The 288,358-nt window shown below is 41.6% G+C and overlaps 3 protein-coding genes across 5 annotated transcripts; 2 read left to right on the forward strand and 1 right to left on the reverse strand.

The window, feature by feature from the left end:
• Positions 1-21,642: 21,642 nt before the first annotated feature.
• Slc9a2 (solute carrier family 9 member A2) lies at positions 21,643-111,033 on the forward strand. 2 transcript variants are annotated; one of them, XM_048352467.1, is made up of 13 exons: positions 21,643-21,735; positions 22,803-23,019; positions 55,683-56,146; positions 65,993-66,243; positions 80,035-80,252; positions 80,834-81,036; positions 93,286-93,375; positions 93,805-93,875; positions 99,131-99,292; positions 102,626-102,722; positions 104,740-104,871; positions 106,652-106,742; positions 107,424-111,033. In XM_048352467.1, the coding sequence occupies exons 1-13, from the start codon at positions 21,721-21,723 to the stop codon at positions 107,792-107,794; spliced, it is 2,382 nt and encodes a 793-aa protein (XP_048208424.1). In that variant the 5' UTR covers positions 21,643-21,720; the 3' UTR covers positions 107,795-111,033. The 2 variants fall into 2 exon arrangements, with proteins under 2 accessions (XP_048208424.1, XP_048208423.1); XM_048352466.1 differs by lacking the exon at positions 21,643-21,735 and having other exon boundaries at positions 22,389-23,019.
• Positions 111,034-117,097: 6,064 nt separating this feature from the next.
• Mfsd9 (major facilitator superfamily domain containing 9) lies at positions 117,098-134,339 on the reverse strand. 2 transcript variants are annotated; one of them, XM_048352468.1, is made up of 6 exons: positions 134,203-134,339; positions 130,193-130,280; positions 128,716-128,759; positions 125,324-125,453; positions 123,774-123,983; positions 117,098-119,339 (listed from the first exon to the last, which is right to left on the reverse strand). In XM_048352468.1, exons 1-6 carry the CDS (start codon positions 134,323-134,325, stop codon positions 118,558-118,560), a joined length of 1,377 nt encoding a protein of 458 aa, XP_048208425.1. In that variant the 5' UTR covers positions 134,326-134,339; the 3' UTR covers positions 117,098-118,557. The 2 variants fall into 2 exon arrangements, with proteins under 2 accessions (XP_048208425.1, XP_048208426.1); XM_048352469.1 differs by lacking the exon at positions 123,774-123,983.
• Positions 134,340-148,436: 14,097 nt separating this feature from the next.
• Positions 148,437-193,281, forward strand: Tmem182 (transmembrane protein 182). The gene is made up of 5 exons (XM_048352470.1): positions 148,437-148,745; positions 148,989-149,088; positions 150,668-150,766; positions 175,508-175,645; positions 191,125-193,281. The coding sequence occupies exons 1-5, from the start codon at positions 148,614-148,616 to the stop codon at positions 191,343-191,345; spliced, it is 690 nt and encodes a 229-aa protein (XP_048208427.1). The 5' UTR covers positions 148,437-148,613; the 3' UTR covers positions 191,346-193,281.
• The last annotated feature ends 95,077 nt before the right edge of the window (positions 193,282-288,358 follow it).

Consider the following 288,358-nt stretch of genomic DNA (forward strand, 5'->3'; position numbering starts at 1 on the left):
CCAGTGGCACTTTTGCTAACATTCTGGCACATGTCCTTGTTTTCACATTGATTCTTTTTTTCATTTTCTGCTCGTATACTTTTCAGTGGCATCCAGACTGCCTACTTCAGACAGTACTATCAAGCCAAAAAATGGTTGCTGACTGACTGGCCATATTTTTCTATTGTTTCGTTAGCTTGATAGATTTAATAGTAATAGTGCTATAGTGACCTCTGTTGATGAAACCAGGAAGTTCAGTATGATTTTGATGACAGTTACATGGATGAATGCCCAACCTGAGAAGACCAGAGGAAGGCAGCGAGTGTGAATGAGTATAGAGCGTATAGCAGGGGATGCCTCATTGCTGGCTGTCTCTGTTGGAATCTAGCCCACCTTTTTCCTTCACAGCTTGCCTCCTTCTTTCACTCCATAAACAAGGTCAGGGACCTAAGATCCAATTACCTCCCTTAAATGATGTTATTACTTTGTCATCATTCAAAGAATTAAATATTTCATACTGTGCATTCATTTCTCATGAACTACTCCACATATTTTAATTATGCTAGTTTAAAAATACTCTATTCCGCATTTTAGCAGGACAAGTCCCTGTGCTTTAGAACAGAGTTTGAAAACTGTTCTTAGGTTGTGTTTGATGGACTCCTATTACTTGTACACTGATACACGGAGCCATTTACTTAGCACCTGTCTCCCCACTGCTCGCTAAACTCCCACATCGTTCCTAGGGCTTGGTGTAAAATCTATAAGGAAAGAGAAAGACTGCTTTGGATGAAGGTAATTATAAAAGAAATTAAGGGCAAGGTCTTAGGACCAAGTGAAAAAGGGGGAAAGTTGCCCCAAATTATAAGCTCCAATGCTATAGGACATCAGCCAACTAAGAGTTAACATAGAGAGTTCAGCTCTAAAACACATGTCCTAGTTTCAACCTCTGCACAGATGGAATCTATCTACTTGCTGCCTAACTTACTTGACTTTCAGATGGGACAACACATAAAATGTTTTATATGGGTTATCATCCTATTTATCCTAATAATTTGCCAACCGATAACTGCAAGTTGGATGAAATAAATGGCTGAGGGAGTTATTTATTTGAATAGAGATGCCATGTGAATACAAATGCTATCTGCCAAACAAACAAGTGTGATTGAAATGACAGTGTTGAAAGGGAAAAGTACATAAAATGCAAATGGAAGAATGAAAACATGTTTTTCTCTGAGTGAGGAATGAAAACACACTGGCTCCCATTCCATTCCCCTCGCTAAGCTTTAACCTGGAGACCACCCTCACAGTCGGCCTACGTTGTAGACGTCTAAACAACAAGAAACAAACTTGTACTCCAAAACCACTTTAGATGGAATTCAAAACAAAGCAAAAATTCCATATCAAATTATCAAACTATTTTTTTAGGACTGCAGGTTTAGTCTATTTATTTTTCTTTACACACCCTGTCCCCAAAACTTCTGAAGAGTACTAAAAGTGATAGAAAACCCAAGAAGATAACAATAATAAAGGTGAAGCAAAAAGAAGGGAGGAAAACAAAGATGGTACTATGGAATGAACCAGAAAAGAGATTAAGAATACATATAATGAAGTTAAACTGTGTACTCATACACTTTAGGCAATACCTACGACTTTAAACCTTCTAGTAACATTTCATTGAGGATAACCAGGTCTTCTGTTATTAAAAAACAGAGACCACATAAAATAAACAATGTTCTTAATATCTTCATGTAAAATTTCATAGGGCTTTTCCTGAATTTATTTCTCCTTACAGAGTGTCCAATGAAATTTGAATTTCAGATAAACACAGGAGATGTATTTGCAATAAACACTACTCATTGGTTTTACCTGTGATTCACCTCTAATAGGGCATCTGTATTTTGATTTGCTTAATCTGGCAATTTGGATGAACATTTCATATAAAAACACAAATTACTTTGCATTTTTAAAATGTAATTGCTTAGACATATAATCAAAATGAGGGCCTATGTTTCTATTTTCTCATATTCAACTCAATAAACATGTATTGATTTGTATTTTTTGTTGGTTCATGGGGTTGTATCTAGGATTTTGTACAAGATAAACACACAATCCATCACTAAGCTATCTCCCTCCCCCAGACCTCAATAAATGTTCCTAAAGATAGTTTTTAAAATCTGATCCTCAAATTTTGCATTCTTCATACAAAATTTTAGCTCAAATATGTTAGAACCCAAAATGAGTCATTTACTCAATATTCAAGAATTGATTGAACTTAACAAATGAAAAGGTTAAATATTAAGTACATAGATGAATCATAAACCTTGTCTATAATTTACTTGATGCCTCTGTTGGTGAATACTTGTTTATTTCTTGTTGTTTCATAAACAGTGTTGTCCACATAAACTTTGCAAACTGTTTTGCACATAGGTAATGGGTTAGCTTATATAGGATCACAGATGATCAATCGTGGCCTTTTGAAGTATTGTTTTGAATTTTGATTCCTCCTCCCAGTCTTCTCCACCCCTCTTCCCATATCTTTTCCTCCTCCATCTCTTCCTCTTTCCTCTGTCTCTATCTGGCTCTATGTATCGACTTCTCTGTGTCTTGCTGCCATATCTGTGAGTCCTTCTGCCTCTTTTTCTCATCTATCTCTATGTATCTCATATTTTTTAGCCAGAGCAAGATTATATTTATATGTAATGTACAAACAATAAAATTCATAGATTTTAAGATTTTTGGTACTTTTGTCTACTTTTATCAGTTGCTTGTACTCATTAAACAAATTTTCAGAGAAAGATAGAAAACATCTTTTAAACTATAGAGAATTCCTCTAATCAATTCCACACCCATTTCCCCAAGGAAAAAAAAAACAACTATAATTTTCTTAACAAAATTTTTTGATAACTTCATTGAATTTTTTCCTGTCTCTATTATTATTATATGTGTCATCTGCGAATTCTACACATATATGTATATATTATATATAAACATACATAAAATAATATATACTATTATATTTCAAAAAGTTCATGAGACTCTTATCTCTTATTAACTAGCAGAAAGGCTGAAAGTGGAGCTGTGGATCAAGTGATATCAGAGTGAAAAAGCGACCGTTCCGTGCCCAGGTTCTGAGTTCAAGCCCCACTAGTGGCCAACACAAAACAAACCAAAAACAGGTAGCTGAGTGGGAAATTGCAATCCCATAAGCAGCTTTAGAATAGCATTTCATTGCAAGGTTTCACTAAGAAACCCAGCTAAGCTATACACTAACAAAAGACAAGAGTTGAACACGTAGAGAGAGGAAAGTCATACGTTTGTGTATGAAAGAGAGGCAGGGAGCACGGATGCTTAGCAGTTAAAGTAGTCAGATGGAGTTTAGGGTCCAGGTGGAGAGAGCGGTGGTCCCAGGGTATTCAGTGGGTTCCAGAGTGAGGAGTGGCTCACAGAGTCAAGTGTGGATCCCAAACCCAAGAGTGAGTCAGAGGGTGGAGAAACAGGAGGCAGGAAGGCTACTGAAATAAGCCAGGCAATGATAATGTTACAACAAACAGGGGGAAGATGGTACAGGAAGGGAGAGGAATGGATGGAGTCTACGGATATTTGAGAGGCATACATGAGAGACTTTACAGTGGACCTTGATGTGGTATATAAAAAAACAGCGAGAAGCCAAATGGCATGTCAACGTTTCTTAAGAAATCGAATACATAGTCCTGCATTCAACAGCGTAATAAGGGTCAGAGGAAAGGTTCCATTTCATGTTATGTCCAATGGATCAGAAACTCCTCCTTTCCCTCCCACTCTTAGTCATTGGCACGCACCAGTCTACTCTCTTCAGGAACTCTTTTAGATGCCTCGGATAGGTGGAACCATGCAATGCTTTTCTGTGATTGATGCCTTTCACTTACATAATGTCCTCAGATTCATCCATGTTGTTGCCTGCTGCAGGCTTTCCTTCTTAAAGCAGAATAATATTTCAGTATGGATATTTACTACATTAAATAATATTTGGCACTGGTAGCTCAGGTCTGCAATGCTAACTACTCAGGCGGCTGAGATCTGAAGCTCAAGATTCCAAGCCAGCCCAGGCAGGAAAGTGTAGGAGACTCTCATCTCCAATGAACCACCAGAAAGCCAGGAGTTGTGCTGTGGCTCAAAGTGGTATAGCACAGGCCTTGAGTGAAAAGGGACAGTTCAAGCCCTGAGTTCAAGCCCTGCAACTGACCAAAAAAAAAAAATGATCTACAATAGATTTTCGTTGTTTCTACTTCTTAATGCTGTAAATAACACTATGTAGTTAGTACAAAAGGCTAGTATCAGGATCTTGATGCCCTTTCTTTTAGATAAATAGCCAAAGGTAGTATTTTTATTTTATGTTTGGAAATTCTTCATACTCTTTTCCATAGTAGCTGCACCATTTTGCTCTTACCCTAACGATGTAAAAATAGTTCCCTTTTCCACATCTTCACCAGCATGTCTTGCCTTTTGTTTGTGTTGCCCGTGTGTGTGTGTGTGTGTGTGTGTGTGTGTGTAATAATCATTCTAACAAGTGTAAGGTGAAATAGTTCCATGTGATTTTGAGTTGCCTTTCCCTGGTGATTAGTGATCTTTTCAGTATTTTTCCATTATCCTGTTGGCTACTTAAATGTTTTCTTCAGAGAAGTGTTCCTTCAGGCCTTTAGGAGGTACAGTTACAGCTGGTGTGGGAATGCAATGGGGAAATAGAGAAGTCAGTGGAGAGGGAGCCACCAAGAGCAAAGCTGGAGGGAATAATAAGAACCGTGACATTTTCTATGTGAGCCAAGAGGATGGGACTGGAGATGAACTGGAAGAAGAAATTGCTCTCCTATGAAGTCAAGAAGATGGGTGAGGAAGAAGATGGGAAAGGAATAAATGGTTAAGTCTGTGTACAGGAGGCAGCATTTGGTTGACTGCTTCTCTTTCCTTTTTATAAAAGGGAGGCTGAGGTAACACGGAGGAGATAGCGAGGGATGATGTTTAAGAAACTAGAGAAAGTTTGAAGAAACGATAAATGACAAAAACTGGGAGGAGAAACTAAGGAGACCTAGCTGCATTCCTGGCATTTCTGAAGGCTCCGATGTGGCAGGATATCAGGAATTTATCATGGCCGAAATCTTGCCATGTGGCTGAGAACACAGGTGGGAATATGGACATGTAGCTTCATCTGGACAAAAATCATTTTGTCCAGAGAGACAGAAGGATAATGGAACAAGGGATTTTGAAGCTACTGGATTTATTTTACTCAAAACTAGCACCTTAATGTGTACTTTTAACATTTTCATAAAATTGATGGGAGCCTTGGGAATTTAGTTATTTTTTGATGCTTTTAAGAGGAATCAACTCTTCAGCCAATGGAGAAGAAATAGATTTTCCATAACTGCATATCCAACTGCTCAGTCTCTGTTGACATCCTTATTTTTGTTTGTTTTCAGGTGACTTCAGTGCAAACCATCTGAAAAGACTGGTTTTTCTTATTTCCGATGTTCAGATGACTAGGAACACACCTATACTGTGATAGGCCAATTTATCTTTCTTTTTTCATGAGAATTTTAAATGCTTGCCCAGTGCAACATTTTATAGTGTTGAATCTAGCTAGAAAATCTGCCTAGAAATGGATATCATTTCAAGCATACATTTTGGAAGATGACACAAGGATGCAGGTTCCCATAGTCCAGAGTGTAAACACGTGTGAGGAAAGAGAAACACAGGTGCTGGTGGGAAAGATGAAGATGCCATTGGATGCCAGTAAGTCACCGGTCCTTTAAATGGGAACAATTTAGAGCTGTGAGGTGGATCCCAGGTACCAACAGAAGAATGTGGGTCTGTGAAGAGAGACAATTACATAATCTAATTAAAATATTTTTTATAGAGCTAAGCTCTTGTTTTCTTGTTACAGACTATTAGAGGAACTGGTTTTACAGCTTTCTTTGATGTCATTGAATTAAGCAACAGGTCCTAAGAACAGGTTCTTAAATAGCAAAAACTGGATTGTACTGTTGCATTTTTTTTTATGTAGACTGAATCTTACCTTGAGCTGAATATATACAAGATAAAAAAAACTATAGTGTATATTCTTGTTGTTTTTATATTAAATAAAGTCATGCTGTGAGCCACTTCAGTTGTTAAAAAGGACTTAGGTATGGCCAAATAAGTTATTACTGTGAACAGATCCTAGCTCCTACTTTGAAGTGCATGGCCGCTTTCTTTTTTCCCTCCTTTATTTCCTTTGCCTCTTTCTAAGCCCGAATCTGTAGCATTCCCTCCCTAAAGACATAGAAAATGGTAGAGTATTCTAAGAGAGATTTCAGACCAGCTGAAAATAGAGTTTTAAAAAAAAAGCCCTAGATCTAGATTGAGATTGGATTATAAAGAAAAGTCTATCTCCTTGTTTTGATGGGGGATGGTTTGGTATTGCAAACATTTGCCAATAGCTAAGACAAATAGAGTTAGGTATATATCAATATGAAGTGGAATACTTTAATTTTCTCTTTATGGCTTCTAACTAAAACTGTGTGTGTGAGCATGTTTGTGTATGTGTGTAGTGTTAGGAAAGAGAAAGTGTGAAAAGGAGTGTGAAAGAGAGAAGAAAAAGAAGAATAAAGTTTAAGCAAAGAGAAGGAAAGAGAGAGCTGGGAAGAGTAGATGGAGGCATTGTGCTATTAGTAAAACATAAGAGCACATGGAACAATTCCCCTCAAGAGACAATCCAGTTTCCTTGCTCTCTTCTGCAAACACTTAAATGAGAAAGGCTAGGAGTATCAGGTACTACTTAGTGACTTATTGGTAGATAACATGTTTAACATATGTGAAGCTTTATGTTCAATCCCCAGCACCGAAATAGAATAAAAACCACATAAACAGTGTTAATGAAAAATTAACTTAAAAATTTTTTATTATGCCTTTAAAAGCAACTCAATACACAGGGCATACACTAAAGCAGAGACTGCTAGGAACAGGATCGAGCCTGAATTTATGGCAGCCATATTAGCAGTCAGCTCTCCATAGGAACACCAAAGGGAAAAGTGAGACTATTTATAGGCAAATTAGGATTGAAAATGCATAATCGACTCAACCTTTTTGCTCATTTTACTTTTTGAATTTTCTTACATTCTTCGTATTGTTATATTTCTTGTATTTGCTTTGTTTCTTTTACTTCATGTATTCAGATAATTTAATTTTTTCACTCGTCAGAAACGGGTAGCTGACACTGAAAGATAAGGAGGAGGACATCATCCAGTCGTGCAATCAGGATAGGAAAGAAGTGTTGAGATTTTTTTTTTCCTAATCTTATTTCTCCTTATCAATCCAGTAGAGATGATCACAGCTGGCCTTTGCCCTTGGGAATTGTGCTTCATAGGTTTTCATGCTCCATCACTGTGGGTGTCTAGAAAACAGAATGAAAGACAGCGGGTGCTGGAGTGAGTAAAAGCCTGCCTGGCTTCTCAACTGAGAACCCAGGCTACGTGTGTGTCACATGTGTACATATCCTACACAGTATACTTTCCAGAGTCTAACGAGATTTTCTTGTGAGTTTCTATGTTATGGTTTCATAGAAAATGGCCAAGAAGCTTGCTTTAGTCTGCCTTTTCTGTAAGTCATGAGGCTAGATCAAGGGGATCTGACTGTTGTTTCATTCTTTGCGATCAGAAAGATAACTTGAGGTTTTCTTCTTTTCATTGTTCACTTTTCCTAAACGTCACTTGCCTTGACAAAAATAAAATAGAGGGGTCCCTAAATATATATACAGTCTTTTCCATGCATACCAAGGTCTGAAGATTTTTTTTTATTTCTTTATTGTCAAAGTGATGTACAGCGGGGTTACAGTTTCATACGTTAAGGCAGTGAGTTTTGAAGTATCTTACAGAAAACGGTTTGTAACATTTGTGCACATCCTGTACAACCTTTCATATACCTTAGATCCTCTCAAGATCACTTACAGTACTGAATGCAATGTGAATAAGCATTATAGAAAATTCTTTAGGAACAATTACAAGAAAAATACCTACAGATTGAGTACAGATGAAATTATTCTTAATGAATACTCTTCATTAGCAGTCTGTTGAATCCACAGATACATAATGTGGGCCATTGAGTTTCATAATGATATTTCTATAGTGCAGAATCTCTTTACGTCTTACCAACATCTGTGATTATTGGATTTTTATGTACTATTTTTACTTAGGCCACATAGGCTCATAGAAATTTTCCTAGTCAGTGCTGAACAGATATCCAGAAATGAGTAATGTATGTAAATCTGTTTAAACTGTTATTAAGACAAAATTTTAAAAACCCAACCGTGAGACAGGGGAGACATTTGTTGCCTGAGATTGAACTTGATCTTTGAGAGGATACATTTTATAAGATCTCCTTCTCTTTACTGCACATACACCTATTAGGATGGAAATGACTGGGGGTGCGTGTGTATAGGCCAGTGTGCATGTGTGTACTTGTACCCACAGGTGGTATAAACATTCTCTACAAAGGAAAGACTCAACTCTTTCTTCCATAGTCATTCTTTTTCCTTTCCAGTCAGTTACTCAGAGTTTAGTTTATTTAAAGAAGAAAGAGGAGGAGGGCAGTGGGGGGAAGAAGTTTGGTTGGGCACTGGTGGCTCCTGCCTGTAATTCTGGCTACTCAGGAGGATGAGATCTAAGAATAGCCAGCCATTCCTTCGAATAAGCAACTCAGAAAAAGCCAGCAGTAGGCGGTAGTGCTGTGGTAGATTGCTAGCCTTGAGCACAAAAAGTTTTGAGTTCAAGCCCCAGTGCTGACAAAGAGAGAGAGAGAGAGAGAGAGAGAGAGAGAGAGAGAGAGAGAGAGAGGGAGGGAGGACACTGCTTCTTAGAGTTGAGATATAGGTGTTCTATGTGGCTGTTAAATTCAGTTAAATGAGCGCTGCAATGGCTCTCACAGTTCCATGAGTGCTACTGCAAAAGATTCTGCTTGCTCCCTTTGCATTTCCGTGATTCCCTTGGCTCCAGTGCATAAGCCTGGATCACCTGGTTTGTACCCGTGATGTTACCACTAAACAAAAACATCTGGGAAAACAGTGTCCCAGGCATGGTGTGACTTCCCCAGGAGGCCCCTTTGATGGTTCTAGTGGTGTGTTCCTAATAAAGTGTTGTTGGAAGCCCTTTGTGCTGACCTTTAGCTTCAAGGACTGAGCAGGATTCCTAGTGAACTGAGACATTAACTCCTGAGCTTAGCAACTGGATTGTAGTTCTCGGGTTGCTGGAAATGAATCCAGTTGGGCATGAGTTTAATCTAGAACTTAAATCTGAATAGGCCTGTTTTTTTTTAAAAACTCAAATAGAACTGAAATTAATTGCAGTAGAACTGCAGTGAATTTCTTCTTTACATAACCAATAGGATTTAGCCCTTCTTATCCATGTATCTATAGACATTTGTATATCTGTATCTCTATATCTGTATGTTCTAGACAGTTGCATTTCCTCCTCCATTTTCCATATCCTTCTGATAGTTTCTGTAAGGGCCCACAAAAATTACAAACACAGAAGTATACAGGTTACATTAGAATCACTGACAGCTTACATCCTTTGAATGCATTTTCAAGAATTTGGAAGAATCGAATTTCTACACATCCAGGTGGACGGACATTCCTTGTGTAAGGAATCTGAGGCCCAGTGTAAATAGACATTCTTAGGATTTCTGGGGATTTATATATGACCCAAGTGTGGAAGACTGACATAGATGGTCATGAGCATTTTGTTGTGTGACATAGTGTATCATGGAAGTGGTAGGAACCTCTAAGGACCACACATGAGTATAGCTAATATTTGCTTAGTGGGTAGTTTTATTAGTAGCTTAATTCAAATTAATTGTATTAGTTGCTTAGATTATGCCTTCTCACAATCATTCATGACAGTAGCTGCCTAAAGTAGGGAGTTAATTTTGATTTTACAAATAAAAAATCAAGAGATGAAAGTCTGAGAAGTGTGCCCATATCGTATATTTTGGGGAGACTCCGACATACGCATTTGTGCTAACTTTTGTGTTTCACTTAGCATTCATGTCTTTGGACCAATTCCAGCAGAAAAAATAAATGCACAAAGAACAGTTCAAAACAAAACTACAATGAAAATAATTACAAAATTTACACTGAGTCATCAAAGGAGAGTAAAAGATAAGCATTAAGAAACAATCAAATCTAATGTTTTGTTGACTATCCCACAATAAGGGATATTTCTAGATAAATGAATTTGGCTTCTCAGTATAATTCACAGCAAGCCTCAGTGTAATGCAAAACTCATTTCCAGAGCAATGATTTTGACCTGTTTTGAGTGATTTGCTGAGAAATTAGTGAATCTGCTTACACATTATATTAAATCATACTTTATAATGTATGAAGACACTACTATTATCATTATTTTTAACATGTGAAAACATATGTGTTAATTTGGTGAAATTATTCTTTCTCTTGAAACTATTATACTATAGCCATAAAATTAACTCTATGCATTAGAACATTTCATATATTAAATACATGTTTTTAAGATACTCATTTAAAATTGGGCTTAGAAATCAAGCTCACATTTCTAATCCTAGCTACTCAGGAAGCTGAGACTTGGTGGACCAGAGTTCAAAACCATCTGGACAGAAAAGTTCGCTAGACTACATCTCCACCATACCCAAATAAAAACCTGGGTATTTTGGAGACATGGCTCAAGTGGCAGAGCACCAGCCAAGCAAATGCAAGGTCCTGAGTTCAAATCCCACTACTGCCAGGAAATAGTTTTAGAGAGTAAAACTTTCCTGATATTTGAAATATAATTCATGCCATATTTAAAAATAATTCAATAATCTGGATTGTGTTAATTCATAAAACCCCAAATAAGCAAAATTTTGTCTTCTGAGATCATGGTAAGAACTAAATATATGCACCTTAAAAAAAATTCTAGGCCAGGCGCTACTGGCTCACACCTGTAATCCTAACTACTGAGCAGGCTGAGATCTGAGATCACAGTTCAAAGTCAGTTGGACAGGAAAATCCACAAGACTCTCCAATTAAGCACCAAGAAGGACAGAAGTAGAGCTATGGTTCAAGTGGTAGAGCTCTAGCTTTGAGCACAAAAAGCTCAAGGAGAGCACCTACGCCCTGAGATCAATCTCCAGGTCAGGCATAACAACAACAACAACATCTAACAGTTGAAAATGTAAATAGTGTAGTTATGAAGTTAAAGTATTTAGTAGTATTGCTCTGCACTAACTTCCAATTTTTCTTTCCAAAGAAAATACATAGAACCCCTAGGTGGGATAGAAAATGTCTTCGCCTTGGTTTCCCCGATCCTGGTTTTATCTTTGTCCTATCCCTCCACTTTGTGCTTCCCTCCCATTGTTGGAATACATTTGAGCTCTGATTCTAACGTTTGTGAAACTTGCTGCTAAGGGACACTGATGAGGACTGGCCTGCTCCAAGCACAGTTTTATTTGCTGAGATCAACAAAGCACAAGTGTCTGGACTACCATTGGAACGCCACTCCCAGAAGGTTTGAAGTGGCTTCAGGTGGACAGTGTCTGCGGTGAAGGATGCTTTGCAGTAGCTCCTTTTGGAAGAGTCACACGTGAGGAAGGGTCAAGGCACTGTCACTGACATGACGGGGAGCGCCTAGCTGCTTGTCTACCTTATTCTGAGGTTCTCCCATAAAGAACTCCTTTCATTTTCCTTTAGATTAGTCAACTGATACCTTAAATCAAATCTCCTGAGGAGGCTAGAGCAGTTCTAAGATCAGGTGTCCAAAACACAGTGCTCAATTTCCTTCTCTTTGTCTGGGCACTTTTTAGAAATCAGAAAAAACAGGACAAAGGAGTGCTTAGCTATGTGACAGAATGAGAATGAAGGGACAAATGAGCAGAAAGCAAATCAATGTCTTGCATTGTTTTTTCGCTCATCCAAATACTTGCTGTCTATGTGCTGTGCTGGGCTTCCATCCACTTTCTGAGCTTAGGAGTGGGCCCTAATCTTCTCCATAGGAGCTCAGATTGTAGAGGGGAGGCAGAGATAGTGGGATGGGTACGTTTTGTTCAGGCATCATGAATTAAAATGGGAAAGTGACTTGAGGATTAACTTGTAAGCAATAAGTTAAGGCTATATAGAGCATCTTCAAGGATTTCTGTCTTCAGCATAATTTCTCAAGATTCTAGAATTATGTCTAATCAAAATACTCCTGAGCAATAGCTATATTGTGAAGAAGGTATGTTTTAAAGCAAAGTCACAGTTACTAAAAATAAATAAATAAATACGTAGAGATAAGTCAAGCTCATATTAAGCATCTAAAACTATTTGGAAATACTTTACTAAGTTCTGAACTTAAGATATTTAAATCTGGCTTGAATAGTTCTTTAGCTATATAATTTTTATAGTAAGGAATGTTACTATTTGTAACTGTCAAGGAAAAAATAAAAATGGAATAACTTTTGCTTTGTGTCCACGATATTGATGGAGAATAGATGATCAGATCTCAGGAATGTTGGTAGTTGAACATTTGCCCTGGGTTTCACACATACCTACTCCAGGATGTTTTCCTTTGAAATATTTTTTTTTAATTTTTTTTTTTTTTGGCCAGTCCTGGGCCTTGGACTCAGGGCCTGAGCACTGTCCCTGGCTTCTTCCCGCTCAAGGCTAGCTAGCACTCTGCCACTTGAGCCACAGCGCCGCTTCTGGCCGTTTTCTGTATATGTGGTGCTGGGGAATCGAACCTAGGGCCTCGTGTATCCGAGGCAGGCACTCTTGCCACTAGGCTATATCCCCAGCCCCACCTTTGAAATATTTTTGACCTTCATTGACCTCTGCATAAGGAATCCCTTTTTACAAACTACCCCCAAAGACTAAAAACGCACATAGTTCTTTGTCTACAAGACATTTCAACTTTTTCCAGCACCCATCATAATTTCTGAAATATCAGTGGTATAATTTTCTACCTCCTTGAAGTTCAAAGATATAAACACAGTCTCCATTTTGTAAAATGTCAAAGTACCTTTTTGAGGCTACTTAAATCAGTATTTTCCCAGATAGCAATCTTGGTTTTTGTTTGTTGGTTGTCATTGGTGGGATTTGAACTAAAGGCCTGGGCACTGCTTTTTTTTTTTTTTTTAAATCAAGACTAATGCTCCACCACTTTGAGCCACAGTACCATTTCCAGTTTTTGAGCTAACTGGAAATAAGAGTGCCACAGGGAATTTTCTGCCCAAGGTTGGCTTCAAACCATGAACCTGAGTTCTCAGCCTCCTAAGTAGCTCAGATTACAGGTGTGAGCCACTAGCACCCACCAAGTGACTGTTAACGTCCCTGGGTGGTCATGAACCAACAACCTTTTGGCTGAACCATATCACAATCTTAATCAGCATCAAATAAATGTAATTTTCTTAGCTTTTAACTAGATTGACTTTCCTCTACATATATTACATAAATAGTGCATTTTACTCAAATGCAGAATTCTGTAGAAATTCTAAGCCTCAGCTTTGTGCAAAGCTATTTGTAATCTATGTCTTTGTTTGATAAGTTTGAGTTAATGAATCAAGTATCTTACAGGCTGTTCACTTGCCACTAGGGTGACAATTATTTGAGGGCTTGTACTACCACATATGACTTATAGCAACCCATGAGAAAATGAACCTCAATATTTAGACTGATTTGATTTTAAGTGTCTGTACCTAACAAATTAATCACATTGGCTCTAAAGCCTTTATCTCACCAAGTGTACATTAAAGTAACCAGATTCATAAATAAATTCAGATATGAAGCATTCTACTTTGGAACCCTCTTCCTGTCTAGTTCACTTAATCTAAAGCACCAGTGTATCTGTATTTGCCTCCAGTGGCATCTGAAAGACTGATTCTCCTGGAAGATGCTGGAGGCTCTGCCCTATGTTCTATTCCTTCCTTGCCCGGTTTAATTTTCATGCTCTTCAAGGGTGCTCCATGCTAATACTCTGTTTCCTTCCTATTAGCTACTTAGTTCTCTTGTGGCTTCCATCAGTCTAGGTGTTATCTTATCTTTGTACAAACAGCCTACAGAAACAGAAACAGACCATCTGTTTGAGGGCCAGCTCTGTAACTTAGAAGCTAAACCACTTTTAATCAATTTTCTTAACTCTTTTTGAAGTGTTCCATTCCTTATTTCCTTAACTTGTGGAAATAACAGTCATCTTATAGTAGTGTTCTTTTATTGGCTTGCATTTCAGCCCATATACGTAAGGCTTGGTCACATTTTGGAGGTAAGGAGACATTTTAAGAGGCAGGGTCTAGTGGAAGGAAGTTAAGTTGTTGGGCATGGGGTTTTGAAGAGTATACTGAGGCCATGGCCCATCCTCTGCCTTTTCTCTTTCTTGTTCCCCCTTTTTCTCATTTGTTGTCTCCATCTCTCTCTTCCTGGCCACCATGTGTTGAGCAATTCATTTTACCACAAGCTCCCTGCCATGATGTACTTTCTTGCTGTAGGCTCAAAAGGTAAAAATCTAACCAACCACAGACTGAAATCTCTGGAACCATGAACTATAAGAAATCTTCCTTCCTTGTGAGTTGAATACCTCAGATATTCTATCCTAGCAATGGAAAGCTAGCTAACATAGCTGGCCACTAAGAAGTAACAAAACGTACTTGAAATTCAAAATTCATTATATCGAAGTCGCTATCATGATGATGAGCATCACTAGTGCCATTATCATCTTCATCACAGCCATTCACCATTATCACAATCATTTTCCTAGAATAGTGTTAAGAAATGTAAACCAGGAACTAGTGGCTTACATCTGTAATTCTAGCTACTCAGGAGGCTGAGGTCTGAGGATCATGGTTTGAAGCCAGCCTAGGCAGGGGAGTCCATGAGACTCTAGTCTCCAGTTAACCACCAGAAAACTGGAAGTGAAGCTACAGCTCAAAGTGGTAGAGGACTGTCCTTGAGACACTGCCTAGTCCCTGAGTTCTAGCACTAGGAACACACACACATACACAAAGAAGTGTAACTTCTGGTGTTAAATGACTTATTTCAAGTCTTGACCAGCTGTGTATTCTTGAGCAAAGTTTTAGTTTTTCACTTCCATGCTTATAAAGTGGGGCACTCATAATCTATAATTTTAAGATTTTAAATATTTATTGAAATGGTAGATTCAGCGTTTCTAAAAAAGTGTGCCTCGATGTATACACTCAATAAATGATAGCTATTGCAAAATTTTCTGGCTTTTCTGTCATGTTCTGAAATTCCTGAGGGCCAGATAACGTATCTTAACCTGTATAACCTATCTCTGTATCTCATACAAAAATGACTACTTAGCACGTACAATGTTCCAAAAAGAACTTAATTTCAGGTTATATGAATAAGCAAAGGATAGACAAGGGATATGAAAGGAGAGAGTGAAAAATTGCTAAACATGACCAAAGTGCTTTATATGAATGTATGAAATACATTAATGAAACTCATTAAACTTGTTCAAAAATGGGGTCAAGAGCATGAGAAAAAATGAATAGAGAACTGAGTTTGATTCAGATACATTGAGTTGTGTTTGGAATTATCACAATGAAACCCTTTTAGACAATTAATATGCACTAATAACAAAGCAAGATAAAGAAAGGGAAGGTACAATGTAATCCACACTATTCTTAAGTAAATGTTCCTTTTTCAGTATTTATGCTCACAATAAGAACACTAAGAGCTCAGGACTGTAGGCAGCACAGAAATTCAGAGGTATATTTGCAAACTTTTCCTCCAAGGAAGGTTGGTATTTGAAACTCTGCATTCTCTATCTCCAAGATTGGATTAAGCAGTGTCACAGTCCATTTCTGTTTCCACCGATGGGGACACTTAGAATGAATAGAAATTATTAGAAGTCCAAGTCTATGGCTCTGTTATCTAGAGACAACTCAGTTGTAACAGAGTTACTCCGGAGATAACCCATGAATCCTGAGTGCAGGCATAGATCTGTCCCTTCATGAGAAGAATCCTTATAACCATTGGCCTCCCAGGCCTCCTACCTCCACACACAAGGTTTTGAAACACAAACTCTGAAGGACATGATTAGGCCATCAAAAATCGATCTGACTTCCTCCTTTGATCACAATGGGTGAAATTCTAGAATAGTAAGCAACACATAACTTTGCAAAGTTCCGTGATGTTTTCCCATGTTGTTTCTAGAAGTTTCTCTATCATTAGCATTCTATCATGAAGCGTTCTCTCCTACTGAGTCCTTGAAGGTACAAAAGACATTAAGTATCGTTGCAGTTACCTAATAACTATAGAGGCTTGAAGAGTGTTTGTTGAGTTGGTGAGAGACTGTGCCTCATATTCAATAATGGGATGCTACCACAAGTTCCAGGGGGCTGCCCTTTTGCTCTCTGATTGCATTGTATGTCAGAGTTCAAGTGAGGAACAGCAGAGTTGAAAGGGGCAGGGAATCTCTCCTTCCAGTATGAGACATCATACTACCTGATGCAGGATGAGGCAGGATGCCTCATGTTATATTTGAACTGTGCATTTTGGGGTGGGGGGGGACTTTTACAAAATAAAACAGAAAATGTCTTATTCCATTTTTCTCATTTTATGGAGGAAAACTGAAACACCATAAAACCTAGTGGTTGAATTTTTAAATTGACTCATTCAAATACAGTACTAGGAAAATTCAGTGTTAAAAGTTATCATTCTTCTTTGTTTATTTTGTTGTTGTTTTCTATTTTTCTTGGTCATGGGGCTTGAACTCTGTGACTGGACACTGTCCCTGAGTTCTTCCCCTCAAGGCTAGCGCTCTACCACTTTGAGCTACCGCACCACTTCTGGTTTTCTGGTGGTTAGTTAGAGATAAGAGTCTCACAGACTTTGTTGCTCTGGCTGGCTTTGAATCGTGATCCTCAGATCTCAGCCTCCTGAGTAGCTAGAATTACCGGTATGAGCCACCACTGCCCAGTTTATCATTCTTTATAAACCTCAATTTGTAGAAAACATCTTCCCATTAAGAAAAACATTAATCTGTTGAAAAAAAAATACCCCTGCTCAAAAGGAAGGAGAAGGAATTATTTAATTTTATGCATATCAGTGAAACATGCATACCATTGTAGGATCATGAATAGGGTTTCTCTGTAAGAACAGGCTGCAAGATTTGCTGACAACTTTATTTGTTCATATAAACCCAATCTGGTTTAGACTTTAAGAACCTTTTAATAAAAACATAAAACCATTGTTAGTATCAACTTTTCATAGGCAAATATTTTTGCAACAGTCAGTGATGGTACGACTGGTTTCAAAGAAAGGATAATTTAAAAAATGAATATTAGGCGAGTCTGCAAAGAAGATTGTGACATATTGGATGCTAGCTATTATTAGATACTATTGAGAACATTGTGCTACAGGTTAATCAACGCTATTCTAAAAATCCAAAACATGAAATGATACAAAATTTGCAACTTCTTGACATGACACCACTTGTGTGAGGAAATTTCACCTGATTTCATGAGACGAATTGAAAAGTATTTATAAAATTGTGTGCCATGTGCATAAGGAGCATATGGAAAGAAATGAAGTTTACATTTTTAACTACTGTCCTATTTACAACATGTTCATGTAACTACATCCAAACCTGAAAGAAAATCTGAAATCTGCAACACTTCTGAACCCTAACATTTTTGGATGAAGGCTACTAAATTTGCAATCATTCAGGATGGAGCCAGCCTTGGGTCTGGCTAAGGGAGTGCTAGCTGAGCAAGCACAAAAGGAACTGCAGGAGCTACTAACCTCCTAGGGAGAATGCTGGCGCCCCACCGTGGCACAAGGGAGCCGCTGCGGCCTTTGAGGGGTTCACTTTTCCTTCAGCCTCCAGGCTACATCATTCAACCTCCTGGAATTGTGGTAAAGAAGTTTGCTGGAGGGCAACGTCCTCTGCTCTGTAATACAGAAGTCTGGGGAGGGGGGCAAGGGTTGGGGGCGGGGGAGCCGGAAGCACATTCAGCAACTCTTCCCCAAGCTCCAAGTTCTGTGTGGTGAGAGACACCAAGTTAATTGAGCTTGGCTTCCTCTGGAGTTTTCCAGAGCACAAGGAGGATATTTAAAACCAGTTTTGTGTCAGGTGCTGGTGGCTCACATCTGTAATCCTAGCTACTCAGGAGGCTTGAGACATGAGGCTAGCAGTTCAAAGAGCTCAAGCAGAAAAGTCTGTGAGACTCTCATCTCCAACTATCCAACACAAAACTGAAAATGAATGTGTGCTCAAGTGTTAGAACACCAGTGATAAAGCTAAGGGACAGTGCCCAGGCCTTGAGTTCAAGCTTCAGTACCAGCACCAGGAAAAGAAAGAGAGAAAGCAAAGGAGAAAGAGGGGGAAGGGAGGGAGGGAAAGAGGGAGGGAGGGAGGGAGAAAGGAAGGAAGAAGGAAGGAAGGAAGGAAGGAAGGAAGGAAGGAAGGAAGGAAGGAAGGAAGGAAGGAAGGAAGGAAGGAAGGAAAAGCAAACAAAAATAAGAACAAAATCTAGTCTTGTCAGGTGAGTACTTAGTTGTAATGTGAGTACATAGGTAAGTAAGTACTGTATTTATTGTGACCATACATACCCTGCTGTTGAAACTCAGCTTTATTTTCACAACCTCTTTTCTTGGTACCCTAAACTGATTCCAAAATTCATCGATTCCTAAAAGTTGTCAAAGATGCCCTCCTATGGCTCAGCAGTTGTTTCTGTCAACAAACCAGGGCAGATCAAAGAGCAAGCAGGAGTTACACATTTCCCTGAGAGAATTCCTAAGTCCTGAGTGCACACTTCCGTGTAGTTGAGGGTCAATCCCACAAAAGCTAATTATTATTTCTGAAACTATTCAGACATTAGCTAATACATTTATAGCACTCCTTTTTAGGTAGAAGAAGAAAAGGTGGCAGAGATGTGAGATCCTCAAATCTGAACCAAGGAACTCAGGACAGAAACATGACATGTAAAAGAGTCAGGGACTTCTCATCGAGTGATGTGTGGATTCACCTGGCTCACATTTGGTGGGCATTCATCATGTGCTAGGTTCTAAGGATAAAATAGTGTCTTGAACAGATAAGCAATCTTCTGTCATTTTCTAGAGCTCTTAAGTAAGGAAAAGGTGAAAATCGCTGAGTGCAGAGAAGGAAAGTTATATAATGAGCTCAAGGACCAGTCCTGTTATGAGAGAGAGAAGAGGGGAGGGGGGGAGAGAGACCCCACCGTGTGTGTGTGTGTGTGTGTGTGTGTGTGTGTGTGTGTGTGTGTTATTGAATGTTGAACACAGGGCCTCATGGTTTCTAGGAAACAGCCTACTTATTGGTATACACCACAGTCCTTTATGGTTTTAGTTTGTTTTCAGATTGAGTCTTACACTTGTGCCTGGATTAGCCTTGGAAAATGATCCTCCACCTCTGCCTCCAGAATAGCCAGGATTATAAGCATGATCACAACACCTAGCCTCAATATTCAATTCTAGACTTCTGGAATGATTCCTTTCTGGGATCAGCTTTCTACTCTGAAGACACAGTTCAGCCAAGAATATGCAAGCCAAGTGGCTATGGTAGTTAGCTTTTCATAACTGTGATGAAATGCCTAAAATAACCCACTTTTAAGAAGGAAAGGTTTGTTTTGGGTCTCAGTTTCAGTCCAATGGGGTTGCTTGGCCCCATTGCTTTTGTACCTGAGCTGAGGAGGCAGAATATTATGGGAGGAAGTTTCTTATTCAGAAAGAACTGCCCAGATGTGTCTTTAGCCTATGAACCTTGGGGGAATATTTAAGATTGTAATGGGGGGGTAATCCAACCCTATTTACTTTAGAAGACAGATGAAAAGAGAATTGTTTTAAACTAAATCTTTCACGTTCCATTTACATGTCTAAACCAGAGGGCAGTTTTCCAAATGTAAGTAAAAGTGGATAACCTTTAAATAATAAACATGGAGTTACAAAGTTAGAGTGATGGCAGAGCCTACAATCTCTAGTTACTATAGTGGTTTCAATCCCAGAAATGCAGACTTGCCGATCCTCTTGTTTATGATGCATCATCATTCTTAAAGAGTTTCTTCTGTCTCAAATTCCTACAAGCAACAGTCTCAATGTATGCAGCCCATCACTTTTTTCCACTCCACTTATATAACTAGCCTGATTTGTTGTCAGTAAAACTTGATGCCGCTATAACTTTTCTTGAACAACCCCTGACAGTGGAGAATACTCCACTGTTCTACTTTAAAAATAGGCTGTCATTTAAGGGCACCTGGTCCTGGGTGAGAGGGTGGGATAAAACTTCCCTGGCAAGGGCAGACCTGGGTGTGGTATTCCTTCCAGAGCCTGAGTTGATTTGCTGACTTGAGAAGTCTGTTTCAAGGATTCATGCATTTGCATTTCTTCACTTATAAAATGGATATAAAAATGGGCTGGGAATGTGCCTTAGTGGTAGACTGCTTGCCCTCCATGCATGAAGCCCTGGGTTCGATTCCTCAGCACCACATAAACAGAAAAGGCCGGAAGTGGAGCTGTGGCTCAAGTGGTAGAGTGCTAGCCTTGAGCAAAAGACACTCAGGGACAGAGCTCAGGCCCTGAGTTCAAGCCCCAGGACTGTGGGGGAAAAAAAGTCAAAACATAAAATGGATATAAAAATGTCTCTTTTGTTTAATCTTGTGATAAGCTTTACAAAATTAAAAATAATACAAGTAAAAGAAGAGTGACCTAATTTCCCATGCAGAGATATCCGAATAGGAAAGGAAAATAAATCCTTACTTATAGTTCATTTCTCACAAGAGACCCTTAAGCATATAGTTTTTATAAAAACTCCCAGTGAAAGAGGGCTGTGGGCTCTGAAGTTTAGATAGCTCACTGATTCTTTTTATGTGTGTGGGGGGCGGGGGAGGGTAGCAGGGCTTTAACTTAGGACCTAGGTGCTGGTCCCTTAGCATTTTTGCTCAAGAAGCTACCATTTGAACCATAGCTCCATCTTAGGCCTTTTGGCACTTAATCTGAGCTAAGAATCTCATGAACTTTTTTCTCTGGGCTGGCTTTGAACCATGATCCTCAGATCGCAGCCTCCATTGTAGCTATGATAACAGGTATGAGTCACTGGCAACCAGGCCAGTGGTCCTTTTTAAGTCAAAAATATCTTTAAAATGAATTCTATTCCACACTTGAAGAAAGCTGACTGTTTAAACAATATTAACGAACTTATTCTGTATCCTCTCTGAGTCTCATTCTCATTTCCTGCATGATTTTTAGGGCTCAGAGGCGATGGAGTTCCTTTTAAAAAAAATAATTCAGGAAGATTTTATTTTATTTTTTAAAAAATAACTATGTGCGCCCTTTCCTGCGGTCTTAACAGGTTCTCTGTTGGAAGGTTGAGAAAGTCTGTCCCCAAGGTGTACGACGGGGAAACAGAGAAGCGCGTTCTTCTGTCTCAGAGCTGTGAAAGGGGAAATTGTTTCAGCTAATTGAGGGGCATCGGGTCGGGGCTGGTGCGTTTCCTTCGTTTCTGGTGGCGAGGCCGCCGGGCCGGTGCGGTTCCAGCCAGTGAAGTGCGCGGCCCCCTGGGGAAGGTTCGGTGCGCAGGAGGGGAAGGCGGCGGGGACCGGGAGAATCCGCTCCCTTCCCTCCCCTCTGCAAGCCGCAGCCGGCCGGCCGGTCCTGTACTTGGCGGCGCGGAGCGAGTGACGGGGAGCTGGGCAAATCACTGGTTTCCCATGAACTAATTCCATTTCGGATGCCCTCGGACATGTTCACCTCTAAGCCGCCAAGGAGACGAGATGTTTTGCTTTTCGGTGAGCTGGGGCGGGCGGGCGGGCGGGCCCAGCGATCGGGGACCCCCGGGGGGCCGGGGAAGGCTGCCTTCGGACCCGGGGGGGGGGCGCGGGGGGGGGAGGTCCCCGCCGGGCATGGGCGCTGTCCGCCCAGGGGCGCGCGAGGCGGCCTCCCCTCAACTTTGGGAACAGCTCCGCAGCAGACTGTCTGGCCTGGGCCGGGTCCAGAATTGGGGTGACGGCACCCCGATATTCCACCTTGCCCGGGGCCGCCTGTGTTGGAGGGGGCCGCGGCGCCTGCCTGCGGGCGTCTCCTCGCAGGAACCTGCAGGGTGGCTGGGGGCAGGGCGCGACGCGTGGGTCGCGCCGGTCCCTTCCCTGGACGGACGCCCAGCGTGGCCTCCGGGGCGGGGACAGCTCCGGTCACCGTGCGCGCCGCGCCGCGATTCCACCACCGCCGCTCGGCTCCGGGGGCGGGAGGGGAGGGGAGGGGGGGCCAGGCCTTGGCACGCGGCGTGGGCGAGGAGGGAGCGCAGCGATCGCCCCCCCCCGCCCCCCCCTCCCCCGCCCGGTGGCCTCTCCGGCCCGGGGCGGCCCGCGGGCTCCGGCAGGTGCGCGGTGCCCAGGTCGTTTCCCGGTCCCCGCCCGCAGCCCCGGGCGCCGCGCCCGCCCCGCCCCCGCCGCCGTCCCCGCCCGCCCGCCCGCCCGCGGGCCGCCCCGGGCAGGGCCTGCAGCTTGCGGCCCGCGAGCCGCGGACCCGGCATGGGCGGGCGGCGGGCCGCGGAGGGCGGCTGAGCGCAGCGCGGGCTCCGCACCGGGGGGAGGGGGGGCCTCCCGGGGGCCGCGCGTGCCCTTCCCGACCGCAGCCCGGCGCGGCGGAGACCCAGCCCGCTGCCCGCGGAGATCCCGCCCCGGCCACTTGGGCTGTCCGTCCGTCCGGCTCCCCGCGATGCGCTGAGGACGCCCAGGGCCCAGCGCCCGGCTCCGCGTCCGCACCCAGCGCCGACCCCATGGCCCCCGCGGGCACCGGGCCGAGCCTGCGGGCGTCGCTCCCGCCGCTGATGCCGCTGCTGCTGCTGCTCCTGCAGGTGGCGGGGCCGCCGGGCACCCTGGCCGAGACCCTGCTGGACGCGCCCAGGGCCGGGGGCACCAGCTCCCACCCCCCGAGCCCCGCCAGCGTGGTGGCCCCGGGAACCACGCCGTTCGAGGAAAGTCGGCTGCCCGTGTTCACCCTGGACTACCCCCACGTGCAAATCCCCTTCGAGATCACGCTGTGGATCCTGCTGGCCTCGCTGGCCAAGATCGGTAAGCGAGCTGCACCCTCGGGGTTGGGGACGTCCGGTGGTGACCCAGGGGGTGACTTGATCTCCCGGGCGATGGTGCCCGCTTCACCCTGGCTGAAGACCCGGCGACCCAGCAGCTTCTGCCAGTCACTGAGAGTCCTGAGCAGACAGTGTTTCCTACTCTGACTCTAAGTGGACCATGGCCTTGAAATTCTCCCCCAAGGATGAGACAATAGAGACGTAGCATTTGCTCCTGACTTGTGCCCCGGACTCCAAGTTTGACAGTTCAGAGAGACCCATGCGCAGAGGAGAAAGTCTGGAGGCTGGGGAGTCCCGCACAGGGCAGGGACAAGCCAGCCAGGGCGGCTATGCTCCAAAGCCCCAGGCGCTGCCAGAAAGAGTTCCCGGGGTGTGACACGGCGCCTGGCGGGCCCCCGACGAATCGAGTGCGGGGTCCAGCCCCAGGACACCCCAGTGCCCGCACTGCAGCCGGAGCTGTGTCTCTCCCGCCTGCCTCCTGGGTTGTCACCCTTGAGCAAGTATTGTCTCTAGAGGTGACTGGGGCCAGCGAGGCCGATACCCATTTAAAAGTATTGGACCCACTTCTAACACCAGCATTTAAAAAAAAAAAGTGTGGGGGGGTTGGGGGTCTGTGCTGATTTTTTTTTCGAAATTAGCACATATCCATTGCACCGTTTTATTGTGATCTTTCTATATAGGGGTAGAATATCTTTTGATTATATTCACTCCCCACATACTCTTTCTTGTCTCCCGGCTTCCTCCTTGTTCTTTTGAAGGTGAATTCCACGATGCTGGTTTCATGTATGTAATCCAGCTATAGGAGAGAAGTTGATGGTCTTCACCCCAAAGCGTGCTTTCCTTTCTCCCTTCCCCCTCTCATTGGTCAACACCCACTATCCCCAGCAAGACATCTTTAACTCTTTGTCGGAAGGCACAAAACTTGGGTGCTGTTTTCCCCATCACTTTTCGGCCATCCCATTATGATCATGGAGCTGTATGTGACTTTTAGTTTGCAACTGTAAGGCTTTCCTTTTTGTAACGTGTCCACTGCTGTTGTAATGCTCAAGGAAAGTTACAAGGGTAAGCTCAAAAGCAGGCATGGTACCCCGTTGTTGCAGGCATTTCCCTCCTGAAGGGAGGCAGTTTTCAGTAAAGGAGGAAAAGACACACTGCCTGTCATCCTAGGGCGGGGGAGTATTGATCAGTGGGAGGGGCACCTGGGCTAAGCTCACCGGAAAGAACCAGATGGGCATGAAGTTCAAAAGGCTTGATAGGGTGTCCTGGAAAGGGGGGGGGGGGCAAGGATCACCTCCTGAAGAGAGGAAGTGTAGAAGCTGGCTTTTCAAGGATGACCAAGATCTGGCCAGTTGGAGATGACAGGGAACAATGTTCCAGAGAGGAATAAACAAAGACATAAATTAGAGGGGGATTGCAAAAAAGAAAAAAAGAAAAGAAAAGAGAAGGTGGAGATGATCATTTTCTAAGAGGGTGCAGGTTGGGGGAGGGAAGCATAAGGCACACTTCAATGTCTGATTAAATTAATTAGATTATATTGGAGAACAAAGGAGCACCATGCTATTTAATGACTTCAAAGGCTGTAATTGCCTTGCTTTGGCATGGTGCTGTCTGGTGAGTGTTTTAGTCCCTCCTAAATAGTCATCTATCAAGCATATGCATAAACCTGTGGCCTCCAACAACAAACTCAGATGCTGCATCTTCATGTGGTCTCCCAGCACACCTTCCCTGTAGGGAGTGTAAGCCTTTACATTCTCAGGTGGAAGCTGAAACATAAGACTGGGAGCTAAATACACTTAGTCTGTCTCCTGTCATGCTGTCTGTCCCTCCAAGGTCGCGTTGGTACCCACTTTCTATTATTGTATCTCTGTTGCTTTTTCTATTCCTACCCTTTCTTCTGTTCTTCACTCCTGATTATTTTAGCCAGATTAGTTACACTAATTACAGTCGCTAGTAGGCACTTAAGTTCATTATCCGTCATTTTCACAGCCTCCATCCCGGGTAGGGATGACTGGTTCTGTTTTGTATAGCAGGACATTGAGATCTGCCCAGGTGGTGAGCCAGAGCTTCCAGCCAGGCCTGTCTGAGGTCTCTCTTATCTTTGTGTCTGCCCTGGAGGCTTGTTCCCTTGTGAGAGTGAATGAGGATAGTTATGTCCAACATTCTAGGACACTGCAAGAAGGGAGCAGGACACAATTGTCATCGTTAGTGGCAATGGTCCTGGCGCAGGAGTGGCAGTGACTGCATAGCTGGACTTGGCATTCCAAACTCTTTTCCATGCCATGGGCCAACCCTGTGTTTCTCTTCCTTTCTGTCTCAGTCTCAGCCATTTTGAAGAGTTTTTAGTGGAAGGATGACCTTTGTACACCTGTTCTCTCTCTCTCCTGGTGATGTTCTAGTCATCTTTTAATTGTGTGGTATTTTGTTCAAGGATGTTCATACTTGTGTGCATCAGATACCACAGTTATATTTATCTACCTATTAGGAGCTTTCTTAGCCAAGATGTGTTTAATACCCTGGTCCCCTTTTTTCCTTGTTACAGTTCTTGTCTTACCACTGTTGTGTTTGACAGTGGATATCATTCCTACTGAACTCACATCCTTTCTTGAGTTCTATGTCTCTGGTTCCCCTCTCTCTGTCTTTTTCCTTCTTGATTCTGAGCAGTGCAGAAATGGTAACACAGATGTTCGTGCGTGCTATCCAGACAGCAGTCTGAGTAGCCAGTTGCAGATGCTCAGGGGTAATTTGAAGAGTATAGATCATGGGGCAAAAAGTGTAGCATTAGAATCTTAAAAGGATAGTCCTTGGCCATTCATTGTACTCTTCCTTTCCCTTTTTCTGTGGTAATAGAATTCGAACTCAGGACCCTGAGCTTGTCAGGCAAGTACTTCACCCCTGAAGCCATCACAACAGCTCTTTTGCTTTTAGTTTGTTTTGTTTCATTGGTCTCTTACTTTTGCTCGGGGTTGGTTTAAGACTGATCCTCCTACCACCACCCTAGTAGCTGGGATTACAAGCACAACATATCATACCTGGCTGTTTGATTCATAGTCCAACTCTTTCTTGATTCTTCACCTGGAGAAACCTGCACATGTCAGAAATTCCCAGCCCTTTATTCTAACTCCTCCCCCACCCAAGGGCCTCAGAGATCTTAGCTTTGAGCAAGACTGGCCTGGTGCTGTGTTCATGGATGATTAAGCAGAGATGGGGACCTTGACGTTCTAACTTTCGTCTTGGAAAAACTGACATATGGGGGTAACTTACATGTCCTAAGTTACTTACATTTGGGAAGGAGGATGACTGGAACTTTGTAGGGGAATGTGAAGCTATGAGGAAACCCAAATAAATGCCAAACCAAGTAGCATGCTACGAGTTCGTTGGGGGTGCTTTTATTCAAGTACCTCGTGTTCCTGAACTTACCTGTCCCAGAGAACATGGAGAAACTTGGCCAGTGATTAATCTATACAAGGATGAACAGGTTGCCCAAAGTGGAAGCTTCCAATAACATTTGTAGGAGGTTTAAATAATGGCTGACGGTGAAGTTATAACCAGTTTTATAGATTGCAACACATTGTAATCTTAGAAATATGATACGTAGAAGATAGGGAACACTTTTTTGGGAAAAACATTGAAAAATTCAGCTTTACTTGCCATTGTTTTATATGGTTATCAGAGGATATTAACTTATTAATTATTCTGTTTTTTTAAAGCAGTTTTGTAGTTATACAACTTCCTGAAGGGATGGTGATGATGGAAATGAAGATATGCATGTGTATGCGAAGTACTTAACAAAACAAATAATAGAGCATAGTAAATTTAGTCCATCTTGGAAAAGCTTTAAAGGTTTTGGCAAGAAACCTTCCTTAGTTTGTTTTTTCCTTGGGTCCCCACACATGTGAGTTCTTATTATTCTTTCACTTTGAATATTTATGTTTTGAGCAGCTACTAAGTTTTTTTTTTAATAGTTATAAAAGTACACATATTGCCTGATAAATACTGTCTGTGTTCAGGGATGGAATTTGACAGTCTGGAATTAAGAAGAGAATATTTTTCCTGGTATATTTGAAAACTACTTTGGGCTTCTTTTCCTGTGACCTTAGTCAGTGTGGTTGATTCTCAACTGAGTAAACTTGTCTGTGAATTCTAGCTCTGCTCAGGGTTCAAGGTTCACCTGGGGGGGGGGGGCTGCCCTTTGAAACCACAGCTTCCTCCATCCTGAGATTCCTCTTGTGCCCCTTTGACTACCTTGATGTCTTGTCAGCTGGTCTGTTTGCCTCTCTTAGGCATACTGATAACCCCATCCTGTTCATGTCCTGAAGCTGGGATTAGGGGGCAGAATTTTCCAGTTCTCCCCATCCTGCTCTCTGGGAATCAAACACATTGCATTCTTATTATTGTAAGGGAAAGGCAGGAAACCATTTGGCCATGAAGACGTCTCCTTTGGTCTCCAGATTGCCTTGAAATTGGAACATGAAACTCAAAAGAATTACATATCTCTCTGACTACAGAGATCGTGATCTCTGAAACTACTTTTCCTTGGGTTTTGTTTGTTTCTCTTGGTATGTTTCTATTTGATTTACCTGAAGCTTATGGACTACAGTGGGTTAGGGGATGAAACGCCTGCTCTTCACTCATTATTTGACTCTCATTCACTTTCAAAAGGCTTCCAACGTCAGGTGCTGTGGCAGCTTGTGCCAAGTGTTCATCAGACCGAAAGCTTGGATTCCTTTCTCTCCCAAAGACTCCATCCACCCACACCAAGGCACCTAGACATTGCCCATGTGCTTTCTGAAGGATGACTTTAAGGCCTTTCCCATTTCTTTTTAAATGTAACTCAGGCAGATTCTCAAATTTTGTCCCTATACTGCAGTGAAAAACTACCTTTATGCCTGTTAGAATAATGGTAGATATTTTTGATCAATTAAAAGTATTATGGTTTATCAGCTTTAATAAGGAGAACAGCATTTGTCATTATGGAATATTTGTCTTATGGAATTTTATGTGACTATCTTAAAGCTCTAAATCTTTAGGAAGTTTATAAAGATTATTTCATGTAAAATTGTCTATTCCTTGTAGGGTTGTAAACACTTGCCTATGAAACTGAGTACACTGGACGGTTTGGAATATATAGATAGATTCTGAACAATGATTTAATTTGTTTTATTAATTTACAGTTCTGTTGGACTTTTGTTTGTTTTCTTGAGTCATTTTGGTGATGGGCATCTTTATTCCAGAGTTTTTACATGTATCAGAAGAAATACATTTTTTATGATTTTGGAGATTTCCAACTTATCGGAATAATTGTCTTTGCTAATATTTGTATTCTTCAAATGTTGACAGTACTGGGCTTTGAACTCAGGGCCTTCCACTTGCTAGGCAGATACTCTCCTACATGAACCATACTCTCAGCTTTTTGACTGCGGTTGTTTTTCAGATAGTATCTTCCATGTTTCTACCTGGTGCTTGCCTTACACCAAATGCTCTACACATACCTCAACATCGCTGGAATGATAGCTGTGAATGACAACAGGCTGGCTTATTTGTTGAGATATGTCTCCATAACATTTTCTTCCCCGGCAAGCAAGCCTTGGACTCTGATCCTCATCTCTACCACCTGATTAGCTGTGACTATATACCAGATCCTGCTCCAGTATTTTGCTATTCTTTTTCTTTATTTTCTGGTGGGTCCTGGGTCTTGAAATCAGGGCCTGGTCCAATATTTTTATTCTTGTCCTTTTTTTTTTTTTTTCTCCAGTCCTGGGGTTTGAACTCAGGGTCTGGGAACTGAACCTGAGCCCCTTGTGTTCAAAGCTAGCCCTCTAACACTTGACCCCACAGTGATGCTTCTGGCTTTTTTTGAGTATTTTATAGGAGGTAACAGTCACACAGGGACTTTTCTGCCTGGGCTGGCTTCGAACTATGATCCTCAGATCTCAACCTCCTTAGTAGCTAGAATTACAGGCACAAGCCACCAGCACCCAGCCATTCTTGTGTTTCTTGATTAAATTTTTCAGAAGTTAATATATCTTACATCTAAAAAATAAATAGCTTTCAGCTGGGTGCTGGTAGCTTAGGCCTGTCATTCTATTTACTATGAAGGCTGAGATGGGAGGTTTGTGGTTCAAAGCCAGCCAATGCCAGAAAGGCCTTGAGCCTCTTACCTCAATTAACCACCAGAAAACCAGAAGTGGGGCTATGTCTTAAAGCGGTAGAGTGCCAGTCTTGAGCAAAAGGGCTCAGGGACAAGGCCCAGATCCCAAGTTCAAGTCCCATGACCGACAAACAAACAAATAAATAATCAAACAGCTTTCAGTTGACTTCTACTATTAATGGTATTTGTTCCTACTATTTTGATGTACTTAGTCATACTTTATTTGGGTTGGATCACTAATTGTTGAATTAATTTATTTTCTAAGTTGATTTCCTTTACACTTACAGGAGTAATTAGTCCCTTAAACCTACTAAAAGTAAATATAATTTCAACAGTTTTGTTTGGAAACCTGAGTTTCCAAAGTGGCATGTATTTATGCTAAAATGATATGTCTTGTTAAAATGTACAAAACTGCTTCAATAGTTTACTCATTATGGTTTCTAATAAGATATTTTATTTTCACATTTTCTCCAGGCTATGGGTGTTTTCTTGTGTTCGTTAATTTCAAAGCCAATGGTGTGCTCTACACTTAAGACAAAGTGACAACAAACACTTACTATGATACTAAAAGTTTAAGTGAATTAACCTTTATTGCATCTAACAATAATGAATATAGTAGAGAAAGAAAATTGCAAGAAAATGACTTTCCATATAAATTGCATATCCTATCATTTTGGCTATTCAGTAGCAAACTACAGCTGTTCAGAAAAAAGAACTCATTACAAAGCATCACTGAGAATTCCAGAATAACTGCTTGGTGAATCTCATCTGAACCACCAAATTAAAGTCCATAAAATCAGTTTGATCCTTATAAAATGAAAGAAATGAGTCATGAGCTAAAATGGGATTGCTAAGTAAAATTCTTAAAGGGAAATTCTCATGATACAAATGGATCTTTCCTGGAATAACAGCAGTATTGTATATTAACCCTTGATACTTAGGAGGCTGAGATCTGAGAATCTTGGTTCTAAGGAAGCTGGGCAGAAAGAGGTCATATGCTTATCTTCAATTAACTAGGAAAAAGCTGAAAGTTGAGATGTAACTCAGGTGGTAAAGTACCAACCTTAAGCAAAAACAATAAGGGACAGTGCGTAGGCAGGCCCTGAGCTCAAGCCCCCAAACTGGAACAAAAAATAAAAAATAAAATCTGGAAATATACCGTATTTTGTCCTCTATTTGTCCCATTATATAGATTTTTATATAGAAATTTCACTCTCATTTAGTTTTTAATATTTTTAATTTTTTCATAATTTTTTATTCTTTCTCAGTAATTATTTGGAATTTTATGTTTTGGTTAATGAGCATGAAGATTTCTGGCTATAAGTTTTATAAAAATTTTATTACATTTGGATTGGATAAGTATGATATTAACTGTTAGTATTAATTGGGAAATCCTTTGTAGCGTAATATGTGATTTCCTTTCTTTCTTTCTTTCTCTCTCTCTCTTTCTTTTTTTTTTTTTTACTTTTAGTGTAATTTTTATTGAAAAATATCATGACATATTTGCTACGCTAAAAAAACTCAATAAATAAGTCAGTCATCAATGACTAATGAGTATAATCCTGGCTACGCATGAAGTCGAGATCAAAGCACTGCAGTACAGAGCCAGCCCAGGCAGAAAAGTTCCCTTCAAAGATTCCCGGATAGATACTACCAAAATTTATTTAAATTTTCCCAGTATTCTAATATCTACATTCACAAAAATGTACATTTATTCACTATTGTTCTTTTTTTTGTTTGTTTGTTTTCTTAACTTTTTTTTTCTCAAATTTTTATTATCAAACTGACGTACAGAGAGGTTACAGTATCATACGTTGGGCATTGGATACATTTCTTGTACTGTTTGTTGCCTTGTCCCTCATGCCCCCCTCCCTTCCCCCCTTTCCCTCCCCCCCCCCCAGGTGTTCAGTTCACTTACACCAAACAGTTTTGCAAGTATTGCTTTTGTAGTTATTTCTCTTTTTTTACCCTGTGTCTCTCGAATTTGGTATTCCCTTTGAATTTCCTACTTCCAATACCAGTAAACACGGTTTCCAATATACTCAGATAAGATTACAGAGATAGTGTAGGTACAAACATAGGAAGGTGATACAAAACATTATCAATAATAGAAACTACACATACACATAGGACGTTGAAAGTAGTTACAACTGTGATATATCACTTGTTTCCATAACATGGAGTTCATTTCAATTAGCATCATCTTATGTGTTTCTAAGGGTATAGCTATTGGGCCTTGTGATGCTCTGCTATGGCTTGCCTAAACCTGTACTAATTATTCCTTTCTTTCTTTCTTTCTTTCCTTCCTTCCTTCCTTCATTCCTTCTCCAGTCCTGGGCCTTGAACTCAGGGCCTGAGCACTGTCCCTGGCTTCTTTTTGCTCAAGGCCAGCACTCTACCACTTGAGCCACAGCACCACTTCTGGCTTTTTCTGCTTATGTGGTGCTGAGGAATCGAATTCAGGGCTTATGTGGTGCTGAGGAATCGAATTCAGGGCTTCATGCATGCAAAGCAAGCACTCTACTTCTAAGCCATATTAGCCATAAACTACAGCTTTTACATTAGTTTGAAAGGAATGTACATTCCTTACATTAGTTTGAAAGGAATGTACATTCTCCACTGGATAAGGATTTTATGTGTGTACACATGCATTTTTATGAACATATACATGGAAATAAGTTTTTAATTATTGTGTTAAAATTTTCAGTAATATTCCTGAATTTGGAGACTTTAATCTGTCGGTTTCTGGGCTACATAGCATTAATCATTAGAATTGTGATAGTAATTATTTATGCTTTTATCAGTTTCTTTTGGACCTGACTTAATGCTGTGTTCTTCAGCCCATACTGACTTAATATTGCAATATCTTTGGAATGAGTTCTTCCTTTAATTCTATTCTTGTGCCTCCAGGTTGATATTTTTTATATCATTATTGCTGTAGATCTGGAGTTCGGCATAAATTCTCCTTATCTGTCTTTCCCACATTAGTGTTTTCCAGATCTGTCTTCCTACCTTTGCTAATAAATCAGTTGCATTATTTTTATTTAGATTTTCCATTAAATGGTGTATAATTGGATTTTTTAATGTTTGAATTTAATTTTTTATTATAATTTTATTGTTTTAAGTATTTGTACAAAGGGGTTTCAATTCAACACATCATCTTATGACAAGTTTTTCAATGTCACCTCTTTCATCATTCTTTCCCAACCCCACCCATCCCCTATTTTTAATTTTTTTAAATTGCTTCAGTTTATAAAACAGAAGTGCAGTTAACATGTATTGAGAGAAATGATTTACTTGGGCTATTTACTGTGCTTTGATGTATTTATTTTTCTTTCTTGCAGTATTCGACTAGGTTACTTTTTCTTATCTTTTAGGTTTCTACTCTTTTGGAGGTTATTCTTCAATTATTATGAATATCTGATATAGTAATAGCCAAGTCAGCATGCTCAGAGTCACTCCCCATGCATAGTTTTCTGTCTATTTTGTTTGGCATGATTCGAGGAACTCTCTGGTCTCAGTTGCGTTAGTGGTAAAACGAGGATAGTAAAAGTATAGATGTCATGCATAGGATATTGTGAAAAATAAACTGGTTAATACTTGTAAGGTATTAAAATAATTTCCTGGAGCATAACATTTGCTGTTTTTATTATTGTTATTATCCTCTTCTTGAGTCATATTTGAACTTCATTAATTTTAAATGCCTTTTTCAAAATTATAAGTGATTCTGCCTTATAATTTATACAAAGTTTGTATTTGCTTTCCTCAAAATTAAATGTTATTTACTGTAAATAATGTTTATATAGGTTTGAAAACATGTTTGCCAAGTTTTTCCTTCTAGATTGTTCCACTTTGGCTGAAGTATATTCTTTAGAAGGTACTTTAGGAAGAGCCTTAGTGTTTACTTTATTTGAAATGTCCTTAATTTGCTTATACTTCTTGAATAAAAATATAACTGGGGAATTATTGGTTGGAGCTCATTATAATTCCATGTAGTTAGATTTTTTTGTGTCCTTTTCCCTCTCTGTTTCTTCCTCTATTTCTTACTTAATTCATTTTTTTACCCTACTTACTGCATACCTCTCAGTACATCTCTAATCTGTAAGAACCGTATTCATTAGATTTTTTTTTTATCCTAACTATATTGTGATTTAAGCTTTCTGGTACTTTTTCAAGTCTCTCTGCATTTTATTCATTCTGTTCTACTTAATTGCACTTACTACTAATGACTTAATTTTCACTCCTCTTTTCATTATTTCATTTAAATTATATTCATCTTGTAGTCATTTTTTGACTTCTAGGTTTCAGGGGGCTGATTCAGATCTATCTATCTATCTATCTATCTATCTATCTATCTATCTATTTATCTGTCTATCTATCTATCTATCTATCTATCTATCTATCTATCTATCTATCTATCTATCTTTATCCCCTCTCTGACCACGTTCCCTGTTGGCTCTTTTTCTCTCACATTGAATGTAATTGTATGGTAAGCATAGTCTCACACCAGGGGACATTTATTTGGTTGAGTCTGTTTCCTTGGGTTAAAAATTGTTCTCATAACATTTTTGAATGCATCCATACCTGGAATCTACAGCTTCAGTGATCCATTTTTAGTACTAGTTTCTTAGCTTAACTTTAAGTATTTACTTTACTTTAAGTATTTACTTTACTTTACGTTAAGTATTATTATACACCTTAAACCAGTGTGTAGCATGAACCTGGATTTTTATACTTCATAAGTGAGTTTCTCCCTGGCCCAAAGCCATAAAGATTTGGCTTGTTTCCTTTCCTTTCTCCCTGGCTACAGACATCTCTTTTTTCCCCCTATTTATTTATTTAGGACAAAGTAATTCTTTGAGACTTGGGAATTTATGCAAGGGTTCTTCCTTTTGTAGTCTGAAACCAGATTTCTTGTTCTCATGTAGGTGTTAAAATGCCTAATCCTAAAACACAAGAGTTACAATTGTATGGGGAGCTACCTGGCTCGTGGTGGTTTGAAATCCTACTGATTTCACTCACTTTTATTTCTTTATTTCTGGCCTACTAGACATGATCCTTTATTTTGAATTTGGCTGATATTAATGTGTATATTTGCATTGAGAAGAGACTCTGTATGTCTACATTATTGACTATCTCAGTAACCCCTTTCATGACACTTTTTAAAGGGATGCTTTCTTTATACAGTTTAAAACTTATATTTTGCTCATAGACTATCACAATGGCTTCTCTTTAATGTAAATGAAAAGAATTGTACTTTCCACATTTTTTGCACCATCCCTTGGGTTTAAACTCAGGGCCTTATGGCTAGTATTCTACCACTGGTATCAGACTTTTCATCTGGCTATTATTATTGTTGTTGTTATTATTATTATTTGATAGTGATTGAAGATACAATCTGGTAGATTTTTCTGTTTGGCTGGCTTTGAATCTTGACCCCCAGATCTCAGCCTTCTGAGTAGCTAGAATTGCAAGTGTGAACTACTAGGGCCTTGCTCCTTTCCTCACCTAAAAAAATACCCAAAGATATAAAAAATATGACTATACTACCTTTATTTAAGCTTCTATATCTTCACATTTGGAGAGATGAATAGCTCTGAAGTTGAGGAAATATTGGGCGTAAATTTTGGAAAAGATATTCCTAGATTAGAAACAGGAAGTCTGTGTTTTAATTCCAGCTATGCAATTAGCTTGGTCTTAGAGCCATGGCAAAGCTTTACCTACTTGGTTCTTAAAGTTAGGATGTATATTTGTCTTGTGCACTTGCCATTTCTACAAGAATACCTTGAGGTTTTTCTGTGGGAAAGACAATCATTTTTATTTTAAAAAGCTTTTTACTTTTATAGAAAAAGAATGTTAAGCCATGAGAAGCATGTGTTTATTATATTACAATGAACTGTAGACATGGGCGTTTTGTCGTTCTAAATGGTACCTGCACAATTACAGGTTACTCTCTCGCAATTACTTCTTTTAAGTGTAATGAATCATAATTGATGCACTTCCTGAGACAATATTATACATTGTTCTTTGCTGTTCATGGGCATTCTCATCTTAGGTTTTCAGGCTTATCCCCTGTTTGAAGATGTCTTGTCTTCCTCTTGTTCTCTAGTAATTCCAAGGAAAGAGAAATTCTATGACAAGCCATCCATGTGACCGTAACTGAATCATATTTACAGATGAGTTCCATGTTGTGTTGTCATGGAAAGGCTCATAGGGGGGAAAAAAGACGGGGGAAAATGAAACTCGTAATTGCATTTAGAAATTTTCAAGTAAAGGCTGTCATTGCGGCTCAGTGCTGAGTGCTTGTGTAGCATGAATGGGGGTTCAGTCTCCAACTTTGCCAAAAGGAACTCACTACTGAAAAAGAACCAGATTTGCCTGCAAGCTGTGTGTGGAGTAAGACTCTAAAAAAGCTTAAGGACTTTAGTATCCATACAGAGTTCCTTAGTGGGTCCTAGGCAGTAAAGTAATTCCATTGCTGTGTTTCTGCGACCCCCCTCACCCCCCCCCCCCCACTGCTACTTCTGCTGTTCCCAATTCCGGGAGTAGCAGGAGTTGTTTCCTAGGGATTCGCCCCATGGGAAACCTGAGCAGTGTAATGTGACCAGTGTCATCTTTTCTTGTGGCATGGGAGGGTGGAGACTGGTGAGTCCTTCACAGTTTCTTTCATAAAATAGTAATAGCTAACAAGAATGCAGCATTATCACCTGCTAGTTGTTTGGGCCAAGTGCTTTGCATTCATTATTTTATTTAAACCTCATAGTAGGTCTGGGCAGTAGGCATTATTTTTACTCTTCTTTAAAAAAAAAATACATAAAAGAACCGAGTTTCAGGGGCTTAGGTAACTTGTCCAAGGCACCACACTGGTGACACCAAGGGTTCACAGCTAGTGTATCATCCTTCTGTGTCTGGGTCTGTCACCCCACTTTTCATGGAAAAGAATATTAGATTCTATGCTGCCCTCTGTATGCATTCAACAGCAGATTGAGAACATTAGAGAAAAACTGGAAGGGGGTGGGCCAGAGGAGACGGGTAAATAATGAAGGGGGAAGGTGAGAAGAGTATAGTAAAGAATTCATTGTATGTACCATGAAATTAAGAAATATAAGGGAAAGAGTGGGTTCAAGGGAGGAAGAGATTATTGAAGGGGTGTAATAGCATTAACAAATTCATTGCATTCGTTAAATGACATCTCCCTTGTACAACTACTTAAAAGATAATAACAACGAATAACAAAAATGCACCCATACTGAATACCTGAACATATATCAGATTTTTTTCTTGCTGGTATTCACTAAGCAATGTAAAGCTATAGCTACTTAGATAGCAGGTGCCTTGTGTTAGTACTGCAAAATGTCTATAGATTTGAAAGCATATAGGAGGATGTGGGGTTGGAGAGGTGAGTACTATCCCATTGTATGTTAGAGATTTGAGCATGGCCAGATTTGGGTATCCAAGAGGGATTCTTGAACCAATGCCTGAGAATGTCAAAGATCAACCTTCCCATAAGTCCTCCCAAAACACCTTGATGTGTGTAATCTTATCTTCTCTCACTTGTAGACAGAGAACAGCACTATACATGTTTGACCCTTCTACCTCATTTTTACCATCTGTGTAAAGTTTAAATGCTTCTGACATTCAGTAATCTTCCCAATCTATGGTTTTGTTTTTCACAGTTTCATGTACCCATGATCTACAATAATCTGAAAATATTGAGGAGGATCATTTAACTTTTATTACAATGCATTGTGACAGTTGTTCTTATTTTGATAGTAGTTATTGTTGTTAATTTCTGACATAAGTTACACTTTGTCATAGCTACAGCTGTGTAGGCAATAGCATGTATAGATTTTTATTCTATTTGCAGGTTCAGTCATATATTGAGGGTCTTGCGAGTTGTTTCTTATGAGTGGAGGTTACTGTGTATTTTTAACATATTGATCATTCTTACATTAAAGAAAGGTTTAACCCATATAATTTGGGATACTTTATTAGATTCAAATAGGCCAAATCAAACAGATTTAAGGGAGAAAAGCTTTACATGGTTGCATCCATGTATACACATTTTGAATGGCACCTCAGTCACACACACACACTCTCTCTCTCTCTCTCTCTCTCTCTCTCTCTCTCTCTCTCTCTTTCTCTCTCTCTCATTCAGTTAATACCAAGCAGTCTGTAAGCTTAATAAGGGAAGGGACTGTATCATTTTGACTCAGTCTGGAACAGTACCTGACATGCAGTAGTGACTCAGTAAGTAATTACAAAGTAAACGATATTTCTTCCATAGTACTTTCACTGTGTGCCAATTAAGGTAACCACACATCTGCTTTGTGCATGGGACCCATGGTTTAGACCTGTTGTCCTGCATATACGTCACTAGTGTGCCCCTTTTGTCTCAAATATCCCAACTTGGATGATTATTGATTTAGTCTCTTCACTTAACATTATCCATGTGCTATTATCAGGCATACTTCGAGTGGTAACTTAAACGGTGTCCTCAAACCCAGTCCTGCCTACTACCTACTGGCTGTAGATTTGGTGTGAGTTAATTTGATATTTTGTCTTTAACATGGGAGAGCAATGATGGTAGAATCTGTGTTCTGCTGCTGTTCGCACAGAATTAACAGACTTAAAAAGTTGCTGTCTTGAAAGACCTCAGAAATGTGGGTAGCCTCAGTTGAGAATGAATCTCCTGCTTCCTTGTCCAAAGCATAACACCATTATACCATGAAGGTCGATTATGTCCAACTGTTCCATGACACATTGTTAGATTGTTTAGATGTTCTGGTTTCCTGCTGTTGGTGTTATGAATAGGTTTCTTTCCAAATCATACATATTTCAGTTTCCAATGTTGCACAAGTGAAAAAGAAAGAAAGAAAATCATCTTTCAGCTTTCACTCAGTCAGTTTGCCATGGAAAAGAAAGGCATTGCACACCTATTGTTTTATCCCAGATCCTCCTTGGAAAATGAAGGCTAAGTAGCCAGGCATAATAGGTGGAGGCCTGGAACAGGCTGGGCAGGCAGGGGGTAGGGTGCAGAGGGGAAGCTCAGGCAGTCAGGTGATTCCTGCCCTGCAGGAGGAGCAGACTTTCTCCTTGACTCGCCCCCTGCACTTCCTGGAAGGCCCAAAGTAAGCCATTGTGTCTCATCAGTGTCATCAGGGCCTACAGACACATCCATTCTTGTGCCTGTGGTAGAAATAACATTAGTTCAGCGAATGTTTTCCAAATCTTTGTATTAATAGGATTTCTTTAGGGCTCTAGATCAGAAGTGAATTCGAAACCCAAGTGCCTCCTAAGGTAATGGATGCTTTTGTTCATCTATCAAGCAGTTTACTTGGACTTCAGTGTCCTTAGGCAGAATCCTACACGGGCTGGGCTGGCTGCACATTGTCTCTTATCAAACGCTACTGGAAGGAGAGCCCATAATGAGAAGCCACCCCCTTCTTTTCTATCTGACATAAACTCGTGGACTTGAGAGTTCGGAAGGATATGCCGTGAATGTCAACAATCCTAGGCTGCTTTCGTGGCATCTTTCTTGTGAAGTATCTGGAAGGTTATAGAAGAGGATGACCCCAGATTGAGAAATTAATGACTTTACGGGAAATCAGAAAACATACGTGCAGGTGGACATAGCTCTGACCCAGTCTCTCTGTATCCTGTTGCCCAGGCTAACTTTCCTCTGAGCCTTTATCACCCTCTCATATGCTTATTTATTCATAAGGAAGCTGCTACTCGCGGTGCCTCTCCTTGGTAGAGGTTCAGACATAGTCCGTGTCTTGTTTTTCTTTTCTTACAAAGTATATCGCCAAAATGAATGATGTCCATGATCCCAGCAGCATTTTTATTTTATTCACTTGTTTCACCTCTACAATCGACTTGGACGCTCAGGAAAGCATTCATTTTGTTTTGTGTCACTGAGAGTATTCATTCATTCATGTGCAAACATTCTCAGGCCATTCATGGGTGCTAAGAGGTTGTGCTAAAGCGATTTGGTTGACACGACAGCTGATTTATGTGCTTAATGACTTCACTCCCTCGGCAGTGATTTTACTTGCTGTCGTTTGGTTTGGTCTTTGTGTTTTCATTTTTGCATTTTGACACCACTGGAACCTGCAGAGCCATGACCGGTCCTAAATCAGATGATGTGTACAATGGTCAGGAGTCCACCTCAGTGTCCCAATAAGTTTGATTGTTATTTTAATGGAACATAATAACTGTAATCGCCGAGAAGCCACAGATTCTCTGCCAGGGCTGAAATGGGTATGGCCACCCGGACGCGCACCCCGACGCACAGACCCTTTCAGTCAGTAACTGAAGCAAAGTAGGATAGCTCATGGACGGCCGACCACCAAGTTTGCCATCAGAAGTGAGCAGGAGGCACACTGAGTGAGAGGATTCTGATTCTAAGCAGTCTAGAAAATCGTGTAATTTACCAAATCTGGTAGTACCTTAGTTTAGCTTGGTCCACCACAGTATACATGTGACTGCCATGGAGTGTTAGCAACCACTTAATTGAAAAATGAAATTAGGTAGCAATTACTGGCAGTTGTGGGTTCCTCTCCTATACTTTCATCTATTTATTTTAAGTAACTGGTAGATTTGTTTTGCAGCCAGGCTCCCAAAGGATGGAATATAAAGCAAACAGAAAATAAAGCCCCCACACGATGTGTTTCAGTGGGTGGAGCAGACTCCCCGGGAAAAGCTTGTACAGTTTAATGACAGCAGCAGGCAAACAACTCAACCCAAAGTGGCATAAATCATTTACTAACACATGGGTTGAAAGAATGACAAATCCAAGGATTTAACATCTAGCCCGGGGCAACAGAGTAAAAAATGGCTTTCAGTTCTTGGCCTGCATGGAAAGTTTTGAATCGAGGTTACAGTATACCAGGGCTTTTGCTATCACCAGGACCATTCGCTCCTTCCCTTGGCTTAGCTATACACAAAAGAAGTCACCAGAACATAGTCGTCCCTGGAACACTGCAGTTCTCTCTAAAGACTTCCACCGTCCTCAAAAGTGTTATCTGTGTGCATAACTGCCTCTTGAAGTCTAACCATCTGTCAGCTTAACTCCTTTAAGAGATGGTATTTATAAAATGGGAGGGGATAAAATAAAAAGTGAGATCAGGAAAGATCTGTTGAATTTGCTTTGTAGCTGCAAAACCTAAGCTAGCTTCCCAACAGGTTTCATGCAAGCCGTGTGAACCTGACGCAGGGCCGCGCTTCCCCTGAAACATGAGCCCAGAACTTTTCCAAATTAGAGTAGGCAGCGCGTCCAAGGGCAGGGCTCAGTATTTTAACAGAAGGATCTTGTTTCCCACCTGGCTGGATTAGAGATTGCCCTGGGATCTGTAGATTGCTTTTCTCAACTGCTAGAAGCCCACATTTCACACCCAGAGGGAGTACGTAGAGAAAACTGCCCTGGGTCCTGATCAATTCCTGGGGCAGAATGTTTGTATGAGCACCACGGAGTGAATTTTAATTTCTGGTCTGTCTTGAAGCGGTCGCGTGTGTGCCGCTCTTCATTGTGCTGTGTTGAAGCAGCATTCTGCAGAGTTTATGTGTTCTTCCGCTGACTGCTGGGGAGTTTATGGGTGGAAAAAAATGGGTATCTTCCCAAGCAGAGGTGGCTCTAACCTCCTGCCCCTGGAAGATCTTATTTCTAGAATCAAAAAGGAAAAGGAGATTCTTTAATCATTTTCAATGGTGCTGTTCCTTTTACAGTATAAGCTGTGCTTTTGTATGGTAGGCAACTATTAGTATTGAGTACAGGGAATTCCCTGTAGGCACACTACGTAGAAAGGCTTATGGACAACGTGTGTGTGTGTGTGTGTGTATGTGTGTGTGTACGCGCACACGCGTGCACGCATGAGTACCCCACGTCTCCACACGTACTCAACAACAAGAACAACTTCCAAGCCCATGAAGAATAATTGCCAGGTTCTTGTTTAAAATGTTCGCTTTGAAATTTCTGGTGACTTCTACTGATAAAGATTGCAGGAATGCAATCAATTTCTAAAGATGAATTCAATATTTGGAAACACTAGAGAGGATAAACAAAGTAGATTTGCAGCACTTCATGAACTTTAAGTCTGAAGTACTCTGCCACTCCTTTTACTCCCAGTTTCCTCTATTTTTAGTATTATCTTGAAGCAATTTTTCTTTGACAAAGCAGTTTATGAATGCAGTAGCTCATCAGTGTCACCCATTTCTCCCTTGCAAGCATTGGTCTTTCTCTGCCTCATAATTACGAGCATGGGCCAACATGCTTGGCCTTCTTGCCTTTCTTAGCGCTTTCATTTTGCTTATTTTTTTTATAAAATGGATATGCAAATTTTAATACCCGCATATTAATTACAAAGGTGCTGTTCTCTTGCATGCTAATTTCTTTCAAAATTTCTGATCATCTACAACCAATAGTCTTCAACTTATGATGGGGTTATATTATAATAAACTTGTCCTAATCATAAATTTAAATGCATTTGGTAAAACTAGCATGTGAAATACTGCAGAATCTAGCACACTGTAGAATCTAGCTTGTTTCTCCTAACGATCCTGTGCCTTAATGTCAGCTATGGATTCTGGGATTACGAAAGAGGACTGATGTGTACCCTGAGTCTCAGGGAAACCCCAAAATTCAAACTTTGAAGACAGATTTTTTTCTGAGCACACACCACTTTCACACCATCGCAAAGTATACAGGAAGCGGAAGTGCAGGCTCAAGTGGTAGAGTGCCAGCCTTGGGCAAAAAAAATACTAAGCAAGAACATGAGCCCTTGAGTTTAAACTTCTGGCACAGCGTACATAAGGAAGGAGGGGAGAAGGACAAGAAGGAAAGAAGGAAAAAAGGAAGGAAGGGTAGAGAGAAGGAGGGAGAGAGGCAGGGAGAGAGAGAAAAATAAACCCTCATCAGTGGAAACTTTCTAAATGTGTGGTGCTGGCTATATTTATACCTGGTTCTATTTTGGGAAACCACATCTATCTATCATGTTGGATCCGTATACACTCAAGTCAACAGTCAGTCAGTACCCAGCGAATGAACACGCTCCACAAAGAGAAACTAATGCGTGACGTACTCTGACCACTAGTAAATGTTGCAAGATTGTTATGCAGGCTATAAGTGAAGGTGCTTATGTTTCACCCCTGAATAATGAGCACAGGGAAAAGGGAAGTTAAGCAGACAGAAAACTTGCATCCTCTGTGTGAAGTGAAGTCCCTGACTGAAGCAGTTGTCATCTTGGCCATTATTCATATCCTGAATAAAAATAGGACTCTCACTCATGAGAGGTAGATTCCTTTATATGTTAGTAGATAAAGGAATGTAACAGTTTTATTAGAATAATTAACTTATACTGTTTTACTGGACAGTGTTTCCAAGAAAGCGATCGGAGAGTAAATAACATAAATATGTGTAATGTGGTTGATGGAGACACTAAGTTAATGGGCAATAAGCTCTTCAACCACTTTCCTATTCCTTGATATTTTTTTCATAATTGTTCTTTAGAAATTAGGTACTTTAGCCCTTGAATTGCCAGATTTTCTCCTGTTTTGCTTATTTTGAACAGCACCTGTAGTGCATATTTCAAAGGACCTGGTTATCTTTAAAGGCCTTTCTAGGTCTATAGCATCTTTTTTCCCACTTGGTTTATTAGCAGTGTTTATGTAGTTATATCAATATTTCATTTTGCTTTGACATAATTATTTTTAACAATGCATAGGAAGGAGAAAAAGAAAAGTGTCTATTAGTTTCATTGCAATAAAATATACTTAATAACTTCACATATTAAGAATACAATTTTATGGCATTAAATATGTTCATACTGTCTTATATCCATCACCACCTTCTAAAGTGGAACAATAACTTCTCCATTTCTCATCCAGCTCACCATAACCTCTGTTCTTCCTATATCTGTTAATCAGTCTGTCTATTATAGGCACTTCAATAAATAGAGTCACCCAGGATTTGTTCTTTGTTGTCTGGCAAAAGCAAAGATAATAAGGAAATGTTGTGTAGATGTTTCAACCCTAATGAAGTTGAGAGAAAGATGGAGGTCACCAGAAGTCATCAAAGCATAAACCTCTAGTGTAATTCATATAGAAATCAGTTGGGGGGCTGGGAATATGGCCTAGTGGCAAGAGTGCTTCCCTCTTATCCATGAAGCCCTGGGTTTGATTCCTCAGCACCACATATGTAGAAAATGACCAGCAGTGGCGCTGTGGCTCAAGTGGCAGAGTGCTAGCCTTGAGCACAAAAAAGCCAGAACAGTGCTCAGACCCTGATTTCAAGGCCCAGGACAGGCAAAAAAACAAACAAACAAAAATCTATCAGAAATCAGTTAGCTGTACATTATGTTGGAAAAGAAGAACAGAACTAAAGATCAAAGAAAGCCGAAAAGTTGGAAGTAGGGATGTCAGACATGAGGTAAAAAGTGAGGGACAAAACCTTAAGCTTTTAGCTCTTTCTCTAATTGCCTTGACCACATGACAAGCTCTGCTTTTTTTTCCTGTTATTTTGGACACATATTCTTGAGAATTTATCTTTCCTGACTGACTTCAAACTGCATTCTTCCAGATCTCAGCCTCCTTTTTAGGGACGACTATAGGTGTGTGAGTCCTTGCATCAGCTGTAGGTATCTCTTTTGGCGTGGCATATAATTTCTAATGGATGCCAATAATACCAAAGGGCAGACTAAGGGATTAAAAATTTGTTATTGTAAAAGTGCTGTATGGAGGGATTAAAGTTAAATAAGTCATAGAATGAGCATATTTCTTTTTGAAAAATGTCACCTCTTCCCTTTATTTCCTCCAAGTTTGCTCCTCCCAACTCCCCTCCCCCACAAGTTGTGTAGTTCACTTTCAACATAGTGTCTAGTGAGTATCAGTGCTGCATTTGTTCACCGTTTCCCAACCATTTCTGTGTCCCCTTTATACTCTCCCAAACACATAAACTTACATATGAGACAAAATATACAAAAATAAAAAATAGTGACAAAGGAAGAAAAAAAGCAAAGTAACAAAAACCATCTTGTTTCCATTTGTTGGAGTTCATTTCAATAAACATCATTTTATATGATCATGGTCATATGCACACAACTATTGAGCCTTTGTGATCCTCTCCTAAGAATATCTCCTTTGGTCTCACTGTGTGCATGTCTAGAGTCTGTATAATTTATCATGTCCAAGTGTATTCTTTTTGGCTTTTACCATCCAGCATGCTTCAATTTTAGATTCATTAGCACATTCTAGTTGCAACAAATGAGGGAAAACAGACAACCAATGTTTCTTTGGGTCTGGCTTACTTTGCTTAATATAATTTTTCCAGGTCTTTTCACTTCCTTTAGAGTGGTACAATGTCATTCTTTCTGGTGGATGAAAAGAACTCCATTGTGTATATATACCACATTTTCTTGATCTATTCGCCTGCTGAGGGGCATTTGAGTTGATTGTGATGAATGTGGTTGTGCTGGTAGCTTTTGTGTAGCTATGTTTGTAGTCTAGTGGATGCCCAGGAGTGGAATTTCTGGGTCATAAGGAATCTCTATGCTTAGCTGTTTGAGGAACATCTATACTGCTTTCCAGAGTGGTCGAATATGTTGATATGCTCACCAACAGTGTAGTAGAGTTCTCTTTTGGCCATCTCTCTGCCAGCATCTCTTTACTAACTGTGAACCAGACAAGGGCATCATATCTAAAATGTACTTAGATATAAAAGAATTACCCCCCACCCCCAAAAATAAATTCTCAAAGAATCAACAGCCCAATTAATAAGTGAGCTAAAGACTTAAAGAAAGAGCAACTTCTCAGAAGAAATAAGAATGGCCAATAGACACATGAAAAAATGTTCAACATTTCTGGCCATAAAAGAATACAAATCAAAACAACACTGAGAGTTCACCTCACCCCAGTTAGAATGGCTATTATCAAGAAAACTACCAATAGCAGGTACTGGTGGGTTGTTTTTTTTCTTTATGGTCAATTTTGTCCACTAATACCAGGGGGAAATACTTATTTCTCTATGCTCTCACAATGCTGTTACCAAATATTTGAAGTTCAATTATTTGTTTTCTCATACCACAGTTAACTCTGGTTCTCTCTGGAGACCATCTAGATGACCTGTAATTCAGTTTTGACACTCACTACCTAGAAATTTCAAAAAGTCCATATGCTTATGCATACATCATATGCATAAATTATCTCTCAGTAGTTGCACACGATGGTTTAAGTTCAGCAGGTCCATTTGTGAATACAATGCATCTTGATTAAGGTTAGCCCTTCACTGTTCTCCCACATCTTCCAACCTCCCTCATCCACGTTTTCACCTACATCCACTGAATATTATGACTTGATTAGTCCACCCTTCCCCTCTCCATTACTCTATCCTCCTTCCCATGATCTTCCCCCCTCACAATAACACGTGTTCCAGCTTTCTGGTATTTATCTTGCTAAACCATAAGCTTGTTCTTTTCAGAAGTGACATCATGGTAATCTACCCCTGAGTACATGATGCTTTAGTCAATTTGCTTTTGTATATATACAAATGGTCCTGTATATGTCCCCACTTTTGATGTCTAATGTCTAACCACCTGGTTATACTTCTGAGGTTCTCATTACCTCCTCTCCAGGCTTCATAATTTGCTATAAGAGCTTACAGAACTCAGGGGAACACTGAAATTGTCTGGGTTATTGTAGAGAACACGCGTGAAGAGAGGGAGAGAGGGAGACACCTAGAGCAGGGTCTGGGGCATGGGGTCAGATATTCTCAATCGTTTTCTGCCTCAGTACCTTCATGGATGCACCAAGCCATGGTCTCACCCCAGTATTCAGGATTTTATGGAAGTTTCATTTAGCTGGATGAGTGATTTAATCATTAGTCATCAGTGCTTGAATTCCACCTCCAGCTCTACAGAGTTCAGGTGGCAGTCTCAAAGTCCCAATCCTATAATCATGCTTTGGTGTGGGAGGCAGTGAGCTCCTGTTGAAGATACCTCCATCCCTCCATACAACGGGCATTCCATTCACTCACACAAGACACTCAAACGACTCCAGGGATTCCTAGCATCTAGGAAACTGCCAGGAGCCCAAAACCAGAACCAAATATTGCCATAAAATGAACTCATTACTCTTATCTCTGAGATTACAAGGGTTTTAGGAGCTTCTGGGCAGGAAGTAGGAGACAGACCAAATACATCTCATTATGTCACAGTTATTGTGTCTCATATATCCTGAGACAATTGAGGGCCAGCGTGAGCATAACTTGCCCCCAGCCATGCGAATATGTGTTCTTGTGGGTGAAGAGACTCTCAGATGGACCTCTTTTTTTAAAAAAAATATATTTTATTGTCAAATTGATGTACAGAGGGGTTGCAGTTTCATATGTTAGGCCTTGGGTACATTTCTTGTACTGTTTGTTACCTCCTCCCTCATTCCCCCTTCCCCCTCCCCCTTTCCCTAGGTGGACCTCTTAATTTACCTCTGTCACCTTTTTAGACTATTAGAAGTTCAAGCCCCACAACAGACCGAAAAGGGAGGGGCAGGTACATTAGGTTATTTTGGAAGTAGAGCCAAGGCTCAAAGTGTTAGAGTGTTGATCTTGAGCAAAAGAGCTCAGGGATAGTGCCTAGGCCCTGAGTTCAAGCCCTATGACTGGTTGAAAAGAAATATTAGCGATAAGCAGGCTAACTTTCTATATGGTGATTAAAAGTTGGTGTTTAGACTCTTGTTTATTTTTTTGCCAGCACTAGAACTTTTTGCCAGCACTGGAACTCAGAGGCTGGTACTGGGCTTGTACTGGGCTTGTTGTTCACATTGCTTTACCACTTGAGGCACATCTTACTTTCAGCGTTTTGCTGGTTCTCTGGAGATAAGAGCCTCGTGAACTTTTCTGCCTAGGCATATCTCAGCCTCCTCAGTGTGACGAGATTACAAGTGTGAGCTACCAGTGCCCAGCGTCAGTCGTGTGTGTGTATGTGTGTGCGTGTGCAAACTACTAATCAAATTGAGGAAGCCTTTCTATTCTTCACTGCTGGGAGTTTTTAAATCACAAAGGGATGTTGAATTCTTTCACACATGCTTTCTCCATCAATTATATAACATATGGTTTCACTTCTTTAGTCTGTTGATATTATTTCCCGAATCATTGATTATTTCCTATATATTAAGCCCGTCTTGCATCCTGAAGGAAACTTCATTTGGTCATGGCTTATAAATCATTTTAAATAATGCTGAATTCCTTTCTAACACTCTGATGAGGATTTTTGCATGTATTCATAAAGGATATTGATCTGTTGTTTCTTTTTTGTGCTGCCTGGTTTTGGAAGCAGAGCAAGACCAGCTTCATGAAATAGAGAGATTGTGTAGAATTGATAATGTTTTGTAGGATTTACTAATAAAACCATCTGGGCCTGAAGATTTCTCTTGGAGGAATTTTAAAATTACAATTTCAATATTAAATCTTCTCACTTGTAAGAGATAGCCCAGTCATCTCCTATATTTTGTATGAGTTGTAGCAGTTTGCATTTTTTAGGAATTTATCCATTTCATTTAAGATGTGTGTGTGTGTGTGTGTGTGTGTGTGTGTGTGTGTGTGTGTGTGTAAAGTTGACCACCCATTCCTCTCATGTCTTTTGATGACAGCATCCATAGTGATTCTCCTGTTTCATTTTCAGTACTGGAGATTTATGTCTGCTTTGCTTTTCGATTTCAGGTTGCCTGATTATTGTAAGATGGTAGAACTCATGTTCCCTACATAGTCTTCACTGGTCCCATGTGGAGGGAAGACTCATTATCAGCCAGTAGAGAAAATCATTCTCCCTCTCTCTTTTTCCTTTTCTAACAGCTTCACCAATGTGGAGGCTGGGGTGTCTCCTACATGCTAACAAAAGTCAACTTCAGATGCCCCTCTCAGAACTGTCCAGGAGTGGACCACAGCTTCTTCTGTGGGGCTCAGTTACAATAGAGGAGCCATTGTCTAAAACTTTCCTTTCTTAATATTCAAACTCCCCAGGTTTCTTATTCTGGTTAAGCAAACCATAGTTGGGGTTTTTATTGTCCCTGTCTGTCGTGATATGCAGCCTGCTGGCTTGTTCAGCTCCAAGTCCGGGATATTAGAAGGAAAAAAACAACAACTCTGTTGTCATCCTTTAAATCTGGAGATTCCAGCAAGCCTTCTTTCTTCTCTCCACCTTCCAGAATCATCTTCTGCTTTCTTTGTATGTAATGTCGACAATGTCTAGGCCTTTTATGTGTGCTGGGTGAAATACACTCCAACTTCTCAGAAATAAAAATCAGGTTTTCTTTTTCATCTTCATTATTTTTATATTTTTTGCTCAGATTTTAAGGAAGTGGAATTCAAGCATAACTTTCTTCTTAGGATTCTTTGTTTTTGTCACTGATGGTACTCTATCATTTCACAAGTGTAGACTACCTGCTAGTTTTGTAATTCTTTTCTGTTTGTTTGTGTGCTTGTTTGATTCATGTCTGACCTTTTTTGAAAATTTCCACAGTTGTAGATGTGAAAAAGAAACTTGTACGCAGCTGTTGGTTTTATCTCCTTATCTACCTGCTCCAATCTATCCTGATTGGTATATGGCTTCTTACCTTACATGACCTTCTTGTATGTCTTTATAACATCATCTGGATTTATTGTTTCATCCCTATGAATCATGATGGGTGTAATAAAAATATACAACAGTGTGTGTGACAGTGGTGTTGGGCGAATCTCAAATCATAGCCTTAGGAAGTGATGACTTTTTTTTATAGTGTCCTATAGAAACTGGCTGCCATTTCTCCTGGTTACATCAATTATCAATTGCTTTCTTTTCACAGTATTGTCTTCAGAGTTTCTGATTGGCATTTGCCATCATTATTTTTCACATCTGAAATGGTCTATTTTGACTGTTCTCCGTCTTAGTAACTAAGTCTACACTATGTCCATTCTTTAGAGCTCGGCAGTACGGATTCATCCTTGACTATCTGTGTCCCTTATCCAGGTGGGTAACACAACTGTGACACGCCATCGCTCATCCACGCTCTTCTTGCACGCCTCACCACCTTCATGAGTAACCAGCCTCCCTCTCCTGGATTGCTCGCTTCCTAACTCTTTTGCTCCTCTCCTTTCTTGAAGAGCAGACATAGTCATTTTTAACCACATTTAAATCTAATCAGAAATCTCACATGGCTCCTGGCTCTCAGAACAGTACTCTATATTTATTGGCTGATTTATTTAACTTCTCTTTCCCACTGCTAGATTGCCACTCTCCGTGACAGAGGCTTTGTGTAAATCTCTGCTGTATCTACATTGCCTAGCATGGTACCCAACACATGAAAGGGTCTCTGTAAGTAATAAAAATGAATGAAACAAAAGTTGCCAAATAGTGTTGACCAATTCTGTTGCTTCGACTTTTCCACTATGACAAATAATGCCACAGTAAATATTCTCTGTACGTGAAGCTTTTCTTGAATTTTCTAGTCATATAAATGGATCACCTGCAGTTCTTTCTCTTTTTTCTTTAATATGTAGGTACTCACTTGCATTTCTAATTCATCACCTTCTGTCTTCAACCCCTTCTTTGTGCTGAATTTCCCTATCATTTATGAGATGGAGAGATACAGGTCTTTTTTTTGAGCATAGGGTGTTCCTAAACGTTTAGTCCCATGTTTATGGACAAATCCATTTGTATTTCCACGGGTGGTAAACCTATCTATCCATTCAGTTTTACTCTTCTGAAAAAACCTTGACCCCCCTGTACCTAAAGTCCAGTCTCTGGCCTCTTGTTTGTTGTAGGTGCCTTTCTCTGTCACCCAGAACTAGGTGGTTCTGACACTCCTTCCTCTGAGCCATACTGCAGACACAGGTCTTCAGCCTTTTGCTTTAGCACTTACATAGCCCAGCCCCTTGTTGTTGGATTGGCACCCTATTGATTGCTGCCTTGTGCTCCAGGTCAGTCACTCAGCTCTTCCTCACTGACCCCAGTCTTTCCTCAAGTCATCTCAGGTGCTACGGTCTGAATTCACATAGGTACTGTTTCCAGTAACTCTTCATTCTGGATATGAATACATCTGTACTCGGCAATTTTAACGCCACCTCCTCTCACGAAGTCTTCCCGTGTCTCCTCATCTGGAAACTTAGTGCATCGCCTCTTCCATAGCATTTGTCATTTTCCACCTAGTGTTATGATTATAGTCTTATCTTCCATATTAGATATATGCTTCCCAAAGTCAAGGTCCACTAATGATTCAATTCTGAGTCCCTCAGATTCTCGTCCACAGAAAGTATTTAATAATAGATGATTAAGGACTTAACTCAGGGCTTGTAGCTGTCCAAAGTCCATATGGATGGACAAATCATAGGTTTCCTTTTTCTTTTTCCTTTCTTTTTGTAAGTGGCCCAGTCATTTATGAAAATATCATCTAAATTCTTCTTTAGAATAACCCTAATAATTCTTAATGTTTCAGTTGGATCTTCAGTATTTAGTTCTTTAAGTCCCTTGCAAGCCTATTAAGGGAGACATTTTTAAAGGATGTATGTTTATACATGTATTACCTTGGCAGGATGATGATTAAATGAACATTTCAGTCCCAAGCTATGTCTAAATGTTATGATCAATCCATCCCTACATGTTAATACATTTCTGATGTAGATCAGTTAATTGCACTTATTTGCCGAACCGTATTTTGAGTATTATACATTTATTTATTTTCATTATTTTTGATTCAATGTGACTCTACCTTCAGAATTCAGTTCTTTTATTCAGCCTTTATCCACCTGAGTTAGCATGTATTGATAGGAATTTGTTGGCACATCTGATTAAAGTTTGCTTCTTACTGTTTTCTCCATGTCTGTATGTTTGTCTATGTATGTATTGACACCTTTTTAAGATACATATTTGTTGCTATATCATTTGAGATCCATAAAATGCATCCATTGCTAATTGTTTATTCCTTCGACTATTTAAAACCAAGTATAATATGATCCACAAGCATGACACATATACTTCTGCTAGACCATACTTCACTAAAGTCCATTTTTTCCCAGAGACAACTATGAGAATAAGTAGCCCTGAGACCTAGTTTTGGATCAGCCAGTCATGGTCACACACATGTGTATAGAGCACCCCTGGGTTATTGTCCTCTGCTTAACCTGAGCTTGGAAAATATTTGGTTATCTAGTAGATACTATGTTTGTTCAACAAGGCCTTTAAGGTATAGATGGAGACAGTAAATAAAACAAAACAGGACTGGGAATGTGGCTCAGTAGTAGAGTGCTTGCCTAGCATGCATGAAGCCCTGGGTTTGATTCCTCAGTACCACATCCACAGAAAAAGCCGGAAGTGGCGCTGTGGCTCAAGATGTAGAATGCTAGCCTTGAGCAAAAAGAAGCCAGGGACAGTGCCCAGGCCCTGAGTCCAAGGCCCAGGACTGGCAAAAAGAAAAAAAAAATAAAACCAAACATAAGCATTTATTAGAACCTTTGAATTTGTCATCACACAAAGCTAGTACAGTACATTTTTTCCTAAAAGTTTTATCTCTAGCATCCCTCCTCCCTACCCTCCCACCCCTGCCCCAGCTAAGTTTTTCTTCCCTTTTGTGCTAAGGACAACTTGTGGCTTGTTTGGTTTGAGTTTCTATTGTTGTTGTTAAAACTGATACTCTTAATGCTTTTTGTTGTGGATTATTTTCTTTCATTCTGACTTTTACATTGTTGCTTTTTTGTGAGTCCTGCTATCTGAAAGCTTCCTGTGTTGTTTCTCTCCTGCTCTTTTCTCAGAATTTGACAATTGGGTTATTGTACATATATTAATCTCATTGAAATCATTTATATGTAGATCTGTGGATTTTCTGCTCAGTGAATTTCAACACTTGTATGCAGAGAGTAATTATAGATTCACTCTAAATGAAGCATATCTTTATATTTATGTAGGAGACCTTTGATCCTGGTACCCTGCCCACTGAATTTCTATTGCAGTTAAAATAAAGCAATAAATATTACACCTGTCCTCACAGACATTTTTTTGTGTTGGTAATAAAAGTTGAATGACACAAGATCCAATGTCTCAAACACTATAAACAAAAGTTGGCAATAAATCAAACAATAGAAAAGAATAGGAGTAGACAGACTATAGGTTGATTTCAGAATATGGCATGGGCCTTGCTTTGGTAGGGCCTGAAGACTAAAAGTAATGTTCACATTTTTAAACGGTTAAAATAAAATCTAAGGGGCTGGGGATATAGCCTAGTGGCAAGAGTGCCTGCCTCGGATACACGAGGCCCTAGGTTCGATTCCCCAGCACCACATATACAGAAAACGGCCAGAAGTGGCTCTGTGGCTCAAGTGGCAGAGTGCTAGCCTTGAGCGGGAAGAAGCCAGGGACAGTGCTCAGGCCCTGAGTCCAAGGCCCACGACTGGCAAATAAATAAATAAAATCTAAGGAAGATTTTTTTGTGTGAAATAAACTTTAAAGGATCCTAGTTCCAATGTACTAAAGTTTTACTGAAACACAACCATACTCCTTCCTTTCATTATGATCTCATAGTGACTTTTCTGCCTGAGCTGGTTTCAAACCACCATCCTCAGATCTCAGTAGTCAGGAATACAGGCGTGAGCCACTGGCACCTGGCTAAACACTTCTTGATAGTAATAAAATATATATCATTCTGGGAAAGCAAATTATGTCACTTGAGTTGATTTCCCTTTAAAATACTTAGTGGTGGTGGAAGAAAGTTGTTGCTGCTTCTGATTTTACGACTACCAGATTTTCCTTCTCGCTTCCTCCACATCCCCTTAGCCTTCTGTCCCAATGGCCTTTCTTTCTAATTGCACCCTGCATTTTATTTGTCACTGTATTTTATTTGTTCCTCCATGACTGTCTCCCCCTGGCTGGGTTCTTGGTCGGGATCAAGCAAGTCGTGTGAATGTGAGACATGGAAAGAGTCTCTTTCTGATCCTAGCTTTCTCCCACCTCCTTAGTTTCCCCTCCTCAACTCTAAGGAATAAAAAAGTCTTTTCCATACAGTGGGAGGAGCCCCTGTGACCCTGCGGAAGTCTTGGGTCCCTAAGGCTCGGTTAGTGAAAAGAAAGGAAAAGCCAACAAGAGAAAGTGAGGGTCTCTAAAAACAAGCCTTCTTTACTCCTTTCTGCTTTGTCTCAGTGGACCCTTTTGATTCTGGACACTTTCGCTGGTACTGGGAATTGAACTAAAGGCCTGGACATAGGCCTTAGCTTTTGTGCTCAACGCTGGTGCTCCTACCACTTGAGCCACACCTTTACTGGTAAGTTGGAGAAAAGAGTCTCCTGAACGTCCTTGCTCAGGCTGGCTTTGAACTGTGATCCTCCTCAAATCTGAACCTCCTGAATAACTAGGATTACTAGAATATGAGCCACCATCGCCCAGCCCATTCACGGATGTTTATCTTCTTTCTCCTATGAAGTGGGGGAGGTACCTAAAGTTTGAGGGCTCTGGTGATTTTTGAGCCTCGCTAGTAAATGTTGAGCAGGAGATGACCCAGTGACCCTTACAGCATTACCTGGACAAGCATTTGTCCCTATTTTAGATGAATGACTAAATGGGGTTTAGTCATGCCCCAAACTAACAGACGCAGGCAGAGAGGGGCAGAGCTGGGTGGCGAGTTTGAGCTGTAGTCAGATGGCAGCCTGGGAAGAGCCATCCATGGCAGAAAACTTTGCTGCTGGGGCTCTGTTTCAGACAGAGGTGGTTGATGTTGAATACTGGGAGGACGGGAGGCGGCTGTTGGCATGTTCTTATCATACAGGAAGTGGTAGCTGTACAAGGAGGCAGCATGTGGGCAGATGACAAAGATTTGATTTTCAGAGGACTTTGGATGTCTCTATTGGACAGTGAGGCTAGCTAGAGGTCATGGGTAAAGAACAGCTGGAGCACTTGGGCACATTAATTCCCCCACCAATTTCTGCAGCCTGCTGTAGTATGAATACGAACATAATAAAAGCAATGGAGAGGTTGTTTAAATACTTCACAAACAGATGTTTACTATTTTGAAATTCGTTTTTAAAAATCTCTTCAAATGATGATGATTACACTGCCCCTGCTCATAAAATACTTCATGCTGTGGCTTTCGTTCTGTTTACAATCAGGATTTACTTATTAAAACTTCTGCAGTTATAAGTTCCTAAGGACCTATTTTACCATTTTGATATTATCACCCTATAATTCAGATACATTTTTTGCCTAAGGCCTTTGTGCTGCTGTCACTGAGTCTTCCAGATGGTGTAATTTATAAAGAAAAGAGGTTTGTTTTCTCAGTTCTGGAAGTTCTAAGTGCAATTTCAAGGTACATGGCTGCTTGCCGTGTACTCACGTAGCAAAAGGCAGAAGGGCAAGCAAGGGCAGAAGAGTAACCTAAGCAAGCAGACACTGTAGGAAGCTTCATTGAAAGTGGTTTAAGGCCACTCACGAGGAAGGAACCTTCATGACCAAACCACCTGACCTCTCCTTCTCTTCATACTATAGCACACTGGAATTCTGGAGGGACTCATTCTTTCCATAGCAGCATCCTCATCTTCTGCCTTAATTCTAAAATGTACTAAATGTCTCATGATGGCTTGTTGTTGCCTTGCACATATGAACTCTCTTCAAGCCTTGCCAAGTTACCTTTGTGGGTTACATCACTTTCCATGTTGCCTCCTACACTGGCCCAGCCTGCATGTCCCTCCGCTTTTCCAGCTGTAGCTGCCTCTGCTGTGTTCTCTTCTATTACAAAAGCTATACTGGCCTCCACGATGAATTGGAGGAAAGATAGCTCCTTTCCTGTCATGCATTCTGAGACTCATTCTTCTCTACTAATGTAATGCCTCTCCCATTGAGTCTTGGCTTCTTTCTCATGGCTCTTGTTTGGGGCTGTGATTCCACTTTGCTTCATATTGGAATAAGTGGCAAATGGATCTGTCCCTCCACTCCGCTGGGAACTCTGAGATTGGAGAGCATGCATTTTTATAACCGAATGAAGTAGTTACTTGGTTCATTTCGATGAATTCACTTTTCTGCCTCTGAAGGAGTACATCTCAAAATATGAACATATTCAGTATTCTATATGAAAGAATTTAAATGAAAAAATAAGTAAGGGACTGATCTTTGTTGACACCAGAACTAGCCGTTGTAATCCCAAAGTGGTCGTGGGCCCTGATGACCTTGGGGACACCCTAGAGATTTGGTTGCTGCTGAAATTTTAGGGCATGAAAATAACTGCTTTGCTTGCTAGTTAGATCCTTTCTGAGGATGAAATTCTGATTTAAAGCTTAAATTGGGTCTAAGTAAGCATTATGTACACCTAAATAAACGTGAATGGTTTTAAGAAGACCATCTGATGTATGTGTATTTATTTCGGTTTTATTTTGGAATGACAGTCTATAGCCAGTCTGTAGCCAATTACACTGACCTGGGTGATGTAAAATTAGACACATTGCTTCCATAATCTTCAGGACTCTCCCATAACCCGTACTGTATGTTTATAATTTTTCACAGGCTTTCATCTCTACCACAAGTTGCCCACAATCGTGCCTGAAAGCTGCCTTCTGATCATGGTTGGACTCCTACTGGGTGGGATTATTTTTGGTGTCGATGAGAAATCTCCCCCCGCGATGAAGACTGATGTGTTTTTCTTATATCTTTTGCCACCCATCGTGCTGGACGCTGGCTACTTCATGCCCACTCGCCCCTTCTTTGAGAACATTGGCACTATTTTCTGGTATGCAGTGGTTGGGACCCTTTGGAATTCCATTGGCATTGGGGTGTCTTTGTTCGCCATCTGCCAGATTGAAGCGTTTGGCCTCAGTGACATCACTCTGCTCCAGAACCTACTTTTTGGCAGCCTGATCTCAGCCGTGGATCCCGTGGCTGTCCTGGCTGTCTTTGAGAACATTCACGTCAACGAGCAGCTCTACATCCTGGTCTTTGGCGAGTCTCTGCTGAATGACGCGGTCACAGTGGTGAGTGAGAATAACCAACCAAACGCATTTTGTTTGCTGTTGTTCTCACGGCATGCTTCTCATGCCAGGGGTAGAGGGACCAAGTGGTTTCCTCACACAGCAGGCACGGAGAACGTTCTGGGTAGCGGACGCCGGCTGGCTTTCCTTTCGTTCGAATCAGCTCTGATGCTATCCACCTCGAGATCACCTGAGGTCCCATAGGCTGAAGGCGAGCATTCACCCCAGCCTGCTTCTGATGCCAAATGCAAGATGCAGGCTGGTTTACCTGTGTTTCTGACCCACAGACTACACATCGTGTCCATAGCTGGGCACGAGGGATATTACAAAGGATCCCATCCATAGGTGAACTAGAAAAGGCATAGGGGATGGGGCATGTCATTTCTCTGCATTTCCAGTGACACTGTATCCTCAAGGACTCCACATGTTTGGCCATCCAGATCCTCTATGAAGCCTGTTTTTGTGGTTCTTACGGAGGCTTCATTATGTAGGCATGACTGGCTAGCTTACTGACCATGGGCGATCAACTTAACCTTCAACTTGCCTCCCTCCCTGGAGGGGAAAGGTGAGGCAGAAAGTCCCAACCCTTGCATCCTGCCCTATCCTGTCCTGAAACTACACCAGGGCTGACAGCCACCAGCCGATTGCAAGCACCTAGACAGGAACTTGCCACTTTAGAGAGACCAAAGATTTTTAAGGTGTTTTGAGGAGAGAGAGACCAAATATGTACTTCACAATATCACAGGCCCTCCACTTGGATTAATGATTTGCTTTCATGTTTGATGTTCTTGACACATAGTTGATTCCTTACTTTTATTTTCTTCTTATTATAGATCATGTACCTTGTTTTCATTTTTCCCTAGGCCCCACCAAAAGTGTAGGAGATTCTTTTATACCAACCTTGGTTGTGCTAGGGAGTCATAGACATGACTTTTGACTTTGGGTATCTCTGATGATTTACCATTTTGACATTTCAAAAATGGTGATCTTTGAGCATAACTAAAAAGCCTTCAGATCCCGGAAGTTTGTGTGGGAAGTACTATGCCATCAATATATGATATGCATAATGAATGCATGTATGAAGTGATAATATCTGCTAAGTGCTGGTCTCTGTTTGGGGATGATTTGCTTATTATGTTAATGCTTTTAGGGAAATATTTAATCACATGTTCACTTTCTGCTCAACCACCATGTTTTTGATCCTCGTCATTTTCCCATGAGTAGATATTTATTCAGAAAACACAAATTATGTTTAATTCTCTTTTAATTGCCACATAATTAGACTCAGAAGCTGTTATGATCATAATGTTTGTGGAATTTACCTGCACCCTTCCTCCCAAACTCAGGCAAAGGGGTTGAGGAAGGACACGGGAAACCAGTACGTGTCTCCTCTCCCCTCATAAGGGCAGAGCGCGCTCTCTCTTGCTCTTTCTCTCTCTCTCTCTCTCTCTATCTCTCTCTCTCTCTCTCTCTGCTAGGAAAGATACTGAAGGGATTCTGGATTGATAAACCAATTAGTTAGTACTGGTGATGCTGAAGGAAAGGTGACAGAAAAGATAGCCATGAACCTTTTGTGAATGTTTCTCTTAGGCTGATCTCTAACCACCTATGTAGGAAGTATTCTTTCCCATTTGCTTAGAAAATTGAGTCAGGGACCCAATTAAGTATTCTGAAAGCTCTTAGCTGCAGTCTACTAAAGAGCAAATCTCTGAATTTAATAGAATGTCATCTCTATGGATGTCCATTAACCCCATGTGGACATTATTCCATGGAAAATAATTTATTGATAGTTTACTGATCACAATTTTTAAATGGCTGCTAAGCCAGGTATTTAAGGAAAGCTGACTTAACACACTCAAAGTGACCACATCTATGTCACATATTTGATTATTTATTAACAGTGATTAACATTAATATTCAACATTTAACTGGAAATGCACAGTAGTATTTACCTGGAAAAGCACAGTAATAAAGACATTTTAAAACTTATTCCCTTGTCCTCAGGCATCAATTTTCCATTGTGACTTAGATTTGATATGTAGACTTTTACCCTTGTTGAAGGAGATTAGGGCCATTTGAATATACAGTTTTGGGATTGAATCTACTTAGTGTAAAGAAGGCTATATAGGAAAACAATTCTTTGTTGCTTTCCTCATAGGATAGCTTAGCAAAGTCAAGCTGGTTTCAGAATGGCACACCATTTACACTTCCTTCCTGCCTCTAAGGAGCTTTCTCATCCAAACACCCCAATAGTCCATTCGTTGAATGTGTAAAGAGTCAGATTTCAAGAAAGGATCCAACTGCATCACTGTTCAGAATGTATCCAAGCAGAAGGACTTCCAGAGGCATGTCATGTGCTTCCTGTCAAGAGGCACACACCCATTTACTATGCCCAAAGAGGGAGGGCACTGGGCCAGGCTGGGAGCTTGACATTGATAGGACAGAGAGAAGGCATGGGTGGTGGTCCAGGTGGAGAGGTTGTTGACATGGGCAGAGGCTATACGTCAAAACAACTCTCGTGGTATCAAAGGAAAGGCATACCTTGGGTTTAAAGCTCACTCAAAACCCAGACTTGCAGAAGGTTTTGCTTATCTAATGCCAAAGAATATAACCTATTGTCACCAAAGTGGCTGAATTGAATGCATGTTAGGAATAATTAGAACCTTGCTTTCTAGGTAGATATCCTCAAACAATAAAGGTCGAGATGTTGGGTGAGAGTTTCTTTGATTTGTTCATCTTGTCTTACCCCCAAGAGAGATTCAGAACTTCCTAGCATAGGAAAAGGAATTGAAATATGGATGTCTTCAGCCACAATGATGTTAGACACTACAAGTTGTAGGTAGAAGGATATAGATAAGCCAGAGAAAATTGATATTAGAAATGTACAATTAACTTCCACCAGATGACGCTCAATCCAATATCGATCTCTAGAAACCTTAATGGGAAACAATGCTACCATAAAAGACTCAAAGCGAGAGAAACTTTTGACATATGAATTGTAGGTCTAGTCCTACATGTCCTTGTCCAATTTATGGTAGATTATTATTAACCTACCACTCACTTATTGGCAAACAGTTAGAAATAATAAAGCTGTGTTTTTGTTTCATTTGTTTTGTTTTTTGTGTGCATGGATGCCAGTCCTGGGGTTTGAACTCAGAGCCTGGGCACTGTCCCTGAGTTTCTTCACTCAAGGCTACTATCTTTGCTTTAGCACTTGAACCACAGCTCTACTTCCAGCTTTTGGGGAGTTAGTGGGAGATATTCGTGGACTGTCCTGCATGGGTTGGCTTTGAACTGTAGTCCTCAGATCTATCTCCTGAGTAGCTAGGATTACAGGCGTGAGGCACTGTCACCTAATGGAGCTTTAATTTTTTAAACAAGATTGTTGTATTTTTCTTTATAAATAAATATTTTATAAAAGCTTTTCAACCTCCAAAGATTGTTCTGGTTCTTTGTTATCTGAGAAGTCTTGCTGTTTCCATAGTAGCACATGACCAAATAAAAAATTCTCAGGGCAAATTCCAGTATCATTCTTAGAACCTGTTAATGAAGCTATTCTAATAAAGCTTCCAAGAAGACTTAAGGAGCTTCCTCCACTGTTTCCTAGTCATCTGTCCGTTACTGGGCTTGGTTAGGGAGGGCTGGCTCTGCAGACAGAAGCTAGCACTGAATTCCAGAAGGCAGACACTGTAGGTTATGCGTGGAGTGGAATTTCACTATAGGAAATTGGAGGGCAAGTAGCAAACACTTCAGAACTAACTCAGACTTTGCAACTCTCAGAAGAAACCTAAAATTCCTTACCTAAAAATGTTTATCCGTTATGTTTCATATGAAAAGATGACCTAGATATTATTTACCTGGAATAGAGCTATCTTTATTAACAACTGTATTTACACAGGCTATGTCTATGCTTTACATGATTTCAAATGATTAGATTTTAAAAAAGGGAAAGTGGGAAAAAATGAGGGAGGGGCTAACAATGTTCTACAAGAAATGTACTCACTACCTTATGTATGTAACTGTAACCTCTCTGTACATCACCTTGACGATAAAATTAAATTAGAAAAAGAAAAAAATCTTTCAAAGAATATACAAAAATACAGAATATGAATTTCCTAATTTATACATGATATATGCAAAATGAATATATGATATATAATATATACTACATAGTATGTATATTACAAGTAGTCAATAAACATCTGATTATGTGATAGGTTGAAGAGCAGTCAGGTTTCAAATTAGCCCATTGTACAAGTTAGCAAATAGACACCACTGGAATTTTAATCCAAAAATACAAGTGTCAAATTGAAGCCCCTTAAAAAAATCTCAGAGGGGTTACAGTTACATAATTAAGGTAATGAGTACACTTCAGTTTGAACAGTGTTATCCCCCTCCCTCATGTTCTCCAACTTTCCCCTCTAACTCCGCTCCTCCCCCAAGTTGTAAAATTCATTTCCAACATAGTGTCTAGTGAGTACCATTGTTACATTATTAGTTCACCCTTTATCCCACCATTTCTATCAATCCCTTTTCCCTTTCCCCTATCAGATAATTATATACAAGACAAAAGGTACAGAAATCAAAACAGTGACAACAGGGAATAAACCAAAGAGGGAAACAAAGGAAAGAAACAAAAAGGAAATAATTGTAAACAGCACACTAAATAAAACCTCTTATTTCTATAATCTTGGAGTTCATGTCTACTAGCCTCATTTGATATGGTCAGATGCACATAGCTATTGAGCTACTGTGATCCTCTACTATGAATATCTTAGACATATTCTAGTTATAACAAATGAGAGAAACCATGCAGCCTCTGTTTGTTTGGGGGTCTGGCCTACTTCACTTAATATAATTTTTCCCCAAGTCTTTCCATTTCCTTACGAATGGGGCAATATCATTCTTTCTGATGGAAGTGTAGAATTCCATTGTGCATATATACCATATTTTCTTGATCCATTCATCTACTGAGGGGCATCTGGGTTGGTTCCATATCTTAGCTATGGTAAATAATGAGGCAATGAACACAGTTGTGCCGGTAAATGCCCAGGAGTGGGATTGCTAGGTCATACGGGAACTCTGTTTAGTGCTTTGAGGAACCTCCATACTGCTTTCCAGAGTGGTTGAACAAGTTTATATTCTCACCAACTGTGCAGTAGTGTTCTCTTTTGGCCACATCTAAACCAGCACCTGTTGTTAATTAGTTTTCTTGATAATGGCCATTCTAACTAGGGTGAAGTGGAATCTCAATGTTGTTTTGATTTGCATTTCATTTATGGCCAGAGATGTTGAACATTTCTTCATGTGTCTATTGGCCATTCTTATTCCTTCTTGAGAGATGACTCTCTTAAAGTCTTTAGCCCACTTATAAATGGGGTTGTTGTTCCTTTGATGATTTGTTTCGGAGTGGGGGGCTTAAATTTTTGAGCTCTAAGTATATTTTAGATATAGGTCCTTGTCTGATATATAGCTAGTAAAGATCTTCTCCCAATCTGTGGGTTTTCTATTTATCTTGCTAGCTGTGTCCTTTTCCATGCAGAAACTCTGCAGTTTCACAAAACATCATTTATCTAGCCTTTCTTTGATTTGTTGTGCTTCTGGATCTTTACTTAGGAAGTTCTGATCTGTGCCAAGGATCTATAGAGTTTCCCCTATCCCTTCCTGTAGTATTTTCAGGATACCTGATCTGTCATTGAGGTCTGTGATCCATTTGGAATTGATTCTGGCTCAGGTTAGCACATAATGATCTAACCTCAGTTTTCTACACGTGTATAGCCCATTCTCCCAGAGAATCTGTCTTTCTTCTATCCTGTGCTTTTTGGCTCCCTTATTTAAGATTAGGTAGCCATAGGTCTGTGGGATCAATTCTGGGTCTTCAGTTCTAATGCATTGGACCTCAAGTCTCTTCATGCACCAATACCAAGCTGTTTTCATAACTATGTCTTTATAATAGAGTTTGAAGTTTGGTATTGATATTCCTTCAGTGCTGTTCTTCCTGCTTTTTTGCTATTCAGGGGTCTTCTATTATTCCATATGAGTTTTTGGATTGCTTCTTCTATATCAATGAAGAATATTGTTGTGATTTTGATGGGTATTGCATTGAATTTGTAGATAGCTTTTGGCACTGCTGCCATTTTCACAATGAGAATCCCCCCAATCCAGGAGGTTTTTCCATTTCCTTAAATCTGCTTTAATTTCCTTTCTCAGGCTTCAGAAGTTTTCATCGCAGAGGTCCTTCACATCTTTGGTTATAATTCCTAGGTATTTTTTGAGAATCATACAAAAGAATTCCTTTCCTGATTTCAGCCTCATCCTTCTCATGCTTGGCATATGGAAAAGATACTGATTTTGTGGGTTAATGTTATACCCTTTGAAGCCATTTTTGCACAGATTCATAGGAGATACGTTTAATCCTATGGACATAGTATATACATAATAAATATACATATATAAATTAAAATTCAAAACACTTTTCTGCATAGATTCACTTGGATAAAATCCAAAGATCTAGCATGAATGAACTAAGTATAGGATCATGGGTAATTTTAACTAAAATGATTTTATGACATTCATTCTGATTCCTTGGTATCGAGTTTGGTATAAAACAATATGGTCATTATGGAAGGCTTTCCAGTTGTCAGGGTAATGTATCTACCTAGGATTTGCCCCCAATACAGTGTGGGCATTTGGAGCTGTGGCCGGATCAAGTTGGAACTTTCTTCAGTAAGCTGAAAACAAAGTACTTGTGACTCTGCTTCACTCCTTACAACATCTAGAGAGAGAGATGAGAAGGTACTTTGAATAGAGTAGATGATGGAATTGTCAGGACAGTAGCTTTGTAAGGGTTATGAATGTATGGCCATCGGTAGGTTCTCCCTTTTCGGTGGGCCTAATCATCTGAGCTTCCTCCAGGGGCCTTATCAGCATCCTCCATGAGGTGAGATGAGGGATGGGAGATGAAAGAGAGGAAGAGGAGGCAGCATCACCAACCAACGATGGCATATCAGGAAGTGATGAATGCTTTAGGATCCGATTTGCATCGTGTACAAGGCCAGAGGAAAGGGTGAGTCACAAGGCTGTGGAAATCCAAAGGCGCATTTGGCAGGAGCAACAGCTTCAGCTGCTCTACTTTGAAGATAGAGTTAGCCTGGATTTAGACACTGGTTTCTGCTAAGGAAAATGGCAGGAAAGAAGACAAGGGCAATTCATATATATATATATATATATATGAAGATGTGTTCTGTGGAGTGGTGGTAAAATTCTGTCCCCGTTTTTCCAAAGTGTTGGACAGCAGTTTTAAAAAAAAATTACAGTGGCTTGGCACCAGTGGATTATACCTGTAAACCTCGGTCCACACAGACTGAGATCTTAGGATCGAAGTTTGAAGCCAGCCCAGGCAGGAAAGTTTGTGAGACTCTTATCGCCAGTGAACTACTCCGAAAAGGCTGGACGTGGCACTATGGCTCAAGTGGTAGAGAGCTATCCTTGAGCAATGAGGGAAGGTCAGGGACAGTGCCTAGCCCTGAGGTCAAGCCTCAGGACCTCCCCCCACGTCCTTCCCCAAATCAAAAATGAATGAATGAAAGAAGGAAGAAAGAAATGGGGAGGGAAGGAGAGAGGGACAGAGGGAGGGAGGAAGGAAGGAAGGAAGGAAGGAAGGAAGGAAGGAAGGAAGGAAGGAAGGAAGGAAGGAAACGTAAAAGGTGTGTCAGGTATATTGAGAGTGTTAAGCCTTTCCAAAGTAAGGTCACCAACAGTTTCAAACAGATTCCTTGTGCAGGCTGGAGGCAGGCAGAGGTGGGAGAGGCGAGGGACAGAAGTACAGTGCCCACATATCCTAGGAGAGAAGCTTTCGATTAAAAAGTAGACTCAGCCTATGAGAAAATGAATTGGAAATCCTGTCTCTGTGTTCTCTTTCTTCTGGAGCTGGTGACTGTCACCTTTGGCTTTGGCTGTCTTGAAGCACACTTCCGGCCTTCTCCCAGGAAGCCAGTGTGTCAGGTTGTTGCCATGGTAACCTGGTGCCTGGAGCTAGCCCCTGGCTGACAGCAGGAAGCGGCATCAAAGTCTACTTGAAATCAGTTTCTTCTAGGTCTAGTAATATTTTCAAATGTTTAATTCCTCAAGGTGTGGGTCTTGTTCATTTTTAATTTATTTCTTGTGGTAGGGAGCCAAATTTTCTTGAGAGTTACACCAAGGACTAGAGAAAGGAAAAGCTCACAGCTTGCATGATATCACTAGTTTTTGAAACCAAGTTATATATATTTACCTACATATGTGTATATGTATATATATATACACATATACATATGTGTTTATTTATCTACTTGTCTATATAGTTATCTATCTGTCTATTGCATCTACTAGAAAACATGAAAATCGTAGTAAGATGTTTATAATCAGGAAGAATAAAAAAAAAATCTATCAAATTTATAATGCGGTCAGTGGCCATAATGAGCCCTAACTGAGCTGGAAACGGTGAGGTGAGAAGCAAGCCTCAGGGAGAGTGAGTCACTCACCAGGGTCCAGCCTTGAACACCTTAACCAGGTCAGGAGACTTAGATTCTAATATTGCCTCTGACATCTTGTGTTGTTTGACCTTGGTCAAATGGGATCAACCTTTACCTTCTCAGAACACAAATGACGATGTCCCAGAGCCCTGATCTCCAACCTGCTTCTCCATTGGCTCTCCTCAACGCTGGATGCCTCCCCCCAGAGTTGAAAACATCATCATGAAAAGATGCAGGAAACTCGCTTGACTTGGACTTGTCTTGCTAGTTTTGTGAAAAAATAAATAAATAAAAGGGAAGTCTTCAGTCAGTTTTCCCCCATCCAGCTGGCTCAGGGCCCCCTCCAATGGTTGACAGTGCCTTGCTCAGCACTAGAAGTGCCTAGCATTCTTGAAATAAACCATGTCTGTAAGAGAAACCAGACAACAGGATAGCATCATTACTTAGCGACATAAACTATGTGTGAAATCACAGCACACACACCCCACCCCCCAAATACACTCCACACCCTACCACATGCTTGCTGCCCTATTGCTTTAAAAAAAAAAATTCCTTTGAGCTGGGGATCAGTGGTTCACACCTGTAATCCAGGCTACTCTGGAGGCTGAGATCTTGGGTCAAAGCCATACCAGGCAGACAAATCTGTGAGTCACTTATCTCTAATTAACCATCAAGACTTTCAGAAGTGGAAAGGTGGCTCAAGTGACAGAGAGCCAGCCTTAAGTGAAGGAGCCAATGAGAGCTTGAGGCCCTAAGTTCAAGCCCCAAGTCTGATACATGGAGATTCTTTTGACTCTCCTGTTGTACCTGGTATCTACATAGGTGGCACGAGGAGGTCGGATCTGTAGGGAAGACTTGGTGAGGCTGCAGGAGGACTCCCTTGGGTGACTCCATGCTGGCTCCCTATAAGGTAAACAATTTCACAGGTGCACTGATAACTTCCACTAATGACGCACAACTTCACAGACAATGGTGCGGAAAAAGAGCTGGGTGTACTTGAGGTTAAACACATAGTTTTCAAGAATCTTCGTTGGTGACTTGAAAATACGATGTTTTACGATGAAGTTAGGAATCAGCTTTGACATCCCCTTCCCTTTCACTCTTAGAAATCATTTCCCTGACAGCACACTTTTCATCTAAAACCATGTTTTTGTTTTAAAAAAAGCCACAACATTAAGATGTATTACAAATGACTACACAACAGTTCTCCCTTTCCAGCCACTTTGGGTTCACAGAGGACCTGTCCCTTGTAGAGGGGCAGGTAGGTCTCTATGGGTCCAGGAGGAGGGAGAAGAAACTAGACTGGATCTCACAACGTGTTTTCTCTCTTCCACAGGTCTTGTACAACCTTTTCAAGTCATTTTGCCAGATGAAAACCATCGAGACCATTGACGTGTTCGCAGGAATCGCTAACTTCTTTGTGGTGGGAATTGGTGGGGTGCTGATTGGCATCTTCCTGGGATTTATAGCAGCATTTACCACTCGCTTCACCCATAATATCAGAGTCATCGAGCCGCTTTTTGTCTTCCTGTACAGCTATTTATCCTACATAACGGCTGAGATGTTTCACCTGTCAGGCATCATGGCGTAAGTATTTCCCCCTTAAAAGCCCTGGTAGATAAATTTTATTGAACTCATGCATTCTAAATTAAGGTATCAAACTGACTAAATTTTTGCCAGGCCCTGGTGGTTCTTGCCTGAAATTCTAGCTACTAAGAAGGCTGAGATTTAGGGACTGAGGTTCAAAACTACAAGCACTAAATTGTGGTATCCTAAGAAAATTAAAAATACATTTTCTTACCTTCTGTGTTAAAAATGAAGTGAAAATAGATAAGCAATCAAATTCATGTTATTCTCTGAGACTAAGATGGAAAACTACCTAAAAGTTATCTCTTCCGTTTCCTATGAACTGTGATAAACAACCCATTGGAATTGATCTCAGTCAGATATTCCAGCATTATAAAATGCCAGAATCTGATTCCTGTTCAGTGTGGTCCACCGGGGAGATTGTAAAGTATTTCCACAGGATTCCATCACCCGTGGTTTCCAGGGAGCTTCACAATTACTTATGTCCATCCACTTGGACAATCTTAATGGTAGAAATGTGTTTTTTTTTAAATGACATGTGTGATTGGAGATAATAGCTTAAAGCTATTCAAAGAAGAATTTGGTGAATGCCGGGTAGGGGGAGGTGGTCATGGGATTTCCAATAGTATGATAAGATACTGAGCTCTGACTATAATGGATCAAACTCATTGCTAAGGTGTCTAGAACAGTTCCACAGATGGGCTGCAGAGTGGTAGTGCTTGGAATGTCACTCTGACATGCCAAACCATTATCACCATCATCACCATCACCATCATCACCATCATCACCATCATCATCATCCTGTCACACTGCAGTCATTCTCTCTAATGGGTCAGTGGGAAATACTTCACTAATGAATAATTAAATGTCTTTACATTTTTATTTTGGCATATATTTATTTGCTATCCTGTATACAGTAGACTACATGCCAAGACCCGATGAATGTATGTAGGGTTTTGCTCTTGTAGACATGGTCCTCATTGCTCCCGAAATATTCTCTTTCCTAGATTTTTGGTGATCCTCTGATTAAAGAGCATGTCGTTTTCTGTCTCAGCACTTTGGTATCAGAAGCAGAGGAGGTGTATGACAGAAGAGGGGAAAGGCCACTCTGAAAGGAGAGTGGAACACATTGTCATAAAAGAGCCATAAAAGAGCTAAAGGTTGAGTGAAACATTTCCCCACCAACTTCTCTTTTTCCATCTCTGCCTTCCTCCATCCTTTACTCCTTTGCCCTCTTCTTAATGCTTTTCAGACTGTATCTCTGTACATGAGCTTTGTTATGGATGAACACTTTGACAATCTGTCCTAGAATGAGACCCTATCATAAGCAGGGAGTTAATAAGGGAATGTGATTAAAAAGAAGCTTCATTTTGTATCACACAAGATTTGGCTTTGAGTTTAAAAATCCAATTCTTAGGTGGGAGAGCTGTACGCAGGATTTTTGTTTTTGTTTCTTTAGTGAGATGTCAGAAGGAATTCACATAGACAAACTCTGTTGTTCCTTCTTTTTATTGTTAAACAGAACACTGATTTATGCTTTTCGTTGACAACTAAATTATATAGTGTGCGATGGAGTTGTAGCTCCCTTTTACCCCCATTTTGTAACCTGTCTGGAGAGATGACCTGAGGATTCTGAGATGTGGTTTCATCTTTGTTTTCTGTTACTTCCTTCAAAATAAGTTGGATAGTAAGGGATCATTTTTGTTCAGGTTTTGCTGTGTGTTCATGAACAACTTGAATTCAAGAGTAAGAGGAAATATGAAAGGTCTTGTTTGAAATATTTTTCTTCTTATTTCTTTACTGGAAGAAATTTTTGCAGTAGAAAAAACTCTCATTGTCATTCTCTCTCTCTCTCTCTCTCTCTCTCTCTCTCTCTCTCTCTTTGTGTGTGTGTGTGTGTGTGTGTGTGTGTGTGTGTGTGTGTGTGTGTGGTAGGGTTTGCTTCCATAGCCCTAAACTTAAAGTTAAGGAAAAATGTCTAAAGAGGAACACTAACACATTAGCAGCATTGGACACCCTTCTTTATTAAATCACTAGCTCATGGGCCATACATGTGATCAATAGTTACCTAGTTATTGATTTTAGAAATTCCTGTCTCCATGCATGTGTTAATCACTTTTTCATCCAGGAATGTTCACAACACAATGATCACCCATTGACAATGAGAGATTTCTTTTTCTCTCATTTTTGCTTTCTTTACCCAAAGATGCCAGCAGGTGCTTTCTATAGTTTCTAAAGGGCAAATCCATATGGAAATAAACTTAAGGGAATGCTTTTTCTCCTTTTGGCCACCAGGCACGTCTGTGATCCTTACCTGCTGTCTCACACTGTCCCCAGAGCTCCCGGGTTAATGACACATTGGAAACACCCTGTCCTGCAGAGCCAGGTCTGGCCTCGGCTGCAGCGCAACCCACTGAGAAATGTTTCTCTTTGATATGCCCCATGAATTTCAAAAACGGCCCAGAGAGTCATTTCACAAATGACAGGCAAGTTAGTGCCTACTGTTTCTTAGTTTCATGTGGATGGTTAATAATTCCTTAGACTTTCTTCCCTCAAGGGTATTTTCTAAGTATTTTCTGTATATTGTGTCAATTAGTTTGATGGTGTTATTGCATTGAAAGTAGGAAGTGGTGCTTTCTTTTAGTCTCATTTTATGAATGTTTAATTGAGACCCAGACCAGAGAAACCTGGCTGCAAAGTGACGCAGTAGGTAGTATATTCCTGGACCCTCAGTGGGTCTCCAATGACTAAGCCAGTCCAGCCACGGAAATGGAAAAATGTAATACAATCCTCTTTTGATGATAACAGGGGATTTGAACTCAGGACTGAGAACTGTGTGCTGGTGTGCTGGTGCTTTCCCCTTGAGCAATACCTCTAGCCAAGCTTTTTGCTGGTTATTTTGGAGATGGTATCTCACAGACTTTTCTGCCATGGCTGGTTTTGAAACATGATCCTCTGAATTTCAGCCTTTTGAATGGGTAGGATTGCAGGAGTGAGCTACCAACATGTCCACATGGTGCATTTTTAAGAAAATTTAAAAGTAACATTTTAAAAAACTTTTTATTACCTTTACATAATTGTATAAAAGAGGTACCTTACAACAAAGGAGTTTATGAACACAATGTATCTTAATCAGTGTCACCCCTTCAACACTCACCTCTCCCTTGGAGCCACCTCTTCTCTTCTCTTTCTTAAGTTTGTGGTATACAATGAATTCTTGGCTACATTCTAACCCTCCTTCCCCCTTCATTCACCTACCCCTCTTCCCATGGCCCAACCCCCCCCCCCTTTGATGTACTCCTTTCCTGGTGTAGAATTTGTTGGGCTCTGACCTAGGAATTTGCATCAGCATTGATGACTAGAAACAGGTCTAACTTGCTGGGCTGAGGTACTCCTGGTTGAAGTTTGAGGATAGAATTTCTATTCTCTATGCTTTTCTTTGTAGAATTATCTTTTCCTTTAAAATTGGACAAAACAAGGGAGGGTTACCATTATTTGCCATATTGTAGCTTGGCATTGAGTCAAGTTGATATACTTGCCATTAAAAGGGACCCGTGAATTGAGGACAACTTGTTGGGACTAGGACTATGATTTACTTGGTAAGGCAACAAAATGGAGAGAATGGTGGTCTGGAGTCTTGAAAGTCCATCTCCATACAAGGTTTAATCTCCTTTAACCTTTAGGGAGGGATGATTGATGAAACCTATGCTGGTTTGCATCCATTTTGGAGGGCAGAAGAGAGATCAGGGAAGTTTCAGTAGATAGATAGATAGAAAGATAGATAGATAGAGATAAATAGATGGCTGATAGATAGACAGACATAGATTACTTTTAGCCACATATAGGCCAAAATGTAAAATAAAATGCTAATTTAGATTTATAATTTCCAATACTCTAAATTTTCATGTTACTGCTAACATGATTTCTTGTTTTTCAAAGAGTATTTTTCCAGAGAACCGACACTGAAGTATCTGGTCACCACCTTGCTTGTATTCATTGTTAGGTTTTAATTAGGGACATGGAGCTGCTTGCCCGGGTTTAACTGGGGGGTGAGGGAGGGGGTGTTGAAGAAGTGTGTCCAGGTAGGGGGAAGGCATGGCCATGCCAGAGGCCTGACTTCAGAGCATGGGACCCTCCCCCTGTCCAATGGGAGGTGACTGGGGGACAGTCCAGGATGTGACCTCAGAGAAGGGGGAGGTAACTGCCTCCAAGTGTGCCAGTCACCTAGGTAACCCAGGTACTGGGCGGAGACTTAGGCAGGAGTGGGCTTCTGCATGCAGCCTTCCCCTTATGAGAATGCCACATTCATACCCACAGCTTAACTTCCTAACCCCTTCATGACAAGGTAGAGCAGGGAATTCAGACAGGCATATTTGGGTTTCCATCTTCAGTGTCTTCTGAAAGCCTATAGGCTCAAGGCTTATTTGCCAACCTGCGGCACTTTGGGGAGGTGGTAGAACTTTGAAGAGGTGGGTGTAGCAGAAGGAAGTTAGGTCACTGGGGGCAAAACCTAGAAGGAGAAAGTGGAACCGCTGTCCCTTTCTCTTTCTTCTCTGCTGCCGTAAGGTGCCGTAAGGTCGGCAGCTTCTATGTCCTGGGATCCTGCTATGAAGTCCCAGGCCGCCACAGGCTCAAGGCCACAGGACCATGTGGCTGTGGACTGAAACCTCTGAAACCAGGAGGTAACAGTTTTAAGTCATTTACTTCTGGCATTTTTATCAATAGAAATCCGACTAATCCAAAGAGTCTACACTTGCTCTTCCAATGACCTGTTAGGCACCTGAAAGAGAATTTATTCCTTCTTCTCCTTAATTTAACAATCCTAATTTTACTTCTCAGCCATGTTCTACACAGAGAGGAAGTGGCCTGGGTGAGATCAGATCTCCTCTGCTGGTTTCTTCTCTGGATTTTTTTTTCTTTTTCTTTTTTGTTTGTTTTAATGTGCTTTTTCTTTCTTTCTGAGTGTTTTCCTACCCCATTCAAATGCAGGATTTGACTTTTTCATTATTCTTAAGGGATGTGGCCAAGTGTCCTGGATTCTGCCTTTCATGTGTGACATCAAAGTTAATCCCTAGCTATTTGAAGTAACTCGAGTCAGCTGACATCCTTATAGCCAGCAACCCAGCTCAAACAGTAGAGAGGTTGTGTTAGTGAGGGGAACAAGACTCATGCAGTTTTTGGTTTTAAAAGGAGGTTCTTTGGATTATGTAAATAAATTCTTGGTATGGACAGCTGTCTATACAACAAAAGAATTCACAGATCATACTACAGTTCAGGGTCTTGGAGGCATCAGAGCAATTCACTCAGAACCTTCTATTACACTTCTTCCTCTGGCAAGAATGTTCTTCTGTTTCTACTGAGGCTTCATGGCAAACATTTCCCTCACCATTCCACCATACCTTACTTTAGAGGATCAAGCTTTCCTTGACAAACGTACTCAACACAGATTGGGATGGACAGGATAGTGGGAGCTTAGTTCAAGTTCAAGCTAAGCCTTAAGCTGGCTGACTCTTTGCAGGGCTCAGAGATCCTCCCCTGCAGAGGAAATGCTGCTGGTAGCTGGGAAAAGGAACAGGTGGAAACTCACTCAGGAAGGGAGAATAATTGGCAAAGTGAAGTTAAAAGCTCAATAGTTACCAGACAGTGGTTGTTCATGCCTGTAATCCTAGCTACTCAGGAGGCTGAGATCAGAGGACTGTGATTTGAAGCCAGCTTGGGCAGGAAAGTCCTTGAGATTCTTTGTCTCCAATTAACAAACAAAATTGGGTAGTAGAGTTGTGGCCCCAGTGGTAGAACACTAGCCTTGAGTAAAGACACTCAAGGATAACACCAAGACCCTGAGTCCAAGCCACAGGACCAACACAACACAGAAAAACCAAACAAACAATTAGAAAACCAAGCCCTATGGTTTTTGTTTCTTTTTTTTGAGGTATCTCCAAACTGCCTTCCACAGTAATTTCATCAGTTTTTAACTCATCTGTCAGGAAAAAAACAATGCTAGATGTCATTTGCGTGAAAATGAATAGACCTGGAAAAAATGTTAAGTGAAGTAAGTAGATTCAGAGAGACAAAGGATGCATATTTTATCTCATATATGGAAGTTACATTTAAATTATAAGTATATATATATACATATATATATATACAAACATATACAGGGTCGTGCGCATATATACACACACATATCAACTAAAGGGTGGCATATGCCCGGCAGAATTTGAATGGTATACTTTCTTTGAACAACTAACTTACAGCTTAACCAAATGAATACCAAAGAGCTGGAAATTGTGGTATCAAGGGAGGTAGAGTTCATGGGGTGAAGGTAGACAAATGAAGAGAGTAAGGTTGGGAGAACGCAGACATAATATTCGACATTTCTGTGAAGACAATTAGGAAATTTGGGGGGATAGGTGAGGTTGGGAATGATGGAGGCGAATGATGAAATGGGTGACATTGGTTAAGACACATTGTACTCAGAAAAATGATATGTTGATATGAAACTCTTCTATACAAATACTTAAAGATAAGAAAATGAATTTTTAAACACCGTTATCCTTAAGTCTCGTATTAGCCCTTATGTTCACCCCTCAATAAAATTTAAGTAAACTGATGATGATTTTTAACACTTTTTCTCCTTTCTCTTTCCTCCATGGAGCGCACAGTATAAATCCCACTTTTTTTTTTTTTCAATTGCTGATGTACTTAGTAATCACTTGGAAATGCTAGGCCTGAAGCAATCCTGCATTTCCAAGATCTTGGATAGGGCCCAGGCTAGGCATTTACATTTCTTCAGTGAATTCTAGTAATGATGTGGTCCACAGCCCCCACTGTTTTCATATACATGCAAATTGCTTAAGAGCATCCAGAAAGCAACAACTCATGGTGATGTTTCCAGGATCCATGGAAAACCCTAAAATAATGTGTATGTGTATGTGTGTGTGTGTGTGTCTGTGTGTGTATGTGTATTTGGTACAGTGATGTGGCATGGTAATTTCTCATATCTAGGCCCTACCATATACCAGGAGTTTGATGTTCTCCAAGTCTTCCCACTTCTCTGGAGCCTTTCTCAATCCTCCCCAACTGCAGTCAGCTGACTCCGTGGCTCTTGTGCTGTCTTGCACGTGGTTACACGTTAGACAATGAGTTGTGACTCTTCTGTGATTCCACTGCACAAAATTGTGGTTGCTTTAGGTACCAAAAAGTGATATATAAACATTAGCTGAATTGAGACAGTTTCAAAAGGACAAAAATGAAGATGTGGGTTTCATGACATGACATCTGTCCAGAAATAAACCAGCGTTTGTAATACTTCGACTTTTCTTATTTCATTATTGATATTTTAAAGAAGGTATTTTCTCCCATTGTTATGCTTGGATCCTCCTTTGTAAACACTTTTGCTTGCATTTTCTCATATGTCAAACTCACTTTCTCTTGGTTGTCGGGTTTCCTGGAAGAATCAGTTCTCTATATAGTAAATTCATGCCCTGGAATAATTAATTTACTTCACATGAATGACTACTTTATTCTGAGAATATGCAGTATACCCTTACTCACCAAAAGACCTGGCTTTAATTAATACAGAGAAAACTTTGTCATTGGGCTTTGTGGTTGCAAATGTTTGGCACTTTGTGTCTCGCAAAGTTTTAATTGAAAATACATAAGTTTTATTTGAATTTAAATTTTCATGAATTTTGTCCATGCTCTTGAAAAACATGGGGGCAAATTAGGTTTGCAGCATTCTACCAACCAAACTCCCTCTGAGCTGTCCAGAGCCCAGGAAGAGTCTCCTAACACTAACGAGGAAAGAGAAATTAGAAATCTCACCATTCTTCCTTTTAAAAAAGCATCTATAAACTGAAATCATGATCATGGCCTCTTCACCCTATGCTTGTACATGCAGAAAGAATGTGTATGCATATACATTCTTCATAACCGAACCTCTTCCTTGACTACTCGCTTTCTACATTGATGCTTGGTCCCTTTGGCTCTAAAGGTCACAATCGTAGTACTCTGGATAAAAGAAAAACCAAAACTAACTGAGCATGAACATGGTAGCAATGATAGGGATAGAACCACGCTGAGCAGACATAAATTCTAGACCATGCTCTCCCAAGTATTCATTCTTACAAAGGGGAAATGAATATCTAGAGAAGGCTGGCTTCACTGAATGGTCTGATGGAGTACTATTTAAAAAATTATTTGTTGAAATTTCCTATTTGGAAGGTAGTCAAATAACAGATTATCAAAATAGAAAGTCTGTTGTTTGTCTCCTATGAAGAGTCTGAGGAGCTAGTATTAGCTGGCTTGATTTTTGTCTATGCTGTATTTTGAATGATATGGGGATGCAGGAAACCGCAATTGCTGGTGAGCACAAAAGCCACTAATTACAGGGCTTTCGCCTCACCATCTCTAAATTGGTGATAATCACTATACATTTATGTTAAAGGAGGGCATGATAATAACAAAGCAGAAGGAGTCAGTGGATTCTATACATGCCTGACCTCCATGTGGTCCACGGAAGGTAACCCAACACCTGTCAAAACATGGGCATGTTTTGATATGTAATATGTACCAGGTGCTAAGAGGGATTTTTGAAAACAATGTCAAAAACTATCAAAAGAAACAAATGATCTTTATCTTCCAGATTTATTTCCTTTCAATTCTGTCCTCTGCATGTCCTTCAGAATTATCTTCCTAAATTACAAATTTGTTCATATATTATGACCATTCCTATTAGCAATTCTTTATTGTGGTATCAAAACGATGTGTCAGACACTATACTACATATGGAAGATACTTTTGTTTTTCCTAATGAAGTTCCTGGTTGGGTTTGGAGGAGACAGAGAGAGCAAGATAATAGATAATTATATACCCAAAGATGTAATTTACCCTACAGATTCAACCAACCACAAACCAAAAATGTTTGGACAAAAAATTGACCTGTATTAAAGATGTGTAGACTTTTCTTGCCAAAATTCCCTAAGAAACTCAATATACAACTATTTTCCTTGTATTAGATAGTATGAGTCATTTAGAGATGGCTTAATGTCAGAAGGAGAATGAGCTGAGTTCATACATGAAGACTCTGCATCCCTGGATTTGGTACCTACTGAAGGACCAGAATGATAGCCCGGTGTCCCCATGGATCTGCAGGGGCACTTCTCTCTTCTTCTTCTTTTTTTTTTACTTGATGGGCCCTTCTTCTGGAGGAGGATTTAGTACAGATGTCCCCCGTTTTGTGGCAGAAGTAGCAGTTTCCTTCTGTGAAGTTCAAGGCAGCTTTTCCATTCCTTGTCACTACCAACGGTTACCTGTTAGGTGATAGCAGCTCTTCCTGGCCCTTTCTTCCCTTAGATTGAAAACTCTTCAGGGTTGAAATTGGGTCTTACTTGTTTTCATATTCCTATGTCTTGACACACAATTTGGTCAGAATAGATGCTCAGAAAACATGGGTTGTTATTAATTTGCCACCATCATCTCATATGGAGATTATGAAAGAGAGACTTGCATGGAAGGGGAAATGGAACAGTGACAACAGCTAACAAATGTAGGAAGATTATAGGCCAGTAGTTTTATTCTGAAGGGCACTTTAGAAAAATTTAACTGGAATTTTCCAAAACCTCTATAGAGGCCGTTTATAATGGTGTGGACAGTATTATGTTGATGTTATATAATAAGGATGAGAAGTTGAAGGCTTCAGATGTGAAATCTTTACATGTTCATGGGGTGTAGGATGAAGTTTCATTAGCTCATGGTGCCACTGTGATGTACTGTGACATGACACTACTCCTGGAAAGGTCAGGAGAGTCAGACACTGGCCTAAAACATTATAGAAGTGTCTTAGCTCTAGAAGTATCTTATGATTGTTCCAGAAAAATAAAGAGAAATAAAATTTACTGTGATGGTGAAGACTCTAATCTCTAGAAGAAAGGCTCCAAAGGGGACTGAGAAATTTGTATTGTTCTCTTTTCTTTGGGCACTGTTTTGCTTATACCTCCCTATAGAAAAAGATTAGATCATTTCTAATTTCATACTCATGACAGTGTTGAAGATGGAGTGATTTGACCTCTGCTTATAGTATACTACAACGAAATTTCTCTGCAGCGGCAATATCTCCAGGCCTTTGCCTGAGGGGCCATGTGCACCAAATTTACATGCTAGACAAACAGGCAAACATTTGAATATTTGTCTCCATTCCCTACCATGCACCGTGCTGTAAAAGCTCAGCAAACACTTGCCCTGTGTGGAGTGATTCTCATGTGCTGCATCTCTGGTATTCCCTGGTCCCAGGATGTCCCACCCCCATCCCATGAAGCGATGCAGGTAGGTAGCACTTGAGTGTCTAGCTAGCATTAGCATCTTCCACCATGTCATGTTCACAATAAAAAACAATGGAAGTCTGAACATTCACATAGAGTTAATTCAGGTATTATCCCTACCCCAAACATATGTCTTCAGTCATTTCCAAATGGATAAATTTGTTTAACTGATCATGAAGTGAAGTGAAGATTAATTTTTTGCCTGAATGGTCCCAATGAACCATCTGAACTTGGTTTCAGAGGGAAATGTTCAGCACATTTACAAAATCTTTATTCTCCGGGTATTTAAAACTCAGTTTACAAATCCGGAAGATGAGTGAAAGGGGAAGAGAGAGACAGATGGAGAGTGAGATATTAAGAGAGAGAGACATGAGGAGAGAGACTCAACTAGCGAGTGGGAGTATGACTGGAAAGGGTCTAGTCAGAAGAACTAACTGGAGAAAAGGCTGGCTAATTTGTTCTTTGGTTCCCATTATTCTCCATATTTGTCTATGGCTTAAATATTTCCAAATATAAACCTTTTAAAGTATACTTTGCAGCAGACTTCGAGAATTTCAAGAAGTGGTATGGACATTACAAATTGTGTTTGTTAAAAATTTTCTACACTCAACATTTAACGAAGTCCCCTTAGTTTTTGTTGCTGTGAATATCTTTCATTAATAAAACATGTAAGAATTCTGATTTGTAACTGACTTAATATAATGTTTAACTCTCATTATTTTGTACTGTGAGATATTACTTTCTAAAAATCCTGTTTTGAGTACCTTGTCCGCAGTGTGAAAGATTAACATTTTCTGAGATGTATTTAGCCAGGACCCATTAAAGATGTCTACATCCTAATTCACAGAACCTATAACTGTCATACATTATGGCGCAAAAAGCATTTTTCAGGTGATATTAAATCAGCCTTTTTGTTGTTGGGAGGTGCCATTATTGGGGCTTGAACTCAGGGCCTTGACACTGTCCTTTAGCTTTTTCACTCAAGGCTGGCAGCCAACCACTTGAGCCACAACTCCACTTCTGTCTTTGTAGTGGAGATGAGTCTCATGGACTTGCCTGCTGGTTTGGCTTTAAACCAAGATCCTCAGAGCTCAGCTTCCTGCATAGCTGAGGTTACAGGCTTGGGCCATAGTACCTGGCTTAATCAGGCTCTTAAGAGAGAAGATTGTACTGGATTATCCAGATGGACTTGATGTGATTCCATGATCCTTATGAGAGAGAGGGAGGAGGGGCTATGTTCCCAGGAGAGCAGAGTGACGCCCCCCACCCCTGGAATGTAAGCAATCTTTAGAAACTAGAATAGGTGAGGAACAATTCTCCCTGAGAGCTTCCAGAAGGGACACAGCCCCCTAGATACCTTGGTTTTAGCCTGTGGAAAATGCCTTCGAACTTCTGATTATCTAAGATGATTAATTGGAGTTGGAAGCCACTACATGTAGTGTATGCCATTTCTTTCAGCAGCCACAGGAAACAAATACTGACAGACTTATACTTGAGAATGGGTGGGTCTGGAGAGGAAGTTCCCTTTTCCATTAGAGACCACTGGGCTCACTGGGAAGTGCAAACAAGGGAGGGTTAGGTCTACAACACTGCAGGCTTTGAAGTAGACTCTATAGACCAACACCTGGCATTACTGTTTACTAGCTGTGTAAACTTGAGTAACTGAACCTCTGTCTGCCTTTGTCCTCCAATTTTAATGATGAGAATGATAATTGCACTTGCATCATATACTGGTTTAAGAGATGTAATCCATACAAAGTGTTCTAAGTCCATAGCAAAGGGACTGTAACATGCACTAGTATCGTATAAGCCCTCGGGAATTCAAAGGATTTACCACATGGTTAGGGCTGTTTAGTTTTATTAGCACACTTCATAAGGCCACTGGTTCTCTCAGAAACCACATAAATCATGAGTTCATCACGTGTTATAAATATAAAAGAAATACCTGCTTGCTTTGTGACTGTGCTAGCATGGCTGGGTTTCTCTTGCATCGGTGGAGTTCTGTTTGGTTTTAATAGGTGGCACAGAAATAAATATACAAATTTTCTATGTAGGAGACAAGTTCGTTCTTTGCAATAAGACTTGTTTCTGGTTACCTATGACGTCTTAACTCATAGGACATTGTTTGCATGGGTCTTCCTGTCCACTCTCCTTACAGTAGGAAGATTCCCTTAAGACAGCAGAAATCTCAGGGAAGAGGCAGGGACTGCGCGGGGAGTATGGGCTGGATGAGGGGTGGGGTACATGTTGTGTCATCACAGTTCTAGAGATGGAGAATGTGGGAGAGATCATGGATCAGTCATGCCTGGCTGTTGGTTTATGGCTTATCACTCTGTGGAAGGTAGAGTCACTCACTTTAATTCCCTGCTCCTGTGTCACCTGCTGATAATGAAGTTCTTCTGATCCTTTATAGGAGGCACACCTCTTCAGTTAGGAGCTAGTGAATTGTCATGTAACTCACACTAAAACTTGCCTGGGTGAGTGGCATTTGAGTTATTTGGGGATGACATTCAGGACAAAGGAGACCCTTTGTTCCCAGAGAAGCAGAATGTGTTAAAGACTGAGAGCACGCTGGGCAAATGACAGATAAGCGGAGCACGTGGAGCGTGCCAGGTGGAGAGAGGGCCACGTGTAAAACTGTGGTTATCCACTGAAGGGATGGTGTGAAGACCTTGCAGTGTCCAACTCATTGAGTGTGTGCTCCACGTTTCTCCAGGTGTGCAAAGGTTCCTTCTCAGAATATGATTGTGAGAGTGGGAATAAAGCACTCTTGAGTTCCCAAATTTTATAAATAAATGCTAGAGAAGACGAGCAAAGAGAGTTCTTTTAGGAATTTTTGGAGACTACTTGTGTATTTGGAATTCACTAAAATAAATATAATAGATAAAGAGGAATTAGACAACAGAAATAAGGAACTGGGACCAAAACAATAACAAAGAATAAGTAGGTCCAGGAGACACTTGACATGAAGAACTGAAATGATTGACGCCAAGACATAAGGAGAGGGACCTACTGATGGGATGTAACAGGGGAGAGAAACCCAAAGACATTCTGGTTTGGGCTTTAATATTTTATGCAGTAACTTAGGGTTTTTAAATAAGAAAAGAATCTAATATAGATAGGAGAAAAGATTAGTTTCCTAGGAGGAAAGAAGATTCAGTTTTATCTTGGACTTGTTTCATTTGGGTTCTATAAGCAGAGCTGATATTGAGAATATGGGTCTAGGAGAAAGATCTCTGAAGATGAGGGGCTGGAGGTAGAGTGGTCCAAGCCACGCATGAGGGAAGACCTGCAGATATACTGAGATCTACAGTGTTCACACACAAATCACATGGGTTTATCAAGTACAGTCAACTCCTTTGTAGTTGTAATTGGAAGGGCAGAGCGATGATTTGGGCTTTAGGGACTGAGTCTGCTCTTCAGATTAGGGCCATTGTCATGATTTAAGTGGAAGCTGTATCTTCCCTTTCAGAATCACAGCTTGTGCCATGACTATGAATAAGTATGTGGAAGAAAATGTATCTCAGAAGTCCTACACGACCATCAAGTACTTCATGAAGATGCTGAGCAGTGTCAGCGAGACCCTGATTTTCATCTTCATGGGGGTGTCCACTGTTGGGAAGAACCATGAGTGGAACTGGGCCTTCGTCTGTTTCACACTGGCTTTCTGTCTAATCTGGAGAGCACTGGGTAAGGAGCACTGGTTACTTAATGATCACTGAGTGGCCCTAAACAATGGAGCTTTCTGCTTTCTCTTGTTCTGCTGCAATGGTAGCTCCATCCTCTTTCTGTCTTCTTCTTTCTTTTCTGCTTCTCCCATCTTCCTTCTTTTCCTACTCATTTTCCTCTCCTTTCTCCTCCATTTTATCTATTCTTTCTCCCTTCTTCTTCCCTGTCCTCTTGCTCGTTTTCCTTCTCTTCTCTCCTTTTCCATTCATTCTCCTTCCTTATCTCCTCCATTTTCTCCCCCTCCTCCTTTTCTCATCCTTCCGTATACACTCTTTTCTTCCTTGATTTCTGCATACTTTTGCTGTAAATCAAACTGTCTCACTTAGGGTCTTTTGTTCCAATAGGTGAAACCTTGTTATTCTGGAACAGTCATAGTCAAGGCTGTAAGATGTAGCAGTGTGAACAACACATAGGAGAAGGGGAAAAGCCTTAGGGCATATTCTGAAACACTTATCCCCATTCAAGGCCCACAGAGCAGAACTCTTCACCTGTTCATATTCTGGCCTTACACAGTCTATTTTCTCTTGGGTTTGTCTTTGTAGGTGTCTTTGTCCTGACTCAGGTTATTAACTGGTTCCGGACCATCCCCCTGACCTTCAAGGACCAGTTCATCATTGCCTATGGAGGACTCCGGGGTGCCATCTGTTTCTCCCTTGTGTTTCTCCTTCCGGCCACTGTGTTTCCTCGGAAGAAGCTGTTCATTACGGCTGCCATTGTTGTCATATTCTTCACTGTCTTCATCCTGGTGAGTGGAGCTCTTTCTCCCAGAAAATAAATATTCTTTCCCAGAAGGAAAGACATCTCTCAGACTATCCTAATGGATACTGTTGACAGGATGCAACGTGGCCAAGATGTGTTTGGGCTGTAGTAGTCATGGCAGTAGGGAAAATGATATTTCCGGTCTGAGTTCATGTCATTGGATTGTCCTGGGTGCAATGCGAGTCCAATTTGGACACTTGGCCTGCACAGAGGAATTGTTATTTAAGGAAACTCAGCTGAGTGATCTAAGCTTACCATTGGAAACTTATGCACTGCACTTGCTAATCCTTGTCATTTGCCGTGCTCTCTGACCTAATAAGTGTACTTGTTAAATGCTGGTTGTGCATAGTGAACTTCTACCAGCCACCTGACAGGCATTGACTGATATGGTATACCCCCCTGGCTGAGAGGAACGGCTGAGTGGAGTTTACTATTGGGAAGCAGTAAGTGTGCTGGTGCACTTTTCAAGTCAATGAATATTTTAGCTCTCGGGAGATTATATTTGGTGGATATTCATTTAGTGAACATTTATCGGCCTTCTATTATATGTCATGCACTGCTTCTTAAATTATGAAAAGAACATTAAAGATCATTGTCTCCACACAGCTCACATTCTTAGCAGGGTGGCAAACTCTAGACAAGAAATATAATAAATAATACCATATGTACGGTACAGAATGTAAGATGCTGTGAAATACAGGACAGTTAGGTATCAAGCCTGGACATGACAGAGCATGGATTACAATTCTAAATAAATTCTCAAAGAAGGGAATAGTGAGAAAAATGGCATTTGAGTGAGGACTTGTAGGTGTGGAGGACTTAGCCTTGCTGAAGAATACAGACAAATGGTGTGTCATTGGCCAGGGTGATGGGAGAGGAGCATAGATGGTATATGATAGCAGGAGGACGAGGTGAAGAAGATTCTGGAATCCTGCTTTAGATGGGACCGAGCAGGTCTGTTCTAATCAGCTGGACTCTTCTCTAGGCTAAGAGGTTGCTATAGGAAGTTTTCTGCAGGAGCCTGATGTGTTCGGATGTACTTTGTAGATGGATCGTAGCGGGCTATGAGTTAAGAACAGATAGAGGGAAAGGAAAGAAATGAGCAACTATGGTGGGGGCCAGGACAGGCATCAGGCAGACCCTGGTGGCAGGAGGAGAGTGTGTGAGAACTGGGAAGCTAGAGGTCATTTGGAGGTGGAAGTGTAAGCATCCTCTGGGGTCAGATATGGATGTGAGGAAGGATGAGCCATGGGTGTTGGCAGGGGCTGTGGTGTAAGGACCAGGAGGGATAGACTTGCCCTCAAGTGAGATGGAGAATTCGGATATGGAGTAGGCAGAAGGGATCTGCTGGCGGGGAGCCCTGTCTGTGAGCCCTGCGAGGGGAAATGCTGAAGGGCAGAGATGAAGAGCCCGGAACTGAGGAGGCAGTGATCGGCACGGTATGTGAACTCATGAAGCGGGATGTGCTTGCCGGCTGCAAACACATATTAAAGATACTAAAATAACTAAATAACTCACAAGGATGGGTTTCCGAGACAGCCCCCAACCTTACAGAAGAGAAAAAGCAGCCCAGAATAAAAAATAAAAATAAAACAAACAAAATCAAGTAGTGTTCGTTTGAATAGTCACTGAATGCTTTCTTGGAACTTAACCCAGATTGGAATATTCTACATTTTAACTCACTTAAACCCTGAAAACAATTCTTTGACATCTATTTTCTTCTTGAGGAACACTGAAACTGAGGTTAAGTAATTTTTCCAAGTAAAAGGCAGACCAGGTTGGCTTTAAGCAGCCGAGAAGTGCTGGCTAGAGGTCCTGGGCTGTAGTGAGCGCCCAGTATTTGTAATATATTTCACGACGCTCCTCTTTCTAGTCAGGACCCCAAGACCACTCAGCCCTCCTTTGTTCAGCCATCCAGCAGAATGTGCAATATAAAAGGAAACACTGGGAGACTTTGGCCTACATTTAGATGATTACTTTCTCCTACTCTTTTTGTGAAAGAAAAAAATCACCTTTATAATGATAGTTCCCTTCTTGGCAGCTATAGCCGTGTGGTGTATCAGCTGCTCAGAGCTGGGCTTTCCTACATGCATTATTGCATTTCATCCTCAGAACAACCCTTTGAGTGGCGATTAGGGCTCCCTCCTTCAGAGCAAATCCACTCTCTGCTGACACCAGGACGCACGTTTATACCCGAGTACAGCAGAAGTTGAGCCCAGCATGGACTTCGCAGACCAAGCTCTTCACTCACCCCATACTCCTTAGTCACTTAAAGGAGATATATTTACCAGGTTGTAGTTAATAATGTAGTCAGGCATCACCCAATGGCCGGAATAATTTCTGAAAAATATATTGTTTTACTTTTCTGTTGTATGAACATGATAGAGTGTACCTGTACAAAGGTAAGTGGTATAGTCAGCTATGCATCTATACTATATGGCATAAACTAGTCTTAAGTTTTTCCTCCCTTCCTTCCTTCCTTCCTTCCTTCCTTCCTTCTTTTCTCTCATTCTTTCTTTCCTTTTTTTTCTGCTTAAGGATTTTGTGTTGCTGTTGTTAAACTAAGACACAAACACACACATTGGCCTAGGCCGATGAATGTCACAATCTTTCACTTTCCCATTTTGTCCATTTTTCCCTAGTGGCAAAAACTTATGAGAAAATGTTGCCTCTTATGATAAGTAGGCCTTTGTCTGCAATCTGTCCTATAGGACCTGCCCTGTCTTTATAGTTCACTTTTTAAGTAAAACAAGTAGAAGTGTACTTTAAAATAATAGTTAATCACACAGCATAGAAAAGAAGTGAAGGACAGCCAGAGACTGAGCTATTGTCTGTAATCCTAACTACTTAGAAGGCTGAGAACTGAGGACGCCAGGAAGACAAATCCAAGAGACTCTTACCTCCAGTTAACCAGGAAAAAGCTGAAAGTGGAGGAGTAGCTCAAATAGAAGAGTACTAACGTTAAAAAAAAATCTAAGGGAGAAACTGTGCCTTTTCTTTTTCTTTCATATTTCTTTCCCGTGATTTTACCCCTGATAGCACTATAACTGATGTAAAAAAAAAAAATCTAAGGGATAGAGTCCAGTTCCTGAAATCAAGCCCTAAATACAGCACGCGCGCACACACACACATACACACACACACACACACACACACACACACACACACACACCGAATGCATGAGTAATTGAGTTGTTTATTATTGTTATCAAGTGTCATGCGCTAGACATCGTGGTATGAGCTCTCTTTTTATGTGTCTGGCAGCACAGCAAGTTTGTTTATAATAGCAGCATCATAAACACATGAAGGTTGCCTTGAGCTATGGTGTTGTAACTGCTGGGACTGCATATCCAAGGTGGTAGGAATTTTCCAGCTCCTTTGTATTCTTATGAACCCTCTGTTGCCTTTTTTTGTTGTTTGTGTTTCTATGTTGAGATGGTTTAGGTTGAACTTCCCCGCGTGGATTTGAGTCCCTTCCTTAAACTCAGAGGACTCTTGTGGAGACTTCCAGGTTGAGGAGTGGTGGTACATTTCCTTGACTTCATCTTTTGTCTTCAGTGTCTAGGACTTTTATTTTTTAACAAGAAGTTCAAATCACCCCTTTTATACTTCGCCCGAGGCAAAGTTGTAAAGTGAATTCATTTTGTCTACAGTATTTCCATCTTCCCTAGGATTGAGGGCAGAGTGTTTGCAAAGAAAGGCCTGGGAACTGAATACTCTGCCTTCTCCTCCAGGCCTGCTTTCTCTCTCCTCACTCCTCTCAGTGAGTCCTGCCAAAGAATGCTGTGCTTCCGGCCTGAGGGACTGCTCTCCATCCTTCCACTATGGAGGCTATCAAATCTGAGAACTAAAGACAAAAATAGAGTCAGGTCAGCCTAGTGTGACTAGGAACTAGGTCACTGGGAGAGGACCGTAGCATCCATGCTCATCTCCACAAGGGTGTCTCAAACACCTGCAAAGGCAGGACCCTCCGCCAGACATCACATGCAGAATAACATCAGAGACAGATGGAATTCAAGACAGGACACAGTATATAAGCCCAGAGGTGTGTGTGTGTGTGTGTGTGTATGTGTGTGTGTGTGTGTGTGTGTGTGTGTGTGTGTACTCACCCCTGAGGCTTAATCTTAAGGCCTGGTCACTATCCCTGAGATTTTTTTGCTCAAGGCTAGCACTCTACCAATTGAGACACAGCTCTACTCTGGCTCTTTTGGTACTTAATTGGCCCTAAGAGTCTCATGGACTTTCCTGCCTGGGTTAGCTTTGAACATCATCAGATCTCAGCTCCCTGAGTAGCTAAGATTATAAGCATGAGCCCCTGGAGCCTGGCTTTCAGAGTTTTATAACTATTAGGTTTATCAGACATAAAATTACATTTCTCCAACCAAAACAAACATAGCATAGGCAAAAAAATAACACATTTCAAAAATATATAGCACTATATATAAGGATATATATGTATGCCAATTAAGATAAAGGGTCATTGTTATACTCATATGTCTTAGCTATTTTATCTCAAGATTCAACCAAGAAATATAATCAAACTGTTGATTGCTTGTGCTAAAGATCTATACACTCACTCTGACCAAACACAAATTCTATTTATATTTAACATTTGTAATGTTTCAAATAAGCTTGTTCTTTTAGTTTTTAACTCAACTAATAAAGGTGAATTTCTATATTTATCTCAATGTTGACTCGTAACACTTTGCAGTGATGGACAGCATTTATTAACGAAGACATAAGTTGTGTTTTATGCACCTTACTTAATTTAGAATTTCTTAAAGGATAAATTCTTCCAACCTGATGCTACTTAATTGGCACAATCTCCAAAACCAGATGTTTGTGGGAAATTATGGTTTGTTATTTTACATTGTAATGTGTCTTGAGAATTTAAGCATTGCCTGAATCAAGCTGATAATTTGAGTAACACCTTAACGTGTTGTCAGAATTTAGATCTGCTTTTGGAATATTGACTTACTTGAGTAAACAGGATTCCTTGGACATATTTGAGCATATTTTCAATATGATTAGTAACATTATGTAATAAAATATGAGCTGTTTCTCATGCTTGAAATTATATTCAGAGTTAGGAAAGATCAAATGAAGAATACAAAGTACAGGTTTTTGGAATTAGAGTAATTTGATCTGATCTTATGACCTTTCTCTCTGTAGTCTCTGAGGGCCTTAGTTTCCCTAGCTATAAACTCTGGGTCACCTCCCCCCTCAGAAAGTGTGGGCAAGCATGTACCAGACACAGACTTTTTAACTCCTGATTTACTATAGTGTAATATATTTAAATAAAATGGCAACAGAAGAGAGAAAAAAATCGTTTCTTTCAATATACTTGTATTTTGGTTGATTTCTCTAATCCTAGGAAGGTCTCCAGAATTCTTTTTTTTTTTTTTTTGGCCAGTCCTGGGGCTTGAACTCAGGGCCTGAGCACTGTCCCTGGCTTCTTTTTGCTCAAGGCTAGCACTCTGCCACTTGAGCCACAGTGCCACTTCTGGCCATTTTCTGCATATGTGGTGCTGGGGAATTGAACCCAGGGCCTCATGAATACGAGGCAGGCACTCTAGCCACTAGGCCATATCCCCATCCCCGAGGTCTCCAGAATTCTGTAAGTTTGTTCAGTGGCTGTCTAGAAGAGAATGCACTAAATGAATCAACAGGGATTGGTGATCTGAAATTCCAGACAGGGCAGTCTCTCTTTACCTACTGTTGCAGTTTGGTGGTATAATTTTGTGTAACTGCCGTGCAGACTGGAAAGCATGCAGGCCAGTGACCCAGCCTTTTGTTGCTTCAGGAGTACTAGAGACAGACGTGCGTCTCCTGGGTCTGAGACAAAAGACTATTACTCATAATAAAAGCATCAGTCAGGAATTTGTGTGGGGTTGTATCCATTTCTGTAGCCTCTGGTGCAATCGAGGTGACACAAAGGGCTCATGAAAGATGTCTGCACATGTAGACATGCTATATTACCAGGGGACAGAACAGAATATAGGGATCTATCCACTTTCTGCAGAGGGTGAGGTTACTATCTCCCTGTTCATAACCTACCACCCTGAGAAAGGCCTAGATATAAAGGAGTGTTCTAAGTATTAATGCAGGAACATGTAGGAACAGCTAAGGGCCATGATGTTCCAACAATTAAATAAGCATCAGGTGATTTACCCTCTCAAACTAAAGAAACGATGCTCATTATTTCACAGACAGTGTGAAGACCCCCAAACGTGCCTTCATTTTGTTGGTCACATGTATTGTTCAAAAATAATACTCCCCCTGAATGTAACTAAAATGCCATTGCTGAGTAAAATTCTATAGAATGGAGTCATACAATCAAATGATTAATCATTTAAGATGGAAAAATGAAGGTGAATAAGTCAACTCATAAGAAGAAAAGTAAGAGATATTTCCCAATGCTTTTGACTGAGCGACCAGGTAAGAGAGCTGAGTTTTCACTTAGAGAGAGTACTTGGGGAAATACTCGTTTTGAATGATAGAAAGTCAGTTGTTTAGTGTTAGGTGTGTGCTTTTGCTTACTATATAACTATATATCTGAGTGGGAATATTGGCTAGGCAAGGGCATGGATGAGACTGGAATTTATGGGAGAAGACTGTGGGAAATATACATTTAAAACTTAGCAATGATTTGGTATCTTTTAAAATATAAGTCTGCCTCCTGTATAGTTCCACATAGAGGTAAATGCTTGTGTGCGTGATTTAGTGAGCAAAGTATAGTATGTACATGAGTGAATCTTTTTGGAGTAAAGCTTTAGAACAATTAATAGACAGTTGTAACAAAATGAATACCAAAAGCTGAAATGAGATTGTAAGGAGGGCAAGCAGAGAGAGAGAAAGAGAGAGAGAGTGTGTGTATGTGTATGTGTGTGTATGTGTGTGTGTGTGTGTGTGAATGAATGTAAAAAGTAGCAGGAGACCAATGCAGCCTAAATATTCCATGTACAAATCTGATCAAGGAAATGGGAAATGAGTTTGGGGCTGGGAGGGATCAGTTGGGACAAGGAAGCCTGATGGTGAGGTTGACTGTGAACAATTTGGACATGATAGGCATGATGGACATGTTCAATTGTCACCCGTTGTTCAGAGAGAAATTAAAAATAAGCACCAGTCCAAGAGAATTATTCAAGGAAAAAATCTAGAAGCAGTAGAGAGAAAATGGGCATTTGAGAACTGAACTTCGGGAATTGAGGAACCTAGATAAGTCAGGTGAATCATGGGAGATTGAACACGGTGAAGAGTAGAAGGAAGATTGGGAGATAGTGTTCAGGAAGAGAACTTTGACAGTAGTTCGGGCAAGATGTGGACTGGAGAATGGACCATTGAAAATGGCTATGCCATGGGGGCGGACATCTTCACAGGGCCACTGAGGGTGAGAGGGTGGTCGTGAAATCCTCACTGACCGGCACCAAGGGAAGGAGAGAGACATGGGAGATAGGAACACAGGTGAGGGGAAGGTAGCGGGTAGGCAGATGAGAGGACCTGCTGGAAGAGTCGTTGTTTCAGATTTTCCTGATAGAAGCCATCACACCATATTTGCTCATGGATGACGCAGTAGAGAGGGAGTCCGTGACAGCAGAGGAAAGAGAAAGCCATATCTTAGGAGGTAACAGGTAATAACTGTGTACTGCTAAGGTTTAAAAGCCACACACAGCCCAGGGCCAGGAGTTGCTACTTGAATACTTGTGGAGTTCTCAATCCACTTGCCCAATTCTCAAATCCATCTTGTGCAACTGGGTTGACAACGTCTGTGATCAAGTTTGTAATGTGAGAAAGGCCACATATAACATAGCATGGCAATGACAGTGCTCTCTCTCTCTCTCTCTTAATAAATGAAAGTACTGTCTTCAAGTCTTGGGGTTAAGTGCTCACAAAGTCAGCAAAGAAATGAAAGGTAGTTTCTCCCCTTCCCTCTTCATTTGTAAGTACTAATTTTACAAACAGAGCTCATTTTTCCTCTAAAGGGCAGATCTTTGGACCAGCTCCAGACAACAGACTTATACTTTTTCTTATGCCCTTACATGAATGGCAACAGGAGCACGGGTGAGAAGAAAGGAGAGAAAAACACAAGAATGAATTTCACTGCCCTGTAATTCTCCTTGTTGTCAAATGATCCTCTCAGCCTGACCTGACCGTGAAGCATTGTATTTATTGTGCTAAAACTGAAGAACAAGTGAAAAGTTACTTGTGTTTTCCAAATACACTATTTAGTAGCTTACTGGTAGGTTTAGTAGTTTAGGGTTTATAGTGGGTAGTTGATGGTGAGCTCTAGTTTCAGTCTATTTGGAGAATAACAAGCTTATTTATATTTCTAAGCTTTCTCAACTCGCTTCCCAGGTGACCCAAGTCAGAAATATCCCAGTGAGATAAAATAAGTATCTTCACAAAGGTAGCACTTTTTTTTTCTCTCTTTCTCCCAACCCTGGGCTCCTAGAATACAAAACAACAACAACAACAACAAACAAACCCACCCAGCTTGCCAAGTGCCTGAGGATCACACTATAATCTTAGCTACTCAGGAAGCTGAAATCTGACTATCTCAGTTCGACGCTAGCCTGGACAGGAAAGTCTATGAGGCTCTGATCTACAGTAGTCAGAAGTATAGCTGTGCTCAAGTGGTAGAGCACCAGCCTTCAATGAAAGAGCTATGAGACAACTCAAGCTCTGAATTTGTCACCCCACTACTGGCCCACACACATATGCAAAAAACAATCCCAAAACAACAACAGAAAACCTCTAGCTTAAGTAGAAAAGGCAGATAGCCAATTCCATTCAGCCCTCCCCTCCAATAGATGGGTTAATGCGAGGAAAGGAAAATGGGAAAGTGATGGGGAGTATTCCATGCTTATTAAATAATTCCTATTGAACACAACAGAACAATTGCAAATAATTAAAGGAGGGGGCGTATTCTAAAATGAGCATGTTGCTTGAGTTTTATTAGTTGTGTACAATTGTGTGTTAGACTTTCACAAATTTAAGTTGATCTGACTGTTAGGCCACACTTGCTTCTTTTGGTTGTCCAGTTGTGATTTATTCATTTAGATCATTCACCTCTAGATTATCTGCGAATTGGAAGGAGGTAATTGCAGGATGGACCTGTCTCTAGATACTATTATTTATTTCTCTGACTTATCCTTCCAAATACTGGAGACTCCCTTGTTAATTACTAACAGAATCCTCCTAAGAAACAAATATGGGAAATGTAGTTAGTGTCTTTAGAGCACACTATATTTCTTTTAAAGGGGAAATTATTTTCCTTGCCCTACTTAATAAACTTGTGGCTTTGTAGAATTTGTAACTCAGTAAAGTCACTCATCTGTGAAAACTATGTTTGCACTCATTCGTATTAAAATTATGGAACATGTGTTGATTGGGAAGCTGTTTTTATCTCCTGTTACTTCAAAGTGATAGACTGAACGACAAATAGAAAACAAGATGTCTATTATACTAAATATGGTCAAAATCAGCTGATACTTTAGAATGTTAAAATAAAGTTTAAGCTAAGGGAAATGTCCAAAGTGGAATTGTTGGAACAACAACAACAAAAATCAATGATTTGCTCATAAAAATTTTGTCTTTGGATGGGATATTGAGTGTAGTGGATCAGAGTAGTAACCCTAGCCACTCTTGAAATGGAGATATGGAGGTTCACAGTTCCAAGGCAGCCTGGGGAAAAAGCCAGCAAAATCTCATCTCAATCAATACGCTGGGAGTGATCATGAGTTCCTGTCAGCTCAGCTATGCAGGCCTCATAAATAGAAGGGTTGCGTTTGGGGTCAGTGAGACAGAAACTAAAATACTTTGCTGGAAAAACTAAGTGAAGCAAAAGGGCTAGGAGGTAGATGGAGTCATCGATTACCCAAGTAGTAAGAAGGAGCCTCTGAGTTCAAATCCCAGTATTGCAAAAGAAAATGTGTGTGTGTTTACATTTGCCAAAAGCCATTTTATTTTATTTTCTGTCTAGTGGAGATGGGAATCGAATCCAGGGACTTGTGCATGTTAAGCAGGTGCTCTACCATAGAGCCATACCCCCTAGCTATAAAACGCATTTTTTTTTTTTTTTGCCAGTCCTTGGCCTTGAACTCAGGGCCTGAACACTGTCCCTGGCTTCTTTTTGCTCAAGGCTAGTACTCTGTCACTTGAGCCACAGCGCCACTTCTGGCCATTTTCTATATATGTGGTGCAGAGGAATCAAACCCAGGACTTCATGTATAGGAGGCAAGTATTCTTGCCACTAGACCATATTCCCAGCCCCATAAAAAGTATTCTTAAGAAGACCATGGAGTGGGCTGGGAATATGGCCTAGTGGCAAGAGCGCTTGCCTCCTGTACATGAAGCCCAGGGTTCGATTCCCCAGCACCACATATATAGAAAACAGCCAGAAGTGGCGCTGTGGCTCAAGTGGCAGAGTGCTTAGCCTTGAGCAAAAAGAAGCCAGGGACAGTGCTCAGGCCCTGAGTCCAAGCCCCAGGACTGGCAAAAAAAAAAAAAAGAAAGAAGACCATGGAGGGTAAGGTGGAAATCAAAGGGCAGGGGAAATGTCTCTTCTCCACAAAAAGCCAATGACCCTTCCTGACCTGGTAGCTTTAAGGTCAGGTGGAAATGGCCATTTACTCACCAAGCAAGAACATCAGAAATCATCTCCCCTCCTCTTGTGCTTGACTTTGGTGTCAATAGCATACATGTATCTTTTTATTTATTTATTTATTTATTTATTTATGTTTGCCAGTCCTGGGCCTTGAACTCAGGGTCTGAACACTGTCCCTGGCTTCTTTTTGCTCAAGGCTAGCACTCTACCACTTGAGCCACAGCGCCACTTCTGGGCGTTTTCTATATATGTGGTGCTGGGGAATCGAACCCAGGGCTTCCAGTATATGAGGCAAGCACTTTTACCACTAGGCCATATTCCCAGCCCCATACATATATCTTGAAGTTATTAGCTGTAGTTTATTTTTTATCTATGAGTTCCTTTCTCTAAAATGTCCTGGTTACATTTACTCATCTAGATTAATTTCAAATCATTCTCTCAAGCTGTGTTTAAAAATCTCTAAGAATATATTGTTGAAACTGCATGGCACATGCATGCTAATTGACAGAGGGATGTCATCATAGTGTCGGCGGTGTAGTAAATGCATGCCTGTGTAAAATTCAAGTCTTTTAAATATTCTTAAATTTAGCTTTATAGTTACATTATGATTGTTTATGCAATTATGATACATACATATACGTGATTCATATAAGTATATATGCAGTTTTGCATGTATGGATATATCAATATTTATATATTTAGTTCTATGTAGTATACTAGCATACACAGCACATAATTCTATACTAGCTACATAATATATGCTATATATATTTTTATGGCTATTGGATGTTTATTCTTTACACAAACAATACATTTATTTACATTTTAAATTGGGCATGTCGATTTTATATCAATCGTTTGGTTAAACTTTCTTGCTATTTTTAAGTAAAGGAACATACTAGGCTTTACAAAAAGGTAGATCACCTATTAGCAACAAAACTCTTGTCACTTCACTGTAAGCATCTGTGTCCATTTTGGTTATTGAGCAGATAGAAGACATTGTTTTGTGCCTCCTGGCTCTAATGCCCTTCTTTAAGTGTGTCACTGCCACTCATGAATATGTCCAGAGTCACCCCACACCCTTTCCCTCTGCTGGGAGATACTTGCAACAACACTGAGGACTCCTCCTGAGGGGTCCTTGCCACACCCCCTGTGTGTCTCCCTGTCCTCCCTCTTCTACTTTGCTCTGTCACTGCTTTTGGATAGATCTGGCGCTGCATTAGACCCCACAATCCTAGTGTTGAGACTTTATCTGTCCCCCTTTGTGTTCCACACGCCCCTGCGAGGTACTCAGTAAAAAATGCATTAATAAATGAAAAAAAAATTCTGTAGATAATACAAGTAAGCAACTCCTCTGTACTGGTTAGAGATAACTTGTTATTACTTCCTATGATATTTTCAGTTTTATCCCTTTTGTCTATTGTTTAGTGTTGGCTCATGGCCTCCTGAAAATAAGCCAGCTATGGAAAAGGAAATAAAAATGAACAAAATGTTACGTTTTCCTATTTCAGTCTCAGCATCAGAATAGCTTTTGCCTTGGTCATCCACATTTAGCAGACAATGGGTTATTATTGATTTCTTTTGAGCTCATAAGAAGGTTCACTTAATTTGTTTTGTTATTTTTTGAAGGGAATAACCATCCGACCACTGGTAGAGTTTCTTGATGTTAAGAGATCCAATAAGAAGCAGCAAGCTGTCAGTGAAGAAATCCACTGCCGGGTAGGTGCTGATAGAGCATAAGACTTAAATGATAAAAGAAAAATAAGATTTAAGATGTTAAACCAACTTTCCCACAAGTCACAGAAAAATCACGAACCCCTGGTGCTTTATAGATAGAGAGGTACAAAGCCCTTCTTTTTACTATGTTCAACTTAAAACTATCTCTACTGGACAATGATTACCAGCTTTCAAACTATTCACAATTCCAGCCCAACATGGTGATCAAAATAATCAAAGCACTGCCTAACAGTATTATGGCAAACATCTCTATTTGTTCGAAGACAAAGTATTTAATTATTGTTTTCAATAAAAATAGACAAACAAAAACTACCAAGGTCATTAGAGTTTAAGCATGAAATAGTAGATTGAAAATGACTGACTTCAGGTACAAACTAATCGGTTAGCCTGAATTGTTCTGTTTTCTTTTAGTTTTTTGATCATGTGAAGACTGGGATTGAAGATGTTTGTGGACATTGGGGTCACAACTTTTGGAGAGACAAGTAAGAAGGGCTCTTGACTAAAGACGCATGGCATGGGGTAACTCAGAGAACAGACAGACTTACACAGTCTTCTCATGTTGTCTGTTAGGATGTCCTTTAAGAGAAAGCTCAGCCATAAGAAATATATAGGGTAATAGCAGCATATACAAGGTAGAAGCTTCTTTCTGTCTTATATAAATAGCCAGAGGTTGGGAGACGCAGATTTAACAGATGAGCTGTCCTCCACAGAGTCCTCTGAGTTGACCACTAATGGTGGTTTTCATTTTCAAGACTGCCTCTTGGACTAGAATTATACTTCAGTGTCTGCAATTCAAGGCCGTGTGAAGAAGAAAAGATAACAAAGGAATGGAAGAAATATGCTACCTGCCTTCTAAATAAGGTCACCAGAAGCTTTCACACAGTCCTTCCACTTACACTGCATGGCCGGCACTTAGTTCCATGGCTGTGCCTTAATGCAAAGGAAATGCATTCTAAAAACGGAGGGCTCCATTACTGACTACTCTGCCCCACACTGTGAGAGGCTGAGTCCAACACTATGCTCCAGAGAACCGGAGGATATAAATAAACTAGAAGAAATAACATACACATACGCTTAAGGCTTAAATTTGATGAACCTATTACTGGCTAGGCAAGACTTTGGAAGTACACACCATTTATTTGTCCCCTAAGACACAATGACAACTTCTAAAGTGTATTTCTATTGCCTTTTCCCTTCACTTACCCTTCGCTCCTCTCCTCTCTCCTCCCCTCCCCTTCCTTCACAAATGTTTCCCCCAACCACTGATTTATATGAAGTTGTCGCACCTGCCAGTCTATGCCGTTTAATGTGAGAGAAGAATTCTTGAGCGCTTTGATCTGCTTACATGGGTGATTTGGTACTGGGTTACAGAAGTAGATGCACGCTGCTAAAATTCTGCAACATAACAAAGGCAAAAATAGTTACATAGTAAATGGGGCTGTTCATGTCTACCAGAAAGAGTCAGACAGGAAGGGGGAGGGGGAGAGAGAGAGAGAGAGAGAGAAAGAGAAAGAGAGAGAGAGATCCATAAGGATTAAAATGAGCTATAACAGTACTTCAATGCCAGAGCAACTTTTATAAGGTTTACAACACTGTTAACTAATGTGGAAAAGTACCTTGAGCTTAACATTATTTCCTAAATAAAGGAAAGATATTTTAATTTTATGTGTAGGGAGAAAACCCGGTAAGCCACATGGGAGAACCGGTCATAAAACAGACTGAAATCTGCCTTGCAGAAATATGAGGAAAAACATGGCCATTTCTTTGGGGAAACATTAACTTATCTGGAAGTAAGCCTGGCACCCTAACATGTCTACCTCGTGGCTCTGCTCAGTGTTCATTTGCATCCTGTGACCTTGCTCATGTACAACCCAGAGGAGTCCTGGTCTGTGGCAAGCCCGTGAAGCAGACTTCTTCCCCACTGCAATCACTTTGCTTACTTACCATACCTCTTCTCCCTCTCAACCCAACCACATTGTGTGTGTGCACACGTGCATGTGTACCCATGCACGCACCCACACCAGTCCTGGGGCTTGAACTCAGGGCCTGGTCACTGTCCTAGGGCTCTTGTGCTCAGGGCTAGTGCTTTCCCACTTGTGCCACAGCTCCACTTCAGGGTTTTTAAGAGTCTCAGGGACATTCCTGCCGGGGCTGGCTTCAAACCTTGACCCTCAAGGTCTCAGCCTCCTGAGTAGCCATTGGTGGCCAGTCCAACCACATTTTTAGATGCTCTAGAGCCGTGTAAGTCCTTTTCCAAAGAGAGGAAGGGGAGATGTAAGCGAATCAACATGTTTTCTTACAGAAGTGAAGAGCTCCACCTTCCTACCACTCCTCTGCCTCCAGAGGAGAGAAGAGCATGGACATGGGTGGGCACGTGAATTCTGTCCACAGTGAGGAAGGAGAGGACAGCACTGTGATCTTGTGGGCCTGACCTAGAGTTTAGTGGAGGAATGTCAGAGGCAGTCTGACTCCTCTGGCATAGCTATCTCTCAGGTCATGGGCACTGCCTCTGGAACCCCTGACTGACCATGGCACACCTCCTAAGGTAGTCAGCTGGACCATGAGTGCTGATGATGTCAAAACCAGCTTTTGGCTTATTTCTCAAAGGCAACTTATTTGCTTGACGTTTGTCTCAACTGTGAACATACTTCATGTAATAATCCATAAGTACATAATAGATTTTTCATGCCCAGTTCCCACATCAATTTATAACTGAGAGGTTGAGTGTAGTCACAGGCCCTTTTTACAAATCAGTAACACACAGATTATGTCTCTGAGATAATGTAATTTTCAAGGACTAACAATAGCATTCAGTGGGAAGTGATTGAAGTATATTGGGCATCTTTTTTTTTTTTCATCTTTATGCCATGTTCTTGGCAGAGAATTCTGGAGGCATTTGATCCTTCAGGAATGGGATGAAAGATAATACAGTGGGGACATTTCTCAGATTCAGCCCCAAGAAGCCTAATGATGGTGAAAGAGAACACCTATGTGTATCTTGGCAGAGAGATAGATGGGTGGCAATAAAGCGAAGAAAGGAAACAAATCCCTACAAGGAACAGATCAGATATTCTTGTCATTTATGTTTACTCTTCCTTTTACTTATCTCTAGTAAAATAAAAAAGCTAAAGCAATAATAGCAGTAGAAGAACCTTAAGAAGACGAGTTGTTGTTGAGAACCCTGGCTCAATGAGCCTAACATGAAACTCAAAATAAACACAGGAAACAGTAGGCCCAGTCTTCAGTGTGATGGCCAGTCCACACCAAACCAAGTTAGGGATGGCTCAGAGGAGCCCTCCTGCATTTAGAACCAAGGACTGGTGCCAAGAATGTAGGTGAACATTGGTTCCTTTCATGGGACAGGTGTGCCTATACGATCTCTGCAATATAGTGCTTTCTTTCTCAACAGATATTTATTGCATGCTGTTTCACTTATACCTTGGCACAGTAATGTTGCATAATAAACAATCCCGAAACAATCCTGCTCAAAAATAGCAGCCCTGGATTATTAAAGTACAATAAGGCAAGAAGCTGTGATTCACCTGGATAGGCTGGGGTGACCCGGGCTAGTCTTTCTCATGCCACGGGCGGGTGGAAGTCACATGATCCCAGCTGGCTTTGTCTGAAGCGTTCTGGGGTGATGCTCACCTTTGCCTATGCTACTCTGTGCGCGTTCTCTCATGATGATTATGGAAGCATTAGGCGAGGGCTCCAGGGGGCAAGCTCACTCTAGGCCTCTTCTTTTACGCTCATGTCACTAAGAAGTCATTGACCAAAAGGACTCATTACCAAGCACCATGCCTGGGAGCAAGGCAGGTGGCCGCTAATGCCATGGTACAAAGACATTGCTCAGACAATATGGCAGAGGAGGGAGATACAGGGAGACCTTGGGGATCCATCTTCTACACAAGCCTACAGAAGCCTAAGTTCTCTGGCAAGCCTGAGTAAGACACTGAAACGATTCCTGTACCTAGAGATTTCATATCCTAGTGTAAAGAGGCAGAACATAAGATGAATCAGTAGGTTACATATCTTGTCATAAAGTGATCACTGTTATATTTAAAAATAGATCTGGGAACTGAGAGTGGAGGAGGGTACACAGTTGAAACAAGAAGGATGGGAAAGCCTGTTTTGAGAAAATGACTATTGAGAGGAGACGTGGAGGAGGTGTACATAGGAATCCTGCAGGGATCTGTAAAGTAGCCGTGAGTAGAAAGGCCCAGGTGACAGCTCCATAAGCCAGGATGGACCTGTGAGTCTGCACCTGAGGGCAAGGAGCCCGGTGCTAAGAGCTGCAGGCCCATACTCTGCAGGGCCTCACAGACCACAGTGCGTGTACTCAGGTGAGAAGCAGAAACGGCATCGTTTGACTGACTTTTGAATAGGGATGTTCTGTTATTTGCACTGAGAACATGCCACAGGAAGAGAGCGATTTGGTGCCTAAGTCCAGGCAAGGGTTCAGTGAGTGAGGACCAAAGCTTGGACCAGGGTGAGGACATGAGAGGTGGTGGGAAGTGGTTGGGTTTTGCCTCCATTTGGATGGTGGAACCACCAGCAATGGCTGATACGGAAGGTAGTCTCCCAGGGCTTCTCTAATAAGCTTCCCCCAGGAGGTAGGAGTTCCTCAGCGTGCTGGGGACCGGAAGTCAAAAAGCAAGATGCCGCACAGTTGGCTTGGTGGAGCGCTGTGAGAATCTGCTTATGCTTTTTGATTTCACATGCAGATGGCAGTCTTCTTCCTGGCTACATGTTTGCCTTTACTCTGCACATGTCTATGTCCAAAGGGTCTCTTCCTATAAGGACACCAGTCATGTCGGATCGGAGCCCATCCTGATGACTTCATCTTAATTGCGTTGGCCAGATGATGTCTCTAAGTAGAGTCACATGCTGACGTGTTAGGGATTTCAGAATGGAGGTTTTGTGTCATGGGACACGATTCAGCCCGTAACATGGAGTGTGAAAGAAGGACGAAAGATGCCATCACAGCTTTTGACCTAGGGGAGTCATCGTTAGCAGAGAATGGGAGAAGACAGGGCCAATTGCATGTCATCTCTGGAAGCATGTTAAGGGTTGATTAGATAGCCGAATGCTCACGGCTGGGGAATTCAAAAGGAATGCTGGAGCTAGAGAGACCAATTCTGGAGTCACTGATATGGAGAAGAAGACAAAGGACTGGCTGAGCTCTCCTATACTCAGAGGTCAGAAAGAAGAAAAAGAGCCAACAAAAGAAGCTGAGAAAGAGGTATTGAGGATCGGAGGGGAGTGTGTGTACTGGAAGCCAAATGGCGACAATGAATATAACAAGCGAGTTTAGGAACAACGGGACTAATAATTGTATTTCTGTTGTGGGGTTCATTGATGACCTTCAGGAGAGTATCCTCCATGGAGTAATGGAGGCAATTCCTGATTTATGAACATACAACAAGCACAGGAATGGAATTGGAGATATTGATAAGAATTGAAGAAATGACAAAGGGAGAAATATACGTAATTTAACTAGTGAGTTTTAGATCTATGTATTCTATGGCCACACTTAAAAATTTATCAACACATATGTGTACATATGCTTAATGTAAGTATATAGTATGCACATTTTGTATACACACATTTTTAGGTGTGCTACATACAAATACACATTATGATCAAACTAACTAAATTCTGTGACCGTGTTTCTTCCTGGGAGATTTTTCTTCATCTGTGCAGCATTCATTCTTTTAAATTTCCACTTCATTTGTAGGTTTAAGAAATTTGATGACAAATATCTTCGGAAGCTTTTGATTCGGGAAAACCAACCTAAGTCAAGCATTGTGTCCTTGTATAAGAAGCTTGAAATCAAGCACGCCATTGAGATGGCAGAGACGGGCATGATAAGTACTGTCCCTTCCTTTGCATCTCTAAAGTAAGTGTGGCTTTGCAAATTAAAATTCGTGTTTTATTACTGTAGTATTTTAATTTACAAACGTTAAAATGTTTTGGTTTGTAAACATACATTAATAGTCTTTTGAGACCAGCGATAATAATATAAAATGATCAATGTCCTAGAGTTATTCTTATTATCTCATAGTCGAGAGAGCTTTTCGTTAAAATGTAACAGCCTCAAACTATGCATATCGCGTTATGTTTTGTGCTGTGGTATCTTGAAATTGGCTAGTCAGAAAATGCATGCACAATTCGGATGTTTGTGCTTTAGTACATTTTACTACTTTTTGAAAGGGAATTGAAACCCCCTTCTCCAGCATCGGGGACTGGAACGTTCTAAGGGGTGTTACGGTAGCTACTAACCGCAGGCCTGGAATCCTGCAGCTATGTCCTCACAGATTTTTCAGAGTCCTAGTTGGAGGCTTGGGGGTAGTGAGCATCTCAACCAACTGAGCCTTGCCTAGAAACACTTGGGAGAAGTTAACTAACGCATGCCCGGGCCGCGCTGACTCCAGGCCAGTGAAATCAGAACCTCTGGGGCGGAGGCTCAGGAGTAGGCATATTTTGAAATTCCTCTGGAGTGTTTACTTTCACTGTGCAATTAAAAAAAAAAATCTTCCGATACAAAAGTTCTTCGGGCAGGATGGAGATCCACCGATCTAATCTGTTCCCTTGACTTTAAGGAAAAGGAGGGAAAGACCCAGGCTCATGAGAGGACTAGCTCCTCCTGCCTCTCAACAGTCCCTGGCAGAACCAGCAAGGCAGCAGCCCTCAGAGAGGGATGTTCTTTCATTGGGAAAACATCATTCCTCCTCTGTTAGGACAGTGGTAGGAATGGCAGGCTCCCACTGATTCTTCTACTGCTAATTGAATAGGCTTGAAGCTCATGTAAAGTAAATTTCATGTAGTTAAAATGGTACCTAGGCGTGAGTTGAAGTGGGAGATGAGAAAAGGACACAAAATAGCCAGCCATAACCATGGTTTTTAACTAGCATTTGTAAGTCTCCTATAAAAACTATGGGAGTTTCCATGATCCGGAATAACAAGAGGGAGAGGTCAGCGTGGCAGTGTATTTCATTAGAAATAGCAGTGAATTGAGCTATAAGGTGATGGACTTATAGCCGATACTTATGTGCTTGTATATCTCTACTTGTGGTTCCATTAAGATGTGATCCATCCATCCATCTATCTCTATACACACACATGCACGCACGCACGCACGCACACACACGCACACTATTGTCTTTTTGGCACATTTATTTCAAGTTATATACATCTTCTAAAATAGAACATTCACCATTATTAATTATCATTTCCTTAAAGAGTATGTCCTCTGATATAATTATACAAATTTCCTGATGTCTTTTTTTTTATCCTATCAGTAACCTTTACATATTCTTAGGAATAAAATGGTTTTGGTATTTTATCCTGTAAATCAGTTATTATTATCCAGATACTCAGTCCTTTCCATAAGAGTATTCAGGAAGTTTATACTTTTGCTTTTCTTACAAATATCTTACCCACTGAAAGTGTTGCTTAATCTACTGAGTATGGGATAACTTATTACGATGATAACAGCAAGCCAGCTAGTGAGCATATTGTACTAAGTCAAACATAGTTTTATTTCTACCACAATTTATTAAATTTATTATTTGATGGAGAGATGAAGGGTAGGCAAATACAGTTTCAATGTTCAATGTATATGTATATATATGTGTGGGTGGGTATACATACATATACATACATATATGTATATATACATATATATGTATATATATATGAAAATGGAACCAGGGAACCTGAGGGGAGGGGTGGATTGAAAGAGAATGGGGAGGAGGTGAGATGATGAAGAGGCCGTAACACTGATCAAGACACATTGCTGTCAATTCAGGTTGAGTGAAAGAAACTCCTTTTTACAGTTACTTAAAGATAATGAAAAACCAAAAAGTCGCTCACTGTCAGTGGCCCGTGGCTCAGGCTTTGTATCCCGACTCCTCGGGAGGCCGAGAGCTGAGGATCAGAGTTTGTAGACAGCTTGTACAGGAAAGTCTGTGAGACTGTTATCTCAATAAAGTACTCAGCAAAAGCCGGAAGTGGTGCTGTGGCTCAAGTGGCAGAGTGCCAGCCTTGAGTGAATATGCTGAGTTCATGCTACAATATCTGCACAAAAACACACATAAATGCTGTCCCTGGGGGCCATACCGAGGGAGGAGCTTGCCTATATCCTTGGGAGGCTCACCGTAGGCCTGCCTGTGTTTTGAGACTGATGCAGCTCCTTATCCCATTTTGGGGCCACTTTAAGCAGTGCAGTTGCCAATAAGCAGCATCAAAGGTGAGAACCATCTCACCAATCAAGTGTGAAAAGGACATTATTTATAGAATGAAAACAAGAAGAAATAATAAAGTAGGATGTCACCCTGCTCAGTTGGGGAACATGTTTTGCCACTCCTGTGTCTTGAGACACAGCTGTCATGTGCTATTAAGTATTGATACGGGGTTTAAACAAGTAGAGCTCACAAAGACATACTATTTGGATAAAAAGGATCGACTGTATTTGCACAAATGTTTATAAATAATGTGTTTGTAAATGTTTTAATGAACTATTTTGAAAGACAAAATATTGGAAAATACAGCTAATTAAATTTGTGTTGGGAAAAAAACCCCAATTCTATTACTTTATGTAGTGTCAAAGAGAGTCAGATAATTATTGCTTTAATGTCCTTCTTTGAAAAAAATAACAGCACGAGAAGCCAGGCATGGTGGCACACGCCGGTACCCCCAGCATTGCAAGTCGATTGAAATGTTTAAATTATTGGAAGTATTGAATAACTTCCAAGTGCTGTATGTATTTACTTACCTGTGTTTGGAACCCACGGAGCAGGGCTTGGTCTCAGAGCCCCATGTCTCGCCTGGTGATTTTGGAGATAGAGTCTCAAGGCTGTTTTTTGCCCAGGCTGACTTCCAATTTTAATCTTTCAGATCTCAGCCTCCTGAGTAGCTAGGATGTTAGGGATGAGGCACTGATATCCAGCTTAAGTGCTAGTGTTTTCTTCCCTCTTGTTTTTGTCATTAATTTCCATACATGAACAACAAATATATCTTAAATGTCCTAAACATTTCCTTGACATATTCCATTTTTTCAAACCTTTTTTTTTTTCACTTCAGTAACCAAGTGCTGCTAACTTTTAAGCTAAGATTCTCCTCCTGACCTCCCCTTGCCAAGAAAAATGGTCTGTGGCTCTCATATAGAAAAATTGATGATAGGAATATTTGATAAAAATTGAAATGTTCTTCTATGTGTAAACTTTCACAGCGATTGCCGGGAAGAAAAAATAAGGAAGCTCACACCTGGTGAAATGGATGAAATTCGAGAGATTTTATCAAGGAATCTATATCAAATCCGCCAGCGTGTAAGATTCATTTCCTTTCCAAAGTACTTGTGTTAAAAAAAAAGTATGCTTTAACTTTGTCTTATAGGTGGATGTCCTGTTGTTGTATGCACCTCGATGGTCCCACCAAACCAGGCACCCCCTCTTCTCTCTAATCCTCCATTTTTTCATGCCTTACACAAATATAATTCCACATGGATCACACAACTTAGACAAATGAAATGAAAAGTCATAAAATTTTTGATGAGGACATTAAATAAAAGATGTCCAACCCAAAAATAGAACTAACAAAGGCAAAAATCTATGAATTGGAATTTATGAAATGTAGTATTTCCTCTGTATTAATCGATATTGAGGGAAGGAAAATGAAATTGAGTCTTGGAGAATGCTTTTGTACATGACATATTCAAACTGGCATCTAAATTATCCGAGGCACGCTTGAAGTTTCAGAAGCAGAAAATAAGTAACACAACTTACGATTGAACCACTATTTTAAAATCTCATAAAATATTCAAGACATTCGCATGTCATTTGCAGCAACTTCACTTTTGTTCTTTTTAAAAAAAAAATGCAGTACGTATTTTACCATCTCTATGTTTCCCAGATGAGTGTCAGGGAGCTTAATTCTTCATGAAAAGGACAACAATGATACTTATATAAATATCTAACTGAAGCTCAATATTAAAATCATGTATTTTGGCCCCTTTAATTTGTAGCATTCTCCTCAAGTGAAACAAAACAACAGCTGTGGCTTCCAGGACAAACTCGTTCTGACTTTGGTGTCTCTATTTCCAAGCTCCACTCCACCCAGCTTTGTGTATACCTGTTCCACTCACTCTCCAGATGCCCTCCTTTCGTGAAGTTTATGGTCTTCTCCTCTTCTCTTCTCCCCTTTCCTCCCCCCAATTCCCCCTCCCCTCCTCTCTTTTTTCTTGTCTCCTCTTACTTTTCTCTCTACCCTGTCCTGCTTCTTATCACATGGCACAGAGAATCCAATTGTTAATTTCTCCCAGAAACTGCCCTATTGCCCCCTCCTCCGCCACACACACAGCCCTGTCCTAGTGAGACACTTAGGTGGCATAACTGATGTTAGCACTTCATGCTTTTGCATTATTTTATTAGCCTACGAAGTCCAATTTGATAATAAATCTGTTCAAGGCTGAAATTAAATACGATACTATGTAACCTCTGCATCTCTCTGCAGGGACCCAGCTTTCTGGCACTTCTGTTAGGAAATAAACGTAATCACTAATTATGATTGATTTGGGGAATCACAATTTCAATGTAGTATATGAACTCTGTTACTAATTCTGGTTTATTTTAGGAAATAAACTTAGTTACTATGTATGGTTTCTTTTAGAAAATTTACTTCCTATATAGTTTAAAATTTTAAAAATGAACAGTCCTAGTTTGGAAAGTTTCCTGCCATGTGATCATCACTGGTAGCCACAGCAGCCCCTCAACGCGACAGCTCAAGGGAGAAAAGCACAAGTGTTGAAGTGACTTCCAGAGCAGGCACCGTCATGGTTGTTGTCATAGCAGCATAGTTGGTTGGGATATCAGCAATTCCGGCTCAGCTGAGGATGTATGGAATGACCCATATTTTTTCCATCTACCCATAATGGGTAACAACAAGGACAAGGCAGGTTGAGGCAGACAGAATGCTGGACGGAGTGCAGTTATTTTACTCATTTATAAAGATCGTACTGACTTTCATGAAAGGATGCATTTTTTTCAATATTGTAAAATGGCTCACTTCTTTTCAGTTTTGATGTTATTTATTTAACCAAGTCCTTTATAGATGAAAGACTGTAACACTTGGTTCAGAAACATTGCTGTGTTCATGGCAGAGCTGGCACCCGAATCCAGGCTCTTCAACGCGCTTCTAATTTTGTTTTGTTTTGTTTTATTTTTGCTCTGCATGGAGGTTGTAAGTGCCAAGTAGAGGGCAAATCCAAAGACGCGTTGTCAAGTTTTAGAAGTTGAGGGGAAATGATCAGGCTCTGGGGAAAGTATCACTTATGCATTTTTGTTTCAGACTTTGTCATACAACAGACACAATCTGACCACGGACACAAGTGAGCGGCAAGCCAAGGAGATTCTCATCCGACGTCGGCACAGCTTGCGAGAAAGCATTAGGAAAGAGAACAGCTTGAATCGCGATCGCAGGGTGACTGCCTGGGGCCTGGGCTTGGGGGTGGGGGTGGGGTGGGGGGGACACAGAAGGTGTCCCAAAGGCAGGACCGCAGAGGACACATCCGTCAGAATGGCTGCTGAAGTTCCAGTCTCAGAAACTCGGATGGGATTTATAATACAGTCATTTGGCCATGTGGGAAATATGGTAGTTGACTAGCGTAGTCTCAGCTACTCAAAAGGCTGCTGTAAATGATGACTAACTAGCCTGGGCCACACAGGAGACCCGTGTCAGAATTAAAAAGGAAAAAAAATAAAACATATTGAAAGGGAGAGAAAGAAACAGAACCAGAGAGAGACAAAGGAGAAAGTCGAAGAAAGAGGAGGAGGAGGAGAAGTGAGGAGGAGGAGAAGTGAGGAGGAGGAGAGGGAAGGAAGAAAGAGAAAGTATAATAAAGTCCTTTCAAATGTTTATCAAATACCTGCTACATTGTAGCCACTGCTATAGAGACATGGAAACCCTTGGTGAATAAAATGAACAGATTTCTATTCTAGTAGTGGAAAAAGGCACCAGGAAGAGACTCTAAATTATTTATTTTGCTTAAGGGCACAAAGTACTGTAGATAATAATAGTAATAACAGTTATTATTAATAATAATAAATATAGGCTCCCAAAGGAACAAATTATGATCTTTACCGGAATGGCTGGGTTAGGCTCTCCAAAAATACGAAGCAGCCATGCAGCTCATATTAGTGGCAAATGTTCTGAGAAATGCCTCACCTTGCCACACCCTCGCGTATGCTCACAGGACCTAAGGGGGGTGGTGTCAGTAGTGAACGCGGTTTCCTCACTGTTGTCTAGTCAGTTGGTCAGCCAGTGGGCCTAGGACTCCATTTGAGCTTTCCCATGTGAGGAAGCAGAGGGCCCAGGACTGAAGGTGAGTGGGCGCACCCATGTGCCCTCTGGGAGCTGCTGGGCGCCCACAGGAGCTGGGGACGGAGGCATTTTGAAGTCCTTTTCTTCAGTGGTTCAGTTGGGCTGGGTGGTGTCAGTAGGGAAAGAAGGAGATTCACAAAGGATACAGTGTCTTGTTGATTCAGTGTGGGTAATAATAATGTATTTAAAATGTTTAATCTTTTAAAATTGTTATACTGCATTGAGTATAGTAGTGGTCATTTATGAACAAGGAGATTTATCTGTGTGTGTATGAGAGAGAGAGAGAGAGAGAGAGAGAGAGAGAGAGAGAGAGAATACCTGCACTTGTGCTTGAACTCAGGGCGTAGCACTCTTACTAAGCTTTTTCAGCTAAAAGCTGGCTATACATGCACTTTCAGATTTATCTTTAATATATGTAAAATGTACAACAAGGTTCATTAAAAGTTACATGTAAAACTTAAAGATAACATTCATATCATCACTGAATTTAATTTGGAGATACCTTTGTTCTATTATTTTCAAGTTTTAGTCAAGTAAATAAAACTTAAATAGGCTACACTTATTTCTTAAATGAGATTTTACTTATTCTAAACCTTTCTAAATAACAACTTTAGTAAATAGGTGTGTCTGTAAATTTTCTGTAAAAAGAACCAGCAGTTTCTGCGTCTTGTTTTTAATGATCCCATTCATTTTTAGCTGCTATTCCCCACTAGAGTTTTGGAAAGGACTTAGTCATTTCAAGTACAATGGTTATAGCCTCTCAGAAAGTAACCAAAATCCTATTTTAAGATCAAGTTTTATCATAAAAAATTCAATTATTAATACACAATAAATGTCATTCATGTAATCTGAATAAAGTCTTTTTTTTTTTATTGTACAGGCTTCTACTTCAACCTCCCGATATTTATCTTTACCTAAAAACACAAAGCTTCCAGAAAAGCTACAGAAGAAAAAGATTATTTCCAATGCAGGTAATGAATACACTTTTGGCAGAAAAAAATTACATGCATTTACTAGTGCTTATAAAATAGATAAATTTTGTTCTCTGTTGAGTTCAAAACTTGCAAATCTAACATAACAAAAGGATACCTGCTTATTTTTTTAAATCACTGTGATCTTTTTGTCTTGTGTTCATTGTACTTGATAAACAATCTGCTTAGTTTCCATAATGTTTCGTTGACATAGCAAAAGCAGATGTTGTTACCATGAAGTGTTGAGCAGGTAAGACGTGCAAAACGTGTGGCCTAGCAAGAACTCGCGTCTATTTTTTATAGAGACAAGCGTATGCTTTGCTTCTGCCTGTAATTACTAATGCTTTTCCTCAAGACCTAATATCTCAGTATTTGATAATAATCTCCACGTAGTTGCCTACACTATTTTCTGAGAGTCCAAGGAGAGCTATTTTTTTTTGCTTTTTTGGCCAGTCCTGGGCCTTGGACTCAGGGCCTGAGCACTGTCCCCGGCTTCTTTTTGCTCAAGGCTAGCACTCTGCCACTTGAGCCACAGCGCCACCTCTGGCCGTTTTCCATATATGTGGTGCTGGGGAATCGAACCCAGGGCTTCATGTACATGAAACAAGCACTCTTGCCACTAGGCCATACTCCCAGCCCCCCGGTGCCGTGTCCCACTGTCCTCCCTTTGCTCTTTTGTAGATGGAAACAGCAGTGACTCAGACCCAGACTCCGGGACCACTGTGCTCAATTTACAACCTCGGGGCAGGCGCTTCCTGCCAGAACAGTTCTCCAAGAAAGCTCCCCAGCCCTATAAAATGGAATGGAAGAACGAGGTGGACGTGGATGCTGACCGAGGGCAGCCCAGCGTGCCCCCGGCACCCCCCAACAAGGAAGGGGGGTCCCAGACGCGGGGGGTCCTGCGGGAACCCCTCCTCTCCAAAGACCGCTTTGGCCGGGGCAGGGAAGACAGTTTGACTGAAGACGTCCCACCCAAGCCCCCACCCAGGCTGGTGCGGAGGGCCTCGGAGCCTGGAAACCGGAAAGGCCGATTTGGGGGTGAGAAGCCTTGATGGAAAAGGCCAACGCAGATGTGGGGTTCCTGACACAGCGCCATCGGGCTTGGGCACATTAGAACCGGATGCCATCATGAACTCCGCTTAAAACCCGGTCTACATACTTTCATGGGGTGGGGTGGGGGGGAGTAAAGCCAAGCCATTGAATCAGGGGGCGAATGAGTATCCCGCGAAGAGGAACACACAAAGGAAATCCTACAGAAATGTCTTACGTTCTCTCTTTCCTAGAAATTGTATTCTTTGCAGGCTTGAAGAAAAAAAAATAATAAGCGTGCCTTTAATGAACTTGAATGACAGAACTTGAAATTTTTAAACACAACTTTGTTGGTGAAAATTTTAATATATTACCTTGATGCCTCAAATTTTATTTATGGAAAAAAAATGTGTATCTCTGTACTGTTCAGTTTTTTTTTTTTCAAATGGATAGGATTAAGAGTACTGAGAACATCTTTGGAAGGGGTAAAGGTCAAGTGATACAATGTAGCTCCTAAGCTATGGGTTGGGTTCTTTATCCTGGGCTAGGTGACCAGTTGGTAAAGGATAAAACAGAGCCTCAAATAGAGTGATCCTCTCATGCATAGGAACCCAGTTAGAACCGCCACAAGCAGAGACACAGGACTGATCCCAGAACACAGAGTAGAGGTGCCTTTATGAAATAACAGGTGAATTATTTGGTCCTTAAACCCCATTGCCTCTTCTTTGTAGATAATGCAGACAAAATGGCTGTCCACCTGTCCAGTGATTCACGGATTGGGTGGCAGCTTCTTCAAATCCCACCCACGAGAATCTGTGGCCAATGAGGAGAGAGGCCAGCACCTGCTTCCACTTGTTGGGAATTTTATACTGTGCAATACTGAGAGAAAGGTGCAGGCCATGCCCATCTATGACCACCTGCTTTAATAGAACTCTTGTGCTGTAAGACTTTCTAGAACATTTTGTCCAAGGTGGAAGTTCCCAAAGCAAACCACAAGAGTTTATTTAAACAGTATTAAACAAAAAGTTGGTGAGATTTCAGCTTTTGACTTTTGCTCAGGAAGCACTTTGGAGAATGTGGGTGTCCTGTATTTTGCACGAATCAGTAATTGGTTGCCTCTTGACTTCCAGTGATGTAGTGATTCAAATTCACCCTATGAAATCGGGTTCTATTTATGGGATTCCTGTTTAGTAGTATAGCAGAAAGAAAAGAGGTGGGACATAATTATTAAAGATTTATGGTTAAATCTGTTTGTTAAGTTGTAAATTTATTGACCTGTTATGATTTCCCCCCTAAATATTCCCTCCTTAAAACTTGATGGAACAAGATTCTGTAGTTTTGGATTTAGATTTAGTGGTTCCCTGGTTTCAGCTTGGGAACTTTTCACAGTCAGCAAAGGTTGCAAGCGGTATTGCTGAGGAAAAGCACATCAAAATTAGGCAAGAGAGTCAGTCCTTAACAGGCCTTCCAGCCCATCCTCCAGTACCCTCCTTCTCCCCTCTTTCTCTAATATTCAAATGTCTTGGAATACTGATAAACATTTAGCACTAAGTTCAGGAAGAATGGACAAGACACAAGTTCATATGAGTTGTTTATTTCCTGGCAATCCTTGGCTGATTGGTGGAAAGTCGTGTACAACACAATTGGAAAACTATAAGCTCTGTGCCAAAAATCTCAATTTAAATGAAATATGTATGTACACATATATATTCATATACATATATAAAATAAAATTGATGTAGAGTCTTATCATAGAAATATAATTCATCTAAGAGATGTGATCTGAACATCTAAGAATGACAGTATGGTTTATTTATTTATTTATGGCACCTGGAAAGGAAGGCTAAATAACTATAAAATAAATCTCTTGGGTATCTATATTAATAAATACTGAATCTGAAGGAGAAAACCGGGAAATTTTTGCCGAAGTTCTTGCTAAGCAGGTTAGAACAAATTCTACCTTCACTAAGTGAAAGTTGCATAGAGAATATAAAGGATGTATAAGTTTCTGGAAAGGAACATCTAAGTCAACTTATCTTAATTATGATCCATCTTACTTTTTTTCTTACTTTTTTGGTGGCTACAGTAATAAAAATAAATTTGATTTTAGCCTCCTCTGTATGCTTTCTCCTTTTGATAACTACTAAGTTCTAGTTACTAAGGAAAGAAACACATTGGAGGTAAAACCTGTCAATACGACATTAGAAAATTCTGTACTTTAGAAAGAGGCCTAGTCTTTTGTCAATGACTCATTTCATTCATTAAAATACCTGATCCAACCAAAGGTTCCTCATGCCTGTGGAATCTCAGTAGTTCTTCCATTTACTGTAACTGCCTATTAGTGAAAATTCAGGGATCAGTGATTTCTATAGACTGAATGGCTGACCTCGGGAAGAGTTGCATCAGACAGCAAACAATGAGAAATGAATAGCAAAATCTGATCATTTTTGGTGTGTATTTTGCTTATTTGCACCCAAAATTTCTGGAGTGAAATTGCACTCATCTTTTTCTAAGCTTTATGGTGGAGGGTGTTCTGTTTTACTGGAAATCAGGGTGTTCACTAATACAAGGTATAGAGAAGTGGAGTTATTATATCTCAGCCCATTTTCCCTTTCTTGCATTGTCTACAAATGGTGTTTATGTTAACACTGGCCTCTTAGGGTCGATTATGAGAAGGTAGAATTCTTGCCAATTCAAAGTACACGCTGGATTTTATTATTTAAAAGTGACTAGAAAGATCATTTTGTCCAGATGGAGTCCCCATTTCATTATCTGCTGTGGTCTGAACACTATCAAGATGTGGATTCCACACCACCTAAGGATCTCGAAACCTGCTGATGTACAAGCTTGTTAGAAGAAGCATCATAGTGTCTGCCCCTATGTAACAGCACTCAAAATGAGTTATAAAACCTATACTATGTAAATGTGATTTCAGTAATATGCTGTATCATTCAGGAGAAAAAGGACACAGGAATCTAGAGAGATGCATTCATTGGAATACTTTCCATATCAGGTTGACTTAATCTGTGGATACAGAATCTGCAGACATGGAGGGCGGGCTGTACACAGCCCTGGTTGACTTGAAACAAGAAAGCTCATGACTCAGAACAGACTGATATAGGTGTCACTGCAAGAATGTATGGGCAAAACACCCATTTGGGTAGTTTTGGTAGTGTTGTGTTGGTATGTAACTTTTAAAAATATCTTGATTTCCTCTGATTTCTTTAAATCTTCTAAATAAACTCTATTTTACTACCTCCAAGAATGGTCAATCAATTGTGGCCCAGATCTCTTAGGCACAAACCCTATATGAGTTTTATTGTGCATAGTGTTAAGCTATCTACAGTTTCTTGATGAGCACATTTTCAGTCTGGACAGCAAAGGGATCACCTTGGCCTGTTCAGAAGCTACTTCCAGAACACTTAGCGGGTCACAGAGCTTCTCTGGGCCTCTCTGTATCATCACACTGCAGGGTGTGGAAATGTCATGTTGTGAGATACCTGGTCAATGGGATGTCAGATGCAGTAATGGTTTCTTCTCTGGTTTTTCTCTCGTGTGACAAAATACTTGGAATCAAATGTTCAAATGTTTTCTCCTTCTTTATTTCAATGAATCCTGTGGAGTTATAAGTGTAACTGGAAACCATTTTCATGAGGCTCCTTGCATATAGTTATGGTTAATTCTGTTTGCCAAATAGGAAAAGGTTCTATACATGCATCTTTATTTGTACATTGATAAAGGAAATCGAAGATTTTCCTGTTTCTACTACACAAAGTTTAAATATACATCACCTGTAAACAACTGCGAGTGAGGAACTAATGTTTTCTTTTAGGAAACAAAAATGGAACTATTCTGGGGGAAATAACCTTCAAAAAGTTGAAATTTGAGAAAGTGCTTCAAAGTAAAATGATTCATTGGAGCTATAATCTTTTAATTCTATTAGTTTCAAATACATTTATCTCAAATGAGGCTAGCTAACATTATTAGTATGTAACAGAACTTGATTAGACAAACAAGCATTTTAAGTGATTCACTATTTTTCTATGAAAGTTGTTTCCTGTAAGGGTTCCATTATAATGTGTGCTCTGAAATATTACATGACTTCCCAAACCAGAAAACTGTTATCTCACCAAATGACTTTTAGATTATGTCATGTTATGAATCAACCCACCAAATTTTAGGTTTTTGCTAGTACATGTGGAAACCTGTATTCATAATACATGCTTATAATAATCATGTACTATAAATATTCATGTGTTGTATTTGCTACTGTCATTGCCTTTCTTTACTGTTGGGCTTCTATATATTAAATATGAAGCTTTCTTTTGGAAATTTTGTTTTTAAAAACGAATGCATTTGGGGGCTGTTAAAATCATGTTACATTAGCTCAAAACTATGTATCAAAACATACTTATTTAACACATGATGAAAGAAACATATACTTTCTAAACAACTTTTCTGAATCAGTATTATAAAAACAAATACATCAAATTCCCATAAAAATTCTTCCTCAAAAACTAAACATTCAATGATGAGTGAAAGTCATCTCTTGGAATTCTGTCAATGTGTTATTCATTCCCAAGATGAGCTAATGAAGGCACACTGAAGAGATGATTCTTCCTTGTTGTTGATGTCGTAGAGTGTCCCTACCTCAAGTGGGATTCTGTGACACCCAGGCTTATCCTCTGGCCACCTAGAACCGACGACGTCGTGCAAAAACCTCCCGAGGAAGTCAGATATCTAAGTACCTGATTGGCTTTGGGAGAACAGAATGCACGCTCAACAGCGCACATTCAAGTGTCTGCAAGAAGCCCTTTAAAATTCCTGCGGCCTAAATAAATAAGCAGCGGAAACACTTCAGTCCATTTTTAAGGATGAATTTTAAATTGATCTTCCTTGTTTTCGGCTAATACTCTGACCTGTGTATCGTGGTACCACAAAGTGTAATATTTTCCATGGTTATAGATCAAATTATTTATTGAGAAGTACATGGGATATGAAATTTAGATTTATTATTATACTAAAGCCCGATTTATTAGATGATTGCTTTAATTTCCTATTATAAATTTTAAGAATTTGTCTTCAAATTGTACATAAAGCATGTAATATGTCCATAGTAGTATCTTAAAATGGCTCCCAAAGGCACTCATAAGAATAAAAAAGAAAATAGTCCTATGAGAGCCAGGCCGTAGTGATTAAAAGAACACATTGGTCACACTAGGTTGATGTTAGTTTTTTCACCTGGTTCTAATTTTATTAAGCAAACTCAGGACAAGTATAAGTAGGTAAGCTGTGTACTTGAGTCTTAAGAACTTAACAAGGCATATGGGAATTCTCTTTTCATTCACAAAATCCACTTGGCATGATTTCAGCTACTCTTGAGATTTGAAAATACTAGAGACAGACCGTTCATCCATTTAAATGTACACATTCTAGGTGGAATGGTGAGATCTTGCTCCGTTGTCCTCCGTGTCTCTCAGAAAGTGAGGCATTGATTCATCCAGCATATCCATGGTGTCTATACTACCCATCTACTAGGGACTTCAAGGTCACCTGGGCTATCCGGTCCATTGCCACAGTACTGAGTGCCTGGTCTCAAGTAGCCCTTGTGTGCAAACACACAAGGTGAGTGAGGCCGAAAATTCTGCCGTGTTGAAGGGAACCTGTAAAGTGCTTCTCTGATAACAGCAGGACACGCTTTGCACAGAGGAGTTCATCACGATGGTAGGATTACTACCAGTGGATGAGATGTTCCACATGTCCTTGGTTACTGGGTTCAATGCTTAAGAACACTGCCTCAGGTTTAGCAAAGTGAGCCGTAAAGAATAAGAACATGATAATGGGTGACTGATAGAAAAGATAACGTACACCTGGAGGCAGGCACGAGCGGGCACCGAGTCAACTCCACAACCAGGAACAGCACACGGCTCAAGCAGGAAGGTGAGCAGTTAGGTAAGGCCAAGCCAATGTGGAAGATGTCATGGGGGCTTGGAGGTTGTTTCCAATAGTGTGGGGTGACTGAGTGGAATGAAACCCAGGGCCTTCCCTGCGGCCCTCTCCAAGTGGTTTGGCACTGAGCAATGCCTGCCCAGTGTTTGAGAAGGCTTACACCTACACGTTTACCTTTATTACCCATCCCAGTTTAACCTTGGGTTGGGGAGTGGGATCCACAATGATGGAGGAACCGTCTTAATGACTGGCCCAGGGTGTGGCCATCTGAGGGGTTAAAATGGAGGTTGACAGCTCAGGGCAATTTCTGTTCCTGCTCAGGCCTACCTATCTTCCTATGTTAACTGTGTAGTTTAAATCAAGACTGAGGAAAACACAATTCTCTGTTCAGATTAGATTCTTTCAGCTCACGTTTATGCTACATAAATCACTAGTAAAGGGGGCTGGGAATGGGGCTTAGCGGTAGAGTGCTGGCCTTGCATGCACAAAGCCCTGGGTTCGGTTCCTCAGCACCACATACACAGAAAAAGCCAGAAGTGGCGCTGTGGCTAAAAGGTAGAGTGCTAGCCTTGAGAAAAAGGAAGCCAGGGAAAGTGCTCAGGCCCTGAGTTCAAGCCCCAGGACTAGCAAAAAAAAAAATTACTAGTAAGCCAGGTGCTGGGGGCTCATGCCTGGAAATCCTAGCTTCTAAAGAAACCAAGATCTGAGGATCATGGTTCAAAACCAGCCTGGGTAGGAAAGTTTGGAGGACTCATCTCCAATTAACCATCGAAAAGTGGGAAGTGGAGCTGTATCTCAAGTGGTAGAGAGGGTAGTCTTGAGTAAATAGCTCAGCAACAGCATCCAGACCATCAGTTCAAGCCCCAGGACCAGCACACATGATCCATGATTTAGGAAAGCAGAACTTTTTATTGTCTTCATAAAGAGCTATTTGAAAATGTTCAATGAGTTCAGAAAAGGAAACTATAGTTTAAAATATAGTAACATCATTTAAAATTTAGTTTTGTATCTGTATAAGAAATTTCCACTATGATATGTGATCTCAAAATTATTCTATTTACTGGCTTTCAGTATAAATTTCAGATTATGTACTTATTTGACATTATCTTATAATGGTTATAAAAGCAAAAGGATTGTTTTTAGTATTCATCTGTGCTTTAGCTTATATGGAATAAAACTGTTAAGCATGAAGAATTAAATATGTATCAAGATACAAAATGACTTTGAAAATATATTAGAATTGTTAATTATACTTTTAAGGGCATTTTATCACTGAGAAAAAAATCAGCATGCAAACTTGGCAAGTTCTTCAGGGAAAAAAAAATAGGACAGAATCAAAGGTGGTTTTCTTTAGTCAGATTGTCACCATTTCGGTAGGAGCCGTGTCCTTTTCAACCTTGGGGTGTTCTAGAGTCTGTTTTTTTAGACTTCTCAGCAGATGGCCAAGTTGGCTGTGGCCAGGAAGAGATGTAAAGAAGGACCATGCCCTCCGCGGAAGCAGTGGGTCTCCATTCCAGCTGCCCTGGTGCCCACAGCTCGCACTGCCCTCACCCTCTCACATCCTGTAGGTTTCTAAAGACCTCGCACAAGTGTCCTCGGGCAGACACACTCAGGACTCCCCAAGACCTTCTCCAGAGACAGAGTGAGCCACCATCACCACCCACTCAAGATCCCCACAGGACAGAGGACACTGGGCATTCAGGGACACTGCCCTCCTGATCTTTCCTCACCTCCGCCCAGACCAGATCCACAGGTGTCGCCACAGCCCCTCCCAGAGTCAAGAAAAGCCTCCTCCTGGCTGCTTTCTGCTGCCACCCATCCCCAGGCCCGCCTGTCTCCCAGAGCTCACGTGAGTGGATCCTATACTGAAGTCCAGGCTGCTTCTCCTTCCAGAGGACTTCGGTCCTCATTGCTGCAGCCAGAGGGTCCTCGCAAAACATGCATTCCCATTCTGTTCCCCTTAGCTGTCGTGATCTCAATCCCGTGCGTGGTGAACCCCTTCTGGAGGCTCTCCAGGGACTGTCCACAGTGTGTGGACACAAACACCGAGGGTCCAGGCTTCTGCTTCCTGAGGAACTGGGATCACGGGGTAGAGAACCAATGAATTCCAAGCTCCTTCTATGGGCTCCCGGTGTGACCCTTGCACACTTCATTGTCCACATCATCGAGCCTAGGCCCGGAGCCTTGCAGTGAGTCACTCGAGTGGCCAGGCACACCCTGTCGCCAGACTTGTACTCATCCTTCTGGGTGTCAGCACAAAGGGGCCCATTCTGCTCTGGGGGCAGCCATGCGTCTGGAACGCTGGGCTCCCCGCTCTGTGCTCGGCACAGACACAGGGAGAGTGATGATGTTGGAAAGCGTCGCTCTAACTTCCATAAACATGTTAAGCCAGTTGAATTATAGGAAGATATTTTTGACTAATAGGACAGTTTCATGTAGCTCACCTTGGGAATGGATGATGGAAGTTACACAAGAGAATTTAAAGAACAAAACAACACCAATGTTCATTGAGCAGATTTAATTTCCCTGAGATCATTTATTCCACAGACAGTATGAGTACCATTCATTAGGCTAGCAGTTCTCAAACTTTATGGCACCAGCAATCAGCTATTCATCTTAGTTAAATGGTCCTTAGCAGGCGTGTGCAGGCCAGGGCTTAAGTGTCTGCACATTTAACCAGCTCCTCGGCGACGGTGAAGCTGCTATTCCTGGACCACCACACCATGTGGACAGCAAGTCCTTAGTCACGTAATAAGAAATGCAAGAAAATATTTACCAAAAAACAAAAATAAATAAACCGTGTAAACAAAATACTAAAATCACTAGTGCATTATATCCAAAGTGCTTCCTGAGTCTATGTGCTGAGATCTTTGGTTTTTCGATACTTTTATGTGTCTTATTAATAGTAAATCCTCAGGTTTACAAGATTCATGTAACTTAAAAAAATAAAGTGCCATGATTTAAAAAAATATAAGAACAGTTCTTTAAGAACTTTTCACAAAAATCACCAATTTCTAAGAGGGAAGGGAAGAGCATCTCTGAAGAAACTTTTCTGAACTTTGACTCCAGTGCACAAACCCTTGATTATTTACCATCGTAGGCAGGCGAATCTCCCTGCCATTCAGTGTTCCTTACGGACAGATCATTTCACATTTTTCCAGTATCTTCGGAAGCACTTCACAGTGAGTGCCAGTTCCCAAGTGAAGTTCGTAATGAAGATGTAGTTACCTTTCTTGCCACCAGACAGGAAAAAGGATGACCTCTCAAAACGTATATATAAACTCGGTTGGCTCTCCAACATGTGAGTCACACCTCCAGCCTGGCTTTTTGCTGGTTGTTTTGAGAATAGAGGTTTTCAGACTTTTCTCTTTAGGCTGGCTTCAAGCCACGAGCCTGCAGCGACCAGCCTCCCAAGTAGCTAGGATTATAGGTGTGAGTGGCCGCTCACCTGATAAAACATACCTTCCATTGTTACAAATATCTGAGTTGAACCTATACTCAAAACTTGGGAAATACTTCTTTTGATTTATAAATAATAAATAATACAAGTTATGAAAAATTACTACACAAAGAACAACATTTATGATTCTGTGTGGGGGGCAGAAAATAGGCATGATCTTCTAGTGGACCAAACAAGAGGATTAAAGGGAATGTAAGGAAAAGGGAGGACCTTAAGTAAGGTTTTATTAGCAAGCTAAGTACTTGTGTTGTTCATGGCTTTCCCATTTCTTGACTCCCTGTGAGCCTGTGTAGCCATTCTGCTGGGCTTCTCCCTTGGATCATATTAGACAGTTTAGAGAAGGCCTAAGAAGACACACACCGCAAAGTACCCCCTCACTGGCCCCAGCGATAAAATGAAAATGAAAAAGGATCAAATAACATTTAAAGATAAGCCCTGTAGAATCGAGCTCTTCTGCAATGGCTTCTCACCTGGCTCTTGTTCTGCCAGAAAATATTTAACTTAAAAACATTCCCGAACTTTGCATCAGCAGAGTTTATGAGCACTAGAACCATGGACAGCCAGACTGCTGGCTCCTGGGAGCAGTGCCACGCCCTAACTGCAGAGGGCGTCGTTTGCAAGAAGATATAGGGATCAGGCCCAAAAAGGAACCCGAGAACCAAGAAAGAGTAACAAATTGTGACTGCAAACATGACTTTAGCAATCACATGCAGCTAGCAATGAACAAATTAGCCAGCCTCTGACTTTTACTTTCATCAAAGTTACTAGGTCTTGAAGTCTCTACTTCTAAGTCTCACTGGAGCTTAAAAGGCCAGTTCTTCCGACAGTGGTTCCCTGGCAGGGAGGGGATGGTAAGGTCAGTGTCGGATTTTTTTCCCACCCTGAGAAAGCACCAGGCTCGTTCTAATAGCTGAGCTTCCTCAGTCTCCAGGATCCCTTATTGCTCCGGTTCTGGGCTGAGCTGGTAACCCAAGCTCTGGGTGATCAGCACACGATTACACGCTATGCTACATTCTAGTTAAATAACAGCTCATTTCTTCCCTCCTTCGACATGGCATGGTCTGTCATTGCACCATTTAGCTCCTGTTTAAATGGCAGCTTTCTTCCCGCAACGTCAGCCTGGGTGGCCTGGGAAGGAGGAAGGGCCTTGTCGGGAAATGATGAATGTGGTCCCTGTTGGTAAAGCTGCTTGGATCCCGACTTTCCTATGGGTCCCGGTCACTTCTGATGGTCCCACGGGCATAGCCGCACAGCAGAGGGCTGGGCACACCCTCCTGGCCGTGTTTACACACATTCTTCCGGAAGTCTTCTTCTAGGTATGGCCTTTTGTCATTGGCCCTGACTGGCACTCCTCCAACTCTGCTTCTTTCTGCTGTCCTAGTCATGCTTTAACTTACCACTCCTGTCACCACTACGGTGAGGTTTGTAGAGTGACATTAAGAAAATGGCCACCAAGGCTAAGGCAGCCCCAAGGATGGGGGGCCCACAGGGGCTGACAACCTGGGCCACTCCCGAGAGAAGAGGAGCAACGATTCTGGCTACGGCTGTCACGGACTGCCCCAAGCCGATGACAGTGCCGCTGGCCCGGCTCCCACCCATGCTCAACTGCAGGTCCGTGACGCAAGTCCTGCCGACGGCCGTGGAGAAAGACAGGAGCGTGGAGGAGAAGACCACCACGGCCATGGTGCGGGCCGTGGAGTAGAGCAGCAACAGCACGCAGGTGAGAGTGCTAGAGTGCAGCAGCACCCGGTGTGAGCGGTGCTCGTAGAGACGCAGGATGGGCCCCAGGGTGAAACCAGCCAGGGCCCCCAGGACGCTGCTGTAACTGATGAGGTATCCTGTGGTCTTGGGCTGCACCCCAAAGCGATCTTGCAGGGCCAAGACATAGTTACTATAGTACAGCATGACGGCCACACCCATGAGCAAGCGCACGAGAAACACGTGCCACATGTCAGAGCCCAGCAGACTCCTCATATCCTGCAAGATGGATGCGATTGGAAGCCAGGGCTGTTGAACAGGCTGTTCATTCTTGGTGGCCACTGGGATAGTGGCTGTTCCCTGTAGGATCTTTCCCAACAGTGTGTGTTTCTTACTCAGTCTCTGGCCATTCATGGAACTGTTGAGCTTTGTTTCACTCCAAGGTAACAGCCAAACAAGACCTGTTAAGATGGTGCAAGAACCAAGAACGGTCAAAACGGGCCAGATGCTGAGAATTCCTAGGGGGTCAACAGTTATGTGTAGAGGCTACTAATCTGTATTTCTGCACATTTACCAGTCTATGCTTTCTTTTCATTTCAGTTTTTCCACCATTTCCATAGGTCTTCTGTGACCTAAGAAGTCTAACAATGGATGTTTTAGTTACCTTCATTAAAAACACCCAAAGTATATACGAAATAACCACTTTCTCTTCAGCTCAAATCCTGCGATGCCACCACTTCATTATGAAACTCTGATAAATTTCTACTTAAATTCTTCATAAGCTTTCTAAATCGCTGCTGATCCATCATGTTCCCAACCACCCATCCATCACCTTCCACCTGTGGATCTACCATCTATCCAAACATCTACCACCTACCTGAACACTGACCAACCATCCACCCATCCATCCATCCCCTATCCATCATCCATGTATCTAGCCATGTGTCCATTCAACAGCCATCTGTCCATCCACCTATCACTATTCATCCATCCATCCATTTCATCCAATATTTGCAGAGTTCTTCCTAAGAGCCAAGTTCTGTAGTAAACTCTAGGAATACATTAACAAAGACAAAAGTCTTGTCCTACACAAGTCCTGTCCCAAAAGAAACTGAATGTAAAAGGAAGTTTAGGCAAGTAAATAGGCAGTGGATTAGAGTGGAATGGCCATGCTGAAGGAGGCATGAGCTGCTACGTGCAGCCTTGGCTTGGGTGTAGACAGGGACCTCGCCAGCAATGAACAGTAATTAGCACTTGCTTGGACTCTCCCTTCGTCACGACGGCAGAGGGCACTGTTCTCACAGATCATGACTCCTAGCTTCAATGAAGCAGGTGTGACCACCACCCAGATGAATCTCACCCCTACTTGGCCCTCGTGACGGAAATGCTCCTGCCTCTGCTGTATTTGTTCCATGCCATGGTGATTCAGTTTTGTTTCATATTATTTTCAGAAAGCTCATTTGAATATGTGGTTTCTCCAAGTTTTATATAAAAGTGCCGGCCACAAACAAGTTTATGACAGAAAACCAACCCAAACAGAACACAGAAGTAAATGTTTTATCCATTCATATCTTCAAAAGGGCCTTTGGATACTTCACAGAATCCAAGGAGGAGGTTGAGGAGGTTGTGGTGCACGCTTGAAATCCTAGCTCCTAAGGACGCTGAGCTCTGAAAATCTCAGTTCCAAGCCACCCCAGGCAAAAAAAAAGTCCCTGTGAGACTCTTATCTCCAAGGAATCATTCAACCCCTGAAGTGACATTGTGGCTCCCAGTGCTTGAGCAAAGGAGTTCAGGGACAGTGCCCAAGCTCTGAGTTCAAGCTCCACAACTGACAAAAACCGAAATGGGAAAGAATTGTTGCTGACGGGATAAAAGTCAATAGTAGTAGATGATGACAGTCACTACCAACTAGTACCCTCCTGTGAGTGCGCATGTGCGTGGCAATCAGGCAAACTACTCGGATTAAAAGCTCTTCCTGTTCTGTGTTGCCATTGTTATTGGTCTTTGGGGTTGTTTGTTTTGCTTTGTTTTTGTAGTGCTGGGACTAGAACTTAGGACCCTGTGACTTCTAGGCACTCTATTACCGAGCTATACACTCAGCTCTCTTCCGGTTCTCATGACAGGGCTCTGAATTACTTTGTCACCCCATATTATGCATATGAAAACAGAGGCAACTTTGCTAAGGCTCATCATAAAATGAGCAAGGTAAGAACTGGACCTGAGTCTGTTAGACCCTCAAGTTTGCATTCTTAACCAGAAGATCAGAACATATGAGAGAAAAAAAAAATGCTGTGGAAAGGCTTTCTCAGGCAAAGAGGCAGATCAGAGCAAAGATAGGAGAGCCGACAGAGAGAGGACCGAGGAAATCAGCTGTTGTCACTGGGGAGGAGAACACGGTGAACTGGAAAGAGCAAACAGCTCTGCATTCCATTGGCTGCATAGGGTGGCAGCCTCTGAGCTGTCGGAGGGCCAGCCCTGAACAGCTGAGGCCGGCCCGCACCTAGATTTCTGAAGGAGAAAAAGGAAATCCCTATTACGTTCAGTCACTGTAGTGGGGAACACCTACAGCTATTCAGAATAGATTCCTGAGAGACCATATCCATTCACAGGCTTGAGTTAGGACAAATATTAAGCAGCACTAACACAGCAAATCCAAATGACTGTAGAATTCCACAGTAACTGTCTGCTTATACGCTCGCTTTCACCTTTGAGTGACGTCACCTTTATGTGTCATCCTTTATAGGTGAAGATACTGGCTACATCCACCAATCCTGTGTGTGAAGTCATTTTATCTAGAATTTACTCCCATGCAACAGGCGTATTATTTTGATTGAGGTTACGGGTTCAGATACTGGAAGAAAATTATAATGAGATCCAATGAAAACAGAGATTAAACTCATACATTTTACTTCCTGAATCTGATATCCTAAGCCAACATTGGAATTCACTGTTCAACATCATGTCCTCAGTGTGAAGAGTCCAACTTACGGTGAAGTAGAATTAAGTAGATTAAGTACACAGGAAACTGAGCAGTATGGTTTTCCCTGTTTACAAAGTTATTTATCCAACGACTCGCCATGCCTGGTCCTCTGGGCAAAGAGGAAGAAATGGGCTTTGACTACCAGGCCTGAATCCAAGAAGCCCACAGCCCAAAAGGTATTCTTTCATTCACTGAGTAGTATGGACTTCCTGCTAAGGGTGTGGCCTATGCTGCGCAGATCAGGCAAAATCAGATATGAGCATGCAAACAAAGTAATAATAACATTTCAGAAGTACTATATAAACCAAGGGAAGTATTTTAGGCTGAATGATGGGAGAAAGCATAGGAAGCAAATATTGGCGAAGTGAATGATGGGAAAGTGAGTGAGCCGATGCAGGCAGAGGAAGGGGCCGGTATAATGCCATCTGTGAAAGCCAGCCTGGCACACGTGAGGCGGACCAGTAAGGCACTTGGTAGAGGGGAGAGTGGGCGGAGCCTCCCATCCCACTCTGGCGGTGTGAGGTGTGCTCTTGGCCAGGGTGGGAGGCCACTGCAGGGTCTGTGGCAGGGGTAGGATAGCCTTGCTTTGTTGTTCCAGTTCTATAATGGTATTAACATTTTCAATCAATACCTTAATAACCAAAGCAGCCGTTTTCATTTAAATTATAACTAAGAGAATAGGCATCATGTTGAAGAACAGATTGGACCCTTACTTTATACTATACACAAAAACTGATTCAAAATAGATTAAACGCAAACACAAACCCTAAAACCGTAAAATTTCTAGAAGAAAAAAGGAAGAAAGAAATTTGAAACTATGAAACTATGAAATCACAATGATTTCGTAGATAGGTCATTCAAAACACAGACAACGAAAGCATAAACAGATTTAGGAAGTCACACCAATTTTTTGTTTTTGTTGGTGGCGGTCATGGGGCTTGAACTCTGAGCCAGGGCGCTGTCCCTGAGCTCCTCAGCTCAAGGTTAGTGCTCTACCACTTGAGCCACAGCGTCACTTTCAGTTTTCTGGTGGTTAATTGAAGATAAGTCTCATGGATTTTCCTACCTATGATCCTGAGATCTCAGTCTCCTGAGTAGCCGGGATGACAGGTGTGAGCCACCAGCACCTGGTGTCCTACCAAATTTAAAAGCTACCGCATAGTCAAGGAAATCATCACCGAAGTGAAAAGGCAGTGAATGAATGGAAGTAATTTGTAAATCCAATATCTGATAGTTAATATCAAACTATGCAGACACTCCTACACACCAATAACCAAAAGCAAACCAAAAAACCCAACAAAATAAAGCAAACACAATCATGTACAAAAGACGGGAGTAGACATTTCTCCAGACAGTGGTCAACAGGTGCACTCAACCTCACTAAGGATCAGGAAAATGCAAGTCAAAACCACAAAATAACATGTTACCTCATCCTTGTTAAGAAGGTTCTTATTTTAAGACAAACATGTAAGTGATAGTGAGGATGGAGAAGGAAGAGAGACCTGGCACAGAGCTGCAGGAAATAACTGGTTCAGCAACTTCAGAGAACACCAGTGTGAATGAGTGTGTGTGTGTGTGTGTGTGTGTGTGTGTGCGTGCACGTGCCCAAGCGCGCATGCACACATGTGCCAGTCGTGGAACTTGAATGCTGTCTGTTAGCTTTTTGGCTCAAGTTTGGCACTCTACCACTTGAGCGGCAGCTTCGCTTATGGCTGTCGGGTCGGTGGTTATATGGAGAGAAGAATTTTACAGACTTTCCTGTCCAGGCTGGCTTCCGATCGAGACCTTCAGATATCAACCTCCTGAGTAGCGAGGGATATAAGTCCCCCCCACCCCCAAGCTGGCTGACTTTCACTTTTGATCAATGAATCTGTCTCATTGTAGGTAAATCAGTCATGCTTAAATGTCAACTTACCAGCATTGAGAAGGAAGACTGAGAAACAGGTGAAGGCTGTGAGGTAGAACCCACCGTCTAATTCGGTGAGATATCCACCAACCACGGGGCCCAAGATGAAGCCCATGCTAGAAGCTGTATTGAACCGGCCCAGCACAAGCGCACGCTCTTTCTGTGCAACCAGATCAGAAAGGAGAGCCCTGGAGATGGAGAGTGTGTGTTTAAAAATCCCTGCAAGGGAACAAGAAACATAATCTGTGAATTTTCCACAGCAACAGGACCTCCCTGGAGATACTCTCTGTCCTAAATGGAGCTCTGGCCCCCATTTGCTTTGAACTGGTAGACTGCAGAACCCACCCCACCATAACTGGGCTCCTGGGCCAGTGTCACAGCCCTGCTAGGTCACCCTGTGTCTATTAGCATGCCCCCAGTCCTGCAGCCTGCCTGCCTCTTGTCAAGATACTCTAGTACCACCAGTCCTCTCTGTTACTCAACTGCAATCACGATAGCTTTTCCATAGATAGGAGTTGTTATTCTTTATCTGCTCAATTGATGAACAAATATTATTGCATGTCTACTGTACATCTAATATCGACAGTGACGTTAGGGTAGAGCAACACACTAAAGGTCAAGAAAGCAAAAATAAAAACCAACCAAAGGCAGCTATGCCTGCCTTCACACAGCCTTAGTTTTGGGAAAAATACAGAGTGTATATTAGGAGGTGATCCATACTATGGGGAGAAACAGAACAGGTAAGAGCGCCGGCATGGGCAGAATCACTCGACCCATACCAACTGTCTTCCAGTCAAAAGAGGCTTACGGATTTGTTGAACAAACGGCCTGAGAGCCACGGCATGCTTCTGAAGCACTCCTGCTCCTGGGGAATGTATTCGACTCCCCAACACCCAGGCGCCCACCCAGGTGGGGGACACACACGTTCACGTGAATGGTGATGGACTCTGGAAACAGGCTGCTTGTGATTCTGATCAACAGAGCAAGAACGTAACCCAGGCTGCCAGTGGGCATCACTCTGACCTGGCCTGAGCCACACTGGCTGCTGCACACATGCTGACAGACTACAGCGCTCTGCACATGTTCTGACACATTACTCCCGGGTCTGTTCACTGCTCTGTGTCACAACTCGTGTGCACTTCCCAGCCAGCCAAACTCTTCTGGGAGCAAATCCTTTTAGAATTTGGGAGAATCCCAAATTCCTCTTCCTAGAAAGGGCCAGGCTGGAAGACGATTCGCCAGAGGTCTTGCAGGAACAGTGTGATTTCCTCTGACATATCTCGGTGGGATTCACCTTACACATATTGGGAAAGAGAACCGTGGAAAGAGTCGCTTGTGAACAGCCTGGGTAGGAATTCTCGTCATCTAACAGGTGGTCAGAGCAGAACCATCGTAGGCACATTCAAAGTCAAGGACTAAGTTCAGGACAGAGGATCAGAATGCTCTGGTGGGCACAGCGTTTGATGTGGCTGTCTTTATACTTCTATAGGTAAGGTCTCGTCAGAACACACACACACACACACACACACACACACACACACACACGGCTCAGAACTTACCTACAGGGACTCTAGCCAAGGCAAGCAGGAACACATTGGTAGAGACTCCAAGAAGGAGATACCCCAAGGCACTGAACAAAATGCACACCAGCAAGGAAACTCGTCTTCCAACGACATCACTCCAGCAGCCCTGGAGAAAACAAGAAACGGAAACCCGCAATGACCATCACAAGTGCCCAACGCAGCAGGAGCCGGTGGAAAACAGCAGGGAGGCTGGTGTTAAGACCCTGAAATGCTTGGATGTTGCACCCAACTGCCGGAGAAGTTGCTTTCTCTGGTGATCCCACAAGGTGAGTGGGAAAGTCACACCGTCATCTCCGTCCCCAAACAAAACCTGGTGATCTGCAGCTAAGAACTAGATGGAAAGACCCAACATCTAGATGAGTTATAAAGCCCCAGGTTTGTCTTTATTACCATTTTATACAATAGAAGTCGGAAACTATGTTTGTTGTTTGGGAATTAGGAAAACCAAAATGAAGAATTTTAAAAAGCACCTCATGGTCCCAAATTTCCATTCTGTGTATTTTAAGAGAACAGTCATTTACTCCTATATTTTAAAACCTGCTTTTTCTTACCAGAGTAGAGGAGGAGGTAACAAACAGTAATAAGAAATGTATCCAATGCCTAAAGTATGAAACTGTAACCTCTCTGTACATCACTTTGACAATAAATAAGAAAAAAAAAAAGTACCCTCACGTCCAACTTTTTGTGAATGTCCTTGAAAAGTCCCTAAAATAAAGTGGGAGCATTGGAATTGTTAGCTCAAAAGACAGGCGTATTTCTTCATTTACATGCACTGGGAATCACGTTCTGGGCTCAGGGCCAAGCTGTCCGAGTTCAATTCTGAACTCCTGTTATCCAATACATGAACAAAACCTAAAACATCGTCATTTACCTCTCGAAGCTTCAGTTTGTCAACCTATAAAATGGGAATTCTACCTGCCTCAGATTAGACTTCCCCTCAATAGTTGAGGCATGAGGGTCAAACACAGACGTCAGTACACACCTTAGGGTACCCTACATGACGCTTTTAAAAGACCTATTCCTACCCTGACACTGGTCTTTATGAGGATTAAGTGAGCCCTCAAAACAGGGCCTGGCCACAAGGAGCACTTCACCAGTGCTAATCACTTCATGAAAACACATACTCTGAAAAAATTAACCAACGCTGACAAAACTTGTAATAGTTAAAACACATATTTAGAAAAATGTCATCTAGAAAGGGAACTTCAATTAAGTATTTTTCTATCTGAAGAATTTCTAAGGGAATTTGTCATTAAACTCCAGCGCTACAAGATATACGAAACGTGTTGTAAACAAAACCTAGAACAAGGAACAAGAGTAGAGTCAGAGTTGGCAATAAAAAGTCACGTTTGTCAAATGCTAACCATGTACCAGGTATGCTGAAAAAGTTCTAGGGTCACACACACCTAGCTTTTATTTCAAGGAATCCAGCGTCCAGCGGGAGGTTAGAAAACCCTTCATGAGCAACATGCATTCTGGCCTATACGCTGTAACACACACAACCACCCCTCTGGATGTGAGTTTCAAATAAAAGAGAAAAGGTCTTTGTTGAGACCTAGTCCACATCATTTTCACAAGCATAGGAAATATACATCCTGCTAGTCAGTGTAGTTCTCTTTAGTTCATCTGCACTTTAGTCATCCTTTTTTTTTTTCCAGACATAGGAGGGTGCTGAGGATTGAACCCAAGATCTCATGTGCACACTCTACCACCAAGTCACACCCTCAACACTTCGTATAGCAATAAAGCAATGGCAGATGACTTTTAGGAAGAAGAAAAAAGCAACAGCAACATCGAATCAGGGTCTGGATGCGGAGATTAGGTGATTTAGTCAAATTACTTAAACTCCAAGAGTCAGAAGTTCCTCCTATGTAAGGAAGAAAATTCAAAAGTTTCAATGAGAATTGGGATTGTTATGCAAATGTAATATCTTAAAGACTTGGAAAAAGATTAAGGAGTAGCCATATGTTCATTTAAGAGCTCACTGTGGAGAATCAGTTCATATTCTTTTAAGAAAAGTAGAGGGCTGGGGTTATGGCCTAGTGGCTAGAGTGCTTGCCTCGTATTCATGAGACCCTGGGTTCAATTCCCCAACACCACATATACAGAAAATGGCCAGAAGTGGTGCTGTGGCTCAAGTGGCAGAGTCCTAGCCTTGAGCAAAAAGAAGCCAGGGACAGTGCTCAGGCCCTGAGTCCAAGCCCCAGGACTGGCCAAAAAAAAAAAAAAAAGAAGAGAAGTAGAGGATGGAGAACGGTGGAGTGGGTGAGTTGGATCAAACTATGTACTATACATTTATAAAAATGTCACAATAAAATTTCCTGTACAATTAATACATGTTAATTAAAACACGTTCATTGGAGAATCTGGATTTCTTTTAAAAAAACATATTTTACAAGGTAGCAATTCCAAGAAAATGCAGGTGTGGCATATGTATACTGTATTCACTGAATGTGAAGCTGCCAAGGAAATCAGGGAGCCCAGCGCCTGTTATGAATCTGTGACAGTAAGTGGACACTCTTACTGAGCTGCCCTGACTGCTGGACACTGGGGTCCCCAGACCAGAGTGGTCACAGCCGACAGTGAAAGGAAAAGAGAAGAAGAGCAGTTGAAGGTCTCTCAGCTTCAAATTATCAAGTGGACAGAAGGAGAGAGTGACCAGGTCCTTGGGCGTAGCTACTCCCTGCTACATACAGATATCCAACCATCCACCCCAATGGCTCTGTGTATTCACATAGGTCTGATAAATAATAAAGTATTTAGTTCAAGCTGCAGAACTCCACACAGAATCCTAGAAATGTAAATGGATAAAACCATCGCCAATTCAGTGACACAAATAATAAAACCAGTAGTATCTTTTGTCTTCCCCCTCCAGTACAAATGAAGAACCTATCATAATTCAAAACTTCTCCATGGGCTGGTGGCTCATGCCCATAATCCTAGTTAGAGGATCATGGTTGGAAGACAGGAAAGTCCATAAGAGTCTTATTTCCAATTAAACAGTACAAAGCCAGAAGTACAGGTGAGGCTCAAGTGGTAGAGTACCAGCCTTGAGCAGAAAAACTAAGTGCCAGCTGAAGGCCCTGGGTTCAATTTCCAGTACGTGCTCTTGTGCATGCATGCGCGTGCGTGCACACACACACAAATTGTTCTCATCCAAGAGCTCTCTGTGACTCAGTGTGCTGCACTCAGAACAAGACAATGAACAAAAATAGACAGAGGATAGGAAGATCCCACTCAATCTAACAATACTATTCCTAATTATTGACATTTTTTTTGTGATCCTTACAGCCTCAATTTTATTAGAGCCACAGTGGATGATTTCAGTAAGTATACAATTACATTCTTTGCAGATAGAGGTAACTTACCATAAGTGTGCTAGAAAAGAGTTGTAAAATGCCATAGGAGGAACCTGCCCAAGAAAACAAAAAAGTCATTGTCAGTCAAAGCAACTAAAACTGCGATAAAAATAAAAATAAGTATTGGAACAATACGTTAGAAATTCTAAGAGAATCATAGGGAAGAGGCATTTTCAGAAAAAGATATGCAAAAAGATATGCAAAGATATTTGCATATAAATCCAATCCGCACGGCAAAGTTCAGCATAAGTTTCTGTTCTCAGGAGAACAAATCACTTCAGCTTCTGTAACCCAAGAGTTCCCCTGTGATGGTCCCATGGCTGATCCCTTGGTAGCAGGGATTTTCACATGGTCACACCAAGACTTGGGAAGTAACCAGCTCTGTGAAAAGTCAGGGCTCTGGCCCTCGATTCCTTCCTTCCTTCCTTCCTTCCTTCCTTCCTTCCTTCCTTCCTTCCTTCCTTCCTTCCTTCCTTTCCTTCCTTCCTTCCTTCCTTCCTTCCTTCCTTCCTTCCTTCCTTCCTTCCTTCCTTCCTTCCTTCCCTCCCTCCTTCCTTCCTTCCACCTTCCTTCCTTCACTTAAATTTAAGTTTTCATGTTTATTTTCAGCAACTGATAAATAATTATGATACTTTTATATTTTCATTTACTAAGTATTCCTTTCTTTTAAATATTTCCTAGATCATCTAAGAATTACTTTCAAGCCCTTTGGTCATATAATAATATCTCCTTTTCTCTGGGGTAAAAATAAAGTCATTATTTTGCTTTCAAAAAAACAATTGGTATGCTTCTATGTGGTACAGTAGGTACATTTTGCAAGAGAAGTACTAATTATGACACAAAATAGGACTTCACAAAGGTTATGCACACACACACACACACACACACACACACACACAACAACCCAAAACATTCACTTGTCCAGCTTGCACATGATTAAGGGCTGTTTGTCTTAGGATATCTCATTAGTTAATCATGCAACTAAATCCCAACCCCTGCCACCTTCATAAGTCACCATGTTTGGATGGAATTTTTATAACGCAGGCTCCCTGCGTATGTGTGGGGGTGGAAGCTTGCAATGAATACACCAAGGCTCGCCTCAAGCCCTTCTCCCAGGTGGGACTTTTGTAGACTGTCTCTTTATCTTTCCCATTAGGTTACAGGTTCCTCCTGTAGGCGGGAGATTACAGCCATCCTTTAGTGTACACAACTGCTCCATGGAGAATCTCCTTAAGTAGCAGCTGCACCACTGACAGCGGGATATGGAGAGAACTCCCACATTGCAATGCTTTCCTGAGTACAGGTAGTCCAAGTAAAGAAGAACTACATTCTGCTCCAGGGTTGTAATGTTCAATATTCTAGAAATTCGTTTGGTCTCATTTCTCACTTCGCTTTGGGAACTTGACTGAAGAGAGAGTCGTGCGGGGCACTCAGCTGAGGTGACGGAAAGCTCAGTGCTCTGTATTGGGCAGCATTAACCACTCACCTATTATTCCCGCCACGATGGGACTTGCACCCAGGGACTTGGCATGAAGGTTCAGTAAGGGAATCACCATGCTGACACCAAACAAGTCCTAAGATCAAACAAACAATTGTCTGTGTGAGGAACTGCAGAATTTCTTCAAGTGGTGAGGCTAAAATTATAAAAACAATCGCAAACACGTCTGAGAAAACAAGTAATCATAACTGTATTTCCGAGTATGTCATACTCAGCAGGCTGAAGTCTTCTGAGGGAATCTGGATAGTACACCCTGTAACTGTTGCCACAGAAAAATGTTTGGATTGCCCTGACCCAGGATAAATTTTACCTTTACATTTATAGGAGATGGACAATGTTGTCTCAGGCCTGAAATCCTAGCTACTCTCGGACTGAGAGCTGAGGATCGTGGCTCAAAGCCAGCGTGGGCAGAAAAGTCTGTGAGAATCTTATCTCCAATTAATCAGCAAAACTCCACAAGTGGACATGGAGCAAGGGGTAGAGCTCCAGGCCTGGATGAAAAAGCCTAGTCCAAGTGACCAAGAGTCGGTGAAAGTCCCTGAGTTCAAGCCACTGTACACAGTGTAAACTAAACACACACACACACACACACACACACACAGAGCACACACACGAGAGAGAGAGAGAGAGAGAGAGAGAGAGAGAGAGAGAGAGAGAGAGAGAGTAAATAATCCATACCAGTTATGTGAATGATGAAATAGCAAGTAGGGAGAGATTTCATATTCTTTGGTGAGATGGCATTTAGGTGAAGAAGGTACAAATTGATTTGGTGTTACGTGCCTGAACCTGTAGCTTATAGTTTCACAAGACAACACAGAGAAGAAAGCCTTAGGAACAGGAGGGAGAGAAGCTTGCGGAGGACAAAGCTGAGGTTGTGCAGCTGAGTAACAGAAAAGGTACAGACTGTAAGGTCAGGCAGTTCTCAACTCCAGCTCTGTCACTTACTAAATATGTACCGAGAAAGTCACCTAACGTTACCAAGTCCTGAGTGCTGTCGTGTGGAAAGACACCTGCCTACAATGGCATTTAGTGATATAAAGGCTGAGAAAGTCCGACACACCATAGAAATTCAAACATGCCATCCCTTTCCTTGAGTTCTTAGGTATACACAAATCCTTTTGCTTGGCATTCTGAATATTACTATTTATTCATTTTTCCTGTAGGTTTCATATTCATTCTTACTTCATACGGTTATTTGTTGAAACTGTTTTAGGAGAAGAAAAACATATTGTATACATACAATTTTGTTTATTTGGCCTGTGAACTTGGCTGAATTGAAAGAAAGAGCATATTCAAAAACATTGTTGTTGTTTTTGTGCCACTACTGGGGTTTGAACTCGGGGCCTGAGTGCTGTCCCTGAGTTTTTTCTGCTCAAGGACGGTGCTTTACTACTTGAGCCACAGTTACACATCCAGCTTTATGGTGGTCAGAGATGAGTCTCATGGACTTTCATGCCTGGACTTCCACGCTTTGAACTATGATCCTGGTATCTCAGCCTCCCGAGTAGCTAAGATTACAGGCACAAGCCACTCGTGCCTGGCTTCACAAGTTTTCGTTAGTCCCAGAGCTTATTCTTTTGCTCTCCCTGCTATCCTGGTAGCTGTGTATCCACACATGAACTTGTACCTCCGTTTACCTGGTCACTTCTTTCAACAGCTATATGTCTAATTTCTAGAACTATTGTTTATTATTTCATGATTTAAATGACTTAAAACATATTTAAGGTTCTGGGACAATGGCTTTGGGCTTGACTACCAGCTCTGGTTTGTCAGTCTCCTGGGGTTTATCCCCTAAAAACCTAGCAAGCCTTCTGGTTTTTCCAGAAAAGGACACTCAACTGTATTAAAAAATTAAAATCCCAATAGCACATGTTATTTAATGTTCAAATAGTTATTCTAAATGAAGCATGAAATATGTGTCAATAGGGTGAGATCTAAGGAAGGTAAAATATGAAAATATATTCACCAGCCATAGCTGATGATTGGTTTTACTTTAATATTTTGTGAGTCTGAAAAAATACTATCTTCTTCCAGAGCGGATGGCCAGGCTGCTATTTGCTGTCAGGAAGTTCTGTTCTAAATTGTCTTCTCTTTTGCTATAATAGGCAATTCCTTTATCTTTCTGAATGCATAGCTTCTTTAAAACCACCATCTCTTAGAACACATTTTATGTGCAACTGGCTATGGTCTTGAAATCATTCATAAGGAAGTCCATTAAGACGGAACACAAACCTTTGAATAAATACCAGTATTTCCCAGTGAAACTGATGAATATATTTTGGGGCCTTTTTCAGGGTAGGAACCCTGCTGTGTTTGGTTTGTGGGCTCAGTAAAAAAATGAAGTATCACCTGCTGAAAGCTAGTGTAACCAAACAGAAATCTAAACAGCTATCTAGAGAGAAGAAGAGGTTGAAAACACAGATCTTGGACCCTCTTTGCACGCTAACCAAGTGGACCTAATATGTCACCATAGCTGACCCTAATTGAAACAACTTAAAACCTGCAAAATACAGATGAAAAGTAAAGCCGAGACATTTGACAAATGACTTTTATAGTCTTGTTTTCTTCCTCTCCCACTAAGAAGCCATTTTCCCAAGAGTCTTAGGGGATCTTTACACATCTAAATATATCGAAAAGAATACATAAGTTGTGCATAATATTCCTTAGATGTTATCTAACAAGGAGATATTATTAGATCCTTCATAATTGCATACAATTACATCCATCTTAAAGGTCTTAAAAATATTTTTCATGAAAAAAAAATTCCCTCACAGGGCTCAGTGGCTCACACCTGCAATCTTCGCTACTAAGTAGCCTGAGATCTGGGGATGGCAGTTCAAAGTCTGACTAGAAGTGAGACTCCATCCCTAATTGGCCACCAAAAGACTGGAAGTGGAGCTGTGAGTCAAGTGGTAGCCTTGAGCACAGAAGCTCAGAGACAGAGCCCAGGCCCTGGGTTTAAGCCCCAGGACTATCACACACACACACACACACACACACACACACACACAATCATACACACACAATCATACCTACTTTGGGAAGATAATACGTTCCCCCCTGAAGATATTAAACAATTCTCTTGAATACACTGTCAAAATTATTAAACTGTACATCAGGCTTGCTATCTTAAGCTTGCTATGTGGCCAATATTCAAAAACACATATAAAGCTGCCGATACTCAAATCTGTATGGGCAGGCTGAGCATAACGAATAATCTGGGCACTGTCCTATGTTGTTTTCACAAATGAAAACAGCTATGGCTGGTCTAGATGACAGCCTAAGTTCTTTTCATCTGACAGAGCTAGGTAAGGTTGGAAAGGCTGATCGACGATCAGAATCTGCTGGAAGCAGGCAGAATCTACTCTCAGAAAGTGGTTGGCAGATCAACACATCTCCAGGTCTGAACGACCCAACCACACTCATTTGCTTTGAATTCTGGGTGCTTCCACTGCAAAGTGGAAGAGAACTCCCGATTCGGAGGAGTCTGAAGGAATGTCGGGCTCTCCAGTCAGAAGCAATGAGAGGTGGGGCTGGGGGGAGAGGGCGGGAAGGAGGACCGGGGTGCAGAATGGGGTCTGTGAAGTTAGGTAGACACAAAGATGTCTTTAAGAAGTTGCCCTCCCTCGATGGGACCTGGGTCTAGGAATGGACATTTGGTGACATGCACCTGCCCCAGTGCCGAGCACCTGAAGGCCCCGGGGCCTGCCCCGTGGGTGCCGCACCTGCCCCAGCGCCGGGCACCTGAAGGCCCCACGGTGGCGGGGGGGGGGGGGGGGGGGGGAAGCTGGCCCAGGAGCCACACCCGCTGGGTCACGGAGGAGAGGTGGGGCAGGAGGCGGCTCCGGGGGCAGGGACCGGGCACACGGCGGGGGGGGGGGGCGCCCCCAGTACTGGCTGAGCCTGGCAAATCCCCCCGGCGCTACCCGGAGCCTCAGCCCTCCGCGGAGCCAGCGCCCGCCCCCCCCACCGCCGCCAGCCCCGGCAGCCGCGCTCACCAAGAAGCCCACCGCGTAGACGCGGAACAGGAAGCCGCGCGCTCGAGCCTCCCGGAGCCCCGGCTCCCGCATCGCCGCTCCAGTACCGGGCTCCGGCCGCGGCTTGGGGGTCTCGGAGGCCATCCGAGGGGACAAGCTGGGGGACCCGCGACCCTCCGGCTCCATAGCCGCGCGACGCCGCTGCGGCCCCCCGAGACCGCCACACACACTGGCCACGCCCCCCCGACGTGCCAGCCACGCCCCCGACGCGCCAGCCACGCCTCCCGTGCGCCAGCCACGCCCCGGCGCCCTAGCCACGCCTCCCGCGCGCCAGCCACGCCCCGGCGCCCTAGCCACGCCTCCCGCGCGCGTCAATACTGCCCAGAGTGCCGCCTTGCGCATGCGCATGCGGGGGACAGGCGTCCCTAGGTGCACTTGCTTGGCTTCAAGGCTCTGAGTGGCTGGGCTGTGTCTGAAAGGCTGGAGGGGAAGGGGATATGGATTCTGCAGGTTCCCGAGTGTTTCAGTCTCAGAGAGATCAGAGATCCAGCAGGACCTCAATAAATGGGCCTTGGCGGAACTTTGGGGTTGAATTCTGACAGCCATGCAAGGAGCTAAGTGGAGGAGAGCTACCAAATATTGTGTATGAGTCATCCATTGTGATAATAGCTAATTGTCACTGAGTACTATCGCATGGTAGGTGGTAGTTCATCTGACTACACTTAGTTCACTCTAGTGCAATTCAGTCAGGAGTCCCTGTTTTCTTCGGGAGATAGAGCAGGAATTGGGATCCCTAGTCCTGTGGGGCTCTTTGTGGTTAATTCACTGTAGTATGGTAGATGTGGCACAGAAAGCCTACCTGAATATTATGACTTGGCTTTATAACAGAAGAAAGCCTAGAACTGGCATCTCCAACCCTGACTTGGTTTGCTCCCAAGTGAACTGAGTCACACCACCAAACTGATTGGAGTAAATAATTTAAACCGAGCCCATGTCACCTTAACAAGGATAGTGTGGCTTTCACATGATGACAGACTGAAGTCTTCCTACAAGCTTTGCCAGCCTTTTGCTAGAATGGCTGTGTTCGTTTTTTTCATTCTAAGGAAATGCTTGATCTAATGAACTTATAAAGAGAAAAGGTTTATTTTGGCCTAAGAAGGCGGAGGTTTCCGTTCGTGATAGTTGGGCCCCATCTCTTCCGTCCTGTGGTGAGACTGCACACACATCACTTCATGGTCAGGTAACAGAAGAGAACAAAGAAGGAAGGCCATGGTCCATCAAGGGCCTTTGGGGACACGAGGATTTCAAACGATAGCAGTGACGGTAGAGAAACAAAAGGAATACTCAAATCTGAGGAGAATTGCTAGACAATGGCCTTGAATTGGCACTAATTCTTGGGGCTTCACAACGCTATCATCCTAATGCTTCCAAGTGTGTGTGTGTCTGGGAGAGGGTTGCATTTGTGGATAAATTTTATTACACAAGAAAGCAATTTGCCTGAGACAAAAAATGAATGCAAAGAATTACAAATCTTCTTATAGTGGAGTCATAGATATCATTTATTTATCTAGCACTGAGTTATGAAACATATGTGAACAGTGGACTATTGGAAAAGCTCACTGACACAAGAGTGGTAGGGTTTTTTATCTGAGACTGGTTATCTAGGAACTTCCCAGCACCTATCAAAACTCCAGATTCCTGGAAAACAAGGATAAGAGAAACTACATCATTTGTACATTTAGGCAGAGTGAGTCACCCTTACAGGTTAAGGTGGTGAGAATCCTCTCCAAATCTTAGTTGCTAGACTACCCAAAGAACAGCATTTTAAGGACTGGGCACATTGCTTAAGTGGTAGAGCACCTGTCTGGTAAGCCCAAGGCCCTTTGTTCAAACTCCAGTACCATTAAAAGAAAAGTTAGAATTTACAGAGGATGACAGGCCTAGTATGTCCTTTATAGGACGTTAGAGTGGCCAGGTAACAAATGAGGAGGTCATATCTGAAGTCTGATTCACAATGGAGCCAATCAATGGGTTGATTTTTTTTTCAGCTCCTAAGTATATCATTGGAAAAATATCCTCAACAACCATCAGTATACATTCTGAATGGAGGAGTGAGTGTGTTCTGGTATGGTAGAAAAGGCTAATTGGAAACCTCTAGAACTTCCATAGAATGATAATAAATTGGAGACAGTGTCTGGTTCCTGGAGGAAATAAAATGATTGCTTTCATCAGTGGCTTAGAGAAGTAAAGGTGGTCATATATGCCACATCTGTATTTAGTTCATCCACCTAAGCTCATGAGGAAGCCAGGTAGGTCCTGAGGAATGGCTGAGCTCTGTCATAAAGCACACGGTTTGCAGCTGGTGTGCCAGACCTACCTTTACTGAAATCCATCGACCAGTGTACCCGAAGGTAGTTGGTAGGCAGCTACTGGCCTGAATAATGACTTATTTGCCTTTGTTCAAACTAGTGTGTAAAGACTAACTGCAAAAGGCAATTTGCTTTTATTTTACAGTGCCAACAGTATACATTCATAGTTTTGCCTCATGACAGAATCAGTCTGTCAACTTTTGCTACAACATTGCTCATAGAGATCTTGATTCATCCTGACATACCCCAAAACATCTTATATGTATGTTAAACTTCCAGCTTTAAGCTAACTGGGTCTGGTATGCAGGATGTAGTTAGTATTTTAAGTACAGATAGGACATGTGCAAAACTAGAGGATGGGAGATAAACATCTCAGAAATGCTGGACCCCTCTTATGGAAGCTTCTGGTGGATTGACCTTCTAAAGCATGTGTTCTCTGCAAGGCAAAAGACAAGCTCCTGTATCTGTTGCAATCTGCTGTAAAAGAAGAGCCCCAGCATTTGGTGAACCTGTCCAAAGTTTGTGGCAATATATATCAAATTGAGACTCTTACTTCAATCCAACTTGATTCTTACCTGAAAGGCTGCCAATTTCAAGTGAGGAAGTAAGTCCAGATGGCAAAAAAAAGTTATATTAGGCCTTATAATTCAACATATACAGTCAACTTCACAATATTTATAACAAGTAATGATTCTACCCGGTGCCTTTGTCTTGCCTCAGAACAAGAGTCACAGTGTAGATCTGTGATTAGAGCAAGCATATTACTGCTTAGCTGGCATCTCTTCTTTTGAAGCTTCTGACATGCTCCTGGGCATTGGTAGAGAAGATACAATTAACAATTTATTGTTTTACAGTATTGGATTGGGCAGTCTACAATCAATATCGCTGTGGAAATCAAGGTGTCAGAAGGGCTGTGCTACTTGTGAGATCTAGAAGTAAATACCTTTAAAAGTTTTTTGTTAGCTTCTTGAAGCTACTAGCTTGCCTTGGTTTGATGCTGCATCACTGCATTTTTTTTAATTGTCAAGGTGATATATGTAGCAGTGACAGTTACATACGTAAGGCAGTGAGTACATTTCTTGTCAAATTTGTTGCTTCCTCCCTTATTTTTCTCCCACTTTCCCCCTCCCCATCCAGTTGTACAGTTGGTTTACAGCATGTTGTCTTGTAAGTATTGCTATTGCATTGGTTCACATTTTACCCTTTGTCTCACCATTTTGATGTTCCCCTTCCCTTCCCTAGTTCAGATAAACGCACATACCATACCCAGGGTACCAAAATCAAACACAGTGACAACAGGGATAAAACTATAAGGAAGATAGACAAAAGAAAAAGGCAGAATTTCATGCTGTAAGTTGAAAATAACAACAATGGTAAACCACTTATTTCTGTAACTTGAAGTTCATTTCACTTAGCATCACCTAATGTGGTTATATGGACATAGCTATTGAGCTATTATGATCCTCTGCTAGGACTATTCTAGACATATACTAATTATTACCAATGAGGGAAACCATAGAGTCTGTGTTTCTTTGGGGCTGGCTCACTTCACTTATCACTTCATTTTTTAAAGCCTAGTATTTCCAAATCTTTCACCTCTGTACTCATATCACCCAGTTCCCGATTACATATATATGTATATATATTCCTGATTATATATACATTATATATACATATATGTATAAATATGCCAGATATCCCACTCTTTTTCTTTTAAAGATAAATGTGATTATATGTAGGGCCAACCAGACTAAAGCCTACCTGGATAATAATCACATCCAATATAACCTTTACATGTTTTCCATGTGAGGTAATCATCATATGTAGTTTGGATTCAGATAATGATATGTGTCGAAGGGTCACCTCAACAGAAACCTAGTATATCACCTCAACAGAAACCTGTATATGTACTTTGCCTCATGAAATGCTAACTTGGGCAATTCTGGGAAGAACAAGTTAATTCCCTGAGTTCCTAGCTTGACTCAAATTCTTCACAATAAAAACTATTGCATCGTCTCTTCCTTTATCTTTGCTTATGACCCCTGCACACACAGTTCCTTATAATCAGTTGGCTAAGGAATAAACAATCCTGAAGTTGGTTTACAAATTCATCTGAAAGTCGAAATTTGGAGCACTGCTGTGCTACTCAGGAGAAACGTTGAAGGATAGTGTTGATTGGAGATATTCCCAGGGGTTGGGACTTCAAATGGTGCTTTTGTCTGCCTACTATATCTGGAGCAAGAGAAGGACAAAATAGGGGCTGGGAATATTGTCTAGTGGCAATAGTGCTTGCCTCATATACGTGAAGCCCTAGGTTCGATTCCCCAGCACCACATATATAGAAAACTGCCAGAAGTGGCACTGTGGCTCAAGTGGCTGAGTGCTAGCCTTGAGCAAAAAGAAGCCAGGGACAGTGCTCAGGCCCTGACTTCAAGGCCCAGGACTGGCAAAAAAAGAGAGAGAGAGAGAAGGACAACATAACATTATTCAAGGACAGTTTCTCACAGGGAGAATGGTACCAGTTAGTGACTAGGTAGTCTGGTAGAAGTATTTGGATGTGGTCTTAGAAAGCACACAAAATAGCTGGGCACCAGTGGCTCATGCCTGTAATCCTAGCTACTCAGGAGGCTGAGATCTGAGGATCATGGTTCAAAGGCAGCCCAGCAGAAAAGTCCCTGAGACCCTTATCTCCACTAAACTACTCAGAACACCAGAAGTGGCTCTGTGGCTCAAGTGGTAGAGCACTAGCCTTGAGCTGAAGAGCTCAGTTATAGCACCCAGGCCCAGAGTTCAAGCCCTATGACCAATCCACGACCCCCCCCCCCAAAAAAAAAGAAAAGAAGCATACCAAATGTGGAAGATACTTTTGTTCAGCATGTATTCCACCTGTTACATCCAGGGAGAGATCTTAATAGTCAGGCAGATAAAATAATCTTCTCTTGGGGTGTTGCCGCCTACCCAGTGCTTCTTCACTAGGCTCTTGAACTAAGTAGCCAGTGATAAAGCTAAAGTTTACCTATGAGTTTAACCCTGTGGCCTTTCTCTTAGTAGCCCTATTTCCTTATGCCTAACCTACAGAAGACAACACAGATCTCTCAGGGCTACTATTCCCTGGAGGAGACCAGTTAGGAATCCGATATACACATTGCACCTCCTCCATTTTGGTGCAGAGCATCATCCTCAGTGGATTGGTCACGTAGTGCCTACTTTCTTTAGAATGCCTGTAATACCATCACCTCTCAAATCATGTAATACCCTATACACCACGGTGGCAGTTCACATGATGTTGATCATAATCAAAGTATTCATTTTATTGGAAATGGAATTGAGACACCTAGGCAATGGTCTCATTCTTTGTTTCAATGTATTGTTCTTGTAAAGGTGATACACAAATGGGGTATGGTTATATAAGTCAGGTAAAGAGTATATTTTTAACAGTGCCCCCCCTTCCCTCACTCTCTCCCAGTTTTTCCCTCCCATCCCCCCCACAAGTCGTAAACTTCATTTTCCACATAGTATCTAGTTAATATCAGTGCTGCATTTGTTCATGGTTTGACCCACCATTTCGGGCCCTCCCTTTACCGTCCCAAAGGCAGATAAAGGAACAAATAAGGCAAAAGGAAATAAAAATATAAACAGCAATAAAGGAAAAAAAACTTTTGTTTCTGCTTCTTGGAGTTCATTCCAATAAACATTATTTTATATGGTCAGATGCACATAGCTCTTGCACCTATATGACCCTCTCCTAAATATACCCTCCTTTGGTCTTTCTCTGTGAATGGCCTCATTCTGAATGAATTAACTGAGCTATAGTATCATCATCACCTAGACTAAGAGATATCCCTAATTAAATGGAGGATTGTAACTGACAACTCACTTATGGGGCCAGATGGAGATGATACAGTTATGTTAGTAAATCGCAACATACTTTGAGTCAGAGATTATTTATGGTGTTATCTTCTCCATAGCCACAATCAAGGGCTCAAAGTAACAGCAATTATTTTTGGAATTATAGTAATAGTTCACTGGCAGAATAATTGTTCTCAACCTGGCACTTTTATCTCTGCTGGTTCTTTGATTCCAGGCTACCTATATCCCACCTGGAGATATATCAAAGGTTTCATTGAATTGGAAGGTAGGTCTACTACTTGAATATTAAGGAAGAAATAACACTTTACTGACTGGAGTAACTGATTCTAATCACCAAAGAGGTATTGAGTTGATGTTATACAAGAGGCGCAAGGAAAACTATATGGGAAAAGTTATAGAATGATACAAAGAAAAGAGAAAACTATTCAAGAATCACCTTCATAAACAAAGACATGCATCATACCATAAATAATGCTCACCAGGTGATATTTTAGACGAGGACAAATGACATACGAAGTAAGTGGCAAAGAATCCATAGGAGTCAAGAATGGTGGTGAGCTCCTTTAAGCTCTATCATTTACAGGTAGGAAGATTACAAGTTCTAGGCCAGCCTGAGTAAAGTTTGTAAGACCCTATCTCAAAAACAATGTATTTTAAAGGCTGACAGCATAACTAAAGTGCTACTTGTCTAGCAAGCATGAAGTTCTGGGTTCATTCCTTAGTTTTGCCAAAAAAAATTATAGGCCATAGATATCAATCGTTATGTTATCTATAATTACACAAATGAGTTGTAGAAAATTTACATTTTCTTTATTGTACATATTTGCTCCCATTTTCTCCTTGAAAATATAAATTTGTGTACAAGTGTTGTATGTGAACTGTCATACTTAACTTTATAATTTAGTATTGAAGCAACAGAATTTTCACTGAGACTAACAGAATTACTGGAGTAATTAGCACAGACAGCAAGGACTACAATAACTACCGAGACTCTTTCCTTTCATAACTGGAAACCTGGAATGGAGTGATTTAAATAGAGGATACATGTGAAAACTGACCCATTTTTAGTTCTCAGTTCCAAATACGCTCATCATCTCCCTGCTTCTCGGTCCTAGAGCTGGATCTTACCACCATGTCTACCTCAGTGAATGGTTGAGTGTTAAATTCGCCAGCAGGTGGTGCTCTAACCACTGCATGAGGAAGAGACTTCACCTTCCGGGCTTTTCTCTCTTGTGAAAAGAGTCTGTATCCTTCAGGAAGTGCGGAACAGGATACAACTCCCGAACCCCCAAAGGACTTCAGTGATACCACTGTATACAGAGCACGTGTTGCTGCCATCCTATCTGGCTTCTCAGCCAGCCTCCCAAGTGCTCCATTAAGTTGTCTCAGGTAGTTTTATAGACAGCACAGCTGGTGGCTTCCTAGTGGATTTCATCACTGAACCAACTGACTGCAATGGGTAACATAAGGATACAAAGTAGATTTTGAGGCATAAGTAATAAGGAAAGAAAGGAAAGGAAGGAAGGAAAAGAAAGGAAGAAGCAAAACTGCCAGTGTTCACACACTGCCTGGGCACCTATGCAGAAAATTCTAGGAATTCTACTATATATATAATATTATATATATAATATCATGTATATAATATAATATATACTATACTATATAATATAATATATATAATATATTATACCATATATATTTACAGTGAGATATATAAGGCAACAAATACAAGGTGTATTTGCATTTTGTCAGGAACTGGATTTTAAGAATAAAACCTCCTTACAACATTAAATAGGGACAAATATGAGCAACTGTGCAGAAAGACAAGTCTCCTTGGATTATCTTAAACTTTTACAGTTTAATAGTGTATACTCCAAGGTGGCAAAGACCTGACCATTCTTTTCTTAGCATCAATTTCAGGGATGATTCTGCATCTTATCGATGTGAAAGATGAGGTAGTATCTTTCAGTTTGTCAAGAGGAAAGTTTACCGACTGCTTTACCAAAGTACTGGGTACACCAAGCTGCGTGCAAAGCATTACATGCCCATCACCTAGGGGTGTAACTGCATCACACACAGGCACCACCACCAACAAAGACATCAGGGGAGAAAAACTAAAGCAATCCATAGTGAAGAAAAAGGAAGAAAGAAAAAGATAATGAAGCAAACTAGAGGAGTTAATATTTTTGTTACCTATTCAAATTAACAAGGACCCTCTCAAGACACACTTTGTTATCTGACATTCTATTATCTACCACACTATTTCTTCAACAAAAATTACAATGCATACTGAAATATCAAGCACGAAACTGGACTCAGCAATGAAAACATCTTGGAATCATTAGACTTAATATGTTCATATGTAATGGAAAAATTGATGATATGCGAGAACAGAGAAATAACATAAGCAGACATGTAGAAGCAATAAGAAAGGATAAAGAATTGTAAAATCAAGAACACTGTAACAGAAATTAAAAAATTGCTTTGTATGGACTGACCAACCAGTAGTTTTGATTAAATTTAGGAAAAACTTAGCAGGCTGTAAAATAGTTAATAGAGATCTCTCAAAATGAAAAGATAATAAATATTAAAAAAATTGAACACTTGTGAGATGTGGGACTATTCCAAGCAGTGTAAGATAGGCATATTATAGTGGCAGAAGAAGAGAGATACAGAATAATTGTTTGAAGTAATAATAGTTCAGAGTTTTCTGAATTTAAGACACAAGAGAAAGTGAGAGAAGGCTTGACATTATCCAAAAAGAAATTTACTCACTATCTGACTTATGTAACTATAACTCATCTGTTCATTGCCTTTGTAATAACAAAATAAACAATCAAAAAAAGACACAAAATTACAGGTGAAAGCAGGGATCACTAAGTAGAAGAAATATCAAAATCCTACTCAGAACCATATTCCAAATGCAAAAGACCATGGCAAAGAGAATATTAAAATAAAAGTCAGAGAGGAAAAAACAGTTTGGTTACCATCATTTTATAAGTTTATATGTACATAGCTATTGAGCTAATGAGATCTGCTAGAACTATCCTAGACAAATACTAGTTATTACAAATGAGGGAAACCAATCATCGTAAATTTCTTTGGATATGGTTTATGTAACTTACATGATTTTTTTCCAAGTCTTTCCATTTCCTTACTAAACAGGGTGATGCCATTCTTTCTGATGAAAGCAGAGAATTTCATTGTATATGCACTTAGGATATCCACAATGTTCTTTATGAAATAAAACTCACAGGTAGCCCACTGTTTCAACAAGTAAGATATTTTTTTGTAATAAAAGTTCTTTAGTGTGAAATATTTAGGTAAGTAACTCTCCATTTATCAGGGTGTAGGTTGCCTCTATTAATGAAAGGAATGATCCTGGGGAATCTTAACTACAGCTGTGCATACTGTAGAATGCCAGTTTTACTTGTGGCCAGCAGATGGCAATGTTCAAACCAATTCTATTCAACTTCATTAAGTATTTGAGCAACTACCTGCAATATTGTGCTAGGCGTCTGGGATGCGACAGTAAACTAAGAACCACTTGTTTTCTCTGTAGAACCTGTTTACTGTTCTTTTTCCATGTGTAAGTATGGAATCTCTGTGAAAAATTCCTCAAAAGTCTTGTGATGTAGCATTGTCATATTGGTTAAGCAGGAGAAAATGTCACACAGAACCAGGGACTAGAATAGGAGCCTTAGATTTAAAAAGTAACTATAGAGGAAATTCGTAAATTCAAAGTGAAAGCTAGTACACCACCATTGTACATTTTCCTCTGAGACCCTATTGGAGATGCCCTTTACCTGAGAATACCACCCTACTGAGTTTCGAGGGCATGCTTTAACTGTAATTGTCAAGCAAATCTAGATTTGTAGTGCTCTAGTATATCAATAACATTAGTGCCCTATCGGAATGCCATTTCTTTTTGGCACTCGGCAGAGTTTCCTCTCAGTTTGGGTGTGCTGATGCAATGCTCTGATCACAGCGACTCAGGAACTGCAGTTTGAAGTCAGCATGGCCAAAAGTTAGTGAGAACCCAGTCTCAAAAAAAAAAAAATCTGAGCTGGTATTACACACCTGTGAATCTAGCTACTTGAGAGGCAGAGGAGGTAGGAGGATTGTGATTAGAGATTAGATTGGGCAAAACTCAGTGTGAGACTCTATATGAAAATCATCTAAAGCAAAACATTTGGAGGCATGGCTCAAGTGATAGAGTTATTGCCTAGCAAGCGTGAGACTCTGAGTTCAAAACCCAATATGGCCAGAAAAGAAAGACAGAAAAAGAGAGAAAGAAAGAAAGAGAGAGAGAAAGAAAGGAAGGATATAAAGGAAGAGAGAGAGAGAGAGAGAAAGAAAGAAAGAAAAGAGAATGTGACTGTTAGCACCTCCAAGAAATTGGGAGCCACAGCAGGAAGCAAATAAACATATGCTGAGTGGATAGAAGGGAAGACCTTCTAATTAGACATAGCAAGAGCAAACAGAGATTTGGGGAACTACTGTGGTACAGGACCAAGATGATATGAACGGATGAATAGTGGATAAATGGATGGATGGATGGATGGATGGATGGATACAAAAGGATCGCAATCACTTAAGAAATTATTGTGATATATAGAGAGATACACATATACATATGTATTAAATATATATACTTTATGAGGCTCACATTAAAAATATATCTTAATCACACACACAATGCTAACACATGGGCTTCACTTTTCTCTTTCTTTTCTTCCCTTCTCATCTCTTTTTCTCTTTTTTCCTTCTATTCTATTCTATATTTTACATTTATTGGTCTCTAAATAGCCAGGTAGAAGACAAGTCTAATAGCAACAACAACTAATTAATTCATTTGACATATTTCTTTGTAAATCCCCAGTTATCCCCCCAAATATGATTACCATTGCCCTATTAATAAACAAAGACAAAGAGAGTTGAGGTTTTTCTCCAAGGTCTGTCATCTATGAAATTCTCTCATCTATAAAAGGCATCTCTTGCTCCCAGTCCTTTCTTAGTTTTTAATTTTTATTGCCAAGGTGATCCGCAGAGGGGTTATCCAGTTACCTATGGAAGGAAGTCAGTACATTTCTTGTCAAACTTGTTACCTCCTCCCTCTCCCATTGCTTTTAAGTAAGGAGAGTATCCACATATGGAAGCAGCTTGAGCAGACACTTCGGTGCTTTTCCCCGATCCCGGATGCCTATTCTCACTTAGCCCATTGCCTCCTCCTTCAGACTCAGGGCCAAGGAGAAAAGAGACTGAGAGCTTAAGCAAAGTGAAGAGACGATTTAGAAAACACACATTGAAATGCCACCCATAAGAAATTGCTTATTACGGCTTCACACAACCCAGATTAACTGTCCCCTTGTGAGCTGTTGAGGTGGGTGCTTGTAATTTCATGTTGCCTGGCTAGCCATTTTCAAAGGTAAGCTGACCATTCTCACCCCTGGAGCAGGTCCACGCTGCTCTGGACCAAACCTTCCCGTGTTCCACCATATCCAACTGGCCCCACCTGGTGGCCAGAGATCGCAAACAGAGGCAGCTCTCCTGCATCACATCCTGGCCTCCACCATTCCCCCGCCACTGCCTCTAAAAGCATCATTCTGCTTATGGAAATGAACTCCAAGAAGTGGAAACAAAAGGGTGTGTGTGTGTGTGTGTGTGTGTGTGTGTGTGTGTGTGTGTGTGTGTGCTGTTTGCAGTTCTTTCTTTTCTTTCCCTCCTTTGGTTTATTCCCTGTTGTCACTGTTTTTATTTCTGTACCCTTTGTCTTGTACATGAGTCTCTGACTGGCGGAAGGGAAGGGGAATCACTGAAACGGTGGGATGCAGGGTGAGCCAATGCAACAGTGACACTCACTAGACAGGATGTTGCAAATGAACTTCACAACTTGGGGTGGGTGGGAGTGGAGGGCGGGGGAAGTGGGAGATGATGAGGGAGTGGTAATGGGAGAAATGGACTCATTGCCTGACCTATGTAACTGTAACCCCTCTGCGCATCACCTTCACAATGAAATTTAAATTAGCAAAAAGCATCATTTGGACAAAAGCCCCACGGATGTCATATCTCAGATGCAGTGTGACCCTCTAGAACTCATGTCTGCCTGCTTTAGCGCCCTCCATTTAGAGCTCTCTGAAGAAAATCTGCTCAGATTATGCCTTGAACCCAACAAAAACTTGGCTCACAAGTTTGTCACAGTTTTTCTGGGATCTGTGACATCTATATGCCTTCAGGCACATCTTGTAAGCCCCCGAGTCTGGATGCACTGAAATAACTTCCGTGTTCGCATTGTGGTTGTGTTATAGAAGCCAGGCCTGCAACCTGACCCCTAGCAATGAGGCGGCTGAGCGTGCTTCCGGTGGGTAGATCCCTTGCCCATCGTCTTCCGTTTGGGCCTCTGGTACCTACGGGAAACAGTGGCAGTCAGTCCCATTTAAAACAGTTCTATCCAGGATTCTTTATTGTGCCTCATTTTAGGTGAGTGCTTGGAACTTGTAGGAAAAATATGAATAGAGAGATTTGAAATGGTATGAATCTAAGTGATGTTTAAAGGAACAGAATAGCCTAGAAAAAGGAGGACCATCTTCAGGGTTTGATAGGAAGAGTGGGGACAGTTAGAGAAGATCAGAAAGCTTCCTTGATGACAGAGGGTTTAAGCCTGTGTGATGCGGTCTCACACAATAGATTAGGACTAACATCTGTGAACTCTTAGGATATAGCTTTTGACAGAAAGTAAAAGTCCTGTGTCTACTATTGATGCTTTCAAATAGTACAAAGTAGAAATGCTACCAAGGCTGGATGGTGTACAGAGGTTGTTGTTGTTGTTGTTGTTTTTTAAAGAAGATTTAAGCGTTAGATGAGGGATAGGTTAGGTGAGTTTACAATTCCACTTACCTCTCACAGTATCTGATTCTACGTGTAAACATTTAGTCATGGCCTTTCACAGCTGCAGTTGCCTATCAGGAGAAGCAACCAGCAGCTTTCATCTTCATCAAGAATCATTTTGCCCTTGGAAAAGCCATCCTCAGGATTCACCCCACACCACCAAATAAAAGATCGGCAAAGGATGCTACAAGAGTTCAGAGACCTTATTAGAAGATGAAGTAGTTCAGCTTACTGTTAACAACCTAGAAAACCATGCTCAAAGAGACGGTACAAGGTTTTAAAAACAGCACACACATCGTTTTAAAAAATTAATCTCAGGCATATTGACACCTCAAAACTAAACAAATGGACTGTAAAGAGACATGTTTGAAGAAAATGTGGCTTCATTTCTACTGGGTGATGTGTATGAGTATTATGACTCACATTTTGAGAATGTTATATGCTTGAAGTAAATTTTTAAAAAAAAGAGTAGACCAGGTTTTTTCATTTAATCCAGAAAACAATGTATTCTTTAGACTTTTTTCTGATTTATTCACTTTTAGGATGGTTATTGAACAAACCTGGTGTAAGGCCTTTGAGCTGTTGTACAATATATAATGTATATATTATATAGTAAGTGATAAAGCCCTTTATACTTTTGAGAATTATATTGCTATGGATATTCATGATTTTCCAAGCATATATTTGAATATCTAAGGTACAAATCTGGACCCCCAAATATTATTTTCTACTCCAAAAAGTGCCCAGGAGAAATTAAGAGGTTAATTACTACTTCGATGATTTACCAGAGAAATCTCCGTGGTTCTTTATAACTGTGACTTACATAACTTCAAAGTGTATATCAAGTTGTCTGTGAGGATGTCGTAGTCATTCTTGACTAAAGAGCAGCTTGTTCGGACACTTAAGGTTTGGAGTCAATGCTGTCAATGACTTCATGGCTGTGCTCTCTTCTTTCCACCCAATAGCAATCATGAACACCAGCGCCAGCTCCTGAGCTGTCTCTTTATAGTCAGGGGAAGGTCAGCTATTTTTTGATCCCCTTGGGAGAAAGACAGCGCCTCAATCTGTTTCTTAAAATAGCCAGCCATTCTCAGCTGTGGGGCTGGAGCCCCTCCAGGAAAGAGCAAAGGGAATACAAATCCACCAGCGGGTGTGAGAAGCCACCAAAACATGAGCCGCGACAGTCTTCTCCTAGATTCTGCCTACTCAAGGATCTTATTCTTTTTCATAGCTATTGTTGAGAGGTTAACTACCATCTAATTTTTTTTAAAAAATTTTATTTGACAACAAACCACTGGATTGAAAATGAAGCTCAACATCGCCATCTTCTTTGGGGCCATCTTCGGTGCTTTGGGGGTCTTACTGTTTTTGGTGGCTTTTGGATCAGATTATTGGCTTCTCGCAACCGAAGTGGGGAAGTGTTCAGGTGAACAGAATGTGCGTTTCTTCTTCTAAGCATTGGGGTGCTGGGTAGGGGTGAAGACGGATTTCATGCCTCTTCTTGAAGTCAGAGAATAGCATAGCAGTGTGTGTGTGTGGGGGGTGGGGTGTCTCTATTTCTTTTCTATAAGAAATGGGTATTGGGGATCGAAGACATTTCTTTAAAAAGTTCCTCGATGCAATAATTTCGATTTTATTCCTTGGGATGACCTCAAGTTCCCTCATTTGTCTTCTGTGCAGATAGAGAATGTCACTTTCCACCACGAAGGATTCTTCTGGAGGTGTTGGTTTAATGGGATTGTGGAAGAGAATGACTCCAATGTCTGGAAGTTCTGGTATAGTAAGTACAATTTACTTTCTTTTGTCCCTTGTCTCTGAAACAAAAACAAACAGCTTCTTACCTAGTATCTATCACTTACAGAGGACTAGTTTCCTAACTATAACATCTCAACACTGTGTCTTCAAAGGAAGAGCTTCCTTTCCAGACATAATGTTTGTAGAAATTAGAAAGTTTTCAACCATATGAGAGAAGTGTGAGTATTTATGGGAAAACAACAAAAATCTATCTACCTATCTATAATATACCTATCTCTATATATGTAGTGTGCATGTGTGTGATGTTTGCATATATATAATTTAATATTCAGTACTTTGAACTAACAAAACAGATATTATCTATAGAATTTCCTTTTCAAATGTCTGTTATTACCCTGTTGCTAATAACCATTCCTTTTTAGCAACAGACACTAGAAATCTCAAATGTAAGAAAATCCAGAAGTAAAGGTATTATTTTGTATTCATGGCCTCAAAGTTTAAAAAAGATCTTTGTGTGTGTAATGAAACTTAATTACTCCCAGCCACAGATGAAAGCCTGTATATGTGAGCTTTACCTAAGTTTGTAAGCAATATCTAGAAATGCCTTGCTTTTGATGTTTGTGTTTTTGTATAGAAACTTTAAAGTTCCTTTTTGAAGTTGAATAACTTTATAAGACTATGATTCACTGTTTCAACTGTATTTCTTATCTTGTATTAATCTTTGAAAAATCAATTCATTTTATTGTCTTCATAATGAAAGACTTGATTATTGGCCTAAGTTTATAATGGGTTGAAATTTTTAGTCTTTTATCAAACACTCCTATGAAAAAAAATCAAAGTATGTATTTACACAATAGTTGAAATTATGAAACATGTAGGAAGAACGTAAGGCCAACAGAAGACTTCAGAAAGCAGATGGCAAGTCATTATATAGGAAAGGATAAAGTAGTGAGGGCTAGAACAAAGGGGTGGAAAACCTGTGTAGTAGGTAGAGCCCTGGTGTTCCCACCCCAGTACTCTTGAGAAAGGAGAAGAAATGGACAAAGTAGAAATAAAGTAACATTTCAAAAGAAATACCTAGTAGACCATCTTACTTTGACATCTTATTTTGAGTTAGAGAATAGGTACAGTTTGAAAGGCAATTCAGGAAATTCAATTGAAATGTAGACTTTTGGGTTGGAGAATAGGTACAATTTGAATGGCAATTCAGGAAATTCAATTGAAATGTAGACAGGTGAAAAGAAGTCAGACCCTGTAAGAGAAAGATCATACCAAGAGACATAGGGATTAGAAATAGCGAACAGGAACATAAATGAACCATCATGACTCCAATTTGAATTCCATACTATGCCATTTGTATTTATTCTAGTCCATTGCATCATAGAGCTAGCTAGATGTTCAAGGGAAATTCGCTGTCAAAGTCCTCTGCCCTATTTAGTAAGAATTTTTGTCCCTCGTAACACAACTCTCTGATTTTGTTGTTGGAACTGACCATTTGTTTTGTTTCTTTACCCTTTGGCTCTTGTATTTTGTTCCATTAGGAATGAGCCATTGTTGCTTGAGCTTGTCAGTAATAAATACCATTGCTTTGCTGCTCTTTCCAGCTAATCAGCCACCATCCAAGAACTGCACACACGCCTACCTGTCGCCGTACCCCTTCATGAGAGGCGAGCACAATTCAACCTCCTATGACTCTGCAGTTAGTAAGTACTCTGTCCTCCTGGTACCACTGACACGGACTTGCTTTTCTTCAGGCTGTCTGCCACAGCATTCTGGTGGTCATGAAAAGTAATTTAATACCCGCAATTCCCATACTGTAACTGCTACTTGTCTTTGAAAAGTCAAAGATGGGGCTGGGGATATGGCCTAGTGGCAAGCGTGCCTGCCTCATATACATGAGGCCCTGGGTTCGATTCCCCAGCACCACATATACAGAAAATGGCCAGAAGCGGCGCTGTGGCTCAAGTGGCAGAGTGCTAGCCTTGAGCAAAAAGAAGCCAGGGACAGTGCTCAGGCCCTGAGTTCAAGCCCCAGGACTGGCCAAAAAAGAAAAAGAAAAGTCAAAGATGTTATTTTTAATACCCTGTTTATAAGTTTAATTGAACCACTTGGCCTACAAGAAGTTGAGTTTTTATGATTCACATTTTTGCTCATAAAATTAATGTTTTAAGATGTGTTTGTGGTTATGAATATAGTAATGTCTATTGGGAAGAATTGCTTCTCCAGGTGTTAACTGACCTAAGACTAGTTTTATAAATGAAAATATTACAAGATACATCTTAACTCTAAATCAGTTTTTACAATTGTTACATGAGAATATGATCATGCTAGTCACACACAAGGACTAAATGCTGTTGAGTATGACAGTCTACAGAGGAAAGAGAACCAGAAAGTATTAACTAGAAATTATACAAAAATATGATTTTCCTAACTAAAACAGAGGGTTTGTATACATTATCAATACAAAAGCTATTTCAAAAAAGTACCAAATATATTTAATGCTGAGGATCAACTTACATTAGTAAGAATTCTCCAAAGAAAGAGATTCAATAGCTTAAATATATGACACACACACTATATACACACACACACACATATATATATACATATACCTATACATATACATACACACACATATATAGGGATATATATACACATATACCTATACATACACACACGCACATGCACACACACACACACACACACACACAATTTGTTCCCTATTACCGTGGGATCCCTCAATAGCCCAATGGATACCAAACTTCTCAGATCCTGAAGACCCTGATATAAATTAGCATAGTATTTGCATAGAACCTGCACATAACTTTATATATTTAAATCAAGCCTAGATGACTTTTAGTACCAAATACAATGCAAATATTATGTTAAGTAGTTTCTATGCTATCTGGTTTATAGAATTGCTGTACATGCTAAGTATAGGCGGTTATTTTTGAATATTTCCATCCCATCTTGCTGAATCTATGGTTATGGAGCCCATATATATATGCATATATGTGTGTGTACTTATATATGCATATACATATATAGAAAGTGAGTGCGTGTATGTGAGAGATTAGCTTTTTATCTATCTATCTACTTAACTATCAAGAGATTGATTTTTAAAGATTTGGACTAGTGATTGTTGTGCCTGGCAAGTCTGAAGTCTGTTGAGCAAGCTGGCAGCCTAGAGATTCAGAGAAGAGGTGATTTTGCAATCTTGAATCTGAAGGCTAGAAGTTCCTTAGAAGTTTTATGTTGTAGCCTAGTGATTGAATTCCTTTTTCCCTAGGAAACTTGTCTTTGGTCTTAAAGGCCTGCAACTGGTTTGATGAGGCTCAGACACATTATGAAGAATAATCTGCTTTCTCAAAGTCAACTGATTTTTTTTTTCTCCCAGCCTGAGGCTTAAGTTGTGGCTCTGGGCACTGTCCTGAGAGTTTATGCTCAAGGCTCTACTGTTTGAGCTACAGATCCACTTCCAGATTTTTTGGTAGTTTTTCTACTCTGACTGGCTCAGTCTCCTGAGTAGCTAAGATTAAAAGGCATGAGCCACTGGCACCCGGATAGAAATCAACTGATCATAAATTCTAATCATACTTAAAAAACATCTTCATAAAACATCTAGTCTCTCTCTCTCTTTCTCTCTCTCTCCCTTTCTTTTTTTTTTTAACAACTGGAACTTGAACTCAAAGTGTCATGTTTTGAATGGCCTTTGCCTTTTCATTCAAATTTGATGCTCTACCACTCGAGCCATATTTCCAGTTCCAGAAGTTTGCTGACTAATCTGAGATAAGAGTCTCATGGATTTGTCTCCTTGGGCTGGCTTTGAACTTCAATCCTCAGATGTTGCCTCCTGAGTAGCTAGGATTTTGGATGTCAGCCACTGGCACCTGGCAAACATCTAAGATTATATTTGCTCACTCACTGGGAACCATAGTCTAGCCAAGTTGACACATAACATTAACCATCACAGAACATAACAAATCTGTACTTTTATGTTTTTATCAAATAGGCATTCCTGTACATTATAACTTTGTTTTATGTTTGTGACCGGCGGTAGCATTTGTCCTTATTGCATAAACACTGTTATAGACAGGAAAAGAGATGAGATCTTCTGTAGCTGGGCATCTCCACTCAGGATCCTGTGGTTCATAGACTGTGGCTCTTGGTCTTGAAAATCTGTGTGGTATGGGCATTCTTTCCACTAAAAACTGCACAAGGCACCTCACATTTGTCGGTAGCAGTTGTGTTGGGCACAATGTGGGCACTTACTGGCAGGAGAAGATATGATAGCACAGACAATAGCAAAATTAATCAGTTGTATTTAGAGAAGTTTCAACGATACCTTCGTCAAAGGAAGGACAGAATGAGATTTCCAGAATAGCAGGTAGTTACATTGACATTGTTGTTTTGTATTTGTTGAGGTCCTTCAATGAGAGAGCAAGCATAGGCCACATATATATAAAACGAAATCTACATATTTGAAAAACCTTCAAATTAAGGAGATAGTGAAGAACTAGTAAATCAAGGTAACATAATCTCTGCATAATAATTATGATGGAGAGGGATGGTAAATGCATGTCAGAGAAATTATACTGCAATTACACTTAGAAGATTATGTAGCACTGCATATATAATTAGTGTGTCAGTTTTTGGATCTAGTGATAAAACCAGTTCCAATTTTTTTTTAATTTATCAAACTCTTTTTTGGCATAGATATTGTAACTCCTTATTCACATAAAGGAATTTTATCAAGCACTTTGAATAAAAATGACTAAGATATTCAAAGATAGGTCCTACAACCAAAATAGTACATGAGTTTCATTTATCCTCATAATAATATAGAAAAGTATCTGAGATTTTTCTTTGTTTGTTTCCTGTATAAAAAAGAATGCCATAGCATTCACCAAATTTCTTTTCTGTGTGTTTCCTAGTTAGTGAAACTACATGGTTGTCACAAGACTCCCACAACTACTATTTATTTCTTTGTAGATTCATGGTTTTCAGACATATACTTACCAAGTTACTTTCAGTAAATTGAAAATGTTTTTTAATAAACTTTGATGTATTATGGTTTGGGAAATTGCTGGTAAAATGTGTTCAACTAAATTTTTTTAGTAACAATTGGCCCATGCCAAATTCAGTGATCTATGACTGGAATGATTCCTTTAAAATCATTCCACATCATTCTACTGATGACATAAGAGACTGAGACTTTGAGAATCATGGATGCTGTCTTTATACACCTTATTATTATCAGAAAAATGCAAATATCCAGGCCTCTTGTTTCTGTTTTATTGACAATCTTGTAAACTACAATCAGTGCATAGTCCAAATAGAAGCATATGTCTCCTACGTGTACTTCAATGAAAGGTCAAATTAAACCTCTACCAGATTGTTCTGCCTTTCCATTGGAATATGACTTGTGTGCAGAGTTGTTTTGAATCCCTAACTTCCTTTAAACTCTCAGTTTCATATACTCTCAAATCTAGCTGTTGGAGTGACTTTTTCTGCTTAGAAAGGTGGCTCAGTTCTCCAAATTGTTTTAGAGCTAGGCTTGTGTATTTTGGAGTTCATTAGGCAATTCTATTACTGTAGAAATTTCCCAGAATTAGATTTATTTTTCTGGATTGCTTCATGTTTACATTCAGTGACAGTTTGCTTCCTGGGTATCATTTGGTAATGATATGCTAGATATAAATTAATTTTCAAGATGATTCAATAGTGAATGAATGAGTTTTCCTCTTCTTAATGTCCCCATAGACTGACCACATACACACATCTCTCTATCATCTATTTATTTATCTATCTATCTGTTGTTATACTTAGCTATAATTGTTTACTTCTTTTACCTTTCTTTTTCTTCTAGCTTCCTCATTATACAGAACATAACTGATTCATATTTTACCCTATGACTTAGTGTGTTTGGTCATTGGGGGATACTTCAAAAATTTCATGCAGAATGACTTCTGGCAAAAATTACTTAGTATTTGCAACAATAAACCACTTTTTAATGTTTCAAGTGGAAAAATTTAGCACTGAATGACATATTTCATTCTGTTCTTATTTGGGGGACTTGAACCCAGGAATTCATACTTGCTAAGCATTGGCTCTCCCACTGAGGTCCCAGTTTTCATGTTAAGTAGCATGTATTGAACAGAATCTCATCTGGGTGAGTTACAACAAAAAATGCACACAAGAAAACATAGCCCTCCTGACCTTACAGATCCGCAGTCTGTTTCTCACAGGCATTGGGGACTTCTGCATAGTCCATGACCTCTCCGGGAATGTTGTTTCTCTCTCTCTGCCCTCCTCCTTTCCAGTCTCTAACCAATCAGCTTTGTCCTTCCAGCTAGTACAAACTTGTGTCCTGAGGAGGCATTCTTGGGTGTCCCCCAAACTGGCTGACACTTGGATGGAGCCGGGTTCTCCTTTGTAAAAGGATTGATTGATTTGACAATTCACAACACATATTTTCATCATTTGCTTTTATAATTATTTTGTTCCTTTATTTTCTTCTCCATTCAATGCCATGCTCAATGCAAGTGGGAGGTTACTGTCTCGTAATTATTTTGGATCCACTCTACACAAAATGTTCACTGAGCATTGCGGGGGACAGCCCATTACCACACTGAACTGTGATGTGGATACCAATGCCTAGAGTAACTATTGACATGTGTTTGGGTTTCTAAACACATACTACATGGATCCAGCTTGCTCTTAAAATTTTTCTTGTGTGCATTTTTGTAATTTTCAGTCTTCATTTTTTTGTGTTCAACTCTCAGCTGTCCTTTATTGTCAGTGCTTATTTATCTAGTGTTCTTTTCCAGTTTTCTTTTTTTAAGCGTTAAGAGATGAGTTGAGTTGAATGATAGGAGACTGACAGAAGGAAGTCAGCTTGGTGACTTTTAGCTGCTATCAGTCAGCCTGTACTAGGAGGCAAGTAACAACAAAAGACTGAAATTTTAGAATGAAATAAAAAACATTATTTTCTTCCTACAAGGAAACTAGAGGCAGCTGCCGTAAAGGGGTTGTGGAGGACTTAAGCTCTTTCAAGCAGACAGTCATCTCCACGGTGTACTAACTTCCACAAAGCAGCCGTGTGCCTAGAATTGTCCGTGGGTTTCTGCCAATGATTTCTTCATCAGGACGCTGATACATGTCCCTTCGGCTGAGACATGGAGCTTTGGGCTTTCTAGCCAAATGAGGAGAAGGGAGGAAAGCTGGCAGTGAGTGAGTCATCCAAAATACTCCAACTTAGGGCTGGGATCATAATTCTCATAAAAACTTCTTTCTTCCATGTCATAACTTGCAGCCCTCTGCTCTGTCCAGATCTCTGCTGGTTCTCTTAGATTATTGGACAATGCTGGCTCTTTGCCTAGCAGTGTACTTTCTCCAGTAAGGGAAATCATCCCGTTTTTTGTTTGTTTGTTTGCACATGTTGCCACCTGAAGATCTTCCCCAGTCTTCTTTCTTCCTTCTTTTCCCCCAAGAGAATAGACAAAGAAGCCCAGACCCTCAGAAAGGGCGTGGCAACAGAATGCACTGAATCTGAAACCTCGCACAGGGCTGGGCAGAGAGTGGGCAGAGAGAAAGCTGAGACCTTTGCAATTATCCAACACTTGACTTGGCCTAGCTACCAGAAAAGCACATCATAACAAAAACAAGCCTCGCACACACATGCACACACTCACACACACTTGTCTTACTATGCGAGGGAAAGCTGAATACAACTTAAAACTAAGCAGGGAGGTCCACGAGATGCTTATCTCTAACCACTGAAAAGGCGGTAGTGGAACTGTGGCTCAAGTGGTAGATAATTAGCCATGAGCTGAGAAGTTAAGGGACAGAAACCAGGCCCTGAGTTCAAGCCCCATTACCAGCCACACACACACACACACACACACACACACACACACACACACACGGGAAATAATTCCACCTTTAAAGTTTATCTTAAAATGTGCAATTAATGCAGGCGGATTGTGTTGAACACATACGTGTCAAATGCTAAAAGAAATTACTACTCTGAAGTAAGGCCTTACTATTATAAATAATATGTAGAAAGTTGTGCAAAATATTAATTTATTATTACCTTTATCGTATACTAAATGTGTTTGTTTTTTTTTTTACAAAGATAGTAAAGTTTTTAATTAAAATGGAAATACCTTAAGGTTGAGATCTAGCACTGACATAGGAGTTGTGGCGATCTAGTGACCTGCTCCCTGCATCCAACAGTCTCTCTGGATGCCTCATTCCGTCTCCCCTAGCAGATTTATGTTTTGGAGTAACTGGGTCTAATTTATCAGTTTTTTTTTCAATGTATTCATTAGCAACTTGGGGAATTGTTTTAAATGTACTCTTTTTTCTAAACTCTTCAACTGCTTTAGTTTTGAAGAAGAAGCATGCTTGGAAACACCTAATGGAAAATGCCATCTAGTCTTCTTTTCCTTATAAAAGCCAAGTGCCTAGATATTCAAAGGTGTGTTGTCAGTTTCATTTCCTGCTACTTGTTCAAACGTTTGGGATTGCACAGCCACGAGGGAAGATCCAACGGGGAAGGAAGTTCCCAGGAGGCTGTGGGGCTCGGTTAGCAGCTGGCTATTCACATGGGATCCAGTGTGGTCCGCGGGCAGTTCAGGTGTGTCGGCCGCTATACAGGACCCACCTGAACTTTAGGTATGGATTCATTGCATACTTCCAGGACTGTACATCAGAGTTAGAATAAAAAAATTCTTTTAGAGAGTTTGTTATTATATATTATCTGCAATCTATTCATGAGCTTCCCAAGCTAGGTTTCCAATCTATGCAATATCTTTCCAATCACAGGATATGATTCATTTCTGAAAATTGTGCTGTGTAGTTACTTTCTTTGGGGAAGAACAGATTCCCCCTGTAAGGAGCCTTTGAGTAATATCTATGGCAAAGTCTGCCACACTCACAAGTAGACTTCTCCTCTCTTGATAGGAATTTCCCAGAGCTGTACAGCTGGGGTTTTCAACATTAGGGTGCGTGTGCGTGTGTGTGTGTGTGTGTGTGTGTGTGTGTGTGTCAAAATACTTTGTATACGTTGCCACTTAGAAGGCCCCGTTACATTGCAGGATGTTTAGCAGTATTCCTGGCTTCAACCCATTAGATGTGAGTAGCAACCCCTCCATTGTGACAATGACAAATGTCTCCTCACATTGACAGGTGACGGGGGGTGGGGGTGGGGTTAGGCAACCTTGACATCTGCTCCTAAAATATCAAGTCCAAGCCCTTTGGAAGCTTAATTGCCCTTCAGCATCTGTGGGGAAGTAGTTCTGAGACCATTCATGGAATCCAAAATCCATGGATTGATAAGTATTCTAGTATGAAATGATATCTTATTTGAATATAACATACACATACCCACACATGTACCTATCCTTTCTTCTTAAAAAATTCTAAATGATTTATAATGCCTTTGTCAGTGGACATAGTGTGCAAATAGTTGCTGTTTTGCATTGTTCAAAGAATAATTAATCTAAAAAAATATAATAAATGTTCATTGCAGACATATTTCTTCCTGAAACTTTTGATCCACAATTGGAACCTTTGGTTGTGGCACATGTGGAAATGGAAGGCTGACTGTATATTTGCCATACCAACATTATGTGGCCTGTTCCAATTCTGGGGTGGAAATTATATCAATGTCTCTTTGCCTTTCCCTCCTTATTTCACAAAGAATGTTCAAACCCAAAAGAAACAGGGAGCTCATTTTAAGCTCTCTTGTTCAACACCATGCCGTTGCATCTAGCTTTGGACATATTCTTAGAAGACAGGGTCAACTAGAATCATCAAAAAGATTGCTGAAACCAGCCATGAATGGCTCATTCCTGTAATCCTACCTACTTAGGAGGCTGAGATCTGAGGATCACAGTTTGAAGCCAGCCACGGCAGAAAAATCCACATGAGACTCTTATCTCCTATTAACCAGTCAAAAACAGGAAGTCCTGTGGCTCCAGTGGTAGAGTGCTATCCTTGAGCATAAAGAGGCTCAGGGACAGCGCCCAGGCCCTGAGGTCAAGCCCCACAAATGACGGGGTGGGGGGGAGATTATTGAGTACTGACTGTATTCCAGATATCACTCTGAGTGTTCCAGGATCACCCTGTCATGGAGCTTCCATTGTAGTAGTGCGCGCGGGCACACACACACACACACACACACACACACACACACACGGAATAGAAAGACAATGTAAATCAATAAAGTTCTGGAGAGAAGATGTAAAAGGTTGTAGGATGTTTGTGTTTGTGGCGGAAGTGTCAGTGCTGAGCACCAGGGTGAATGAGGGCACGCGAGGAGAGGAGGAGAGTGATTGATGTCGGTAGTGAGCAGGAGAGCCTGGGCGGAGGGTGGGCTCTGCTGTTCAGGTGAGCTCCGTGAACAGCTTGCCTGGTGTCTCTTCCGGGAACAAGATGGCTGAGACACAGACAACGTGTAGCACAGAAATGGGCTTGTGGGAAGGGTCTGTGGGAAGTACAAGCCACCTCATCAGCTAACAGCCTGTGTGCTGGCTTCTTAATCTCTCCTTTGTAAAGGGATGTATAAACACTACCCACCTCATAGAGATGTTATGCAAATGGAGAGAGATGATAATTCAAGTGCTTAGCAAAGTGGCTTTCAGATCCTTCGTATTCAATAAATGTCAACTATTTCTGTGGTGCACCAGTTTGGAGCACCAGAAGAAGACAGCATCAGTCCGCAGGCATTTATCATAATTTCTCCCTAGTGAATTGCTCCCTGTTCTGCTCTCTGAAGTCTCTCTCTCTCTCTTTCTCTCTCTCTCTCTCTTTCTGTGTGTGTGTGTGTGTGTGTGTGTGTGTGTGTGTGTGTAGGCACACCAAATAGCTGGTTGACTTACTGACATGGATAAGAGCTTAAAAATTAATGTCCACTGTTATTATATTCTCACCATCATCTCAATACTGAATTGGCAAGCATTTGTCACTTTTTACCCAGTAATATTGACTGAAATCCACTCACCAAATATTTATTGAAGAAATTCGATGAGCCAAATCCTCTGAGTCTGGGGAGCAGGGGTAAAGGGCCTGCACTGGTGGAGGCGAGTTGGTGCCCTGGAAAAGCAGAGCACAGGGGAGCAGCTCAAGACTAGCAGGCTGGGCGGCAGGGATTCATCTAACTCTAGTCCCTCTGAGAAAGTGACATCTGGGTGAGACCAGAGGAAAGTGAGGGAGCCAGCCACGGGACAACCACAAGAAGATGGTTCTGGGTGGGCCAACACAGGATGTGACGACCTAGAGGATAAGATATGCCAGATGAGTGCCCAGAACAGGAGCTAAGCCAACCGGGCTGGTAGAGAGGGAGGGGAAAGAAGGAGCAAATAGGGATCAGTTAGGCTGGGCCATTGCAAGGGAGTTGGCTGGGATTTTTAAATCAGAGGAAGACTAAAGAATTCTTTCTGTCTGATATATACTTTAAAGAGGATTTACCAGCCTGTTTTGCTAAAATGTAGAAGGCAAGGATGAAATCAGGGACCACTTAAGATATTTTTCTCTGTTCCAAATGGCTAAGAATAGCATATCAAGAGGTGAAGATTCATCTAATTCTAGTATGGTATGTACTGTTAAAAGTTTCTAACAATTCTATGAAAATCTATTAAGTAAAGGTCACTTATAAAACCAAAAATAAACAAAAATAGCATATATATAATATGCAAAATGTCTTAAAGATATTTTATCAGCCAAACATTTTTAAATGCTTCTAGGGAAAAAGAATATAATGATTCTATATATTGCTACCACCCAGCTTCAGTGATTACCAATAAATATATTTTGTTTGCTCTCTCTATATGACTCACACAGTATGAATGAGCATGTGTGTGTGTGTGTGTGTGTGTGTGTGTGTGTGTGTGTGTTCCTACGGCTTGAACTTAGAGCTCTGAGCATTTGTGCTCAAGGCTAGCCCTCTACCACTTGAGCCACAGCTCCACTTCCAGCTTTTTGGTAGTTAATTGGAGATAAGATTCTCACAGACTTTGCTGCCTGGGTTGGCTTTAAACTGCATTTTCAGCCTCCTGATTAGCTAGGATTGCAGAAAGAACCAGGCTTCCCATAGTATTATTTTCAAAACAAACTCTAGGTTGCAAAGATGACACAGAGGCCCCATGCTATTTCATTCCTCTCATCATTTACACCTTCCAGTGCCACAGTACAGTACCCAAGCCATAAAACCAACATTGTGGATATTGCCTATGTCTTTTATTATGAGTAGGGTTACGTGGTGTGATCAGCACTCCACAAGCAAGACACTGAGCTATTCTATTCCATCAAATTCTTTCTTGTTATTCTTTTTTGTGTGGCACTCTACCACTTGAACCAGGCTTCTAGTCCTGAATTTTCTGGTTAATTTGGAAATGGCATCTAGAAAATTTTTCTGCTTGTTTTTGAACCATTATCCTCTAGATATCAGCCTCTTGAGTAGATAGGATTACAGGTAAGACTACTGGTACCTGGTCCATTTCCTTTTTATAGTCACATCTTCCTTTATCAATGCCAACCCTTAGCTACCATTCATCTATGACAAGAGTTCATCATTTCAATAATGTTATGCAATAGAAACATACACAGCATAATCTCTGCATTTATTGTATTCTTGGTGCCCATGAACTTTACTTTTTCCTTGAATTTGTGATGATTTTTTTTCATTGTAAAGCTGCGCTTTTAGAAAGTCATATCGCAATTACATTTTTTTTTCATTCCAGTCTGCTTTTCCTGACCCCCTAGTAAGGTACGGGTTGGGCTTCGTTGAAACCAGCCTGCCTGGGAAAGGCTCCATCCAAGGCCCATCCACAGCCTGCACTGATGTAGGAGTGCCGGCAGCAGTGTGCAGTGGGGTGGTAGATGCCTGCTTCTCTGCAATGCCTCCTGTAACTGCCCTCATGGGCAAGGCTCTTTCTCATACATATCCTGAGGGTTAGAAACCAGGCACCTCAGCTGGTCTCTGCTGTAATGTGGAGGGTGGTCTCTTTGCCACCCAATAGGGGTAACATTTCAGCTCCTCTGGGGAGGTCGGAGGGGTGCACAGGAAATACCTTGTTACCTACTGTGGTGGGTGGAATTATATGCCACTCAAGCTTTATTTGTAGGAGTGGATATGCAGTTTTTCTCAGGCTGAGTTAGAAGGGATTTTCTTAAGTGGTGTTTTGTTTGTTTGTTTGTTTTGGCTTTGTTGTCTTGTTTCCCTTACTGATTCTGAGTCACGGATACATGGACAATAAGATGGAATCCATCAGGTGCTATTTTGGAATGCTAAAGTTCCTCGTAGATCTGTCCTTTGCTGTCCACTCTGTAGTATTCGCACTCTAGTTTATGGATAATGTCCATGGTAGTTGTACTTAGTGGAAGGAATAGGAGCATGTGGTCTACTTCACCTTCCCAGAAGTGGATGTTCCCTTTAAGTGGTTATATTCAGAAGAGACAGCTGACTGAATTTACTGATTGGTTGGGTGTGGAGTGTGGAGAAAAGGACAATGATGACTCCTTTTCATCCTTAGCAATTGGTGAGAAGAATTTATCATTAGAAGAGCTGGAGATGGCGGAGGACGCTTTGGAAGTATTTAATCAGGTTAAGTTTAAGTTATCTAGTATGCTTTTGGATTTATAGACAGGAATTTTGGAGTCATTGCATAAAGATATGTTGAAATCCATTGAGTGCGATAAGGCTGTTTTCAAAATGAGTGTAGAAAGGAGCCAAACTGGGGCTGGGAATATGGCCTAGTAGCAAGAGTGTTTGACTCATATACATGAAGCCCTGGGTTCGATTCCCCAGCACCACATATATAGAAAACGGCCAGAAGGGGCACTGTGGCTCAAGTGGCAGAGTGCTAGCCTTGAGCAAAAAGAAGCCAGGGACAGTGCTCAGGCCCTGAGTTCAAGGCCCAGGACTGGAAAAAAAAAAGAAAGAAAGGAGCCAAAGGAGGACTGGCCTCTAGGATGCTCCATTGCTAAGGGCTAAAGAGAAGGAAACAGGGCATACAAGTTGAGAAGCAAGAAGAAAAGTGGAGTGCTCTAGAAACCTGTGTTCTGTAGAGCAGGAAATGAAAACCTGGGCTGAACACTGCCAGACAGTAAGACTAAGGCACAGAGAGCTGACCCTTGGACACAGCAGGTCCATAGCAACAGAGAAAATATTTACTGCAGGATTTTACACCCTATTTCTTCTTTGTAAGGCTCACTACTGTAACTGAAGTCATAGCTCCCAGACTTGTTTCTGGGGCTCTCACAAACCAGGACCAGTCACCCATCCCCAAGAAAAGAATGATGGTAAAGTCAAGAAAGGGATTATTCTTAGTGTGGTACCAACACAGGTAGCAAAGACTGAAGGCTTGCATAGATAATGACAATAATTGATTACTGCCTCAGAATTAGTCAAAGTCTGGTCCATGTTAAGAAATTTGCGGCTACCCATAGAGGTCGTTTGACTTTTCCCAGCATGTTTATCCAGGAGGCCTCTTGTTTCAGGAAGGCAGGTTGACTCCAAGGATGACTCAGAGGAAAGGAGAAGTTCGAAAGGCAAAATGGAGATCATCGAGCCTTTGGTTGTAGGGAAATGGCTGGAATATGTGTGCTGTTTGGTGAATGGACAACTGTAAAATTTTTCAGTTGAAAATGCGTGAATTCTGTGATTATCACAGATCTTAAAATTATCCTCAGTTACTCTTGTGTCTTCAACAGTGAAGAGTTAGCATGCCCATGTGCAGGATAGAATAGGAACGGAAGCCAAAACTTAAGGTGGAAAAAGAGACAGAGAGAAAATGAAGGAAGACAATATCAAAATTGATTGCTTTTAGCTGCTCTGTGGGCATCTGCTGGCCCACATGAAGAGACAGTCCTTTATAGCAAGGGAAGTCTCTCCATCCTCATTATATTCCCACAGTTCACAACTCAAAAATGATAAACTTTAGTACTGCTTGGATTCCATTGCTAGACTGAGGAATGTGTTGTAGTGCAATGATCAACAATTGGAGTCATAAAATTCTCAGAACTACCATCTCCATTTCATAGAAGCTACTTCATATTTTCATTTCTTCTGCCTGCTTATTGAAACAACGCACCAAAAGGAAAAACAAGGCTTTCCATGTTACAAAAATTTGGCAATACCCCTATAAAATGATATTAGTTTCATTTTAATTACAGGATGGGTGTGGCATGGTGTAAACATATATGAAGCTCACCTTGAGGAGGAGGAGGAAGATCAGGAAAAAAAAATTAAAAGTTCTAGAAGAAAGAAATAAAGGAACATACGCTCCTTTATTTTTCCCTCTACCTTTCTCATTGGTAACAACCCCCCCCCACCCCAGCCTCCACCCATGCAAAACCTGATGGCATGCTTGTCCTCAGTGATCTTTGAGGTTTCATTTTTGGTGCCAGGACTAAGGCTTGAACTCAAGACCTGGGCACTGTCCTTTAGCTTTTTCCACTCACTGCTGGTGCAAAGCTAATTTCTGGCTCCTTGCCTGTTAATTAGAGATGAAAGTCTATGAACTTTCTTGCCTGGGCTGGCTTTGAACTGTGATCTTCACATCTCAGCCTCCTGAGTAGCTAGGGTTGCTGATGTGAGCCACTGGCACCTAGATATCCATGGTTTTGATACTAATAGAGTGAAGATCCATCTGACCAGAAGAAAAGACCGTTGTAATTTTACTTAGTAAGTTTTTCATATCATTGCAAGAAGGTCACAAAATTTGGCTCCAAAATCTGCCACTAGATAATGACATTCTTAATGGGGGAGAATGACAGAAGCGGTGGCATTGACCATAAGCGTGGTATTCATCACCTGACCTAGAAAATTGTAGCCCCTTTGTATAACTGCTTAACAATAGCAACAAAAATTCAATGTCTATGCACGAAGAAAAGAAAATTATATCCTATTGGAAACATCACCAAGTGCCTTCTGCTATCTCCGTGGGGCCCTTTCCCTGGCTCCAAGCTCATTATCCTTTTGAATGTGTGCACTAAGCCACTGGTGTTATGGATGGATGGGGTGTTCCAGACATTCCTTGGTCCTTTAATAGCACAGATTAGAATGCTTCCCTAGGTACATCAAAAGAGCCATGTAGAATAGGAAACTAGCAAAGACTGATTGACTGGCAGAGCAAAACACTATCAGGGGTTTGAAGGAGATATTCGAGGTGTGCAATTATGGTAAGGACCAACTAACAAGCATCAATCCACCTCAAGGGATAGAGTAGAAGTGCAGGGAAGAATTGGCTATGTAGAAGCTGCCATAACTTGTGTTTTTATCCAAGAGGAGAGGGTTACAAGTGGCGCAACTCTGAATCCTTTCTCTTGTGGACCCTGTCCAAAGGGTTTCTCATCTGTACAGTAGCTGGCTGGGTGCGGAAGTGATAGTCAGCACCTTTACGTCTCTTTGCCCCTCCAAGTGGAGGAGTCACTCATGGAATGACACATAGCGGACATCAGGCCTGTGCGACTTTGACAGGGGCTTGGTCTCCATTAAAAGACTATAGGGTCATGATCTTAACCAATGGCTCGGAGTATAGAGCATCTAGGATTTTAGAATAAAATATTGCAACTTGGGCATTTCCTCCTTCATGCTCCTGCCTAGTTACATTCCTACATTACCACCCCTGTACCATTCCCCTCTTTTGTGCTGTCTAGAGGACTAACTGTCCTAAGAAGCTTCTATCCCAAGTAGCCTGATGCAATGTGCTAAGCCAGAGTCAGGTGCTTGTGTAATGTGTCATCTCTGTTCTTTCCTTAGACTTAACAGCTAATGATCATCTCATGTACATTTCTGTCTTCTTACTGTTAAATCACATAGTTTGTGTATTTTTGAGTTATTATGGCAGGAACTGTATATCTAGCATTATCTCTGACACAAGGTAGAATTTCAATCCATTTTTGTGCATGAAGTGGGATTCCACCTGCAAGAGTGGAATTTAGCACTAATCCATTCTCTTGATAGGTGTCCTATGATACAAATACAGGGAAAATAACAAATTATGTTAGCATGATGGAATTTCTAAGCTAACTTTCCTAATGTAGAAATGATAAGAACTACTTTGAGTTATTCTTAGAGGAATATTTCCAATGTAAAAAAATAGCATTATGAAATAAAGGACCTTAAGGTTCCTTGGAAAATATGATTTCTAGGCTATTAGGGCTTTCAGAGGCAAATCATCTGAAAGATTCCTAGACCACTCTAGAATAGAATGTTTAGTAAATAAATATGTGCTGTAGCTATTTGCTATTGATTCTCTAAAAGCTATGCACACTAAGAAGGTTGCATTTTTCATATTTACAACTATATAGACAATGTGGTTTGAATGGTGTTCCTTTCATAGCTTAATATGAAGGATGGCAAGCCATCAGGTGTAGATCAGATCCTCGGGTAAAAAATGTAATTGAATGAGGATACTTCCCCTCTTCTGGCGTTTAGAGTTGGACAGCAACATGCCTAGAAATCATGGATGCTCTCGACTCATTTCCATGGCCAGGTGTTTGGATATGCGGGATGGAAGGTCACGTGGACCTTAGTCCTATTAGTACCAAGGTGCTAAGATCTCCTCCTTGGTTTCCACAGCTACTCCTTTACGAGGGGCCATTGCTCCCCTGTAGGGATTTGCGCCAATTAGAAACTCTCCAGCGACTGTATTGAGGTCTAGACCACAGATTCATTTCCTAGCTTCATTCTAGCCAATGGCCATTTCATTTCGTATTAACTTTGAGATTATGCTCCGGGTTGAGAAATAAGTTAATGATTATTTCCTCATGCATTATATTATTGAGCATCCAGTACATGCCAGGTAGAAAGAAAGCTTCTGTGTGACTAAGTAAAAATGGGCAAATCTGAAGGAGTGTACAGCCAGGAAGTGAGCATGGATATGGAAAGAGAAATTGCAATGTGGAGACTGACACGGGGCAAGAACCTGACCGAGTCCCTTGCTCAGTGCTTACCTGCACTGTAAATAGATAACATTATTGTCTCATGCTCGAGAAGGACACCGAGGCATGGAGAGATCAAATAACTTGCCAAGGTCACACAGCCAGTAGGGGTATTTCCAGCTGTAACTACACTGCTCTCCTGCTTAATTAGTCACTACACTCTATCTCTTCAAGAAGAGTAGAGTTCTCCATCGGGTTCTGAAGGACCAGTAGTATCATAGATGACCATACAGCCCAAAAAAACAAACCAAAACCAAACCCAGAGCCTGGGTGGCTTCGTGAACACATAGTTCCCCTAGTCCTGAAGGTTGGTAACCAGGACCCTGGAGATCAGCATGAGTGAGTTCTGGCAAGAGCCTTCTTCACAGGTGATTTCTCCTTGCTCCTGGCGCATCAGAGGGAAAAGCATCTCTTGCTTCCTTGCATTCCGTCATCTGGGCCTCATACGCATAGCTCATCGGGATCTATGCAATTCCCAAGGCCCCCCACCTCCAAATATGCTCACGGGGAGGGCTAGACTTCAGGAAGCAATGGGTGGGATATGCTATTTATTTGAGTTAGAGGAAAGATACTGCAAAATCCTCGAGGCCTGATAATAGCACCACACACACATACACACCAGGAACTTCTGTATAATTTCAGCATTTCTGGAGGAGGAGGAGTACCAGGATGTCAGCTAAAAGACTTAGATCGGCGCCCATTTATTTGAAAACCACAACAGAGAGGAAACTAGTAGCTGGAACCCCAAACGTCCATGAAGTAAAAACGGACCTCGCTTGTCATGTACTGGCTGTTTAAATTGGAGGAATTTCACTTACCCTCTGTGAAACACAAACTAGACATGATGGCTACAGAAAGAATGCCAGTGGTGGCTAAACGACTGTGCCAGCCCCTCACTGAAAGTAACAGCCCAGAGAGACTTGGTGTCTGCTGATTCTGTCTGGCCCCATCCCCTGATCTCCGCAGGTGAGGCTGCCTAGCAGCGAGGGCTGCCCAGTTGTGCAGGAGAGGATGACATCACACATAGCTAGCCTGAGAAAAGACTGGGATCCAAGGGTAGTCTCTACTGGCTATGAGCCACTTTTACACCACTGTGAATTCAGAAAACTGTACATTGAATCATCGTACGTTGAGATCAAATGATTTGCTTTCCTAGTCCAGTGCCCTCCGGCCTACTACCCCTACCACAGCAAAGCTGCAGCCCCTACACCTGGGAAGGTTCCCTCCCGAGCACGTGGTCCTTAGGAGAAGCAAAGAAGGTGACAAACACAGATAACCTCTGGCTTTCAGCATCCTCTCCTCTCAGGGAAGATATCTGAACTTCTCTACATTCAAGGGCTTTCCCAAGGTCACAGCCCGAGTGGAAGGGGCAGGACCTGCACCGTGAATGTCTTGCCTGGAACCTTTTGTCCATTTTTACAGTAGGAAATGAAATAAACTCAGCTGGTCTCTCAGTGTTCCTTTTGTCCCGAAAGAAGTCAATGGACCATACAGAGCACTTGCCCTGCCTGGGCACGTCGACAGTGGTAGAGTTCAGACGCGGGCACACTGTACAGCTTGTTCCTCTGCCTCTGGGCAGGCAGTCCTGTATTTTTAGCTTTGCCAGGCTCTGCCAGGACAAACAGCAACAGTGCCTGGGGGTGAAGGACAGACTTGTTGGTCTGTGAGATTCGTCTTGCCTCACGCTACAGTGACATATGTTGGAGTTCTTCCTTTTCCGCAGAGGGAGGGAGGTGAAGCGGTGAGGTGAGAGTCGTTTGGGTTTCATTTAAATCGTTTTATAACACTTCACTCAGTATGTGCCTGAGGATGTGTGGAAACAAAACTCACTTCGTACATCGAAGGAAATATATCGCAAATTTGGAAGAATGGATAACACTGACGTTTATCTTTAAGCTGTAAATAAAACATTTACATTCTGATACATAAGTACCGGAAAATAACTTATCAAAATACTATGGCTATGGAATTGTGAACCTTTGAGTTGATGTCTCTCTGTGTAGTGTCAAAGAATATTTATTGTGTAAATCACCTCATGCAAAGTCAAGAGGAAATTGTAATTTCTTAATAGAAAAACTCTTGAGGCATACAAATGAAAATCTGTAAAGACACCTTTTATCATAGCTTGTTTTAGGTTTGTCTTTTTGTTTTGTTTTGTTTTGTTTTTTTTTTTTTTTTGCCAGTCCTGGGCCTAGGACTCAGGGCCTGAGCACTGTCCCTGGCTTCTTTTTGCTCAAGGCTAGCACTCTGCCACTTGAGCCAGAGCGCCACTTCTGGCCATTTTCTATATATGTCATGCTGGGGAATCAAACCCAGGGCTTCATATATAGGAGGCAAGCACTCTTGCCACTAGGCCATATTCCCAGCCCTCCAAGCTTGTTTTATACCACCAATAATAGTAGCAATACCAAACTTTATTTATTTCCACCCAACTGGCCAGCTATAGATAAGCCCCTTGAGTCTCCACCTGAATAACAAAAATAATTGCCAGTGGCTCATGTCTGTAATCCCAGCTACTCAGGAGGCTGAGATCTGAGGACTGTGGTTGGAAGCCAGCCTGGGCAGAAAAGTCCCTGTGAGACTCTTATTTCCAATTTGAAGTAAGGAGGTCAGATCTGGCCAGTGCCATCATTGGCCACATGGGGTGAATTGTAGGGTCTGGCATCTTGTCTCCAAGAGTATGCCTGAATTCCTAGAGGAAGGGTAGTCCCACCCCCAGGTGATGGGTGTTCCTGAATACCTAGAGACAGGGGTGGGCACTTGGCCTATAGGATACTGAACCTGTCAGTCAAGTACCTGGGACTGGGAGCTTCCTGTGACCCTGCCCCCTGACCTGACCCTATTTAAGGTTACTCCAAGATTTGACCCTTCAAAATGTGGCATCTCTGATAATTTACTTTACAACAGATGGGGGCCCGCCCAGGATCCCAGTGCAACAGGGTAGGGGGCAATCTGGGTTCCTTGAAGCCACTGACGGATGGCCTAGGTGGGCTGGATGCCACAGGATGGAAGCCCCTGCAGGGGAAGTGTGCCCCTGGGAATTTCCAGGGCCCTGTGGTCTTTCTGCCACTCTGACAGCCAGCTTGTCGACGCCGGACATGCCATCCCAAAATCTTTGTGGAGTCACTCAGAAATCTTCCGGAAGTTAGTCTCTGCTTCTCTGGCCTGTTTTGTATTATGTTTTTTCTGAAACCTGGGGACTGGTCCACCTGAAAAATTGAAGAGGTTGTGGGGAGCAGAGATGCTCAGGACCCACCCTCTGCATATGGTTGCTGGGGGTCCACTCACGGTGGGAGAGGCCCCAGCTCAGCAGGCTTTTGTATTTTTTCCGTGTTTGTCTTAATCTTTTTTTTTTTTTTTGGCCAGTCCTGGGCCTTGGACTCCGGGCCTGAGCACTGTCCCTGGCTTCTTCCCGCTCAAGGCTAGCACTCCGCCACTTGAGCCACAGCGCCGCTTCTGGCCGTTTTCTGCATATGTGGTGCTGGGGAATCGAACCTAGGGCCTCGTGTATCCGAGGCAGGCACTCTTGCCACTAGGCTATATCCCCAGCCCTGTCTTAATCTTGAGTCTCTTAATGTGTTTGGTCTTATGTCTATGGGGGAAATCAGAGCCTGCTGCGTGCTGTATCCCCTTCTGCAAGGAGGCAGTTGGGAGTATGCAGGCAGCTGGGGACACTGTTTGAACAACCAGCTAAAGTGAACAAATTGAGGTTGTAAAATGGTCCTGGCTACAACTGGCAAAAGACATTCAGGCCGTCTGGTGGGCTGAAAGATCAGCTTCAGGTAATGGCCCTTATTCCAACTGAAGACATTTAAAGGGCCGGTTGATATGTAAAATGCTCTAAAGACCGGAGTCTAGTGCTGGGTGGGCAGAGTTAAGCTTCAGGGGACCCTCACCCGGCTTTCTTCAGCAGAAAAGGATTTGACATGCCAAATTGCCTTGCTAACGCTAGCAAGCCCGGAAACATGAGACCCAGCAAAAGTCATTGTTTTAAATCTTGGTCATCTGCAAAAGTAAGATTGGCAAACATATTACTGCCACTAAAAATGTTTGGCTCAATGTCATTTTTGTCCATTTAAAGATCTTTTTTGCACTAGTGTGTGTGTGTGTGTGTGTGTGTACAGGCAGTAAAGCTCATGGTCCTCCAGTCCAGCACCTCTATCAGCCTCTCATTCAGGAGGAGCAATAAACCTGCCAATGATTCGGCAGGTCCCCAAAAGAAGAGTTGGGAATGTGAGAACCAAGTGAAAGGTGTAAGGGAGCCCCCTGTTTTGGGGGGAGTGCCAGAAAGAGAGATTTTAAGGTTATTCAAGACGTTAAATAGGTAAATACCGGTCACACCCAGAACCAAGAATGGAACAAAGAGAAAATATTTTGCTTGCCTAAATGACATTGCTTTGATTGCTTTGCTTACTGGAGTTTAAGGATTTGTAATTGCTGTTTGTAGTCACTGACTGCCAGTTCTACTTCTGTATGTCTGCTTGCTTGCTTTGCCTAACTAACACCTGAGTGTGGTACTTGTAGTTTTTGCCCTTAAACACTCAGCTTTGCTGAAGTTTGAGGCAGCATTTTGCTCCCTGAATGGTGGAGTGTAGACACCATGCAGTTTGGTTAACTGACTGTCTTGGAATTTCCTTTGAAATTGGGATAAAACAGCTTTCAGAGTGGGTTAGAGTCCTACCGCCAATCTGGCGGTGGGTTAGAGTCCCACCAGCTGTTGTGAGTTAGAGTCTGACAGTGGGTTAGAGTCCCACTTTGGTGACTTGGATACAACACAATTAACCACTCAAAAACCAGAAGGGGAGCTGTGGCTCAAAACATTTCATTACAAAGTATAGTAATAATAATAATCATCATCATCATCATCATCACAACAAATACATTTAAGAGTTTACTATGTTGTGTCATCTCAATTTATCTCTACTGGGATCCTGTATAAAACATGCTACTTGCTAACTTAGAAACCAGCATCTTTCAGAACCACAACATGAGTTAAGCAGGGCCTCCATCTTGTTTACTTACAGATTTATAGGCACATTTTAGCTCCTCCAGATGAGGGAATCCTTGCCACCACTGTTTCTCTGGGTCTGGCATATTTCACTTAATATAAATTTTTTTCAAGTCTTTCCATTTCCTTATGAATTATCCACTATCATTCTTTCTGATGGAGGAGTAGAATTATATGCCACATGTTCTCCATTCATTCATCCATCCAGGGGCATCTAGGCTGATTCCATATCTTGGCTACGGTAAGCAAGGCTGCAATGAACTTGATTGCACTGCTAGCTTCCACTTCTGGATTTTTCCTGGTTCGTTGAAAATGAAATGTTGAAGACTTTAATGCCTGGGCTGGCTTTGAACCTCAATCCACAGGTCTCAGCCTCCTGAGTAGGTAGAATTACAGGCTGAGCCACAACCGCCAAGCAAAAATGCACTTATTGTAGAACAAAATCCTTTGTGTCACTTGTGCAATTCTCTCTTGCAAGTGCCTTCATTTTACTTTTCTATCTCTAAGATATAACTAGATGCAACATTTTTGGTCTGAAGGTCTTTGGATTCTTAATCAGGCTCTAATATCTTTGGTCTCCATCTCTCCTAATTAAGAAGCTGGGTAGATGTGATTGTTATTCTTCTAGAATATGTTTTAGAGACTGCAATGATGCAAATATGAGAATATTTGATATTGTTCCACAAGTCTCTGGAGCTCAATTCTTTTCTTCTGCATTTCCAACATTGTGTTCTTCATATTGGATAGTTTCTATTATTCTATTTCCAAGGCCATTTACTCTTTCTTTTGTCATTCCCATTATATTAAGGAGCCCATGTCATGGATTGTTAGAATTCAGGTGCTGTATTTTTTAATTCTACAAATTTAATTTAAATTTTAAATTTTTATTTTGTTATAGATTGTTTCTCATTAAGATTTTCTCTATTGCTTTCTTTTCATTTCTAGAGTGTTCATCTCCATTCATGAAAAATGCTTCTCATAGTTTCTTGAAGCTCTACCCAATAATTCACAAAATGAATCATCTTTGGGATATTTGCTACTTTCTTCCTCCTTTGAGAGTAGATCAGATTTTTTGGGTTTTGGTACATAAAGGAATCCTACTCTGTTTCCTATATATGTTTTTGAATATTACATTGTCAGGGTGTATACTCTTAAAATTCTCTGGAGAATATTGTCTTATTGTAACAGTTGACTTTTCTGTTCTGTTCTCCTTTCAGAGGTAAGTTCTACATTAACTCAGAGAGTCTTTTCAGGCTCTCTCCTCAGTGAGGTTTCCTTTACACCTCTGGCTTTAAAGACCCCTTTCCCAGTTCCTCTGTTCAAAAATATTGAATTTTCTTAAAGTCTGGGCCTTTTGTTCTGTGACATAATTCCATGTAGTTACATGGAAGCCAACAAGACAGCAAGAGGTAAGGGAAAATTATAAAAAGAGAAAATCGTTTACTGTTTGTAAAATAAAGATTACTTTTGTTGTTTTTTTTTTGAGTCAGAAAGGAAGGAAAGAAAGGAGGAAAGAAGGAAGGAAGGAAGGAAGGAAGGAAGGAAGGAAGGAAGGAAGGAAGGAAGGAAGAGAGGAAGGGAGGGAGGGAGGGAGGGAGAAGGGAGGGAGGGAGGGAGGAAGGAAGGAGAGAAAATGTGAGAGCTATCAGTTATTTAATAAACTCTGGCAGGCTTGGGATGATGAATATTTGGACATTCTCATTTTACACACTCAAAATTGCCAATGTGATTTTTCCTCTGCATCTACTGACAACTGGATTCTAGGAGACAATAGAAGCCATGGATGTGGAAGACCCTTATGTAAAGTGCATAGCATTTGCATACGAACCTATGGACATTCTCCTATGCTTTAAATCACCCTTGCATGATGTATTATACTGAATGTTATATAATTAGTTATTATCCTAGTATGACATTATTTAGTTATTGTTTGGGGTATAATGATAGAAAAATGTCAATAAGTGCTCGTAATACATACATTTTCCCCAATATTTTCTGTCTGGGTTTGGTTACAACCTCAGACAGTGAACCTGTGAGTTTGAAGTGACAATCCTACTCGTTCACCACCCTGTTCCTTGTTGGGCATGAATTCAGATGCAGAACCCTTCCTAACACAGAAGACCTGAGAGCTTTGACCTCACCGGCATGTGGGGTTTAGTTGCTTTGGTTCCTGTCTCAGGACACAGTTACCCACACCAAAGTTGTAGCCTTCCCTCTCCTCTGAGGATGCTTCATCGCAGATCTCTCTCCCCCTCTCCTTTGCTCTAAGATCCAGTCAACTGGCATATTTTCTCTTAGCTAGACCTGTTGAGAAAATATAATTCTTTACAGTTAAAGTTTTCATATTTCTAGAAGTTTTAATTTATCTAATATGCTTCCCTGAGTTTGCCCCATTTAGACCAACAGACTTTTAGCATTTTAGTTTTAGGGAAATGATTTTTTTTAACAGACTGGTGAGTATCCAGCTCAAAAATGATCATTAGAATTCTTTTTCATTTGATTATTAGAAATCACAGACACACAATTCGTTGATCACCGGCTACATTCATTCACTCAGCCTTGCATATCCTTGACTAGTAAACTCATGCATCACCCATTTTGACAATTTTTGGGTCTAACTACTAACAGAAAGTAGTATTCCTTAATTATGTCTGATGTTAAAATTTCAGATTTGCTTGAAAAGCATAGCTGTATGAACTTTAAAAAAATGATTTAGCTTGCCAGGAGCTGGTGATCCATGCTATCACCCTAGCTACTCAGGAGGCTGAGACCTGAAGATCATGATTCAATGCCAGCCTGAGCAAGAAAGCCTGTGATACTCTAAGCACCTAAATCAATCAATCAACCAATGGATAAAGCTAGAAATGGAGCAGTGGTTCAACTAGTAGAGCACTAGCTTTGAGCAAAAGAAGCTCAGGGACAGTGCCTAGGTCCGGAGCTCAAGATCCAAGACTGGCATACACACACACACACACACACACACACACACACACACACACACACTTTGGTTTACTTTGTATTAATTTGCAGAGTTTTCCAGGTACATAGTGGTCTGAATAGGAGTCCTTTATGTTTAGGAGACTGGGCTGATCATTATCATTTGTCAAAGGTTTGCTCTTGTATAAATCTCATCTTAGCAGACAATGTGAGGCACCGCTTACAAATGATGTCTTTGTACATTTGGTCCTCAACACTTCTACGTGACCTGGCTGACTGAACAGCACCTCACTGGTTCCATTTCTAACCTGGAAAATGCGGTCACAGAAATGACTGCCCCTGGCATCTTGCAGATTCAGAGCGTGCAGGTTAGGGGAGTGACCCATCTGGCCACAATGGTGGGAGCCCACTCAGGACCCTTTGCCTGGAGGGCCCTCTGGAAGTGCGTGAGGGAAATGGACAGCAAAGAGACTTGCTGTGTGCACGCTGCTGTGTCCACAAGCTCACCTTGTGTCTTCCTTCCCTCCTTTTCTCCCGCGGTGTCCAGTTTACCGGGGCTTCTGGGCCGTCCTGATGCTGCTGGGCGTGGTGGCTGTCCTGACTGCGAGCTTCCTGATCATCTGTGCGGCCCCCTTCGCCAGCCACTTCCTTTACAAAGCCGGGGGCGGTTCCTACATCGCTGCGGGTAGGTATGCAGCAGGTGCGCTGGCTCCCGGCTGGAGTTCTCGCCATTCCTTCCTTCCTTGCACTTCCAGACTGAGGTTTAGCTTTCAGCCTTCCTGTGATAGTAATGATGACTGTTTATATATAATAATAACAACTCTTGCATACTCACTCCATGTCCAACCCTCATCTGAGACTTTCCAGTTCCAGGAGCTAACATACCTACCCATCCCATGCCCATCCTTGCATCATTGTTATATGGCTAAGAGCACTGAGGCTCAGAAGGGGGACAGTTCTTCCACTAGCTTGTGCTGAGGTCTGTAAGGGTTTTTGCTCTCGTGTACTATGACTTTCCTGTCTTAAAAGGGTGATACCATATCTCTCCTAAAGTACCAAGATAAGGGCGACTGTTTTTCCTGTATTGTAAAAAGGAACACCACGATCCCCACCCCTCTTTTTTCCCCCTGGTCATGGGGCTTGAACTCGGGTCCTGGGCACTGACCCTGAGCTCTTTTATTTTTCTGTTTCCCTCAAGGCTAGCGCTCTACCACTTTGTGCCACAGATCCACTTCCAGTTCTCTGGTGGGTCATTGGAGATAAGAGTCTCACAGACTTCCCTGCCCCAGCTAGCTTTGAACCATAATCCTCAGATCTCAGCCTCCTGAGTAGCTATGATTATAGGCATGAACCACCGGCACCCGGCTCCATGACATTTTTTTTTTTTTTTTTTTTGCCAGTCCTGGGCCTTGGACTCAGGGCCTGAGCACTGTCCCTGGCTTCTTCCCGCTCAAGGCTAGCACTCTGCCACTTGAGCCACAACGCCGCTTCTGGCCGTTTTCTGTATATGTGGTGCTGGGGAATTGAACCTAGGGCCTCGTGTATCCGAGGCAGGCACTCTTGCCGCTAGGCTATATCCCCAGCCCTCCATGACATTTTTGGTACGCATATCTTTCCAGCTTATGTTTCATAGGTTAAAACAACCTTTTCTCCATCCTCACAGTTTAGTTTTCTTTAATTGTGGTTTATGTACATTCTGTAAATAGGCTCATCTTCTGTTTAAAAGCTGTACGTATTTCAGTCAGCTTCCCAGCTTGTCTTTCCGATTCCTGTGAAGACGATCTTAGTTTGATAGGAAAGTAGTTTGGTGGCATAACTATGTCGTGCTCAGTCCTGAGAAAATCTTGTGGATTTGTGGCTTGTACGGGTTGAATGTACACCCTCTCCCTCACCACCCTCCCTCAGGGGCCAGGGAGGAACTTCGCAGCCTGGAGGAGGGGCTTGTTTCGAAGCACCATTAGGAGGGCGCTTTCAGTAGGAGGTAGATGGGGGTAGAAAGGCCAGAGCAAATGTCTGTTCTACATCGATAGCTGTTTGCCATAGGCCTCCCATGTAGGAGAAGGCTTGGGACCAGCCAGGCATCTGATCTGAAGCAAGAAGGAGTGCACAGAGCTGAAGGAGAACCTTACTGCATGAGACAAAATGCCTGAAACAAGGAAAGCCATGTGTTCAGGGATAAGGATGACTGTCCAACTGTAATTTCTACCATGCAATACAAGCAGTTTGCAAGCCAGTAAATCAGGATTAAAATTGAACACTCAGGGACAGAGAAATGTTTTCAAACCTGACAACAATTATGAACAATCCCAGATAACAGAGCTTGACCGTTTGGCCTTTTGAAGTTGAAGGTGGGTATTTACATGTTATCCTACAGGAAGACATGGAAAATATGGAGGATTTTGTTTTATTTTAGACTTGTCAACCAGTGGTGTTTTTGTTTTGTTGTTTGGAGCTCCTGGGGATTGAACTCAGGACATCATGCTTGCTAGGCAGGCGTTCTACCACTGAGCCATACTTCCAGTACCCTTTACTGCACAGGCTATTTTGTGTGTGGGTGGGCTGGTCCTGGCCTTGAACTTGGGATCCGTGCACTCCCTTAGCCTTCATGCTAAAGGCAAACGCTTTTACTATTTTGAACCATAGCTCTACTTCTAGCTTTCTGGTGTTTCACTGGAGATTAGACTCTCGTGGATTTCCTGCCCAGGCTAGCTTCCAACTGGGATCCTTAGAACACAGCCTCCCGAGTAGCTAGGATTACAGGAGTGAGCCACCAGTACCCAGCCACACTGGCGATTTTTAAGAGATCTCACTTCCTGCCTAGACTGAACCCTCCTCTTTTTCACTTCCAGCCATAACCACACCCAGATCCTTTCACTGAGATAGTCTTGCAGACTTTCCTGCCTTGTCTACCTTCAAGGCCTCCCAATCTCAACTTCCCAAGTAGATAGGATTACTACAGTGAGTCACCAGCTCCTGGCTTAGCCAGGTTTCTCTTATACTGTTTACTACACAACCATACATGTAGTCAAGTGCCGAATTATTGAGTTGAATTTCTAATGCTTTCTTTGCTTAAATTTTGTATTGTCAAAATGAAATGCCAACCATCCCAGTCTCTTCCTCTTTAAGCTTGCCTTGTCCAATGCCTTCCCGAGTGAGTCTCCTTTCTCTGTGCCGTTCTGCTGGGCAGTTAGGAACTGCAGCCTACACTCAGGGTGCGTGGCTGCTTCATTGGTGGCACACACAGGACTGGACACTTTATTTGGACAGAAGAATCTTAGAGAAAGGCACAACCAAATCCCCACCACCATTCTGGGGCATGTGCTCCAGAGAACAGTCCTTGGCATCAGCTGAAGTCTGGGGCGTTCCATACTCGGGTCGAAGGACCTTACAGCTGTCAGCTGGAAACAAAGGGTGGGTCTGTGGTTTTCTCCAGGCTGTGCCCACAGACACAGAACCAGGCATGGAGGACAGGTGTGACCACACCTCTCACGTGGGAAGAAGATCCATCTTCAGAAAGGCGAGATGATGTATTTCCTGAGGAGGGTCAGCTCTAGACAGAGTGCATGGTAACTGTCAGGACACTGCAACCTGAAGCCTCTGCTTCAGTGAGTCACCCTGCCCCGGGACAAGCCTAAACAAGGGTTGTGATTCACTTGAATGTGGCCTTATGGAGAAATCTGATACAAAGGCATCGACATGTGTTGTTTTGCAGAAGACAGGTGTCGACCCTTATAAGACCCTGGGGGGGATAGGAAAGCGGCAGGTGGTGTTAGAATGCGAAAGCTTGGCCATCCAAACATTTGGGTTCCAGGGACAAGTGCTGTGGAAATGGATCCCACTGTCAGCATGAAGCAACAAGCACCCTGCTAGTGCTCTGTTTCAATGAATAACCCAAGGGCACGTTCAGGAAGCAATGGGGCATTCTAAGATGCCGAGGGAGAAGCCCTTGAAACCGGAAGCCCCGATTTTTACCAGCACACCAGGATACAAACACTTTCGTGGTTATGATTGACATCTCCTTGACTTACAGGGTAGGCTGGGGTGGCTGCTGCGTTGGTGGGCCAACTAGCAGGATGAGCGGAGTCTCTCACTTAAGAGGAATGAGCCAGAAGGACTTCTGGGTCTCAGCCAAGTCCCTTGTTGGCCTCTTGTGTTGAGCACTTTGTTAGTCACGGGATGAGTCACAGGCCCCTCTTCCTGCTACAAGAAGGATTCTTGCAAGTGAGACTATCTTTGCCCTGTAAGCCTGTCCTGTGGATGCTAATGGAGGTAGAGCAGACACTTGGTTTGCTTCCTGCCTTTGACTGTTTGTGCTATCCCATATTGTGCCCCTATGGGATGCTTTTACCCCCAGGATAACTGTTTCCTGGGCGGTCTTTCCTCACCAGGGACACGAGAGGAGTATGTTGCCATGAATTGTGTAAATCCTTGCTCTTGCAAGCCAGCCTTGTAGGCTCACCCTTGGTCCCTCCTGCTCTGAAAAGCTTGCTGTGCAAATGGGGAGTGAAGCAAACACTCCTTGAAAGGGAGTGTAGGCAAAGCCAGGCCACGCTAAGGGAATACAAACTCATCCCATTGTCAGCCAGGAAGATGGAAACAAGCAGGGCTTGTGGCTTTTTGTTTCTCTCAGCAGGCCGAGGAACACTGCAATCGCTCACTAAGAAGTTGTCTTCGTTTCCACACACAGTAAAAGGGCTACAGTAATGGCCACGTAATATAAGGGAGTCCCCACAATCTGAGAGGAAATGGCGCTCAGGAACCAATGGGGTTCCGCCAGGGATTCCTCTTCTTTTGACTGAGGCTGGAGACAAGGCTCACAAGAGGTGCTCAGTTTGTGCCTCGCTCCTTTCTCCTACAAACCAGAACGGGGCCATAGAGAAAGCAGGAGAGGATTCTGAGGAGGCAGCGAGAGACCCAGAGCTGCACGGGATTAGGAGAGACTCGCTGACGGCCTTGCAGGTCCCTGTGTTTCTGCTGCACCTGCTGCCTGTGTCTGTCTGGTACCAGCTCAGGTGACAAACAGTCGCTACCACTGACGAGCAATAGGGGCCTTTGTTTGGGGAGAACAGCTAAGGTCACACTGTCTTTCCTCGTGTGCAAACTGTAGGCATCTGGGAGAAATCAGAAGCCCAACTTCCCAAAAGGAAACAGAATTGTTCAGAAAGCCCAGGTCTTATATTTCACTCAGAGCCGTGTTGTGTAGGAGGATGGTAGTGGAAAGAAGTCCCTGAGAAAACCTGCTTGCTCCTGACATGCCACCTGCTCAGTGTGCTCCTTGTCGTAGGATTAGTGACCTCGTTTGATGAACTATAGAAAGGCGTTCTTGGCGTCTTCGGCTGCTTCCTGAGCAGGGTCTTTGAAGGCCACTGTTATCCATTTGCTTCTTTTGAAAGGACCACACTCTGGAGGACGTGTCATGCCTGCAGTTGTCATAGATGGGGATTGGTCTAGAAAACGATTCTGTTACCATTTCTATTACAGTGTGGAAGGTTTCCCTTCAAATTTTAATGTCCATTGTCTTCCTGCCTCTCTCCCTCCCTCCTTTCCCTTTCCCCTTCCTTCCTTCATTCCTTCCTTCCCTTCCTTCCTTCCTTTCTTCCCCGACTCTCTCTGTCTTCTGTCTGTCTGTCTCTGTCTGTCTCTCTCGCTGGTATTGAGGCTTGAGCTAGGTGCCACACCCTCCCATGATGGTTTATTTTTTTTTTCAATCAAGACTGGCACTCTACCCTTGAGTCACACCTCCAGTTCTGGCTGTTTGGAATTAATGGGCGATAACTGGAATGACACAAAGTCTTCCTGGGATGACTTTATACCATGATCCTCAGATCTCAGTCTCCTGCGCAGCTAGGATTCCAGGCAGGAGCCACCATGTCCAGGCTGAAGTAGGTTTTATAATATCTCTGTTCTAATATTTCATACAAACACCAAGTACGAGAGTAAGTCGGCCTTGCTTAACATGGAATAAGAAAAAGCCGAGTAGTTTATAATTTGTGAAATATTTTAAAATGTTATTACTTTTCTTTCTCAGCTTGTTCTGTGGGAGTTTGTCCTCTCACTCTTTTATCATGCCATACATGTTGTTTTTTCGAATAATAGTTGTGTCTCAGGCATTCGGGATCTCTTTTAATGGTGTACTCACAGGGATGAATTCCAGAGGCTTAGTACAAACTCGGCCTTATAACCCTGAAACACCTCAATCAGGGAGCGAGGGGGAAGAGGAGAGGAGACACAGTCGTTTTTCTATAGGCACTCGTGGCTGCCATAGAGTCCCTAGTCCTGCCTGTCTCTTGCAAATCCCTATTAAGTCGTGCTATTAATCTTCCCCACATGTCTCTAGAGATCAACAAGCTAGCTTAAGAACAACTTCAGTAGAAGCCATACAACCAAGGCTCGTGTCTATATTCTCAGCTTCTGAGGAGGATGAGATCTAGAAGATCATGGTTTGAGGCCAGCCAAAACATTCACTGGAATCCATTTCCAAAATATCCAGTGAAAGTTCAGGTTGTAGGTGTAGCTCAAGGATAGAGTGCCAGCCAAACAAGCAGGAGGCCCTGAATTCAAACCTCAGAACCAGTAAAAATAAAAGACAATGATGGTGATGATGATGGTTTTCTGGAAAACCTTGAACATTAAATTGGAATTTGTAACCCTATGTATACATACTCAAGATCCTCTGGAGAAAATCCATTGCCGTTCTGAGAACTAGAGTGAAAGGGTTTCCTTTTCCTCAACACAGCATACTATGAGGCTGGATAAGTAATCTTCACTTATGTAAGTGTGTTTTCAGATACATAAAAATGAAATTATTGCTATCCCAGTAAACATGTAGCTGACCTAGAGTCAGGTTTCACCGTCATGGACAGAAGAACTGAGTTCCCATATGCTTTAGTCTCCTTATTCAAGGTGGGCGTGCCAAAGCACCTACTCTTTACTCAATACAAGGTATTTCTTCTCATTGCACATCCTCTCCTTCACCCCACACCTCTCCCACTCCCCAAATTATGTTGCTCAGAAATAACTAGTGCCACATGTGGAGGAATGTTGATTGCTCTGTCCACTAATTTTGGTAGTTTATGTGAGACGTTTTACCTGTACAGTTGCTTAACAGAAAGAAAAATACAAATCACATTACAGACTGACCTGAATGACCACATTGACTTAAACCAAAAGTCTATTTTAGAAAGAACATTTACTTCCTATAACGAAAGGGCTACAGAGGAAGCATGAGAAGTTTGCTTCACTGGACACTAAGAGCAAAAAACTGACCCTTATGTGAATAAGCCCAAGTCTTGATTTATCTTTTCTTCATCTTCAACGTTGGGCCTGTGGGCTGTCTGGTGCCACCTTGTGGAAGGTTCTGGTAAGTCTCAGAGCTGGAAGCCGAACTGAAAGGCCCCCGCAACCTCTGGCTGGTTGATACTTTTGCTTCTTGGCCAGTCCTGACATAGCCAAGTCACTTGAGGGTCTCGGATGCTTTAGAAGAGTCCAGAGTCACATTTGCTAGCTATTAGCTGGGGCTCATACCAAACACTGACATTAATAATAGCAGCAACAATGAAAGTAGGCAATGCCTTTTAAGTATCGACATGCTCCAAGCACGGTGTGAAATGCTGAGCCTTGCTTCGTGACTGCTTTCCAACAGGACCACTTGGAGGATCTCTGTTTTACCCATGGAGAAACTGAGAAGGAGGTAGCAGAAATACACTCAGCAAAGAGGACAACTTCTTAGTCACTAAACCTTTGGAGGCGAGATTTGAGCAGGGCAGTCAGAACCCAGATTCGTGCGTTTCAATCACATTTTGAAAATCAGTAATTGTTAGCAACTACTTCCTAGGCATTAAGTGAAATCCTGATTTTTTTTTTTACATTTAAATTCTAATTGTAGTGAGCGCAAAACCCTCCTGATGATTCTCTGTTCAAACTTTCTTGAAAGTGCTCCGATGTATTTATCCATGGAGAATGACTCCATCAGTGTTTCATTCTCAAAGTTACTAAGTGAAGCTAATTATGTCTGAAGTCTTTGGGAAATCCAGCACACACCATGTAGGGCTTCTTGACCAGGTACCAATAGGCACCCTGAAAAATGAGAATTTGAAAAGTATTTGAAGAGTAGTGTGACCGAGTGTTGCAGCAATCAATGCTGGGAAACCCGAAATGTGCAAGCACGGTACAATATCCACATTATAAAATACGATTTCCTCAGAAAACTAGGGGAGAAATCAGAAAAATAAGTCTGAGAAAATGTAAAACAGGAATAAGTCAAGAGTGCTGGCTGCCATGCATTAGTTGTTTTACAATTTCTGAAAAGTGTGAGACTTTACAAGTGTGCGATTTCATTATAAGAGAAAACAGTAGTGTGCTCATGTAAGGAAGAACGACGTACTGTAAGACTCCATCTAGATCATTCTTAAGAACAGCTGCTTTATTTTCCCATTTTAAAAAAAAACAACAACAACATTGTGGCAATTTTTGATGAGTGAAATTTCTTTGAAAGCACATTACAGGACGAGGGCAAGTCCGCGCATGTGCAGAGGCAGCCGGGCGGGTGGCCGCAGACCCACGTGACCACAGGTGTAGCTAGGTGGACGTGGCACCCGGGCGAGGGTTGTGAGCGCAGGGGAGCTTGGATGCGTGAGTCCTCGAGTTTCCTCCCTTGGCGTGGTGCATAGATATAGGACTTGTGAAACCAAATAAGAACTCAGAGTCTCCAGTGTTTGCTGTTCCTGGTTAAGGCATGTGGAAACAGGGTTGTGAATAGCCAGGCAGTTAAAAATGGTTATCTTTAATACTTTGGATACCTCATGTCTAGTATTGTCTTATCCTCAGACAGTGTGCTTGGATCTGGGGGCTGAACCTTATAGTGACTCTCTCTCTCTCTCTCTCTGTGTCTGTAATAAAATTTAGTTTATACGTTAAGCATGGAAATAACTACCAAGAAAATAGGATTATCATCACACTATACCATTTATAAAATTTACTCACAATGTGTGTATTATTTTATGTCTGGACTTTTCCATTTTATACAGTTGCCTTATGGGTAACTGAAGGGACAGATCCTGGGGCTTGACGTTAGGATGTTATTTACCAGCTCTCACCTGAAGTGTCCCTGGGAGGGTGCCATCCAATCCTCCTCGTGGACCCCCGCCCACATTGACAGCATGGAGAACCACTGTGAGTCCATTCCAGGGGGAGCCTTAGCCACCCAGGAGTCCTCCCAGTCAGCTCCTTTTCCATCACGGCGATGTCTGACCCTCCGTCAGGGGTGGGGACCATGGAGCTGTGGGCCTACGAGACCCATTGAATTTGGTATCTGACAGAAGAGAAACACAATGCTTCTCGTAGGTTGCCTGAGGTCCATCTGCCTTGATTAATAATTTTGTACGGCTCATGATGATATTACGATATCCAAATGGAACATGAGAGAGAGAGAGAGAGAGAGAGAGAGAGAGAAAAGAAAAAAATTTCCTTAACCCTGCAAGCCTAGACATGCTCCTGAAACATCAGAAGGACATTAGTCTTTCCAAAGGAGGCAGGGAACACATGGTCAAGTGGTATTTTGGCTCCTAGGTCCGGATTCCTGTGCGGTCCATAGGCATTTGTGTTACAATGAAGCATCATAAAATGTGTGTGGATGGTTGAATAACAATCCAGAATGAAAAATGTTCAAAAAGATGAAGAAACGTAGATAAGAATATTCCCAGGAAGCCTCATTGTTCAGCAAGCATTTTTGAATGGCTGTCAAAAAACAAACAAAAAAAAACACACACACAAAAAAAAGAAATTGGAGGAAGAAAAGTCAAACTAGTTTTCTGACTTTGTCTATTTCAAAGAGTGTGTTCTCAGTTGGAGGCCACAGGACTGCTGAGGTTCTGGGATGAGGGAGAAGGGGAAGACCTTCAGTCGGTTCATGTCAGGTCTCTCTCATGTGGGACTGTAAAACCCAGCACCATTTGCCAGTTTGCCATACCATCGTGTTCTATAAAAGATCGTATTGCTATATTTTTCAAAGCCAATTGGCCAAGAAAAGCCTATTCACCATCTCAAAACTCTATGTATATGTTAGAACATCACAAAGAAATATATTTATAGTAGTTTAGTTTATGATATTCCAACACTTTTCAAATGTTCATCAGTAGATGAATGAATAAACAAATTGGGGTACCCTTACACAATGGAATATTGGCTTAGCCCGCAGAATGAGGGATCTATAACACCACAAAACTCTGAGAGGTTATGCTGAGGAAAATATATGGAAACAGCCAGTGGTCTAGCTCACTTTTTTTCCTTTCTTTCTCTTTTATTATTTATTTAAATGTTTAAAATTATCCTTAAGTAGTCCTACAACCGAGTTTCCATTTAACAAAGCAGATTGTACATACAATGTATCTTGACCAGTGTTATCTCTTTCAACATTCTTACCCATCCCTCCCCGCTGCGCCTTTTGTCTAGCTCATTTTATTTACATGAAGTTCTAAGGATAAAACTAAGCTGTAGTAAGAGATGTTTAGGGAGGGCCAAGTGAGGTGTGAAAGACACATGAACAACCTCACTGAGGATGGAATACCTCCTCCTCCTCCTCCTCCTCCTCCTCCTCCTCCTCCTCCTCCTCCTCCTCCTCCTCCTCCTCCTCCTCCTCCTCCTCCTCCTCCTCCTCCTCCTCCTTCTGTTGTAGGGTTTGAACTCAGGGCCTGGGCACTCTCCCCGAGCTCTCTTTGCTCAAGGCTAATGCTTTACCACTTTGAGCGGCAGCTCCATTTGCATTTTCTGAGTGGTTAATTGGAGATAATAATCTCAAGGCAACTTCTGTGCCCTGGCTGGCTTCAAACCATGATCCTCAGATCTCAGCCCCCTGAGTAGCTAGGATTACAGGTGTGAGCCATCAGTTCATGGCTACATTCTATTCTTAATTGCTTGCGGCTACACAAAGTTCATTTATTAGTATAGCTGAAATCTGTACATTTTCCTTTATGTAAAGCATTCATTGATTAAAAGAATGAGACCAGGAAACAACAAACCTACAATATTTTTAGCCATTAGAAAAAAATCCTCAGTGAAGTGAACCAGACCCAAAGAAACATAGACTCTATGATTTCCCTTATTGGTAAACATTAATATATGTCTAGGATAGTTCTAGCGGATGATCACAATAGCTCAATAGTTATGTTCATATGACCATATAAAATGATGCTAAGTGAAATGAACTCCAAGGTATGGAAATAAGTGGTTCATCGTTGTTGTTGTTATTTTTAATGTACTAGGTGAAATTATTTCTTTTGTTTATCTTTCCTATGTTTTAGCCCCTATTGCCACTGAATTTGGTTTTGATACCTTGGGTATTGTATATATGTTTGCCTGAATTAGGGAAGGGAAGGGGAACATCAAAATGGTGAGACAAAGGGTAAAAGGAAAATCAATGCAACAGCCACACATACAATATGTTGGAAACTAATTGTACAACTGGAGGGGAGGAATTGGGGAGGAGAGAAGGTGGGAGAAAAATGAGGGAGAGGGTAATAAATTTGATAAGAAATGTACTCACTACCTCATGTATGAAGCTGTAAGCCCTCTGTACATCAGCTGGACAATAAAAAGAAAAAGAAAAAAAATCCACAGACTATTTTCCCGGCTGCATGATGTTTGAAGATGTCACCTGCCCTCATCTGAGATATTCCACCAGCTACAAGGGCGACCTTAGAGGCAAGTCTCTCCTGCGGACCACATTCTCGTCTTCTGAATCCCCAAATGAATGTTCTTTGTAAAGTTCTTGAGCAGTCCTACCCTGTTTCTAGTATACCAGAACTCCAGGTAAAAATAATTTCTCTCTTATTTTTTTCCTTTGTTCACATTTTTTGTTTGTCTTCTCATACTGGGATTGAACTCAAGGTCTCACACTCTTGCTTGGTTTTAGTTTTCTTTTTATCAAGGCTGGCCTTCTACCACTCGAGGCATGAGCTCCCTCCAGGATTTTGTTAGTTCCTTGGAGAATAGAATTTCATGGACTTTTCTGCCCTGGCCAGGTTCAAATCTCTATTACAAGCATGAGCCATGGTGTCAGTGCTATGTCTTTGCTTATTCCTCGCTCTGTAAACATCTCTATGCACATCTATGTGTGCCTGTATCCATGACCCAACTGTCTAGTAATTATCATCCTGAACTGATACATTCCATTCTAGTTGAGTGTCATAGGGCTCCGTGAAACTGTTAATCCTTTTCCAATTTGTAACTCAGTATTCTAGTGATGAGATATACAATTCCAATGAATATCAATGCACTTATTGGTTTGATCAGTGTGGATGTAATAGGTAACAACCTCCAGACTCTGGCATCTTCACTTGCTCACAGACTTTGTGCCGGTTCAAGAAGTTACCTTGCTACTTTCTCAGTTAAACCATTGGCACTTGTAAATACTTTCCTCATGTTTGTTAGCTCATTTTCCTTCCGTCTGTCTCTGCCTCTCTGCCTTTCTTCCATTCTCCCTCTCCCTCTCCTTCCCCCCTCCTGTCTCTCTCTCTTTCTCTCTCTCTCTCTCTCTCTCTCTCTTTCACACACACACACTCTTACAATTTCACGGGTAGGGAGGTACTGATTGTTTTACAATTATTTTACAATCATAAACTGATTTGATACAGTTTTAATGGTCTGTGTCTTTAATTAGTGAACAATCAGAGATAATTGTGAAAGCCATGACTTCAATCCTTTCACAATCTAGTTCTTCAAATAACAGTGATGTTTTAAGCATTAGTTAAATTTTTCCTTTCTAACAATCACCTACTTTGTTACCTACAAGACACTGTTTAAACCACTCAAGTTCCCTAATGGGCTTTGCAGCTTTTGAAAAGATTCATATAAGGCCACTGGTTTTCCATAAAGGCAATTTCCTGTTTTCATAGAAAAATCTGAAAGCCTGAGATTCACACGATGCAAGGAAGATAACAACCCTATCAACAAACACCACCAAGGTTTGCAAGGTGTTTGCAGGAGGCGAAAGCTATTATGCAAATGTTTAAGCCAGGCCTTTCCATTCTCAGGGAACACTGTCTATATATTGGCTGAGAAATTGTACTGGAAGGCACGGAGCTGCTAGACAGCACATGGCATAGCCATATTGTTGTCAAAAAGCTGAAGTACAGCTTTGGAAGTATGGGGTTTGCTCGCCCGCCATGGCGTTCCTCTTTCTCAGGAATGTGGTTCTTGCTCAGTGGCTTCACTGTTCTGCCTGTGGCACTGTTTGCATTTACATTACACACCACAGCCTGAAGGATGCTTCTTGTTAGCAAAGCATCGCAGCAGCAAATTCTGGCATTCTGATGATGGGACGGTGTGAGCTCTGATCATTTGTGTCTGCCTCCCAGGATTCTTTACGAAATTGCAGGCCCCGGGTGGGGGTGCCCTCTGTAGAGTAGGCGCACAATTAACTTGTTAGGTGTGATCTATGACTGGGCTCTCGGAAGATGCTCTTTTCTCTCCAAAAGCTTCCTTCTCCGGTCTTTGTGGCAGAGTTGCACTAATGCTTCAATGCACTAGCCATTATAGGATGGAAATGGTAAACTGGCTAGAGTGTGGACCTGCAGTGAGGGTCCTTCACAGGGGTCCGTTAAAGGCTGTCTTCTTGGCCAGCCAGCCTGTAGCCCTGGGAGTAGATGGTGGAACCCTTTGAAGAGAGAGCCAAGCAGAAGGAATTGAGCTCATTGGAGATATGCCTTTGAAACTCCCCCCCCCATCTCTCTGTCTGCCTTTTTCTCTGTCTCTGTCTCTGTGTCTCTGTCTTCTCCCTCCCCCTTATTCTGCTGACTTCCATGAGTCCGACCCTTTCCTCCACCATGCACTGCCCTTAACATGTGCTGTCTCCTCACAGGCTCCACAGTCCCAGGGCCAGGCACCCGTGGACTGAAACCCCTGAAACTGGGATCCGCAATAATCATTTCCTCTTTGTAGTTCGTTTAGCTCAGGTGTTTTGCGATGGCGGCAGGAAGCTGAACACAGCAATACCTAATGGCTCAACTCCAGGGTCAACGACAAGGATACTTCTCGGCACGTTTCTAATTCTCGGCGTGTTTATATTGGACTTTGGGATGCATAGAGTGTGCCCTCGGTATATTTTTCTTCAGGGCCAATGGGAATCCTTTGCGTGTGTGTGTGTGTGTGTGTGTGTGTGTGTGTGTGTGTGTGTGTGTGTAGGGGTTGTTACTTACTTGTGGGCCAGCAGGAATATTTCTCTGCACTCTGCCACTCAAAGCACAGGTGCAGGGTATAGCAGGTCATTTTTATGATATATATATATCATAGGATGTATATATATATATGTATGCTAAAGCTATTCTCAAATTTTAGGATTCACAAAACTTTTCTGTCATATCACTTGTTAGGGCCATGTGTTTCCCACTCTCAGAATTCCAACAGTGGTTTCGGAGCTGGTAGATTTTAGATACTTGTTCGTGAGTTAATAATGTTGTCTTTCTTTCATCCCTCTCTCATTCATTTCTTCCTTTCTCCCTCCCTTCTCACCTCTGCTCCCTCCCTCCTTTCCTTCCTGTCCTCCTTCTCTCCGTTCTTTTCTCTTAGTAAGGCTCCTGATCTCAAACCTATGGCTTTATAGTCCCCAGACTCTTCTTATCATTATTCCCCATTCCTGGTTCTTTCATAATATTTCCATATGCTTGAACATGGCGTGATATCTGTGTTAGTTTCATTTTTATGTTATCATCATCATTATCATCATTGCTGGTACTGGAGTTTGAACTAAAGGACTCTTCCTTGCTTGGCTAGTGTTCTACAACTTGAGCCACATCTCCAGTCAGCGTTTTTGATGGCTAATTGGAGATAGAACCTTTCATATTTTTTTTCCGGCCAGCATAGTTTTGAACTATGGTCCTGCAATCTTAGCCTCCTGAGTAGCTGGGACTAGACGTGTGAGCCACTGTGCCAAGCTCTATTTTACTTTTAGAGAATCATGTGTGCTTCACCTTTGACTTCATGCAATGCTCACTTTAATTCTGCTTTCAGGACCACATTTAATTGTAGCTGTAGTTAGCTGGATTATAATGGCTTGGCATAATATAATGGCAATCTGTCTAGGTGTGGTCATGTACATAAAAAAAAAAAAACCCAGAGGTGGGGGCTGGGGATTTGGCTTAGTGGTAGAGTGCTTGCCTAGCTTGCAGGAAGCCCTGCGTTCGATTCCTCAGCACCACATAAACAGAAAAGCCGGAAGTGGCGCTGTGGCTCAAGTGGTAGAGTATTAGCCTTGACCAAAAAGAAGCCAGGGACAATGCTCGGGCTCTGAGTTCAAGCCCCAGGATTGGCAAAAAAAGAAAAAGAAAAAAGAAAAAAAGAAAAGAATATCCAGAGGTGACTTTTTCACTAGTTTATTGTAGGTATTAAAAGCAAAAATATGTTCAAGTCTCACCTTGAACTAAGCATCTAGTAAAAACAGTACTAGAATGTAAGGTTTGCAGAGGATGGGCTCTTTCATTTTCTTTTTCTTTTTTCAGCAGTACTGGGATTTGAACTCAAGACTTCAAACTTGGTAGACAGGTGTTCTACCATTTGTACCATGCTCAAGCCATTTTCCTTTAGTCATTATTTGAATAAGATCTGTTTAATTTGGCCTTGCACTATGATCTTCCTTCCCACACTTCCTATATAGACAGCAGCACAGGTGCTTACCACTATGCCTTGCTTGTTTACTACAATGAAGTCTTGCTAGATTTCTTTTGCAAGATAACCTCTAGATAAATTCCTCCAGATCTCTAACTCCTGAGTAGCTGGGACTATAAGCATGTACTACCATGCTCAGTCCTTTGACTCTTACAATCACAAATACTCAACACAATCCCGGGTACACAGGAAGCCCCCCATAAATGCATATCAACGGTGGCTGCTGTTGTCATGCTGATGTGTTTCCTCAAAATGCTTTCAAGTCTCCACCTGTGGGATTGTGAACAGGAAACGTTTTGTGTATGCTAATTAAAACTAAGAAAAAATTTAAGAACGCCTAAATAAATGAAAGTGAAGTGTTTACTAAGCAGGCAATGAAGGCTGTACTGAGGAAATTGTTTGGACGAGGGCTGTTTGCATAGAGCTTAACTTGAGGAGGGAATTGGATGTGGGCAGCAGCTTTGGGGTAATGCCGGAGAAGGACTAAAGGTCTTTGTTCCTTCCCAGGTGTCCTGTTCTCCCTGGTGGTGATGCTGTATGTCATCTGGGTCCAGGCGGTGGCGGACATGGAAAGCTACAAAGCCACGAAAATGAAAGAATGCTGGGAGTTCACGCCCTCTGTGCTCTACGGCTGGTCGTTTTTTCTGGCTCCAGCGGGGATATTTTTCTCTCTTTTAGCTGGGTTACTATTTCTAGTCATCGGACACCATATCCAGTCACATCACTAAGCGGTCTGTGACCACCAATATTTTCATGGTAGATTTGAAAACACGGCATACTCCTTGTCTTATTCATTTTGTGTTAGAACTCTCAACGCCAAATTGATTGATGAATTACCATTTGGGATGAGGCATTTCACTTCTGCTTCCCTCTGATAAGAAGGTGCTAGCAGGTGTACAACATTGCTGTCGTAAGTAAATGCTAGTGAGGACCTAGTTTCCCAGGGAACAGGTAGGTAATGAACGTCTTGCTTGTGGAGGATGGACTTCATAGAAAACCCTAAGATGGAACAAATCAAGATTTGGCTTAAAGTCTCCTACTTGACATCCAGTACTTGTGATAAGTTGGTGTTATTTTTTTTAATGGAGAGTAAGGAAGACTAGAAAACAAATGTCTGAATTTATTTCATTTTTTTCCTCTACTCACATGGGAATCTACATACAAATTGACTGACTTCCTTGAGTTAAATGATCCAATGCTTAAAAATAGACAACAGTAGTGAATTAGAAGCCACAACATAGAAGGAGCCACCACACACAAAAGGTGTGCACTTACTCAAGCATCTGGACTACAGAGGCTTGGACATCTAATTTTATTCTTTTAATTTTGTGTGCTTGCTTGATCTTTAATCTATCTTTACAAGGAGCAAATCTATACCCCAAATGATACCTAGGGCCGGTTTGAGTTATATGAACTCAAAGCAGGTTAATTATGTAATGTAATGTGGTTTAAAATATGTAAAATCCAACCACCACGGCTTAGCACATAATTCTATTTGATATTTTAAAATTCCCATTTAAAAATCATATTGCAGAGCCTTTCAGCACGTGGAAATTTATCGATGAAATGTGCTTTAGGTGTACGTTCCCCAGCTATAAACTTTCCAGATACTTTCATGTGGAGATGATAACAGTCTTGCTTTAGAAAAGACTATGAGATATTAACTTCTCCCCCAGATTTTATCTTTCCAGCTCTTCTGATCATTTGATTTCCTTAATTATTGTCTCTCAATTTCTTCATCTTTGCAATAGATATAGTAACACGTACAGATCCACAATTTCCTTTAACATGGTGGAAGGGAAGGTTTTGTGAGAAAATATACTACTTCATTATGCAGTAAGGCAGACATTTGTACCAATCAAAGCTCTTCCTTTGGTAGGAATGTGGATGGAAATCAACCCCATCTGAGAAACCTAGGGGGTATTTTTGCCTTCTGGAAGCTTCTATCATGGAGGAGTCTGGTGTGAGTGCCGGAACAGAGAAATGCACAGCCTGTGACCTTTGTTGCGGGCTCCGAGCTTCGTTCAGCAGCTGTTGGGGAGGCGGCATGGCGGTGACCGCTGGACAGGGCTGCGGGAGAGATGGACATCTCCTTCCTGCCCATCTGTGGCCGCACTGGAGATGCTGCCTAAGCGCTCACTGCGCATGCGGCACTTGGTCACCGAGCCTCGTTTCCACCGAAGCAAAGGCTTCGGCTCCATCCAGAGCCACAAGGACAGCTTCGCGACAGCTGGGACTTGTCTGTAAATACAACAACAACAACAACAATAACAACAATTCTTTAAAAGTTCCTGGGTCGAACTGGCTTAAGCCAAGTCATTTCAGTGACAGCATAAGTATGATTTTTCGGGTTTTGTTTTTTTTTTCCTTTTGTCTTCTCCTGTTTCATTTTTATATTGCTTCAGTTACTTCTTTGGTTTTATTTTGGCTGGCTTATCAGAGAAATAATGATGGGGTTCTGTTATGCATATTGACTGTGATATTAAGTTATGGCATGCCATTAAGTTTTCCAGACGATGCTTAGAAAGATTTGATTAGTTCATGTCATCTGAACATACAATTCTTTTCCCTAGAACTTTGGAATGGAACCTTTTCCCAGAGTACTGTATGCCATTTAAATTTCACATGCAAGCTGCTTTTAGTAAAGGTTTGAATATTTATAAATTTCAGATGGTTACTCTCATTTTCTAATACATTTCTGTGGCTACTATCTACTTATCATTAGGCAATTGGCGGAATAGCTGGTGTGTGTGTGTGTCTGTGTCTGTGTGTCTGTGTGTGTGTAACACATTACAAAGTGCCACACTTTAGGAGTCTTTTGGAGTTGTGATGCCTTAGCCACACTCATTTCCAAATGCATTTGTTCACTGACATACTGAGTGGAAGGAATGATGGCGAGATGTGTTTGCATGTCACTGTGTAACTATTCTTGACAAGGGGAGAGATCTATAGTGGTCTGTTGTAAAAGCCTCCTAATGGGACACTATGTTTCCAAATATTTATGCCACATTTAATTCTTTTTTGTAAATTTAATTTTATTGTTAAGGTGACATAGAGGGGTTACAGTTACATACGTAAGATAGTGAGTACATTTCTTGTCAAATTTCTTACTTCCTCCCTCATTTTTTTCCCACCTTCTCTTTTGGGGTATATTTATTCATTTTCAGAAGCCTTCTAGCTAAATGCTGTCATCTTCTGCAACAATGTCTATTTGCATCATAAAGTTCAAATTGACAATTAACTCCCTCCCTCCCTTTTTCCTTCCCTCCCTCCCTCCCTCCCTTCTTTCCTTCCTTCCTTCCTTCCTTCCTGCCTTCCTTCCTTCCTTCCTTCCTTCCTTCCTTCCTTCCTTCCTTCCTCTCTTTCCTCTTCCTTTTTTCTTTCTTCCTTCCATCCTTCTTTTCCTTTCTCTCTCCCTCCCTCCCTCCCTTCCTTCCCGCCTTCCTTTCTTCCCTCCCTCCCTCCCTTCCTTCCTTCCTTCCTTCCTTCCTTCCTTCCTTCTTTCCCTCCTTTCTTTCTTCCTTTCTGTTTCTTTCTTTCCTTCCTTCTTCTTTCTTCTGATACTTCCAAAAATAATGAATGAACAATGTTGGGACAACAGGGAATGCTGTGATCTTTCCATATTGGAATTAATCTCTAGGTCAGTAGCTGGTAGTCAGGAGGCCTATGCATTAGCACTGGCTGGAGAAACTATACAGCAAACAGTGATATTGTTCAACTTAAGTGTTCACATGGGTAGGCTATCTAAAAAAAAAAAAGAAAAAGATACTATCAAACCTGCTCTTAGTGATCACTTCATATAATTTATAAAACAGCTATTACATTTTAGTATCAATTCTACATAAAAAGGAGTATGGTAGAGAATTTGGTAATTATTTATTGATTTATCTATCTGTTAATCTATCATAATTTAACTGTTTTCAACATGAGCAAGTGTGTGTGTGTGTGTGTGTGTGTGTGTGTGTTAGAAAGAGAAATCTGGGCATTGCGATGATATATTTGAGTAGAAAGAGGGAATCTGAATGGGATGAATTAGCATATATGTACTAAGTCATTTTAAAACATAATTTCTCTTGAAGGATAGTGATATCGTTGTGCTTGCTTATATTTACCCAACTAATGATTTATTCAACTCCACTATAATTTGATTTCTCTTTCCATGAAAGTTAACAAATTGGGCTCCGAATAGGACTGAGAATGTCAGAGGCAAACATAAGACTCAAATAAAATTAGTTAGACACAAGGAAAAAATGATGGCACTGGATTCCATGGAAAGCATATATTAATGGGCAAAATCAAAAGCCAGATTTGATCTCAGTGGGGCTCTATTAGAAATGGGAGCTTCAGAAATAAATAGATGAAATGGAAAAGATTTTTATTGCTGGCCTGAATGAATTAAAAATATGGAGGTATTTTGTCAGTACTGATCAAATGTAAGTGGGAAAATTCCAACGAGAATGTAGGAAGACTTTATCTTAGAAGTGCTAAAATGTTCAGCCAGCATGCAGAGATTCTGTGCTGCCTAGCTCAGGTAAGTGTGAGGAACTTCATCTTCAGGACATGAAAGACTAGTGTGGGTGTATGCATTCCAGAAAGCTCCAAAAGGACAATGGAACCATTCTGGGAGAGGTACTCTGGCTTTTAGGTTTCACGTTACCCCATAGCGTTGTCTGTGAACTTCTTATTGGGGCCACATGTGCTTGGGAAAATAATATATCTGTAACTGAAGACCCGATTTTTTGTTGTTGTCCTGTGTACTCAGTCGTACTCTGTTGCTTTCTTTGCTCGAGGCTGCTGCTTTACCACTTGGGCCACACTGATTTACTGACCTTTTGTTGGGTAACTAGAGTCTCTCAGACTTTTCTGCCCGGGATGGATTTGAACTGCACTCCTCAGATCTCCGCATCCTGAGATGACAGGTGGAACTCCCCGGCACCTGGCTGATGAGCTCAATTCTAATGCTGCATTTTTAAAAGAAACTCCTGGAAGATCGAGTTTTGGGAAATGATCTGCCTCAGAATATAAAGAATCATGTGGTCAGTCTAATAATTCCATCCATATACATTGTCTAGATAATTTGGCCTATCTTACATAAATTAGGAATACATGCAATTTTTTAATAACTACATGCACACTTATTTGCATCATTATCATAGCCAGTTTAGAATGATCTTTGGCTAGCATAGCGTGACAATGTCTGGCACACAAATGGCAGGAACAGTCCTCGCTGGCGTTGCAGTGATTGTGATGGAGGACACGATGCTGAGATCCTCTACATCAGTGAGCAGGGCCAGGCCTTGCTGGAATAAAACACAGCAAAGATTTCAATATTCTTATTCTTCTGATAGCCCAAGAGTTATTGGGACATAAGTCATTGAAAGTGTAGGACAGTTCTTTTTTCTGTGACAATTCTTTAATTTCTTTTTGAAGGATTTTTTTTCACTATTTCTAAAAAAAAAAAGAGAGACTGTCACAGTGAAAAAATACATATGCTTGTGAATAGTATTAGCATTAGAACTCCCTACGTAAATAGTTATTTAGACGAGATATTCCAAATAGTAATGCTGTGCAAAAAATAATGCTCGTTGCTTCTTATTTTAGTATAACCTATACACAGACTCTATAAGAACTCGAGGGATTATATTGCCTTCCAAAAATACAAGGGATGTTTTTCCTGAAAAAAAAAAGAAAGCAAATGTCGTAACGAAATGCTAAATAGAAAGTTAAATTAGCCTGTGTTCATACATGTACTAATATTCCCATGCATGCTTGTATATGTATGTCTGTGATGTATATGCATTTGCGCAATCCTAGATACCTATATGTATATGCCCGAATACAAATATGTCTATATGAATTATATGCATGTAAATATGTATACTACAAAGTCTATATAATATATGATATATACATATGTATGAAATGCTTAGATGGCATCTACATGTACAAATATGGGTATGTCTCAGGCATTACTGAACATGTAAGGCTTGCTGAAAAGGATGTTGTATTTTGTCTTCGTGCACCTGCTTTCTTGTTCCGGTGGCACGCGGGATCTCAGTGAGTGATCATACGGCTTTGTCTCCCTTGCACTCAGGGCACACTTGGTGACACACATTCAAATGATCAATGGTGCTTCCCTAGAGAGTTCCCAAGGGCAATGATCACAGTTCTGATTATCTTCCGGATACTACCCAGAAGATGGTTGTTGATAAGCATTCGTTCAACACAACTGTTTCTTTCTAAAGCACCATGGCATGCTTGTTCGTTCTTTCTATCCATTTACAGAAGATTAAACCAGGGAGTTCTATGTGAACTCCTTATTTGAATGGCCTTGGGGGAGACTTGCGTGGTGGGAGGGGGAAGGTAATGAAGCAGGGCCGACTTCAATTCCAATATTGGTTTCCAGCTTATCATTCAACGAGTTATTACACTGCAATTTGAATCAGAGTCCTTTTATCTCATCTAAAATAGACACTAGTTTATTCAATGACGAAGCCTTGCGTACATGTTACAGGTGTCACAGGTGATATTGGCTGTTATGTACATAACACTAAGCAAAATAAATGTGGCCATCTTATGGTTCAAACTAGAGTACAAGCAAGGGCTTTAGACGACAAAACAGGTGAATTAACCATCAGTATAACATGTATTAAATCCCATAAAGAAAATTGGACAAGAGATAGCATACACACACTGTAGTATCAGCCTTCATGGATAATCAGAGAAGTTCTTTCTGAGGAGACAATTTTAAGTGCCCTGGGTGTTAAAATATGAAGAGCTTACCTGTCTGAAAAATATAGCCACAAGAGAATTTGGTGTAGGGAGGCTACTGAGGAAAGAGTTTGATATTCTAGTAATCACAAGGTAGTGTGTTCATTTGGGCATTGGAGGGAGAGCTTTTGAGAAAGTTGGAGAGCTTAGAAGAGTCACTTATAGTACAGTAGAAAAATTGAAAGGACTGTGATAGGATAGCTGTGCGGTTAGAAAAGAGGCTGGTTGTCTAGCCAAAGCCAATTGGAAGGGGGAAGAGAAACAGGCTGGGGGAGAAAGAAATCCATGGTCCATATAGTCAGGTGGATTTGGCCATAAGGAGATCACAGAGCCGGTCAGGGCTCAAGATTTATTCACATTTGAATCACCGAATATAAAGCCACATGGAAGTTGAGACCACTAGGGATGGTAGCTAGGGTGACAGAGAGGAACAAGACCCTAGTGGGTGAGTGAAAGATGGGACTACAGAGAGGCCCGAGGTAGAGGTTGTGCAAGATGGACAGCCAGCAGCACCCAGGGAAGGCCAGAGGGCGTAGGGAAGACCAGCCGGCGTAGGGAAGAGCTCGCTTTCAACTGACCCTATGCTGTTGAGAGGGAAAATCAGCTTGGAAAAAAGGGGGTGCCTTGTAGGAGAGAGGCCCCAAATTAGAGATGGCAACCATTGTCACAGTAGACATAGCAGACATTTTGGCCTAGGGGAGGGAATGGAAAGCAAATTTGGTTGGTTTCTGGTGTTGGTGGAGGTAGGAGGTAAAGAAGTTTTGATAGGAAACTTAAGCCTATCTCTGGAGGAGATCAGATAGACAGATATTGGGCAGAAGGGAATGCAGAGAGAAGCAGGGGAAGGAACCTTATGCATTTCTTTTATGTAGCTCAAGAAAAATATGCTATTCTGTCATATTCATGTGTATTAATTATACAAAATAAATTTCATTATGACATTTTCATAGATGTATGTCAGGTATTTCCCTTCCCTATTCCCCTCAGTATCCCCTCTCCTGCTTCCGGTGGGTCCCTTTCTTCTTCCCCAATAGTCTCTCTTCGACTCTCATGTCTTTTTCCCATGTCTTTTGGTTTTATTTTGGTAAGATTCCACAGATGAAAAACATATGACACTGGTGTTTGCTTCTGGAGCATTTATTTCTCGTGATGATTTCTATATCCATTTGCCTGCAAATGACATCATTTCATTCTTCCTTATGGCTGAATCAAGTTCCATTGTGCATACATGTACACACATGTGTGTATATATATATATATATTTAAAGTACATATACATATATGTACATATTTATTTATACATCTCTACATATGTTCAATTTCTATATCCATTTATCCATCAATGGGCAACTGGTCTGCTTCCCTAACCAGGCTATGGGGAATAGTGATATGATAAGCCTAAGTGTGCAGGTGTCTTTATTGTATACATCCTATTGTTTCATTCTTCCAGGTGTTTATCCAGGAGGGGTGTTATAGGTCATATGGAATTCCTATTTTCAGATTTTTCAGGAAATTCTGACTTGATTTCCATGGTAGCTGCACTACGCTTTTATACTTTGTGAACGGTTTTGTACAGAAGAAGGAACGGATGGCCTGAGAAGAGCCCACAACAAGAGCAGACAAGGCAGCATGACAGTGTTTGTGGAGGGAGAGTGACTCCGGCCCCACCCCAGCTGACGCTACCTCATTGGAAATACACGTTCAGTGTGACAAAGCTCAAACAAACAACATCTCCCTCCCTCAAACCCCCCCCCCAAACCTAACAACTTGTTATACAAATCTCCTCTGGTATGCATTTACAGTGCACGGCTTCCAACATTAGGTACTGGGTTGCAGGGAGTCGTATCACCACCTCCAGTTCAAATGGAATACTCTCCATTGCTTATTAGCAAAGCCCATAGATGTGTTCAGATTTGAGTAGTAACTGGCAGTGAGAAAGGACTCAGTGTGTGAGAATGTTGCTGCATGCTTAGAGTCTCCCATCTTGCTACGGAAAGCACATACTCCCTGACTTCTGCAGATGAAAATATAAGACATTCCTCACTAATTTCTGATGCCTTCAGTGTTATTCCTATCTAAAAGAATTCCAGTGATTCTGGTTTAATGTTTAGTCTCAGTTTCCCAATACAGGAAAATCAAAATGTGTATCACAGTATTATACTAGAGGTTAGACTATAATACTATATCATTTGAGTTGTTTATTCGTGGTTTATGAAAGTACCTTAAGACAAAAGGGAAAGTGCAGTATATTTGCAAAAATAAAAAGATATGAAATAGGATTTTTGAATGTAAGCTCAGTTGGGCTAACTGAATTTCTTGTATTTCCTAATTGATGTGTCCTTACTTTTTCCTGTATAGTGTTTCACCCTCAACTTCCCCCTTGCTTTGCTTGCACTCTTCCACATGAGCCACATCTCCAGCCTAGCTTTTTCCTAGTTAATTTTGGAGATGGAGTCTCTTGGACTTTTCTGTCTGGCTAGCTTCAAACCACAATCCTCTGAATCCCAGCCTCCTTTGTGGCTAAGATTACAGGCATGAACTACGGGTACCAAGCCATTTTTATTTATTTATTTATTTATGTTATTGTCCTGGGAACTAAAGTATGACTTTGAGCAGGCTAGGTATGTAATCAACCACTGAGCTACCACCACAGTCCATAATTCATTTATCCCTGATATTATGTAGAAGAGTTACTTTTACTGCTTTCTGATATTGGCCAAAGAGTAGAGGGGTTTGTTGGTAGAGGGGCTTTTAGTTGTAGATCCATGGTTTCTAAATGACCCATAGCTTCTCCAGCAGTTTACAACTCCTAACACTTGTCCCTGTATTGAAGGATTGGTCACAGACATTCCAAATTAATTGATCAAATCATAAAGCCAAAATTTCATTACCTATTAAGCTTTCTCAAACATAGCTTCCAAGGTCAATGACTGCCTATCCCAAGGCATAATAGGACAGAAGAACATATTCCCGAAATATTTTAATTATCCAAGCTGTTTTTCTTTACCAAAAAAAAAAAAATAATGAATAATCATTAGTCGTTAAAAAGCATAGAGTACAGTAAGAAACAAAGGTCATTCAGAATTCTGCCACTAGAGGCAGTGAGACAGTTCTAACAGGTGACCAGAAGAGGGTGTGCCCAGCAATGTTCCGTGAACTTGGCTTTTTACTTCATCCTATAGCTATAACTTCTTTGGGGGTGTGCTGTTAAACGCATTACAAAGCTTGTCTGGTCTTTCAGCCACAGCCAAGGGGCACTTCCCAGGTTCATTTGAGCCTGGCCAGCATTGGGTCTTTGTCCTTGCGGAATGTGCTTTGCTGATCTCCATGTAGACTAGAGGTGGAATCAAGGTAGTGAGCCCGTGACCTCCGTGCAAGGTGATTATGAGTGAAGTGATTGTGGGCAAATAAAACACTACGTAAAAGAATAAAAATGGACTCTCTAAGTTTCCACTGAGTGAATGTTAAACTTATCAGTGGTGTTTTCTGAGCAACTTCCTCAGGCCAGAGGCTTTTCTGACATTGTTTGGTGGTGTCCTTTTTTTCTTGTCCGTTAGAGAGTTGAGGGGAATGGAAACTGCATGTATGGAGAGCCCAAGGCCATGTAGCTAGAAAGGATTGTTAGTAAATTTCCATGTGTTTGAATCCCCATGCTTTTCCTAAGCTAATGACCGGTTTATTTCTAGGAAGGAAAGGAACGTGGTTTAGGTATTCTTGAGTGCAAACACGGTATTTTTAGGGCTACCTGTTGAATAGGTTGTATGAATGGAACCTTATGCCATATCCTTTTAAAAAACTTTTTGGCTGGACAAACGTGTCGCTTCACTTTGCTCTCAACAATGTAACATGCAAAAGCTCCAAGTACAGTGCCCATTTCCCACTTGGTGTTGCCTAGAGTGGTAGAGGTGTTGTGTTGTGAGAGTATTCTGGAAAGAGGGACAAGGGTGAAATGGGATCCCACCATTATAGCACAACATGGAGCAATGCTGTAAACTTGTGTGTGCCTTAGTCCTCTCATTGATTAAGTTACACGGTGCAAGGCTCATTCAGCATATCCGAAACAGTGCTCTCACCAAGCAGATGCTTAGAGTGGTATCTTGCTCTTGCCATTGGTATTGTTATTACTCCAATTTTGAGTTACCCTGTTTTGTTTTTATCACTGAACAGCTAGGGGTTCTTACCTGACTATTCAGAAGTCACCGGACACATTTCTCCTCATCCCCGTCCTCAGCGTGGGCCCATCTCCTTCCTCCCAGTGCCTCTGCCAGTCTAGGATTGCACGGGAGTGACCGGGGTCCCCGCAGAACTTGAGAGAGGTGGCAGAAATGACTTGGGTGGGTTTCCAATGGTGCTTAGCCGATGAAAAAGAGAAAGGAGAAAAAAAAAAAAGAAAGCAAAGAAAACCCATACCGAATTCAATTAATGCCCTTTTATAAAAATTGGAGCTACGTTGAAATAGGTAGAAAAAAAGGAAACACGGAAAGATAATGAGAAGCAGCTCCCTTGCACATCGGCTCTACGGGCCCTCCTGGTGTGTGGCTTCCCTTTGAAACGGTCGTTCTCCTTGCCACACATAGCAGCCTGCCAGCCACCACACGGCTATTTGGCAGCTATTTAAAGCGCAGATCATGTTACCGAGAGCTGCGCCAGGCACCCATGTTCCAACTGGTATAGCACTGATCTAAGCAGAAAGGAACGCCGAGTCCTCGCCTCTGAAATGAAAGGTGAAGGCAGAGTCCCTGTGATCCTCTTTCCTTTCTTTGTGTATTACTTCTCTTTTGGAACAGCGTCTTATTCACCCCACTGGGGAAATTCAGCAAGGCTGTCCTTCTGATATACTGAATGATCAGCCGCTTTGGCTTTTTCTTCCCTTCTACATTTGCTTAAGAGCCTATAAGCCATGAGAATGAAAAGTGCGAAATGGAAGAGCAGAACATTTACAAATGGCTTCAAAAAGCCCCTCCCCCTCCTACCCCCCCCCCCCCCATTTCAGGGCTCTGTAGACACAAGTTCTTTTTTTTTTTTGAAAAGCAGAGTTGCTGTTTTTATTCACATCCTCTTCCTCTCACTCCTTTTTTTAATCAAAGGATTTTGTCATTGAGATTATAACATGATTTCCTGAAAAAAACACAAAAAAACATGCCCCTACCTAAGAAGGGGCAAATGACAAGATTTGAATGGTTAGATGCATGCTGATCAATAGAAAAGGGAATTCCAACCTCTCCTTATTGACATTCACCGGACGGGAAGGTCACAGAATATTCCAGAAAAACACACAACTTCAACATAAGTTGGGCTAACACATACAGTAATTTGGTGTTTGGAGTAGCTTTGTGTTTGAAGGTTAAACAAGGAAGTTTTGGCATGGGGCATGGTTAGAGGGTTTGGCTCTTTGCAGTTATGAACCACAGGAGTTAGGTCAAATTCCTAGTCAATGAGGAGTCAAAGAATGTTCCAGACATCTCGGGTCACACATGAGGCAGTGAAGCCCTGTCAGAACTGTATCTATTACTTTGGGAAAAGTAGACCTGTGGAGGCTCTTGCTCATGGATGACAATAAACGTGGGCTGAAGCCTTAAAGAAAGGTGGTAAGCGGTCTCTTGGTCTTGGTAGTGAACTGTTGTATATTATCATATCATCCATGTAGTCGTTATGGTTATAAGTCTGCATGGTCGTCAGGTGTAAGGGAAATGTTGCATTCAGGCCCTGGCCCTCGTCTCTTGCCTGGCTCTTCCAGTTAAATGTTCTCTGAACTCCTGTCTCCACAGCCTGTGGCACAGTGAGTGAATGGTGTTAATAGGCCATATTATATGAAGTCCTGACTCAGATCAAGGTCCTTTTTTTAACTGATAGCTTAGAAGAAAGTGAAGAATGAAAACTTGAGGGGTGACGAATGAAAAGACTGTAGTTCTAGGTGTTTAGCCTAATAAATTGCCTATAGACTGACTTCTGAGGTATAAGGGCTAGCTAGAGGAAGCACATACTTATATTAAACATGTATGTTAATTTAAGTATGTTCTGTAGCTTTTGTGGGTTTTAAGAAAGATGAAAACTGTTCATTTAAAGACTGGAACAGAAGCTAGGGGCCGGTGGTTCATGTCTGTAATCCTAGCTATTCAAGAGGCTGAGATCTGAGGACAGCAGTTTGAAGCCAGTCCAGGCAGAAAAGTCCCTGAGAGACTCTTATCTCCAATTAACCACTCACAAAAACAGAAGTGGTGCTGTGTCTCAAGTGGTAGAATGCTAGCCTTGAGCACGAAGAGCTCAGAGACAGTGCCCAGGCAAGAAGGGAACAGAGCAGAATTTCTTCACTTTCTATGAACCTGGAGAGCAACTTAATCCCCTTATTTCTAGCCTCTGAGAGGCAAAGGTGAGCCTGAGGCTGTGCTCCAGGCCAGGTGGTCTGAGAGCTTCAGTTTCCTCCATGAAACAGTAATGGATTAAGGAGTGCTTTATTGGGAGCACGTTGTTGAAATATGCTTCTTAAGAAAAGGTGCTGGCAGGGTGGAGGTATAGCTCGAGTGGTAGAGCATCGGCTTAGCAAGCATGAGGCTGTGAGTTTAAACCACAGTATCACCAAACAGAAAAAGAAAGGAAGGAAGGAGACAGGGAGGGAAGGAGGGAGAGAAGGAAGGAAAGAAGGAAGGAAGGAAGGAGCGAGGGAGGAAAGGGAGAGATGGAAGGGAGAGAGGGAGGGAGAAAGGAAGGTAGGAAGGAATGAGGGAAAGAGGGAGGGAGGGAAGGGAAAGAGGGAGGGAGGGAGGGAAGGAGGAAGGAAGGAAGGAAGGAAGGAAGGAAGGAAGGAAGGAAGGAAGGGAAGAAGGAAGGAAGAGAGGGAGGGAAGGACAGAAGGAAAAAAGGAAGGGAGGGTGGAAGGGAGGGAGGAAGGGAGACAGGGAGGGAGGTAAAGAATGAATGAAGGAAGGAAGGAAGGAAGGAAGGAAGGAAGGAAGGAAGGAAGGAAGGAAGGAAGGAAGGAGAGAGGGTGTTGATGTCACAAAGCTGGCTCCTGTTGTGCACTGGGATACCAGCTGCATCACAAGTGAGCCAGGACCAGAGGGAATATCTATATCAGCATCTTCTCTCTTCCCCCTCACCCCCCCCATCCTTTCTGTCTCTTTTCTCCCCTAAGCCCTCTCCTGATAGCATATATAGGGGACATATCAATATATATTAGAAGAAGCAAGAAAATCCAAAAAGGTATGTGAAACCTAGACGGGCCCTGGGTAGCTGAGGTGTGGGCTACCGGAGACCCTTCAACAGCACATCAGCCAGCCAGGAAAAGGGAGGAAGACTTGGGTGGATATGGGATGGCAGTTGAGGGGTAGGGAGGGTTTTAATAGGAGACCATTGGGTCTCTGCCTTCCAGCTCAGAACAGGCAGCCTAGGTTTTTCTGATCTTTGCTTTTTTGTTTTCTTTGCCAGCACTAGCGCTTGAGTCCAGGGCTTGAGCAGCAAGACTGGGTCTCCACCAGTTGAGCCACAGCTCTACTTCTTGCTTTCCAATGGTTACTTGGAGATGAGTCTTGTGGACTTTCTTGTCCAGGCTGGCTTAGGACAGTCATCCTCAGATCTCAGCCTCCTAAGCAGTTCAGATTACAGCCATGAGCCACTGGTGCCCAGGTATCATTCTTACTGTTTTCTTTTTAAACGGGACTCCCTTTTTTCACCATAACTTTTAAAAATGAGCTATCTCTCCTACACTCGTGGCAACCCCAAAATCAGACCTGATCAGGAAAAGAAAATACAGGAGTGCTTTAAAAAAATTGGCTTATGTCTATAGCAAGGATAAGTTGAGGGCTGAAAGGAAGTGTGTCCTTATTGCTTGTATTCCATGGGGGAAATTCAGAAAAGTGCGTGTTGAGAATTCAGCATCCATTCTGTTTTATTAAGGGATGATATCTCTGACATTAGCTTTGATTTCTAATCTATCTCTCCATTATTATGGTCTTACCGATGCCTTATTCCTTTTGCTGTTTTCATGGGCCTAAACCTTTACCTACTGTTTGCACCATAGTAACCCTCAGACTTAATGACCAATCCATGTTGGATGACTTTCTTACACAGCTGGCCCTTCTTGCTGTTTAGACTCAGAACCGAATATCAGAAATGTATGAAATTAGGGGCTGTCAGTGCGTAGGTATTAACTGTTCATACCCAGATGCCATCAAGATCATGGAAATGGCTCTAATCATGGATTTAGGGGCTAAGCTGGGAAGCAAGCTTTGTTTACATCCCAGGAGGCTCTGGGAAAAGGCACCCTATGTTTTAAGCCACTGACGGAAGAAACTTGTATTTTGAGGGAGGGTGCAGCCCGTGTAGGTTTCCCTTGCAGTTATGCTGAAAGAACAGTGATGCAGGATGTCCAATGGAGAACGGATGCTTCTTGGGATCTGTTTTTTAATATGCTTTCCCCCAGGACTGATTAGAAACAAGGATAGGCAACGTACATGCAAAGAGCCACCGAAGAGTCATGGCCACGGTACTCCTTTTCTCATAGGAAATGATAAGGCCTGCACTTTCTTACCTAGGATAGAAAGATGGACTGTGGATCCCAACACAGAACACTCTAGAAAAAAGTGAGCAGGACTGGGGTTCTCCCAGAGCTTCCTTGTCCTGTGAGAGGCTGTGCATAAAGCAAAAATGACAACAATAAGAACTGAGAAGTACTGACGCGTTTCCTGTTGCGATCACCCCACCTTTCCATGCCTGGTATGACAGTGTAACAAACCAATATTCATCCTGGATACAGTAGATAGATAGATAGATAGATAGATAGATAGATAGATAGATAGATAGATGGATGTATCTCTGGGCTATGAATTAACCCTCCACTACAGTAATTCACTCAGTGTTCCTTCCTCCTGAAAATACTTCCTACTTGGATGTCATTGAAGTTGTTGTTGCTCTGTTCTCCTGAAATCACAAATCAGTATTGTGCATCACAGCCATCTTGACAATACTGTTTTGGGGAGGGCCAAATCCAGCTGAGCGAGGTTCTGTGTCCTGAGCTCCTGAGCACCAATCCCTGAAGGCCCTTGCAGAGTGCCATTCCAAACTTCAGCTTACAAAGGGGGAAAGGAAAGGTCTAGGGTGCCTGAGCCAAAGGCAGAATGCTCCACAACTCCTCCGTTCAAGTCCAGCCTTGCAGTAAGAGCCAGAGAAAGTTGGAAGCACAGCAAGCCATGTTTATAATATCATTTGAGGGACAGCTGGGGTCAGTGCTAAATTTTAAATTTCTCAAATGCAGGGAAGCAACCCTTGCATAACAATAAGCAAAAGCTGTCACATGGAGAGGAAAATAACCACATTTTCACCTTGGAAAATATGTTCTCAATAGAAGAGCGATTGTTTTTAGAAAGCTATTCAGTGGCTTGCTTCCCTGCCCCCCCCCCACTTCAAGAATTGCTCAGGAAGAAGGTAAACTTTTTATCATAATTTATACAATGTGGTAATTTCTTTGAATAGTTCAGAATTTTTAGAGCCTGATAACAGATCTGCCAAATTGCGCACAGCCCTCCTGCACTGGCAGAGAGACAGGCTTGGATGACCTGCTGTGTCTTTCTCATCTCTAATGTCTGTGGAGTCTTTGAAATACATCCCAGAGCTTAATTATGACAGCAGTCTTTATTATTCTGAGCTTCTAACAGCACACTTCATGGGAACAATGTAAAAAAGGAAGGAGTTGATGCTTTAGCAGTAGTTTACACAAAAATTGGAACATGCCAGGATTGGGGGAGGGGACTCCCCTTTTGGACACAGAGAGAAAGTCAGAAGGTAGGTGAGGGACAACAGGGCTGTCAGCAGGTGCTTAGCAAACACATTCTCAGTTGTTTGTACAGAGCTGGGTATCCATCAGTGTGAATATTATTTCTGTAGGAACCCCAGTCAGGGTGATTTTGAACCTTTGCGTTGGTGCAGACAGCTTAGCTGTTCTCCCTCTCCTCAGTACTTCCAGCCAGCCTTTAACTTCTCCCTGGCACGGTTGTATGTGAAACTGGAGGATCAAATCAAGCCCTATGGATTGGTTAAAAATATTACTTTGAAATTAATTAAGGCTCAGGAGCAGTTGGAGAGATAACACAGAGCACTTTCCTCATCACACTCAGACCTTTACCTGGTTCCCCCAATGTGGACATCTTGGTACCCCTCCCCAACTGAAGAAAGACACCTTGGGACATAACTACACGGAGTACTAACTAAACCACACACCCTGGTGAATCTCTCCAGTCTTTCCTCCAAATCCCACCTGGTGTCACATTCAGGATCCCACAGTAAATCCAGTTGGTTTCCTCTGTTGGGTGAAGGTTCATGCATCTGCCCTTGCTTTCCATGACCTTGACACTCTTCGCTGTGTACCTCAGCAAGGTTATCTGATGCCTTGACAGATGAGAGCTATGGATTGGAGAAAGGAATGCCACAGCATCCGTTGTTCTTCTCAGCAAGGGCATCGTGTCAGGGGCACACAATGTCAGTGCCGTCCACGTCTGTCATAGTAATGTCCATCCATGATTAAAGTAGGGTCTGCCAAGTCAGTGATGTATAGCATATCCCATTTAGGTGAATGGGACCTGAGTCAGCAAAACACCTATGTTACCTATTAGTTTAGTAGGCATATAAGTGAACGGGAAGGTGTGTACATTAAGCAAAGTTTCAATGCTCTGAATCACTGGTTAGATTAGGCACTTTTCACTTTCTTGCTCTATGATTTGTAGCCGTCAAGACCTACAGAGGTCTGCATATATCTCTGGTAATACCAAGTCCAGTGTAGCCACCAATGAGCCATCTCCCGGCTCTGTTCCACATGCCTGGGCTCTACCTGTAAGGTGAAGATGGCATGTTTATAATTGGGAGTTGAACACCGTCATCCACCTAAAGAAAGAACTATGCTTCTAGTTACCATTTTAGAACTTTCCCATTTTATCTGCATGTGTCAAATTTATGTTTTACTCTCCTTATCTTCCCTTGAGGTTTCTTGGCTGTAAAAAGACATTGAAAGGATGGAGAAATATATGAAGTGAGACAGAGTATAGGAGTCCAAACCAATGCTTGCTAGTCTCCAACACATTCCCAATACACTGTCCCATTTGAACAGACAAAGGTGAGTCTAAAGAGGAAGACAATTCAGAGGGGGTTGTCCCCAGTGTGTAAACAGAGGCAGTGAGCAAGGCTCACTGATATGGTCACAAAGGCATGTGCTGGAGTCCCAGCTACTTGGGAAGCTGAGTCAGGAGAATCACCTGTGCTCAAGAGTTCACTATGAGCTTGGACAATATAGCAAGCCCCTTATTTCAACCAATGAACAGTGAAGCAATCAAAAAGCAAAAGACAAGAGGAAGCAATTAAACAAAACCCTAACTGATGCTTACAAAGGTGCAAGGACTTGACAAAGTTTTATGTCCACAGTAGTGCAGAGTCACTTCTGACAGCAACGGAGCCTGACACTTAGTCTGTTCATCTGCCCTGTGACTCAATTCACACCAGCAACAGAGTCATAGTGTGCTCACATTTCCACATTGGTCCAAAATACACACAATTGGTTTGAACTCAAATCACCAAGTTATTACAAAGCCAAGGATCCCGAATGGACTGTTCTGGGTTTTCTCCTTGGTGATCGTTATCTGAGAAATAAAATATCCCTCAGGTCCATTTCTAATTTGACACCAAAGTATAAGTTAAACCTGAGCTTCCCCTGCTTTACCTGAGGTAAATTCTGTTCCCTTCCTTGGAAATTAAGGATACTAACAGAGATGAGCTGTACACAAAGCAGGTGTGAAGTTTGTAGATGGGAAAGGCTCAGTAATTGCCACAGCTTACAAAACAACAACAACCAAATACCCAAACCAGGGAAAAACATGATGGACAAGCTATACGCAACAGTTAGAATTAGGACATCTCTGCAAATTCACCACCAGAGGCCAGAGCAACACAAGTGTTCGGCAAATGTTAACTTCATCCCACAAATACATATTGACAACATCTAACATCCGCATCCACAGCTAACAGGGATTTTGGACATTAACCATGGATTTTTAATAGCTGTTATTTCTCTAGATCAGCTTTAGGTTTGCTGTAATATCGAGCAGAAAGTCCAGAACTTTCCTGTATATGCCCTTACCTACAAACACAGACTCTAATCTCTAATTAACATAAACGTTATGACTCCCTGACTACCAACGCCCTCCATCTTAGCCTTGTGCTTACTGCAGTGGATGAGCCTTCAAGGACACAGTGTTAGCGTCCCAAGCTCATCATTTATGGTCAGGCTCACTTTGAGACTTGTACTTCTTATTTCAGATAAATTCATGACACGTATTTATGATGGAAATAAAGTGTAGTTTCTCAGCCTCTGTGTTGTGCCTACTCACTCCTCTTTCTGTTTCCATGAGCCTCAAGCAATCGCCAAGACTGCCTTCTTCTGTTGTTCCAGAATATCATAGAATTGGAATTGTGTAGGGTACGTCATTTTGAGATTGGCTTCTTCTACTTAGTAACATGTGGTTCAAGTTTCTCAATGCCTTTTAATGGCTCATTTCTTTTTAAAATTCCATTGTCTAGCCATATCGTTTTGTTGTTGTTTTTAACCTGTTGGCCTCTTGAAGAAAATGTTGATTACTGGGTCTGCACATTTTGTAAGTTAGAATAGATATTTACTTGCAAGTGTTTCAGGGGAACACACATTTTCAACTTCTTTGGGTAAACAAAAGAAATGGAATTGATGGGTTTATTATTAGACCCATTGACTGAATTAATGGGATTATTCATAGTTTTTTGTAAGATACCAGAAAATGACAAGTTGCCTTCACCAATGGGGCTGAACCATTTTGCCTCCCCAGAGTGAGTTAGATCCAGCCTGGGTGCTGTCCCTGAGCTACTTTGCTCAAGCCTAGCACTCTACTACTTGAGCCACAGTTGCAATTTCAGCTTTGTGGTCATTAATTGGAGATACGAACCTCACAGACTTGCCTGCCTAGGATGGCTTCAAACCTTGATCCTCAGATCTCAGCCTCTCAGCGAGGATTGCAGGTGTGACCACGGGAGTCCTGCCTGTGTTCACCCTTGAGGTATAAAGCCACCAATACGCTGTGACAGTACTGCTCTGCCTTTTCACCCTTTCCCTTTTCCAGAGGGGATATCAATTCCCCATGTGCCGAAGGAGTGTCTCAGAAGCACGAAGCTCTTTAGAGAGAAACGTGGGACAAGAACCCAGTCTCTGTGGGCAGTGCCTTCTGTCATGTGCAACTTGGCCTAAGTCATGTGGGGATTGGCCTGCAACAAGAAGATGGCAAGGGTTCAGGTACTAAGAAGAGTCCTAACTCAGGACTCAGAGAGGCGAGGACTGTGGTTCAAAACCAAATCCTTGGAGAAGAAAAGTCCAGGAGATTCTTATCTCCAATTAAGAAGCAGAGAGAGAGAGGGAGAGAGAGAGACAGAGAGAGAGAGACAGAGAGAGAGAGAGAGAGAAGGAGAGAGAGAGAGAGGCCAGCATTGAAAGCATAGCTCCAGTGGTAGAGCACCATCCTTGAGAGAAAAAGCCAGGCCAGAGCTTGAGGTCCCAAGCTTAGACCCCAGTACTGGCATGAAAACCTCAAACAAACAAAACAAAACAAAACAAAAGATAAAGAAGAGTACAGTCCTTGCTTTGCACCAGGAATCCTGACATCCACAGGGTAGTCCAAATTTTTCCAATTCTGTACTTATTTTTCTTACCTCATTTAATTTAATGCTCAGATTAAAGACTGAGCACCTCTCTGGAGTACAACACATAAAATTGAGTTTTTGCTTACTCTGCGGAGGAGCACCAGCTGCAGAAGATAGCTCAGAGTTATTACGGTGCCTCCCTCCAACATTAATTGTTTTCCTAGGTACTTTCCATTCCCAGTTCTCTGCTACCCTGTGGTGTATCTAATTTTTTCATATGTCATAGAGAGATTTCTTCGAACATTAGTTCCAACCCAATTCAATTTTCAAAACAAATGTTAGAAGAAGGTGAAGTTTGGGTGGTTGCCTTTCCTTTTAAGCTTTTTTCTTTTTTTTTTTTTTTTTCAATTTTGCAGGTTGTAATTCCAAGAGTGTCAAGAATGAGAATGTCGTTTATTAAGCCAAGACAAAAATTATTTGGTTTTATTATTTTTTAAGTTGAACTAGAAGAAAGAAATGCAAAAGAGCCAGGCAGTGACTAGATTTTCCAGGTACACTGTAGGATGCTTTGCTCTTCTTGTCAGTAGGGTGGAGGTTTGAATCTAGGAAATGTGCATGGATGGCGGTGTGGCTGGGCACCCCGATTCTGAGCAAGAGGGGGGCTAGTGCCAACCTTTCCAAGCACAAAGCCCTGTGACTGAACAGGTCTCCCACCCCCAACACTGGCCCTGCCCACTGTGAGTGTTTCCTGTAGCCCTGGTACCAAGCCTGGGCTTGTGTCTTTACCTGAACAGGCATTGTGTCAGCGTAAAGGTGAGCCAGGCCCATCGCTTGAGCGCCTTGCTTCAATCATGGGGGACACCTAGAAGGGCTCCATTCACGGGCCACCTTCTTCCAGGGCTCAGGATCTATCAGAGTGAAGCAGGCAGGCTCTGCGGGGTGCTGTGGGTGGGCTGCGTGCACGAACGTGAAGGGCGTGCAGGGCGGAGGGCCAGTGGTCAAGGCTGGAGACGCAGACGCTCAGCACCCACGCTCTCTCTCTCTCTCGGCCGCTCGTTTGTCACGACACATATTTGCCATTTACTTCCTTTGTGTTTGCAGTCACATCAAGACCCTGAAGGCGCCATGGGAGTCGTGATGGACACCGGGGAACTGTGGAGCATGGTTTTAAGTCGGGATCTGATTGATCGAAGGTGTTTTAGGTCCATGTCTGCGGAGCCCTGTGGAGAACGGATGGAGTGGCTGGGCGAAAGCCTGAGTGGGTTACACGGATTCATGACGGTCTCACACGCATTCAGAGAGAGCTTGAGACCTCAGCCAAGCTGTTGGCAGAGCCCCCAGCAGGGCGGGCGGTGGGGGGGGGGGTGAAACAAATTAGGGTGAGAAAGGAGAGAAATATATGAAATCAAAGATTGCTAAGTGAGTACCATCTTCTCCAAGAGAGTTCAAAGTCTTGCATTTTATTTTTTTAAAAAAATACCTTCATCCATGTTAAAGAATGCCTACAATTGTGCTGCCTTTGTTTCTGATAAATGAGTCCTCAAAACTCTTATTATAAAGGTGGTGTACGAAGGGGTTCCAGTTATAGAAGTTAGGTAATGGGTATATTTCTTTTTGGACAATGTCATCCCTTCCCTCACTCTCTCCCAGTTTTTCTCTCCATCCCCACCCCTAAATTGTATAGCTGACTTTCAACATTGTGTCTAGTGAGTAACACTGCTGCATTTGTCCATCCTTTCAATTGATTTTTACTTAGGTGATCTACTTCCTCCTTCATTTGACCATGAGTAGTGAGTGGGTGGTGCGGATTCTTCTTCCTGCCCTTTGTACTTACCTTTGCTCCACATGGCGTGAACATGCCATTTTCCTGATGACCAGAGTCTTAAGGAAAACACCAAAGCTGTATGGATTGAAGTACTTGAAAGATAAGGAGACACAGGAATTTGTAGCAGAGGTATGTACATCTGGACCAGCGCCGACTTCTTCACATCCTTTAGTGTCTTCTCTTGACTGGCTGTGGCCACATCTGCTTGTGATCTCCGCATAAGGGGAGACACAGGCGGGAAGGACATAAGTCAAAGCCAGCCTTGGATATGTAGCAAGATCATGTCTCAAAAAACTACCTAGTTTTACTTTATTTGGCAAGTAAGATATATCTATGTGTATATATACACATATAGATATATACAAATATATATTTATGCAGTCAAATGTGTTTTTATGAATACATTGTAAAATGTATTCAAAGTACCGCTACAAAGAATAGGTTGTAAAAGTTCAAGCTTTTACGACTGCCCAGAATCCTATTCTAATTTAAAAAAAAAACAAACTGTCATTTTTAAGATCCAACACCCATTTCTGATGAAAGCTCTGGAAAAATTAGGAATCCATGGAATATTCCTCAATGTAATAAACTCCGTGACAAACCTACAGCCAGCATTAATGGTGAAATGTTAAAATCATTTCCTCTAAAAGCAGTAATGAAACAAGATGTCTTCTCTCTCCACCATTCCAATACTATTGGAGTTCCTCGCTAGAGCAATAAGGCAAGAGACAAACATAAAGGGGATCCAAATAGGGAAAGAAGAAGTAAAACTCTCCCTCTTTGCAGATGACATGGTTCTGTATTTAAAAAACCCCATAGACTCCTCCTCCAAGTTACTTGAGCTGATCCAAAACTTTGGCAAAGTAGCACAGTATAAAATTAACCTTCAAAAATCAGTAACTTTTCTGTATGCCAGCAATGAATAGAGTGAGGCTTAAACCAGAAAAGCAACTCCTTTTGTAATAGCCTCAAAAAAAAAAAAAAAGAAAAGAAAAAGAAAACCCTAGGAATTAAACTAACTAAAGATGTGAAGGATCTCTATGATGAAAACTTTAAAAAACTGAAAAAGGAAATTAAAGGAGATTTAAGGAAATGGAAAAGCCTCCCACACTCCTGGATTGGGAGGATTAACCTTGAGAAAATAGCAATACTTCCAAAGGCTATCTACAAATTCAATACAATACCCATTAATATCCGCACATCATTCTTTAATGAAATAGAGGAAGCAATCCAAAAATTCATATGGAATAATAGAAGACCCCAAATAGCATAAAACAATCCTTAGCAGGAAGAACAGTGCTGGAGGAAAATCAGTACCAAACGTCAAACTCCATCATAAAGACATAGTTATAAAAACAGTGTGGTACTGGCACGATAACCCCACACACTATAGCCACCTAATATTTGATAAAGGAGCCAAAATCATCAGATGGAAGAAAGACAGCCACTTCAACAAATGGTGCTAGCAGAATTGGCTATGCAAGTGTAAAAAACTGAGGTTAGATCCTTATATATCACCCTGCACCAGAATCAACTCCAAATGGATCAAAGACCTCAATGTAACATCAGACACCCTGAAAATATTACAGGAAGGGATAGGTGAAACACTAGGGCTCCTTGGCACAGGTCAAATCTTCCTAAATAAAGAAACAAACACAACAAATCAAAGACAGGCTGGATAAATGGGACTGCATTAAACTGCAGAGCTTCTACATGGCAAAGGGCCTAGCTAGCAAGATAAATAGAAAGTCCACAGAATGGGACAAGGTCTTCACTACCTATGTAACAGACAAGGGCCTCCCTCATATAAAAATATGCATAGAGCTAAAAAATTAAGCCCCTTAATAAAAAAATCCTCAAAGAGACAACCACCCCATTAGCAACTAGGCTAAAGAATCAAAAGAGATTTCTGTGGAGAGGAAATAAGAATGGCCAATAGACACATGAAGAAATGTTCAACATCTCTGGCCATCAAAGAAATGCAAATTAAAACTACAATGAGATTACACCTCACCCACATTAGAAGGGCCATTTTCAAGAAATAATAACAGGTGCTGGTGTGGATATGGCCAAAAAGGAACACCACTACATTTGTTGGTGAGAATGTAAACTGGTTCAACCACTCTGGAAAGTACTATAGAGGGTCCTCAAAATACTAAACATAGAGCTCTCTAGCAATCTCTAGCAATCACTCCTGGGTACTTACTCAAATGACCACAAACAAGGCCACACTAAAGCCACCGGCACAACTACGTTCATTGCAGTATTATTTATCATAGCCAAGACATGGAACTAACCCAGATGCCCCTCAGTAGATGAATGGAAATGTGGTTCATATATACAATGGAATTCTATGCTTCCATCAGGAAGAATGACATTGCTGTATATGTAAGGAAATGGGAAGATTTAGAAAAACTCATATTAGGTGAAGTAAGCCAGACTCAAAGAAACATAGGCTCCATGGTTTCCATCATTTGTAATAATTAGTATATGTGTAGGATAGTTCTAGCAGAGGATCACACCATAGCTCAATAGCTATGTGCATATATGATCATATGCAATGATGCTAAACTCCAAGATATGGAAACATATCTTTGTTTGTTTTAATGCACAGTGCAAAGTTACTTCTTTTTTTCTCTCATATTTTTCCTTTGGTTTATTCCCTGTTGACACTTTAAAAAAAAATTTGGTGCCCTGTGTCTTGTACATACATATATCTGATTTGGCGTAGGAAAGGGGAATAACAAAATATTGAAACAAAGGGCAAAGGGTGAACCAATGCAGCAGTGATACTCACAAGACACTATGTTGGAAATGAACTTTACAACTTGGGGAGGTGCGGAGGGGGGAGGTGTAGGGAAAGTGGGAGAAAACCAGGGAGGGGGTAACAATGTTTCACAAGAAATGTACTCATTACCTCACTTATATAACTGTAATCCCATTGTGCACTACGTTTAAAATGAAATATTATTTTAAAAAAATCTATCATCTTCAGGTAATCTTTGGAGTACTCTTAAGAAGGCATAACCACCAGAATGAATGACACCGCTTTTGGGGTACACACGGAAGCACCTTGAAACTCCAATGTAGTGCAGCTGTGCATTGCAGAGTCAGATCGCATGTCTGTTCGTTCCCTTGACAAGTCGCCAGTGGCCCTGCCATTCTTTGTGTGGGACTTCTGACGTCCACACTGATGCTCCCTTAGTAGCCACCACTGTCTCTCCCCGTGTCCTTGCAAGCAAGTGACCAAATAACCCCATTATAGGCAGGCTGCAACTTTTACAATGGCCACAAGAGGGCACATGTCGCCTATAAAATACTTTTGAAAAAGAAAATGTTTTTTTCCAAAGGCGGAGCACCTCTGGAAAGGTGGTGGGAATTCCGACAGGTAAGGCAGGGAGGCGATGGGAAGGAGGGCGTGGAGAGACGTATCTTTGGATGGCTCTGGTGGAAGGCTTAAGGGTGGAAATCATTAAATGTTAGAGCCCCAGTGCTTGTTCTGATTGTTACCATCTCAGCACCTAAAGCATGTATTCCGGGAGAAATAAAAGGCTCCCGAATAACAGTCCTGTGGAAGGATCTCGACTTGGCGAGTCCTCTCTTGTGTACCCAAGGGCTCCTCCGTGTAAACGGGACAGGCTAACAGGTTCTTCTGGCTCAGGGGAGTGAGACTCAGCCCAGACCGCACGACGGGGCGCTGAATTACCACCCAGCGGTCTCAGCATCACAGACGGATACACACAAAAATCATACAAGCTGGTTTGACTGTTGTTGGCATGTGAAGTCGGGAAACGATGCCAATACCCATACTCCTAGCTAACCAGGAAGGGGAGATCAGAAGATGGAAGTGTAGACCAAGCCCAGGAAGACAAATCCTAGGCGACTCTGATCTCCAGGGCAAAAAGCTGAGAGTTGCAGTGTGGCTCTAGTGACAAAGTGCCAGCCTTGAGCAAAAGAACTCACTGGCAATAGCACGAGGCTCCGAGTTCTAACCCCGGTACCCTCAGTAAAACCAAGTAAATACGTACATAAATAAATGATCAAAGCAACACTTTTCAGACCATCTAGAACTCAGGTTCTTTCACGATAAAGCAAACTATCTCCAGAGAGCAGAAAATTCCCGGCGACAGAGGGAGTTAGAGCTCGAACGAGGACTCTGATTTAAAGGCATTCCCTGTTGGTAATCCTTCAATTTTTTTTATGACATTTTCCCGATCTGCCACTGCGTGAACTACATAGCTGACAAATCTTCAATTCACATTATATTTAAGTGGCTTCCCCATCACTCCTCACAGTTAAAAATATATTACATAAATTACTATCCTGCCTGGTGAAATATGCAATCTCTGTTGTCTGCCGTTTATTTCTAAAACATTTTGGCACTTTCCGCGGAAGTCATCGTCTTCTCAGTTATGCTTGGGGGACTTCTCCATTTTACTTTGTTATTAAGTATAGGATCGTGGAGAGATCCAGAGAGAAACAAACACTGATGTTGGAGAGAGAGACAGAGACAGAGACAGAGGGACAGACAGACAGACAGACAGACACACACACACACACACATACACACACACACACACACAGAGCAATGGGCATCAAGACATCTCAGGACCTGGGTATTAAACACCGGAGCTCAGCTCTGCAGGTGATGTGTGATCAGAAGCAAGTGGAAGGACAAAGGACAAGTAACAGCAGTGACAGACCATGCAAGCACCACCCACACACCCTTCAGTGCTTCAGAGGGGACTCGAACCCCAGCTTTCCTTGCTTCCCTTTAGGTGGAATGTTCAAATGGAGGGAGGCACAGTGCCACAAATAAAGCAACATCTTCCCACTGGAACCGCACACGGATCAAGTGACAATGCCAGATACAGATTTTAAAATCTTTCCCCCATTCCCAATGCTGCGAATAGGCAACATCTGTTGTCTCTGACCTCTGATGGGCAAGCTAACAAATTTCCACAGACAGCTTTATTAATTGTACAGAATAACGAGTTGCATGAGGATGTTTCCATACCTATAAGCAATGTACTTCGCATCACCCTCTCTCGTCTCCTGCGAGACATTAAAACCATAGATACCATCCATATCTCACCGTGGCCAGGAACCAGGTGAAGCTTCTCCTATTTGTTGACTGTTTGGCCTGTGATATCTCTTGTTGGTTTGTTTTGTAATTAAAGGGGTGAAGGAGTTGGCATGGTAAGTGCACACTGTCTACCTTCCCCATCTCTGTACATGGTGCTTTGGGGAATTTGCGTCATTTCGAGCTTTGAGGCTGTGTTCCGTGACAGGGGAATTGCAAAGGTTAAGTGAAATGGTGCTCAGGAAAGTAAGTGCCCGGTACGGGGGTAGATCAGAACCCACAGGCATGGCTCAAGTGCTGGGTAGGTCTCCTTAGGATTTTTCACTTGCGTCGAGTCATTTCTGCCCCTTCGAGCTGTGGCCTGCGGGGCTGAGCGCGGTCCCCTCTGCTCTGCTTTGCAGGCCCCATGGCTTCCCGCCATCTCCACTGGGAATTTCCACTGCATGCTGCAGGTCGCAGCTGCGTCCCTGTCTGCAGTGCCTGTGTCCCTCTCTGCTCCCATAATGCCATGGGATGGTGCTGCTGCCCGGCTTGGAACCTGCGGCTCCTCAGCTGCTCCTTCCTCTCCCCCCATAGTTAACCAAATCCCCACACTACCCGTGCCCTGTCCGGTGCTGCTACCTTGTGCTCTGCTCCACAGGCTGGTTGCCAAGACGGCTGTCAGCGCCCACATCCAGGGCCCTGGGAATCCCGAGGGGCTTTCCCTGAGCACCCATCCCTGGGCTCCACCCAGACCCACAGCCTCAGAATGGAGGGGTGAAAGGAACCGGGAAGACACGGCCCTAAAACAGGGCTCACTCCTGTGTTCTAGCTACTCAGGAGGCTGAGATCTGAGGATCACAGTTCAAATCCAGCCTGGGCAGAAAAATCTGTGACACTTATTTCCAATTCAGCAGCCAAAAGCCAGAAGTGGAGTTGCTCCTCAATTAGTACAAGCACCAGCCTTGAGCAAAAGAGCCAGTGAGACTGCGGACTCCTGAGTTCAAGCTCTAGCACAAGAAAGGGAAGAAGGAAGGGAGGGAGGGAGGGAGGGAAGGAGGGAGGATGGATGGAACGAAGTGAGGAAGGGAGGGGAAGAAGGAAGGAAGGAAGGAAGGAAGGAAGGGAGGGAGGGAAGGAGGGTGGAAGGAAGGAAGGAAGGAAAGAAGGAAGGAGGAAGGAAGGAAGGGAGGGAGGGAGGGAGGGAGGGAGGAAGAAAAGAAGGAAGGAAGGGAGTTAGGGAGGGAGAGAGAAATGAATGAAAGAAAGAAGAAATTGGAAGGAAGGAAGGGAAGGAAGGAAATGAGGAAGGGAGAGAAGGAGAGAGAATGAAGGAAGGAAGAAAGAAAGAAAGGAAAAGAAAAGAAAAATTGGATTTGTCGGGAAGCACATTCATGCACATCTCTGACTTCTGGTCAGATTTTCCTTCAATCTAAAGTATACTTCAATTCAGAAGGTTGTTTTTTTTTTTTTTCTGATAGCCTTATTTCTTAATTTTCCCCTGCCCCATGCATCTCATTGCCCATTTGGGTTCCCATCTTATAGCCAATAGCCACCCCTTCCTCTCCGGGCAAAGGCATTCATTCCCCTTGCGGTGGCGACGAGACAGCGTCGTCCTGCTCACCAGTGCCTGGCTCACGGCCGCTAGCAGCTCATCACCGTTCCCCACCACCTGCCTTTTGCACTTGACCTGGGACTTGCGGGGCAGACAGAAGGTCCTGACACAGCCCCTGGTGTCGCTGTTGACATGGGGTGTGAGCGTCTGGTCCACCCTATGCAGGTGTTGCTTCCACAGTGCACACAGTGTTCAGTGGAGACGCGGAGGGGCAGTCACGGGTCCTGAGTGTGGCAAGGAAGCCGGCATGCTCAAGGGGCCTGGGGATGTGTCCTGGAGCTGGCCATCGTCAGCTTAGGTGCGCGGGTTCCACCTGCGCGTGAGATCCCGTGTTCCTTCCCACAGGCCCATTTGCCCCTTGGACTCAAGTCACCCAGAGCCATTCTAGCAAGTGATGGAGCCGAACCTGACGTGTTAGTCCGTGGAGGGGAGCATTCTACTTCACCTGCCTCAAATGCTTTGAGCCACAGCTCCACCTCCTGTTTTCCGGTGACTCCTTGGAGACATGAGTCTCGCAGACTTTCATGTCCGGGATGGTTTGGAACCCTGAGTGTCAGATCTCAGCTTCTTGAGTAGCTAGGACTACAGGCGTGAGCCACCGGCACCCGGCTGTTGGTCTCATTGGGTCAAGCTCTTTCACCAGTGCTAGGACGACCCGTTCAACTAGCATTTATCACATTCGGGCTTTGAGTCCCATTTATTCTTACACTTGTATGTAATACATCTTCCCAATTAGTTGCAAGCCACATAAAAGCAGACACGAAGCTTGCATTTGTTTTCGAAATGTTTTTCTCTTAATTGCTTAATGTTTAAATGTTTGTATACTACTCTTATTCCTAAATGTTTATTGTTGAAGTGTTTCTGTCCTACTATACCATGCCTTATAAATATTTATCAAGTGAATGAATGGAATTCATACCTGTTTATATTTCTAATTAAAGGGAATTGGGGATTATAGTATTAGTTTGTTCCAAAAATGCTTCCAATTATCCCCCATCTCTCTCAGTTCCCATGTAGCAAGGACAGGCAGCGCTCCCTCGGTGGAATGTTTGCTTTGTAATTGCTCCTGTCAGGGTGATTAATGGTTAGCAGTTTGTGACCAGGAGCCTTCACGATGACCTAGTGGTCAGCAGAGGCCACGTCGTTTCAGATATTTCTATCCCTGCAGAAGATTAACCAAGAAAAAAAAAATGGCCCTGGGAAGAACCTGGGGTTGTGTTGTGGGTCTGTGGCCCTTCGGAGGCCCGAGCCCGTCCATGGATAATTGCATCCAGGTGAGCAGGCCAATTTGCCTGCCAGTTCCTCAGGACGGGATGGTCACTCAGGACCGGCCCGGGCTGGTGCCTTGGGCCAAATGTGTTTTCTTCCTCATGGCTGTCTGTCTTCGGCTGGACCCACTGTGCCCTCTACTGACAAACGAGGCTGAGGATGCTTTCGCTGGTCAGGGGTGAGGGGTGGAGAGGCAATAGAGCACCCCATTTTCCCTGTCTTCCCTTGGGTCCAGCTGCAAAGGCTAAAAGGATGGATTTCAGCCTTTTTTCATGCCAATGTGGTGGTGAAGAATCTGTTTCTCTGTCTGTCTGTCTGTCTGTCTGTCTCTCTCTCTCTCTCGCCAGTCCTGGGGCTTGGACTCAGGGCCTGAGCACTGTCCCTGGCTTCTTTTTGCTCAAGGCTAGCACTCTGCCACTTGAGCCACAGCGCCACTTCCGGATTCTTCTATATATGTGGTGCTGAGGAATCGAACCCAGGGCTTCACGTATCTGAGGCGAGCACTCTTGCCACCTAGGCTCTATTCCCAGCCCCTGTTTTCTCTTCTTCTGAGACTCTGAAATTTCTGGGGCGGCATCTGCTCAGGTCCTGTGAAGGAATCCAACAATGGTTGGAGCCCAGAGAAAGAAGGGCGGTTAGGACAGACGCAGATCGCTCCGGGGTTGCCACTCACTAGCAATGGGATCCTGTTACTAGCAATGTGACCTTGACATTCAGATAACATCCTCTGGTCTTAATTGTCTCACTTGTAGAGCAGGAGCATTTATTTGCATTTATGATTTGTTACTTAGTTGCAATTCCTAATTGTTCAGCATTGTTGCAAGGAGAAGGGTGTTTAAAACAGTATTAGGCTACTATTCTCTTTGTCTTATTTATTCATGCATTTCCTTATTCATTTAGTGCCAATACTGAGGCTAGAACCCAGGCCCTCACACCCTTGCTTGGCCGCTTAGCCTAAGGCTGATGCTCTACTACTTGAGCCATACCTCCACTTTTCTGCAGAGGCTAGCTAGCTTCTTAGCGTGATTCTCAGATCTCAGTCTCCTGAGTAACTAGGATTGCAGGGGTGAGCCCCCAGCATCCGGCTATTTTCATAAGCTTGCATCTCTCCCCACTTCTAAAGCTGCCTGCTGATTTGAGGTAAGGTCCTTCCTTCTTTCTGGAAGTCTCACCCGACACCTGCCAGTTTCCTGCACCTCTCCCTTAAGGCGTGCTATCTCCAGAGGTAGATCCTGTGCCGATGTCCTCTCTAGAGTGTACTTTGCCGACACAGTATATCTTTAAGACCGACTGTGTGTCAAGTTCAAGAGTTTGTCACGGTTAGAGGCCATGCACCCCCACAACCCTAATCGACTTAGGGGTGCATACTTAGGAAGTGACTGCTCTCAGGAATCAATAAGGACAAAAAATCTGGGGTTGTAAGGGGATATTCGGAGGAACTTTGCCTTCCCATGAGCTGGATTCCTTTGTGGCAGAAAATGGGGAGGTTAGTAAGCAGCTAATAGTAAAACAGAGGGGGGGGGAGATGCCAAGGCCGTGGATAGGGTGAGCCCAGGAAGAGGAGTTTTCTAGGTAGAGGGACTAGATGGTGAGGGAGTCCTGGGGAGTCGGCAATGGTAAGAGGTAGGAGTAGGATGGAGAAGTTAAATGTAGCATCTGAGCTTCTTGGATTGGATCTTGGGTTGGATCTTGAACTGGATCTCTCCTCCCATGAGATGGTGTGGGGCAGGTGCTGGGCATGGCGCCCTCTGCTGGCTGGACTAAGTCTCTGCTGTCCCTCTGTTCTTCCTAACACTCAGATGATTTATCCTCACTTTAACCTGGAGGGCGGGAGCCAGGCACTGGTGGCTCAGCCTTGTAATCCTAGCTACTCAGGAGGCTGGGATCTAAGGATTGAGGCTTAACACCAACCGGGACAGGAAAGTATTACTGGGGAAAGTATTACTCGATAGCCTCAATCTTGCTAGGCAAGGCATTCTCCCACTGAGTTATATCTCTGCTCCCCTTTCAATTAAAAATAAAATAAAATTTGTAGCAGTAATGGGGCTTGAACTCAGAGTCATGTGTACTCACTTGTTTGTTTGTTTTTTATTCAGTGCAGGTGCTCTACTACTTGTGTCTTACCTTCACTTCCAGCCTTTTGCTGATTAAATGGGGGAAAAAAGTGTCTCTCAAAGTCCTCAGCCTAGGGCTGGGAATAGGGCCGAGTGGTAAAGTGCTTGCCTCATATATATGAGGCCTTAGGTTCGATTCCTCAGCACCACATATACAGAAAAGGCCAGATATAGTGCCGTGGCTCAAGTGGTAGAGTGCTAGCCTTGAGCAAAAAGAAGCCAGGGACAGGGCTCAGGCCCTGAGTTCAAGCCCCGAGTTCAAGCCCCAGGACTGGCAAGAAAAACAAAAATCAAAGTCCTCGGCCTAGGCTGGCTTTGAATGGTGATTCTGAGATCTCAGCTTCCTAAATAGCTAGAATTATAAGAATGAGCCACTAATGCCAAGCTTTTGAGTCCTGTTATGCTATATTTATTTTGAGATAGGTCGACTCTTGTCTAGCTTGTGACTGGACCTTGAGCCTCTTAATGTTTGCTTCTGGCCACAGCTGGCACAAAAGGCACACACCACCACACCCAGCCTCTTTGGTCATATGGGGACCTCCTGACCTTTTTGTCTGAGCTGGCCTAGAACTTTGATTTTCCAGATCTCAGCCTCTTGCTTAGCTAGGATGATAGACGATCCAAATTACCAGGCTTCAAATGCACTTTACTAGTTAGGTCTCTGAGTCAATGTCATATATATGTTAGTGTGTTTTCTTGGCATAACTCTTATGTAGCTTTTGAAGTTTCCTCTCTCTCTCTGTCTCTGTCTGTCTGTCTGTCTGTCTGTCTCTCTCTCGGCCTATATTTTTTCTTAACATTAATTTGTTAAAGACAATGAGCTGTTTATTCTGAAATTGTGAATCTTCTTGGCTCAGCAGATTGATTCCTGTAGTGTTATTCAGCACTAAAGTGATATTAGATTTAAATCTTGTTTAGATTCTGCTTATTAGCAAAAAAAAAAAACCAAACCCAAACCAAAAAAAAAAAGCCCCTTTGTTGTTACTTTGGTCAATCAGTTCTGGCAATGACCACCTGGTGGCAGTGTTCTTTGCATTAGGAATGACCTTCCCTCTAACCTGGAGTTCTCCCCAGGTTCCTGGCGTCTGCCAATCCTGGGAGAACCTGGACACGTGCCATTTCCAGACAGCAGGCTGCTCACGGTGCCCATGGCTCCCCTGTGTACCTGGGTCAGGATCTAGCGTGAGGGTGGCTCATAGGGCTTCACCAACCTGATTTGTTTTGCTTGTAGAAATAACTAGCTCATGTTGAAATGTGTTGGTTCAGAGGTACTAACAGAGACAAGCATGGCAGTGCACACTAGTAACCTTAGCATTGGAGAGGCTGAGGCAGGACTGTACGGGGAGGGGGGAGGGAAATATTCGCTAAGAATAAAGCTTTTCAATTGGAGTTTAAAATATGCAATAGAGGTAGGTATTCGTGGCTCACTCTTGTCATCCTAACCACGTAGGAGGATGAGATCTGTGGCATCATAATTTAAGGCAAGCCCAGGATAGAAAAGTTGATGCAATCTCTAAATAACTGGCAAGAAAAAAACACACATATCTTTTTACAAGTAATTCCAGCATGCTAGAGATCTTGAATTCAACCTTGGTACCAGCTCACAAACAAACCCAATAGTATTTTTTAGCATGTTTCCTAACTGGATAGAAAAGAAGGCAGTACAAGATGTTTATTTTAGCTTTTTCCTGCTTTCTGCACAGAAGAAAACCATTGGTTCTGGGAGTTTGACTTTTCTTTCTTTCTTTTATGATGTCTTTACTGGGACCTGTACTCAGAGCCTCTTATTCTTGCTTGATTTTTTTTATTTTTTATTTTTTGGCTCTAGGCTTGTGCTCTACCACTTTGAGCCAAACTTCCACTTCCAACATTTTGTTGCTTAATTGGAGATACGAGTTTCATGGGCTTTTCTGCCATGGCTGGCTTTGAACCATAATCCCAAACTCAGATCTCAGCCTCTTGAGTTGCTAGGATTAGCTACAGGTTATGTGAGGTCCAGACCTGTTATTGCCCTGCGACAGTATTTAAAACTTAAGCCAAATACCTTTAAATATCATTTCACATCCGCCAAGAAATTCTTGAACCTTCTATCTATACTACTCCAAAAGGCTGTCATCAGAGAGTGATCACAGAATACAGGGAACAGCGCCCCCTACCATCAGAAGTGAGCTCTACATCCCAGCTCGGGCAGTAAATCACCAAAACACACTTCCCTCCCCTTCACCCCTCCCTACAAGGGAAGCCTCAATCAGGAAGCATCTCAGAAAGGATTGAGTGAGTTTGCTCACTCACTTGCCAGGAAGCTGTGCAGGGCGGATTCACACCGATGCCAGTGAAAGCAGTCGAAGCCCCACTGTGTCTTCAGAGCTGGGATGCGGTGAATTTCAGGCCATTTTAAAGTCTGAATCCTCACCCGGGGTGAGAAGCCTGACATTAGAATTGTGGAGTAGGGAGGTTATTTGTGCTAAAGAAAATTAATCAATGAGGCGGAATTAAATCACGAATACATAACAACTGCACATTCAAGCTCCAAACTGTGTATGGAGAAACTGTTAAGTTTAGGTTGGAGCTATTTTACCTAGACTCTCTCCTTCTTTGTAATTTACAATTGAACCTTCAGCCCATTCAAGTAACTAAAATTTGAATGAATTTTAGACTCTGCTTTTCCGGTTCTAACTCCTCCCTTCTATGCCTTTCTAGCTAGGTACCCCCTGCACCTCATTGCTGGCTAAGTCTTTTCACTAAGTTATTTAATATCCTCGGCAGTTTGAATATGCTATTTAGGCCTTTTCAATTGCATTTAGGGACACTTGAATTTAAATACATAAATCTAGAGTCCGTTTAGTATAATGAAGAGAAAGGGATATCCAGAATCCATAGGCTGGTCACGAGGAATCCTGTGCTCCTCTAGTAAGTGTTTGGATGGTAAGCCAGTAGAAGTTGTACAAAATCATTCAAAACACTTCCTGGAAAAAAAATTGAAAAAAAAATCAATCATATGTTTCTGTCACGTTTGAAGTTTGAACTAATTTATTTGATGATGTAGCACGGAGGAGAGGAAAACAGGAATATTTAAGGAATTAATGATATGGTGCCATGAGTAGTCTGCCAACCACTTACCAAAAGAAGCCAAAATATTAACGGTATAAAATATGTTTATATACATCTAGCATTTTAATGAGATTCCTTTGAGATGCTGTAAGTGGAAACAGATCACACGTAGGAAGCAGATTTGAAAGTTCCCGTTTGGAGAGTCCTAGCGCACATTCCTCGGGGGATAGTTAAGAGCTTATGAAAGTCACGAATTTTATGGTAAGTGGCAAGGAAGCTGGTGTTTTATCATCACCTCCCCTCCCCCACCCTGTTTAGACTTCTGCTGGTGAGCCTTGTTTCTCCACTGTAATTTCCAGCTTATCCTAAATATAGACCTGGATAGAAGCCATCCTGATTAAGCTGGGAAGTTCTTTTGTAGCGAGCTCTGAAGACTTAGAAATCAATTTCAAGCCTTATACAAGCAAGGCCTGTCATCATTCTGGGTTTCCTTTACTTTATCCATTTATCTAGAAATGGCACATCTCAAATAATAATTCAGTGACTTCATATATTTTTTTAAAAACCTAAAATTATGAACATCTTTCTGTTTCCAAGTGATTTAATTTGTTTTTCAAAATTTTCCCACCCTGATGTTTCTATCCTCCTGTCTGCCCAAAGGTAAGTCTTTATGTTATAAACAAAGAAAGGCTTTGCCTTAGGCTACCTGGAGAAGCGAGTATCTGCTCCTCTTGTTGTTACACAAAATTCCTGTCTTTAAAAAAAAAAGCAAAAAAAACCCCAACACAGCTGTTGGAGGTAATGGGATTTTCCCTAAAGGAATAGAAGCTAGAATCAAACACCAGCAGATGCCAGTGGCTCTCACCTGTAATCTGAGCTACTCAGGAGGCTGAGATCTGAGGATTGAAGCTCAAGCCAGCCTGAGCAGGAACGTCTGTGAGACTGTTATCTCCATTTAGCTGCCAAAAGGCTGGAAGGAGAGCTACAGTGCCTCAAGAGGTAGAGCACCAGCTTTGAGCAAAAAAGCTGAGGACAACACCCAGGCACTGAGTTCAAACACCATTACCAGCACAAAACAAACGAATCTAACTCTAGTATTCCAGTAGAAGCCAAGCCAACAGGGCGAAGTAGAAAGCTGGAGTGTGTTTGAGTGTTGGTGCAGAGGAGAGTGTGTCTTATCAGCCTTCCTCCCATCTGCCTAAAACCTCCGACATGGTATCTAGGAACTAAGTGTAGCTCTTAGCTCATGTTCTGGGCAAGCACGCAGACTCTACCCAGGAGCGCTCCACTCTGCAGCCCTTGGCTTTGACTCATTGGAGGACAAAGTTTCCTCTCACTAGAGCTGAGAACTCAGAGGAAGAGAGGCAAGGAAAATTCTGTAAGAAAGTTGCAAAGCATTTCTATTCTATTCCAACATCCTATCTCTGGTGCAGGTGCAGTTTGAGAGTAATTTTAAATAGACTCTGACTTGCCCTTTGACTTCAGCCTGCAGGTTGTAATTTGACTAGAACTCTTAGTGATTGTTAGGAGGTGGCGCTTAGAGTCTGCTGTCCTTTTAACTTGCCTGTGAAAGGCACAGACGTCTGAAATAGTCGGCATGTTTGCCCCAGGGCGTATGAGGCCAAGAAGCAAAAACCGGGCATGCTAAAAGCTTGAGTTGGACTCAGACTATTTTGCATCCTTGTCTGCATATTAACATAATGATGGGATTTGGGAAAGGTAGGACTTATCTGTTTCTCTAGACCAAACTACCAAGGATAGGAACTGTCTGGCCCCTGGGGCACCTGAAGACCGTGAAATCATTTGGTTCGTGACAGGACAGACACATACACTTGTGTGCCCACGCGGCTCATTTTATAGGGCCCGAGAACGATGTTAGAAAGACGGATGTTTTTTCTCATATGTGGAAGCTACATCTAAATTATAAACATAGGTGGAAACAAGTCGAGGGTTGTAAGCATTCTATGCGTAAGCAGATTGTCCAAAGAATGGAATGCAAAGGGGAGGTCTGCCATGCTGTAAGTCCTTCCAGCAACTAACTTGTTGCTTGGCAAAATGAATGCCAGGAAGCTGAAATGTGTTGCCAGGAAAGGGAGAAAATAAAGGAACAGTAGGTGGGAGATGAATGCAGAGAGGAAGAGTGGGCAAATACGGTCATAATAGATAATGTGTATAAATGAAGATGGAATCAGGTAACTTTAGGAGATGGTTCGGGAAAGGGTCGGGCACAAAATGAGACACTATCTTCAAATACCCAGTGTAGGGGCGGGGGACTGAAGTTAGAGCTCGGTGGTAGAGTGCCTGCCTAGCAAGCACGAAGGCTGGAGTTCGCCCTTCAGTAGCACTACACACAGTAGAATAGGATAAAAACAACTACCTAACAGATCAGTATTTAAGGGAAATACTCTACATCTTGCAACTTGCTCACAAATGTTGGTTTCTGGCTGTAGCTTTTATGTGATAGGAATAAGCTTTCTATGAATGTTTTAGTGATCAGATAATCATCACTATTGTGTCTTGAAATTAAAAGTAGAAAGAAGGTCATTAGGGCAGTGTCCTTGAAGGGGATTTTGCAACCGGCTTCCTTCCCCTCGGTCTCTGCTTTTCCCTTTCTGTCACGGTCAGGTAAGAAGCTCTGGTCTACCTCATGCTTCCTGCAGGCCCCAAAGCAGTAGGGCTGATCAACAGTACACAGAAGCTTCTGACACTGTTTCTCAAACAAATCTTTCTTAAAAGGCACCCCTCAAGGTATTCTGTCTCAGTGGTTGAAAGCTGATTGGCATGTTGACTTTGGGCCATCTTTTCTCCAAAGGTTCAACAGTCCAAATGGAGGACTGAAACCTGGAGAGGGTCCTTGTTTCAAATGCATGTATGGGGGGGAGGGAGGGTTCCTGAAGCTTGAACTCAGGGTACGAATACTGTCCTTGAGCTTTTTCTTCTCAAGTTTCTCACTCTACTACTTGAGCCACAGCTCCACTTCCAGAGATTTTGGTACTCAATTGGAAATAAGAGTCTGTTGGATGTTCCTGCCCAGGCTAGCTTTGAACCAAGATCTTCAGAGCTCAGCCTCCTGAGTAGCTAGGATTACAGGTGTGAGTACTTAGTAAGTGCTAAGTACCAGTACTTAGCCAAATGCATGGCTTTCGACAAGTCCTCTGGACATACCAACACGAATTGGAATTGAGGATCAGTAAAACAGGGAGTGTCCTATGAATCCCTTTAGGTTTGGTTTGGGGCTCTTTGGGCTGGAATCTACATTGAATCCAGAGTTAGAGAATCTCCAGGAACCTGGCAAAAGGTATATAGAAAACACTTATAAAGACCTGGACAATTTAAAGCATAATATCTAGAGAACATCAATTAATCTGCTTGAGACTTGCAGATATAGTACATCTTGAACATAAAACACCATAAAATCAAAATAGACTATCCATATTTTCTTGCTATTCAAACCAGTAAATAGCTGGGAGAACTTTATTACAGCACAGGGGGAAGATACCAAAATGAATTATACATATCATATTCAAACCGAGGAATCTGTATTAAAAAATCGGAGAATTTTTCTCCATTTTTTTTCTAAATTTATCAAATTGAGATCCAAGTTAGGGTAATAAATATTTTTATAACAAAAATGACAGTGTAATAACTGAAACTTAAACCTCGGTGGGTGATGATAAGAATAGATTAGACACATCTAAACAGAGAGGGTAAGAACGGAGTGAGAACAACTCGTAGCGAATATCCATATTGAAGCATGGGAAGTCCATAGGCTCGGGAAATTAGCATGATGGTTACAGGTAGACCTTACAAACTGAAGTGTTAATGTATGTCTTAGTTGGAATTCTATATGAAAGAGAAGAAGGAAAAACTGGGACAGAAAAAACTTTGAAGGTCAGTAGTATTCACGTACCGCTCAGGAGTTTATCAGCCTGCCAGTTAAATGTTGGGATCCTAATGCCTCTTTTCATCTTGTACTGGTTCTGACTCTTTCAATTCACATTGATATTTCCTCTCATATAATTCTCTCAAAAACTTTGTAAGCTTTCTTAGAATTTCCTCGTGGGTCAGTCTATTAAACAAAAGCCATCTCCAGATGCCTCTCGGTAAGCTCTTAAGCTCTCTAGAGGTTCTCAGAAGCTCTGTGAAGCAACCCCTTAATATCAACTTTTGTCTTCCTAAGGTGTTAGTAGGAGTTTTATAATCCTACTCTGAGCTTCCTCCCTAGACTACGTTTCATTGACAGTGTCCTTCACTTGACCTTCACCCTGAATCTGCTTCTTAATTTAGTCATCTCAACAGGATTTTTAAATTCAGAAATTCCTAACGACTTTGTAACTAACAGTGCCTCCCATAGCTCCTTTCTCTCCTCACCTTTTATTATACAAAACAATAAAAAGTACATGGCATCTCAACATCCACACAGAAACCTCCTTAGTACACGCCTCACGGGCCCTATTTTCCACATTACCATAGCAAGCCTTTCTGCTTCTTTCTAACCCTCCTCTGGTTTTCAATAATGTTGTTTTGTTTCACTTTCTTACAGTATTGGGTTTGAACTCACGGCCTGAGCACTATTCCTTAGTCTCTCCCCTATCCCCCATTAAGATTTGTGCTCCACCACTTGAGCCACAGTTCCACCTCTATCTTTTTGCTGGTTGAGTGGAGATTTAACAAGAAAGCCTCATGGGCTTTGTTGCCTAGACTGGCCTTGGAACCATGATCCTCAGATCTCAGCCTCCTGATTAGATAGGATTACAGGCATGAGCCAGTATTGGTCAGGCCAAGCAATATTACCTTCTACTAATAATGTGTCGAGACATGAAAGGCAACTTTTCTGAAACTACTGATTTTTCACTTGCGCCTGTGCAGGTGTCTGACATAGGGCCCCAAACTTCACCCTTTGATAAGCAACTTTTTTGCAACATATGTCCCATGAAGAACCATGATTACTGATTACAAACACTCTGATCAATTAATCTCCACTCGACTCCCCATGCCTTAAAACCAATCCAGTTCCTCATTCCATAAATATTCCAAACTCTCTCCTCCCAGGGATGGATTTAGGACTTGGGTTTCTCCCATCATGGTCAGCTACATTGCAAATGAACTTGCTCTTTTGCAAAGTTTGGGAATGGGTCTGGTTGGATAATCCCACCAACATCCCATTCAAGGAAATATATGCTTCCTAGCCTATTCTTAAAATCTTTCTAGGTTTCATCCACTGTCTGCTTCCAAAACCACTCCCACATTTTAAAGTATGTGTTGCCTTCATATCTTACTTCTATTTATTAATATGTTATTTAGTTATAGCGGAGTAATCAATTGTCTTCACACTTAGTACCCTGAACTAGCATAACTCTTCGTTATGGTATAGTTTCTGGTGGCACAGGAGCCTGGGAGCGATTGAAATGGGATGGCTGTGTCTCAGGGCATCCGAGCAGGCTTCAGTGAGGATATTTTCTGGAGTTGCAGTCATGTGAGGGTTCACCGGGCTGAACAACCCACTCTCTTTATACCTCACAGGCTTGGTTCAGAGGATCTGCTCCCAAGCTCCTTTATGTTTTCATGCCTCAGTTTCCTACTGCTAGCACTGGAATCAGTGCTGAGGGTTTAACTCTCATGTTGGTGCTTTGGGGGATAATTGGACCTTTTGGAATTAAAGTTATTGAGATGTCCTGTGTCACGGTGTCTGCCCACAAAGAGGATTGTGGGATCCTGGCTCCTTTCTCTTGCGCTCTTGCCCTGACACTTGCGCTCTGTCATGCGCTTCTGCACAATAGGCTGACTCCCACGTGAGGTGAAAGAACCAAAAGTGATCATAACTTGTAACCATTAAAAGCATGAATCCAAATCACACTCTGCTCTTTATAAGTTGATTGTCTCAGGTATTTTGTTATAGTCACAGAAAACTGCTTATCCCACCCACCATGTGTGTCTCTATCTGAGCTCTCTGGCCTTTCTTATAATATAGTTGGAAAGTGAGAAAGAAAAGGCATGAGCACCAGAGAGCGAGCCCACCCATTGGTGGGAGAAGGTGGCCACAATGGAAGTCATTGTTCTTTTGAGAGCGTGTGTTAGGAGTGTGAACCCATCACCTCTGCTGCATTCTATCTGCAGGAAATCAGCCTCCAGATTCTGAAGGCGAATGCATGCATGCTGAGAGATAGAGATCATGAAAGAGTCTTCTGACACCTGCCTACCACAGTAGATTATGCCGTGGGCACAAGTGAACCTACGTGTCATTGAGATGACCTCTGAATCTTCTCCATGTCTTCTTCATTCTGTGAGTCAGGCTGCCTTTGTTGGAGACATTAGCAAAGAGCTCTCAGAAGTATCTCATGTCATTTCTATGTGGCTTTGGTTGGGTAAAATAGGTTATAGGTTTGAGGTTGACATCAGTGATCCTGGAAGTATAATTCTACTACACAGACCATCAATTACAAAGAAAAGGATGTGTGTGAACAAAAACATGGCCTTCCAAAATGGAAAGACTTAGAAAAATTATCTTAAGAGAAGCAAGCCAGACTCAAAGAAACATAGGCTGCATGGTTTCCCTCATTTGTAATAACTAGAATATATCTAGAATATTCTTAGCAGAGAATCATAGTAGCTCAATAGCTATGTACATATGATGATATAAAATGATACTTATTAAAATGAACTCCAGGAAATGGAAACAAGAGGTTTGTTTCCTCTTTTTGTATGTGTAATGTTTGCAGTTCTTTTTTTACCTCCTTCCTTCCTCGATCTCCCCCCCTCCCTCCCTCCCTCCCTTCCTCCCTCCCTCTCTCCCTCCCTCCCTCCCTTCCTTCCTTCCTTCCTTCCTTTCTTTTTTCTTTCTCCTTTTTTTTCTTTCTGTCTGTCTCTCTGTCTCTGGCTCTGTCTCTGGCTCTCTCTCTTTCTCTTTGTCCCTTTCTCCCTTTGGTTTATTCCCACTGCCACTTGTTTTGATTTCTCTACTCTTTGTCTTGTATCCAAGTTTATCTGCTTTGGGGAATGAAAGGGAAATCACAGAAATGGTGGGACAAAGGACAAACCACTCAACAGTGATCCTCACTAGACACCATGTTAGAACTGAACTTTACAACATGGGGGATATGTGAGAACATGAGGGAGGAAGTCACACTGTTCAAAGAGAAATTTACTCATTAACTTACTTATGTAAATGTAACGCCCCTGTACATAACTTTACAATAAAATTTAAAAAGAGAAAGAAGTGACAACAATAATAATATGGCTTTCCAAAGCAAGCCTCAGAAGTTTCAAAGTATAAATTTTGCAGATACACACACACACACACACACACACACACACACACACTCTCTCTCTCTCTTTATAACCACATATATCTAAGAAAAAGATTACAAAACTAGAAAGTAGATAAAAAATTGCTATGCATATCAGAACTTATGGAATATAAAGTCCTCAGTTAGTAGCGTTGAGTACCTACAGAAGTTGTTTCAATAATCTACAAATTAAAATGTAAACCAAGCACTGAAAATGATAACACATTAAACCTATGTAAATAGGGGAAAGGGAAACAACAGAGAGGTAAAAGTATTAAATTGACATAAGCTAATTAGTAATTTAATAGTAATAACAAATAATTAATTGAAAAAGAACTTTTAACATAACTCACGCCTGTTTAAACAGACCTAGAAAAAAATGAGCAGGCACAAAAAGCAATAAAATGAGAATCAAAGGAAACCTCAGAAAAACTTGTAGCCAGTAAGTATATAATATCATTTTCATCAATCAGGTTGTTTAATCTGACAATTTTATGCAATGGTTGAAGTTTTAGGAGAATACATTATCAAAATGATTGAAACAGACATATGCAACCTTCATGATCTATGTTTAAAAAGCTCTTGAACAGAAGTATAAGCTTCCACAAACAAAACTCCAAGCACATATGGATTGCCAGTAGGGTTTCACCAAGCATTTAAAGGATAAATATTGGTCTGGGTTGTAGCTCTGAGACAGACCACTTACCTGGCCTGCACAAGTCCTTGGGTTCAATCTTTGACAAATCTTCATGAAGAATAGGGAGAATAAGAAGAAATATTCTAAAATAATCTTTTTTTCCTTTCCCTCTCAGAACTGCTCTTAACATGTTAGTGTGATTTTGATATAAAAACTTGGTTAGGTGAATATAGGAAAGAAAAAATGGTAGTTTTTAGTCCTAAGTACACTTATTTGAGGCAGGCCCTCTACCCCTAGGCCATATTCCCAGTCCTAAATACACTTATAAAACTTCTAAACACAATAATATGAAATCCAGCCTTTCAAGTTACCAAAAAAAAGGGAATCCATTATGGCAAACAGGGTGTTTTCCAGGAATAGAAAGTTGATTTAAAATTCGAAAATCAAGCAATGTAATTCAAGATGTTAATAGAATAAGAGAAGAAAAATCATAAAATTATCTGCATAGATATATTTTTCACTAAAATTCAACATGCATTTGTAATTTTAGAAAAACTAGAAATAGAAAAAAATCTTCTAAAAGTCTATAAAAAGCTTACAGCAAGCACCATATTTAGGAATGAAGTGTGAAAGCGTTCCCTTCAAAAATCAGAAAATGACAGGGTTTGCCATCTCTGTTCTGCTCAACGTTAAACTTGATGGACTTGCCTAGTAGAGCAGAGTAAGATCAACAAATAAGAGGTATCATCGTTGGAAAAGGAAATACATAAGTTGCTCATGTTTGGTCTGATTTTCTATACAGGCTATTTAGAAGAATCTGGAGATGCATTCAAGTAATCAATAAGTAAGCACAGCAGGGGAGCTGAACAGCATATGTCCTAGTCAGTTTGGACTGCTGTAACAGATTGTCATAAACCAGGAGGCTTACACAACAATTATTTATTTCTTACAGTGCCAGCAGTTGGAAGGTCAGCATCAAGTTCTGCTAGATTCTTGGACAGTGTCTGCTTCCTGGCTGGTAAACAGCCATCTTTTCATTGGTTACCCACAAGGCTTTACTTTGGTTTTTCCATCTCTTTGAGGAACAGTGGTCTCTGAGTGAGAAACCCGTCCTCTGACATAATCACCTCCCTACGACTCCACCTCCAACTACCACATTGGAGTCTTCCTGTTTCCACACAGGAATATCAGTCCGCCCATAGCAACATACAAATATATGAATATGCAAAGCAATTTATAATTTCCATAAAGTTCATGAACAAATTACTTTTTTACTTACCAGCAAAAAACATCAGAACCTTAAAACAAAACAAAACAAAAGATAGTATTGTGAATGGCACAGTAATGCTTGAAAGTAGATCTAACAGAAGGTTTCAAACCTTCGGCATAGAAAACTGCAAAATATTATGGAGAAAAATGAAAGGAGACCTACATGAGTGGAGGGAAATATCAAGTTCGCTCCTTTGGAAGTCTCGATTTCCTAAATATGGCGCTTGTTTCCAAACTGATCTCGAGTTTCAGTTCATTAAATCCCACATCAGAGAGTCAGGTTTCCTGTTCCTTCCTTCAAGCTTTTTACAAACGCACGGGACATGGAAACCAGGTAGGAAGGAGGCTGGTACAATTCTCAGTAGCCAAAATTGATTGTATCCTTGGAGCAACATTGTGGTCCAATTGTACCCCGGACCCTTGAGTTTTCTCGGAGCTCACTTTACTGCATTGTCATCACATCCTGGCTCTCATCACTGAAGGTGTTATACTCTCAAAGGTTTGTCAGTCACCAGTGGTGTCATATTCTCAATAGCTGTCAACATAAGAGCCATTGCTGCCTCATAGTTGCCTTTGCAGATGATTTAGTGTTCAGCAACCCAGTAGCTAGAAGCTAGCTTCACAATTTAGATGAAAAACTTCCTTTCCTGTTTTTAGGTCTGAAGATCTATTTTTTTTTTAAATCTTAATTTAGAATGCGAGTGGCTCATGCCTGTAATTTTACCTATGATAAGGTAGGATGAGATTGGGAGGATTGGGGTTCAAAGCCAGGCCAGGCTAAAAGTTCATGAGACTCCATCCCAATCAGTATTAGCTGGATTCAGTGGCCTGTGCCTATCATCTAGCAAACCAGGAAGCATAAATAGGAGGAGAACAGTCTAGGCCAGGCAGGGCACAACCATGAGAAACCACTAACAAAAGACGATGACAGTATAGCTCAAGTGGTAGGTGGACGTATGAGGCCTTGAGTTGAAAGCTCAGTACTATCAAAGAAAAATTCCTTAAGTTGAAGTGTGAGATTATTACGATGTATAATTAAACCAATGTGTTTACAGAAGATGATTGAATTGATTTCTTCCACTGGGGGGGGGGGGGGATTTTTCACACTGTCCTTATCTGTTAAAGAAAATTTGCATCAGGCTAGAAACACTGTGCTCCTTGATCAACATTCATTTTACTTCTGAACACGTTGAATTGAAACCCTTTTGAACAGCTACCTAGAGATGATCCTCCTCCTCCTCCTCCTCCTCCTCCTCCTCCTCCTCCTCCTCCTCCTCCTCCTCCTCCTCCTCCTCCTCCTCCTTCTCCTCCTCCTCCTCCTCCAACAACAACAACAACAACAACAACAAAACATAAATGGTGTTCATGGTCCAAAGGGAGCATTACTCTCATCCATTCAAGTTTATAGTCTATTCAAGAAAAGAGTAATGGCATACGTTGCTAGATTAGTCAGCAGAGAAGGATATCTTTAACCTCTCAATGGAAATACTGAGTAAAAACCATGGAGAAGGTAGTGGGTAAGCTAGCTCATCAAGCAAAAGTGAGGCAGTAGAAAGCATTCCAAGCAGGAAAATACTGGGGCCTAGCTTTCGATGCTAGTCTCTTCCATGGAAGTAACTCTCTTAAAGGACTTAATCTTTAATGATAGCCGGCTTGCGACGCCTCCATTGATAGGGTGCAAATAGTTTGCAGAGAGAGGAGTTAACTGCCACTTAAGCCACCTGGAGCTGGTTTAATCCAATATTTCAAATCACCGCTTGCAACTCCCTGACAGGTGCTGCCATGTTCTCACACCTTCTTTGGTTATGTCACTCTAATAGACTAAAATGATATCACATTAATGTGATACGAGATGACAGAGAGTTGAAAATGGAATGCCCCGGTCCCTCCATCTGGGTGATAAAAACAGAGTGCTGATGGGAACTGCTGAGAGACAGATCTGCTGTCTCTCAGGTCCCCACTGCCGGATGGGAGGTGGAGGCCCTCCCTCAGGGGGAGGCCTTCTGCGTGGACCCAGGAGGCCAGGCGTCAAGGAGGCAGCCCTGGGAGGAGAGAGTTAGGTCCGCAGTGGAGCTTTGAGAATGCAGAGACGGGGGTCTGCGCAGGAGGATTTCCCCCTCCCTCCCTCACTGCAAGTGAGACCAGTCCTGGAGGCTGCCAGCTCTAAATGGTCACATTTGCTTTACTTGCCTAGGCCTCTGCTTCCTTATCTATAAAATAAGAGAGTTTTGGTTGGTTGGTTTCTTGTGCTGGTACTGAGGCTTTAACTCAGGTCCTGGGCACTGTTCCGGAGTTCTTTTCTTTTTCTTTCTTTTTTTTTTTGGTGGCCTTGAACTCAGGGAGTGGGCACTGACCTTGAGCTTTTGTGCTGAAGGCTATTACTCTACGATCTGAGCCACTTCTGGCTTTTCAGTGGTTCATTGGAAGTAAGATCGTCTTTGAACTCTGATTTTCAGATCTCAGCCTCCAAAGCAAATAAGACTCAGCCATTTTCATTCAACCGCTACCACTTTGCCACTTCAGTACCGCTCCAATTCTGACTTATTTTGGACTCTCACAGATTTTCCTGCCTGGGCTACTTTCAAATCACAATCCTCAAAACTCAGCCTCTTGAGTAGCTAGTATTCAGGTCGGAGCTACTGGGACCCAGCTACAAAAAGGAGTTTGGATTTGAATGTATGAGTCATTTCACTTTCCAAGGTGGGGGCAACTGGGTAGTCAACAGAATAGAATATGTAAGACACCCTGGTGGAAATGAGAGGGGCTGTTTGAGGAGAGACAGATAGAAGTCCTCTAAGATGCAATTAAAGGAGTAAAATTTGTGTTTAACCCTATACTGGTTTTAGCAAATGGACATCTAATTTATGATATCTTACTTCAAGTAAAGGTCTTCCCTTTGGAACAGGTATGTTGAAATTTTTCCTAAGGCATTTGACAATTATATAACCCTCCTACTGCACTCTAGCTGTGAAAACATGTGTATTAACTAGGATTCCATTTGACTACAGAAAAATGCTTCAAAGACCAGTGACGTAGATAAGATAGAATAATTCTTCTCAGGTTGGTGTTGAGTTGGAAAGGCTGATTTGGAATGATTGGAACTCAGATACTTCCTGATGTTTCCAAAGGTAATAATACCCTTCTAACAATAGTGTTTATTGTACATCCCAAGATGGTAGAAGGCTGGAGAACCAAGAATAGAGGTCTGGTTTCCAGACACTTTATGCCATCTCCTTTCAGTTTCATTGATAACAAAGTTGTGACCTAGCTTCTTCAAAGGATCTTAGGAAATAGTCTTCACATTCAGCAGTCAGAAACTTCCATGACTGACCTGTGCCTTCTCCACTCCTAAATTCATATATTAAAGCCCTATCTCTCCCAAAAAACATTTGGAGATAAGGGCCTTGGGCAGGAAGTTAGGGTTAGATGAGGTCGTAAAAGTATGGTCTCACCCTGATAGGATTGGAGTTCTTCTAAGAAGAGGAAGTGAGACTATAGCTCATAGGCCACCTGGGGATACAGAAAAAAAGGTGTGCTAAATAGCTTTCTTTGCTGAGGCAAAGTACCTTAACAAGTCAACTTAAAGGGAAGATGATTTCTTTTGTAGCACAATTTCAGATGTTGCCATGTGAGGCGGAATGTCCCTGTCGTGAGACTGTAGGGGTGGGAGGAAGAGGCTGCTCCTGTCATGGTGGATGAGAAACAGCAAGAGAGGAAGAAAATGGTGTCCAGGGCAACCCAGCCCCACAGACACGCCTCCAGAGAAGCATGTCCTCCAGCCAGGCCCTGCCTTTGAAACAAGGTCAAGTTTTGTATATTTTTTAATGCTCTCTATTGGGTAGAGCTCATTGATACAAAAATCCTATTAACTACAAGAGTGGATGTGGACTGATGTTCACTTAAAAAAAGCGGATAAACTTTCACATGTGGGATTTATTAGGTGGTTTCATGGAAGATTTTGTTGTTGTTGTTGTTGTTGTTGTTCATGGGGTTTGAACTCTGGGCCTGGGCACTGTCCCTGAGCTCTTCAGCTCAAGGCTAGTGCTCTACCACTTGAGCCACAGCTCATGGACTTTTCCTGCCCGGGCAGGCTTTGAACCGTGATCCTCAGATCTCAGCCTCCTGAGTAACTGGGATTACAGGCGTAAGCCAGTGGCACTCACTTGGTTTTATAGCAGACTTTAAAGTATACATTTGTGATTTGTGTAGTAGACATCTACCAAGATGGCCACTATGATTCCTTTTTGCAACCATCTGTCCTTATATATGGGCATAACGTTATTACTTGAACTTCAGGACTCGGATCTGATTAATACAGAAGGGGAGGAAGTTACTGAGGCTCGGTCATCAAAACACAGAAGTGCAAGTCTTCCATTGCCTCTCTTCTCTTTCCTTTTCTCTTACTTTACATGTTCCATGGATACCGGCTGTCTGGTCATGAGTCAAGTGATTCTTACGGGTTTGCTGCCTGGACATAGCCTGTCTTTTCTTTAATAAAACTATAAAGAAAAAATATAAATTGTTTTTATTCAAACAAAATTTTCATTTGAGTTAAGTTCAAATGGCAGTGCTATTGGAAGGAAGGACATATTCAGAATTAAACATAGATTATGTAAATTGACGTATGATAGACAAAAACACTAAACTATTCTGTACCAAAACAGGTACAGAAAAGCTTTTCCCTTTGAGAAATTTGTACACATTCACCCACATTAGAAGTCAGTTTGTAGATTTTGGTGGAAAGGAAGGAATTCACAATATAGCTAACCATTTTATTTAAGTACATTTCTCTGCTTAATGTTCATTGTACTTTTCAGGAGAGGGTGGGAAGGCAGTTTAATAACAATGTTCAGCTTTGAAGGAAGAAAGTATGTTTTAGCCTGGCCCCAGTGGCTCGTGCCAATAAACCTAGCTACTCAGGAGGATGAAATCTAAGGACCAAGTTTCAAAATCAGCCCAGGCAGGAAAGTGCGTGAGAGTCTGATCGTCTATTAAGTTACCAAACTATCCAAAGTGGAGTTGTGGTTCAAGTGGTAGAGTGCTAATCTTGACCAAAAAAGCTCAGGGACGGTGCCTAGGCCCCCAGTTGAAGCCCCAGGACTAGCCCAGGAAAACGAAAAGTATGTTCTGAAAGGTTCACTCTGGACAGCTGCTCCTCACATGATTTTTCTTACCTGTGCTTTACTCTTTTTCCATAATTGAAAAGTAACTTCTATTTCCGGTAGCTTATTTGGACTTATTTATTTATGATAATGAATATAATTGCCTGGCACCATGGCGTACGCCTATTATCCTAGCTACTCAAGAGACCGATCTGGGGCTTGAGGTTTGAAATGAGTCCAGGCAGACAAATCTAAGAGGACCAGTGGGAGTGAAAAATCCAAGCAAGTGTATGAGAGCTTGAGTTCAAGCTCCAGTGCTGGAACACTTGCAGATACACACACACACACACACACACACACACACACACACACACTCATATTTAATTTTGAGTATTTGAAGTTCATATATTGTGTTACATATACCCATTTAAACTGATATTCAAATTGCACTTTTCAAAAGCCATTTAATTAGGACTTTCTTAGAGGTTATAAACTTAAGTTTCATATCTCCAAAATACACAGTGGCTGGCAAAGGAGGAGAAAAGAGAAACATGGACTTAGTCCCTTCCAGTGAAGCAAACACTTTGTCTCCCTAATATAATGTGCCTACTGAACTCCATAGGAAGAAACTTGGAATGGATTCTAAGGTGAATAAATACCAACTTTACCAACTTAAATGAGATGCAGTAGATAATTTTTTTTGACCTCACAGCACACTATGATCGTGCTGATGGGGCACAAATACTGAAAACACTGAAGTGGAGTGAATTTTCCCAATAAATGTACTGATCACTTGATGCGTTATATACAACTAATTAGGTAAATAATTCTCTTCTTTCCATCTTAACAAAACATCAATCAATTAACCAATTATCATGGTTTCATTCTGGCCCAGTATTGACTCAATAACCTGGCTTTCTTCTGATTTCCCTAATGACTCCTGAATTCCAAGTGCCAATCTCAAGAAACCTCTTATACAGACAAAAAACGGGTTGTGGGAAAATTGGGGATGGGGTAAGACCAGATTCACAACCCAACTCACTGTGGCAGATTTCTTAACTTGCACAAGCCTCTGTGGTTTTCCTAAAGTCTAACGCACTGTAGGTTGTGGTGATAAAAAAAAAAATGGATGCATGTAGCTTATAATAGTGATCTCAGCAGTGAGGATGAGCACAATTTATTGAACTCACTCTGGTGTGCAATGTACAAACTTATTCCAATGTTTTCATTATTTTCCCAGATATAGATGGATGGAAGGCAACAGCAGCAAGAGGGGTGGATTGAAAGAAGGATTGGATCTGGCCCAGGTCTGTGAAAGTGTGGAGGGCGAGATGCTATCCTTTCTTGGCAGCTATGTGCCTCGACATCTCTTTTCCACCCTACTTTCCCAATCCTATTGGATATATCAATTTATATAGATATCTTATAAATAAGTCCTATCTGCCAGTGAATACATTTAATCTGAAAAACCTGAAACTCAAAAATATTCCAAAACACCGAAGGTTTTCAATGTGATGATATGATGTCACATGTGTGAAATTCTATGCTTGACCTCGTGTGGCCCAAAGCAATAAACAAAAGTAGTTGCCCTAAAATTACTTTCAGGCAATGTGTGTAAGGTGTATATAAGACATAAGCAAATTTTATGTTTAGATTTGGGTTCCATCCCCCAAATGCCCCATTATTCATATGAAAGCACCCACAAATGCAAAAGAATCTGCAATCCGAAACGCTTCTGGTCTCAAGCATTGTAGCACACACATACACACACACATACACACACACACACACACACACACATACACACCTCTTATTTAATGCATGTGAAAACTTGAGATGTCAGTACTATTATAACCCCCACTTAATAATGAGAATATTCAGGTTTGTAAGTTACCCATATTGAAATCACTACAGGCAGAAAAAGGATTCAAGCAGGTTCTAACCACACAAAGCTTGGTTGCTGCTCAGCCAATTTGCCACATTAGCCCCACTGTTACTAATTTCTGGTAGGCTGAAATAGCAAAGAGGGTAGGACATCATTCCGTCATGTTCCTTGGCTTCAAGGCCAAGGGCTGCTCAGAGTAAGGAGCTAGGATAATTCGAAGTTGGAGCAGGTAATTCTTGGAGCCTTCTCTCTGGGACTCAGAAAGTTGGGAATTAAAGGTCCAAGCCCCATGACTCAAGAAGAATGGAGGTCAAGCAAGAACAGCCAGTGTCAACTTTGAGGTTGACATCAATGAACGATTTGTCCATTCCACAGATTTTCTCTCCCTGTATCTTTTCTAGGAGCCATATTTGGCCTAAACCTCCAAATACTCTTTTGTCCTTTCCAACAGAATCAAGACAAAATGATTCTGAATTATAGAATATTGAACCTAATCGCTCTAGATTTTAGTAGCCTTGAAGTTCCTCAACCCTAAGCTTCATTGATCACAAGACCCAGAGTTTAGTCCTGTCTCAGCCTAACTGGGAGATCAATCACATCCTGGTCCCTCTTGTGACCTCACTGCATTTAGCTCCAATGAGACAGCAAGTGACGTCATTAATATGACTGCTGTCTGTCCTGAAATCCTTCTGATGAAAATTAAAATCCTCTGTTACACTGAGCACACACACCTGCTGTATCATTTCTGGAAAAGGTTGCTGACCTCTAGAATTGGCACTGACCTAGAAGTAAAATCCAAACCTCAGAGTGAATTTGATATCCCTATCAATATTGCTGTACCTTTTATTTCTTTTTTCTTTTTTAAATGGATGAGAAGAACATGTAAAACCCTTCAAATTAAAGTTCTATTAACTAAAGCTTCATTTACAGAATAAATATTTCTGCTGACATTTGACTGATGGTATCAATTTTGAAGTTCAAATTTTAATAAGGTATTACCAAGCCCAAGAATAAACAAGCTAATCAGGCGCAGTTTCCTATTTTCTTCTTTGTATTAAATGATAAAGTGAACTTAAAGCTATGTTTTGTCTTATTAATATCTGCTAAATATGGATGAATTACTGAATATATATTTATTCTTGAACTCATTTGAAGGCAAATATTTACAAGGCTTTTCTCCTATAATCTGATTTTCAGATCTCAACTGCAACTGATTTATAACACATGACTTCAGACGTGGTATTAGTTAAAGAGGCCAAGAATTAATGAGCTGATCCTATCAAGGGTTTCTTGAAACTGATTTTGAAAGGGGACGAATAGCCTACTTTTTAATCAAATTTTAATTGTAGTAATTTTCATGGCAAATATCAGACTTGCACATAAACAAATCTTTAATAATGTTGCATGTGCATATATTTGGTTTTATTGTATTGTTAGCTGAGTGAGAAACTCGATTGAATATTCTGTGCCATCAAGCAAGCATTATTTCTAGTTTGCAAGTGGATTTCTTCATTGATTCTGGAATTAGTTTCTGAGGAAGTTAGTAAAATATTTTTCCTGGAAATCTTTAACACTTGTTTGATATGAGACATGAGGTGGAGTTGGTTGGTTGAAGGCCAGCTAAATCTATTTTTGTTCCATCAGTCAAAGAATGTCATCTATCTACCCATTTTGTGCTTACTGAGCTTGCCTCTTGTAGGGGTCATGGGTTAGGCTTACATTGGAGAGATCACCAAATGATTTCATTGGAATGTAGCCAAATGTATGATTACTCAGTAAACCGTAGTCACTGGAAATGTTCTTTCTCAGTGCTGAGCCGTGCACAAGTTGAAGGAATACATGACTCTCTCCTGGGGTTTTACACCGACTGGTTGACAAAGAGGTCTCACCAAGCACAAAAGTGAAATTAGAGCTCAGCACCAATGACTCATCCATGTAGCCTTAGCGAATAAAGAGGCTGAGATCTGAGGATTGTGGTTCAAAACCAGCCTGGGCAGGAAAATCCACGAGCCTCTTATCTCCAGTTAACCAGCAAAAAGCAAGAAGTAAAGTCATGGCTCCAGTGCAGAGTGCCAGCCTTGCAGCCTTGAATGGAGAAGCTAATAAATAGTATTCTGGCCTTTTATTCAAGCACCAATGCATGTATGTGTGTGCTTGCACACACACACGTGTGTGTAGAAAGAGAGAGAAAGAAAATGTGTTTTGTTTTATTTTGTTTTTTATGTGCAGCGGCCTGAAGTCAGGAGTCAGTGTTGATATCTTGAGTCTGACACAGATTTAAATGTTAATCAAATCTAAAAATTACCTTCACAGCAACATCTGGAGTTCAAACTACTGCCACCACAGCCCAACTACATAGCACAAATACCCATTATCATACACTCTTGAAGTGATACATGGGTACAATATCTTATATAAAGATACTTCTGCTTGTATAATTATTTATATGACCCAATTTGAGAAAAGTTGAAATGTCTAAATGATGTTATTACATTGTAAATCTTTTTTTTTTAGTGTTCTTCCTAATGATGATCCCATTAAGCCTTCCTTCTCTTCTTCACTGAGATCCTTATAGGAATCTATTTTAATCTGAAAACTAATTTCCTATCTTTTTATCTTTCTTTGACAATAGTATTCACCCACATTTGCCTCAAGTGATAAGTTCATTTGGTTGTCATGGTGATTCGTTTGATGCATCAATTTTATCTGGGCCAATGTGACCATAGATCTCACCAAAACTGATTCTGGAAGCTTCTGTGATTTTCTTTTTTTCTACCTGAGAATATGAACATTGACATGGTCAAATTTGAATACAGCTAGTTGTTCATAGGTCCATGTCAATCAACTGAAATCCTTTATAGAAAAGCAACTGGCAGTGTGAGGCATGTCTTTAAGCCTAATACTTGGTAGGTGGGAAAATCTCAAGTTCAAGGTCCTAGTGAGTTTGAGGCCAGCCTGGGCTACATAGTGACAGTGTAAGAAAAAAGAATAAACAACTAGACTGAAAATAAACAAAACCATGGTAAATCATGCCTACTGAGCACCAGAGCTCACTGATGTTCTGTGGCTGACTGGCTGCTGATGGGTAGATATCATAGTACTAAGCACAGAGGGGGGCGGTGACCAAAATCTGAAGAGGGCAGTGTTTTATTAGAAGCAAGGAAGATATGGTGAGGTTGGGAAGATATTCTGTACTCGGCCAATGATTGACTTGATACTAGGTACAGAAGATAGGAGGTGCTGTTTGAAGTAAAGATGTGCTTGAATATTTCACAGATTAATTACCAATCCATAGTTTCTTTCTTTCTCTCTTTTCTCATGAATCCTTTCTTCCTTCTTTCCTTCTCCCTTCCTCCCTCCCTCCCTCCCTCCCTCCCTCCCTCCCTCCCTCCCTCCCTCCCTCCCTCCCTCCCTTCCTTCCTTCCTTCCTTCCTTCCTTCCTTCCTTCCTTCCTTCCTTCTTTTCCTTCCTTTTTTTTTTTGTTTCTGTTCTTTTGTATATCTACAGTAGAGATTGAACTCCAGACATCATGATCTCAACTGACTTTCTTGCTCATGGTTGACACTTAACCACTTGAGACACATCCACTTCAGCTTTTTGGTGGCTCATTGGAGATAAGTATCCCTGGGATTTGTTTGCCTGGGCTGCCTTCAAACTGCAGTCGTCAGATCTTACTCTCTGAGTAGATATGATTCCAGTGTGAGCCACAGGTGCCCAGCTAATCTATAACTTTTAACTGCAGTCCTAGTATTGACTACGAATATCATGGGCATCTTAACATGTTTACCAATACCTTGTCAAATATTCTGTTTGAAGTTCTATGTTCATAACATGGTAATTTTAAGCTAATATTATATGCTTTACATATTTATTATCTATAACTAAGCAATAAAAAGGCAAATATCATTACAATCATGCAAATGTAACTGAGTGGAAAGATCTGAATGGTGACTTAACCAGTTAACAGAAGTATGGAGAAGACTGGGGAAAGTAAATCATAAACGGAAAAATAAATGATTTACAGAGATTTTTAAATTTGTTTGTTTAGTATGTTCCTGAAAACCTTGCACAAATGGGCCCAAGAAGATTGTTCTAAGTAAATGCAATTTGAAGACATGCCCATTTTAGTCTTAAATATATGAAGTCGGGATGCAAGTGTGGCTCTAATGGTAGAACATATGCCAAGCAAGTGTGAGGCCCTGTGATCAAACTCCAATACCCCTGAAACAAACAAAAACATAAGGCATTTTGTCTTGATGCATAAGCAATATCTAATGGAGTCACAGATGAGCCTGCCAGTGAACATATTATCAGATTAAACTATAAAGCAAGAGCCATTAGGATATAATAAAAGAAAGTCAATTTAAAGAATTATAAATTCACAATGGCAATGTGTTATGCAAAGGTGAATACAGAGATACTAATTCCATACAAGTTTTATTACTATCTCTCTCATTATTTACTGGCTTATATATAAAAATGTTCAAACCTTCGGGGAAATGGAAATGATAATTTAATTAGTTCCTCTATTTCCCTCAATGACATTTGGCAACTCCTAGTATCTTTTTTTAAACGTCTGCTTCTTCCCTCATTCTTCTCTTCTCCATTCTCACCCAATCACTGCAAAGTACTTAGCAGAGACAGTGGGAAATCCCCCTGAGGTATCAGAATTCCTCTTCAGGCCACTTCCCCAGGAGTCAAGGAAATCTTCTATGTGAAAACATGTTCCAGCACAGTCCATCCTCACATCTTTCAATTGTTAGTGATCAATGATCGACATGCAAAAACAAGTACATGTGTAACATATAAAATTTCATGAGTTTCGAGATAAGTATATAGCTGTGTCCTCATTGTCACTAACTTAGCTATAAGCCCATTCATCACTTCCAAAAGTTGCCTTCTTTTATTTGTTGTCATTGCTTTTAGTGATTAAAACTTAAGATAACATCTACTAGCTTCATATCTTTTTATTGGTACTCATTAATAATGCAAAGGGGTTTGGTTGTGATAATTCTATAACTTAGTAAAATTTAAGTATACAAGCAAGCATCATTTCCTACACTGTCTGTAATGTTCATCTCTCGCACTTGACCAGTTAGAATAACCAAGTTTGTACCCTTTGTTAGTGATTCCTCATCCTTCCCTCTCCATAATCACTGTTCTTTTGGCTTCTACGAATGTAACTCCATTTAAGTATTTTCGACTCCTTATGTACATGGGGCCATGTAGTGTTTATCCTGTTGGAGCTGGCTGATTCCACCGGCTAGACCATCCTATAGATACAGCCATGTGGTCACAAACGTCACAGTTTCCTTCTTTTTCTGGGTCAGTCAAATGCCTTTATCGCTCTTTTATTTGTGTTTCTTCAAGATCTGAGATTCATCTAGCAGATTTGACTGCTAGATTGTTTACTCTGCCAAGATCTAAAATATACTCTATGCTCTTCGGGACATCCTGTGGGTGCAGCACGTTCTGGATGCCCTGGACTCCTTCCTCATCATCAGACATAGGTCAATTCCTTGTGCAGAGACTTCGGCTCCGATCATGTGCTTTTGAGATCCACTCACTCCATGGCACCAGGAAATGCAGAACTGGTTCATGATTGGTGACGAACCTGCTTAACCTCTTGCCTAGGGTTAATATACAGATCTCCTTATCATTGCGACACAGGTCATCAGAAGGCCATATTCACTCAGATACTAATTTGGGAGTTTTCTTATTTTTATTTATTTATTTTTTTTGGCCAGTCCTGGGCCTTGGACTCAGGGCCTAAGCACTGTCCCTGGCTTCCTTTTTGCTCAAGGCTAGCACTCTGCCGCTTGAGCCACAGCGCCACTTCTGGCTGTTTTCTGAATATGTGGTGCTGGTGAATCGAACCCAGGGCCTCATATATACGAGGCAAGCTCTCTCACCACTAGGCCATATCCCCAGCCCCGATTTTTGGGCGTTTTCTGAGTCCTTCTTCTGGAGTTAATTGTGGGAGAGGTCCTTCTAATGAACATCTAACCTAACAATTAGAGATGCCTCTAGCCACTTGTAGCCATAGACACACAGGAGTTAAGGCCAGAAGGCTCTTTGGCTGGTTCGATTTCACCTTAAAAAACAGATTAGGAATCTATTAGGAATCAAGCTATCTCACTGAATTTGTTTGAACTATACCTCTAGATCTCCTGACTTTTGCCCAGTTTTCTTGCTATTATTTTTTCAGCATGTATTGGACAATCAGAAGAAACTATGAGAGCAACAGAGAAGAGACCACGGCTTGCTCTTCTTGGTCATGTGTACTGGGAATGAACAAAAGGTTATGTGGGCTGCACATGTGAGACATATATGAAAATTCACCTGTTCTAGTAATCACCTTGTAGGAAAGGAAATCATATATATGTGTGTGTGTGTGTGTGTGTGTGTGTGTGTGTATGTGTTTCTTCTTTTTAAAATCAATGTATACTAGGGACACACCTACCATCACAGCCATGGCTACTTGGGAAAGGGAGATCAGGAAGATTGCGATTATGATACGAAATTCTCTCCTGTGGTTACTTCGGGTGGGCAAAGCCCACACCGCTCTCGGGGCTTTGCAGCAGACCGCAGCGGCTAGGGCTGCAGCCCTGTCGTAGCCATGCCCGCTTGGCATTGCAGGAGCTCAGCAGCAGAGGATACCCGTGGGGGTTGCAGCTCCGCCGCAGGCGCTTGGTAGCCTCCCCGTGTTCTTCTTTCAGGTCTGGGACAGAGGTGAATGAGAGTGAAGAATCTTATTCAGAAGAGTAGCTTGGGCAAAGCTGCTGCTGCTCTTTCCATGTGTTTGTTTTCCCAGTGGATTCTTTGACCTCGCTCTGCTCTGTCTCTGTCTAGTGGTTTTTTATACCCCGGGCTGTGCTCTGATTGGTTGCCCCTATGCAAATGAGGCATAGGACCCATAGCAATCAGAGAAGACCTGCCCACTCACTGTGGGTCTACCGATATGAACCTGTAGTTCTCAATTAGGTCTGTCTCCTGTACCCCGCCTCCCCTAAGAACTGGGAACTAGGGAGGGTCATTCTATTCTCTATAGGTCAGAATTTTTCAGTATCTCACATTTTCCATTGTCTGTCCACTGTAAAATGATTCCCAGGGGTCCTGGACCCTAATGAATCAACATAAGCAACTTATCTTTTCACTTTTTAAACTAAATTTGCCCTTTTACTTGGAGGCCCTCCCAGGTAAAAATTAGTAAGATCTCAACTCACAAACAGAGTGTAGCGTAACCCCAGCTATCTGGGAGAGCTAAGTGAGAGTATAGCGCTGTGATGGCAGCCCTAGGCTAAAGCATGAGATCCTAAGGGATAACTAATGTTTGCCCCAAGTTGCAGAGTACCCGCCTATCAAAACCAAGGCCCTGAGTTCAAAACCCACTACTAACAACATAACACAACCTAGTGTATATTACTTACCTAAAGCACATCTCAATTCAAATTAGGAACCTTTCAAAGGTGTGAAATACCCCTTGCTATGTTGCATAGCATTGTTCTCTAACGGTAAGAAAGGATGAAATAGACATTCCCACTGAGGAATCAATGAAAGCAAGAACTGGGGCTCAAAGTAAAGCCAATTGTTTTCCTCATCAGAATGTGTGTGTGTGTGTGTGTGTGTGTGTGTGTGTGTGTGTGTGTGTGTGTTCAATTGCCAGTATTGGGGCTTGAACTCAGAGCTTTTACCTCTTACTGGGTTTGTTGCTTGATGCTAGTGTTCTACCACTTGAGCTACACCTCCACTTCTGGCTTTTTGTTGGTTAATTGAAGATAGGGGTCTCATGGTCTTTCCTGCCCCTTCTGTGTTTGACCTGTGCTCCTCAGATCTCAGCCTGATGAATAACTAAAATTGCAAGCATGAGCCACCAGTGCCCGTGTCTCACTAAGTCTTAAAGACTTTATTCAAATATTGACAATTGTTACTACTTGAACAACCTTTGTATTTATATTTTTGTGCGGAGTCAGGTGGGACGCTAATATGTAACATTGCTGATTATGCAATGTCCAGCCTCTCGTGCATCTTGTCTCCCAAGTTGCCTGTTGGCTTCCTGTTGGCTCAGTGATCGGGGTGCTATAGCAAGGGTTGTTCACGCACACATGCACCTTGTCTGCCCTTGCCCATCAGGTATCACTAGGTCTAAGGGAGTGCCACCTTAGCAATAATAAAATACATCATAAGCTGAAGAGAGAGACTCTGTTTTCTGCTTATGAACCATACTTCCATTTTGTTCTAGATTCTGCGATGAATGTAGCTGACCCTGTGCTCAGATCTGCACTACCTGCTCTTGTTGTGGCTCCTGTTGGTGTTAACTGTTCCATACCGATTATAATTGTACCCCTTTGGAAAGAAACACTACAGATTGATCTTCTTTCTTTTTTTGTGGTATCCAGGCTTGAATTCAGGTCCTTCTGCATGCCCAGTTTGCTTGCTAGGCTGGTGCTCTACCACTTGAGTCATGGCTCTAGACTAGGTTTTTGCTTGTTATATTGGAAATGGAGTCTTGTAGACTTTTACATTTAGGTTGGCTTTGAATTGTGATGCTCAGCCTCCTGAGAGCTAGATTTGATTATAATTATGAGCCACCAGTGCCCACCAAGGCAGTTGGCTGGACAAACTTACTGAAAGATTTGATCCTCAGGGAATATGTTAAACTGGATACATGGACAATTCAATGGAGAGGGTCTTTTGTGTTGGAAATTTCTGATAGTGATTCTGGTATGTTTTAAAACAATGGTATTAGGCAGGTGACAGAATAAGTGTTAGAGAAGATTGAAGTCCATTGCTTTTGGTTTTGTTTTTTTTAGTGGTTGGTTTTAGCTAACTTGCTGACATTTTCACTATCTTTGATTATTATATGACATCTTGTAAGTGCACTCCGACTAAATAAAATATTCTGTTGTAAGAGAACTCTGTTGTGAGAAACAGAGAAGCCACATTTTGAAAGGTGCAATCGGGAATCTTTATTGGAAAGCTGGCAGTTGCAAGTGGACTCTTGTCACGAAGACCTGAAGCTTCGCGAATGCACTTACCACTCTACAGACACTGTAGCCATGACAGTTCCATAGCAAAGAAAGGGCAGAAAAACAATACCAACGAACCAGTTCAGCTCCAATGGAGAGCTGAAGCGGGACACCATATTGACAGGAGGAGAACCAGGCGACAGGAGACACAGGAACATGAAGCCTGGCATAGGACACCGGAGCTGGCCTGGGCCTATCAGGGTCAGGTCAGGGGGCAGGGTCACAGGGAGCTTGAGAGTTCTGGACCCCAAATGGCTAGATCCAGTAACGTATTGTCCAACTCCCCCCTCATACCTCTAAGAATTCAGGCACGCCGATCACCTGGGAGGTAGGACTTCCCTGCCTCCACCATGAAGACAAGATGGCGTCAGTTAAACATAATTCATTATCCATCACGTGACCAAGATGGTACCAGTGAGATCCAGCATTCTTACTTCAGTTCTTATTTGGTGATGGTTGCCATTTTACATATGTGCAGATCTAGTCATTGCAGTTATATATAGGCCAATATTTAAAATATGATCAGTAACAGAGAAAATAAAATGCAAATGAAGAGATACTATTACCAATACAACTCAAGAGGACTAGAGCCACGTGTCAACATTTTTAGATTGAAAAAAAACAAACAAACAGCAGGGCACCCGTGTCTCATGTCTGTAATCCTAGCTACTCGGGAAGCTGAGATCTGAGTATTGAGATTCAAAGCCAGCTGGGGCAGGAAAGTCCTGAGACTTTTATCTCCAATTAATCACTAGAAAACCAGAAGTGGCTCTGTGGCTCAAAGTGGTAGAATGCCAGCTTTGAGCAAAAACACTCAGGGACAAGGCCCAGGACCTGAGTTCAAGCAACAAGACCTTGAAATGAACAAGTCCAGAACGATACTCTACCATGTTGTTCTGGGTGTACTATGGCGGTCTGGTAATACCAGTGAGGTGTAGCACAGGTGGTGAAATCTAGCATGGTTCTGCCTCTGCGTAGACAGAACTTGAGAAAATATTCCTTCCCAGTCACCACTATAATACTTCTCAATTCAAACCTTTCAAGGTCCCCAAAGAGCATAGACATAAACATAAGTGAATTTGGATCATTTCCCCTGTGCCAAGGGGCCTGTCTCGACCCTATAAGCATTAACCCTTTCTCTGACATGGAGAAAGAGAAGCTAAATGTTAATGAAATATCTTCTGAGTTTAATCTACCTGATATTTCATATAAAGGAGTCTTGGGGAGATTGTGATTTTTTTTTCTCTTCTATGTGTCTTCTGGTTATCATTAAATACTTAGAGAGTGGCGAGCTTACAAAATGTGAGAGATACTGGATTGTTTTAGGTGAACCTCACAGCTATAGAGCATTCTATATTTTTTGTTCTTGTGGAATCTATCCTCACAAGGGAAATCTTATTAAGTGCATTCTCCGGGCATTTCAGTAGTTAAATGAAGCTGACTAGCTGAGCTCCAGGGCCTCACGTCTATAATCCTAGCTACTCTTGAGAGCTGAGACTCAAAGTTGTAAGCCAGCCTGAGCAGGAAAACTTGTGCACCTCATATCTCCAATTAACCACCCAAAAGCTGCAAGTGGAGCTGTACCTTGAGTGGCAGAGTGCCAGCTTTGAGCAAAAAGCTAAGGAACAGTGTCCAGGACCTGAGTTCAAGCTCCAATACTGGCACGTAGAAAACCAATTAAGCTGACTATGAGAAGTTTGTTTCGCCGGGAAATGCTGCTAATCTCAAGGGATAGCTTTGAGGCATTTCCCTACCAATTTTCCTATTCTTGGTGTCGAGCTGTCTTCTCAACTACTTCTCTTTGAGATCTTTAGAAAGTAATTTAGAAAAAGAAAGAAAGAAAGAAAGAAAAAACTTGCTGTCATTGAAGTCATTAGAAAGGCCCGGGTGATGACGGATGAGTCTTGCCGTCTTGACTGAGGCCTTTCTAGTTGGTGAGCTCTGAATGCCCTGGCCATCTGTCATGGAGTATGTCGGGCTGCCGTTCCCGTCCCCTGTGGTACCTGATAGACACAATCCATTTTTAATGCCTTGTGTCAGGCGTCCCTGCTGCCCTCTAACCATTCCTAATAATCAGACAAAAGTGATATTTTAGGGTAACAGTTAATAAATAATGTGACTTATCCAATCACACCTTTCACTAAAATATTATTATCTTTTGGCAGATTCATTACTGTAGAGACATGAGGATCTGATGAAACATTCTCTAATTCTACCAGTAGTACATTTTCCAGAGTTGTCTTTCTTTTAATTTAATTCTCCCTCTCTGAAAGCATACTGTCCGTTGCAATTACCGAATGAGCATTTAATCTCACATAACTAAGGCATTTTAATCTTTGCCTATGGAAAGATGATTAAAAGGTCCTAAAGTTGCAATGATATGGATACATCTTATCCCAACCCGATGAAGCAAAGTTTCCTTTGTTCTTCTAAGTGCTAATGAAGGCAAACTAGTTTTCCGAGCTCTTTACTGCAGTGGTGTAGAGCCTTGCCACATAGAACAATAAATGTTTCAAAACATCGTCCATTGAATAGAAAGCTCTGTAGATCTTCCTCGGCAGAGCTAGTCTGCAGGTAGAAAATCACAAGCAGAAGTTTACAATCATTGTTATGGTAGTTTGATTTACAGCATATTTCTCTGAAAGCAATACAAATTGGTACTTTTTGGTGTGTTGTGTGTGTGCGTGTGTGTGTGTGTGTGTGTGTGTGTGTGTGTGTGCATGCGCGCGCCAGTCCTGGGGCTAGGACTCAGAGCCTGGTTCCTGGGTTTTCCTGTTCAGGGCTAGAGGTCTACCACTTGAGCCACAGTTCCACTTCCAACTTTGTGCATAGCTAATTGGAGCTAAGAGTCACGTGGGTTTTCCTTGCTGGGCTGGCTTTGATCTGTGACCCTCTGCTCTCAGCCTCCTGAGTAGCTAGCATTACAGGTGTGAGTCACCAGCGCATGGCTTCATCTTTGTACTTTTTAATTGTTTTTTGTTTTTTCTTAACTGTACTTTTCTATCTTTGGTCCTAGGTACCAAACCCAGGACATGGTAATGTCTGGGAAAGCACTTTGCCATGCAGCTACATCCCAGTCCAATCTTTGCACTTTTTATTACTTTTTTTATATTGGAAGATTTTAATATTACTTTAATATCTACGCAGTCTTATTGACAGATAAGTTGAATAATTTGAGAGATGCACAGAACACTAACAAATAATAGTGTATTTTTCTTCATAAATATTTAATTTTTTTGGCATAGGGCTTGAACTCTAGGCCTGGGCCCTGTTCCTGAGCAATATTTGTTCAAGTACAGCACTCTAGCGCTTTGGGCCACAGGGCCACAGGGCCCACAGGTTTTCTGGTGGTTAATGGGAGATAGTCTCATGAACTTTCCTGCCTGGGCCAGCTTTGAACTGTGACCCTCAGATCTCAGCTTCCTGAGTAGCTTGGATTAAAGGCCTGAGCCACTAGTGTCAGACTTTAGGTTGTTATTATAAAGGTGATATACAGAGGAGTTACAGTTACATAAGTCAGGTAAAGAATACATTTCCTTTTGGACAATGTCAACCCTTTCCTCTCTCCGTTTTCCCCTCCATCCTCACCCACAAGTTGTACAGTTTGTTTTCAACGTAGTGTCTAGTGAGTATCATTGCTGTATTTGTTCACTCTTTGTATGTCCACTTCTGTAAGCCCCTGCCCCCATTTACTGTACCAAAGACAGATAAATGAACAAAGGAGACAAAAGGAAAAGAAAACAACAAGGGGAAAACCTCTTATTTCTATGTCCTTGGGTTCATTTTTATAAATATTATTTTATATGGTCAGGTGCACATAGGTATCATACCTTTGTGTTCCTCTCCTAAGAATATCCTCCTTTGGTCTCATTCTGTGTGAATGCCTAGAGTCCTGTATCATTCACATATCCCAGTGTTGCTCTTGTCTCTTGGCCATTCATTGTGTTTATTTATATGGATTCATAAGCACATTCTAGTCACCACAAATGAAAGAACCCATGCTGTCTTTTTCTGGGTCTGGCTTACTTCTTTGAACTTTTTAAAAAGCTGTCAAAAAGATTGAGTTTTTAAAAAAAAACTCTAATAGTTGATTTCATTACATTACTTAGATCATTTCAGTTAATGTATTTGCACTGCACTATTATAAAACAAAGAAAATATATGAATGTTAAACTTTTCCAGGCCTCAATAGTTTTTCCAGCATTTTACCATCAAGTTATTGTCCTATTTTTCATGGAGAAGAGCATATCCTGTTAAAATAATTGTATATCTTGAATATTTCCAGGGTACAAAATTTTAGTCTATTATCAGTGCCAGAGAAAATACATAAATGTAAATCTATGGTGTGTTCTTTATCTAAGAAGGTATTTTCTTGGATTATTTTGCCAAACATTGTCATGGGTATGTTTACAACTGTACTGGCAGTCTTGTTTCTTAGAAAGCTGGAGAAGATGTCACATTCTCATTTTTATGGTATGGGAGGCTTGGTTAAGATATTTCCTACCCCCTCTCTTCAAACTGTGCTTTCAAGCAGTACTTCTTTCAGGACCTACTTCTCCTGTTTTGACTCATGGTGATGTAACATAGGCTGGTAAGTTTGCAGTGGGCAAACAGACAACTGCATTGTCTTGGATAATGCATTTCTCTTTCCAGAAATCTTCTCAAATGTCTTGCAAATTGCTAAAATAATTCTATCCTTCTGTTAATCAATGTTGGATTATATTTGTGAAACAAATAAGATGTACTCATTTCTCAACTTCAAACAATGGAGATGGTTGAACTGTCATTTTAAGGGTTATACTTGAACTTGTTGAAGGTACCCTGTAGAACAAAGCATGCTTACTTTCATGCTCTGGTAGGAGTTGCTTTGCCATGGTTTCTCAGGAAGACACTTCAAAGATTACATAAAAGTTTATTAGGAAGATGGTTTGATAAGCTCATAAAGTAGCACAAGAAATTATGTAAAGATCTTTCACTTTTTTGTAGACGATGATGATAGAATCAGAAATTCTCGAGAGAATGTCTAGGAACTTCTGGCCTTACAGAAATGTGTAAGAAAATAGATACATTTTGTTTGCATATTGTTTCTTTATTAGCCAGATCTGCTTTGATTATTTGGGCTGAGGTGTTGATAGACCCATGCAGTCCTTTATTACATAGGTAAAAGAATTAAACTGAATAGAGAGATGTTAGCAACCTAGGCTAAGTGCACTTAATTAGCTTCTTATTCAAATACACTGTTCATTATTTTACCCTCTATGAATGAGATCGCTCTGTGTGTGTGTGTGTGTGTGTGTGTGTGTGTGTGTGTGTGTGTGTGTAATTTGGGAGCAGAGATCTGATAAATTGGTAGTTTTTAGGAGGAGACTCTTTTTTTTTTTTTTCTCAAATTTTTATTATCAAACTGACGTACAGAGAGGTTACAGTATCATACGTTGGGCATTGGATACATTTCTTGTACTGTTTGTTGCCTTGTCCCTCATGCCCCCCTCCCTCCCCACCTTTCCCTCCCCCCCCCCAGTTGTTCAGTTCACTTACACCAAACAGTTTTGCAAGTATTGCTTTTGTAGTTATTTCTTTTTTTTTACCCTGTGTCTCTCGAATTTGGTATTCCCTTTGAATTTCCTACTTCCAATACCAGTAAACACGGTTTCCAATATACTCAGATAAGATTACAGAGATAGTGTAGGTGCAAACATAGAAAGGTGATACAAAACATCATCAATAATAGAAACTACACATACACATAAGACGTTGAAAGTAGTTATAACTGTGATATATCACTTGTTTCCATATCATGGAGTTCATTTCATTTAGCATCATCTTATGTGTTTCTAAGGGTATAGCTATTGGGCCTTGTGATGCTCTGCTATGGCTTGCCTAAACCTGTACTAATTATTCCCAATAAGGGAGGCCATAGAGTCCATGTTTCTTTGGGTCTGGCTCACTTCACTTAGTATGACTATTTCCAAGTCTTTCCATTTCCTTACAAATGGAACAATGTCATTCTTTCTGATAGAGGCATAAAATTCCATTCTTGGGGAAGAAAATATTAAAGCTCTGTTTCCAAAGAGGTGAACATTTCTAACAGAAAGAGGTGAGTATTTCTAACAGAAATAAATTCAACAATAGGGCTCTGTGGCATTTCTGTTTGTAATTTGCATTTTCTAGTTGAAGAATCACTAGTATATACTATACTCACCTAACAAAGAACGCCATCATAATTTCAATATGGCCCTATGAATCTCTTGTGATTTTCCGAGTTTTGCTTGCAAGAAAATGGGACTGCCTTTGTTTTTGTTGTTGTTTTGTTTCTACAAGATTTCTCTAAGTACAGATGATTCCTCTAAGGGAAAATAGAATTGAATTGGGATCAAACTACTCACTTGAGGTTCTGGTTATGGTTTTTGGAATATGAGTTCTTGTTTCATGAAATTCTTGGCAAAAGTAAAGAAAATGGCTAAGTAATGTTTACTTGGTAGAGTATATTTTAAAACTGTCCTTTTGCAGGATATGATTGTAGGGAAATACAGTTCTAATTCAGTTTATCTGCCACAAAAGACAATTCAATTAAAATTTGTACAATAATTAAAAGGAAGAGTTCTAGAGTGAATGTAACCTGAATTCAATTCTCAGCTTGGGATGTTTTTTATTGTTATTTATTATTATTTTTTTTTGGCTATTGTAGTCTTACTCTATAGCAAGGGTAGCCTCAAACTTAAGACTCTGCTATCTCAGTTTCCTGAGAAACTGAGATTACAAACATGAAGCACTGCATTAGGCTTTTCAGTTTTGTATTTACCCGACTTCAGTAAATGTTGTGATTTTTTTTTCACTTCTTTAGTTTAATTTAGTTTAGTTTAGAAGATCATGTGAGTTCTTAGCATAGAACCTATAGTATAACAATGAGGGAAGAGGTAACAAGTTTGATATGAAATGTACTCAGTGCCTTATGTATGAAACTGTAACCCCTCCACACATTTCCTTGACAATAAGTAAATAAATTAACTAAGAAAATAAAAAACTAAAACATATAGTTGAGAAATGTGTTAAAAAATACAAAATGTTTAGGATAAAACTTTGTTCATTCAAGTGAGTGTATATGAGTGTGTGTGTGTGTGTGCATGTGTGTATTGGTTTTCCCCTTGTAGCTACAAAACTTTTCTCTTGAGTACTATGAAAAAAAAAATGTTTGGAATAAATGACCTGGTAAAAGTACAGAAAGCTGATGCCTTGACCTTGAAAGAGAGTTTATGAATTCTGAAAGGGTGAAGAAAAATATAATTAACTATCTACCTGCCCATCCACGTGGCTATTGAGGAAGTCCTGGTCCATCTGTTTTTATAACAACTACACAAGTTTCACCAGCATGAGCTGCATTTAGCAAGGCCTGATAGCCTTCGGGAGCATGCCCTTGAGGAAGGCTGAAACCAGCTGGGACCGTGTGACAGTAATTCTCTTTCTCACACTCAGAGGTTGCAGTGTTTTTGAGGAAGGGAAGCTCAATTGAGCTAAGCCATTTGCTTCCCCTGAACGTATGAGTCGTAAAGGCCAGTGGTGCAGGAATAGCTCCTTCAACTCAGGCCTTTGGCTGCTCTTCGAAGCATTTTCTGGTTAGTCATGCTTATACCAAATCTGGAAGAAACTGGACCTCATACTGTTCTGCTTGGGGAAGTTGTGTATCTCTGTCTTTATCTAAAATGTAGAACTTGGTTTGCTGAACTATTTATTATTCCACTTGTGTTCACATTGGCCAATTAGGAAACAGTGGAAAGTAATTTTCCTGGACTCCATCCTATGTACCTGGGCAACTCCCATAACTCCCTTTGCATTGACCCAAATCATCATGTACCTAACCCCCTTAGGTAACTACAGTGGCAAGATATCCCCCTGTCAAGTGATCCTGCCCTACTTGTTGATTCATGGGACTAATTTCAGATAATGTTGTATAATTCTACACTGGAAAGTCCATCATAAGAACATATGAGGTCAACATATGTGGTCATAGAACAATTAGAGATTGATAATATTTGCATTGAAAATGATTTCTAAGTGGAGATGTCTGCGATTGATGCTAGGCGATGATGGGTTACATCTGTAATCCTAGCTACTCTAGAGGCTGACAGCCAGACCTGCCTGATTTGTGACAGAATTTGACCACGTTATGGTACTATGGTGATGAAAATGGCTAAGGTTTCCCGAAGCAGGTGGCTTGGAGTTGGATCCTAGTGTGGCTGGACCTCGCACAGGGTCCCACCTGTGGAGGGTGTCATGAGTGCAGACCCTGTGAGACTGCAGTGCTCCTGAGGGCCCCTCCAGTACAGCATCCTTCCTCCCCTTCTGCTTTTCTCCAGCATCCCCACCATCCTATGTTCATTGGTGGGCAACTGCTGGAAGCCAGGAGGGACTGGGGTGTTGGAATGCTCTTCCTCATTCCTCATTTTCCTTTGCTTTCCTTCAGCTTCTTTATCCTCTCACCCCATTGGGGAAGAGAGAAGCCAAAATACAATGAAAGTAGTCTTTTTCCGAGCCACTGGCCCATAAGAGTTCTTTCTAGAGTCTGAAATATAATCTGCTTTTCAGAAAAACAAAAAAAAATTCAACAACAATACAATTATTTCTCTACACCACACACACACACACACACACACACACACACACACACACACACACACGCTGGCTGGCTGGCTGTAGGTGTTCCAGGAGAGAACAAGTGCTCCAAACCCTCGGAAAATTGTCTATAAAGAATTGAACAATAACCACCAGGATGCAGGAGATTTCCTGGGGATTAATGAGTAGCTGGGAGGAACTGGTGGCCTTCTCCTGTAGTCTGGGCAGTTAATCTCAGCCAGTCAGTACTTCCTGAGAAACGCCTGCTCAGAGCCTGTGATTGCTATTGTCAAGTCTAAACATGTAAGAACACTTTTGGTGTGATTTTATTCCAATGTGCCCTTTGCTTCTGAAAGCCTGGGTAGCAACATGCAGAGCGCTTGGCTGCTAATGACAGAGCACTTGTCACCCTGCAGGTCACGCCCTCAGAAATTAACCAAGCCGATTGGCATAATGCTTAAGGAGGGGAAAAAAATTAATGTTTCATTGTGGCAAAAATATCTTATCAAAAATCTTTGAAATATTACATACACAGGCAAGATTTATTCAAATTAGAGAAAAACAAGTCTGGTTTCATCATGAGTCCAGTGAAAACATTTCTCTTAAGACTGAAGATGTTTTAGTCTTGTGCTGATAAGATCACTTCAAAAACTTACAAAACCTCCTGCCCATTTCGGGCTAAACCTCATGCAAACAATAGGTGTTCTTTCCTGTGTTTTCCACTTATGTCATCTTTAAAGAACTTACAGAATACAGACTGAAGATGACTTTATCATTCATGATGTTTGTATTTTAAATGAACTGAATTTGAATTCAATGATTAGCACTTATGTCAAGCTAACATCCCAGAGGATTGAGCCTGCTAGAACCTGGCCATCTCTTGTCTATACTTCCTATTTGCAGAAAAAAAAAAGAGCTAATCAACCTGCTCCCAGGAGCCTGGAGCACTGGAGTGTACTCTTTTATTACTTTCCCTTTGTCTGTCTGAAGAAGTCCATGAAGTCATCACTAATGAATGAGAGGTGCATTCTTCTATTGGGTTTCCTGCTTGAAGATAATTTTGATGTCATTGGTTCTATAAAGTAGAAAGAACAGAATAAACCAAAGAAAAGAATTCGGAAAGGTATGTTTCCAGATTCTGTCACCCCTTCCCAATGGCTGTGAACAGAGGCATCTAGGCTAAGGTGGGGTGAGATTATGGGCTCAGGTCCATTGCTGAATCAGAAGGGATGGAGCAGCCTGATATACAGGAGAAGAACACTGGGCCTGCTCTACCATCTGCACCTTGGCCACTCTTGGGGCTCACTCAGTGAGTGGGCTTAGCCTTCATTGGGGTAGGGGCTGTATGTTACAGACAGGGACCTTTTTCCCCCTGTCTACAAGGCATCTCCAAGCTCCTTCCTCACAGATATGGAATAGAGTAAAAGCATTCTTTCCTTTTCAGTATTAGAAACTGGAGCTAAACCATTAAACAGTATGTTAATCGGGAGCAGAACAAGTCTGTCCACCAAGATTACACACTCACATAAAGCTAAAGCTGGAAGTTCAAACTCATTCATTGAAAAGACTAGTATACAAATAAGAAGCAAGTCAGAAAACAAGTAGTACTACTTAAAAAAAAAAATCAAATGGCTCAAATTGAAATCAGGAGAAATCCAGGTCCAAGTTATAAGCAGATGATGTAATAAACTCCTTGTGCTGCTCACATCCACTCTGGGCTCCACAACGTTTTCCGATGTCCGGGCACACCATAGGTGACAATTCCACCCAGGCAAGAAAGGAACTAGGAGTCAACCATGTGAAAGAGAATCCCTGATTTCCTCCACCCTCAGTGGTTCATCACTTTTCTGGTATAATATCTTGGCTTCCTCTCAATCTTTATTTCTTTTCAGCCCAGATCTCAAATCTTTATTTCTTTTTAGCCCAGATATTGCTTAATTAGAGACTCAGGAGAGTATTAGTGAGTTTCAGTTTTCCATTCATTTAGCCAAAAGAATTCAGCCGTGATACTGGAATCTCCAAAACAAGAACCCAAAAAAGCTTAGCAAGTTTACTGTGAGAAGTAAAAAGGATAAGAATCAGGAACTGAAAGTTATTTCACTCAGTCCTCATTACAAGAAGGCAGGTTTAGAAGTTTTGACACCCTCATTTTGCACATGTGTTTACCAATGTACAGAGAGAGCAGTGTGGAACTCTTAGCACTATCCTTTGGGATTTTGGTTAAGAAAATATTCTTTTACTGGAATTATTCAAAAGGAAATTTGCAAAGGCTGCTATAACAAAGTTCCACAGACTGAGTGGTTTAGATAACAGAAATTTCTTGTTTCACAGCTGAGGAAAATGGAAGTTAAAGATCAAGTGTCACAAAGGGCTGACTTCTTGACCTTTCTCCCTGGCTTGTAGATGGTGGTTTTCTTCTCATGTCTTCACGTGGTCTTCCCTCTGTGTTTATCTAGGCCATCCTAATAGCTTCTTATACTGGCAGAACCATATTGCATTGGAACCCACTGTAATCACCTTATTTTAAGTTGCTTACCTCTTTAAACTCCCTATCTCCAAATACAGTCCCATTGGGCTTAATGAGGGCTAGTATTTCAACATACGATTTATGGGAAATAGATAAGGCAGACTTCTGTGGTTATAACAAATACCTGAGATAATCAACTTTGGAAGAGAAAGGGATTCTTTTGATCATGATCTGATCACTCCACTGATCTGGGCCTCTAGAGGGGTAGCACATTATGGCAGAGACGGTAGGGCAGCAAAACCATTGATTCCTGCGCTCACAGTGCTTTTGGAAATCATGCTTCAGCTGACCTGAACATTTCCTAGGAGGCCCCCTTTTTGGTTTTGTTTAATGCAAGTACTGAGGTTAGAAATCAGGGACTCGATGCTGTCTTTTAGTGTTCCACTCAGAGTGGGTGCTCTTCTCATCCAGTGTTTCACTGGCGAATCGGTGGTAACAGTCTCATAGACATAACAAGACACAGTGGACCTCATCACACAGGACCAGTGCCAACAGGATGCGAGTAGCCTGAGGCCAGCGTAGGGGTCTCAGCGGTAAGGTCAGAGGTAGCACTGCCTTCCAGCTTTATGCTTAGGGTCAGTGCTTTGACTAATAATTAATGCCAAAGACTCTGCCCTTTCTAAATTACATATCCATATCATACTGCTGAAATCTCCTTTTTACCTAGCCTAGGAAATTGATCCTTTGAAACTCTTGGGGGGTGGGGGGGGAAGAGCAGCAGCACAAACGACAAGCCATTTCATCGCCACAGATCTTTGTCTTTACTTTTTAATGAGAGAGACATGTATTATCAGGTAGTTAAATACTCATTGGTTCAAGGCACCCAGCACCAAGTCCAGTTGTCTCTCTGATTTTCAGATGTAGATAACTTGGAAGTCATCTGTTGCTTTCATAGGCAGTGCAACTTTAAGGAACTCAGTGTTTGTGGATTTAATGTTTTGAAAATGCTCTCAGTGCCAGGAGGGCACCCAACACAGAGAAGAAAGGAGTGGTTTGGAGTCTCACATTGGGGGAGTGCTTTGGGAAAGTTGTGCTATAAGAATGAAGAAGGACAGGTGGTACACCTTTCTGTACTTGACTTCCTCCCAGAGAAAGCTCTTGTTTAAGTTTTTCTGTCTTTGGTTTGATAGTCATTATTTAATTCTATTCCTTTTCCTTTTGATGCCATTATTTCCATCTATTCCAACAGTTTGCTCTCTCTGGGATACTGCACATTAACCAAAAGGCTAACAGAGGATAATGAGTCCAAACTAGCCATTCAAACTAGGCAGCTTCAAATGCTTGAAAGGGAACACATCCATTTTTCTACTGAAAGTTAATGGTGATTTCTGAATTAAAAAATAGATTAAGAATTTTAGAAAAATTTCCTTCATAGTTATCATTTATGCCAATATCATGTATATTTATTACTTTCATGACTATATTGTTTTTTTCTACAGTACTTTGCCCTTTCTTATAGATGTTTTAGAACATATAGGATTAAAAGCTAGCTGTCTCTTCTTGAAAAGAAAAGGAATCCACAACCATGAAACTGACTACTGGACAACAAACCAGAGTTTAAAAGCATTCTCAAACTGGACTGTAGACTGTACCATTCTTTCTTGCAGTTGTTTAGTAACAGTTAAACTGAAAACTGTAATAGAAAAGAGGCTGGGATTTTCAATGCAGGGAGTCAATTCTTTTCCATTCTAGATTTCAGTTGACTTAGACTCTCTACCTGCCAGTAGCCCAGCTTCTCATTCAATTCCAATAAATAGGATGAAGTCTGGAGAATGCACCACAACACTGCCAAGTACTTCCTCTGATGTATAGAGGTGTTTCCTGTTCAGAGTAAGGCACGTCGCCATCACATACCTCCCATTCTTTCCTATCTATTTGAAAAACCTTGGGGGAAAGAAAACTACTAAAATTAAATATTAATAAAAAATATTACTAGCACAAGTTAATATTTCCATACAGTGTTGTCAATGCTAGGCTTTCCCTGGGTTTCGTTCCTCACTTGTCAGCCCTATTTCACAAGGGAGCAGCTAGCTAGTAACCTCACTACTGATAAGGGACCCAAATGAGTTACAAAACGCGATTGAGATCACACCTTCCATGCTACTAAGCACAGTCAGAATTCGTTTCACAGGATGTCTTGGCTAGATACTAATGAGGCCCTTTGGATACATAAAGGAATAAATTATGGCTCATTTCCATTTCAAATTGGAAAGAAATAACCAAAAGGGAATAGAAAGGAAATTCTAAATTATGGACACAAATAAATAAAAGAAGTACTCAACCTGTGGGCATCTGATAGGTAATTTTTAACTAAAGCATCGAATGAAATTCAGACCAAAGATTTGCCCAAACTCTGGAGTTTCATTCTTCTTAGTGGACCCTTGGAAGTGTCCACAAACTGAAGGGTACCTAATGAAGGATTCCCAGTGGGAAAGCAAATGAGCAGCTGTGTTTCAGGTCCTTGTGATTCTTTACATGGTAAGAGAACAGATCTTACATAAGTAACTGTAACTTAAGTTTCATGGATTTGGTGGGGGGAAAAACACACCCATTTTTGTGGATTTTTTGGAGCTACGGGTTTGTAGAAAGAATTCACTGATACAGGATAGGATAAAGAAGAAGAGCATGGGAACGTATCGCTGCTCCTGCCGCTGAGCGGATCCGGAGTCGGGGATTGGTTTGCACGGAGCTATTGGGGATGTTGCGGGTGGGCTGGTTTTTGGGTTTGGTTTGTCGCTCTGGGTCTTGCTGGTGGGTTGGGTGTTCTTGGAGGTGTGCACAGGTGCCTCTCAGCAATGTAGCTCCACTTGGGCGTCCCATCCGGTCCATGTTAGGAGCTCAGGTCTCAGATACATTCCATTTGGCCCTTGGTCTCTTCCCTTCCACCGGGTCTGCTAAGGAAGGAAGGAAGTATCTTTACCAATTACACACCTATGTAATTACAGATATGTAATTTTAGATATGTGAGGGTTTTTTTTGTTTGTTTTTTTTTTGGTGTTAAGGCTTGAACTTGAACTCGGGGCCTGGGAACTTGCTCAAGACTGGCATTTTACCATTTGAACCATATAGCTCTACTTCCAGCTTTTTTGCTGGTTAATTAGTGATAAGAATCTGGAAGACTTTCTTGCCTAGATGATTTTGAACCAGAATCTTAGTGTCTTATCCTTCTCAGTACCTAGGATTGCACACTTGCGTGGCCAGCACACAGCAATGTCTTTAAAAATATTATTCAATGGGAGATTAGTATATTTAGTTATTTTTAGTTTGTGGTTTGGCCATTTCATTGGTATTGAAGATGTATCCTTAGGAATCATTCAGTTAGATAGACTAAAAATATAGTTCGGTTTGAACAATAGAGTCTTACCTTGTACATAGTTATTCCGAAAAAGGGATTTCATATATTTCTTTAAAAGGGGTTGAATACATTTAAACAGATATAACACATGATTATTAAGCTTTTGGTAAGGATTTTGTAATAATACAAACAGGAGATTTGAAATATTTTAGGCACAACAGATGATATTGATTTAATTTTATTAAATGAATTAATTTTTCATTATGTTTAAATAGTTGTGCAAGGGGTTTTAATTCAACGTATAATTCATGTGTACAATGCACTTGACCAATTTCATCTCTCCCAAAAGCCAATGATACTTAAACCAGGCCATGTTCTCCCTTTTGCATCTTCCCTATTTCCGGAAGACACTCGTGCATCGAGGGAAAACTGTTATGGTATCTAATTTTTATTGAATAAAAACATGACAAAATTGAGTGAAGTTGCTAGAGAACCTTTCTTGCTACTTGAATGTCTTTTTAAAGCTAAGGCCAATTGGTGGCATCAACCAGCAAGATAAAATTCTGTGGGTGGGACTTGGTATAATACAAACAACCACACATATTCAAGAGAGAGAGAGAGAGAGAGAGAGAGAGAGAGAGAGAGAGAGAGAGACAGAGACAGAGAGAGATAGAGACAGAGAGAGATGTTTTTAATGTAAGAACGGTCACAAAGTTTGATCAGTCCTATATTCCACACCTTTGGTCATATAAATTCTCTGAGCCTCAGTCTGAGAGTTGACCTCAGGCTTACTCTGTCAGTCACTTTACGCTAACGTAAGTGATAGTAACACACGTCCCACAACTGTCATGAATTACAAAAACACGGGTTAATTTTTGAGCCACACTTCTCATCCATTAATGGTCAGATACATTTCTCGAGTATGAGAAAAAGGCATCAATTCTTCTCTGACATCTCCAGCTACACAGGCCAGGGGAGAAAGAGAATAGGTTTGAGTCACATGCTAATTTTCAAAGCTTGTGCTTACTTGTGTTGTGCAACACTTTGCCTCATATCCCCTTGGCCTGAGGAACTCATATGGCCCAGTATTGTGTCACTGGGGGCAGAAATATATAATTCTTTCATAGGGAAAGGCTCTCTAACTCACAGGGCTAAACCAATGTCAATAGCTTGAAGATATATAATCTTCCCAAAGGGAAGAGTAGTGAATGTTTTGAACATTAATACAACCTGCCACAGTCAGCTAAGAGGCAATTAGCAATGGAGTTTGGCCATCACATAGCCAATATCTTAGCCTGTCACAGATAAATAAGCTAAGGGAACTTGAACTTTTTCCGTCTTTGTTTAATTAACAAACAGCCCTGTAGGCAAGGGACAAGCCATTTAATTCTGGGGAAGGCAGAAGGTCAATGATTCCTTTGCTTGTGGAATGCCTCAAATGGAAAATACTTCTATTTGATATATAAATATAAAGGGGGAAAATAATTTTGCGACAGATATTATGGACTGGTTGCCTGTTAAGCATTTGTTTCTAGAATAACCTAGGAGGGATGGTTACACACACACACACACACACACACACACACACACACGTGGGCATCTTCTATAGATTTGAGGTAAAGTGCACGGGCCTTGGTAGCACAATTGAAGTGGGACAGCCATATGGAGCCTGCAGGAAACATACACAAAAGGATTCCAGCAGGGGGCAGTGGAGCAACTCCAGCCCTCTGTTGAGGAGCCATGTTCCTCCACCAGGGGAGACCTTTGGCGAATTACCATGCCCACTGCAGAATCTGTAACAGAGAGCTGTCTTTGCACAATGTTGTACCGGTTCTCAGGGCTCCATATAGTCAATCCATTTAAAAATGTGTATTTGATTACCAAATACCATCTAATTGGAAGATTTCTCCAACTTGGTCAAGGGACCAAACAATGAAATTTGATTCTGGCTGCTCCCTCTGTCTCCTACAATGCAAATACAACCTTCTGGGCTGTGAATGATCTTGGTGTATCCGAGGTAATGAGTTGTTCTTCCATGTATCAGTAACCTCAGGACTCAGTGGAAATTTCTCATCTGAGATACTACTGTCCTTGTTTCGCCTCTTCACTGCCCGTATAGCTTCGACATACACTATGTGTGAATCCAAATAGTTTTTAAATTTGTGTATATTTATACACTCTACATTATAGTGTGTAAATTGTATATGATACCTGTCACACTGCATTGTTTATATGCTTGTCTCCTCCAATGAACAAAAACTATGTTTTCTTCTTCATAGCAGGTTAGATACAACTACATCAGCTTTATAACCACAGATGCTTAATAAAAGTGTAATGTATATAGAAGACTGAAACTTGACCCCTACTTCTAATCTGGTACAATAATAAATTCAAATGCATTGAAGAATTTCATGTAAGACTAGAAACTGAACTGCAAATAGAAAATGTAGGAAAATCTTTGAAGATATAGGGTGTAGGTAACAATTACCTGAATAGAACTCCAATTACTCAAAGATTTTAAAAAATGGGTTTACATTAGGTTAAGAAGCACAGTAAAGGAAATAATTTCCAGAATCAAAAGAAAACCTTCAGTATAGGGAAAAAGCAATATAGTTATTCCTCATACAAAGAATTAATATCAAGAGCTCCAAAAATTTAGCACCACAAGAATGGGCAAATGAATTCATTGATTTTGGTGAAAGAAGGATAAACAGATTAAAATAATACACGAAGTAATGTCCAACATCTTTAGCCACAAAGAAGATGTAAAGTAAAACATCATTGCTTCAAGCTATCTGTGAGTCACACCTCTAATCCTAGCTACTCAAGAGGCTGAGACCTTAGGATCATGGTTCAAAGCAGCCTAGACAGGAAAATCTGTGAGACTCTTAGCTTTAATTATCCACCACAAAAGAGCCAGAAGTAGGGCTATGACTCATGTGGTGGAACACTAGCTTTGAGCATAAAAGCTTAGGAACAGTGCCTAGGCCCTGAATTCAAGCCCCAGGAACAGCACACACACACACACACACACGCGCGCGCGCACACACCATTGAGATTCTGTTTCATTCTAGCCAGAATGGCTATTATCAAGAAAACCACAAATGCTGGTGAGAAAATGGATGTTCATACACAGTTGATAGGACTGTAAATGAGTATAGCTCTTATGTAGATCAGTACAGAGATTCTATAAAAAAATAAAGATAAGACTATGAGGGGATCTGGCTATACTTCTCCAGGGCATGTATCTGAAGGAATGTAAGCCAATATACTACAGAGATCGTTGTATAGCCAGGTTTAGAGCAGCACAGTGCATAGTAGCGAAAATCAGCTTAGGTACCTATCAGGTGATAAATGGATGAAGAAAATTACATATGGAATGTTATTCAGCCAGCCATAAATAAGTGGAATATTGTATCCTTTTCAGGAAAATAGGTGGAACTGAGAATTATCATGTTAAGCAAAAATAACTGAGGATCATTATGTTAAGCAAAACAACAGACTGAAAAAATCAAATATCAGTTTGTTTCTCATAGGCAGAATCTACTTCTAATAAAAAAAAAGAATATAAAATGGTTTTGATCAGGGTGGGTACCAGTAAGAGGTGAAAGGCAAGGTTTGGGGAGGGGATGGATATTGTAAAAGTATTATATATATATATATATATATATATATATATATATATATATATATATATATATATGAAAGCATAGAAATGAAACCTATTGAACTTGTTCCAAAAAGTAAAGAGGGTTCATGAACAGGCGGGCTAGAAGGAGTGTGTTTTGTACCTTGTGTGCATATAGGAAAATATTACAATGCATCCCCTTTTTACAACTGATATCTGCTAACAAAATGGGATAACATTATATGGAATGGACTCATTTCTAGTTGTCTTGCATTTCAACTATGGCACTTCACACCTGTAATCCTAGCTACTCAAGGGAGTAAGGTCTGGGGATTGTGGTTAGAAGCCAGTCTGGGCAAGGTAAAGAGACCCTGATCTCCAATTAACTACCATACACTACCCCCTCCCACCAAAGGGGAAAAAAAAGCCAGAAATGGAGCTGTGGCTCAAGTGGAAGGGTACTGGTCTTGAGCAAAAGTAACTCAGGGACAGTCCCCAGGCACTGAGTTCAACCTCCAGGACCAGTACAAAAATTAATTAATTAATTTTAAAATATACACACATGTGTGTTATTAACTATCATATCTTGAGAGTATTCACCATATATTAGACTCAATGTTTTACATGTCATTCTGTCTCATTTAATAATTTTAGTGTATCTGTAAACTCTGTGTAATGTTCTTGTTCTATTGATTAAAAAGAAATTTGGGAGTGAGAGAAATTAGGTAATACCAAGAGACTCACAAGTCCTGAAATTTTGCTGCCTTTCTGAGCGTCTTCAGAAAGAAAAGTAAATGAAATCAGATGGTAGTAATTTACAGAGCCATACATTGTATTGCTCCTTTCTTGAGCACATCCCCACTACTCAAAACTAGGTACATTTTATCCAATATTTTTCAAGAGATACTTTCTAGAGTCAAATAACAATTCTGATACATAATAAAGCTATATGAAATAGCTAGTGGAAAACTAGGCTGAAACTTCTTTCATAGAATTATGCGAATGATCTGGTACTTTGGTTTCTAGAGGTCTGTCCCATAAAACAAACATGCAGTGTTGTTCAAGTACAGAACAGAATAGCTTTATATGCATTTGTATATCTCCCTACATTTGAAATAGAATCAAATGTGGCTGATTTATCAAATGGCTTGGACTTGACTGGCAGGCAGGGAATAACTTCTTTATTTCTTGCCATGATTTCAAAGTCAGTTTGATGGATTCTGTTCCCTGACCCAGGATAACAGAGTAGGCAGAACTCATTTCTCTTTTGATCTATTTGCCATCATAGCATCTGGTCCTAAGGTCTGAAGCACATCCACATACAAAGCTGAACTCTCATCCAGGAAAATGCTCTTCTATGCCCAGTTCAAGTTCTACCCAAGGTGATCCTGTAGGGAGAAGCTAAGGCAGCTTGTTTGCTTTGTCTTTAAATTTCTGGGCTGTATGGTTCCTTATAGCTCTCCAGGAGTTTCAGTAGAGGTTCAGGATCAGACTCTAGCTTTTGGAATTAGGCTTTTGCCTTTGTAGTATTCCCTGGATGGTTTCTCTCGTGTGACACTTTGCAAGCTTTTTCTGAGCCTAACATGAGGAATCTATATGCTAACATTCTCCGTTTTGCCACTGTGATTTCCTTGTCTCCCTCACCTTGCCTTTTGTCTTACAGCTGTTTTTGCTCTGGAATCTTCTTGAACCCAAGGAGGATCAGCATGACTGCTCGGTGTTGGGAGCGCAAGTTTCCTCCACTGCAGCTTGTCTTCACTGGGTGCTGGCATCCAGCTTTCCAGGGCATTGGCTCTGTGCCTCTCTACTTCTGCAAGCATGGGTCACTTCACCCCAGACATGCATGTCATTCTTTGGGTGACAGATCCGTTCCCTTCACTTGACTTGGAGGGGCCATAAAACTTTGTCCTCGTCCACACCAACCAGATGTCCTCCAGCAAGCCTTGCTCGCTTCCACTGGCTTCCAGTCTTCTAATATTTGACTGGACAGTGGTAATTAGTAAAGCAGTATGAAATTGAGAATTGGTGACTCCTTAGCAAGACGTTCTGCAAGCAGAATGGATATCCAAAGGTTTCCATGCTACAATTACTGGAACTTATGAATTTGTTATGGCATAGGGCAATCAGGACGTGGCATTTGTAACGAAAGCAAATGATTTTAAAATAGGAGATGAAATCCCTCCATTGCTCCAGGTGTGCCTGATCTGAGTCCTTACAAGAAGAAAACAGCTGGACTCCTATGGCCAACATCCATAATCCTAGCTATTCAGGAGGCTGAGATCTGAGGAGCTCCAGTTAGACAGCCCAGGCAAGAAAGTCAGTGAGACTCTTAGCTCCAATTTAGCACCACAAAAGCAAGAAGTAGAACTGTGGTTGAAGTGGTAGAAAGCTGTCCTTGAGCAAAAGAAGCTCAGGGATGATGTCTAGGCTCTAAGTTCAAACCTCAGGATAGGCACGCTTTTTTTTTTTTAAAGAGAGTAATCTCTAGTAGAGGCAGGAAAGATGACACAGAAATCGAAGCAGGAGATGGAGAGTGAAAGAAGATGAAGGGAGCAGACAGCCAGAGAAGGAAAATGACCTGAGGCAGCTGGGAATGTCTTCTGTTTGGCAGTCCTATAGCCACCATAATTGAATTCTGTCAATGTCCTGAGTTAGCAGCAGCAGATTCTTCCTGAGTTTCCAAGGAAGATCCCAGACTGGCCACCTTCCTCATCTTTTTTTTTTTTTTTTTTTTTTTTTTTTGGCCAGTCCTGGGGCTTGGACTCAGGGCCTGAGTACTGTCCCTGGCTTCTTTTTGCTCAATGCTAGCACTCTACCACTTGAGCCACAGAGCCATTTCTGGCCGCTTTCTATATATGTGGTGCTGAGGAATTGAACCCAGGGCTTCATGCATACGAGGCAAGCACTCTTGCCACTAGGCCATATCCCCAGCCCCTTACTCATCGTTTTGCTCATGAGTTCACAAAGGAGAGAGTTGATCAAGTTCACCTAGCTGTCTGAGCAGCAGAGCGCTCTCTGAGATAATGAACGTGGCTTGCCTTAAACTGATAAATGTATTGTGAGCTGTTATAGAAGAGATGGAAAGAAAATACAGATGTTAGGGCTATGAGGTGAAATAAAGGAGTTGATCATCTCTATGTTGTTGGGTTTTTTTCCCCCTTTGGGGTACTAGTTAGGACCATAAGAAAAGTCTCACTTAATATCACACGATATATCTCCTTTCCCAAATCAGTACTCAGCCACCTGCTGCCTCTCCAGAGCCCAGTAGAAAAGAAGAGATTCATCATCAAGCAATCCCCGGGGCAATGCTAGGCACAAAACAGGGAAGGGGCAGGCAGTCCATTCATATTTTGTATATTTCTCTTAAAAGAAAGCTAAATGTTAACTCTAGTGCATAATTTCCTTCTATTTTATTGAGCTATAGGGAGCAGGGGAGAATTGAAAGCTAACATTTATGTCCCAGAATTACATTTTTAAAACTTAGGGATTTAAAATCCAGACTACTCAAGATTCACACAAGGTCTTAGCTACCTATATATTTCTGTTCTGCTTGCATTTCCTCATTTCTCTACAGTAAAGCATGCAGAAGACAGAAAACAGAATGGATAGGTTTGCCCAACTGTCTCCCGAAGACACCTTCTCTTGAAGCCACTCCTGGGAGACAGAAAGTACCTATTCACTGCACACAGGACCTTGCTGTAATCTGCACATATACCTGGCCAGGTTAGAAATTCCTACTCTGGGCTAAATTCCCCCTTGCCCAACCATGTTCCCTTTTGACTCACCTATAAAATTTTACTCCAAACTGTATGCTGGTGTTGAACTCATTTTCAGAGTCAGCCTGACAGTTTCTTCCCAAATGAAGCTTGCTTTGACCCGAACCAACTGATCCCCTCTAGATTTTACAAGAATGCACAATTATCTCCCTTCTAATGATTGGTTTACTGTTTAATGTAGAGTAATAATCACGTGACAGTTGCATATACTATTTGGATGTCGTCTCATGGTTGGGAGAATGAGCTAGAACTTAAGAACAACACATAACAGACATATTAAAAAGAGATATAGCCAGGTGCTGGTGGCTCACACCTGTAATCATAGCTACTGTGGAGACTGAGATCTGAAGGTCACAGTTCAAAGTCAGCCTAAGCAGGAAAGTCCATGAAACTCTATTTTCCAATAAATTACTCCCCCCAAAAAGGCCAAAAGTAGAGCTGTACCTCAAGTGGTGGATCACTAGACTTGAGCAAAAGAAGCTCAGAGAGGGCACCTAGGCCATGAGTTCAAGTCTTAGGCCAGGCAAAAAGAAAGATTATAAAATGAGATTTTTGAAGCAGTATTTTGAGCGCTACTTTCTATCCTGAAAGTATTACTTGATCACCTTGAACAATTTTCACCATGGAGGAGGAGCAGCATTGAAATCATTAAATGTTGCAAGGTTCCTAGGTATTGACTTTTGGACTTCAGGGTATGTGATATTTCTCCGTTGAGTCAGTCAGAATGAGCTAGGATGTGCTAGGATGACCAGTGTCTTCATGACATAGCCCATCAAAAGATCGTGTCTCCCTCCTATCGTTCATTGGTTGTGAGCTGGCCAGGGTACGAAACCTGGGTGCATTCTTTATTTTACTCCCAAGGTCACTGCTGCAAAACATGAGATGGTGTCAAATCATCTGCCGGCTCTAAGAACATCAACCTAAATGTAGCACTTTGGGCTACATTCTATTGGTCAAAGCCAGTCAAATCACATGGTCACATGGTCACAGCTTCACAGCAAGCAGAAAGTGAATACAGCACATTTCTGAACAGAAACATTAGTTGACAAATAGCATTAGTCGGTTCCACAATAACCTATGAAGTTTCTCAAATTTCACTAGGCTAGATGTTGACGGAGTGTAAAAAAAATGGATTTGTTTTCAAAGTAGATAAAGGGAACTCTTACAAGATATATAAGGTGTATTGTTTTCAGATGGTTAGGGAACAATGTTTTATTTTTCTCTTTCTTACTAGTATTTCCTGTTGACTTTTATTTTGCAACGATGAAAGCATTACCAAAAATATGAATTTTATTGAAAATATCATGCAGCATTAAAAATGATTGTTTTGTCCATTTTTTGAGAAAATACTGATGTGGTTTTTACATCAAGCACTCATAAAGAACACACATACACGCACACACACACACACACACACACACACACACACACGAGAATGCCCCAGACTTTTCTCATCAGTGATGCAACATATATATTCCCAAGGCCCGGTCTGAATACTTGATTCCATAGTCATAGTAGACCCTCTTAAACATATTTTGAAAACAAAACAAAACAAACAGATGGACCCTTTCCTGGTAATTCTGAATCGTATTTCCTTTTGAAAAATCTTTCATTATGAAATAAGCTTCAATGCATTGAGCTTTGAACAAATCATCTTAAAGTCTTTTAGTAATTAAATGGATTGAGCATAATAAACTACACCTTAAAGTTTATGTTTCTAAAAGAAGTTAGGTTGCTTCTATCCTGAGAATGTGTTTATAAATTAGCAACAGTGGAGTGCATTTCCGTAGTCTGTTGGATCGTCAAGTCCGCTGCAGGTTCCTGAGAGAAGCCTAGCAGGTGATTAGGTCTCTATATTCTTTAGCCTTTGTGTCAACCAACCCTGGAATTTTAGTTTAGTGTTATTGCTTTTTCATTTATGACTGGTACTCAACTACTTGAGCTACACCTCCACTTCCAGCTTTTGCTAGTTAACGGAAAATAAGAATTTCACAGACTTTTCTGCTAAAGTTGGCTACTAACCATTATCTTCAGTTGTATGTCCCCTGAGTAATTAGGGATATAGTTGAAGAGTTAAAGTAAACCCCATTTTCAGGCAGCCCCCATTTTGTTGTCTGTTTAAACTATGAGTAACCCAGGCCACCAATTGTCCCCACTAGCAGGACAAGCTTATTAGGGCCCTGCTTAACTCTAACAGCCTGGGAATGCTTAACTCTAACCACCTGGGAATACCTCGAGCCCTGAGCCAATCAGATTTGTATCCTAATCTTGCTTGAACATCTGATTGCTGTAACTTTGGTTTTTTGCCTTTATAAGCCCTGTGTAATCTCAGCTCAGGGCTTCCTCCTAACCTCCGCTGTGTCGGTGGGTAGGATGAGGCCCGAGCTGTGGCCTGCTTGAATAAAGCCTTGCTTTTGCATTTCAGAATGTCTGGCTTTCGGTGGTCTTTTTGGTGGTCGTTTCTGACTTGGGTATAACAGTTGGGGGCTCATCTGGGATAGCCCCAGAGACCCCCGAGACCCCAGACTCCGAAGGTAAGAAAACAGTGCTGTTGATTTGTCTTGTCCTGTCATTTGTCTGTTTGTTTTGCTTCCTCCTTGCGGATGGCCGTCCTGACTCGTATTTCTTGAAGGGGTTGTCGAAGTGGACGCACTTGCACAGCAATCCTGGAGGGACTGGGGAATGCCCCAGACTCTCTACCCTTGAAGGGGGACCCCTGGAACCCCGCCTTGAACTTGGGTCCACTCCTTCTGCACCCTTGCAGGAGGTTGTAGGCCAACTTGGGGGATCTCCAACACGTAGCTTTTCTTTTTCTCAGGCCTGTGTGTTTTCCTCCTTTTGTATTAATTGTTTTGTTTTTTGTAGCCTTTTGGACTGAACATCTGATCAGAGCTATGGGTAACGTTCTATCTTGGGGACCTCCATCTAGCCCCCTAGACTTGATTCTAGCTCACTGGAGGGAGGTTAAGGAGATAGCTCAGAACCAAGGTGTGGCCCTTAAGAAGGAAAAGTGGATCACCTTGTGCAAGTCAGAATGGCCCACCTTTGAGGGAGCTAATTGGCCACTGGAGGGGAGCTTTGACATAGGTCAGATCAGGACTTTGCAATGCCTAATCTACACCCCTTGTTCGGGCCATCCAGACAAGAGAGAAACCAAGAAGGAAGAGAAGAAACTGTACCCACCTGTCCTCCAGGGAGGAAGCACGGAGGAGGAAATAGTTCCCCCTCCATACTCCTCACCCCAGTTAACTCTACAAGAGGAGGACTCTGAGGAAAATGTTTCAGCTGTGCCCTCTGCTCCGGAGGGTCCTGACCAGTCAACTCGCCATCACCTGCAGCCCAGAACATGGTCGCGTCAGCCCTGAGTCCTGACCCGCAGCCGCCGACAGGGGCGGACGCGGGGCCAGCCCAAGCCACCTGCAGGCGGTGGGAGTGACCCCACCGCGCAGCGCTGTCGTCTCTGTGTTTGTGAGTCTGACAGTCTCTTTTGTGTCAAACCTGTATAACCTGTCTTGTTATCTTGTCCCGTGTTTGTTGGCACCGTCAGTTTATAAATTAGTTGATTGTTTATGGCATAAAGATGTACAGGCGACAGCTCACAATCAGAGTGTGAGTGTCCGCAAAAAGAACTCTGGGGGACCCCCATCCAGCCTCTTCAGCAGAAAATTACTTGGTGTGCTAAAATGTTTTGCTAAAACTATCAAGCCCTGGAAAATGAGGCTGGAGAATGCTAAAATCATTTGTTAAAGGTTTTGTCTTAAAATTTGGGTGTTGCAGGAGTAAGATTGGCAAAAATATCTCTTGCCACTGGAAAATGTATGGCCGATGTTTATTTTGCATGCTTTAAGATCTTTTAAATATGTATGTGTGTGTGTGTGTGTGTGTGTACATGTGTGAGTGTGAACATGTTCAAGACTGTAGTATGATGTAAAATTGAGTTAGTTTAAGTTTAAATTCAAATGGTCATCAAGTTTGGGCGTTACCAAATGCTTTAAAGGATTATTGCATTGTTTTAAAGAGGAACTATAGTTTAAAAAAATGTTTAATTAAAAAATCAGAGCTAAGTGTCAGAAATTTGGGTGTAAAGGTTTATCACTGTTAAAAGAAAAACTGCTTGGGTTTCTCAGTCAAAGACCAATAGGAGAGGACAGGATAAACCTGGGACGGGCTTGTGTGCCTCTCCACAGGAGTGAGGGGTGATCTGGCAAAGGTGCAGCTTAACTTTGTTCCCTCTGGGGCCTGTAAGACGTGGTGCCACAGGTCCTGGAGGGAATCCATGTGGTGGGACAGCCAAAAGGGGGCATCCATTCATGGTGGAAGAGGACAAGCCGGCACCAAGACATTTCATCAAGCTCTGAGGAGTAGGATGGAGATAGGCCGTTCGTTAGGACAGGCCAGTGGAGGCCTTTCTTTTGTCCCTTTTGTTTTTAGGTGAACTTTGGAAACATGGTGGTAAAAATGAATGATTTGACTGGAATTTCTAAAACTGCCCCTTGAGAGGTACTAAGAATTGGAAAAGTTTTTTAAATGGTTAAAAAGCTGGGCTGGGGATATGGCTTAGTGGCAAGAGTGCTTGCCTCGTATACATGAAGCCCTGAGTTCGATTCCCCAGCACCACATATACAGAAAATGGCCAGAAGTAGCACTGCGGCTCAAGTGGCAGAGTGCTAGCCTTGAGCAAAAAGAAGCCAGGGACAGTGCTCAGGCCCTGAGTCCAAGCCCAGGACTGGCCAAAAAAAAAAAAAAATACAAAAAGTTTATTTATCTGATGTGATTCGATTGCTGTATAATTTTTGTAATTTTGATTTTAAAGCATATATATTAAACTAATGGGGATAGAAGTAAACTCCCATTAACTCTATGTATGTAGGAAGAAATGGCAAAATGGGCTAACGTTTCTCACTAATTTATTGGAAAGCTAAATGGATAAGTATCTCTAATTTTATAATTGTAATTCTTGCATTAAGGAAAAATTGTCATTTGAGTTCAAAGGTCTTCATGGCATGCGGTAACTGAGACTGAAGAAAAAAAAAAAAGAGGCTCTTTTAAAACAAGCAGCCCAGAGGCAAAGGGCGGCACCTGGTTTCAGAATGCCTGTAAGCTTCAGAGTTTTTCCAATGCAGATAAAAGCTAAAGTGTTAGTGTTAAAGCAGAGGTTCGTAAAAAGGCCTTGGAAATCAAGAATACATTTCTAGATAAGAAATTCGGAAGTAAAATTGTCCTAAATGATTATTGCAAAGCGAGAAAAGGAGAATTATGGCTACCAAAATGTTTTTAATTGCCGTTCCAGTTTGTTTGTGGGTTTTCTTTTTGGTAACGGTTTCCAGCAGGCCCACAGTGAAGGACAGGTGATTCCTACAAGTTTGTGAAGATGCAACATTGGCCCTTAATAAGTTCCAGGTAAAAACATGCTTAAAAACTACTTCTGTGTGGACCACCTTGTTGCTTTTAATTGGAGTAAAGTGGCCTCTTGTAAGACTCATTGATCTGAAATCTGCAGTTCGAAGCCAGCCTGGGCAGAGAAAGGTCCCTGTGAGAGTCTTCATCTCTAGTTGGCCAGCAGAAGTGCTGGGAACAGTCATGAGTTGATTGCTTTGAGGCTCAAAGTGGTGAAGAGCATAGAGAATAGAATTATAACCATTATGCCCCAACAGCTATTTTGCTTCTGTACCTTTGCTTGCTAATCCATGGGGAAGTGGAAAAATACCAGCAGTCTTCCTATAGCTACTCTGTAACCCCCCTCACCCTTTTGTGAACTCTGTACATACCCGGATCTGAGCAAGGGAGCTAACAACTATCTGACGCCGGGACGTGATTGATTGTCCACGCCCGGAGCCCACTCAAGTTTGGACATGACTAAGTGCCCGGTCTCAGACCCCGGCCCAGATCTGGGCACAAGAGACAAGAACCATCTGGCTCCAGGAATGTGGCTACGTGACCACTCCTGGAGGCCCACCTGAATCTGTACCCCAGGGTTAAAGCCCATACGTTTGGCGGGAAAACCCAGGCCAATCCTGAGGCGACCAGTAAACTAGGGCAAATGTCAACCAATCATGTACTTGTAACCAGGGGTCTTCCTCATCTTCCCTGTACTTGTCTATAAAAGCTGTGCTGGAATTGTGCTCAGGGCCTCTCAGCGTCACTGACAATGAGTGCGTGGGGGGGGGGGGGGGGGACCGGGTTCGAACTCGCAATAAAACGACCCTTGTGGTTTGGCTTTGACTGTGGACTCTGATGGTTGTCTTTGGGGGCCTTAAAATCTGGGCATTCCAGTGGTAGGGTGCTAGTCTTGAGCTGGAGAGCTGAGGGACAGCACTCAGGCCCTGAGTCCAAGTCCAGTGAAAAGTCACTCCTGGGACAAAAGTGGTGGAGCATCCAGAGTCAGTAAGCCGCTGCTTGGATGGCAGAGATGGTGTCAGATCCTAGAGTCACTCCTGTTTGGACTTTCAAAAGTTAATCAGAGCCAGGAGGTCCTAGAAGAACAGTTCGTAAGCATGCCTTTCTAATGCCCATGTCTGCCTACTGGGCAGGAACTTGCCAGTCATCTGTGATAGTGGGTTGTAAGGGTAAGTTTGTCAAATGAGAGGATAGTTTAAAGATCCCAACCCTCTGCATGTGCTCAAAGCCCTAACTGGCAGTGAATTTTGAGCTGGTACACCTGTTCAAGAAAGTTTGTAGACATGAGATTGTGTCCTTATTGAGATCTGTTAAAGGCCTGCAAAGGTAATGTAGGCATTTTTAAGTCATCTGAGATCAGTTCCCCAGCCAGTCAGGAGAAAGCTTTTACAAACTAGAATGTTAAAAGGCTACACTACAGTGGCCCAAAAAGAAATGTTGAATGTAATTTCCAGTTTGGAGTAAAGCTCCTAATGGACATCTGATCCTGCAGCCCCTTGGTAAAGTAGACTAAGGTTATAGGTTCCTGGCTAGGTAAGGTCAACGTCCCTGAGTCAGCCTGAAGAAGTTACAGAAGATGGATGATCTTCGCCCATCAGTCCCCCCTTTAGGACCAAGGGACCAGAGTTGTTTTTGGGAAGATGAGGCAGGATAAACTAGAGGCATGGAAAACAGAGGTAACAGTATATAGAGACCGCACCTGTGAGAAATGGTTACAGGCCAAGCCTTCTATGTTGCTTTAAAAAAAAATTCTAGCCTTATTGGAAATATCTGATTTAAACTTATTGCTCTGGCAGAATGACCCAAGGGTCGTTGATTGCCTAAAGCTGTCTTGACAGTCAGTGATGTGCCAGCCTACAAAAGCTAGTGTGCTTAAGAAGGAATCAGGAAAATACTAGGAAATTTGACTAAAGTTAGGCTTTAGGTTAACTTAGGTTAAGCTTCTCTAACCAGTCTATGGAGAAAGTTGTAGGTAACCCAGCAGAAGATGTGACATTCTACTGGAACCACTGGGAGCCACGGCTGCCTGACACCACCATGGCCCCTGCCCATTCCATTTGAGTGAGGATCACGGATGGCCTAACAGTAATCTGGAAGAATCTACATCTTCACCCTGAGCACCCCTACCATGGTACAAACAGATGGGACTATCACACACAGCTGATTTCTGCTGAAACTAAAATTTTGGGGGGACATTCTTGAATTGACTGGAGTTAACTAGCTCTATTAAGAAAATTGGATATTGTAAGAGATTCTCAAGTAGACAATTCCATGGAACTGATGGCCTGCTGCTAAACCTAAAGCATGTATGACAGGCTAGAGAGTCACTTCCAGGCAATGCCTGGGGTGGGAGGTGTGTCCAAGTGTATTGGAGTGTGTCCAGATGGATTAGGGTGTGACCTCAGAGAAGGAGGGAGGTAACTGCCATCAGGTGTGCCAGTTACCAGGTAACTGGACAGAGATTTAAACTGCTGGGGGCATCTTCATGGAGCCCTCCTGGGGGTGTATGTTACAGATGCCACCGGCCAACTGTGAGACCCTTTCACCCTCTCGTGTGTTCCGCCCTGTCCCGCGGGTGGAACAGCTGGAGTGCGACCTCACGTGCAAGCCTTGGATTGTGTGTAGACATGAAGACGCCCACCCTGCCCTGCCCTCTTACACTCAATAAGGACACAGGACACACCGGCATTCTGGGGGAAAGCTTCTTGGATTTCTGCCAATTTAATCAGGGGAGGGGTTTATATGACAGTAATGGCGGCAGGAAGGGGAGGGATTTGGTGTGGCTAACTAGGCACGGCGATTGGCTGATTATGAGCTGTCCATCACAGTGATGTCACCGAACTTCCCCAGAGGTGGAGATCACAGCCCACAGGACAGCCCCCTGGGTTAGGAGACGGGAGGCAGGCTAGTTAGAGCCGCCTTTCCAGTTCCAGACCGGGAAAAGGTAGGAGTGGCTAAGAGCCATGCAACCCCAGGGAGGGAGAAGGGGCAGCCTCTCAGGACCGCCCCCTCAATTTCAAGCCCATGCCCCAACAGCCAACCTTAGGCACTTAAAGGCACTGGAAACTGGAACTCATGATAGTTGGCTCTGGTCTGGCTTCTTAGGGGTAGCAGCAAATGGCAGCAGCAAAATGGTTTCCTCTGGATAAGAAAGGGATTTAAAAAGTCAGTTGTCACAGAATGTTCCAGTAAGTCTCTGATGGTGTGAGGAAGTAGAAGACGGTGTGAGTGGAGATATGTTAAATTTTATAAGACACAGATTATAAAACTGTATAAGGAAAGACTTTAGAAAGAGAATTGGGGAAACAAAAATGTTTCCTTTAGATTAAAAGGTTTTGGCATGTTAAAAGTGAGAAAGACAATCCCGAGAAAGTTTGAGTATGTAACAAATGGTATCAGTATGTCTTAAAATTAGAGCATGTGGGTAAAGTTGGTATGTAATCAAATTGGCTATATAAATAGGGTCAGAATTGCGGCTTCGGTGTAAAACTATGTTCATCTGTACCTGCATCTGCAGGGCTAAGGGACTTGTGATGTCGTCTACATGTTATTCCTAACTTGCAATCACATTTGTTATGAGCTTTTATCCCCCTCAGAGCCCTATAGCAAATCCACCAAGAGATCTGGCCCAAGCTAAAGGCCCTTTATGAGACTGGACCTTCTCCTGAGCCACACCCGCTACCAACTGAGTAAAGCACCACCGACAGCTTATGGTATTGTGGGCACAATACCAACCTGTCCCTACCGATTCTCAGTCAGAGTCAAACTAATAAGCAAGGAGAACCATGACTGGTTCTCGAGTTACCTATCAGAAGCAGGGAATGAAGAGTTAAAATAACCCATTTTCAGGCAGCTCCCATTTTGTTGTCTGTTTAAACTATGAGTAACCCAGGCCACCAATTATCCCTGTTAGCAGTACAAGCTTATTAGGGCCCTGCCGGTCAGGAAACTCCTTGCTTAACTCTAACCGCCCCGGAATACCTCAAGCCCTGAGCCAATCAGATTTGTATCCTAATCTTGCTTGAACACCTGATTGCTGTAACTTTGGTTTTTTGCCTTTATAAGCCCTGTGAAATCTCAGCTCAGGGCTGCCTCCTAACCTCCGCTGTGTCGGTGGGTAGGACAAGGCCCGAGCCCCAGCCTGCTTGAATAAAGCCTTGCTTTTGCATTTCAGAACGTCTGGTGGTCTTCTTGGTGGTCGTTTTGCGACTTGGGCATAACAATAGTCATAATGCTAAAATAATATTTCAGTATAGAATGGACCTCACATATGATGACAGTCCTATAAGATAATAGTGAAGTTGGAAATCCCTATCATGTAGTATGTTTACTGTATCTTTTCTCTGGTTAGAAACACAGGGTGCACATTCAGCACCGTGTGACAGTTGCCTACAAGACTCAGTAGAGTAACATGTTGTACAGGTTTATAGCCTAGGAGCAATAGACTATACTGTGTATGTGTATACTAGGTAATAGCATGTAGGTTTATGTAAATATACTCTGATGTCCACAAAATTGTCTAACGATGCCATTTTCAGACATCTCTCTCCAATTAATTGAGGTATTGAAGTGGGGATGCTGGGTCTAACTGGCACCATCTTGGCCATGTGGTGGATGGGAAGCAGTTTTAACTGGAGCCATTACGTCTTCATGGTGGAGGAAGGGGAAGTCCCACCTCCCAGGTGTAGGTGTGCCTGAGGTGTATCTCATTAGGGATGTCCCTAGAGGCAGGAGGGAAGATAGGTTGCTGGACCTGTCAGTTCTGTGCCTTAAAGTTGGGAGACTTTTGAGTTTCCTGTGACCTGGACCCCTGACCCTGACGCTATTTAGGTCCAGCTCAGCTCAGGTGGTCAAGCAGTTTACATAAACTTATCACAGCCAAGGGGAACTTCCCTGGATAGGGAGGGGGAGATCTTAGCGAAGATGGAGTCAGCTTTTGCTCTCTTTAACTAATCTGAGATGGCATCAATCTGACACCCCCTCAATAGCCAATGATGGCGCTGGCCATATACTCCATATTACATCCTTCTCGTTGATGTTCTTGCAATTCTCCCTCTTTCTTCTTTGTTCACTGTTACCTTCTCCCTTCTTTATCCTGAGTTGTCTGCCGTGAAGCACATTTTGGGGAATATGAAGTACCAGTGACTTCTCTATATATTGACTCTGCTTTGTCCTCAATATCTCTCTGTCTCTCTGTCTCTCTCTCATGCTAGTTCTAGGGCTTGAATTCAGGGGCCTGGTTGCCCATTGTCCTTGGGCTTTTTTTATGTTCAAGGCTAGCCCTCTACCACTTGAGCCACAACTCCACTTCCAGCTTTTTGGTGGTTAATTGGAGATAAGAATCTCATGGACTTTCCTGATCAAGCTGTCCTTGAACTATGATCCTCAAATCTTGCTTTCTGAATAGCTCTGATTACAGGCACAATGACCTTTGGCTCTGTCCATGTTCTTAATGGACAGATAGGAACTCTGGAGGCCATCTAGATAAGTTGTTATTTCACCCGACAAACCACTTTTAATCCCAAACAAATGGAAGGTAAAATAGTTTTTAAAATGCAGTGGTCTGTTTTGAATGGGAATGCAAATATAGCAAGTGAGTTTAGAATTTCTCTATAGGACTTCCTCACTGATACCAAGTTTCACAGAAAACCATGCAGACCCAACGTTTTGTCTCCAATCTCCTAGTTTTGCTATGGAAAGAAAAAAGGACGTAGAAGACCTGAGAAGTCACTTGCTTAAAAGGAAGCTGAAGAGAGAAGGCCTAGTGAAGGCCTGGTCTACTTTGATGACTGAAACTCGGAGGCTCCCTGAAAGAAAAAGGGCTCTCCATGAGGTGGTGCAATCTTGGTTCCTCAGCTGGCTTTGCTAGCGCAAGCTTCTCTCAGGCCCCTGGGTCTTATTTGCGAAATAAAAGAGTGATGAAGTGAGCTCTAGGAATTCCAGTTTTCTTCCTCTTCTTTCAAATGAAAAAAAAGAGTTGCAACAAAGACAAAATACTAGTACAGATTTCACACTGCTCCCACACACAGGGAGTCATCAACCAACATTTTCTAAGTGGCTCTTACATTCCAAACCATTTTTTAGACAATTGAGTGCAAGTCAGTGGACAGTAAAGAAAAAGAAAATCACAATATCTTATGCTAATGACATCCTTTGGGGAGACTGGTGACTTCTGACCACTGCCAGTATTACTCTCCATTAAAAGTAAAGGGGGTCCTTTATAGTCTATTCTAATGATGGGTTTAAACATTTCATTTGAATCCTTACAACAACACTGTCACATAGGTCACATTCTTATTTTCTAGATAAGAATGCTAGATATTTTCACGAGTCACCTAAGGCTAAAAGCAAAGGCAAAATTCAACAAAATGACCGCTAGAAAACTACTTGAAAGTGGGAGACTGTAGTCATAGGGAAAGAGGTAGATGAATGCAGAGGAGAAGGTGGGGAGAATACAGTCAAGAATTCAATGTTGTATTGTTGTAAGGTAAGTTATCAGCCATAATTTGAGGGATCGAATCTTGGAGTCTTTATTAGAATGCGAGCAGTCTGTAGGCAGCCAGTTGTTACGAAGGCCTGCAGCCCACATACACCCTTAACTGTTAGGAAACAGGCCAGAGAGGAAAGAAAAAACGAACAAAAACAATACCAACAAACCAATTCAGCTCCAATGGAGAGCTGAAGTGGGATGCCATGGAGACCTGAGAACAACAAGGACACAGGAAGTGGACATGGAGACACGTAGCATGGCGTAACCTGAGCTGGCCTGGGCCTAACTAGGGTCAGGTCAGGGGTCAGGGTCACAGGAAGCTCCCAGTCCCAGGCACAGGTTCAATAACCTATAGGTCAAGTGCCCAGCCCTGTCTCCAGGGATTCAGGTACACCAGTCACCTGACAGTGGGACTTCCTTTCCTATAGGAATTCAGGGACACCCATCACCTAGGGATGAGACTTCCCTTCCTCCACCATGAAGACAAGATACGAGACCCTACAATTCACCATGTGGTCAAGATGGCACTGGCCAGACCTGAGCTCCTTACTTCAGCATATCCTACCAAATTAAGAAAAATGAAGGAAGGGGCAGGTTGGGAGGGATAGGTGAGAATGTTGAAAGGGATGGCATCAATCATGATGTATTGTAATCACTGTCTGCTTTGTTAAAGAGCAACTTCTTTATATAACCACTTAAAGATAATATAATATTTAAAAAAAGAAAGAAAACTGAGGATGAGAAAAAAATATGGAAAAGCTGAGATTTTTCTCCAAATCCCTTGTCCTTCCTCTGTCTTCTTTCTTCTCCTTCACTTAATGATGTCCTTCCCCCAATGAAGAAATAGAAACACACTTACACTAAACAAATGGACCATTATAAAGAGGTATATTCTGCTAGTTCAATGGATATTATTTTATAAAATTGAGAAAATAAACAAATATATATATACATACATATATACATATATATATTTCTCCCATTTCTTCTGCAGCTGGGATTCAAAATAATAATATTCCCAAGGATAACAGAGTCTGAAATCATGGCATGCTTTGTTGTTTCAATATGACAGCCTTCTCTGGGATCTCACGTGGAGCTGATCTATAGCTACCATAAGGGCAGCCTAAGATTTGACGTCCAGAGCCATGACTTAGTTTCATTTCCTGACTTCCGGCCCCATTGTCTATGACTTGAGAGTGTTGGTTTGCTTCTGTCACCCTCGGTGTTTATTGATCGGACCCTGTCATCTCAGAGATGCTTCTTCCATGCAATTGAACCCTCCACCTTGTAGGCCTCATACTTGCCTCTCCACGACCTCAAGACAGCCTTTCACCTGGGCTGTCAGAGTAATGAAGGCTTGATTTCAATACTCTCCCTCATTTCTCTGTTCACTGCTCTGCGGGTTAATGCAGATTCCAAACTTCAACAAGCAGCTGTTAAACATGTCATTAACACTGCTTCGGCTGCAAATGAGACTCTGCTACTGGGATTACTCTGTGAGCTATAGTTTTGTGATGAGCTTTGTCAATCACAGCTGACCTGCTGTGTACCGAATGGAACTCAGATTATCTTCTTTCTTCCTCTGACTCTTGTCATTTTTTTTCCACAAAGAATTACTATTCTACTCCCTGAAAGATTGATTACTTGCACAAATAAGAGAGTCTGAGACATTAATACAAAATTCACAGGCTTTTCTTTATCTCAAACCTGCAACTCCCTCTACATTTCCTCCTGGTAATTATATTAGAATTGTGTACACTAGGAATTGCCATCTGATTATTATGAAACTAGTTTTGTCATGACAAAAATGAGCTTAAGTCTTGTTTTTTTGGAAAATGATCAGTACAGTGCACTGGATGAGAGAGAAGGAGATTAAATCCAACTTGCTTTCATCCATGAATGCTTTCATCTCTTTTTCAAACACAGGAAATGATTACCACTGCTATAAGCTGCAGTACATATGAGTGAAAAGGGATAAGGAAATATTGAAAATTCTGTAACCAACAGTAGGACATAATATAGGTCCCTGGCACCCCCTGAGCGACATGTACTTTATTTTTCCATATTACGAATGTCAAGAGTTCCATATTTTAATGGGAGTCTTACCTTAAGGTGTGATATTATGAATTGGAGAACAAACAAATTGGCTGGCTTTTCCTTTCTTTTCTTTTAAATTTGGATCATGTTTTATAGGTTATTAAGCTCAACATAGCATTTATAAAAATGTGATAACTAATAGCTATGGTAAAGTATCACTTCATGTTTAGATACAGTAGTTACATCTATAGAGTATATTCCACATTAAGTCGTCAAAGAAGGGTTGTACAGAACAGTAAGTACATCATATTCACCTTTAAATCCTCGAGGGGTAAATATTCCGTAGCAATTTGGTAGGTAATCATTAAGAGGCTAAATACATGAATGAGTGTTCTGCCAGCAAGTTACCTAGCATTGTCCTGAGATGAGAGAAATAGAAATGTTATTTAATTGTCTATATAAAGAATACCAACTGCCTATTTTCCTGTTGCACGCGCACATGCACGCATACACAGACATGTGTCTGATGCTTTACTTTTTAAACAAATCTCTCTAATGGCTCTTATATCTAGAGCGAATAGATTGTACACCTACTGTACCTATTACCTATCATCGTCATAATATGGTGGAATAAAACCATCATTAACACTTGACACAATGCTTTTATTGCTTATATGGCTGGGGTCAGCGGATTAAACGGCTCTATGTTCTTGATTGGGCTCATATGTCAGAGAACAGGGTGTAGGATGAGCCAGAATGGCTTCAGTGTAGACAGAGAGGACAAACTGGGCGCTGCTCCCAGTGTTTCTCATTTGTTTTCTTTCTTTACAATTGTTATTGTAAAGGTGATGTACAGAGTGGTTACAACTACACACATCAGCTAATGAGTATGTTTCTTTTGGAACGGTGGCACCCTCCCTCATTTTCACCCAGTTGCTCATCCTTCACAATATATCGCTCAATGGTGGCAGAGACTTAAGAAAATGAAAATGGGTAAACTCACAATTGTCTGATTCCCTACCTTGAAATGAACAGTTCTTTAGTATTCTATTGGTCCAAGAGACATAGGAGAGTTAAAGAAATTAATTTTACTTTCATAGGAACAACTCCAAAGGCACATACTATAGGGCACACACAAAGGTACAGGATTCACTAATTTTTGTTAATTGTGCTTTGCTATTAAATAAGTCCCTTTAAATAGATTGTCAGTCACATTGTGGTGAATGCAACTGTAGCTCATCCTTCTTCTTTATGACTTTGAATTATACATGCACAAAATGGAATTGTGCCCAAATGAGGTTAAAAAGAAAAAAAAAGAAATGTATATTTTCCTCCTATTTGGCATCAAGGGTCACGTCAATCCTAGGTCATGGGAAAGCATTTCTCCTGCTGACTAGTGGCTTTTGTTCTGCTACGTAGGTGAGA

The sequence above is a fragment of the Perognathus longimembris genome, chromosome 8 (genome assembly GCF_023159225.1).
Source record: "Perognathus longimembris pacificus isolate PPM17 chromosome 8, ASM2315922v1, whole genome shotgun sequence".
NCBI classification, from domain to species: Eukaryota; Metazoa; Chordata; class Mammalia; order Rodentia; family Heteromyidae; genus Perognathus; species Perognathus longimembris.

What these genes read in the sequence shown, in the direction of transcription:
- Slc9a2 (XM_048352466.1), top strand. Translation starts at nt 22,725, where the DNA reads ATGGCCCCCGCGGGCACCGGGCCGAGCCTGCGGGCGTCGCTCCCGCCG. An exon ending in GGCCTCGCTGGCCAAGATCG is followed by an intron (nt 23,020 to 55,682) that starts GTAAGCGAGCTG and finishes AATTTTTCACAG; the next exon opens with GCTTTCATCTCTACCACAAG. An exon ending in GTGAAGAAATCCACTGCCGG is followed by an intron (nt 93,376 to 93,804) that starts GTAGGTGCTGAT and finishes GTTTTCTTTTAG; the next exon opens with TTTTTTGATCATGTGAAGAC.
- Mfsd9 (XM_048352468.1), bottom strand. Translation starts at nt 134,325, where the DNA reads ATGGCCTCCGAGACCCCCAAGCCGCGGCCGGAGCCCGGTACTGGAGCG. An exon ending in TCTACGCGGTGGGCTTCTTG is followed by an intron (nt 130,281 to 134,202) that starts GTGAGCGCGGCT and finishes GTTTGATCTTAG; the next exon opens with GACTTGTTTGGTGTCAGCAT. An exon ending in CTTGGCTAGAGTCCCTGTAG is followed by an intron (nt 123,984 to 125,323) that starts GTAAGTTCTGAG and finishes GTTCCCTTGCAG; the next exon opens with GGATTTTTAAACACACACTC.
- Tmem182 (XM_048352470.1), top strand. Translation starts at nt 148,614, where the DNA reads ATGAAGCTCAACATCGCCATCTTCTTTGGGGCCATCTTCGGTGCTTTG. An exon ending in CTCCTATGACTCTGCAGTTA is followed by an intron (nt 150,767 to 175,507) that starts GTAAGTACTCTG and finishes CGCGGTGTCCAG; the next exon opens with TTTACCGGGGCTTCTGGGCC. An exon ending in CGGTTCCTACATCGCTGCGG is followed by an intron (nt 175,646 to 191,124) that starts GTAGGTATGCAG and finishes GTTCCTTCCCAG; the next exon opens with GTGTCCTGTTCTCCCTGGTG.